Source organism: Pleurodeles waltl, chromosome 2_2 (assembly GCF_031143425.1).
Source record: "Pleurodeles waltl isolate 20211129_DDA chromosome 2_2, aPleWal1.hap1.20221129, whole genome shotgun sequence".
Classification (NCBI taxonomy): Eukaryota; Metazoa; Chordata; class Amphibia; order Caudata; family Salamandridae; genus Pleurodeles; species Pleurodeles waltl.
In genome coordinates, this window is record NC_090439.1 from 93,577,761 (window position 1) to 93,866,118 (window position 288,358).

Consider the following 288,358-nt stretch of genomic DNA (forward strand, 5'->3'; position numbering starts at 1 on the left):
GGGTGTGGCACACTGGATGACTCTTGTGAGTGTGTGTGTGTTGATGAGGGAATCTGAGTGTACACAAATCGGCATTCCAGGGACCTCTTCAGACAGGTGGGGTGTGAGCAGCTGCAACTGTGTGTATTGTTTTTAGAAAAGGACTGACTTGTAGATGGGATGTGATGTGCTGGATGCTTGTCATAGGTGTAGCACTTGTGCTGTGTATGTTCTGCTTATGTGTAACTCTAGTGACAGATAGTCATTGCAATGATAGTAAGTAGTTGGAATTACTTTTGGCAAGAGTCTAGTACTACTTTCCTGTTCCTGAAGCATTAGCATGTGAACTGACTGATGTATGAGGCCTGTTTTCCCCTAGATGAGTGATGGTGTTTTAGTTGTGTGCCATCTGCTGCGATGATCCATGTTTCCTACATGTATGTGAGTCATATGTGTGGTCCTCAGCTATTGCCTTTCAAAGGTGAACTGTACAGGATGTCTGTCATTTACATGGTGTGTGTATTTGACCGTTGTATGGTGGCCATTACATTTGTGGTGTATATTTTTTGTGTGATGAGTGTTATGTCATTATTGCTCAATAAGACGACATTCTTCTTCAGCAATTTCAAACTAAAGGTGGGCAGAAATGAATAGGCCAAACCATGATGTGGTGTTTGTTATCTGTGTTTATTTACAATTGTGCATTAAGTGGTGATAGAAAAAATTATGAAAAGAAATTATTTACAATCTGTTGGCGCCTACGCACTCCAGCAGCCGTGTTTGGTTGTTCCCCCTCCTGTTGCAGGCCAGCATCCTCCTCCTCGTCGTCTTCAGGCATGTATGGGTCTGGTTCCAGGAGGGGAATGTTCCTTTTTACACAAATGTTGTGCAATATGGCACAAGTGAGTATGATCCTACAGACCATCTCTGGGGAATATAGTAGGCTACCGCCAGTGATGTCAAGGCAGCGGAACCTTGACTTTAGGATCCCAAAGGTCCGCTCGACAATGCTGCGTGTCCTCTTATGGGCGTCATTGTATGCCCGCTCTGCAGCAGTAGTCGGGTTCCCAAATGGTGTCATTAGCCACAGCTGGATGCCATACCCCTGATCAGCTGAAAGAAAAACACAGAATGGGATCATGTAGATGTAGCAGGCACTCTTGTAAAGACCTTTAATGGCAGTAGTAGTCTTGTGTTGTCTGCGACTCTTTTGTTTACTAATGTGACAACCTATACTTGTAGGCTATAACTTTTGCTTTGTGTTTTTTCCTTGGCTGAGCAAGTGTTTGTCAGCTAACCGTTTGTCAGCAGTATGTTTTGGGAATTGCAATAGAGTGTGTCCTCCCTAGCATTGTGACTTGTGATACAGGTGTCCGTGTGTCTTCACTGGGGGTGACATGATAGTTCCATGCAGAGTTAAAATTGAAAGTGTTGTTAACACGTTCATATGAAAGTACCCTGGACATCCCATACCTTTAGACTTATGCAATGTATTAATGTACAGATTATTGTGACACTTACAATTTGCAAGGTGACATTTAGGCAACCACACTCATTAATGTCTTCACATTAAGCTGTACAGTAAATTCCAATGTGTGACAGGTTCAATGGTGAGTTAAGAAACATGGATAGTGATGTCAGGACCTCAGTGTGTTCCTGTTCACATGTTGCTGTTGTGGTGTATGTGTTGTGTGTCCTAGAGGGTTGCTGTGCAGTGTGTATATAAGTAGGTTTCTGTACTTACCAACAAGTATTCCATTGCCATACCGTCCATCCTGGAAGTGTTGGTTGATGGTGCTGTGACGGAAGATGAAGGAGTCATGGACCCTCCCAGGATATTTAGCCACGATGTTGGTGATCAATCCCTGGTGATCGACTATGGCCTGCACGTTGATGGAATGTGTGTGCTTCCTGTTGCGGTAGAGGTGTTCTGTTGCAGCAGGTGGCACAAGGCGTACGTGTGTGCAGTCAATTGCACCAAGGACATGTAGGAAGCCACTGATGGCGTAGAACCCCTGTTTAGTTTCCTGCTGCTTCTGCAGTGTGTTAGGGAAGCAGATGTGGAGGGGTGTCAGTCGAATGATGGCATCCAGTACATTTGGCAGAAATGCGGAGAATGATGGTTGTGATATTCCGCCAACCAGGGCACCAGTTGTTTGAAACGAGCCACTTGCCAGCAGGTGAAGTACGGCAAGCAGCTTTGTTTCTGTTGGGATGGTGCGGGGTGTCACTAAAGTGGGGGCCAACTGCTGTTCAATGTTTCTCAGCAGCTGCTGAATGGCCTGCCAGTTCAACCGGTACCTCTGTATGATGTCGTGTTCCCTGAGGCCATGCAGGGTTGTTCTTGAGCGGAATATCCTCTCCTGCCTTCTGCGCTGCCTTTGGGGTCCCTGCTGTTGTTGTTGTAGCTGCTGTTGTTGCTGCAGGGCTCTGTGTCTACGTGCACGCTGGATAAAAATCACCTCCATGTCTCCCTGTTGCTGCTCTGCTGCTCTGCTGCTCTGCTGCTCTGCTGCTCTGTTGTTTGTTCTGTGTGTTCTGATTAAATACAGGTTTGTTTGCCCCATTTTAACGCCTGCCCTGACGCACATCGGGCTTTCCGTCATTTTTTTGCTCCGCCTCCCGGCCGAGAGTCATTTTTGCACAGAAGCATAAATACGACGCACGGCCGTGTGCGTCGTTTTTTGGACGGGAACGCCAACCCTGCATATCATTAACGCAGGGCGGGTTGCCGCATCCAGAAAATGACTCACACTGCGGATTTTTATCGTCCGCGGGCTCGGGTGTCAGGGTTTAAATATGGGGCAACGTTTGCGCTGATTGTGTGTCAAATGTTTTGACGCACATTCAGCGCAAACGGAGTATAAATATGCCCCTAAGTGTCCTAAGTACTTCACTTCTTTCTGGCAGTACTGCAACTTCTTTGGCAACACTTTATGTCCATTCTTTCCCAAATGATTCAGTAAGGCAATTGTGTCATACTTACAATTATCCCTTGTCTTGGATGCAATCAGCAAGTCATCAATGTACTGCACTAAAGTCGAGTTAAAAGGCAGCACTAAGGATTCTAAGTCCTTTTTCAATATCTGATTGAAGATGGACGGTGACTCAGAAAACCCTTGAGGAATTCTGCACCAACTGTACACCTTGTCCAGGAATTTGAAGCTGAATAAAAACTGGCTGTCCTCGTGAAGAGGTATCGAAAAGAAAGCTTGTGACAGGTCTACAACGGTGAACCATTCAGCATCACACGGGACCTGAAACATAATCACTGCTGGATTGGGTATGATGGGGCAACATTTTACCACATTCTCATTTATTTTCCTCAAGTCCTCTACCATTTGAACCTTCCCACAAGGCTTTTTCAGACCCATGATCGGTGAATTACATGGGCTGCTCAACACTTCCTTCAGGACTCCCTGTTTCACAAAGTCTGCAATTATTTGTGACACTTGAATAAGAACATCTTGTGCCATGTGATATTGTGGCACCTGGGGAAACACTGCATTTGGTTTCACTTGTACTTTAACTGGTTCTACTCCTTTTATCAAGCCCACTTCTTTTCCTGTCAAATCCCACACTTTCTCGGTCACTGTCCCCTGTAATTTGGCAGGTAGGTCAATCACTGTAAGCATCAGGAACAATGTAATCAAGGGGTAAACTTAATTCGCAGTTCCTGTCTCTAACTCTGAGAACTGACCATCATCCCCTTCATCATCACTGTTTGTCTGCACTTCGATTCCATCATTGGAACATGTAATCGAACATTTTGTCTTGCACAGTAAGACTCTTCCCAGTAGGGATACTGGACTCGAATCGGAGACTACAAACTTATGTAGTCCCTGGAAGTTGCTGATCTCAACTTGCACTGGATCTGTAATCGGATTTGTCAGGTACTGGTTTGCTACTCCGACCACCCTTATGGTATGCCCCGAAAGTGGTAATTTCGGAACCTCTGCACTTCTGACTGTAGAGCGTGTAGCTCCGGTATCAACCAAAAATTAAACCTTGTGACCCATTTCCTTTCCCTCTACGCAGGTTCCCCTCTGATCTACTTCTAGGGACGCCGCAAGCCTGCACTCTTTGCTGTAGGAACTGTCATCCGACCACTCCTCATTCATTCCATCTTCACCACGCAATGGGAATTGCTGTACTGTATTATTTTGACTCATCACCTGACCTGTGACCTGCTGAGGAAGCATCACCTGTTGCTGTCCCATCGGAGCCATTGGTAATTGCATTTGCTGTCTAGGTACCATGGGAACCTGCTGTTGTACTTGCTGCATTTGCGCTGGCTGAACGCGTGGCATTTGCATTTGCTGCATGAGCTGTACCCCCTGCATCTGTACCATGTTATTTTGAAAATTTGGGTTTTGATTTCTCAATTTTGGACCTCTCACGTTTTGCAATGTATCGACATTAGTGCTTTGTTGAACGACACCATCCTGCACCACATTTGGACATTCCCGCTTCCAATGCCCCACGCCACAGCAAGCGTGACATGGGGACATCCTTTTCATCCCTTGTGCATCATTTTGAACCACAACAGTATTCAGGTCTGGACCACGATTCACAAAACCTCGACCTCGACCTCCCAGTTGTGCCTGAAACACACCATTCACTTGCGGTTGCTGCTGTATCATCTGTTGAACTCCATTTCCCAGGATACCAGCCTGCGCAGCCCTTATCTGCATCACCATCACTTTCTCATTTAACTTTTTCTGTTTCAGCTCAATTTCATCACTACAGTATTTTGCATACTGCAACACCTCATCAATCGGCTTTGCTTGCCAACAGATCAAATGATTCTTAATCATCTGGCTAACCTCTGGTCTCAGCCCTTCAACAAATCTGAACACAAGATGGTTCATGTCTTTTGGCTCAATGGTCTCAGTTCCACTGTAATGTTCGAATGCCTTCAACAACCTTTCATAATAAGCATGAATTGATTCTTTAACCTCCTGCGAGGTCCGGTCGATTTTCTGCCAATCAGTCACCTTCGGCGACACTTTCTGTTTCACAAACTCAATTACTTTATGATAGTACTTCATCACCTCCTCAGAGGGTGCTCCGGTCACCTTATCCCTTGCCGGATCCTTTGTCGGCCAGTCTACTCCTCTCTTGCACTCAAGCCACATATCCGGCGGAACAATGATCTCAAACAGGGTATTCAAGTCTTCCCAGAGACACTTTGCAAGCTTTACAAACCTATCTGTTTGTTGGTACCACTCAATTGGTTTCTCCCTCAACCTGGGATAATCATTCATAAAAGATAGGATGTCTCCTCTGGACCACCGCACATGAATTAAAACTCCACCAGCTGTTTCTCTCATGGGTGGTATTTTCACTGATTCCGTATCGGGTGAAGCTTTAGCCTGGATCGACCCTGGACTGTCACCTTTCTCCTTATCTTTTTTCTTTTCTTTGCCCATCTGCCTTCCCACTTTTCTAACGCTCCCCAGATTTGCACACTTTGCAGTATTTCTTTTAAATGCGCTTTCATTCCGGCAGACCTCATATGCTCAAAGTCTTTTGAATCAAAGTCTAACCTGTAACTTCTTTTCAAATGTTTAGTGTTCTCAATATCAATGTTGTACTTGTCTGCCAGGTTCGCTAATCTCTTGTGCACCTTGCCTACCTCTTTAGTAATCTTAGGACACAGATACCTCAGTTCTGCTTCCGTGTAGGACTCTAATCTGTTTACCCCCATTGTTCCGTCCACTAGTTCAGCAGCTTCCACTCACAGTCTCACAAAGTTCAGGTATTCATTTTTCCCTATCTTTTCTGGTTCTACTGCAGTCACTGTAGTCTTTTGTGAAGCATAAGTCTTTTCTAGCCACTCATTCAACAGTTGTACTGTAAAACCCAGCAGTGAAATGTTCCCTGCATGCATCATTGGTGATTGTGAAGCATTCGTACTCATCGTCTGTGGGATCAACACCCATAACCCTGCCTGTCTCATTGCTTCCAATGGTGCTTCAACTGGGCTAAGGTCTATCAAAGACCTTGGTTTTTCAACCGCATGTTCTCCTGGGGCCATTAACGGAGGGGTTCCTATGGACCCTCCTCTTAGCACATCTTGGGCCACTACTCCCTGATCGCATACACCAGGCTTACCTTGTGCATACAATGGCACCGGTGGACCAACAGTAATTGGCAATGATATTGCAGCAGGAGTCTGTCCTGGTCCCAAACTCTGTGCAGCAGGGACCCCAAAGGTTTGATCCAGCGAAGCCGGGGCAGGTATTAATGGAGGACCTGCTACTGGATTATACCCCGGTATCAATTGTGGCTGCGGCTGGGGCAGCAATTGCGGAGTTGACTCAATCTGGACTAACCTCGATTTGGTACATATCGGGTCTGGTGGCACTATCAGATTTGGAGTAGTCTCTAGTACTGGGACGTCTGGATAAATTCTCTGTATCTGCGGTGGAGGTTGCAACTGTATCTGCATGTCTTGCGCAGTGGGTACACTGACACCATTCTGTATCGAACCCGTATCACTAGTCTGTACCGTATCAGTAACTCCCTTCTCCTGTGTCTGGTTCCCAGGACCCGTACTAGTGCTCGGGACATTGTCGCTTGCCGCATAAGGTGGCGGGCGATCATGTAATATCCGATCCATGAATTCTTCATCATCTGAATCGTCTTCCTCTTCCCAAGGTCTCTTAGTTTCCTTAGGCTTACTGGAGTCTTTGTCTGTTTTACAGGTGGCTTTCTTTCCCTGTGTCTCTTCTCCCTGTGTTATTGCTGGGAACAATTTCAACCCAACAACTATTCCCCGTCTCCACATTTTGTTCTTATTATCCCACCTAGTCTCTTCGTAAGTCTTCTCTGCTCTTTTTATTCTTCTTTGGAATTTTTCTTGTCTATGTTTAAGGGCCATTAAATCCCAAATTGCTAAAGCCTCATACTGTGCTGGCCTTGGAGGTGTTTTTTGTGTACTTAACATCCACCTTAAATTCTCTAGCACCTTTGTATTGAACTTCCCATGTTCTGGGAACGCTAAACTTCCCTCTTTCTCTGTTAATTTGCGCACTGTTACATCCATAAACAAGGTGCAACACCTTTTTCCCCCACAACTATGTATGCTGGAGTACCCTCAGGCGGTGTAGGCTCCCCTTCACTCGCCATAATGTATACATCTCCTTTCAGAGCACTCTTAAAAGCTTTGACAAAATTCATCTTTGCGTTTTCCTCTTATTTGTATTTAATCAGAAAGCGACTTTAATTCCCAGGACACGCTTCACCCACCTTTCTCAACCTATTGCCCCTCACGGACGGCAGCCAATCCGTGTGTGACCCCTCTCTACAACTGACCTATCTCAGCGCGGTACCACTGACGTCACACTCACACACTGCAGCTGACAAAGTCTTGCGGCATGTCCGCCCCTCACTGGATTCACACCAAACTAATGCAAAATTACTGCGAGCACCTTTAACAACAACACAAATTCTGCTGATTTACTACAGGAAGTGTAACACATTCGCTTCAGAACGTTACAGAGATTTCACTTGAAGCCTCGGCCGCTACTCTCTCCTTCTCAGTCCCCCCATACGCAAGCAGAATTTGACCCGCAAATCCTACTCTCAACTTGTCAATGGTTCGTCCTAGTGCACTTTAGAACTCACCATCGAAGGTTTCACACATACATTTCGACTCAAACTCGACTTGTCAACCACGCCCGATTGACCTATTAAACCGCACAGATTACAACATAAACCCAAGTGTCTCCTACACTTGTCAATATACTCCGGAGTCTTAGACCACGACGGGTCCGTACATGAACAACCAACCACGTGGATAATTTTGAGCACAAAGCGCCACACTCATATGAAGTACGCCGACTTCCCTACTCTCATACTGTGGAGTACGCTCACTCCTACTAGAACAACATTTACCTGGCCTAAATACACACAGATTTCACAATCACCTGCAAAAGGCATAAGCTGAGCAAGCGCAAAACCCTATACCACACACGCTATGATTCCGAGAACATTCCCAACTCACTTAGGCAGACTCCGAGATCCCAGGAAAGTCATGGTGAATTTAGAAACACATCGGCCCATATTTATACTTTTTGACGCAAAACTGCGCCAACGCAGTTTTGCGTAAAAAAAATTAGCGCCGGCTAACGCCATTCTGAAGCGCCATGCGGGCGCCGTATTTATTGAATGACGTTAGCCGGCGTTAGCCGGCGTTAGCCGCCGGCGCCGTCTGGTGTGCGTTAAAAAAAACGACATACACCAGGCAGCGCCGGCGTAGGGGGATATGGAGCTTGGGCATCAAGAAATGGGGCAAGTCAGGTTGAGCCAATTTTTTCGCCTCAACCCGATTTGCGCCATTTTTTTCACTCCCAACCCCCATAGAAATGACTCCTGTCTTAGCAAAGACAGGAGTCATGCCCCCTTGCCCAATGGCCATGCCCAGGGGACTTCTGTCCCCTGGGCATGGTCATTGGGCATAGTGGCATGTAGGGGGGCACAAATCAGGCCCCCCTATGCCACAAAAAAAATTAAAAAAAAACACTTACCTGAACTTACCTTAATGTCCCTGGGATGTGTCCCTCCAGCCTTGGGTGTCCTCCTGGGGTGGGCATGGGTGACAGGGGATGTCCCTGGGGGCATGGGGGGGGCACCTCTGGGCTCCTTCAGAGCCCCCACAGGTCCCTTAACGCCTGCCTTTTGCAGGCACTAAAAAACGGCGCAAAAGCGGCCGCACATCATTTTTTTTGACCCGCCCACTCCCGGGCGTGATTTTTGCCCGGGAGTATAAATCCGACGCACATGCCTCGGAGTCTATTTTTTAGACGGGAACGCCTACCTTGCATATAATTAACGCAAAGTAGGTGTCCACGCTAAAAAATGGCGCTAACTCCATGGACTTTGGCGCTAGACGCGTCTAACGCCAAAGTATAAATATGGAGTTAGTTTTGCGTTGAAATTGCATTAAAAAAAACGACGCAATTTTGGCGCAAACGGAGTATAAATATGCCCCATCATACCTACAATTTGCATTATCTCAGAAAAACAATTTAAACATTGATTCTCTGTCCTAGGGCCCCAAAGGGCCAAACCGTCGCTCTGCTACCAGAACTGTTAACGCGTCCCTTTATGATATTTATTTACACATCAGGACTCGTTTTAGGCCAATGAATCTTTTGACCCAGTTGAGAGACACCGTAGGACGAGATAGCTAATTAATATATCAATCAATACATCAATAATGTCATCAATGTTTATCACGACAATGCATTTCACTTTAGACAAAGTCATTAATAAATTCAAAAGACGCTACCATGACCTTGCAGCCATGAATAACCACACCTTGTTTGGTAGAATTTTATGAGTTTTATTCCCTATTAGTTACAATCTATGAGTAAATGTGTTAATCTCAATACCAAGAAACACAATAGCATAGACATAATATGGCAACATTGATAAGATTTGAATAAAGCGAAAATCACAAACATCAGAACATAACACGGCATGAACATAGATCAAGTTTAGCAGAGTGTCAATATCATGTCAATTCAATAAAGCATAGTCTCGGTCGTTTGTCTATTTGCGTCAGTTTGGTGAACCCCTGTCCTAACCACTGATTAGCATTGGCATGTATGAATTCATGCAAAACAATTTAGAATACTAATTTGGAAAACATCTAGCTGAGGTCTCTGTCAAAAGCAAGCAGTTGGTACCTAGAAAGGAAAAGCAAACAGACAAATTACAATGCATTGTCATAATTACCCTCCAAAGATTAGGGGGGTCATTACGACCCTGGTGGAAGGCGGAGAAGCGGCGGTAAGACCGCCAACAGGCTGGCGGTCTTACCTTGGGGAATTATGACCACGGCGGTTACCGCCATGGTCACCCGCCGGTTCTCCGTTCCGCCCGCCAGGGCGGAGACGACCGCCAGGCAGGAGACCTGGGTCTCCAGCCCAGCGGCCGTCACTATACCGCCGGCGGTATTTGGACCCGGCTTACCGCCGTGGATTTCCAGCGGTTTGAACCGCCATGAAATCCATGGCGCTAAGCACTATCAGTGCCAGGGAATTCCTTCCCTCACACTGATAGGGGTCTCCCCCACCCCTCACCCCCACCCCGACTCCCTCCCCTACACCCCCCAAAAGGTGGCAGGGCACCCCTACCCACCCTGACCCCCAACATCACATAACTCACACACCCGACACGCATGCAGGCACCACCAACACACACACGTACACACCCCGACATACATGCCAACATCCACACACACAGACACGCACACCCACATTCAAACATACACGCACACATCCATACAGACATACCCACAGACATACACGCACTCATTCCCAAACACGCATCACCCCCACAAGCATACACGCACTCACACACCCCCTCTATATACACACACACACACACACCCCCATGCACCCAAACAACACACAACAACCCCTCCACCCCCCTCCCCTCACAGACGATTGACTTACCTGGTCCGTCGATCCTCCGGGAGGGGACGGGAGCCATGGGGGCAGCTCCACCGACACCACACCGCCAACAGAACACCGCCACGGTGAATCACAGGACGTGATTCACTGGGCGGTGTTCTGTTGGCGTGGCGGTGGAGGTGGAGCAACCTCCACTTCCCCGCCTCCCGCCAGTATGGCTGTTGGCGGCTTTCCGTCCGTAAAAGGACGGAGAGCTGCCAACGGTCATAATAGGCCGAGCGGAAAACCGCCACCACTGGCTGTCTTTCGCACGGCTGTCCCTCGGCGGTCTTTCAAAAAGACCGCTGAGGTCAAAATGACTCCCTAGGTCAGCGCAAAAGTTCAGTCTTCGTCTTCAGGACATCAGTCAAGTCGCCATCAGTCAGAACTCAGCTCTGGGATAAAAGGGCACTTCCCTCATAAGGAGGTAAAGTGTAAATGGGTAGTCTAAGGGTGAGGATGGTTTTAAGTAAAATATCAAGTCACAAACAGAGTGACAGAGTTTCTGGATAAAATCAATAGCATTCTCTAACCTGCTGTGTTGACCTTTTTGTGACATGGGTTTTTATCCCTTTTTTGTAGTAAATTCCCTCAAAATTCTATTGGACATTTGTTATACCCCACCATCTTTAAGCTATCATTTAACGCATTAGGTAATCCTAATCATCACTCCATATTGGTTTACAAGTCTTTGATTGGTCTTCGTAATTGACGTCTTCAGAGGTGGCACATCCGGTGTTACTTCATCCCTTGGTAATTCTTTGTACATCTTTTGGTCAGCAGTTCCATTGTCTTTCCCGGTTTGAATGACCTTGTACATTACATTAATCTACACTGTTTCAATATTTTTTAAAATTCATTCCATGGGCATAGAAAATGCGCCTAAGAACGGATCTAGCATGGTTACATTCATTTTCCAAGTCAAAGAAAAAGAACACCGAGGGTCATGGCCCCTTGTGAGTCAGCACACTGAAAAATAGAAAAATGCTTTTAATATGAGAGCTGTGCAGTTAAGCTGCAGCTCATGCTAACTTAAGGCCTATGAGGTTTTCAATACAGATTTAATAACGCAAATGTTAATATAAGCTTAATTGAACATAACATAAACATTTTGGTCATCATTATTAGTATGCGTATACATTGGTGGCCACTCATCGTGGTCACAATTCAAGTGCACGTTTAAGCAAAACTGCTATTATTATAGTTTCTAAGCGGCATCATCACACTTTAATTCAGAAACATTTCATGTTACTATAGATTATATAAGCTACGCTCTCTCAGAAACACTGCACTTAAGAGAAAGGACTCACCATTGGAGACACATGGAACAACCACGCAGCTATGGAGTCCGAGCTGCATGTCTTACGCATGGTCTTCTGTGTGCTGCTCCACCATGAACACCAACGCCGGCGAAGACGACGACGGTGAGTACAGCCGCCTAGCACACAATGGGGGGGGGAACAACAGTGACACACAGCCGCACAACACCTACACACACCAAACACCATACACACATTCAGCTGCAGTACCAAAACTTATTTACCCCGTACCTTGGATTAATAATGCAAGGACAAAACGTTTTAGAAAACGTGAATGTAATGAGAGCAACACATCAGTGTAAATAAGTGAGGCACGATCTAGATATATACATATGTACATAAAAAGGGACACAGCCCAGTCCACAATGTACGTTGTCCACATGCCACAGGCCGAATTCCAAGGCCAGCCATGGCACCAGCCTCAACATGGAGAGAACACTACAGGGGCTTCAGTTGGGATATGGACAACCCCTCAGGGAGATGGGAGACAGAGGCACCTCAGCCGGCAGATGGAACAAGACCAGTGGTTCTGCAGGGGGCAACATGCCCTGTGCTTGGCCCTGGGAGTGCAAGGTCACAGTTTCTCAAGTGGGTGACTTGCCCACTTGCTCTGGAGGGGGCAACATGCCGTGTGCTTGGCCCTGGGGTCTCTCAAGTGGGTGACTTGCCTACTTGCTCTGGAGGGGGCAACATGCTGTGTGCTTGGCCCTGGGGAGAGCAAGGCCACAGTCTCTCAAGTGGGTGACTTGCCTACTTGCTCTGGAAGGGCCAACATGCCCTGTGCTTGTTCCCTGGAATTGCAAGGCCACAGTCTCTCAAGTAGGTGACTTGCCCACTGGTTCTGGAGGGGGCATTGTGCCCTGTGCTCTTGATCCTGGGGAGGCTGGGGTAGGTGGGTGTATTACCCACTGGTTCAGGAGGGGGAATCGTGCCCTGTGCTCTTGATCCTGGGGAGGCTGGGGTAGGTGGGTACATTGCCCACTGGTTCTGGAGGGGGCATCGTGCCCTGTGCTCTTGATCCTGGGGAGGCTTGGGAAGGGGGGTGTCTCACCCACTGGTTCCGGAGGGGGCATCGTGCCCTGTGCTCTTGCTCCAGGAGAGGCTGGAGTAGGTGGTTGTATTATCCACTGGTTCTGGAGGGGGCATTGTGCCCTGTGCTTTTGATCCTGGGGAGTGCAAGGTCACAGTCTCTCAGGTGGGTGTCAAACCCACTGGTTTTGCAGGGGGCAGGCCGCACAACAGCCCATGGAGGCAGGATTGCATACAGTCCTGCGGCGGCGACGGCTGCTCAATGGTGGTGGGGGTGATGTTGCTGATGGTGGATGGAGGCTTCAGCCCATCCCTTGCAGCCTCAGACGGCTGCCCGCTGGAGGTTGTGGTGCTGCTGGTGAGGTTAGGCTCCTGCCTATCCCCTGCAGCCTCGGATGGCTTCCCACTGGAGGTGGTGGTGCTGCTGGTGGGGAGAGGCTCCTGCCCATTCCTTGCAGTCTCAGATGGCTGCACAACCATGGTTGGTGGTGGGGCTCTGTCAGAGTTCCTGCCCCAGGCCCCTTGCCCTGCCTGCCTTCTGGTGCTGGCTCCTTGCTCTTCCTGGAAGCTGGGACAGGCTCCTTAGTCTTCCTGGCAGCAGTTGGGGCATGCTCCTTTGTCTTCCTGACAGCAGCTGGGGCAGGCTCCTTTGTCTTCCTGGCAGTAGCTTACGCAGGCTCCTTTCCCTTGAGGTTTCCTGGTGCAGGCTCCTTGACCATCAGGACATGTGCTCTGGATCCTTTTCCATCACAAGTGGGTATGATGATTACTGGGCCCGTGCACTGGGTGGCTGATGTGCTTGGCTCGGTTTTTGCCACCCTGGCCGGACGTGCACGACAGGGCGTAGGGAAGAGAACAATGGTGGATAGGAAACGTTTTTTAGGGACATTGGGGTGGGATGAGGGAGAAGGTTTGGGAGTGGAGGAAGAAGGAGTGGTTGTAGGAGGTGTCTGTCTGCTGATTTTAGGTACGGTGCATGGGCTGGATGCTGTTGTGAGGTGGATGGCTGTTGGGTGTCTGAGTGCTTGCTTTTGTGTACCTTGGGGAGTACAAACACAGTGGGAGAGGACACAGGGGATGTGTGCATGGCTGTTTTGGAGGTGTCTGCAGTAAGGTGTGTGTTCTTCTAGGTGGGCTAGTGATGATGTTGGTGGATGACGGTTTAGTGCATGCAAGTGTGAGTGTAGATGGAACTGGGAGGGAGGTAGAGGAGGAGGGGTAGACAGTAGAAATAGTGGATGTTGGTATGTCTGCACCTGGATGGTGTTTGTGTGAGTTCCTGTGGGACGAAGTGTGGTGCTTGTGTTTGCCTGTGCTACTCTTGTGTGTTGTCTTGTGTGCATGCTCACCTGCCTGTGTGCTTGGGATAGGTTGGTATTGAGGGGAATGGGATTGGGAAGAGGAAGTTGGAGGGTGAAAACAGGGACAATGGCTGCCATCAAAGAGGAGGCCAGAGCCTGGATCGACCTTTTGGGCTGCCAAGCCAGCGTGAATGCCATGCAGGAATGCATGAGTCTGTTGCATCTGGGCTGCCAGCCCCTGGATGGCATTCACAATGGTTGACTGCCCTACAGAGATGGACCTCAGGAGGTCAATAGCCTCCTCACTCAGGGCAGCAGGGCTCACTGGGGCAGGGCCTTAGGTGCCTGGGGCCAAGAAGATGGCCACCCTCCTGGGTGAGCGTGTACAGGCGAATCGATGAGGGGCTGCTGGGAGGGTGGTGCTGGTACAGGGGGTGGCATCTGTACCTGTAGCTGGGGTGGTCAGAGAAGTGTCCTCCACCACCACAGAGCTTCCATCGGAGGAGGTATCTGTTTCTGAACTGTCCCCTCCAGCCTCCGCTGTGATGCTCCCCTCACCCTCTGTCCCACTGGTGCCCTCACCTTCGATGCACTCTGCCTCCTGGGTCGTGTGGGATGCAGCTCCCTCCGTCGCTGGTGCCTCTGCTCCTCTGCCAGATGATGCTAATGCACATAAGGGCAGGGTGACAAAACAAAAAGTTGGGAGGAAGAGATAAAGGTTACTCTTGGTCAGTGGCTGCACCAACACCACTGTTGGTGTACACAGCACCCTCACACACAGGGAACAGGCCTACGCACTATGTATTGCACTACCAGTGATATTGCTAGCCACCAAGGCATGGGGAAGGGCACACATGAGCAAATCCAGCACACCTGGGACCAAGGCAGCCTTGAGCAGTAGTGGATGCCTACAAGCTATGTAGCAGGATTCTCCCTTCAGAACCCTTGCCACCAGGGGATCTATGCTGCAGTGTCAGGCCTGGCCTAGGGGCACCCACTGACACACATCCCCCACCCGGATACCTCCCCACCAGGCATTAGTAGTAATAATGGGCACTGTACTCACCCCCTTGTGGCTGCCGTGATGCCCTCAAGTGCAGATCCAGCTCAGGATAGGCCACTGCCAATATGTCAGGTCCTCCCACCGTTCCCGACAGTGGGTGCTCCGCCTGTAGTAGAACCCCAGGATCCGCACGTCCTTGATGATGGCATGCCATATACCCTTCTTTTGATGGGCGCTGACCTGCAGAGAGATACACACAGGGAAAGCCATAAGTCAGATAGCCCTGGCTGTTACACTTTTGGCCCATCATACCCCTTCACATCGCCATTTGCACACAAAGCGCCCAGCCCACAATGGGTAAGCCACCCAGGGGACATCCACCAACCCCCCACACGAGCCCTGCAGAGGAAATACACACAGGAACATAGTATAAGTCAGACAGTCATGCCTGTTACACTTATGGCCCACCGTACCCGATCACATCACCATTTCCACACACATGGCCCAGCACACAACCAAAACGCCGCCCAGGGGACATCCATCCACCCCCCTTACATGAGGCCTTCACACACCACTCCATGCATTCATGCCACATGCATCATGGTCACAGTGTACTCACCTGTTGGTCTGAAGGCCCATACAGAGGTCCGTACTGGGGTAGGAACCCATCCACCAGTCTCTCCAACTCCGCCGAAGTGAAGGCAGGGGCCCTTTTCCCAGTCACACAGGCCATGGTAACCAATAACCAATGAGGAGTTCCACGGTTCACAACCGCCTCCCACAACAGCTCACAACGTCAGTGGAATTACCTCACTTTCACCTGTCCCTCCACACAAGACAGGCAGATGCCATTTCAGTGGGAGGGGGGCAGGCCCTGGATAATATCTGCATCACTGTTTACATTTGGACATACAGGACAATTCTCACTGACCTATTACAAGTTAACAGCATGCAATGTACTGTTGTAGCCCCATTGTTCATTTTGGGACCGCCTCCTCACTCTTTTGCCCCATAAATTTCTACCACTGTGGTTGAATAGGAGATGAAGACATACCCCCATGTACAGACCCCTGGTGGACTTGGCAACAATGGAGGACAGGCACATCATCCTCACCTATAGACTGGACAGGCCCACAATCACAGAGATGTGTGCCAAATTGGAGCCTGACCTGATATCTCCTATCCGTCACCCCCTTCTTGTTCAAGTTCTATCTGTGCACCATTTCTTGGCAACTGGTTCTTTCCAAGTGAAAGTGGGCATGGCAGCAGGAATGTCACAGCCAATGTTCTCAATAGTGCTGACAAGAGTGTTGTCTGCCCTGATTAAACACATGTGCAGCTACATTGTATTTTCCCAGGTGGAATATTTGGCCACAGTGAAGGCTGACTTCTATGCAATGGGACACATACCCAGCATAATTGGGGCGATTGATGGAACACGTATTCACATATTGAATTTTTCCCCGTCAAAATGAACAGGTGTTCAGAAATCGTAAGAGTTTCCACTCTATGAATGTACAGATGGTGTGCTTGGCGGACCAGTACATCTTCCATGTCAATGCTAAGTATCCTGGGACGGTGCATGATACCTTTGTCCTGAGGAATAGCAGCACCCCAAATGTGATGGGCCAACTACAGAGGTACAGGGTGTGGCTAATAGGTAAGCTCTGGTCCCCACCAAGTTATATGTTGGTGTGTGGGTATGGTGTGGGCCATATTGGGTAGTGTGTGGCTAAATGTTGTCCCTCAATATTTGCAGGTGACTCCGGTTACCCCAGCCTATCTTGGCTGATGACCCCCGTGATTAATGCCAGGACAAGGGCAGAAGAATATTACAATGAGGCACATGATTGAACCAGAAGGATTATAGAAAGGACCTTTGGCCTCCTGAAGCCCAGGATCAGGTGCCTCCATCTAACAGGTGGATCCCTGTGCTACTCACCCAAGAAGATCTGCCAGATAATAGTAGCATGCTGCATGTTGCATAACCCTGCCCTGAGACACCATGGCCCTCATTCCAACCACGGCGGGCGGCGGTCGCCGCCCGCCTGGCTGGAACCGCCATATGGCCGCTCCGCGGTCGAAAGACCGCTGGGGCCATTCTGACTTTCCCGCTGGGCCGGCGGGCGCTAGCCAAAATAGCGCCCGCCGGCCCAGCGGGAAAGAGGCCTGCAACACTGAAGCCGGCTCCGAATGGAGCCGGCGGTGTTGCAGGTGTGCGACGGGTGCAGTTGCACCCGTCGTGCTTTTCACTGTCTGCTAGGCAGACAGTGAAAAGCATACTGGGGCCCTGTTAGGGGGCCCCTGCACTGCCCATGCCAGTGGCATGGGCAGTGCAGGGGCCCCCAGGGGCCCCAGGACACCCATTCCCGCCAGCCTGTTCCTGGCGGTAAAAACCGCCAGAAACAGGCTGGCGGGAAGGGGGTCAGAATCCCCATGGCGGCGCTGCTTGCAGCGCCGCCATGGAGGAGTCGCCCAGCCGGGGGAAATCCGGCGGGAAACCGCCGGACCCGGTTTTCCGACCGGGGAATGAAGCACCTGTTGGCTGTGCTTCAGTCGTCCGTGGCACTTGCAGTCTTGGACCGCCAGGGTCAGAATGACCCCCCATATGCCTTTTCTGCAGGATGAGGAGGCTGGAGATGCCCGTGTGGCAGCAGTGGACCCTGTGGACAGTGAGGATGAGGAGGCAGAGGATGAGGATGAGGACAACAGAACATCATTGATAAGAAAATACGTCAATGACACACAGGTAGTACAGTGTTACTTCACATTTCATTGTCATTATTTTGAACTTCTTTGGCACTGCCATGCTGTTATTTACCACTTCTATGCCCACTTACTGTACCCTTTGGCAATTCATTTTAGGGATGCCTCACAATAGCTCCTGGTGTAATCACTGCTGCCACCTACAAGTCATATGTTCATTTACTGTACAGTTGAATTGCAATGTTTGAACCTGGTAAAACAAATACATACTTAACAAATGTGACATTCTCCATACATCTATTTTTTCCAAGTGTGTTTATTGACATGCTAAGATATTGAGGGGCAAGATAAATGTGATGGGGTGATGATGGAGAAAATTCCAGGGTATTGTTCCAGTCTGTAGCACAAGTACATTGTCCAAGGGGACATAGGAAGGGGAGCAATGGCAGTACAAGGTGGACAGGCTGACAGAGTCTTGCTGCTATGGAACGTACCTTCCCCAGTAGGTCGTTCCACCTCTTCCTGATGTCATCCCTAGTTCTGGGGTGCTGTCCCACGGCATTGACCCTGTCCACGATTCTCTGCCATAACTCCACCTTCCTAGCTATTGATATCTGCTGCACCTGTGCTCCAAATAGCTGAGGCTCTACCCTGATGATTTCTTCCACCATGACCCTTAGCTCCTCCTCTGTGAAACGGGGTGTCTTTGTGGTGGCATGGGTGTTGTGTGAGGTATGTAGGTAAGGATGTTTTGGGTAATGTGTTGGGGTGTGTGATGTGGGGCACGTGAGTAGTGTATAGGTATGAGTAGTGTGTGGCTCTGGTTGTGTCTGTGGTCTTGCTATCTCTCTCTGGTGGCAATTGTTTGTAATGGTAAAGGGTTGTAGGTAATGTGAGGGTGTGTTTTATGGTTGTGTGAGTGGGTGGGTATGGTGTGTGTATGAGTGGCAGGTGTGTGTTTTTGAATTGTCCAATGTGGTGGTGTTTAGTTTGTGTGTTTATTGTGAACGCGGCGGTATGTACCGCCAATGCTTTACCATCATTGAATGTCCGCTGTGGTGATTTGTGGGTCATAATGTTGTGGGCGTTGTTCTATTGGCGTAATGGTATGGGTTTTGATACCACCAGTTTATCACTGACCTTTAGTGTGGCGGAATTGTGTTCGTGGCTGCATTGTGACGGATTGGTGTGTGTGTGCCACAATATGGTGAACGGATATCCGCCGTGGCGGCGGTATGTTGGCGGCAGTCAGTGTGGAGTTAAGTGGGATTTATCGCCAATGTCATAATGAGAGCCACAGTGTTAAAAGTCCAACTATCATCATTGACAACAGACTGCAAACATCATGAATGCTGTAACTCAACTGCTTGCCCCGGTTAAAAAAAAGTGTCAACCAGCTGGTCACGGACCTGCATACACTGCGGTCTGTTTTGTCCAATGGCTTGTTGCCTGGATTTCAACCTAGATGAGGGTCCAGAGGTAAGTGTAAGCCATCATTTAATGCTATGCTGTGCAAAACACAACAGGCTACTATATTCTTACAAGCAACTTGAGGGGAGTACAGCAGCACCCCTCTCCTCCCGTACAGTCAAGGTATCTGAATCTTGAGAACAGATGACCAAAACAGCACTCAATGATGGCTCATGATTGTATATGTGTCCTATTTTACCTCTGCTGAGGTAGAGCGGTTGCATGTCTGTATGATGTGAGGAGATAAGAAAAGAGTGCATTTGCAGCATCACCTGAGGAGGAAAATGAAGTAAGATTTGTACATGTTCCTCTTCCATTGGTACAGTACATGATGTATGAAATAGTACATGCTGTGTCTGTTGGGGGCATGTATGTGGCATAAGGATTATTGTTGTATAATGGTTGTGTATATTGAAAAACATTTATACATATCAGACCTGTGTGGTGCTTGGTACTTACCAAGTAGCTACATGTAGTCAAAGTCTCCCACTGCCTTCCTCTGGGCAAGAGGTGACCTGCGGAATACATAGCTGGTATGGGTACTGCCTGGGAACATATCTTGCACATTAGTAAAGCTACCACTGACATCACAAACACCCTACACATTGATAGAGTGCCAGCAATGTCTGTTGCAAAAGATGCCTGCATTATGGTGAGGTGGTTGAAGAGCCACATGAATGCAATCAATAGCACCTAGCACACATGGGAAGTGTGAAAAAAGGGAACAGATGTAGAAATCCCTCGCTACCCTTTGCCTTCTAGCCCATATATGAGGCACTCAATGTAGAGATGGGCTGTCCTATTGATGCAGCTCAATACCTGATGCAAGCATTTGAACCGGTTTGCCTGAGAGATGCCCGCAAGGTCAGCAGACACCCTCTGGAGTGACCCCATAGCCAAAAAATGGATAGCTGCAAGGATCTTGACATATGCTTGGAGTGTGGTAGAGCAGCAGGTCACAAAGTCAAGATCCTGTTCCCACTCACAAACCATTGCCAAGATGACTTTGGGGGAAAATGGCATCTTGCCCTGACGTCTTGGTTGGACATTCCAAAGGGGATAATCCTTTGACTTAAAATCCTCTCTACTCTCCTTCTCCTTCTCCTCAAATTGTCCTCTTCAATGGCAAAGGGCAAACCCACAAACACATTCAGCAACATTTTGAAAGGTCTGAACAGGTTTATTTGTGGCATTCTGCTTTTATGTGTGCAGCGAGGCTGAAATTGGCTGTTGGGAAAAGGAGTTTCAGCTGGAACTGGGTGGGGGGATGGTATCCACTGACACAGGTTCATCAGGTTTTAAGATGACTTCCTCCGCCCAAGTGTGGAGATTCTGCCCGAGTGCAGAGATTCTGCTCAAGTGCAGAGAATCCGCCCTGAGTGCAGAGAATCTGTCCCAAGTGCAGATGTAAAGAAATTACTTGTAAGTGCCCTTTGGGAATACCCAACAAGTCGTAAACTTAGACTTTTGGTCTAAGTTTAGACCAAAAGTTAAGTTTACCTTTGTGGCAATCATGAGTAATGAAGACCAACAAAGAAGACGGGTAGAACACTTGGAAGAACTGATGAACCAGCCCGTACCACTGTCTCCACCAGACATACAGCCACCAAGATTGCATTGCACAATTTTTGAGAGAAGCATTCATAGAGATCAGTGGATGAACTGATAATGATGAGTTGAGATACACATGAGAGACGTCGTTTTTTGTTTAATGATGTGTTATTGGCTGCTGTTGGAAGTCAGGAAGGAAAGAAACACATTATCTGAGTCTTAAGTCCTGACCTAGAATGAATTCCCCAGTGTTGTACTGCAGACCTTCCATAGTGTTCTAATAAATAATATGAATGCTCATATTCTGTATTTATGACAGCGGTTTGGCACACCTGAAGCCATCTCACTAAAACTCTAAAATGAGGACACATTTTCCATGCGCTCTCAGATATCCGCATTATCCATGTCAGCAAAACATTCAAAGAAGCAGATGGAAACGTATACTGTTAATGCTAGCAGACGTCTGTAGGTTTACTCCCCTCTGTTCCATTGCTGCTCCCAATAACAATCTGTATTTAAGACAAATGTGTGGCACACCTGAAGGCATCCTAATCAAATCAATGCTGTAAATCCTGAAGCGTTTACTTGATAAATGTAGAAAATGAGGTAGTTCCTTTTGTCATAGCAATTATTGTTAAGGCTCTAGAAAACTAAAACAAGGGCAACATTTACAATCAGAACGAAACATGAAATGCCAATAACTTCTCAGTTAACTCCTTAGTAATCAAGTGCAGATTCCCATAGTGCTAAAATTCTGAATTTAGAGCTAACATTCTGTATTCATGACAAAAGTGTGACATACCTAAAGCCATCTTGATGGAATCAAAATCATAAAACGTAAAGCACGTCATCTAGAACTGAACAAAATGAGGGGTTTCTTTATATCTCATAAATTATAGCTAGTTAAAATTAGAAAATGTTTTTATGAGTTCTTAAATATCTTCCTCATACATTTCCGTAGAACATTCTGAGATGCAGACTGAAACAGAAACTTTCAACACCAGCAGCAACCTGTCAGATAGCTCTCCTGTGATCAAATGCAGCTTTACCACAAAGTTCTAAACACCGGCTAGAGTCCTAACATTCTGCAGTTATGACAAAACTGCGGCACACATGAATTCCATCTTGATGCTGAAAATAAAGCACATGAACATAAAATAACTGAGAGGTTTCTTTTTGTTCTAAAATATATGGTTAGTGCTTTAGAAAACAAAAATAGGGTCACAATTTCTGTGATTTCTCAAGTATCTTCCTCATCAATTTCAGTTAAACATTCTGACATGAACAATCAATATGTACCTCCAATAGGAGCATCAGTCTCTCAGTTAACTACCTAGTAATCACCTGCAGTATTGCCACAGAGTTCTAATGGGCAATTAGAGTGCTAACATGTGCATCAAAACACAATTGAGACACTCCTGAACGGTATTTTGTTGGAATAGGAACTGTTGAATTTAAGGTCTTTCTTGACATACAGGAATGAAACTAGAGAGTCCCACTTAGGACAAAACATAAACGTATACAAACAGTGATGGATAAAATGCTTGAATTAATCTCAGTCTCAGCCACTCGTAATTACTCAGGCCACATCCCAGTCCATAATCTTTTTGTACACCATGCCACCTCAGTTTGGACCCAGCCATATGCAAATACATCTTTGCCCTGCTTCAGTGGGAACGATGCAGCCTGAACTGAAAGGCTAGGTCCTCTATGAATCAGAACACAAGCAACCCTGGAGCGGTTTCGCCCTAACACAGCTGACTCTAAAGGTTTTCATGCTTCTTGTGTTGGAACTGCAGATATTTAAATGTTAACATAACCCAGCCTTACCTTTTTAGTTTATTACAATGCTCTAGGTGTACGCATCATCAAAGGAAGGGAGGCACTAGCTACAGATATTAGCTAAGGGGTTGATTTAGAGTTTAGGACACAGGTACTCCATCATAACCTTGATGGATGTCTCATCTGCCTAATTACAAGTACATTATATCCCAATGCATTTGTAATAAAGCAGACACGATATCTTTATGTTTGCGATCAAGTACACATCCAGCAAATTCTAAATCGGGCCCTAAGTTATTGGCTTTGTAAGTTACTGGTTTTGTAATCAGTGAAATCTTCATCTAAGTATACATATGTTTTACCCAGTTACCACTATGCAGTTATATTTAGGACCACATTTCCGTAACAAAACCTTTTTATGGTTTGCTAATATATTTTTGTATTGTTTGACCAAACGTCAGAAAACTTTCTGAAAAAAGTTCATACACCTCAGCTACTTCCTGGAGTTTTTCAGTCAAGTAGGGAACCGAAATAAAAGGGGGCCTAAAATATGTTTTACCCATTCATTTTCCCAAAATGAAAATAAGAGTTTGGTACAGCAAAAAAAAAAAAAAACTGAAAGGAACTACGCTAAATTTGTCAGAAAGCAAGATCTTGGTGTGTGATTATTCTCCCTGAGCCTGAAGAGGTCCCAGTGACCCCCATCTCTGGGGCCATACGTTTTGATGGGGGGTTGGTGTGCACCTCCACTTCCTGAACCTTGAGAGGTCCCATGAATCTAATGCCCTGACGCTGTATTTAAAATGAAATAGAGGGAAGCATATGGACCCTCACCCCAAGCCTCTTTGAGGCCCCAGAGACCCCTTCCCTGGGCCTTCATCAATTTTACATTAAACAGGCAAGAACAGGGCAACCTCCTTTTCATCACAATTTGAGCCAATTTGGACCATTGTATCCATTTGTTGGCTAGCACCATATTATACATAGTTTTAGGTGATAGCAAGGGTACCTGCATATTGAAGAAGATTAGGGATTCCTTAGTTATTTTTAACTTCACCTTATGCCATTTGACTCACATAAGCACACCGTACACAGCACCTCACTCTTCACAGCTGCATAATACAAAAGAACTCTGGTTTGTTGGGCATTGCAGGGCCAGCTCAATAAGACGCTGACCAATGATGAAGCAAAACACTCTTCTGGGTGGGTGAGGGGTCTTGTTCCTGAGGAATCAGATTGTCCGATCTGATGCTTCAAGCTATTCCCAACATAGATCATCTTCTTATCCCCTCTCTTTACTTAGGAACTACATACTGCTTATATTGACATAGTGTGCTGCTCCTTGTCTGGAGTTAGAAGGACTAAGCCCATCTCTACATCCTAGAACCAAGATTCTCCACGGGCTTGTTGGCTTGTCCCCCATTCACAGACATCTCAGGGCCACAAAAGACTTATTTTGCAATAGTCAGGCTACCATGCCTGCACATTCAATGAAATTAACATGTGCACAGCTGCTTTGGTTTCCTCAGGTGCTTCTGCCTTTTTGGTGCACTGAATGGGCTGACGTAACTTGCCTTGCTGTGTGTACTTCGTGTGCACAGCCACTTTGGTTTCTTAGGTGCATCTGCCTTCATGTTGCACTGACTGGAGCGATGTGACTGCCCATGCCGTGTGATCGTCATGTGCACCACTGATTTGGGTTCTCAAGGTACATTTGCCTTCATGGCGGACCAATATGGCATCCGTGTCTTCCCTTGCCGGGTGATCAATGTGAGCTGCAGTGCCATTTTACCCGACACCACTACCTTTGCAGAGCACGGCTGGTGCGTGCCATGTCACCTGCAAGACATTGAGCAACTCAACACTGCCCGCAACACTAACAAGAGGTGGACCAGCCCTGCAGAGTCCCCAGTGAGGAGAAACCACTGCAACAGCTTTTCTTTTCTAGCTGAGAGGTACTGTGCAATGCTTATACCCACAAGGCTACAGGAGCTGCTCTACATAGTTTACCGGAGCTTTGGGCTTACTGACCTAGCGGTCTTAGCTGTAAGTTGTCCACCACAGACTGTTGAAGCATTTCTAAATTGTTGATTCCTTATTGAGCCCTAGCGCGACCATAAACTTGAGGATAGAAGCCTAAGGGCTCCTATAGTAGTGCACTTTCAAACCTGCGTCACTTTCAGAGGGATAATGTGATTCTACATGCTACAAACTTGTCTCATTAATTAGAAAATGTGCTAACTTTAAACCTGCATAATCCTAGATCTATTTATTGGATTTTTGTCACTCTTGGTCTCCGTTTACTAAGGTAAATATTCTATATTTTTCTAAACTGGTGTGGAGTCTTTATGTGGTGTTTGTCACTGTGTTACTGTAAGCAAGTGTTGCACCAATACTTTGCACATTGCCTCCTAAGTTAAGCCTGACTGCTCTGTGCCAAGCTACCATAGGATGAGAACAGGTTAATTTTAGGGTGTGTATCTGTCTTTTCCTGATTAGGATTAAGGTCCCTACTTAGACAGGGTGCATACCTCTTCCAACCAGAGACACAGAGCCCAATTCACAAAAGTAAACGTACACCAAAAGTTTAAGTTTGGACCAAAAGTCTAAGTTTAGACCTAATGTCTAACTGTTGTCATAGTAAAGTTAGACTTTTGGACTAAGTTTGGACTTTCGGTCTAAGTTTAAACCAAGGGGCAGGTTTATGGAAATTGGAGCTGCACCGAGTGCAGCGTCACTTTCCCTGCACCCCTTAGCACCCCACTATCGCCACCATGTGTGCGCAGTATTTAAAATACAGCGAACCATGGCGTACGGTAGTGGGCACTAGCATTATTTTTCATGACGCTATTGATGTACTCTGCAGGAATAGCACCAAAATATTGGCGCTACTCCTGCAGAGTGCATAGGGCCCCATTCCAAAGAATGGACCCCCTTTTAATGCCTTCTCTTGAGCAGATGCTAAAAGTACCATGAAAAATAGTGCAAGGAAATCTCATAGATTTCCTTACACCATTTTTTCTGCTTCCCTAATCGGGAAACGTCCCCTTTTGATACATTATGCCTTGCGCAAGCATAATGTACCACAAAGGGTTACAGAGTGGCGCAATGCATGCATTGTGCCACCCTGTAAATAAAGCGCCTGGATCAAAAGTCTAATTTTACTTGTAGTAAGATTGGACTATTTGTCTAAGTTTACGTTTGTGAATTGGGCCCCCAAACTGTAACAATCCCCAATGCTTTTAACTCTTTCTCAGTGGTCTTCCTGTCTGACACCCCAGGAACACAGCTGACTGGTACCCACCAGCACCAACCTCAATGCCACCTGAAGGAACGCCAGGGCAGATGGAACGCTAGCAGAAAGCAACTGCTGCCACTGCTGGCTGGCACTTCTGACTAACTTCTTGGTCCTGGGGTCTCGGTCTCAGTCCTGATCCCAGGGTAGGAGGCAGACCTGAGCAAGGGACTGAAGGAAAAATGCCTGGATGGCTGGAGTTACTGTTTTGATGTATACAGCACTACCATTGTCACAGAGGTCAGTGAACATAGTGCTGTCTGCTGAATGTGTTATACCCTAAGTGTATGCACTTTCACCCCTTGTTTTCATGCTTGCTGTTCTGTGGGTGGCCGCATTGCCATCCTTGTGCCACTTTGGACCACTAACACATCAACACCATGCTTTTAACATAACAAGTTATAATGTGTTGACTATGTGAAAGCAATGTATGTTTGTGTCTTAGGGTAAGGTGAAACTCCGCAGAATCTCACAGAATTTTCATATAACTCTGGTGAATTCCACAGAGTTCAACTTCATGAGTTCTGACCACCCCTAGACTCTACACAAGGACTTTGCATCGCCTCTGCTGCATGACATGTCCTCGACACAGCACTTCCCATCACTCCACAACCAGATTTAAAGGTACTTTGTTCAACAGGCCTAACTCGGTCCCTGTAGCTGTTCACACTCCATCACATTTGGCCTGAACTTGTGACTTTGTCCTGGTCTAGCATGGCCAGATAATAACTCTTGCCATTTTGTGCCTTTTGGCTCTATTGCCTCTTAAGTATTTAAAATTGCATATCTCCCATTCTACCGATTGGATTTTTGTTGTTTTGATCCTAAATTATATATTACATTGTATTCTACTTTTAAAAATTAGTGTGTGATTTTCTTGTGTTGCACTTTATTACTGTCTGAATACTTTGCACATTGCTGCTAAGTTAAGCCTGACTGCTCTGTACCAAGCTACCAGAGGGTTGAGCAGAGGTTAATTTAAGGTCTGCTTGTGCCTCACACAGACAAGGACTGTGGTTGCTGCCTGACTACAGTAATTATGAGTGAAGTAAGGTGTGAGGACAATTACCTTAGGGCACAAGTTTTAGTTACTTGAGATAACTCTAACTATAGCAGGCAAATTTCTATGGCTTTACACTTTTAAAATGTGAGCCTAACTATGAAGTCCTTGTAACGTTTGGCTTTTCAGTGCATTTCTATGGCTTTTTTAAAGTACAGTAATTTTCATTATTATACATTAATCCAACCACCGCCGCACACGGCTTTGGCTGAGTGCAACCGTGGTTGGCCACAGGGCCTGGCCTACCCCCTATATGCACCCAACCTTGAGCTATGCACAGTCTTTAGTAGGGCTTGGCTGCAAGGCCAGAGCTTCGGCCAACTGCCCCAACCACCCAAACCCACACTGCGTATGGCCTTTGCCTGTCTGTCTCTCTGTGTGTGAGAATAGGTGTGAGAGGGTGTATCTTGGGTTAAGAGTGGCTGTGAGAGTGGCTGTCTAGGTGTGAGAATGTGCATCAGTGTCTTAGTGGGTGTGTCAGTGTCTGTGTGGGTCTATGAGTGGGTGTGTGAGGCTTTCAGTGGGTCTATTAGTGGGGGTGTGAAAGTCTGAGTGGGTCTCTGAGTGGATGCCTGAGTGTCTGAGTGTGTCTGTGAGTTGGTGCACGAGGGTCTGAGTGGGTCTGTGAGTTAGTGCATAGGGGTCTGAGTGGGTGTGTGAGTAGGAGAAAGAGATTGAAAAAGAGAAATTGAGAGAGAGAGCGCAAAAGGTTGAGAATGAGAGGGATAGAGAGTTTTTAGGCTTTGATGAATGACATCCTTAGAATGAGATATTTATGGGCAAGGTGAAAAGAAACACGTGTTTGTCAATTCAAGAGTGTGCCATCAAGACCTTGGCCATTAGGCCAGATGTGACTCTTTTCAGCTGAGCATCCAAATGTAACTATAAGATTCATTCCAAACATCTTGCTAGTTTGCTGATCTATAGGAATTGCATGGAGAGACCATTGCAATGACAATTTCTCTCTCTTTCTCTTCCATTCCACTATGGAATGGAAGAGAGAGAGATTGGGAGTGATAGGATCCCAGGAGAATCCTGAAGGCCCCCGCTGTCCAAGTTCGCACCCCGCATCCTGCGAGTGCCGGCTTTGTTGCTAGAAGTAGTGAACTGCTGTAAATAGCAACCCCGTGCTTGTGGGTGCAATGTTTTCATCTGTTTCCCTGGACTCATATTTGTGCTCCCTCTGTGAGGAAGCGGACTTTGGGGCTGATTACGACATTGGAGGTCCCACCACGGGACTGCCAATGCCATGGGGAGGACACTGACATCATGCCGACAGGGTCTCCCTCATCGAATTACAATGTTCCCACTGGGTTGTCCATTATGGAACATTGTATTACGATGTTCCAGCCTGGCTGACAGTCGTAAACAGTGCTAGGGCATGGTCCTCGGCTCCCTTAAGGGAGCCTAGGCCAATACCATAGCACCCCAACACACTCAGGATGTACATATTCTGATGGTGCTGGGCAGAGGGGCCCCTCCACTCCCCATGCCAGGGACAGTGCAGGGGGCCCCCCTTTGACCCCCAGCGCTGGCTTAGCGCCAGCCTTTCCATGGCTGTGCAGATGTCATGGAAAGGCCGGTGGTAAGTGGCTGTATAATCAGAGTGGAATTCAGCTCCATCGTTGCTGAACACAGCCCCGACAGACATCACCCCATTGTGAACCATGTTCCTCATAGAGACGGTTGTCACCTGGCAGTCTGTGCACCAGCTTTGTAATGTGGCAGTCGGACCACCTGGAGTGCGGTGGTCCGACTGTCACCACAAGTCTGGCTGTCCTTAGACCGCCAGACTCATAATGATGCCCTTAGTTTGCTTTTGCTTGGTGGGGACTGTCAGTTCCCACCAAGCAAAAGCAAACAGCTATGTTCCTGGGTTGAGCACCCTGGAACATAGCAGGAACCGGCTCTGGGGTGGTGGTCCCCAGGACCATCAGTGGCTCTAAGAATGGGGCCAAGTGGCCCTCCTCAAACAAGCATTTTCAAAGGGAGCTTCAAAATTTCAAAATGCAAAGTTAAAAGAACGAATCGATGTATCTCAAATTGAAAAATCGGATAAATCAAGTAATGAATCAAGGTCAACTGATAATGAATCCAGTGAAGGAGAACCAATCTCCCCCAATACACAGGGAGTAAAACTAACTTTGTTAATCGAGATGCGCCTCGCCCTCCAACAACAATCCAAAGATCAGCAAGTGAAAACAAGAGGGAGAGGAAGAGGACGGGGCGCAAAAGGAACAAACCCACAAGAAGGGGACAAAGAGGGAAGACAAAGAAAAACCAGGGCACAAACAGCAGCAATTTTCAAGAGTTAAACATCATCAATCTTTCTACCAGAGAAATGTCCCAATCGGAGGAATCTGTCCTGAAAAAGGGGTTACAATTTTGTCCATCTACTGATTTGGATTTAGTACAAACACGAATAGATTTTTACAAGTATATACGTAAAATTAAACTTGCAAAAACTTTTGCAGAAGCCAAAATGAAAGAGAAAAATGACCCACTTACACAGGAGCATGATTTAACTGTGGGAGATAAAGATACTTTGATGACTTTGGTGAACTTAGACCTAGGAGATAAACCAGTGGAAGTAACTGATATAGTGAAACCTCTTGGGGCTGGCCTGACAGACAAAAGACCACCTTCCAAGTTTTACCCAGTCTTACCAGCAGGGAACAAAATAGATCTATTCGCGGAGATGGTCATTCATGATCTTTATAAAAAGAACTGGAATAAAAAAGTGGAGAATTTAACGATACCAGAGAAACAGGCGCTGCACAGACTTCAGATGGAAACAACGGTGGAAATCAAACCCGCTGATAAAGGTGGAAATATCGTAATACAAAACAAACAGGATTATGTGAAAGAAGCCATGCGGCAATTGTTAGACAAAACATGCTATGCACATGCTATTGGGAACCCATTAATAAAATTGAAGGAGGAGATAAATCTGTGTATTTCAAGGTGGGAAGATCTAGGTCTCATTGATCAAGTAGAGGCCAAATATTTACAAGTGGAACATCCTGTAACTCCAACAATATACTTCCTCCCTAAAATTCAGAAAAACTTGCAACATCCACCGGGTAGACCAATAATATCAGCCAAAGCATCCTTATTAGAACCTATGTCAGAATATATTGATTTCTTTTTAGCACCTTTAGCAAGAAATTTGAACTCCTATTTGCGTGACACAGGAGACCTATTGTTGCAATTGGAAGGCATACCCTGGCAGGATACCTACAAATTAGTAACAATGGATGTGGTCTCACTCTACACAAATATTGAACATCATGTAGGGATCCAGGCATGCAAATTCTTCCTCGACCAAAGGAATATACGCTTTTATCAACATAATGAGATGCTTTTGGAAATGATCAACATTTGTTTAACGAATAATTATTTCCTGTTTAATCAACAACTATACCTGCAAATAAAGGGCACTGCAATGGGTTTTTCTTTCTCCCCTAACTTTGCTAATTTGACAATGGGTTGGTTTGAACAGAAAATAGCTTGGGCAGAAGATAATGAGACTTATCAACAAAAAGTAGTGATCTGGCTGAGGTTCATTGATTACCTTTTTCTGATCTGGGATGGCACTGAGCTAGAATTTGATGAATATTTTAAGATTTTGAATTCTAATGCAGCAAAACTGAATTTCACCTATGACATCAGTGCAACACGTGTGACATTCCTAGATACAGAAATTTATGTTAAAGATGGGACAATTCAAACCTCATTACATAGAAAAACAACAGCCAAGAATTCTATACTACATGCTAATAGTTTTCACCCACCACGAACGAAGTGGAATATCCCTTATGGTGAATTCTTACGAATAAAGAAAATCTGCTCAGAACCAAAAGAGTGTGAGGAGCATTTAAAATTATTAGAGGAGAGATTCCTGGCAAGACAATACTCGAACAAATGTTTAGCTGTAGCGAAGAAACGTTTGAAACAATCATCAAGAGAACAACTAATTCATGGTGATAACCAAGTTACTAAACATTCCAAACAACAGCAGTTGAGGTTTATAACTACATACTCTCAGAGTGCCACAAAAGTTCGAAAAATTTTGGAGAGTCACTGGCCAATCTTACTTATGGACCCAACAGTGGGAGAAATCATGGGACAATACCCACAAATGACTTTTAGAAGAACAGCAAATCTAAGGGACAAATTAACACACAGTCATTTCCAAATTAGAAAAACAAACTGGTTACAGAAACCTGTTTTTTGGAAATGCAGTAGCTGTAAGGCATGTAAAATTGGTGTGAATAAGAAAGAGTACTGGTATGGAGAGAGTGATACGCAAACATTTGAATTGTAAAAGTAGTTTCACAGTATATGTGATTGAGTGTCCTTGTGGGCTGAAATATATTGGCAGTACTATATGTGAAACTAAAAAGCGAATTTTAGAACATATTCGAGCAACTATCAATACAGATAGGAGCTATGCAACAGCGAGACATATGGAACAAAAACATGATAGCAAGTGGGAACTCATGACATTTTATGCAATTGATCAGGTACCAAAACTAGAATGTGGTGGTGATAGAGAAAATAAATTGCGCCAGCTGGAATCCAGATATATACTGAATATCCGATCTCTCACTCCGCTAGGTTTAAACCAGGATGAAGAGTTATTTGTACACCTTAGTTAACAAAAAGCTTGCCACTTATCTAACTGAATTTCATAATTTTTAAGATGTTTCCCCTTGGGGGCTTTGATTGGCCTATATGTCTGTTAAGAAAAAAATATATATATTCTTTTATTCCTGAGGGAAGAATTATAGGCTTTTGCTCTACCCTTCCCATTCCCCTTACTTTCCCACCCCCCACTACCCCCCACAAACCCCTCCAAAAAAAACAAACTTCCCCTCTTGTTTTTCTCACCTCCTCTCTCTGTTTTTCTTTGTTATCATTTAGATGGATATATATTTTTGGCGCCAAAAATAGAAGTTTATTGCAGTAATAACATCAAAATATACTGACATCAGAGGTGCAGGATTTAGTGAGGGCCACTGTTAAAATACATCTTTGGGGATTGTGCCATAATAGGCAATACATGAATATGATCCCTATTTGAATATTAATTAAAAATCAATGAGGCTCCATGCAGTATGTTAATACACCTCGAGAACTGTTCTAATATTGTCTTTCAATCAATTTTAGAAACAAAACCTAAAAAAAAATATATTAAAATATTAAAAAATTAATTTATTTGAGGAGATGTTATAAACTACATCTACCAGAAGACATAGCAAATGTGGAATTTAGGAGATACACATCTCAGATTTTTGTAACAATATTATTGATGGTTAAAGGATATTAGTAAAAAAAGATTTGGTGTTTTTTTGTTAAAGTATATATATTTTGTGATGTTAAGGAGTATTTGTTGATATTTTGGTGTCATTTTAGTAGTATTTTTTCTGTTGAGTTTAGGTAGTTTATTTAAAGCGCTAAATCAGTACACAGGAAACACCTGTGAACAAGGTCCGGTGTGACCGAAACGCATCAGGGGATTCCTGTCTTGTTTGTTTGTGTGTGATCTCACGAATGGAATAAAAGTTTAATTATTATTTGCACAACGACGGAGTGCGGTTTTTCTCTTATCAAAGCAGAAAGAGAAATCCTTTCTTTTTGAAATATATATATATATATAGGTATATATCTATATATATATATATATATATATGTATGTATATATATATATGTGTATATATATATCTATATATATATATATATATATATATATATATATATATATATATATTTAATCCCAAGCAGTCTGAAAAAAACGTTCACTGCGCGCACTCAACTGCCAGTGCTGGTGACGAAGGAGACCCTCCTTGGTTTACTTGAAAATCAAAAATATTCACTGCACTCCAGCACGGCTGTGAGCAAGACTTGTTAGAAGTCAAAACACAACGTTGGTTGCTTAAATAATAGAATAGAGTCTTCAAATACCTGCTGGAGTGCGGTGAATATTTTCGATTTTCATATATATATATATATATATATATATATATATATATATGTGTCCTTTTTTGAGGTTGATCATAAAATTGGAAGAGAGGGCAGCATTTACATTCAGGTAAAAAGGTTAATATAAGTTACTGATGAGTGAAAGTTTTCAGCCATTTAAAACAATGGGCATCCTAAAAAGCTGATTTGCACTGAAGAATGAGCACCACACAGCCGCCTGTTAGGTTTTACAGTCACCATTCAACCCCCACTGTGCAACATCAAAAGGCAAGCCAAACACTTTGCCACCACAATCCTGCTCCGAGGACCTGCAGAGTAAGAAACACATGCAGATTGCTGTGTTCTGCTAACAAAAGCTGCTGTTCTGGCGCTCTTGTACCAGCTCCTGCCAGGCTTTCACTGTGAATCAGTGCGGAAAGTGTGAAAAGTGCTGCTGAGGTTGAAGAAGAGGAGCACCAAAAGTGTCAAGGCCTGGCCCCTTGGAGTACTGATACTCTCCTTGCCTGAGTAGAAGTTCTGGTACGCAAGAGCAGAAAAATACAAATGCAGGTACTGAGCACCAATGGGTTCCGGCTCATTCAAAACACTGCACTTTTTAAATTCAATTTAATTCAATTCAGCTTTATTTCACCATAAGATACCATAAAAGCATACTAACAAAATTCATATCTCTCTAAAAGAAATTAAGCATTATAAAAAAAATAAAAAAAAATCAGGCCCATAATAAAAATCAAATCCTGAACACACCCAAGGCCATATAATTGAAGTAAGAAGGTTATCAATATAAATGTTATAAAATGATTTGTTTGTCAATACAAATATTATAAAATACACAAAACTAGTCATCATTAGATTTTCTGAAGTCCAGTGCAAGTAGGCAACTTATCAATAAACATATTTTAAAATAGACAATTTGTCAATACATTTTTTTTAAAAATACACAATGCAAATCACCTTAAACGAACAGTAAGAATTTAGGGGGTCATTCTGACCCCGGAGGGCGGCGGTCGCCACCCGCCTGGCGGGAACCGCCATTTAGCCGCTCCGCGGTCAAAAGACCGCTGCAGCCATTCCAACCTTCCCGCTGGGCCGGCGGGTGCTAACATTGTTAGTGCCCGCCGGCCCAGCGGGAAGGGGGCCTGCAACACTGAAGCCGGCTCCGAATGGAGCCGGCGGTGTTGCAGGTGTGCGACGGGTGCAGTTGCACCCGTCGCACTTTTCACTGTCTGCTAGGCAGACAGTGAAAAGCAGGCTGGGCCCTGTTAGGGGGCCCCTAGACACCCGTTACCACCAGCCTCTTCCTGGCGGTGTAAACCGCCAGAAACAGGCTGGCGGTAAGGGGGTCAGAATCAAGCAGCGCCGCCATGGCGGATTCGCCCAGCCGGGGGAAATCCGGCGGGAAACTGCCGGACCCGGTTTTCTGACCGCGGCTTTTCCGCCGCAGTCAGAATGGGCAGGGAAGCACCGCCAGCCTGTTGGCGGTGCTTCCCTCATTCGCGGCCCTGGCGGTCTTTGACCGCCAGGGTCGGAATGACCCCCTTAATCTCTCTGATAAAAGCAATGGTTACGATGTGCACTAATAATATCCATTATAAATATAAGGTTTATACTTTTCTAGAAAGACGTTTGCCTCTAACATACCAAACTACTTCTAAAAACCTTGCCATTGCAAATACCACCATCACGTGTGAACTTGTTTTACAGATTCTAAGAGCCGAATGGCACTCATGATGCCCAAGGATTTACATAGTGGTATTATCCAATAAGCCCTCTGTTTCTTGTACAACTGACAAAAGAATAAAACATTTGCAACACTCTCTTGGGCCATGGATCCCACTGGACAAAGGTCGATTGGGTTTTCCGTTTGTTTCCATCTTGATGTGAAAGTCTGCAAGGCTAAGGATCCAATTCTGAATCTAATATAAAGTGCGCGTGCTGAGGGTAAGGTGATTATATCTAAAAAATGCTCTAACTCATAGGGACCCTTTGTTAATAAAAAGTCCTCTGTCAAACTGGGAGATGGAACTAATGCCATCTTGTTTAATTGCCGGCTCGACCAATAGACATCCTTCAGAATCTGGTTGGCATTCTTTGGGAGATGAGTAGGATCAGACCAATACAGGCCTAGGCCTAGCTTGTAGATTTTTTTTTTTACATGATTGCACCACAGAACTTTCTCTATGTTGGGGGCTGCTAACACTGTTCTAGGCCATAGTCTATACAGGTCTAAAATATCTGTAGACCATAATCTAATCCAATATTAGAGTGGCCTTAGGGCAGCTAACTTTGCTATAGAATACAGATTTAAATCCATTCTTTTTGGCAAAGTGGGAGAACTTGAAGGCACTTTTAATAAAGTTTGTATATACCAATTTTCTGCTCTCTCCAGTTCTTGCAAATTGCAATATCCCCATAGCTCAGCGCCATAGGTGACTCCTCCTCTAACCTGACTTTTATAGATTTCCATTGCCGGCGTAATGGAATATTTGGGAGATCTAGCAGCAAATCTCAATATACGCCCTCATTTTTGTTTCAAACACATAATACACTTTAGCAGGTGGGCTGACCATTTGTGTGAATCCTCCATCCTGATTCCTAAGTAATCAAAATCCATTACTCTCTCTAAGATTTTCCCATCAAGCATTATTGCTTTCCTAATCCTGCATTTTAAATCCCCGAACACCCTGCATTTGGTCTTAGATGAATTGATTTCCACTGGTTCTGGAGGGGGCTTTGTGCCCAGTGTTCTTCATCCTGCCAAGGACTGAGGAAGTCGATGTATCTCTCCACTGGTTCTGGAGGGGGCTTTGTGCCCAGAGTGCTTCATCCTGCCTGTGGCGGACTCAGTAGCGTCGGAATCATTGGCGCTCACTGCCCAGCGGTGCTGCTGGCAGCGGTGTCCTGGGCAGCGGTTCAGCTGGTAGCGGTCTTGTCCTGGCCTGCGGTGCTGCTGGCGGCGGTGTCCTGGGCAGCGGTTCAGCTGGTGGCGGTGTCCTGGGCAGCGGTTCAGCTGCTGGCGGTCCTGTCTTGGGCAGCGGTTCAGCTGCTAGAGGCAGTGTCCTGGGCAGCGGTTCAGCTGCTGGCATGTCCTGGGTAGCGGTTCAGCTGCTGGCGGTCCTGTCTTGGGCAGCGGCGCTGCTGGCGGTCGTCTCCTGGGCAGTGGGGCTGCTGGCGGTCTTGTCCGCTGTGCTGATCTTCCCAGACTTGCCGGTTTTACTGTGCCCCTTCCCCACCTGGGATGGTGTCGCAGCTGTCTCCACACTCCTAACTGTACCCCTGGGAGCGGCTTTGGTTGCTGTTTCTTTTCCCTCTCCCACCCGGCACTGTCAAACGTTTTATGCTTGACAGGTGGGGGACTGTCCGTGCTGTGGCTCAATGCCACATTGGCTGCCCTGCTGCCTGGTGCACTCCATAATCCGGTGACTACTGGCACCACTGGTCCCGCCGATGTTGTGGCGGAGGTGCTAGGTTGGGACCTGGAGAGTCAGGCCCTAGGAGACTGAAGGGGTGGGGGAGGTGAAGAAAAGAGGTCAAGGATGGCCAGGAAACGTTTCTTAGGAACACTGGGACGGGTAGCTGGAGGGGGTTTGGGAGTGGACGAAGAGGTTGTAGTTGTAGGAGGTGTACATTTGCTGACTTTGGGTGAAGGTGCATGGGCTGGAGGCTGTCGTGAGGTGGATGGCTGTTGGGTGGGTGTGTGGCTACGTTTGTGTACCTTGGGAGGTGGGCTCACAGACACACTGGAAGAGGACACAGGGGATGTGTGAATGGTAGTGGGGGTGGTAACTGCACGTGAGCAGGATGTGGTGGTGTGTGTACTGGTGATGGACGTAGTGGCTGAGGATGTAGTGCATGCAGGTGGGAGTAGAGACGAGACAGGGAGGGAGACGAGGAGGAGGGGGACACAGTGGAGGCAGTGGATGTTGTTGTGTCTGCATGTGTGTGATGCTTGCGTGAGTGCCTGTGGGATGTGTGGTGCTTATGTTTGTCAGAGCTTCTCTTGTGTGTTGAGGTGTGCATGCTGGTCTGATGGCGTGCTTGGGATAGGCTGAGGTACAGGGGTGTGGGTCCGGGTGGAGGAAGCTGGAGGGGGGAGGCTAGAGACAGGGACAATGGCTGCCCTCAGTGCTGAGGCCAGAGTCTGAAAAGCTCACTGAAGGGCTGCCTGACCAGAGTGAATGCCCTCCAGGTATGCATTGGTTTGTTGCAAATGCCTCTCAACACGCTGGATGGCATTCAAAACGGTAGACTGCCCAACAGTGAGGGACCTGAGTAGGGCAATGGCCTCCTCACTGAGGGCAGCAGAGGTGACTGGGACAGGGCCTGAGGTGCCTGTGGTGAAGGTGATGCCCACCCTCCTGGGTGAGCGGGCACGGGGCAAATGCTGAGGGGCTGCTGGGAGGGCGATGCTGATTGGGGGGTGGCGGCTGTACCTGTAGATGCGGGGCACAGATGGGGCCGCCACCACAAGGGAGCTCCCATCAGAGGTGGAGTCCGTATCGCTCGTGTCAGCTCCTGTCCCCGCCGTGGAGCTCCCCCTGCCCTCCGTCCCACTGGTTAAATTCGGAGTCCGTAGTCTCGCCCTCCAGGGCCATGTGGGATGCAGCTCCCTCCTGCTCCGGTGCCACTGCTCCTCCGCCTGATGATGCGAATGCTCACAAGAACAGGGAGACCACAAAAAAGAGGGGGGGGACAGAAGAAAGGCAATCAGTGCATGCAATACCGCTACCGTTGACGGACACGACAGACACAGAAGCCCCCTGCACTATGCCGCGCACTTGGGGTCCACTATTCAATCCCTAGGACATGGCTTACAAGGCTGTGGCCGATTTCTGCACACATTGATGTCACAGGAGCCTGACTAGGTGTAGATGGCACTGTACACAGGTGGGTTGGGGTGCCACAGGGCCTGACTGAAGAAGGGAACTTAACTACCAAACTTGCCCTGGCCTAGGGGAACTCACAGCCCACCTCCCCCACCCAGACACCTACAATGCGCGCTGAATCAGCAGAATGAGAGTGTACTCACCCCCTTGTTGCTGCTGTGATGCCCTGAAGCGCCCATCCAACTCCGGGTACGCCACCGCCAGGATCCTGAACATCAGGGGGGTCATGGTGCGACGGGAACCCCTCACACGTTGGAAGGCCATCCCCAGCTGGGCCTCCGCCGTCTTCTTGCTCCAACTGTTAATGTCCTCCCATCTTTTCCGGCAGTGGGTTCTCCGTCTGTGGTAGACCCCCAGGGTCCGGTCTTCCTTGGCGATGGCACGCCAGATGTCCTTTTTCTGGTGGGCGCTGACCTACAGGAATTGTACAGGGGAAAAAGAGAAGTAATTACCAACTGCACCGTCAAAGTCATTGGCCCGCATCCCTACACTTGCCATGACGCACATGCCTCATTCTCAACCCCCCTATCTTTCATCCACCCCACTCCACACAGGCATTGCCCATCCAGCATGCTCACAGTGTACTTACCTGTTTGTCTGAAGGACCGTAGAGTAGCGTGTATGGGGGTAGGACCCCATCCACGAGTTTCTCCAACTCGTAGTTGCTAATACACTATTTCGAAATCACAGACAGACTCCAGATATTTTTGTGCTTTAAGGGAGTTTATTTAAGTGCTCAATAGTGGAGGGGGTTGTAAAATGGTCTGGGGTGATGGTGGAGGAATGTCCATGTTGGAGTCCAGTCTATTAGTCTCACAGGTGCATTGTCCAATGGGGCATAGGAAGTGGAGCTGGGGCAGTTTAATCAGGGTGGTCTCATTTCGTGGGGCCTTGGCATCGTTCTCTGTCTTTGTCCTGGATCTCAGGGACCGTTTGTGGGGTGGTTCTCCCTCTGCAGGGGGTGGGGTGCTGGTGTGTTGGTCCTGTGGTGGTGCCTCCTGTCCACTAGCGCCGGCGGAGGTGGTGGGCAGTTCATCGTCCAGACTAGTGTCAGGGGCCCCTTGTTGTGCCACCGTGTCGCTCCTGGTGTTGACGAGTTCCTTCAGCTCCCCTATAATGGTGCCCAGGGTGGAATTGATTGATTTGAGTTCCTCCCTGAAGCCCAAATACTGTTCCTCCTGCAGCCGCTGGGTCTCCTGAAACTTGGCCAGTACCGTTGCCATTGTCTCCTGGGAATAGTGGTAGGCTTCCATGATGTTGGAGAGGGCCTCGTGGAGAATGGGTTCCCTGGGCCTGTCCTCCCCCTGTCGCACAGCAGCCCTCCCAGTTCCCCTGCGTTCATAGGCCTCTGTCCCCTGAAACGTGTGCCCACTGCCACTGCCCCCAGGTCCCTGTTGTTGTTGGGGTGGTGGGTTAGCCTGGGTTCCCTGTAGTGGTGAACACACTGCTGATTGACGTGTCCTGGGGACAGAGGTATGGGCCCGCTGGGTGGGTGCTGTGCTGGTGTTTCCAGAGGGGGGAAGCCCTGTAGTGGCTTGTGCCAGGGTGAGGGAAAACGACTGTCCTGAGGTTCCAGATGGGCCGGGCTGGTCGTCTAGATCCAGTTGTACAGAGCTGCTGTCATCACTGTGGGCCTCTTCTGTGGGTGGAGTGGACATGTCTGGACCCTCCTGTCCGGTGATGTTAGGTAGGGGTCCTGCAGGGGTGTAAAAGCATGATTATTGCATCTGTGTGTGCCATGGTGTGCAATGGGTGGGTGACCTTGTACCCCAGTGCTTGCATTACTGTGTAGGACCTTGTGTGATGATGGTTTAGGGGGGTGTATGGGTATGTGCAGTGGCCATGCTTTGGTGATGGGTGTCCATGCTTTGGTTTTGCATGCAGGGCTTGGTGTTGGGATGGGTTGTTTGTGATATTGGGACATGTGTGAGGAGTAGGAGTGATGGGGGTGAGGGTGGGGGTATGTGATAGCATGCAGGTAGGGTGGGGGATGAAGTAGTAAAAGATTTGACTCACCAGAGTCCATTCCTCCAGCTACTCCTGCGAGGCCCTCAGGATGCAGAATAGCCGAGACCTGCTCCTCCCATGTTGTTAGTTGTGGGGGAGGAGGTGGGGGTCTGCCGCCAGTCCTCTGTACCGCAATGTGGTGTCTGGAGACCACGGAACGCACCTTCCCCCATAGGTCATTCCACCTCTTCCTGATGTCATCCCTATTTCTTGGGTGCTGTCCCACTGTGTTGACCCTGTCCACGATTCTTCGCCATAGCTCCATCTTCCTAGCTATGGAGGTGTGCTGCACCTGTGATCCGAATAGCTGTGGCTCTACCCGGATGATTTCTTCCACCATGACCCTGAGCTCCTCCTCAGAGAACCTGGGTTGTCTTTGCCGTGCCATGGGGTGGTGTGGGTGATGTGTGGGGTGGTGTGTGTTGTGATGTGTGGGGTGATATTTAGTGGTGTGTTGTGTGAGGTGCGTGGATGTTATGTGGGTGATGGTGGTGTGTACCTGTGGATGCTCGTTTGTAGATGGTGGTGTCGCTCTTTGGCCTTCAGTCGCAGTTGTTGTCGTAGGGGTTTGTGGGTGATGTGGGTGTGTGTTTTATATTGAATTGGGTGTGTGGGAGTGGTGTGTGTATGTGAATCAGGTGTGTTTATTTGGAATTGTCCAATGTTGTAGTGTTTTGTAAATGTGTGTGTATTTTGAGCCCGGCGGTGTGTACCGCCAATGGAATACCGCGGTTGAAAGACCGCTACGTGGATTCATAGGTCGTGATAGTGTTGGCGTATTCCTGTTGGCGTGACGGTGGAGGATTTCTTATCGCCAGTTTATCACGGACCTTTGGAGTAGCAGACTTGTGTGGGTGTGTAGATTTTGGCGGATTCCGGCCTTTGGGTCATAATTACCGTTGCGGAATTCCACGGCCACGGCGATGTGTTGGCGGTCTTCTGCACGGCGGTAAGCGGCTTTTACCGCCAACGTTGTAATGACCCCCATAGTGTTTTGGCTCCATCCTGTTTTGGGGCATCATTTCCACCATCAAGCAAGTAAGGTATACATGCATTTATGAAAAGTAAGAAAAGTCTCACAGCTTTTTTGTAAGAAAAATTATTCTGTGAGTTTGCCATCTGTTCTCAATCTTATTCTAGCATAACTTCCAGTATATAGTTCTTGGATTCGTTTTAAAAGGGGTCCTGGGACTCCAATCTTACCTATGATTTTCCATTGATTATCTTGGGGTACCAGGTCAAAGGCGTACTTTAAATCTATAAAGGCGACAAAAAGTCTCCCTGACTCTACCACAACAGTTTTCCATTTTATGGTTAGAAAATGAAAAATCAGATCTGTTGTGCTTGTTTTCTGCCTAACTCCTGCCTGCAGGTGGCTTAAGGCACCATTTTCCTTCATCCAAATCCCTAAGACTACCCAAAACGTAATAGGAAAAGATTTATAGGTTGTCTAAGAGGCTTATTGGTCTGTAGTTGCCTGGAATTTACTTGTCCCCTTTCTTATGGATTGGGACTATTATCGCACCTCTCCATGTTCGGGGAATTTGAGACCCCACCAGAATAGAATTGGAAATGCTATTGATGTAGGGACACCAAAATTTGGGGTCCGATTTGTACACATTGAAAAGAATTCCATCTAGGCCAGGCACCTTTCCTGATTTTTGTGTTAGGATCACTTTCCCTGTTTCCCTCAGGGTGAAGGGTAGGAGCATGCCTTTGTACAATATATCTTTCTCTACAGGGATCTCATTACTTGCAGGTGCAGTCGTTTCCTGTTTATAAAGGTCTATAAAATATATATTTTTTGTTTTGGTCGGGATAGAGGAAACGACAGAGAAAGAGGTCGTGAGGGCAGAATTGGTTGAATTAAGACAACAGCTGGAAAATATTTTACAGGGGAGAATTATTAAAAGATGGGAGGCAAGTAAACTGCCGCATTTTGAATATGGTGAAAATGCAGGGAAGCTATTACCTTGGAAGAGCAAATCAGACCAAGTCAGGAATTACATTAAGGAGATTGAATTAGATGAGTCAGGAGTGAAAGTGACAAGTTGTGAGGATATTGAGTGTGCCTTCCAGAAATGTTTTGCAGATTTATATACAGAGGATTTAAAAGGGGGAGAAGATTTGGTTGATGGGTGGTTGGGTCCTGATGTGCTCCCAAGTATTACTATGCAGGAGCAGGGTCTACCTAATGGGCTTATAACAACGGATGAAATAAGGAAGGTGTTGACTGGGAGTAAAGAAGGGAAAGCCCTGGGGCCGGATGGCATCCCAGTGGAATTAAATAAGATATTAGGGGAGACCATTATTCCAACTCTAACTGAGCTCTTTGGTGAGAACTTTCTAGGTGGAGTAGCTATTCCAACTTCATGGAATGGGGCGATTGTTAAGTTAATTTTGAAACCAGGGAAAAATTCTGTAAAATGCGCATCCTCTATACCCATATCGCTGCTGAATAGTGACTATAAATTGTTTGCTAAAATATTAGCTGATAGTTTGAATAGAGTTGGGGGTAATTTGATTCACCCGGGGGAGATATTTGAAGGAGATGACTTATAATTTGATTGGGGCTATAGATCTGGCAAACTCCCTTGAATCCCCCTTGGGGATTATTATTATTGATGCAATGAAAGCTTTCGACCAAGTAAATTGGGGGTATTTAATATCCATCTTAAGACGCGTTAATTTAGGGGGTAAGTTTTGTGGGATTATTGATCAGATATATAGGGCCGCTACGGCGAAAATCTTGGTTAACAGTAATCTCACGGTTCCCATTGTAATAACTAGAGGCACGAGGCATGGATGCCCATTATCCATTGCACTATTTAATTTGTATATAGAGCCATTTGCCAGGAAGATCAGGCAGAACTTGTTAATTTCTCCCTTTTGTTGTAATGGCTGGGAAAAAAAGGTGGCTTTGTATGCGGATGATCTTCTAGTTTACACAGATGATTTATCAACAGCCCTCCCGCGGTTTTAAAGTTGGCCGAGGGATTTGGTAGGATATCAGGATATCAGGTGAATGTCGAGAAAACTGAGACTATGGCATGGTATATGGTAAATGACTCGGCTTACAGTAAAAAGGAAGTAAGGTATCTGGGCATCCTGGTGACTCATGATCTTAAGCAATTAGTAGAAAGGAATCAACAAAAATTGTTAGTAGAATGTAAGGAAATATTGCAGAGATGGGCACACCTTCCATTGACCATACTTGGGAGACTCAATTTGGTTAAAATGCCTATATTACCTAAGTGGAATTTTTTGTTTTCAGCTTACCCTCTTTTTATGCATAAAAAATATATAGAAAAGATGCAGCAGCTTATAAACGATTTTGTATGGAGTTCTAAAGGGCCAAGAATTTCCTTGAAAAAATTGCGTAGACGGAGGGAAAAGGGAGGTCTGGCACTACCAGACTTGAGGTACTATGCTTGGGCTTTCCTTCTCAAGAATGCCAGGATGTCATTTTCCTCTCCTTGACTCCACAGCAACGGGTCTTATGTTCAAGGCGATGGTTTCAACTATTTAAGGGGCGTCAAGAAATATTTTACTTACATTTGGAGATCCTAAGCTTTTTAAAAAGGTGAAGTTGAAAATAATGTACGAAAAACAGTTGATGGACAGAATGCAGAACAAATCAAAAATTCACCCCAATTACAGATCTGGGGTTAGTCCATCAGTTTTTTTGCTCATCATGCCATTCCAGTTTGGTCCCAGCCATATGCAAATCAGTCTTGACCCTGTTCCCCATGGGAACAGTCCAGCCCAAACTGCCAGACTAGGTCCTTCCTGGACAAGAAACAAGCATCCTGGGACTGGTTTCGGGGTATCACCCCGCTTCAGCCAGGCTAGCTTGAATCTGGTGGCATAGAGAGCACAGGACCCACGTCTGGGCATACCCTTCCCAGTTGGGGCAAGAAATGCAAAAAGAACTGTTGTTAAACAGAATGCAGAACAAATCAAACATTCACCCCCAATCACAGATCTGGGTTTAATCCATCAGTTGTTTTGCTCACCATGCCATTTCAGTTTGGACCCAGCCATATGCAAATCAGTCTTGACCCTGTTCCCCATGGGAACAGTCCAGCCCGAACTGCTAGACCAGGTACTCCCTGAACCAGAAACAAGCATCCTGGGACCGGTTTCGGGGTATCACCCCTCTTCAGCCAGGCTAGCTTGAATCTGGTGGCATAGTGAGCGCAGGACCCACGTCTGGGCATACCCTTCCCACTTGGGGAAACAAATGCAAAAAGAACAGTTGATGGACAGAATGCAGAACAAATCAAACATTCACCCCAATCACAGATCTGGGTTTAACCCATCAGTGTTTTTGCTCATCATGCCATTCCAGTTTGGACCCAGCCATATGCAAATAAGTCTTGAACCTGTTCTCCATGGGAACAGTCCAGCCCGAACTGCCAGACCAGGCCCTCACTGGACCAGAAACAAGCATCCTGGAACCTGTTTCGGGATATCATCTCTCTTCAACCAGGCTAGCTTGAAGTGAGCACGGGACCCATGTCTGGGCATACCCTTCCCACTTGGGTCGACAAATGCAAAAAGAACAGTTGATGGACAGAATGCAGAACAAATCAAACATTCACCCCCAATCACAGATCTGGGTTTAATCCATCAGTTTTTTTGCTCACCATGCCATTTCAGTTTGGACCCAGCCACATGCAAATCAGTCTTGACCCTGTTTCCCATGGGAACAGTCCAGCCCGAACTGAATAAGGGTATGCCCAGATGTGGGTCCCTTGCTCACTGTTCCACTGGATTCAAGCTAGCCTGGCTGATGAAGGGTGAAACCCTGAAACCGGTCCCACGATGCTTGTTTCCGGTCCGGGGAGGACCTGGCTTGGCAGTTCGGGCTGGACTGTTCCCATGAGGATAAGGGTCAAGACTAATTTGCATATGCCTGGGTCCAGACTGGGGTAGACAGGAATGTATTCTCACCTGTGTTTCACTGGAAATATTGCTGGATGACTGAGTCCCTGTTGTCAATGTCTTCTTCCTCTGCTTCATCCTCATCACTGTCCACAGGCTCCACAGCTGCCACAAACCCGCCATCTGGACCATCCTCCTGCAGAAAAGGCACCTGTCGTCGCAAAGCCAAGTTGTGAAGCATACAGCAGGCCACGATGATCTGGCACACCTTCTTTGGTGAGTCGAATAGGGATCCACCTGTCATGTGGAGGCACCTAAACCTGGCCTTCGTGAGGCCGAGGGTGCGTTCGATCACCCTCCTAGTCCGACCCATGGGCCTCATTGTAGCGTTCCTCTGCCCTGGTCCTGGGATTCCTCACTGGCGTCAGTAGCCATGACAAGTTGGGGTAACCAGAGTCACCTAATAACCACACCCGGTGCCTCTGTAGTTGACCCATCACATAAGGGATGCTGCAATTCCACATGATGTAGGCGTCATGCACTGATCCAGGGAACAGGGCATTCACATGTGAGATGTACTGGTCTGCCAAACATACCATCTGAACATTCATGGAATGATAAGTCTTCCCGTTCCTGTACACCTGTTCACTCCTGTGGGGGGGGGGGACCAAAGCCACATGGGTCCCATCAATGGCACCTATGATGTTGGGGATGTGTCCAAGGGTATAGAAATCACCTTTCACTGTAGGCAAGTCCTCCACCTGAGGAAACACGATGTAGCTGCGCATGTGTTTCAGCAGGGCAGACAACACTCTGGACAATACATTGGAAAACATAGGCTGGGACATCCCTGATGCCATGGCCACAGTTATTTGAAATGACCCACTTGCAAGGAAATGGAGCACTGACAGCATCTGCAGTTCAGGGGGGATGCCTGTGGGATGGCGGATTGCTGACATCAGGTCTGGCTCCAACTGGGTGCACAGTTCCTGGATTGTGGCACAGTCAAACCTGTAGGTGATAATCACATTTCTTTCCTCCATTGTCGACAGGTCCACCAGCGGTCGGTACACCAGAGGATTCCGCCATCTCCTCACATGTCCCAGCAGACAGTGCCTATGAAGGAAAACAGCGACCACAGAGTCAAACAACTCAGAGGTATGTATCCACAGTCTACACAGAACACGATTCATACACAAAATCTAGCCTGCATGTGTGTTGAGAGTAGGCCTAGGTATGTGTGACGCAGTTGGTAATTAGGCCATGTGGGCCCCTGAAATGGCAGCTGCCTGACCTCTAAAGCGGGACAATGGGATGTGAGATAACTGCGCTGGCGTTGTACACCGTCGCGGTAGGTGGTCGAAGACCGCGGCGCAATGCTGCATTGGTTAACATTGGTCCCTATTGGTCCCAGGAGCCAATGACGATGTACGCCGGCGGTGATGGTACGCACCGCTGCGGACGTGACCGCCGCGGACGTGACCGCTATTTTCTAGCTGTTTAATCACTCGATACATGATCTTCGACAGGAGAGGACCTACACTGCAAGTGCTGCTGTGACCTCGGTCTGGAAGAGACAATGGCTCGTGCGTCTGGGGAAAGGGCCCCTGCCTTCACATCGGAGGAGTTGGAGAAGCTAGTCGACGGGGTCCTCCCCCAGTACACGCTACTCTACTGTCCTCCAGACCAACAGGTAAGTACACATGGAGCATGTTGTATGGGCTATGCCTGTGTGGAGAGGGCTGGTTGTAAGAAGGAAGGGGGCAGATTCTTGCGTGCATGAAAGACGGTGGGTGCATGTGCCACATGGCAAGGGTAGGGATGGGGGCCAATCACTTTGACGGTGCAGTTGGTAATGACTTCTCTTCTTCCACTGTAAATTTCATGTAGGCCAGTGCCCACCAGAAGAAGGATATTTGGCGTGCCATCGCCAAAGGCGTCCGGACCCTGGGGGTCCACTACAGACGGAGCACCCACTGCCGGAAGAGATGGGAGGACATTCGCCGCTGGAGCAAGAAGACGGCAGAGGCTCAGCTGGGGATGGCCTCCCAACGTGGGAGGGGTGCTCGTCGAACCATGACCCCCCTGATGTTCCGGATCCTGGCGGTGGCCTATCCTGAGTTGGATGGGCGCTTGGGGGCATCACAGCAGACACAAGGGGGTGAGTACACTCTCATTCAGCTGACTTTGCACGCAGTGGAGGTGTCTGGGTGGGGGAGGAGGGCTGTGGGTTTCCCTAGGCCAGGGCGAGTTCCGTAGGCTAGGCCCCTTCGTAAGGCATGGCCCTGTGGCCCCCCACCCCACCTCTGTAGAGTGCCAAGTACAGCTATTCATGCCCCTGTGTCATCTATATGTGCAGATGTCGTCCATAGCCTTGTAGGCCATTTCCCAGGAATTACACTGTAGAGCCCAAGTGCGCGGAGTAGTGCAGGAGGCTGCTGTGTCTGTCTTGTCCACCAACGGTAGCGGTAAGCCATGGACTCAACCTGTCTTTCTTCTGTTCCCCCCCCCTTTTTTTGCGGTCTCCCTGTTCTTGGGTGCATTAGCATCATCAGGCGGAGGAGCAGTGGCATCGGAGCACGAGGGAGCTGCATCCCACATGGGCGTGGAGGCCCACACTACGGACTCGGAATACACCAGTGGGACGGAGGGCGAGGGGAGCACCACGGCGGTCACAGGATCTGCAACCAGCGACACAGACTTGTCCTCTGATGGGAGCTCCCTTATGGTGGCGGCAACATCTGTGCCCCACCACTTCAACAGGTACAGCCGCCACCCCCCCTGCCAGCACCGCCCTCCCAGCAGCCCCTCAGCCTTCGCCCTGTGCCCGCTCACCCCGGAGGGTGGGCATCTCCTTCGACCCAGGCACCTCAGCCCCTGCCCCTGTCACCTCTGCTGCCCTCAGTGAGGAGGCCAATGACCTCCTCAGGTCCCTCACTGTTGGGGAGTCTACCATTTTGAATGCCATCCAGGGTGTAGAAAGGGAGTTGCAACACAAAAATGCATTCCTGGAGGGCATTCATTCTGGTCAGGCTGCCCTTCATCGAACCGTTCAAACTCTGGACTCAGCACTGATGGCAGCCATTGTCCCTGTGTCTAGCCTCCCCCTCCAACGTCCTCCACCCAGACCCAATCCCCTGTACCTTTGCTTTTCCCAAGCACACCATAAGACCAGCCTGCACACACCTCACCACACAAGGGAAGCTCAGGCAAACATAAGCACCACACATCCCACAGGCACTCATGCAAGCATCACACACATACAGACACACCAACATCCACTGCCTCCACTGTGTCCCCCTCTTCCTCGTCTCCCTCCTCCCTCCCAGTCTCGTCTACACTCACACCTGCATGCACTACCACTACAGCCACTACGTCCCGCACCAGCACACACACCACCACACCCCGCTCACGTGCACTCACCAGCCCCACTACCATGCACACGTCCCCTGTGTCCTCTCCCAGTGTGTCTGTGATGCCCCCTCCCAAGATACACAAACGCAGCCACACACCAACCCAACAGCCATCCACCTCACGACAGCCTCCAGCGCATGCACCTGCACCCAAATCCACAAAACTTACACCTCCTACAACCACCACCTCTTCCTCCACTCCCAAACCCCCTCCAGCTACCTGTCCCAGTGTCTCCAAACCTGTCCACCCTTAACCTATTTCCCACCACCCCCACGTCCAACTCATAGGTCCCGCACTGGCACCTCAGCCACAAAATCACCAGGACCAGTGGTGCCTGTTGTGACAGGTATGTGGAGTGCACCGCCCACCAGGCCAGCCAGTGTATCACGGAGCCAGAGCACTGCCAGTCCCCCCCCTGTGAAGCTCCAGAAGTTGGTCAGTGCCCGGCGGGAGAGGGGGAAGACTCCAACCACCCACGCCGCTCACAGGGGTCCCGGGGGGAGTGTGGACTCAGCTGTGACTGCTCCCAAGGTGGGGAAGGGTCAGAAGAAAGCTGAAAAGTCTGTGAGGAGCAGCACGGCGGAGAAGACCACCGTCATCCCCGCTGCCCAGGAGGGCCCCGTCAACCACAGCCCAGCTGCCCAGGAGGACCCCGCCAGCCACAGCCACAGCCCAGCTGCCCAGGAGGACCCCGCCAGCCACAGCCCAGCTGCCCAGGAGGGCCCCGCCAGCCACAGCCTAGCTGCCCAGGAGGACCCCGCCAGCCACAGCCCAGCTGCCCAGGAGGACCCTGCCAGCCCCAGCCCAGCTGGCCATTGAAGGTCTGCCAGCCCCAGCCCACCTGGGCAACGAATGACCGGCAAGTCAAGCACCGCTGAACAGGGCAAGGACCGCTGAACAGGGCAAGGACCGCCAACTCAAGCACCGCTGAACAGGGCAAGGACCGCCAACTCAATCACCGCTGAACAGGGCAAGGACCGCTGAACAGGGCAAGCACCACCAACTCAAGCACCGCTGAACAGGGCAAGGACCGCCAACTCAAGCACCGCTGAACAGGGAAAAGACCGCCAACTCAAGCACCGCTGAACAGGGCAAGCACCGCCAACTCAAGCACTGCTAAACAGGGCAAGGACCACCAACTCAAGCACCGCTGAACAGGGCAAGGACCGCTGAACAGGGCAAGCACCGCCAACTCAAGCACCGCTGAACAGGGCAAGGACTGCCACCTCAAGCACCGCTGAAGAGGGCAAGGACCGCTGAACAGGGCAAGCACCGCCAACTCAAGCACCGCTGAACAGGGCAAGCACCACCAACTCAAGCACCACTGAACAGGGCAAGGACCACCAACTCAAGCACCGCTGAACAGGGCAAGGACCGCCAACTCAAGCACCACTGAGCAGGACAAGCACTGCCAACTCAAGCACCGGTAGCCCATGAGCGGCAGGGGCAGTGACGCAACAGGGACCGTCACGGGTGAGTGATGCACTCTGGGCACCAGTCCCCCTCCAGAACCAGTGGAGACCTGCATCCATCTGTCTTTCCTGCACAGGATGAAGCACTCTGGGCACCAGTCCCCCTCCAGAACCAGTGTAGACTTGCATCCACTCCATCTGTCCTGCACAGGAGGAAGCACTCTGGGCACCAGTCCTCCTCCAGAACCAGTGGAGACATGCATCCACTCCGTCTGTCCTGCACCGGATGAAGCACTCTGGGCACCAGTCCTCCTCCAGAACCAGTAGAGACTGTTATCCACTTGTGAAACTGTGGCTTTGCACTCCCCAGGATAGTACAGTGGGCAAACCACCCACTGGAGAGACTTGAGAGACTGTAGCTTTGCACTCCCCAGGATAAAGCAGTGGGCAAACCACCCACTGGAGAGACTTGAGAGACTGTGGCCTTGCACTCCCCAGGATAGTACAGTGGGCAAACCACCCACTGGAGAGACTTGAGAGACTGTGGCTTTGCATTCCCCAGGATGGTACAGTGGGTAAACCACCCACTGTAGAGACTTCAGAGACTGTGGCTTTGCACTCCCCAGGATTGAACAGTGGGCAAACCACCCACTGGAGAGACTTGAGAGACTGTGGCTTTGCACTCCCCAGGATGGTACAGTTGGCAAACCACCCACTGGAGAAACTTGAGAGACTGTGGCTTTGCACTCCCCAGGATTGAACAGTGGGCATTGAGCCCCCTCGTGGATCTGGCGTCGTGCACTCATCCGGCTGAGGTGCCTCCCCTTCCCTTCCCCCTGAGGGGCCTGTTGTATTTCTAGCTGATGCCCCTGCAGTGTTCTCTCCATCATGTTCGGGTATCTTGTTTGGGCCTCGCCCATGCATTTTGGGCCCAGTGGTCCACGGACTATGCATGGTATATTACCTGGACTACTATTTGTGGTGTATACATTGTTAACAGTGTATATATGTATATTTTTGCTTACTCTATTTAGATATTAAACAATGGTTACACTCATTTCCTTTTGTCTTTGCATTCTTCCGGGGGGGGTGGGGGTGTTACTGTAATGTTTGGATATGCATTGGTGTGTGTGTTGTAGTGGGTGAGGGTGGGGGTGGGGGTGTTGCGTGTGTGTGTCCCTGTTTTTTGCCTCCCCCCTCCCCTATGTCGCCGGCGTTGGTGCTCCTGGTACAGGAGCAGGAAGACTGGCGCAGGAAGAATATGGAGTTCTGGCTCCATGGTGCCCTCCTTCCTCGTGGAGTGTGATGAGGTGAGTGTTTTCCCTTTGAGATTCCTGTTTCCGCCGTGTTTTTATCCGCGGTGAATCCGCCCCGGAAAAGGTGGCGGATTGGCCTGTCATAATATTGTGGGCGGTACATTGTCTCCCACTTGTCTGTTGGTGGTGACCGCCAAGCTGTTTGTCCGTACCGCCATGGCGGTCGGAGTGTTAAAGTGGCTGTCTTTGTTGGCGGTTTCTGCCACGGTCGCAATTCCAAATTTTTTACCGCCGGCCTGTCGGCGGCCTTACCACCGCTTTAACACCGTCCGCCAGGGTTGTAATGACCACCTTTGTTCTTTAAGGACCAGCTACTTTCGCGTGCTGAAGGTGACACTGGTGGTACATTACACATAAAGATTTAATGGGCCCTATCATATATCTTAATAGGTGGAGCTATATGATAGTGTTTGTGAGAGCTACTCGCTCAAGAACCAAACGCTAAATTGGCTCCCTTTCGCACTCTTGCTCCAAAATCTGATGCAGTGGTCGGGGAAGTTCTTACTACAGCAGCCCGACTTGTAAGATGATCAGTCCTTAGAGGCCTCTGGGTTTCGTAGATGGGCAACACGGGAGCCGGGCAATTACTTTGGATAACTGGATTTCTTATGCCCCTATCCAGCAGACGTAAGAGATTAAGCACCTCCTCCATCATTTGTCTGAGTTATCTTATTTCTTCTCTTAAATTAAAAATGGTGGAATCCTTGTCTTCCTGGGAGGGAATTTGGGCATACGTTTGGCGAGCTGTTTTCATACCTTGGTTCAGCGTGTCAGTGCCCGGAAAATCTTCAGAAGACCACAAGGGTAAAAACGATTTGAACAAGGAATCTTGTAAATGGTAGATCCTGACGGGGAGCATCCCCTAAGCTCCCACTAGGATGATTGATAGACCCACTATCAATAATCAGATTAGCGCATGCCCTGTGGTGGGCTCCACAGTTGCCGTTATTACCTTAGAACCCAGGTCTCCCTTATTCTTTGGCTTGGGTTTGAAAAAGGAGGATAATGGGGCACACTTCCTCCTCTTGTGCGCATACTGTTCTTTCCCATTTAACATAGATTCGACTTCTTCAATCAAAGTATCAATCTGGTTGGTAACACAGTTTTGGACATTACAAGAAGTGGTGGGGGTTTTTGGTTCTTTTGGCAAAGCTGCACCCATTGTGGGGCTCCCTTTAGCCTTGCGCTTGCTCATACCCAATTAAATAACAGACATCAGGGAGGTTTTAATATATTAATGCACTCTGAGGGATAGTATCCCAGTTTTACCTTAAAATAGAAGGGGGTTGGCCCGACCTGGCCTCCTTCAGTCTCTGATGGGTGCAGACGGGCCAACTCTTGGCCCAGTCTCCCCCTGGGTGCGCCCGCGCGCGTCCCCCGCAGCGGGGTGAAAGTCCACTCATAAGCACCTCCGGGCATGAGAAGAGCGGCAAGGGCGGCTTCCTTCTGCAAGGAAGTCTAAGGGGTGTGGTCCTGCATCCCCCGAACCACTGCACAGTTTGTCACGCGCAGTGGGGCAGAAGTCAGCTGATCAGCGCCTCTGGGCACGAGAAGAGCAGCAGGGGGAGAAGAGCAGCAGGTGTGGCTTCCTGCTGTGAGGAAGTCTGGGGAGTGTGGTCCTGCGTCCCCTGGGCCCCTGCTCAGCGGGGCAGAAGTCCACTGATAAGCACCTCCAGGTGCGAGAAGAGCGGCAGGGTTGGCTAGCTGTCGCAAGGCCAGCTCCTGCCAAGCTTTCACTGTGAATCAGTGCAGAAAGTGTGAGAAGTGCTGCCAAGGTTGAAGATAACAAGAGGAGCACCAAAAGCGTCATGGCCTTGCCTCTTGGAGTACCGATTCTCTCTTGCCCAAGGAGAAGTTCTGGTACTCAAGGTAAAAAAAATACAAAATGCTGGTACTAGGTACCAATGGGTTCGGGCCCATTCAAAGCACTGCACTTTTTCAGATCAGTTCATTTATTTAGTTGCCATGCTCCAACAATATGATTATTACATGAACTAAAGGGCATATTTAAGAGCCGCAAATTCATCCTTGTGCTATATTAGCATCATTTGTTATGCTAATGTGGCCCAAAGAGGCCGAAATCACCGCGCTAGATTTACAAAGAGGTGTAATGCATGCATTGCGCCACTTTGTAACCCCTTGCCCTACATTATGCTTGCGCCAGGCATAATTTATGCAAGGTGGGACGTTACCCCATTAGGGAACCAAAAAAATGGCACAAAGGAATCAAAAAGATTTCTTTGCATCATTTGTTTCATCTTTATTAACTCCTGCTCAGAGCATTGGTTACAATGGGCACCTGCATTTTGTCGCTAACCCTGAACAGTACATCAATGGCATAAAAAATGATGAAGCTATTGCCCCATACCCTGCGCCTTGGTGTGCCGTATTTTAAATTCGGCGCACACATGGTGGCGGTAGTGGAGTGCTAAGGGGTGCATGGAAAGTGGCGCTGCACTTGGTGCATCACCTTTTTTTTTTTATCTGCCCCAAAATCTTTTTTTTATGCAAGGTGGTGTAGTGGTGTAATTTCTGACATTTCACACAACAATCAAAAGGCGTAAATGCAAGAAAATATGTGAGATTATGCTGGTGCAAGCACCATTTTGCCAGGACCTAGGCCAAAAATGGTGGGGGTGCACTTTCTGTAACAGTTGCTAGTGTGTGGAATCACATAAGGAATCACACTTGTTGAATTTCTGTAATGCCTCAAGCCCTGCATGTTGACTCTGCATCTCCGTTATATCCTTTGATACCATGCTAGCCCCTTTTTATGGGATATTACAATGCTAAAAGGTGTCCTAAGTATCAAGCTTTAACAAATAATGTGAGACAACATATAAACTAACATACACGTGTCATATGGGCAGCTTGAAGATATACATGTTTCTCAGAGTGTGACAGATATGGTGCAACCTGTAACTCTGACTTGACCATCATTACTAATATTATTATTTTTTCAGTTAAAACAGCCATTTAATTTCTTTGCACTCAAAAGAATCATAAAAAGCGGTATTATTTCACCTAACTCCCTGTTGTAGATTTAGACATTTGAATTTGAGGGTATATACATATATATATATATATATAGATAGATAGATAGATAGATAGATAGATAGATAGATAGATTGTATTGCAAGTTTCCGTACCAGAGATTGAAGTGTTATTGTTTTTGCCCACTAAAAAAGGTTTAACAGACAACAGTATATACAAAGCTCCTCGCAACATTAAATCATAGTCCTTGAGAAGTCAGCTATTAGAGTTCTGAATATTTATTTGTATCGATCCTGCAGCTGGAGAACAGACCTTCTACCTCACAATCATGCCCAAAAAATCCATAAACATGAAAAAATCCAAATATTTCACAACAGAGTCCTTTGCCATTTTCATTTTCATTGAAAAATGAACAGCCCGATCAAGGAAAGAATGTCTGAGTCCACATGCAATTACAGTAAAGTAAACCAAGTTATTAAGCTGTGACTTCCAATTAAGGCTGTGCAACCCTCGCTACATGATTGCCTTTACTGTTGCAGGCCAGCAGTTGCTCCATCATAAAAAAATCAATTGGATTGTGAAATCGCTCCCAGCATTGCAAGCCTGTGCTATTCCATGCCCAGACTATGGATTTGTAAGCAGGAACAACACATTTTCAAAAACTCCTCTTGCAAAACTGTAGTGGTTCACTCATTTATTTAAAAATGAGAAGTGTAAGAATTTTCTAATGTGTGACATTATTGCCCAGATTAAAAGAAAATGACAGAGCGCGACCCTGCGCCAAAATAGTCAGCCCACCGCTCCCTCATTTTGACAACGCAGGGATGTGGTGTTTTTAATAGAATACGGCGCACCCGTGTGTTACCTCCTGGACCAGCGCTAAATCTGCTGCTGAGTGCCAACGCAGCCACCCTTGTGCCATACTGCAAGGATGGCTGTGTTGAGGGAAACCTTCCTACACAAAAATAATCTTAAATGGCGGTTTGTTCTTTCTATGTGTGCTGCAGAATGCAGCACACATGGAAATAGCAAAAAACGAGGAGAAATAAAAGTATTTCTCCTTGTTGCGCCCTGCTAAAGCCACAAACTGGGTGGTGTAAGATTTTGGCGCTGCCTCAGGTTTACGAAAACTCGTAAATCTGGGACAGCGTCAAAATGCAATGAGTGTTGCTATGGCACGCCCACAGACACAACCATTGCACACCCCTTCCAAGCAAAGTGCTTTGTATGAAGGGGCTGTATATACAAGGTGTTGATAAGCCACAAAAAGTGGCTTAACGCCATCTTGTAAATACGGTGCAGTACATAGCACCGCCAGAGGGTCATTAAAAGTGACACTAGGGGCTCATAAATATGCCCCTTAATTTTTAATTTGATGAACACATTCACTTGAGTTCTCATGTCTACTTGAATCCTACAAAGCCTATTTTACCTGACATTTAGGGGCATATTTAAGAGCCCCTAGCACCATTTCAATGCTACATTAGAGTAATTTTTAGACACTAACGTGGTGTTAGAAGGCCAAAAACGTTGTGCCATATTACAAAGTGGTGCAATGCATACATTGTGCCACTTTGTAACCCTCTGCACTACATTATGCCTCGCCAGGCATAATGTGTGCAAGGGGTGCATAAACCCTATTAAGGGGAGCCTGAAAATGACACAAGGAAATCAAACAGGTTTCCTTGTGTATTTTTTTTCAGCTCTTTAAATGCCTGTTCAGAGCAGGCGTTAAACAGGGGCATGCCACTGAATACAATGGGCCCCTATGTACTCTGCGCCAAAATGTTAGCGCTCCTCCTGCAGAGTACATCAATAACGTAAAAAAAATGATGCTATTGTCCCCTACCTTGCGCCATTGTGTGTCGTATTTTAAATGTGGCACACACATGCTGGCGGTAGAGGGGTGCTAAAGGCGTGCAGTGCCACTTTTCTTAAATATGCCCCTTAGTTCGTATTGGTTGCATAATCTGCATAATCATACATAGACAGCACTGCAAGTACTGTTAAGAGTTTTCACTGAAAATATATATATAAATATAACCTAGTGACAGTCACCACTAGGCACTCATGGTTAGAACCTAGAGCCAGATGTATGAAGCATTTTCCTGGTCACAGCCCATTCAGCTGATGCGACTGGAAAATGCTTTTTTCTATGTACCAAAGCAAAATGTGACTCTGTAACCTGTTTATCAGATCACATTTTTCTCTTGCGATTCGGTATTAGGAAGGAGCGTGTTTCGGGTGTCTCTTTCTAATACCCATTCACACTGGCATGTAGGAATGTTTTGCGACTGTGAATGGGGTCTCAAAATATTTGCAGTAACCACCAACTTCAAGTTGGTGATAATCCATTCACAAACTAGAAGGGGTCCCTAGGGACACCTTCCCCTTTGTGAATGGAAGAGTAAGTATTTTTTCAGAGCAGGTAGTGGTCCAATGGACCACTGTATACTCTCAAAAACTGAAAAGAAAACTTTTCATTTCTTTTTTTTAAATGCATCCCCTTTTCCTTTAAGAAAAACAGGCTGAATTAAAAAACAACTACTTATTAAATAGCAGTCACAGACATGGTGGTCTGTGGTCCCCAGCGGCCACCATCCCTGTGAGTGTGTATATTCCCAATGAGGGCGTAGATTGCAGTTTACCTCATGAATATTGATGAGGTAGGTCTTTGTGACTCCATTGGGAATCACTAAATGTGTCCGAGACTCATTTGTACATCTTATTTTACAAGTCTCTAATTGCGACTCATAAAAACTTGCAATTAGAGACTTGCAAAATTAGATGGATCTACATCTGGCCCCAAGTTTCTATAGAAAAAGTGTTTTTTGTTTTGTTAATAACTTTGATGCTGTTTGATGAATCTTCATGAAATTTTCCAAGAAAATATATTCCTCACTTCAACGTCTATCTGAAAAATTTCAGGATGATCCAGGTTTTGAGAAAAAGTGGGGTACCAAAACATTTTTTCCCCATACATTTTTGCATAGGGTTTTGATCTCGAAAAGTGCCCGAACCACTGGACAGAATTACACTGAATTTGGCAGAACATTAGCTTTTAGTCCAGAAAGTGACCTTTTTGTTATTTGGTGTAACTCTGCTCAGTAGTTTTTGAGATATTAAAGAACATCTGAATTAGCATATTTAGGGACCTGAAGGCTCGGTTAACCTTCCCGATCTTATGTGAGATCTGATTGGCTGGCAAACGCTTCAGCAAGGAAGTGTTAGACAGCCATGTCAGGACTCAGATTCAGCCAAGTCCCTGACAAAAAGAGTAAAAAGAAGAAAAGGGGCCAGAGTAGGGACACCATGAACCCTTAGCTCTGGTGTAAGAGGAAAAATGCATATTTAAAAAAAAAAATCAGCAGGAATGGCAGCGGATCCGCCAGAAAAAAAAAACAAAAAAACAAGTGCTGACTCTCACTCCTGTTCACTAAAGCCCTTGGATGGGCAAGGTCCTGGGGGTATTTACATTTTGAACTGGGGGCAGCCTGGCAGCCCCTGCAGCCCTGCGGACTGACACCTCCCTGAGGAACAGCTTTAAAGCCAATGTGGAGGGCCATGCACCCCCTCCACAGCCTGGGGACCACCACCTCCCATGGGCAAAAATGTAGATGTGTGTTGGGGGCTACCTCCTCTCCGGGGCAATACTAGTTGGAGGGCTCCATAGAAGGCGCTGGGGACTGCCACCCCCAGGGCTGGCTTCTGCTATGCCGGGACATAGCTGTTTGCTTTTGCTTGGTGGGATCTGACAGCCCCCACCAAGCAAAAGCAAACAAAGTTAGCTTTTTGCCAGCAGGAGCTGTCCAACATCTCCCGCTGGCAGAAAGCAGAGTTTTTCTCTGTTTCCCCACACCGAAATATGCATGCAGGGAAACTGATGATAACATTGCTCCCACAAGCAGGGAGCTGCTATTTAAAACAGTTCCCTGCTTGTGGGAGCAATGTCTACTCCTGCAGGATGTGAGTAGCTATCTAGGACCACAGGGCCTTCAGTTACGTTTGGATGCAGAGCTGATCAGTGTCAGTTCTGGCCAATTGGTAAAGGTCTTGTGCAGTCACTCAGTAGACTGAAGATTCAAATCCTAGTATAGCTTGGCAGTGTGTTAGTTCATTTACTAGTGTTTTGATAGTTAAACTAGCCTAGTAATGAAACATTTACTTTTCTTTCCAGTCACATGCATGAGTTGATTGTGATAGGTATGTCTGGATGCATCACAGTAAGGAGTCACATAAGGGCTGAGGGTAAGGTCACAGACTCTCAAACTAAAAGCTGAAGATTCTATTCTAGGTGTGACCATGGTAATTTTCCTTTTTCAATTTCTTTTAAACTTGAAAAGTTTAAGGCTCAGACTGAAAGGTGATCTAACTCTTTTTACTTGACAAATACATTGTTTTCAATTCGAGAAATCTCTCATTATAAGTATATCATTCATAAAAGACTAAAAACTCTCTATCTCTATCTCTCTCACTCTCATTATCTCTCCATCAATTTTTCGTTTTTAGTCTCTTTCTACCACTCACACACTCACTCAGACTGTTACGCACCCACTAACAGACAATTTATCTGGTTTCGTACTTTTAAAATGTGAGCTTAACTATAAGGTTCCTGTAACCTTTGTTTTTTTTAAGTGAAATAAAATACATATATATATATATATATATATATATATATATATATATATATATATATATATATATATACAAAATCCCCATGCATTTTCCATTGACTTCTTTAAGAAGGGCTACAGCAAAACTGGGAAATGGAATTACGCTAAGTTTGATTGGAAGGTCGATCTTGGTCCACAGATTGTGCTTTTTGTGATTTGCTTAAATGCGATCAGTAGTTTAAAAAAAATGATTAGTGGCAGCCATTACAGGGTTCAGGACTCAGGGCCTGATTCAGATATCGGCAGAAGTAATACTCCATCACAAATGTGAAGGATATCCTATCTGTCGTATTATGATCTCAATAGGATAGAATGGGATCGTAATTCGGAAGATAGGATATCCATCATGTTTGTGATGGAGAATTCCCCTCAGCCGACTTCTAAATCAGGCCCTTAGTTCCCTGTCTTGAAGTGTTAACTGAAACAAAATATAAGGAGACAAGGTAAGGATACGTTGCCTTTTTACACTCTATGAGGGGGATCCAGAGGGACATACCTAGGGACTAAGAACCGAGGAGGCCAAGCCTAGGGCTGAAATCATCAAAAAAGGAGTGGGGGGGCCCAGGTAGGTTACCACTAGGGTGGAAATGTGCATAAAAGTGGACAGAGCCATATGGTCCCCTCATTGCATCTCCAGAGGCCCAAGAGGACCCCATACCTGTGGCAGATTTCATTAATAAAAGGGAGGGGGCCATGCAGCCTCCTCCCTAAACCATTATAGGTCCTGGGGAGCCTACCTTGAGGCTGAAATGCTCCAAACAGGGCAAGCGGTTACCAGCTTCTACCCTCCAGTATATACATAGTACATTTTAATAAGTTACTTGACACCAAAACATAAAAACCAATGAAACCTTGTTCAAGAATTGTTTATGTTTTTTGTGAAAACTAGCACCTAAAAGTCCAAAGTTATAGCTTTAGATATCTAGTCTCACAAGATCGGATCAAAGACCAGAAAGATGGCCAACCACAAGGGAGCCCTGGTCGGATACAAGAAGTCAGTTGGGCCTGGTCAGTGCCTACCTTCGGACTTAAAAAAGTTTTCAAAAGAAATGTTCTGGGAAGGTAAAGTTCAGTGGGGGCAAGGCTGCAGACCGTGTTTGAGGAGGCAGCTTCTTTATTGGGGAACCTTGGGTTGAAGCTATGGAGAAGATTTCTATTTTTAGACTTTGCGCCCGATATATGAAGCATTTTTCTTGTTGCAAATGGCCCATTGGGTCGTTTGTGACCAGAAAAAGTTTTTTTCTATGTACCAAAGCAAAATGTGATTCTATAACTTATTTACTGAATAGCATTTTGCTTTTGCGATTCGGTATTAGGAACGGGTGTGCTTAGATCATCCCTTCCTAATACCGAATCACAGAGGCATGTAGGAATGTTTTGCAACAGTGAATGCGGTGACAAAATATTGGGGGTCATTACAACATTGGCGGTAAAAGCCGCTTACCGCCGTGCAGAAGACCGCCAAAACACCGCTGCGGCAGCGGAAATCCGCCACAGCTATTACGACCCACATCTCGAAATCCAACAAAATTCAGACACCCACACAAGTCCGCCACACCAAAGTTCAGTGATAAACTGGCAAAAACAAAACCTCCACCGTCACGCCAACAGAAATACACCCATGCTATCACGACCCACGAATCCACACGGTGGTCTTTCAACCGCGGTATTCCATTGGCGGTACACACCGCCACGCTCAAAATACACACACACATACAAAACACCGCCACATTGGACAATTCGAAATACACACACCACAAACTAGCAGCCACAGGCACTCAACACCATCACCCACACAACTTCCACGCACAAAACACCACACACCACTACATATCACCACACTTATCACCACACACACCACCCCACACATCACCTACACCACCCCATGGCACGGCAAAGACACCCCAGGTTCTCGGAGGAGGAGCTCAGGGTCATGGTGGAGGAAATCGTCCGGGTAGAGCCACAGCTATTTGGAGCACTGGTGCAGCACACCTCAATTGCAAGGAAGATGGAGCTATGGTGAAGAATAGTCGACAGGGTCAACACAGTGGGACAGCACCTAAGAAATAGGGACGACACCTACGGGGGAAGGTGCATTCCGTGGTCTCAAGACACCACATCGCGGTTCAGAGGGCTGGCTGCGGACCCCCACCTCCTCCCCCACAACTAGCAACATGGGAGGAGCAGGTCTTGGCGATTCTGCATCCGGAGGGCCTCGCAGGAGTCGGTGGAGGAATGGACTCTGGTAAGTCAAACCTTTAACTATTATATCCCCCACCCTACCTGCATGCTATCACAGACCCCCACCCTCGCCCCCTCCCCTATCACTCCAACTCCTCACAAATGTACTAATAACACAAACCACAAATCCCAACACCAAGCCCTGCATGACACAACAAAGCATGGACACCCATCACTAAAGCATGCCCACTGCACATACCCATAACACCCACCTCAACCATCAACCACAAGCCCACACACAGGAATGCTAGCACTGGGGTACACGGTCACCCACCCATTGTACACCATGATACACACAGATGCAATAATCATGCTTTTACACCCCTGCAGGACCACTACCCAAAGTCACCAGACAGGAGGGTCCAGACAACTCCACCTCACCCACAGAAGAGGCCCACAGTGATGACAGCAGCTCTGTCCAACTGGATCCAGATGACCAGCTCGGACCATCGTGGGCCTCGGGACAGTCAATTCCCTTCACACAGGCACAGCCCACCACAGACCTTCCACCCTCTGGTAACACCAGCACAGCACCCACCCAGCGGGCCCATACCTCCGTACACAGGACACGTCAATCAGCTGTGTGTCCACCACTACAGGGAACTCAGGATAACCCACCACCCCAGCAACAACAGGGACCTGGGGGAAATGGCAGTGGGCACACGGTCCAGGGGACAGAGGCCCAGGAACACAGGGGAACTGGGAGGGCTGCCGTGCGACAGGGGGCGGACAGACCAAGGGAACCCACTCTCCATGAGGCCCTCTTCTCCATCATGGGAGCATACCACCACTCCCAGGAAACGATGGCAACGGTCCTGGCCAAGTTTCAGGAGACCCAGCGCATGCAGGAGGAACAGTATCTGGGCTTCAGGGAGGAACTCAGAACCATCAGCTCTGCCCTGGGCACCATCGTAGGGGTGCTGAAGGAAATACTTAACACCAGGAGGGACACTCTGGCACTCCAAGGGGCCCCTGACACTAGCAGTGACGATGAACTGCCCACCACCTCTGCTGGCACTAGTGGACAGGAGGCACCGCCACAGGACCACCAGACCAGCACCCCACCCCCTGCAGACGGAAAACCACCCCGCAAGTGGTCCCTGAGATCCAGGAACAAGACAGAGCATGATGCCAAGACCCCCGCCAAGAAATGAGACCATCCTGATTGTCATCCTACTGTCCCACTTTTTCACCCTGTCCATAATTAAAGTGCCCCAGCTCCACTTCCTATGCCCATATGGGCAATGCACCTGTGAGACTAATAGACTAGACTCTGCCATGGACAGTTCTCCACCATCATCTCTCACCATTTTACAATCCCCCTCCAATATTGAGCACTTCAATAAACACCCTTGAAGCACAAAACAATCTGGAGTCAGTCTGTGATTTCAAAAATGTGTATTAGCAATGACAGTGACAAAATGCTGTTTCAAATGTAATGTCAACATACCTATGTCACACATCTCAAGTCCATGAGGAATCTAAGCAGATGACACACGTTGGAAACCACACCTGTGAAACCGTAAGGGAAATGTACAACTCAGTGACCATATACTGGTTGAAATCGACAGACAGGATAGAGGTAGAAGTGTGAAAGTACTTGTAGTAGGCAGGAATGTTTTCTCACCTGTGTGTCACTGGAAATATTGCTGGATAACTGAGTCCCTGTTGTCAATGTCTTCTTCCTCTGCTTCCTCCCCATCACTGTCCACAGGCTCCACAGCTGCCACTACACCGCCATCTGGACAATCCTCCTGCAGAAAAGGCACCTGTCGTCTCAAAGCCAAGTTGTGAAGCATACAGCAGGCCACGATGATCTGGCACACCTTCTTTGGTGAGTAGAATAGGGAACCACCTGTCATATGGAGGCACCTGAACCTGGCCTTCAGGAGGCTGAAGGTGCATTCGATCACCCTCCTAGTCCGCCCATGGGCCTCATTGTAGCATTCCTCTGCCCTGGTCCTGGGATTCCTCACTGGGGTCAGTAGCCATGACAGGTTGGGGTAACCAGAGTCCCCTAATAGCCACACCCGGTGCCTCTGGAGTTGACCCATCACATAAGGGATGCTGCTATTCCACAGGATGTAGGCGTCATGCACAGAGTAGGCGAACATAGCATTTACCTGGTAGATGTACTGGTCTGCCAAACACATCATCTGTACATTCATGGAATGATAACTCTTCCGGTTCCTGTACACCTGTTCACTCCTGTGGGGGGGAACAGAGCTACATGGGTCCCATCAATGGCACCTATGATGTTGGGGATATGTCCAAGGGCATAGAAGTCACCTTTAACTGTAGGCAAATCCTCCACCTGAGGGAAAACGATGTAGCTCCGCATGTGTTTCAGAAGGGCAGACAACACTCTGGACAACATGTTGGAAAACATAGGCTGGGACGTCCCTGATGCCATGGCCACTGTTATTTGAAATTACCCACTTGCCAGGAAATGGAGCACTGAGAGCACCTGCACTTGAGGGGGGATTCATGTGGGATGGCGGATTGCTGACATCAGGTCAGGCTCCAACTGGGCACACAGTTCCTGGATTGTGGACCGGTCAAACCTGTAGGTGATGATCAAACTTCTTTCCTCCATTGTCGACACGTCCACCAGCGGTCGGTACACCAGAGGATTCCGCCATCTCCTCACATGTCCCAGCAGACGGTGCCTAGGAAGGACAACAACGACCACAGAGTCAAATAACTCAGAGGTATGTACCCACAGCCTACACAGAGCACCATTCATACACAAAATGTGGCCTGTATTTGTGTTGTGAGACTAGGCCTAGGTATGTGTGACGCAGTTGGTAATTAGGCCATGTGGGCCCCTGAAATGGCGGGTGCCTGACCTCTAAACTGGGACAATGGGATGTGAGGTAACTGCGCTGGCATTGTACACCGTCGTGGTAGGCGGTCGAAGACCGCGGCGCAATGCTGCATTGGTTAACATTGCACCCTATGGGTCCCAGGAGCCAATGATGATGTACGCCGGCAGTAATGGTACACACCGCCGCGGACGTGACCGCCGCAGACGTGACTGCCATTTTCTAGCTGTTTAATCACTCGATAACTGATCTTCGACAGGAAAGGACATACACTGCAAGTGCTGCTGTGACCTCGGTCTGGAAGAGACAATGGCTCGTGCGTCTGGGGAAAGGGTCCCTGCCTTCACTGCAGAGGAGTTGGAGAAGCTCGTGGAGGGGGTCCTCCCCCAGTACACGCTACTCTACGGACCTCCAAACCAACAAGTAAGTACACAGGGAGCACGTTGTATGGGCTATGCCTGTGTGGAGAGGGCTGGTTGTAAGAATGAAGGGTGTACAGTTCTGCATTCATGAAGGACTGTGAATGCAGGTGCCACATGGCAAGGGTAGGGATGAGGGCCACTCACTTAGACGGTGCAGTTGTTAATGACTACTCTTCTTTCCCTGTACATGTCATGTAGGTCAGCGCCCACCAGAAGAAGGATATTTGGTGTGCCATCGCCAAGGACGTCCGGACCCGGGGGGTCCAACACAGACGGAGCACCCACTGCCAGTAAAGATGGGAGGACATTCGCCGCTGGAGGAAGAAGACGGCGGAGGCTCAGCTGGGGATGGCCTCCCAACGTGGGAGGGGTGCCCGTCGAAACATGACCCCCCTGATGTTCCGGATCCTGGCGGTGGCCTACCCTGAGTTGGATGGGCGCTTGAGGGCATCACAGCAGACACAAGGGGGTGAGTACAACATCATTCAGCGGACTTTGCGTGCAGTGAAGGTGTCTGGGTGGGGGAGGAGGGCTGTGGGTTTCCCTAGGCCAGGGCGAGTTCCGTAGGCTAGGCCCCTCCATAATGCAGGCCATGTGGCACCCCACCCCACCTCTGTAGAGTGCCAAGTACAGCTATTCATTTCCCTGTGTCATCTATGTATGCAGATGTCATCCATAGCCATGTAGGCCATATCCCAGGAATTGCATCTGTAGAGCCCAACAGCGTGACGTAGTGCAGGGGGCTGCTGTGTCTGTATTGTCCGCCAACGGTAGCGGTAAGCCATGCACTCAACCTGTCTTTCTTCTGTCATCCCCCACCCTTTTTGTGGTCTCCCTGTTCTTGTGTGCATCAGCATCATCAGGCGGAGGTACAGTGTCACCGGAGCACGAGGGAGCTGCATCCCACATGGCCATGAAGGGCCACACCACGGACTCAAAATATACCAGTGGGACTGAGGGCGAAGGGAGCACCACAGCGGTCACAGGATCTGCAAACCAGCGACACGGACTCATCCTCCGATGGGAGCTCCCTTGTGGTGGCGGAAAAATCTGTGCCCCCCACTTCTACAGGTACAGCCGCCACCCACCCTACCAGCACCGCCCTCCCAACAGCCCCTCAGCCTTCGCCCCGTGCCCGCTCACCCAGGAGGGTGGGCATCACCTTCACCTCGGGCACCTCAGCCCCTGCTCCTGTCACATCTGCTGCCCTCAGGGAGGAGGCCATTGACCTCCTCGGGTCCCTCACTGTTGGGCAGTCTACCATTTTGAATGCCATCCAGGGTGTAGAAAGAGAATTGCAACATACAAATGCATTCCTGGAGGGCATTTATTCTGGTCAGGCTGCCCTTCATCGAACCCTGCAGACTCTGGCCTCAGCACTGATGTCAGCTATTGTCCCTGTGTCTAGCCTCCCCCCTCCAACTTCCTCCACCCAGACCAGCATCACACACATACAGACACACCAACATCCACTGCCTCCACTGTGTCCCCCTCCTCCTCGTCTCCCTCCTCCCTCCCAGTCTTGTCTACACTCACACCTGCATGCACTACCACTACAGCCACTACGCCCCGCACCAGCACACCCACCACCACACCCCGCTCACGTACACTCACCACCTCCACTACCATTTCCACGTCCCCTGTGTCCTCTCCCAGTGTGTCTGTGACGCCCCCTCCCAAGATACACAAACATAGGCACACACCCACCCAACAGCCATCCACCTCACGACAGCCTCCAGCCCATGCACCTGCACCCAACGCCACAAAAAGTTACACCTCCTACAACCACCACCTCTTCCTCCACTCCCAAACCACCTCCAGCTACCCGTCCCAGTGTGTCCAAACAACTTTTCCTGTCCCCCCTTAACCTATTTCCCACCACCCCCCCCTCCAACTCATAGGTCCCGTACTAGCACCTCAGCCAAAAAATCTCCGGGACCAGTGGTGCCTGTTGTTACAGGTATGTGGAGTGCACCGGCCACCAGGACAGCCAGTGTGGCACGGAGCCAGATCACAGCCATTCCCCCCCTCGTGAAGCACCAGAAGTTGGACAGTGCCCAGTGGGAGAAGACTCCAGCCAGCAAAGCTGATCACAAGGGTCCCGGGGGGAGTGTCGACTCAGCTGTGACTTCTCCCAAGGTGGGGAAGGGGCAGAAGAAATCTCCAAAGTCTGGGAGGAGCAGCACAGCGGAGAAGACCGCCATCATCCCCGTTGCCCAGGAGGCCACCGCCAGCCCCATTGTCACTGGCCAGGAGGCCACCACCGGAGTCACTGCCTAGGAGGCCATCCCCATCGTCACTGGCCAGGAGGTCACCGCCAGAGTCACTGCCCAGGAGGCCAGCCCCATTGTCACTGGCCAGGAGGCCACCGCCAGAGTCACTGTCCAGGAGGCCAGCCCCATCGTCACTGGCCAGGAGGCCACCACCAGAGTCCCTGCCCAGGAGGCCAGCCCCATCGTCACTGGCCAGGAGGCCACCGCCAGCCACAGCCCAGCTGGCCAGGAGGGCCCCGCAAGCCACAGCCCTGCTGGGCAATGAAGGACTGCCTTGGCAAGGACCGCTGAACAGGCCAAGGACCACTGTACAGGGCAAAGACCGCCATGGAATGCACCGCTGAACAGGTCTGACACTGGCAACTCAAGCACTGCTGAACAGGCCAGAGACCGCTGAACAGGGCAAAGACCGCCATGGAATGCACTGCTGAACAGGTCTGACACTGGCAACTCAAGCACCGCTGAACAGGCCGGGAACCGCTGAACAGGGCAAAGACCGCCATGGAATGCACCGCTGAACAGGTCTGACACTGGCAACTCAAGCACTGCTGAACAGGCCAGGGACTGCTGAACAGGGCAAAGACCGCCATGGAATGCACTGCTGAACAGGTCTGACACTGGCAACTCAAGCACAGCTGAACAGGCCAGGGAGCGCTGAACAGGGCAAAGACCGCCATGGAATGCACCGCTGAACATGTCTGACACATGTAACTCAAGCACCGCTGAACAGTCCAGGGACCGCTGAACAGGGAAAAGACCGCCATGGAATGCACCGCTGAACAGGTCTGACACTGGCAACTCAAGCACCACTGAACAGTCCAGGGACCGCTGAACAGGGCAAAGACAACCATGGAATGCACCGCTAGCCCATTTGTGGCAGGGGCAGTGATGCAACTAGGACCGTCACGGGGTGTGTGCTACACTCTGGGCACCAGTCCCCCTCCAGAACCAGTGGAGACTTGCATCCACTCCGTCTGTCCTGCACAGGATGAAGCACTCTGGGCACCAGTCCCCCTCCAGAACCAGTGGAGACTTGCATCCACTCCGTCTGTCCTGCACAGGATGAAGCACTCTGGGCACCAGTCCCCCTCCAGAACCAGTGGAGAACAGCATTTACTCCGTCTGTCCTGCACAGGATGAAGCACTCTGGGCACCAGTCCCCCTCCAGAACCAGTGGAGAACAGCATCCACTCCGTCTGTCCTGCACAGGATGAAGCACTCTGGGCACCAGTCCCCCTCCAGAACCATTGGAGACTTGCATCCACTCCGTCTGTCCTTGGCAGGATGAAGCACTCTGGGCACAAAGCCCCCTCCAGAACGAGTGGAGACTATTATCCACTTGAGAGACTGTGGCTTTGCACTCCCCAGGATGGTACAGTGGGCAACCCACCCACTGTAGAGACTTGAGAGACTGTGGCTTTGCACTCCCCAGGATGGAACGGTGGGCAACCCACCCACTGTAAAGACTTGAGACACTGTGGCTTTGCACTCCCCAGGATGGAACGGTGGGCAACCCACCCACTGTAGAGACTTGAGAGACTGTGGCTTTGCACTCCCCAGGATGGAACGGTGGGCAACCCACCCACTGTAAAGACTTGAGACACTGTGGCTTTGCACTCCCCAGGATGGAACGGTGGGCAACCCACCCACTGTAGAGACTTGAGAGACTGTGGCTTTGCACTCCCCATGATGGAACAGTGGGCAACCCACCCACTGTAGAGACTTGAGAGACTGTGGCTTTGCACTCCCCAGGATGGAACAGTGGGCAACCCACCCGCTGTAGAGACTTGAGAGACTGTGGCTTTCCACTCCCCAAGATGGTACAGTGGGCAACCCACCCACTGTAGAGACTTGAGAGACTGTGGCTTTGCACTCCCCAGGATGGAACAGTGGGCATGGAGCCCCCTCGTGGATCTGGCGTGGTGCACTCATCTGGCTGAGGTGCCCCCCCTTCCCTTCCCCCTGAGGTGCCTGTTGTATTTCGATCTGATGCCCCTGCAGTGTTCTCTCCGTTTTATTCGGGTATCTTGTGTGGTCCTCGCCCACGCATTTTGGGCCCAGTGGTCCACAGACTATGAATGGTGCAATACCTGCACTACTAATCGTGGTGTATATTTTGTTTATTTTGTATATATATATATATATATATGTACATTTTTGCGTACTGTATTTTGATATATTACAATGGTTCAAATAATTTCCGTTTGTCTTTGCATTCTTCCGGGAGGTTGGGGGTTGTTACTGTAATGTATAGATATCCATTGGTGTGTGTGTTGTAGTGGGTGAGGGACGGGGTGGGGGTTGGGATGTTGGTTGTGTGTGTCCCTGTGTTTTTGCCTCCCCCCTCCCCTATGTCGTAGGTGCAGTACTCACCGTGGTCTTCGCCGCCGGCGTTGATGATCCTTGTATAGGAGCAGGAAGACTATCGCAGGGAGAATATGGAGTTCCGGCTCCATGGTGCCCTCGTTCCTCATGGAGTGTGTAGAGGTGAGTGTTTTTCCATCGAAATTCCTGTTTCCGCCCTGTTTTTATCCGCAGTGAATCCGCCACGGAAAAGGTGGCGGATTGGTAGGTTGTGATACTGTGGGCGGTACATTGTCCTCCGCCTGTCTGTTGGCGGTGACCGCCGCGCTGTTTGTCTGTACCGCCGTGGCGGTCTGATTGTTAAAGCGGCTGTCTTTGTTGGCGATTTCCGCCATGGTCATAATTCACATTTTTTACCGCCGGCCTCTTGGCGGTTTTACCGCCGCTTTAACACCGTCCGCCAGGGTTGTAATGACCACCATTGTCAGTTATCATCAACTTCAAGTTGGTGGTAACCCATTCTCAAAGGGGAGGGGGCCCCAGGGGGTCCCAGGGGACCCCTTCCCCTTTGAGAATGATATGAAAAACATTTTTTAAGAGCAAACAGTGGTCCCATTGACTACTGTCTACTCTTAAAAAATGAAAAGAAAACGTTTAATTTTTCTTCTTTAAATGCATCCCATTTTCCTTTAAGGAAAACAGGCTTCATTAAAAAAAAAAAGATTGATTTATTTGAAAGCAATCACAGACATGGTGGTCTGCTGCCCACAGTCGGCCACCATCCATATGATTGTGGCCATTCCCAAAGGGGTCTCAAACTGCGACCTGCCTCATAAATATTAATGAGGCAGGTCTCTTGCAACCCATTTGGGAATCACAAATTAGTAAACACACTGTTGTACATCCCAGTTTGCAATTTCCTAATAGGGAATCACAAGGATTCTAATTAGGAAATCGTAAACCACTTTTTTATACATCTGGCCCTTAGTCTTCTTTTTGGAATTCAAAAATATCCAGTGGCAGGAGGCTATAACCAAAGACAATTCCAGAAGGGGGGTTACCCTCTTGACCAAGGTCTTCTAAACTGTATTTGCTTCTATGGAAAAGAACATAGTGGGAGCAGCCACCAAGTCAGGCCGACTAGTGTTACTCCTTGGGTGGATCGACAAGCAGGTTTGCCCCAGTCTTTTATTGGTTCCCAGAGCAGTTCCTAGCCAAAAATATTTCAAGTGCTAAGTTTTGGAATTTGGCTATCTGGGTACCTTTCGCACCACAACTAACTGGGTCACCACCTGGGAGTTAAAGGCTCAATCAAACTGGGTCCAGGTGCAGGTTGAAGATGGTGGGAGCCTTTTATGCCTTTGTGGCTCTAAACAGGGAGAAGGCAAACTAGGAGCTGGAGTGTCTCTTATAGTTCTGGGTTCCGGTGAAGATGAAATGCTCAAATAGCAGGGCTGGCCTCTGAGGGTTCAAGGCAGGTTCTAGACATAACATCAGTCATTCCCATTACAGCAGAGCAGTTTTGCAGAGCGCACAGCAGGTCACGGCAGCAGGAAGGCCTCAGAGTCATTTTGCAAGTCCAGAAAGTTTACTGAAGAGTTGGTCTGCAGGTCCTATTGTTACACCTAGTTACTCTATTGAATTTGGGAGAAGTTTCAAGCTGTTTCTCCTTGAAGTGTTTGGAATTCCTGACTCCCTTGCTCAGGCTCCAAGCTGGCTACAGAGACAATGTGGAGATGATAAGCCCTTTGTGTGATGGCAGACCACATCCTATTAAATTGCAAGCTGTTCCCAGCTCCCACCCCCCATCCTACCAGCAAATGACCCATTCAGGTACACCTAATCATTTTATTGTGTGACTCGATGGCAGGAATTCACAAAGATCCACAATCAGTTACACCCATTCATGTGACCTAGGAAAGGATGCAGGCGCAAAACGACTAAGGGCAGAAAAATGCCAACTTTCTAAAAATTGTACTTTAAAAATCTGTCTCTACCATTAATGATTTTCATTACAATTTCATAGATATCAGACATGAAAAGACGACCTGGTCCCAATCAAAAATTAGCAATTAGCAAATATAAGGCAACCTGATGTCATCCCATGGGAAAGTTAGACCTCATGGTAGTGAAAAATGAAATTAGGAGCTTTTCACTTCTGAGGCATGTAAAACTTTAAAGTACATGTCCTACCATTAATTACAATGCACCCTACCATATGGGATACCTGGGGCATACATTAGGAGTAACATATGCAATAAAAGGGGAGTTTAAACCTTGGCAAGGAGGTTGTATTTTCAAGTCAAATTGGCAGTCTAACATTGCATTCAGGCTGCGATGGCACGCCTGGGGCATGTTTTAAGGTGCTACCTAAAGGGTTGGCACCAATATTAGCATTTAATATACAAGCTCTTGTTATATGGTATACCACACTACAAGGGATGTATGTATAAGTAAAATGGGAAGTGAGCACAAGCACCGTAAAACTGGTAAGCAGTGGTAAAGTGTACGGACACATATAGTATATATATATATATATATATATATATATATATATATATATATATATATATATAGAAAACTTGCGACCCGCCATGTACAGTTTTCTCATCAATTAGTTTTTTACAAATGTTGCAGTGATGATATCAGTGGTGCCATAGAAGATGTCATGAATGATGTAATATGTGTGGCATTGCATGCTGGCCAATTATTGTTACCTTAGAGCACAAGTTATATTTATTTGAAATAACTCTAACAATAACAGCTGAATTTCTAGAGTTTTGTGTGTGTAAATTCAGCCCTTAAATATATTGTACCTGTAAACTTTGTTTCTTCCAATGAATTTCTAAGGATTTTTTAATGCTGCGGGGGTTGGCTGTGGGGCCTGGCCCCCACGATCCCTGCAGGCTCCCCACCTACTGTGAGCCTGGCCCCTGCGGTCCCTGCAGGCTCCCCTGCCTCCTGCGGTAGCCGACATTGCTTCTGCTTGCAGGGGGCAGCAAATAATGCTGTTCTGTGTGTGCGAGAGCAAATCTTTCATCTGTTTTCCTAGGTAGGAAAACAGATGAAAAGTCTGCTTCCAGTGAGTGGGAACAGTTTTTCTGGTCCCACCCTCTGGCAGGGGACTTACAGTTTATTCTCGATCCCACCAAGCAAAAACAAACTACTATCTCCTGAGTGTGGATACCTCTGGAGATAGGGAGCTGGATGGGGCTGGCGGTCCCCTGGGCCCACTTCTGCATTTTGCACCGAGCTAGTCCTGGGGAGGTGGTGGCCCCTGGGCCTAGGACAAGGGGAACATGGCCCCATCCCACTTTTAATTTTGCCATGCCCCGGGAAGATGTTGGTCCCCAGGGTAAATATGGCCAAGGAGAGGGGCGGGGAAGCCCCCTGTGTACTTATACTATGCCCAAGGGAGGTGGTGGTCCCCAGGGAGAATTTTGATGCTGGAAGAAGGTCTGCGTGTCCCCCATCTTATTTAGATAGCAAGCATAGGGAGGTGGTAGTGCCCAGCATCCTTGAGGGCCACCGGATGGGGGCAGCATGGCTCAGCTCCTATTTTCTCATGATAAAAAGCCCCAGGGAGTTGGCAGCCCATAGGGCTCAAACTGGCCTTGGGAAAGAACGCCGCATGCACTCCCTCCCTCTTATTTTATTGAAGTGTGCCCCCAGGACCTGGATCACCCCAGGGGCTGAAAAAAAACAAGCTCAGCAAACTGCCCTTGTTCTTTTTCTATTTTTGCTGAGATTCCCGGACCCCAGCACCAGGTCTAGGAGGTCAGGGTATTCCTACCCTGCTCCATTTTCCTTATTTTTATGTTTATTTTTGGAACTCGACTGAGGCTGAGTCCCAAAAAGGCTGACAACAGATCCTGGTTTAAGGTTTGGCGGCCAATCAGATATCAGGAAGGGACTGTTGGATCCACAGAGGATCTGGGCCTCCATATATACGATGTTGTCCTTTCTGTAATTACTCAAACTACCAAATGGATTTACAGCAAATCACAAAAAGCAACATTTCTGTCTAATTTGGTGCAATTCTGTCCAGCGGTTTGGGCTGTAGCTGTATATAAAAATCACTATGGAAATTGAATAGGGAAAAAGCATTTTGGGACTCCCCCTTTTTCTTGGCCCCACTTGACAGATCACCCTGAACTTTCAGGACAGCAGCTGAATTAGTTTTGAAAATTCATCAAATGGGATCAAAGTCATTTGCAAAACAAGTAACTATGGAATTTCCTAACTATAACACTACTGTTGACCGTCAGTAGTTAATATATGTCTATATGTGTGTTTGAATACTTAACTAGAAGCCCTGGAGAGGTGGAGGTTCTCCTGGACAGCGAGGGAGACCACAACCCACGCATATAAAAAAAATAAAAGCTCCAGGGAGGTAATGGTCCCGGAGGTGTGAGGTGGGCCAGGAGGGCCCCCACATTAAATGTTTTATGCCGCTGGGACCTAGACCATCTGGGGCCCAATAAAAAGACAAGCGTGGGTTGTTATTTTTTGCTGCAAACTTGTGACTATTGCGATCTCATGGCAAAAACATAATTTAAAAAATGATTTTTTTGATGTGGGGGTGACCCTTCGGGACCCCCCCACCAGTGCTAAGGGGTAAGGGTGTCTCTACCCTGGCCATTTATTTATTTTTACTTTCTTTTGGGACTCGGTCCAAGCCGAGTCCCAAGATGGCTGCCAGCATTTCCTGGTTTGCAGTGTTGGCAGTCAATCTGAGCTGTGCATTTCCCTGCACAAGCTCATCTTTATTCACAAATACTTTGCTGCCAGAGACATACAAATTGGAATTTCCCTAAATTTCTAAAAAAAAAACTGAACAAATGTACTCCAAATAAGTGAAAGCTCAATCTGCATACCGATAGCTAGCTTTCTGCCAAATTTGATGCAATTCCGTCCAGTGGTTCAGCCGGTAGTCGTGTCTAAAGGGATCCTATGGAAATTAACATGGGGAATGCAACCTTTTTTGAGCCCCCTTTTTCTCATCCCCCACTTGATGGATCCCCCCAAATCATTCCATGTGCTACAAGAATCACCAAAATACTTTTTGGGGAAAATTTCGTGAAGATTCATCAAACGATGCTAAAGATATAGGCAAGTCAAAAAATGCTTTTCCTATGTAATATATATATATACATATATATTACCTACTGTCAGTCACTAGTAGCTGGATTCCTTAAGAAAGGCTTTTTTTTTTTTGCTAATAACATAGGCACAAGTGTTCACAAAATGTTTAAAACTAATACAACAGTCAGTTCATCTGCTGCCTTGAATACGTCAAGCAGGAGCTGATAAAAAGAGGGTGTCTCAAAATGTATTTTCCTCATGCATTTTTCATAGGGGCTTTAGACACAACAGCAGCCCGAACCCCTGAACAGAATTACTCCAAATTTGTCAGAAAGGTGCACAGATCATGTTGTTTGGGATTTAGAGTAAATCTGTTTAGCAGTTTTAGAGATAGTAAAGGAAAAATAAATATAGATATTTAGGGACGATCCTAGAGATCTCTTAGTGGCTTTAGCACAGTTACAAAAACAAATGAAAAGAGGGCAGGGTAGGAATACCCTGACCCCCCAGACCTGGTGTTGGGGTCCCCCTGGGACCTGTGCAGGGCAAAAAAGTAACCCCCACAAAAGATGACCCACTGATAGCCACTGATGACCATTGGGACCGCCACCTCCCCAAGGCAGCTCCTGCTATCTCCCAAGGTGCCCACTCTAGTGAGATAGTTGTTTGCTTTCAATTGGCAGGAGCTGTAGTAGCTCCCGCCAAGCAAGAGCAAACTAACTCTGCTCCCAGCAAGCAGGAGCTTTCAAACTGCTTCCAAAAAAATGTAAAAGAAAAGTGAGCAGGGTAGGCAAGGTTGTTGTGGTACCCCTAGGATCCTGTCAGGCCAAAAAAGCTTCTCTTTTAATTTTCACCAAAAATGTAAAAAAATAGTGCGGTCACCTGCGCTCGTTCTGGATTAGCCCCCGGTTGGGCCAGGTACCAGGCATGATGCAGTATTTTAAGAAAAAGGGAGGACACATGGCTCACCCCTGCTAGGGCTCTTTTTAGACCCTGGGACCACCACCTCCCTGGGCTTTATTAAAATGTTTGAGAGGGCCACGCAAACCCTTCCACCACCATCTCCCCTTCTGGACTGAAAAATGCCCTGGGGTTCACCACCTCCCAGGAGCTAATTTGTAATTTGGGCAGGGGACCACATAGACCCGCTGCAGACCACCACCTCCCCATGGTGAGTTACATTCTTAAAAGTGGGAGTGGGCCACGCTGTCCCCCTCCTGGTCCATATATGACCCTGGTAACCACCATCCCCCAAGGGCCCACTGGTGCAGAGGATTAGACGGGGGCACTCTACTCTGGAGCCATTAGTGGTCCTGGAGACCAACAAGGCCGAGGGCCAGCTCCTGCTATCGCCTGAGGTGCCCACCTTGGGAAATAGCTGTTTGCCTTCGCTTAGAGGGAGCTATGTCAACTTCTGCCAAGCAAGAGCAAACTAAGTCCTCTCTCAGCAAGTGGGAGCTGCCCCACTTGCTGGGAGCGGAGTCTTCATTTGTTTCCCTGCCCAATGTCATGTGGGCAGGGAACCAGATGAAAGATTTGCTTCAGCACAAGGGATCTGGATATTTAGCAGCTCCAAGCATGAAGGAGTGATGACTGCTCCCGTAAGAGGAGGTGAGCTAGCTTAGACCACATGGGCCTTCAGGTTCCCCCCAGTGATCCCCATCAAATCACACTGGGCGCCTTAGGTGGGGTTAAGGCACCAAGGCACTAGTGGTCTTTTTTTTAAATACCCTCATGCCCCTGGCACCTAATCCACCCGAGAGCTAAACTGAAAATAAGGCCTCAAGGCTGTGCTTGTTTTTCTTTATTTTTGCTGTGGATCAATCCCAGAAGACCTTCAACAATTAAATGTTAATGAATCAATTCTAATACAAACTGTCCATCCATTTCAGGCAATAGTTTGAATGGAACTGTCGTAGTTGGACTCTTGCTCTAGGCAAGACTGCTGTTTAAGGGTGACAGAACTTATGTTTGTAGGCAACTATGCCAATCCTACAACAAAATGCAACTGTTGTCCCTTCTGGCTCACAAGCAGCACCTCACCAAAAACCCAAAACAGTCAAAGGTTATTTGTGGCAGCCTTTACACATGGACTCAACAGCATGACATCTCAGAGAGCGTCATGGTTATATGGAGATTACCCCTTTCTCACATTAACAACATGTCTCAATCACACACAGGCAATGAAAAAGATGCAGTAAAGTTTCAATAATATTTACTTAATCAAAACTGCAATCTGTGATAAATTGCATGGGCTGAATTGATTAAGATAATGAACAAAGACATGGAAACTACCACTAACACAGCTACAGAAAGGACTCAAAGGAAGACTTGTATATTTACCCTTAGATTTAGAAATAATGTTGACACTGTGGATGTTGAGAAAGATGTAGATGAACCACTCATCATTCTCGTAAATGGAGTGCCCACCAAAATTTTAAAAAAATATGGTAAGTAAATGTAAGTAAAATGAAAAAAGTCAGATTATACTTGAAAGAAAATAATAATTTTTACAAAAATGTGATGTAATTGAAGATGTAACTTGTATTTATGATGAAGTTTTACAATCAAGTGAACAAATAGAAAAAGTGAATAAACAAAAGTCAGAAGAAATATATGAGCACTACGTGAGCACTATGATAGCCATCCACTTAATTCCAGAGAAGCTGTTGGGGATGCCATTGATCTTTTCCAGTGAAACTAGCTAGAGGAGTTCCAATGAGTGAATGGGGAAAAAAGTTCTGAAGCTTGCTGTTTTCCACAGCTATTTCCCATGGAAGTAGGTGGTTGGATACGAAGGCCTGTACAAATGCCAACAGCAGAGTACAGGTCAACAAGACTATATTCAGAGGACTCTAGGGGCCTGATTTATGGAAAATTAGCACCGCCTTTGCAGAATTGTTTGATGCAAAAGCGATGTAAACTTATATTTTGTAAGTTTACTCCGTTTTTGCATCAAGGTTTCACCAGTGTATTCCATATACATTCCATCTGTTATTTGAGTGACTTGTCAGGACTGTCCTATGCTATGAACCTTATTCTAATGACAGGAGTTAATCTGCAAAATCTTTCTACAAGGGAGTTTGTTGATAAAATACAAGGTGAGGATGAAAATATGGAGTACAACTTAATTAACATGACGGCATGTCAATGTGGAACTAATGAATATTAGTATCATTGTCATGGAGAATTTAAAATGTATGCTCCTACGTGATTTGTGATGCTTAGGACCAGATTTCAGAAAAGTGGTGCTGCACCCAGTGCAGTGTCACTTTCCTTGCACCCCTTAGCGCCTCCCTAATGCCACCATGTGTGCGCTGTGTCTAAGATACGGCGCTCCATGGCGGTAGTTAGGGAACTAGTGTAAAAAATGTTGATGCTAGTTTGGAGCTTTGCAGAATTAGCATAAAAAATGTTGACGCTAGGTCAGCAAAGTCCATTGAGGCCCATTATGAATAATGATGTGCCTCCTTTTAATGCCTGCTCCAAGCAGGCATTAAAAGTGCCAAATAAAATGATGCAAATAAATCTCTTAATTAAGTTGAAGACAGCAGAAGAACTTTCCTTTGTGGTCCTGCTAATATATGCAGGTATTTTATTCACAAGCTTCAAGCCATGCTGGGTTTTCTATGCAATAAAACAAATCCTCCTCTTGCTAAAGTTATATTTTTTTGGAAGAATACACATGCTCTTATGGATAAAGGATGCACCAAAATGTGGAACTGGCAATAATTAGTGTGTACTGTCTTTCATAAAAAAATATGTCACATACAGCACCCCAAATGAGAATAATAACAACAGCCTAAGACAGCAAGGTCAATGCTTCCAAACATATAGATGTGGCAAGTACTGTTGCCAAAGATATAGACGTAATATTTTATACAAGGTGTTGTTTTGGATTTCCAAGACCTATCCTTTTCAAAGGAAGAGTGAACAGCTTTTTATTAGGAGTCAGGCATACACTGACACAAATCACCAAAAACGCATTTTATCTGAGAAGATCAGAGATCTCCAAGTATATTATTGATTATAATGATGCCATTCTGAAATTATAGAATGCAAGTACAGACATACAGTTTGTTGCAGACAACTTCATTACTGTTGCTTGTTATGTCACTTCATAGATCACAAAACCAGAGAAAACAGAGCTGAAAGAAATTTGGGAGGAGATTTCTGCAGAAAAATATCTATCCAAGAAACTGTACAGTTTCAGCTCGAAAATGCTTTCACATAGGGAGATAAGTTCATTTGAGTGCTGTGACGGGTGGAGTTCAGCTAGCTTGTACTCAAAGTCTAGGGGAATTATTTAGGTTAGTCTAGGCCTTACCAACATGTGAAACAAAGTCTTGAAGTATTTCCCAGTAATTCAGTAGCTAGCAGAGTTTGATTTGGAGGGTACAGATATTGTAAAAACAAATATGCTGGATACATATTATCCAAGAAGAAGTCTACTTATGTTTCTTTACAAAATTCTGCAACACTTTAGGTACAAAAACAATGTGACTGAAAACATTGATGAAGGGAAACATGTTGTAGTGGGATGTTTGGTTTCACATGTAAAAATTAACTTAATAAACCACAGAAAACTGAGGCTCAGATTTAAGAGGGCCTTGCACCATTATAACACCACATTAGTGTCATTTTTTTACACAAATGTGGCGTTAGAAGGCCAAAAACTCTGTGCCATTTTACAAAGTGTGCAATGCATGCATTGCACCACTTTGTAACCCTTTGTGCCACATTATGCCTGTACCAGGCATAATGTATGAAAAGGGGGTGTTCCCCTGTGAGGGGGCCAAACGGGCCAAACAAATGGGGCAAGGAAATTCAAGAGATTTCCTTGCAACATTTTTTTAGCTCTTTTAACGCCTGCTCAGAACAGGCCTTAAAAGGAGGCATCCATTGTTTTCAATGGGCATCTGGGAGCTTTGCAGGATTAGCATAATACATTTTGGTGCTAATCCTGAAAGCGCCAGACTAGTGTAAAAAATGATGATGCTAGTACCCATGACTACCACCATGGTGGTCTGTATTTTAAGTACAGTGCATTCATAGTGGCAGTAGGGGGGCACTAAGGGGCACAGGAAAAGTGGAGCTACATTAGGTGCAGAGCCACTTCTCATAAATCTGTTCACTAGTTGTCATACGGCTGAGAAAAAAAGAAATCTACTTAGGACTATTCAAACCTTGGTGTTCTGAAATGGAGCTACTTGGACAATATGACTGCTATGAAGACACTTTTAATGCTGTAAAAGATAGAATTGAAAGGAATTACCTTGTGTGAGAAAACTGGGATGATTGCAGAGGCCCCCAGCCTTTTGCCCCCATTTTTACCTTTTGCTGCTGTTTTCCTGACTCTAATGATGCCCTGGGTACTGCTACCCATCCCAGAACCTGTACTCTGTGGAAAATGAGTATGCAAACTAGGCTAATTATAATTGGCAGTATCAACCTATCTATAAGTCCAGAGTATATGGTAGGACATGTAGGTTTAGGGATCCCAGCATAGGTAGTGCACCCATAGATGAGGTCCCCAGGGTCATTTTAAAGGCAGGCCTGCCTTGCTGGCTGCTTTTAAATTAAAGTTACATGCAAATTCGACTTGGGAATTAAAAGTACTTCCAAAGTCCTAAACTACCTTTTTTACATATAAGTGACCCCTACGGTGTGCTGTAGGTGTCCCAGGGTTGGGTGCAGTGTAACTATAAGCAGGGACCTTATAAAATATGTTTTATAAGTGCTGGTGAGGAAAAGTAGGCAAATGTGTTTCCCCTAATTGTAGTGAGTGGGCTCCATAGGCTAAAATGCAGAGAATTTATTTTTAAGTTAATAAAGTCCCAAAAGGAGCTAAATATGTCATGTTTGGTATCAAACTTATTATAATAAATCCAACAACTTGCAATTGTTGAATTTAATATAACTAGTTTGGGGAAGAGGTTTTAGAACTCGACCTGAAAGTTGGCAACGTCAACACTGTAGTGACCTTCTCTGATTGGCCAGCCTCTGGTAGCCTGGCCAGGCTGTCTTGATGAGGTGTGAAGTGGCCTGGGCTGAAGACAAAGGAAGTACCTGGTGGAGGAGATCTGCCTCAGCAGATGGTGAAACAGGATGGGGTGATAGCAGCCATACTGGTCTTCAAAGGAGAGAAGGACATCTGGAGCAGCTCAGGATCTCCCTCATTTCCTACAAACCCAGACAACCAGGTGTCCCCTTGATTAGATTAGGAGAGGACAGAAAAGTGGTGTGTTAAGGAATCTTAGCCACACCAGTGGATGGACTAAGACAGACCTAGACTCCCAAATTCTGATTCTTCCATTTTGAATTTTTAAGGAATGCTGTTCCCTGGGATTGACTTTTGTCACACTTCCCAGGAAGTGGTCATCCACGAGGGTGGTGGCCTGACTGTGATTAAACAGTTTCTCCCCCTGCTTTCCACCCCAGGAGCAAGGATAAATTTGGGAGACCTGCACCCACACCTCAGATCCATGCTGGAGGAAGACTTTGGAGAAGAAGGACTGCCCTACTGAACCCCTGGCCTGCACCTGGACAAGGAAATCACAAGGACTGCACCAATGGCACATGTTTGGCCTCAAAAAGAAAAGGACTTTGCCTTGCTTCTGCAACTCCAGGAGTGGACTTCCTGTAAACTACAAGTAAAAAGGAGCTGCCTAGAGTCCCCTGCATCAAGTCCTGCAAGAAGAGTCCAGCTGACCAGTGTCCAGTGCCAATTGGAGGATTCTGACCAGGTGCGTTCTGGGAACTGTAGTCCCACCTCCCAAGGAGCAATTCAGAGCTTCTGGAACCTTGGATTAAGTTGTGGACACTTCAAAACTCAAAAAGGACCTCTGGAAGAAGATCCAGAAGTTTGGAGACATTTGGAGCAACAGTTTGAAACAGCTCCATAAGTTGAACAGATGTACTGTGGGAGTTGTAGTAAAGACCCGAGGAGGCAAACCAGAGCCTCTGAACCCTTGGCTGGTGCTGTGGACCACTTTCCTGTATCAAGAAATACTTTTGAAAGTAAGTGTTACAGTGTTACATCGTGGGTGGCGTGAACTCTGGACTCTTTTCCTGTCCAGTGTGACCTTTTTCAACTCTTTGAGGGCTATTTGCTTCTAAGCACTAGAATAACTTTTAACCTTCAACAACTCATATCCATTGTTCCCTACATTGGATTTTTGTTGTTTTAGTGTCATACAAATATAATCTCTGTTTATAAATTGGTGTTGATTTTTTTTTTTGTGTTTTGTGTTTTACTTAGTTACTGTTTTTTGATTTTTAAATGCTTTACACAACTGTCTCCTAAGTTACGCCTAACTGCTCATTGCCCAGCTACCAAGGGTTGAGCTAGAATTAATTTGTTGAGACCTAACTGGACCTAGTGGGGGTCAGTGGCATGCCCTTATAAATAATCCTCCTTCCAACACTAATAAAACACTAAAACACGGTTTTGCTGTCCTTAGTCTGACCCGAAAACGTATTTTACAAAGCATCTCACTTGCAAGCTATCATAATGTTCCATTAGGTACCTACTGGAAAATGCATAAACATAAAACACAAATAAGAAAATTCATGAAATGTTATCATTCGCTGTCAAATTCACATAGTAAGATATATATGTAGAAGCTTAAAAAAAATGTTGGTGTTTGTTCTAAATGTACACATGCTTGGAATTTACAAACATCCAATAGGTTGTACATTGAGAGCAATGGCTCTGGTAGATTTCCAGATTTAGCCCTCTTCCCCTACACCTACCCATCGTGATTGTCCTCAAACTGACAATCTATCAGTTTGTTGTTAGTCTCTAAAACACATTTTACAATTTAAAAAAAAAGTTATTTCTCTACATGGAAATATTTTACTGTGGAAACCTCTCGCCCTAATAGTTTTAGCATTTGGAAGTATTTCTTTTCAATCATATCAGTCAATATTCCACATTTTTTTAAAGTAGTGTTACTTAGAAGACAATCGAGAATCCCTATCACCTGGCTAGCTTTCAATTCAGGAACCTACAGGACTTCACAATAGGTGGCTCCAGAATGTTTGAAAGTCCATCTGCAAATATTCCAGCAAAAATTTGATAATTTCCCTTAAATGCAAAACAGGCAGCTTTTAGTGCTAACATTGCATTAACATTTTCACTTCAAATATGACGAATGGAAAATTCTAAGATGTAATTATTGGCTGACAATTTGTTTTCTCCTACCATTCTTTCTTCCTTTAGAACCATACTGCGGTCTCTGACTATTTCCTTCACCAAACATAACACATAGACAAATATTTGTCATATCATGCTTTACTCAGTAGTCAAAACTAATTTTCCAATGTATTGACCTCAGTGAAAAAATACAGTATTTTTACAAGATTCTGGCACCTTATCTATATCGAAGCATAAAGTGCTCTACCGTTTTTTTAATTAAAAAAAAAAATGTAGTTGGTTGTTGACTCCTGAATGTATTTCATTTTTGATCCCTAACCCAAATAGGTAGTTGAACTGTGACAAAAATCTTAGGGCGCAATTGTGAGTTTTGAGGAAACGGTTCTACCATTGAAACATGTGAGTTTGGCAGGAAGCGTGCTGCCATCGAAATGGAATCGGTTTCCTTGCCCAGCAAGTTGGCGTCCAACCACCCAATTTTGAAGCAAGCTGGTGCATTGACGAAAGACGCCCACGGCACCACTGTCATCATCAGGAAATCCTCACTGCAACAGCCGCTGAATAGGCCAATGCTTATGTCGGACGGCGGACCGCCAGTTTTCCCACCTGTCCAATCACAATGCCCCTTCAGGGCGACAAGACTGTGACAGACAAACCTCCACACCTGAACTGACAGAAATGGATGGATAAAAGGCAGACACTCACCTTTACTCACCTGCACACCTCCTCTGCATCAATGGAGCCGATCGTACGCATCCCTCCTTTGCTGCTGCTTAATGATGTTCAACACTCATGCCATCGTGGACACAACCGATGGTAAGTCATGATCTTACCAATTTCCATTGGCTCCTCAGTTCACAGATGGACAGGCAGGAATTACTTAAGGTGTATTCGGGTCCTGAGTGAAACCTTTTTTGTGGCTCCCTGTTCGGAAAAGCTGCAAATGTATGATCCAAAGTCCTCTCTTTGATGCCTTCTTTGGGCGGGAAACTAACACTGCACATGCTCACTCTCCTAAATTCTGACTGTGTGCACAACTAATATTCAAGTATTCAGGGATAATGATGTGTATCTACAATAAAGTAACACAACAGCAGGTCCCAGCTAACATCACAGCAAATAATCACTGTGATACCCTCCAACTTCTCACATACTAGGTCCCGTATTGATAGAAAATAAACTTAAGTAGGGATGTTGCATGAAACAGAAACACACTTTCTCTGCAAAATTACTGTAATAGACTCTCACACATCAGGCACATCAATATGTACTTTTGTTAAATGGAATTTAAAACAATCTGCTGAAGAAGTATTGCAAGGTCATCATGGAAACGCTCTCTATAGAACAGGTTTGGCTCAATCAGGGGGCCCCGAAAAGTCTGGCTCCCTGGGCCACTGTCCACTTTGCACATGCCTAAAAGCATCTCTGTGCACAGGCCCCTGGTTTAAAGTATATCATGGACAGCCAATAGCATCACAAGGTACCATGCATATGTATGTAAAGTGCATGTGCAAATATTAAAAGAAACACATCAGTAACAGCATTGCTCACATACAACTAAAGTGGGTGTAAGGTACACACTAAACAATGGACATGTGAAAAAAGAGGACAAAAAGGCATGACAACCAACCACACTCCAGGTATGGAAAAAATGTCCAACACATCATAGGGTGAAATGCAAGCAAAATTAGTCTGACATTGCACAAGACAAGCTTAAATCTTTACTATTTGAAATTCCACCCAAATCATTGTCTGGCCCCACTTGGATACATCCCACATATCCAACCATGGAACAGTTCCCCTTGACCTGTGTAAGTCCTGCAGTAGTCACAAACTCTAAATATACAAACCTGGTCATAATGATCACCAATCAGCTTTAAAATATCATACCAGCAGTCCCATGTCCCAGTGTACCAAAGCACGCCAATTAGGCTCAGCACCATGATGAATGCCCGCCGAGAAAAGCCATTCATTGTCATATGCCATTTCAAATTATGATACATAACAAAGTACACTCTAAGCATATGTTTTGTATAACCTGTCACAATGTGTATACACAATGACTTTGTGTCACAATCTAACTGATATAACATTGGTAGGTTCCCAAAACTAGCACAGGAAAAGTACATCCAGGACTAATCGGTTCCAAAACAAATGGATCTTTATTTTTCCTTCCAAAAAAAAAAAAAACTCAGGAAAACCTGCAATGGCCAACGGCAAGTCCAACTAGAAAGTGTGTGAGCACATTGATGTGCCACCAAACATGCCTCAAAAGACACTGCCAGGGTAACCTCTGCACAAAGGGGCATCTACTGGGCAGGCCAGGCACCTCAAAGCTCTCATTTGGGAAGGGGATGTTTGGGTTTGGGAGGGGTGTCCTTGGTATGGGAAGTAGTGGGTTGGGAAGAGGACGGCGTGGACCTATTTTTAGGAGAAGGGGTTTGGGAAGAGGAAGGGGTTGAAAAACGTTTTGCATGGGTGCCTTGGGACCTAGAGGAGGTGGATGGGTGGATAATAGGGGTAGATTTGGAGGCGGAAGTGTTGGTATTGTATGTAGGAGGGATAGAGAGCATCTTGGGAGTGGTGGTTAGAGGTTTTGGAGGGTTTATGTCTGGGTGAAAGGAAGAATCTTCAATAGGGTACTAGGACTGGGAATGAGAGGGAGAGGGTTTGACAGTTATTGATGTGCTTGGTTCTGTAGAGGGGGCAGGTGTATATGTGCCAGGTTTATGTATTACAAGTATGAGTGTGTCTTGTATCCATGGTGTCGACTGGGTGCTTGATTGTGTACATCCGTGTTTCGTAGGTGTGTACAAAAGTGATGGTGGATTTGTCGATGTTGCTGCAGTGGGAGAGCTAGATGTGAGTGTTGTGGATGTTGTAGAGGTGACAGTGGGTGTAGTTTGTGTGGTGTATGAATGGATGTGATGGTGGGTGAAGGGGTGCATGTGGGTATGGTATTGTCTGTGCTGACTGTGGATGTGGTGATGGGGTGGTGTGTGCATGTGTGTGTTTTGTCATTTGTGTTGTGTAATGATGTGATGGGGAGAGAGTATGTGGGTATGGTGTTGGCAATGGTTTTTGTGGATTTGATAGTGGTGGGGGTGTCTGTGGGTGTGGTGGTGGATGCAGTTTCTGTCTGTTTGGCTTATGTTTTTGTGCTTATGTGTGGATATGCTGCTTGGGTCTTCATGTGTAGGTGTGTTTAAATGTCTGTGTGCTTTGGACAGGTGTGGGAATATGGTATTGGTATAGGGACGGGAAGGGACACAGGATGGGGGTGGGAGGCTTGACTGAGGGAGGAGGCCAGAGCCTGAAAAGGTCTCTGTAGGATTGACATTGCACTGTGAATGCCTTCCTGATAAGCCACCATCTGCTGCAGATGGCTGACTTACCCCTGGATTGCATTTGGAATAGCAGTCTGATCAACAAAGATGTTTTTCAGGAGGTCAATAACCTCCTCACTCTGCACAGCAGAGGGACAGGGGCAGAGGCTGAGGTGCCAGGTATATAGGAAATGGCTCACCCCTCAGGAGGAGAGGGCCCGTCCAACTGGGGGGGAGAAATATGGATGGTAGGGCTGGAACTGGGGGTGGCAGACAAGGATGAAGTAACAACAGATCCTGTGGGGTCCACCATCACTTGGTAGTGTCCACTGGAGGATGACTTGGCAGATGATGACCTCATACTTGTATCCTCTGTGGCACTCCCCACACCCTCTCAGCCACAGGGTCTCTCTATGTCAGTAGAGTCATTATCAAAGCCATTGTGGCCGACTGCTTCCACAGCGATATTTGCCTTATCTCCCTTCCTTGCCCAGCATGATTCTGAAATGACTCATAAAAAATGGTTGATTGCATCTGCATGAACATACCTGACCATCAGATTCAAACACAAAACATTACAGAAGGCCACAGATTACCCCAGCCTCATGGTTCACTACATGGGCTTCAACATTAGCATGAGCATGTGCATCCATGATACATTAGCTGAAAACAGTTGGTCACAGCAATGCAATAACCCCAAAATGTTTCTATACCACAAGTTAACTTGTTTACCCTCCATCCTTGTGTATGTATTAGGACAGTTGATCACTTTGTGTACTTTGGCCCTTATAGCATGACATACTGAACTGATGTCACAAAATAGGATGGCTACCAAAAATAAATTTCCACAGTGTCCACTCAAGCCCCAGAATTCAGCAAACGCTCATTTACCTGAAACAGCATCATGGTGTGATGATGGGCAAGTCATTCAGCAATGTAGCTCCAATAAGTGCAGTCGATGAAATGATGTCACATGCAAAGGAACAATTCACATTGATGTTCTTTTTTCCTTGACACTTCCTCATATGTACACTGTCAAGTTAGTAAAATAAAAGCTGTACTGAGGTAGCTCCACTACATATCACATGTAGCATAGAAAAGTAGGCTGTAGAGATTCAAAAGTATTGGGAGATGTATACTACAAATCCAGGTGTCAACATGGTCCATACAGCCCTATGAAAATCCCCAATCCTTCTTGGTACTGGTGACAACTGCAGTGTTTGATTGCATTCCTAAAAGCCAATACACTTTTGAAGGTTGTTGTATGTTAGTGAATGTCTATGACATAAAGAGGTGGACACACTTCAGTCCTGATGGGATGGCACATCAAAGCACCATTTAGTATTGCATGCATCAGTGGCTTGAAACACTGAGCATAGACACTCACATATGATCCCTACATTTCTACATCTCACTCCCTGATGCATGTCGCCAGTCAGTGAATGAATCTTGAAACATTTTTGTAGATGAAACTACAACAGGAAAGATATACCAGTCAACATGTCGGCACTAATGATAATGCCACCATTGATGATTGCCTACTTATGTTACTGTAGAAACCTAACTTAGCAATGGAAAGTGTTGTCCAGTCACTGTAGCAAAAGTGTAGTGTATGCTATGTCACGTGTAATAGGGCTACCATCACATGAGGCAGAGTAGTGATGGAGCATCCCTCCAGATACAATGAAGACAAGTGGCCTATTTGGTACAACCTTCACCCAGATCATCAAACAACATGAGGTTATTATGACTTTACTCAGCCATGTGTCTGTTCAAAAAAGCAAATTGGTAGTGGACTGGACTTTGGGAGGTTCCTGGTCATAATTGCATTTGGCAAAGCACATCATCATGCACCTACTACCAGACCTATACAATCCATAACTCTTCTTGTATGTTGGACATGGCACACATCCTAATATTGATGGGGAAATGGCTGCCTGTAACAAACAAAGTTTGCAATGTAACATGTACACATCTGGCCAGTACTTGATGACCCTTATAGCTTCTGGTTGGCCCTCAACTGCTCACCAAGCTCTGGATTTGCCATCCCCAGTATGCAGGCCATATCATTCTATGGCTGATAGAGTTTGTGTGGTATTTACTGGCATTACAGGACAAACCTTTTGCTACATGTGGCACTGTTACAGGGATGACATCAACATACCATTTTATTTCTGCTTTGGTTGGATGAAAAAAAGCTGGTAACTCATATATCAAAACATCTTCCGAAGAAACCAACTATCTGTACTGTTAATGTGTCACATGTGAAATAGGCCTGCACAGTGCATTACTTACGGGACATTGAAAACAGACCTGCGGGAGCAAGGGGCCTGTCATTATTAAATAACACACATTGATAATGTGGGTCAATGGAATGAAGTATCAGGTCAAAGGGGATGCTCCAAACACTGTTACAAGTGTATTCCATGTAAAGCCAATCAGGTCTAATGTTTGTTCATACTGTTTTTGTGATCATCCAGGGATCCACAGGTCTATAGGGATTTTACTCTGTGCATCAGTACTATCGCCAGATAACCTCTGCCCCAGCTTGGCCGTAGTTCAGATTGGGTACAACTCAGTCCCAGGCCTTGCTCCCTGCAGGCAGAGCATATTGATCTCACCTGATCACATTTCCAACAGTTCAGCATAATACATTGCAGCTTGTGGCCATACAATATGTGTGCTCAAGGCTGTGTGGCACTCTGAAGGGGTCTGGGAGCTATTGGTAATTCACAGTTTGGTGAGCCCTGATCTAGGCTGAGCAATTTGTGGGAATGTTCCCGTACCTAATATCATCATCAACTGCTTTGTACAGAATACATTCCCAGCTCATACTGTAAAGGCAATACATGTGGTTGCACAGCTAACATGATCCGAATAGTAAAAACATCATGGGTGTCATGAAATGTATACATGCATGGATGTCTACCTGCACCACAAATGGAATCTACGGCTTTCTATACCTCACACATCCCAATGGTGATCTTAAATACACAATGTATAGTGCTTGACAATCCCTGATATTATTGTCCTTTGTAGGGACCACAAAACTTTACAACAGTAATCAGACTGAATGCTTTAACTCAAAGCCACATTGTAGCTTGTGGGAATGGAAATGACTGAGTAAAACAAAGTAACACATGTATGTAACATGTTATATGTATATATGTAATACATATGTACCTGTTCCTCTGGTGAGCCGTAGCGCTTGCAATACAGGAAAAAGGACCCCACCAGCCAGCAGTTCCAGCTCCTCTTCAGAAAAGGCATGTGCAATCTCATCTGCATGGCCTGCCATGATAGTTCTGAGGTCGCAGCTAAAAAAGGAGGTGGTGTTCATAGAAGCAGTTTTGGGAGGTAAGTGAGTTATTTTTCAAACTGTGGTGTACAAGTACGTGATGTATGCAGTCATCAGCATTTACGGACACAGTGATTGGCCCTCTACTGTCACAGTCACCAACGTTAGCCTATGGCTGTGTCCATCGTGGACTCAACCTCCCACAGAGTTGGCGACTTCTGCCAGTGGCATCATATGCACAATGTCCAATATGCGAGGTCAGGCAGCTGTCATTTTAGTGGGTGGAAGTACTGTATTGGTGACTTTTAACTGCATCACCACCACTCCAAATGAGGGGTTACATGTGTAAATATGGACAAATCCAGTGACATTTACATTTGACCCCACTTTTCATTTGTCTAATGCCTTAATGTGCATATGGGTAGAAATAGCGCAGTGCAGTGTACTCCCCTGCGGATGGTATTTTGTCCCAAAATAAATGTTTTTAAATAGGGGTGCCAATACTACATCCAAGATATATTATTCAATCGTTAATGGTCAAGATACATGTTGAGGCCACAATGGGCATGGTGAGGGATGTTGCACAATACAGTCTTAAAAAGTAATATATGTATATTTCTATATGAAATTGGTTTGAGTTTTGGCTTTATCATCACAGTTCTTACTGTGGACATTGTGAAAAACGTTCATTTACTGTTTTCAGTTCACACATAGGTACCTTTGGTAAGGGAGAAGAAGACAGCCTTCAGTGTACTGCCCATTTCCAAACCTTCAGACCAGGGAAGAAAGGGATATAGTTCAGAATTTTCATTTGAATAGGCAAACCATGCTGGATCTATGTCATCAGTTGGAGCCTGATCCCCTGCCTTAAAACACTAATCCCACATGTGAAAGTTATAGCAGCATTGCATTTTTTGGCCACATGTTCCTTTCCATACACAGTGGCAATATATGATGGTATTTCACAACCAGTGTTCTGTTGTGTACTAAAAGATGTTTTTCGGCAATGATGAGACATGTGAACAGCTGCATCCAGTTCCCCAGACATGAGCATTTAGCCAATTTAAGGGGTGGATTCAATGGATTTGCTTGGTTACCACATGTTGCAGGAGCCATCAATGGCACCCATATTCCCTCAGTACCATTGAAAGCCAGGGAATAAGTGTACCATATCAGGATAAACCTCCGTTCTATCAAAGTCCAAGTTTTCTGCTTACCCGATTTGTATATGTCAAATGTCTGTGCCCAGTTCCCTGGATCAACCCGCAATTCCTTTGTCATGTGGAACAGCACTGTACCCCAGCTGATGTCACATCTACTACCGGAGACAGCCTGGCTTGTTGGTAAGTATGATCTGACCTAAATGTGTGGGTGATGTCAGGCAGTATAATCAGTAAGGGGCATATTTATACTCCGTTTGCGCCGGAATTGCGTCGGTTTTTTTTACGCAATTCCGACGCAAAACTAACTCCATATTTATACTTTGGCGTTAGACGCGTCTAGCGCCAAAGTCCATGGAGTTTGCGTCATTTTTTAGCGTGGACACCTACTTTGCGTTAATGAGATGCAAGGTAGGCGTTCCCGTCTAAAAAATTGACTCCGAGGCATGTGCGCCGTATTTACACTCCTGGGCAAAATTCACGCCCGGGAGTGGGCGGCTCAAAAAAAATGACGTACGGCCGCTTTTGCGCCGTTTTTTAGCGCCTGGAAAAGGCAGGCGTTAAGGGACCTGTGGGCTCTGAAGGAGCCCAGAGGTGCCCTCCCATGCCCCCAGGGACACCCCCAGTCACCCTTGCCCACCCCAGGAGGACACCCAAGGCTGGAGGGACCCATCCCAGGGACATTAAGGTAAGTTCAGGTAAGTCATTTTTGGTTTTTTTTTGGCATAGGGGGGCCTGATTTGTGCCCCCCTACATGCCACTATGCCCAATGACCATGCCCAGGGGACAGAAGTCCCCTGGGCATGGCCATTGGGCAAGGGGGCATGACTCCTGTCTTTGCTAAGACAGGAGTCATTTCTATGGGAGTTGGGAGTCGAAAAAAATGGCGCAAATCGGGTTGAGGCGAAAAATGTGCCTCAGCCTGACTTGCCCCATTTTTTGACGCCCAAGCTCCATATCCCCCTACGCTGGCGCTGCCTGGTGTACGTTGTTTTTTTCCACGCACACCAGGCAGCGCCGGCGGCTAACGCCGGCTAACGTCATTGATTAAATACGGCACCCGCATGGTGCTGCAGAATGGCGTTAGCCGGCGCTAATTTTTTTGACGCAAAACTGCGTTAGCGCAGTTTTGAGTCAAAAAGTATAAATATGGCCCTAAGTGTTTAACTTATTGTTGCACTTTTATCTGTCTTCCATCAAGGAGACTCAGGCTATTCCAACCTGCCATAGTTGCTGGCCCCACCGAGGAATCCAACAACGCCAGATGCAGTCCACTTCAGTGAGGCCCACGGAAGTACAAGGCAGCCAGGGGAGTGGGCTTTTGCTCTCTTGAAGGACAGATTTAGATATCTTAAAATAACTAGGGGAGCTCTCCTCTACTCACCCTGGAAGATGTGTCAGACCACTGTGGCCTGCTGCATGCTCCACAATCTAGCCATGCAATGAAACATCTCTTACATCGCATAGCATGGAGACCATGAAGTGCCACCGGGTAAGGATCCTGGAACATCAAATAATGTTGGTAGTAATGAAGAGGAAGGAGCTGACTTGCGTCAAGATCTTATCCACAACTTCTTCTCATGAGTATAAGTATTTTTCTCACATGTTATAACTTTGACCGTTACTGCAACTCTTGTGATGAGAGGAGGATGTTAGGGGTAAATATGGGGGGGAGCACTGGGTAATCCAGGTGAAAGGTGTTTGTTGAACAAGATTATGACACATGGTCATTTTGTTTGTGTTGCGTTGTGTTGCTCAGATTTTTGGCATGGACTGTGTTCTCCAGGAGTTGACTCTGTGTTATATGTATAGTTTCATAATTAATTTTCTTGTTTTTGACTTTTAGGTACCTTCACCATTGCATCTTCAGTTGGACATTTCAGAGTTGTGATATCTGCTGGTATATAATACTTCTTGGAAGCACAATGGGGTCATCGGTTGTTCATGGGTATGACAGACACAGACTTTGGGTGTACAAATCCTGTACCAAGACAGCTGGCATAGAGATAGAATGGAGGTTATGAGGACTCCATTGGACTTGTTTGTGTCATGTGGTGGTCCCCTTGCAAAATATGTGCCATCATGTGCTCAAACAAAATGTTGTGGTGGAGCCAAATCATGCTAGTCTCCTTTCACATTGGCTAAATCCTCATTGTAAAGTGTATGTAGCTGTTGATGTATCTCCTCATTGTAGGGCAAAGTACTTGTGGCACAACACAGATATTTGTTGGTGACATTCCACCAGATACTGGAAAAATGGTTTGGAATTATCCTGTGATCAGAAAATTTCGGGGCAGAAATAAGGAAAGTGGTTCTGCACCCAGTGCAGCACCACTTTTCTTTGTGCCCCTTAGGGCCCCACACAGCTACCCTGTGTGAGCCATATCTAAGGTTCGGTGCACCATGGTGCAAGGTAGGGGGCAATAGGGTCAACGTTTTTACGCAATTGCTGTACTGTTCAGGGTTAGTGGCAAAATATTGGCGTTAACCCTGAACAGTACATAGGTGCCTCCTGTAAACAATGGTGTCCCCCTTTAAACGCCTGCTCTTTAACGCTCTTTGGGCGTTAACAGTGCCGAAAAAAATGATGTAAAGAATTCTCTTAGGTTTCTTTGAGCCATTGTTTCATCCTCCCCCAATGGGGAAATGCCCCCTTTGCATACATTATGCATGAGACATGCATAATATAGCACAAAGGTATACAAAGTGGTTCAATTCATGCATTGGGCCACTTTGTAAGTTTGGCGGGTGGAAAAGGCCACCTTAGCATACAACAATTACACTAAGACAACGCTAACCTTGCACAAGGGGCTCTTAAATCTGGGTCGTTGTACTGCCATTTGTTTACCTATTGGTGTTTTTGATGAGGGTATTCCCTTTGTGGGCAAGGAGCTATGGCTCCAGCTGATGACATAGACCAATTTTATTTTGCCTATTCAATAGGAAATTGTCTGATTTATCCCCTTGTTCCATGTTGTTAAGGTCTGCAAATAATAATGTGACCACTGGCACAGATTATTGGTGTCTATCTTTCTGACATAACACCTTCCTATTGTTAGTGCAATGGAGTAAAGATGGTATATGCAAACACACTTATATGTATGTTTTAGTGAAACATGGTTGTGATCCTGTGCTAAACATAGTGTTCATCCAACATACCCTTGCTTACACAAGTAGATACTTATGCCATTGTCAAGTTTATATGGAAGTACATAAATACATTGCTAGCCGTGTGATATACTACAGAAGGCAATGAGTTTAAGACAAGTGGATATATTTAAGTGAGCATGGAGAAAAAAAACATTGTGAAAAACAAACAGGATGAAAACTGAAAAGTGAAGAAGTCAGACATGGGGAAGGAGACCATAGTTGTAGATGCAAAATTGTTAGGCGTCCAATGTCCAAAATACTACTGCCATCAGAAAGTTAGATGAGTGAATGTGTTACACACACTGGAGGAAATTAGGGTTGAGGTTTCTTGTGCTGGTGATGGAGATCTTGCCATCCACACCTCCTGGTAATTTGCATGTGCAAGTGCTGGTAGGGTGATCTACAGGTGCAAGGACAGGAGTGTCTGCAGGTGAGTCTTTCTCTGGCAGGGCCTCCTTTCCTGTGGCTGAAGCAGATGTTCATGGAGCTGATGGAAATATCTAAAAGTACCATTGTAGGAACAATTTTTAGATATATCTGCCAAGGAAAGAATCATGGAAAACACAGAGGTGTCTACCGTAATTATGTATGTTCTGATTAGTGCATGCTGTGTCACTGAATCTTACTTGACCTGGGTTACAACTTAAAATATAAGGCCCATTTTTATACTTTGTTAGCGCCACATTTGCGCCGCTGTTTGACGCAAAAGTGGGGCAAACTTACAAAATACAACTGAATTTTGTAAGTTTGTGCCGTTTTTGCACCAAAATGCGGCGCATATGCGGCGCTAAAAAAGCATAAATACGGGCCTAAGTTTCTTCTTATTAGACTATGGCGGTCATTCTGACCCTGGCGGTCAAAGACCGCCAGGGCGGAGGACCGCGGGAACACCGCCGACAGGCCGGCGGTGCTCCAATGGGGATTCCGACCGCGGCGGTAAAGCCGCGGTCGGACCGGCAACACTGGCGGGCTCCCGCCAGTGTACCGCCGCCCCATAGAATCCTCCAAGGCGGCGCAGCTTGCTGCGCCGCCGAGGGGATTCCGACCCCCCCTACCGCCATCCAGTTCCCGGCTGTCCGACCGCCGGGATCCGGATGGCGGTAGGGGGGGTCGCGGGGCCCCTGGGTGCCCCTGCAGTGCCCATGCCACTGGCATGGGCATTGCAGGGGCCCCCGTAAGAGGGCCCCTAAATGTATTTCACTGTCTGCTGCGCAGACAGTGAAATACGCGACGGGTGCAACTGCACCCGTCGCACAGCTTCCACTCCGCCGGCTCGATTCCGAGCCGGCTTCATCGTGGAAGCCTCTTTCCCGCTGGGCTGGCGGGCGGCCTGAAGGCGACCGCCCGCCAGCCCAGCGGGAAAGTCAGAATTACCGCCGCGGTCTTTCGACCGCGGAACGGTAACCTGACGGCGGGACTTTGGCGGGCGGCCTCCGCCGCCCGCCAAGGTCAGAATGAGGGCCTATGTCTAGTTTACCCAGAGCCTGGTATGCTTGCTGCTAATCTGACTGTTTGCGAGTGGGACGGCCAGTCGAATGAAAGCACAATGCACTTTATAGTTATTTGTAAGTTTTATTCTTCCTTAAGGAAAGTGTTTATCTTACCCTTTTTGAAGAAGGCAAAATATAGGCAGTGCAGTCCCGCCTTATATTTTTTGCAAAAATTGTTGCCTGTAGAAATATCTTTCTCAATTACAAGCCTGCGCTCCACAATTAGTGTATTGTTTACCTTTTATGTATGATGATTTTCAGCTTTTTCATTCATGTTTGAATTGATTTTAGATGATTATGACTTTTAATATGTATTGTATGCATTTTTCGTGATTGTATTGTCCTGCATATCTTATATGGTCATTGGATGACCGAATTTCAAGAGATAAAACTAGAAATACTTCTTCAGGATCCAAAAATGGTTAGATTTAAGATCTAGTTTATTTACAGCCTGATCCACAGGCAATCGTGAATATTAATGTGAAAGCAGTTTGGTATTTTACATGTGTTCAAGACACACAGTACTGTTGGCCATTCGCAGCTATATTATACTGTTCCAATTTAAAAGTTCCATTAAATGATTATAATAAGTTCCTTACTTTATCGACTTAAACGTTCTGCTCAGAAGGGCCATGGAACGCACATAAACAGGCGGCCTCCCACTGCTACTTGTCTGTATGTATTTGGCCTCCCACATTTTGTAGATGAAATCAGAAGAGCACTATGTGGTTGTCCGCTGTAACTTACTGCACACACTCTCTGGTAGGCCTCCTTCAAGGCAGAATCTGTACAGTGACGGTGCACTGGATAAAAGAGTCTATAATTTGCATAAGACCAATACCCCATGCAGATGAGGAGAGACCCACACACGATTCATTTTGTGCCTCAGAAAGAGCTCCGTCTGCCTATCCAATCCAACATTGAACGAGAAGCAGAAATTCACCAGCTGAGCATCCCAGGACACTTTCTATATTATGGCTTCGGTTCTTTCTATGTATATTGAACAAACGCTGCTACAGTCTTCCAAAGTACGGCATAGATAAGAAGAAGAAGCAGGTGCTGATGATGACTCTTTCATGAGGCAAATGATGATTTTAGAGACATTATGGCCCATATTCATGAAAGGTTAGCACCGTCTTAGTGTAATTTTTTTTTTTACGCGAAAGCAGTGTTATCTTAACTCCATATTTATATATTGACGTTAGACCCGTCCAGCAGACCTACAAAATGATGCTAAGGCCGACTAGTATAAAATGTTAATGCCTGGACAGACCGGGCATTAAAGTCATTTTAGGCACATTTTCCAAGGGAAACACCATGGAGTCACTATTTTTGGGAACATTGATGCCCACCCCAACCCCCAGCTTCACCACCACCCAAACCACAGGGACACTACAGTTGGTGGGAGCCCTCCCAGGTAAGTTGACAAGCTTAACTGTTGTGTGCCTCTGGAGGCCCTTTAAATGGGGCCCCCTGGCTGGCACTGATTCTGTTGGAGTTGTCCTAGGGACGCTGGTCCCCTGTGATGGACATTGTGTTTGTGGTATTGTCCCCTGTCAATACTTGGGCAGGCGTCATATTTTGGCTGCTTGTGCGACCAATAAATAATGCTAGGCTGACTTGCGGCAGATTTTATGCAACTAATTAGTCTAATGTAATTTTTGGCCCACTAGTGCCATTCTTTCTAACGCTTTCCAGCACTGGCTAGTGTCATTGTCCATGACTTTTGCCATTCCTTAGCATCATTGTGCGTCATTTTTTATTTATTGCGCATGGAGGTCTCTAAGGAATGACATTAGCTCGCATTCATTTTTTTGACTCACAACTGTGGTAGCGCAGTTGTGCATCATTTTTCACAAATATGGGCCTAAGGATCATATTTACGAGCCCCTAGCCCCAACAGTGCATCAATTTTCATGATGGTCTGGTGGCGCTAAGCACTGTTCCATATTTCCAAGGAGATGTAACGCCACTTTTTTGTGGTATCATGCCTCCTTGTAAATATGGGCCCCTCCTATGCAGTTTTCTGCCTCCGAGGGGCATGCAATGGGTGTTTCTCTGAGTGTTCCACTGCAACACCTATTGCTTTTGATGCTGCATCAGATTTATGAGTTGTCGTAAACCTGAGGCAGCATCAAAAACTAACAGCATCCCAGGATTAGCATGGCAAAACGAGGAGGAATGCCTTTATTCCTTCTTGTTTTTTGCTTTTTCTATGTATGCTGCATTCTGCAGCACACATAGAAGAAGCAAAATGCCATGGACAATTGTTTACGTGCTGGGAGGGTCACCTTCCTGCACATAAAAAAATCATTCAAAATGGCGCTTTGCTACTTCTATGTATGCCTCATTTTGCAGCACACATAAAAGTGCCAAATTGCCATTATAGATTGTTCATGTGCAGGAAGGGACACCTTCCTGCACATGAACAATCTATCCCCCCACACAGACACCCTTGCACTATGGTGCAAGAATGACTGCGTTGGTGCTAGGCAGCTTAATTCAGTGTCAGCGCAGGGGGAAATGCAGGGGTGCACCGTATTCCTCTAACTACTATTCACCTCTGCGTTTCTAAAGTGGCGCTGTGCGGAACTGCTATTTATGACAAGAATGAAAAATATGAAACCAATCACCCATGTCCTGCTGCTTGCACCGAAAGCAGGAATCCTCAACCAAGGGGAACATCTTGTGAAGGGCTTCTGGAGTATGATGGAACATCTATCGGAAAAAAGAATGGCATCCTTTTAAAATATACCACCCCTAAACCCTTATGGCCCATTAGCAACAACCAATGCCAATCATCTTCCCTAAGGCGACACTGTGTAACTACCCAGGTTTTTTCAAAAATAATTATACAGATGCTGCTGCACCGCTTGGTTGCGCTGTAACCTGTACCAATTACTGATACCGAAAAGTTTAGAACTGAAAAGCACGTGCAAGGCAGGATGACTATCTTGACTATCTTCCTGGTGATGGGACGTCAAAATATGAACAATCTGGAGATAGCCTAGAAAAAATAGCTTACAAAGATCTCCACACCGCGCACAGATCTCCTGACATGTAAAGCATTTATGCTGTAAAATAAAATGCCTCGCCTCCTTGAATCCACAAGAATTCCAGTATCTGACCTGAGGAAAAAGAATTTACAAACCAGCCTATTGACCCTCCTGTACTGTAAGTGATTTACAACCTGAAGAAACATGATTGAAATGATATAGAGCTTTCAGTTTGGCACTGAAATTCTGCAACAGCTTGTATCATGTTTTCTTTGGGAATTTCTGGCCCTTGATAAAGTGTGGAAGCAGAGTACCTATATCGTGTATCAATATATCCAAAAAAACAGATCAATTGTCCCTTTTTTTCATTTAGTGCTCTCACCAACAATCTAAAAGAGCAGTCTCATAGTATGTCTGAACCTGGGGAAGGGCCAGCGCACCCTGTGCGATGTCAACTTCAAGTTGAAGTACTGAATACTTTACCCTGACTACCTTTCTATTCCAGACAAAGGGCCTCATTAGAAGTTAGGCAGTCCCAAAATACAGCCATGTAGGCAGTTCCGAAAGACCGCCAATGTTGATGGTCTTTCAGACTGCAGTATTACGAGTTACACAGGTAGGATCCCCAGCCAAAAAAGGCAGAACGGCAGTGGCGTGGAGGCCTGGAAATAGGCAATCTGACCTCCAGCACCAGAACCAACCACTGACTGTGTTACAAGCCCAAAGTTGCAGTGTCGGGCACCCATGGTGGTCAGCTAATGGCAGACAGAATCGCAGCGGTTCATGGTCACCAAAGTAATACACAATGGCACAGCTGACACACATTGCCACATTGCTGGACACACCTGCAAAGGACACTATAAAACACATCCCTTCACACTCCACAATTCTCTGTATTTTCACAGCAAGAGCCAGCAAGACAAAGCACACAAAAAAATAAACTCTATAGAATAGGCACCCCTTCAGTTTTTTTTCAACATTCCATACCACACCCTGCACACACTTCACTCTATTCACTGCCTTTTGCACTACCCCAGTTTATTTACCCATTGTCACCTATTTTTCCTGGTTGTTTCTGTACACCACCTTGTCATGCTCCGAAAACCCATGTTTTACAGAAGATGAGTTGAAAGTCATGGTGGATGAAATTATTAGAGTAGAGCCACAATTGTTTGGAGCCCAATTACAGCACACTTCCAGGAAAATGGAAATGTGGGAGAGGATAGTTGACAGATTCAATGCTATAGGCCCCACATTGAGCACAAAGAAGGACATCAACCTCAAAGGCAAGGTCCATTCCTTGGTCTCCCAGCACCAGCTGCACGCCAAGAAGACTGGCGGTGGCCCTCCCAGTGCCCCATTACATCTCTGTCTACGAGAGTAGAAGGTCTTGGCCATCCTGCATCCTGAGGGCTTGACAGGAATACCTGGGGGAGTAGAGTCTGATAAGCCCCAACAATGGAAATGTCACCAAAATGCGTTGTCATGCATGCCACAGCTCACCTTTTCCCGAATTTACTTTTACTCCACTTACCAGCCCAGTTTTCTGTCCTCCAAATACTCTTGAATATGAACTCTCAATTGAAGTGTACCCACCTGTGGTTTATTTTTATTTAAAGAGTGCATAGTACAGGGGGGGACAGGACTGCAACTCTCAGCAGGCCTGGTGTCTGTAACTCCAAACCACTTGGACAGTGTTATCGTGTCCAAATACTCTTTTTGTAACCTCTCAAATGAAATGTACTCACCTGGGGGGGTCATATTTGTATAGTGTGTGTACTACAGGCACTGGCAGGACTGCAGCTTCCAGCAGGCACTGGTCCTGTAATTCCAACCACCAGCACAGAGTTCTCTTCTCAAAATATCCTTCTGGTAATCACTCAAATAAAGAATACTCACCGGGGAGTTCACATGTATATAGTGGTTATACTACAGGGACTGACAGGACTGCAAAGTCCATCAGACCTTGTGTCTGCAACTTTAACTACCATACCAGTGTTCTCTTGTTCAAAACCCTTTTGGTAATCTCTCAAATTAAGTGTACTCACCTGGGTGGGTTTCACATTTGTATAGTGTGTGTACTACAGGGACTAGCATGACTGCTAATGCCAGGAAGGCCCTGTGCCTGTGATTCCAATAATCAGCCCGGTGTTCACTGCTTCAAATACGTTTGTTTGGCAAGTCTCAAAGGAAGTGTACTCACCTGGGGGTTTACCTTTGTATAGTGTGTGTTCTACAGTGAATGGCAGGGCTGCTAAGGCCAGGAAGGCCCTATGTCTGTGAATCCAAACACAAGCCCAGTAGTAACTTCTCCAAATACACTTGTTTGACAAGTCTCAAATGAAGAGACCTTACCTGGGGGGTTCACATTTGTATGTGTGTGTACTACAGAGACTGACAGGACTGCAACTCTCAGCAGGCCTTGTTTCAGTAACTCCAACCACCAGACCAATATGCACTTGTCCAAATAACCTTGTTTGATAACTCTCAAAGAAATGTTACTCACCTGTGAAGATACTATTTGTATAGTGTGTGAAGTAGAGTGAGTAAACTGACTACAACTCTCAGCTGGCATTGTGTCTGTATCTCCAACCACTAGCCCAGTGTGCACCTGTCCAAATGCCCTTGTTTGGTAACTCTACATTGAAGTGTTCTCACCTTGGGAACAAAATTTTTATGATTTGTGTAAGAGAAAGAACAACAGCACTTCAAAACCCAGGAGGCACTGTTTCTATAACCCCAATCACTAGCATAGGGTACCCTTATCCAAATCCCCCCGTCTATCAACTCACAAAGGAAGTTTACTCACCTTGGAGGATGGCATTAGTAAGGTGTGTCAAGTTCATAGATTGCCCTGACTGCAACTCACAGGAGGCACTGCTATTCTGACTACAAACACCAGAACTGTGTACATTCAGTCAAAGAGCACAGTTTTGCAACTCTCAATGTCAGTTTATTCAGATGTGTGGATACCGTTTGTATAGTGTGTGTAGTATGGGGAGTGCCAGGACTGCTAAGGCCAGGAGGCCATGCAACTCACAATCCAGACACAAGCTCAGGGTCCATATGCATAAATAGCCATGTCTGTGAAAGCCAAATTGAAGTGTACTCACCAGGGAGGATACCATTTGTGAAATGGCGGGAAGTAGAGGGTGTGACCGGAAAGCTAGGCCCAGTAGGCCCTGTCCCACGATCTTTAAAAACAAAATCAGTGTTCACTTGCCCAAACCAATCAAGTGGATACGTTCTAAATGAACTTTACACACCTTGGACGAAGTAAATTGTCAAGTGGGTGCAGTGGAGACAGTGACATGACTCCCACGAGGCACTCTTTCTCCAAATATTAAAAAAAAAAACACACCAGTAGTCACTTGATTGAATACCCTTCCCTCATAAGTCACTTTTGAGGTTCACTCCCCTGGGAGTGAGCAGCATACAGATCATGCCTAACTCTAGGATATGTCTGGCTACCTAGCTCCATCTTGAACTACTTACCCAAGGTGAAACTATTGAGTATAGGCAGGACAGCTTACCCAGTGTGCCAAACAATGATCCCGAAGGCCTCAAAAGGTATAACCAGATTGGTATTGGCAGCACACACATTAACACTGCACTAACCACATGATAATTACTGTCACATATACAGCAAACTCCTCAGTCTGCCTGTATCACATTCAACTAGGCCTCAAAATGCAAATAATCTGACTTGCCTAGCCACTGGTTGGCTGGCACTGGTGGCAAGATGACAGTCAGGGACAAAGATATGCACATCTCTGCAGCTATGACAGCCAAGGAGAGCTGGCAAGCTCCACAAATGTTATGTCAAAACAACCATTACCATGTATACCTGTCACAATAGGATTACCTGCTAAACAACTATGTAAAAGGTCTGTGCGAAAAGTCCCTCTAAATGATTGGAGGTAGATGTCACAATACAACCAGTAACATTGCATCTTTCACTTCAATAGGTTGTGCTGCCACTGGCCACACAGAGGCCACTGAAGAGACTGCCACTACCCACCAGGATGTAGCCCCCAGTGATGACAACACTCTTGGGCATCTGGATGTGGTTAACCACTCTGGCCCATCTGGGCAACCTAGTCAGATGCCACTAATGAGTCTCACTGTGGCCCCATCAACACCTCTTAGCCTGGTAGCCTCAGCATCATAGACAACTATGCGCACCACAGCCTGTGCCCCAGAACACTGACAACCAACTTGTGATCCCCAGTCCACAACATCTCTGACCATGATTGTCCAGGACCCAGTGGGAGAGGGCACCCTGTGGCAAGGGCACAGGCCCATGGGGGTAGGTTGCATTGAAGGGATGCTGTGGGTCAGTGGAGTGAAGCCACTGGGGATGCTCCTGGCCACGAATCCACCAGTCATGTCTTGGAGGTCTATGAGGAGTCCCAAGATGTGATGGGCAAGGTATTAACTAAATTCCATGAAATGAAGCAGCTGCAGAGGGAATTCCTACAGGAAGTGCATGCACAGTGGGAGTTCTACAATATCAACATGGCCTCCCTAACAGGGGTGCTCAGGGACATCAACACCACCCTGAGCAGAGATCAACAGCAGGACTCCACCCCTTCCTTTGGCATGTCTACACCTGTCATCTCTCTGCCAGCAACTGGAAGGGACGCCCTGCCAGCGGAAGAACGTGCCTCAGACACATACGCCTCAGAACTTCCAGCGAAGTGTCTGGGAGGTATGGATGGCAAGACACCTACTACTGCCAGCAAGTGACCTCTTCCTAAATTACCTCCTTTGTGTGCCACATGTTCACTCTGTTGACTGTTTCTCAACCACCTTCCATTTCCAGTGATAGGAGTACACTAGACTTTTGACTTCCAATGGTGTGACATCTACTACAATGATTTAATCCACAATGACTTAACCCTTCACTTTTCTGTTCTGTCATGTCCCTTATTTTTATTCTATGCACACATTTGCAATAAATTCCACCTTTCACAAAGTTTGTGTCTGCTTGCTTCTGTTTTAGATTTTGCTATGTAGAAATGTCAGACCAGGTGAAGCAAATGATGAAGACACAAGACACTAGGACATGGAGGGATGTGTTACAGGTGCAGTGCCCTTCTAAGGATTACAACCAACACACACAAACACATTGGCTCAAGCTACTGGTTACACCAAACATTTTATTCCACTGTTCAGCACGTAGGCCGTTGAAATGTCTGAACTGTCATAGCAAAGAATGGGTGACTCAAATTGTGTTAAAGTACACAGACCAAGGTACAGCCCCCCCAGACCACAGAGGGAATGGCCTTGTCGGACATTGTCCTGTTGAATACGCAAAGAGAAAAGTGGATTGTGACACCAGCTTGAGCCTTATCACATACCACACCAAAGCAATACAACATCACAGACACCAAGGTACAGACAGAGGGCAGTCCAACAGTCCCTGATCACAGGCACATCATGATCCAATGATCATGTATCTGGCAGTATGACAAAAAAAACCTCAGTGTTGCAGCACAGGCACTGTGGTCAGCAATGATTAAACACATCTACAGTTACATACAGGTCATACAAGAATGCTGTTTAGCCTTTTATGAAGAGTGGATGTCTTGCTTGCTCTTGATGAAAACCGACCTCATGGCCACATGATCACTCTCATGATGCAATCGGTCCACCACAGCACACTGAACAAGTGCAATGTGCACTTCTGGCATTCCACCGAAACACTGTTCAAGCTGCCTTGGAACGGGTCTCATATACCTCAAATCTGTGACCTACATTACCTGGAACAATCAATGTCCACTTCTGATGACAGAACGTCATCAGATACCTGCCAATGTCACAACTCTGAAATGCCCATATAAGGATGTCATAGTGAAGATACCTGTACAAAGACAAAACAAGGTGTATACGCCTGAAACAAATCCTATTAAACGATTCATATGGCAAGCATCTGGAAAGGGAATTACATTGCAAGGAGACTGACACAAACAATGTCACTATAGCAAAGTGGGGATATGTCAAATGCTAACCCTTCAAGCATCCTTTGGCTGAATTTTGAAGATTATTAGCTCCCCTGTTTTTGCAAAAACTCTCTACTACACACATTTGAACAACTGCAGTTTTTCATGCAGTCACATTCATTAATTCTCTTGACAAATTTACACTCAAGAAAAGTAGGTATTGACGAGATCTTCCCGCAAGTCAGCTCCTTCCTCTTCACCACTGTCATCCTTTATTGTCATTTGAGGAAGTTTACCCAGTGGCACTACAGGCTGCCCCTCCTTTGGGATGTATGAGATATTCCACCCAAGGGCAACGTTGTGGAGCATACAGCATGCCACAGTGATCTGACACACTTTTCCGGGTGAGTATAGAAGGGCACCACCAGTCAGGTCCAGGCACCTTAATCTGGCATTCAGGAGCCCAAAAGCCTGCTCAACTACCCTCCTTGTTCTTCTATGCGTCACATTGAAGTGGACTTCCCCTGGGGTATTTTGATCTTTATTGGTATCAACAGACAAGGAATATTTCAATATGCAGTCTCCTGTTAAGGAATGGTGTATAAATGCAACAAAGAGTCCCTCTTATCAGACTTGGGGTACCAGACATTGAACACACACAAACAGGACAGATGTGACTTACCAACCAGGCAGGCCCTCTTTGGGTACAGTTGTGACATCATCTAGGGGATAGTGCTGTTCCACAAAATTAATAAATTATGGACTGAACCTGGATAACAGGCACACACCTGTGAAATGTTTAGATCTGCTAAACAGACAACTTGTTTGTGGATGGAATGGAAGTTCTTTCTGTTGTGATAGACTTGTTCAGTGGCATGCAATGGGACAAAGTCAACATGTGTGCTATCAATAGCCCCTCCACCCCATGTGGGAAGTGGGCAAAACCATAAAAATCAGCATTCACATGGGATAAATCCTGATGTTGGGGAAACTGAACGTAGATGTCCAGGTGTTTCAACTTTGCTGGGAGGTCATCCTTCAAAACCAGAGTGAACATAGGTTGGGACATGCCAGCTGACAGGGCCACTGCATGTTGAAGGTCCCTGTGGCTAGGAAGTGCAATACTGACATGACTTGCACAATGGCTGGTATGTTGGTTGGATAACTATTAGCTGGCATCAGATCTGGCTCCAACTGATGAAATAAGTCCACTTTTGTTTGCCCATTCAAGTGGTATTACATGATAATATGGTGTTCCTCTCTGGTCTGAAGGTCTGGCAGTGGACAGTAGACAGGTTGTTGATGCATCCTCCCTCTCCCTAGGTACCTATGTATAACAATAAATTAGTTCTAACATTAGTCATTGTGTCCCCAGCTACATACAGGATGCATGCATGCATGTGACAAGTCATTTTAGAGGGTAAGACATGGCAACCAGTACACATCACAGCTGCCAATAACAAGAGTCACATGTGACTCCCCATGGTTTGTCACACGTGTGTTCACAACATGTATCCGGACCAAACTCACATATGTACATCACAAATGTCCCTTGAAATGTGACTGGATATTACAACTGCAGAAATGACCTTTGTCTGGGGTGGACTGTGCCCCACTGTAAAATGCCATCTGTGTCCTGCAACACAGTACACTAGTATTTGAGCAGTAGGACCTACATGATAAGACAGGATAAGCATGTTTGCGTGCTCAAAAGAAAAACATTTTCGGAGGTGTGATGCAGTTTTTGAAGCCCAATACCACATTTCAGGCCTCTAAAATGGCGGCTGCCTGACCTACTCCACTGGACATTAGGAACTGCCTGCAATCACTGGCGTAAGTCTTCATAACGCTAGGCAGTTGCATCCTCCAAGGACACAGCCATAGGCTAACGTTCTTGTCCATGGCGACACGCACCAATGGCTGTGTCTGCCGGTGGTGATGACCGTGTATGTTGTGGACGTGACCACTATGTTCTGCAGAATTACTCACTTGACTCCTGACACTGCTGCCAGTATGACCCCCACTATTGAGCTGCTGTGTACCACTTCTGGGAGCAATTATGCCATGTCCGGCAGGTGATTGGGCCCCTGCATTCCCTCAGGAGGAGCTGGAGAGGCTAGTGAATGAGGTCCTACCCCTGTATAAACAGCTCTGTGGTGCACCAGAGGAGCATTTAAGTACCTTCTTTGCACAGGTTTCTCTGTACTTCATGATCCTTCCCCTCCTCACAGGCTAGAATTTGGCTCTGTATGCCAGGTTGACTACTCATGTGCCTATAGGTAGAGTCTATGTGGCATCAATGGGAGGGTCAATGTGCAGGTATTGCTGGTCCAGTGCCATATGTTGAATTCATTCATATCATGTTGTGTGGGATTTGGGGTTCATAGATCCTCCACCTGTTGGATGTACATAACTAGGTGAGGAGACTTTACTGCCATTCACTGACCTCTCTTTCCTCATGAGTGTTGTATAAGTCAGACAATGTGTATGTGCATGACAACATGAGCTCAGTATGCATATGCATGTTGTATGAGTCAGTTGTGAGTTATGTGAGCAATGAGTCTGTTGCAACAGAGATTTCTTCACATATCTGCCCTTGCTAGACTGTTTTTTGGAAGGAACATCATGACTTTCTCTGCCCTTCAGCTTGTCCCACACACACACAACATGCCAATTTGCTGTTGGCTACATGATGTACTGTCATGCATGGAAGTGATGGGAATGTAGTATAGGTTCTGTCTGCTCAGTCTGCAGAGACCAGGACCTGTCACATGTATCTCTCAGTATGGGTCCTAGTCTAGGCTGGGGTTGAGTCATTGTGGCTATACAACTGTGGCACTGTGCCCACTCACTGTACCCCATCAATCCTGTCATGTTGGCAATGTAAAACTCTGGTGAAACATCCTGCCCAAAATGCCTTATTCCTTAGATTAGATTAGATATGGGTCCAGGCACTGATCAAGTCCACATGTGCACTTCGCATCATTGTCAATGTGTGCCTTAACTCATGACAGGTCCCTTATTCCCACAGCCCTGTTGTCACCTTCACACAGGGTCATATTTGCCTTGTGCAGGCTTATTGCATAAATTACATTCCCACAGTGCAGAAAGTGTTTTGATTCCTGGGGGGCTGTGATATGTGACTCAGTACCTTGGTCACATAGCAGAAACTGTACAATGCATTCCTTTGTTTGTTGGATGCCATCTCTGTAGGATGGACAAATATGTCCAAATGTGTGTTATGTGTTACAGGTACATAACACAGAACCACACACCTGGAGTGGCATGAGTCCGCATTTGTTAAGCCACATGTCCACACAAGGGCATGGTAGACACTTTCTGTACACACCAAGCCAATCCCTTCATTGTTACCCATATTTGAGGTTTTAGTTTTACTCTGGCAGTAGCCTGGAGAGAGTCATTCTCACAGAGTGTGAATGTGTTTGTTCATTCATGCCTAAGGAGTTTACCCTTCAGAAGCCACAGAGGTGTGATGTGCCTCATAGTGTCTCACATTTCAGGTTGCTAGAGCATGTCCCACATGATGTCAGTAAGCTTGCTTAGTTATTGTAGGTCCTGAACAGGTGTATGTGTCAGACTTGGGGAGTATTGACAAATAGGAAAGTTCTACCTTGATCTTACTGACATGTATGTGACTCACCCATTTGTGATGAGACTGGTGAGCATGATCTGTGAATTTGTCTTTTGAATACATGCAGGTCAACGCCCATTAAAAGAAGGGAATATGGAGAGCCATCGCCAAGAAGGTGCAGAGCCTGGGGGTCCACAGCCGGAGGAGCACCTACTGCAGAAAAAGGTGGGAGGACCTGAGAAGCTGGGCCTAGAAGATCTCAAAGGCCCAGCTGGGGCTGTCCGCCCCATGTGGGCGGAGTGCCTGTCACATCATCACCCTCCTAATGGCCTGCATTTTGGTAGTGGCCTATCGGGAGCTTGATGGGCATTTGAGGGCAGCACAGCAGCCACAAGGTGGTTAGTACAAGGCATATTCCTGCCTGTCCCATTGTTAAGTGATTAAGTCAGGTTCTGACAGGTCCCCCTGACGATCAGGGATGAGCCATGTGTCACACAGTGGATGAGTAATTGTTTGTGGAGACATGTCATTTGTTGTCCCAGGAACCTAGGACACAACTGGGTGTAAACCACAAACCACTTACTCTACAGGGATGGCAAATGGCTGTGTACATTGTTCAATCAAGTTTGTTGTTGAAGTGGGTATACTTTCTATGCAACAGATCACTACTCCTAAATGTTACAGGCCAAAGGAAAGTTGGTGATAGATCACTGTCCTCTGCCATGTATCTGGGTAAATCTGTATGTAGACATCTGTCACCCAGAAGCTAGTTTCCTTCATTGTATCATGGGTGCTGGTTCCTTGCTGCAGTCTGTTTTGTGAAGGTGTGCAACATACATGTAACAGGGCTTACATTGTTCTTTGGATGCAGCAATAGATCATTACTTTCCCCTGGTAAGTAGGTAATCTCCTTTGACATGATTTATGTGCCATCACTGTTGCCAATATTCCCTGTGCCTACATGTCAGCATGTGTTCCTTTCTCTTTGTAAAACATGTATAAGCTGCACTTCTATGCATTGTCTACCTATTGAGATGTGATGATGTCTGTATTTCTTCACATATATGTGCATGGCAAACTGTTTTTGGAATAGTACATTTACAATGGGGATACATTTCATGTTGTGCCACATACAGGAGTGTGTCACCATTGTTTATTGACTGACACATACCCTCACCTGTCGAAGCATGTCATTTGGCATGGACAACTGCAGTAGCAGTGAGGGACATAACAGGCAGGCCTAAGGTTTAGAGCCATGATGTGAATATCTATGCCCTTGATGTAGCATCAGATGGAAAAGTGCACTGCACATGTGTAATGGTTAAGGTTTGTGCCCTGACTATTGGCATACATCATGGAGTGACTTGCAGCTATGTTTAAATCACATGTTTGGGGACAGGTATTCATCCACAGACAGACATCTGAGCTTGCATGAACATTATAGGGACAGTGATGTAGCTTCCCATTGGGCAACATGTTGAGGGACTTCAAAAAGTCCTTGCAAATGTATGTGTCTCTCCAACATGCAAAGGACTAATGGGGGCTTCTACTGAGGCACTCAAAGTATGTTATAGTAAGGGGTGCCAGACATTAGTGGTGATTACCCTGGGGCTTGCTGATTCATTGTGTTGTATATTTTGGGAACATCTCTCCCTGACATATTGCAAATGATGTCTACAGTATGCATTTCCATGCCACATGTGTGTCCTATCTAAGCAGCAATAATACTGCATCCATGACTCTATTGGGGCCAATGTCACTTGGTGAAGTGTGTATTGCTGATATATTTCCAGTGTGGCATGGGTATTTCCATGTCACCTTATCCAGGATATTATACTGTTGTCATCAACATGGCATGACTTTGTATCACCATTTCTTATTGTTGAGGCGTCATATATGTGACACACAGATGTGTGCATGACCTTGTGTGGTATCTGTGGGAACACATTTTGCATTGGCTTACTATTGCATGCCAATAGGTGACTGAGGTCTGCTACATGGGGCAAAGCTTTTAGGGCGATGGTATCTCCTAATAATTGAATGGGTATTGAGATTGCACAACATCAGTAGTTGTCTGAGATCCTCATTTTCCTGTGACCAACTGTATGTAGTATGGCACATGTATGGACCACTTAGGTGGAGTTTCTTGCTAGGGCCTACATGACATCATGGCAATGTTTGCAAATCAGAGCTGTTGTTCAAGTGTGATCGTGGACATGTGATTGTATTTGCAGCATCACTACTGGCAAGCAAAGGAGACAGGTCACAGCCGACTGGGGAAGTGTCTGGACAAGGGAACTCAGGTCAAGATATTGTCAACATAGAGAGACCCAGTGGCCTGGAGGGTGAGGGGAGTGCCTCAGTGGAGACTGCAACATCATCCTCATGTGTGTCATTGTCCTTACATTGTGATGTGATGAATGTGATGTGTGTGTCTATTGCAGTGCTGTTTAATGGTATTGTTGTTTGTGTTCAATTTCACATCCATACATATGTGTGTTGTGTGTGACTGCAGTCCATGGCCTGTGAGGAATGTGAGTATGTGAGTTGTATTTGTGATACTGGTGTTTTGTTGGTGATGTGGGAGACAAAGTTGTGTAGCCTTCAGTATCCCTGTGGCTGAGATGTGTGGCCTTGTATTTTTTGTAGTCTTGCAGAGCACTGTGAGTGAGCTACCCAACAGGGGAGAACTGTAATTGTGAATGTGTCCACCTTTATGTATTATTTCAACTGTGTACACAATGAGATGTGTACTTGGTCCTCGTAGTGTGACCCCATATGATGTGGACAACAGCACAACGATCTGTTGTTCAGCTTAACACCACAAGCAGGTGTGTGTGTGTACTTACAGTCAGTTTTGCCCAGGGCGGCATGGATTTTGTGTTCCGTCGACGATCACCAACAGTGGCAGGACGTGCGTTATGACTTCCATGGCAGCAGAGAACGTGTGAAGCAGCCTGCATGCTAATGTCTCCTTTTACACTGTCCATTTCCACCTGTTGAGATGTGGGGGTTGGACTGAAATGGTCATATTGGTGGTGTGCAACCCCATAATGTGTCCAGCCACAACACAGGCTCTGCCAGCCTGTTTGTTCTGCTTTGTGACCATGGTGTACTATGCTGCCGGGCGGTGCGGGAGGACTACTGTGGTCTTAGCCCAATAGGCCAGCCTGACTAGTAATCTGGCTGTCGAACTTCCAACCCAAAAGGTGGAGTGGAGCAGACCGCCACCACCGTACTGACTGCTGTCACCATGGGCGTTGCCAGACCGCTAAACACGTAATGAGGCCCAAATTCTCTAATGAGTGAATCAAGATTGCTGAAATAGCTCTTATTAATTTTATTAGGAACAAATGAAAAAAGAAACCAAAGCAATGGCAAAATAGACATTTTAATTAGGGCAACCCCATTAACCAATCTTAAGGGAAGAAGTGTCCATCTTTCAAGTAGCCCCTTGATCTTATGGATCATTGAGACATAATTTAATTGAAAAAGCTGGGAGTAGTTCTTGGTCAAATACATCCCCAGATATTGTATTGTAGTCTGGGAATGCAGCTGTGATTGAAGAGAGACAGGGAGAGGACTAGCTGAGGTATTAAAAAGAAACAACACAGTTTTCTTTTGATTAATTTTGTAACCCTCTATACTTTTAACATAGTTGAACTTATCCAAGACCATCTGAATATTCTCCTTGCCTGGCTCAGATAAAGCATAACTTAATCTGCAAATATTTTTAGCTTGCTCATACCCACCACGGGGCCTCAATTGCCTGATTATCTCTGATCAAAAGAGGCTCTATCAAAATAAAATAGGGGAAAGAGGGCACCCCATGTGGTCCTTTTGTTAATGGCTTCTAAACCCGCAACATGGGAATTCACAAATAACTCAGTTTGATCCCTTTGATTTAAATTTGCAACCATATTATTGAGATGGAGAGGATAAACACATTTCTTTATCTGAAAAAACACATCTCAATTAACCAGGTCAAAAGCTCTCTCAGCATCAACCATAATAATTGCTGCGCTAGTATGGTTGGTTGAGAAATAATCCAATGCCTAACTAAAAATGTAGTATTCGAGGCCATCAACCGACCGGCCACAAATCCCTTCTGATCTCTTTAACTTAAAACGTGAGCAAGAGGGGGAATACGATTGGCCCATATTTTCAATAATAGTTTGTAGTCAGCCTTGAGTAAAGTAATAGAGCGATATGAATTAACATCCCTAGGATTCTTACCCTTCTTTAAAAAACTGACTATCGTTGACTCCTTAAACTGAGAAGGTACTTTGCCTCCCTCCTGCACAAAATGGAACAAATCGATCAAAAAGGAACTAAATCAATAGCAAACGTTTTATAAAATTCAGCCTGGAAGCCATCATTACCAGAAGCCTTCCCACTTGGCATGGAGGCTAGGGCTTCACATTTTTCTTGTGCACATATAGTAGAAATATTTTTTTTTCCCACAAAGGTCAACCAACACAGTAGTCTCATGCATTGAAAGCATTGAGGTATACTTGACTGTGAGGTCCTATAGCTGGTTTTGTATAGAGCTTTATAATTCTGTAAAAAAAAAACTAAAGAGACCATAGCCTTTTCCAAAACTCTTTCCCCTGTTGCTGGGCTCAGTATCTCCCTTACAAATGGAGCTTCCTGTTCGACCCATGTAGACCAGGCCAAACAATTCCTAATCAGTAGACTCTCTTCATTCAAAAGCTGGTGGTATACCCTAGAGCTCTTAATTTCCTCCATTGTAAAACAATATCTCAGCTTTTGCTTTGGCCTTGGAAGATTTTTCTCAGTAGGGTTGGAAGACAAACCCTTTTACCTATTCTTAGCCTGCAGGGCTTGATCTACTGCTGATTGCAGCTACGTTATTTGCTTTCTACAGTCTTCATGCTGCTGCACCTTATAAGCAATGATCCATCCCCTTGCTGCTCCCCCTTAAAGGCTTCCCAGACCAAAAATATTGAAGCTGTGCCACTATTCAACAAAAAACACTACTGGATAAATTGCCTAATTTCAGTGAACCATTACTGGTCCGATAGAAGACTCTGGTTTAGCTGGTGCCTGGGCATTTCACTCTTTGGTGTCTCCAGCTTGATCATAATGCATACCAACAAATGATCAGAAAAAGAATTAGCTCAAATATCAGACTCAATCCTTTTAATGAAATGACAAAAAAAATCAATATGGGAAGCAGTGTGATATTGCTATGAGAAACATGTATATTGGTAGACACCTAGATGGTCACACCTCCATGGATCAACTAATGAAAAATCATTCTTAAGTGTACTCAAGCCTTTTTTAGTATTAGGCTTAAGCTGCTTTTTTGTTTTATTAGACGTGTCCAATGCTATCTCCTGGATAAAGTTAAAATCCCCTCCTATGATTAAAGGCCCCACTGCTCCCATAGTAATGTTGAAAATCTGCAGCAATGAGTCTGTTTCGTCAAGAACTGAGCCATAGTAGTTAACCAGATTTAACGGGCCCCATCTATAGCAACCTTCAGCCAGAGCCAGTTGCCCTCTGGTTCTCTGATTATGTCACTAACCGACCTGTCAAACCCCCTACCCAAAAGAATCACCATTCCACTTGCTGCAGGACCAGCTGAGGCAAAATAAGCTAGAGAATACTGCTTTAGAGTACAGATATTGTTTTTTTTTATAAAACTAGTACTTCCAGGAAGAAAGAACCCGACCATCTAATCATCCCCCCATATTTCCATCTATTTGGCATGCCATTTACATTACATGAAATAAAACTGATTTTACACCCCATTAGACATATACCTCTTGCGGGATAGTAATGGCCCTGTATTGATCCCCTCCCAAACATAACTCTTGCTAACCAAAGTAAGGCTTACCCCCACCAGTTCAGATTTTGCTTTAAGTCTGCTCAATTTGTTTAAACCTGAACTCCACCTCCCTTTGACCCAACCCCAAAACCCGCAAAGTGCCCCAAAAAACACAAAAACAAATTTAAATAATACCAAAAGAAAAGCCTAGCCCTAACAGGAGGAGAATCGCCCACATTACCCCTCCTGATGCATAATTTACTACACTGGGCACCATGACTCTGCAACCTGTTGCAAGCGTACCCCCTTCACATGTCGAATTAAGGCCTATATTTAAGAGGGCCTAGCACCACTTTAGCGCTGCCTTAGTGTAATTTTTTTATGATAAGTTGGCACTAGGGTGGTCTTTCCCCATGCTATATTTACAAAGTGGTGCAATTAATGGATTGTGCCACTTTGTAGCGCTTTGTGCTACATTGTGGATGGACCATGCAAAATGTATGCAAAGGAGGTGGTCCCCTGTGAGGGAGGACAAAAAAATGGTGCAAAGATATCTAAGAGAAATCTAAGCTCAGAGCAGGCATTAAAAGGGAACACACCATTGTTTACAGTGGGCCCCTATTAACTTTTCAGGGTTAGCACCAAACATTTGGCACTAATCCTGAACAGTACATCAATAGAGTCAAAACTTTTGACGCTATTGCCCCCTTCCCTGTGCCATGGTGCGCTGTATCTTAGATACAGCGTACACATGGTGGCTGTAAGGGGGCACTAAGGGGCACAAGGAAAGTGGCTCTGCACTAGGTGTATCATCATTTTCCTTAAATCCACCCTTAAGTATTGGAACTAGAGCAATAAAATGTCCAATTACATTTCTGAGTACAAGCCGGGCTGAACAGCTAAAATGAAGTGTAGCAACCGAAACACATTAATTTCTCCATTTATCACCTCAAATCGAAAGCAACTGATATAAAGTGCTAGCACTATAATGGACTGCACAGCGTGACCCGCTAGTACACTATAGCAGGACGGTACCCCTTTTCAAAAACTAAATTGTACCTCAATATTCTGTCCTCTGCCTTCTTCAACTTTTCAGGAAACTAAACTAGGGTGGTCATTATTACATGGCGGTAAACACCGCACCTCTGGCGGAAATAAACAACATAAAAGGAAACACTCACCAGAGGTACACAGAACACAACGACGCAGACATAGAGTGAGAGTTGGAAATAATGCCAGTGCTTCTCCTTGCCATATTCCTCCAGGACCATGACCGAAGACGATGACAGTAAGTACTGCAGCCTAGTACACATGGGAAGAAAGGGCACAGTTAGCCGCTGGATGGCATTCATGATGGTTGTCTGCCCTGCAGAGATGGTTCTCAGGAGGTCAATAGCCTCCTCCGTGAGGGTAGCAGGGCTGACTGGTGCAGGGGATGAGGTGCCTGGGCCAAAGGAGACACCCACCCTGCTGGGTGAGCGGGCACGGGCAACTCGGTGGGGAGCAACTGGGAGGGCGGTGATGGTATGGGGGTAGCACAAGATGACAAAGAATGGGTGGGCATAGCAGGGTCCGCCACCACCAGGGAGCTGCCATCAGAGGAGGCATCAGAGTCACTACCTCCAGTGGTAGTTGCCTCCCCCGTGGTACTTCCCTCGCCCATCAACCCACTGGTAGCCTTGCCATCAGTCGAATCTGCCTCCTTGGAACCCTGAGCTTCTGCAACCCCACTTACCGGTGCCTCAGCACCCTTGCCAGATGATGTTAATATACACAAAGGACAAAGGAGCACAGGGGTGGGGAAACAAAACAAGAAAGAAGTATGTAAAATCCTGAATATATGTATATTTTGGGTCACAGACACTCCCACCCATGTCAGGCATGAACCCTCAGCAGACACAACATATGTTATGAATGTGCCCCTGACTAGTAGGCATGACCACAGAATACACCACATAACCCTCATGAAACACGACTCTGATACATTGTGTGAAGTATAACCATGAGAGACCATGCCAAGCCAAACAAGTCCATAAGGCCACAATGAATACAGATGCCAAAAAAGGGGGGACCCCTCATAGGCCTACAGACACTGCCAAAACTAGCTATGACACTGTCCCAAGGACGTGGAGGGGGGCAGGACTGCAGGGAGACACCTGTCTAAGTGCCAGGCACTACAATGCATGCATCCTACAGCACTCAAATTCACCCATCAAAGTCGTATCACAACAGTGTTGGTACTCACCCCCTTGTGGCTGATGTGCTGCCTTCAATCGCCCATCGAAATCCGGATAGGCCACCGCCAGAATAGGCCACCACCAGAATGCCGGCCAATAGGGGCGTCAGGGTCCGACGGGCACCCCTTCCTTGTTGGGAGGCCTTCCAGCTAGGCCTCTCTGGTCTTCCTGGCCCAGCGCCTCATATCCTCCTACCGCTTCCGGTAGTGGGTGCTCTGCGGGTTGTAGACCCCCAGGATCTGCACTTCCTTGGCAATTACTTGCCACATGCCTTTCTTTTGATGGGCGCTAACCTGCATGGGACACACAGAGCAAATAAACAGACGTCAGTGTGGGTGCCCCGTACACGAATGCCATGCCCTTCCATACCAACATGCATACGAACAAATTACAGGCAGAAAGTGCCAGACAACCTATGAATGGGCAGTCACAAATCGAACACACATGCATTGCCCATCCCTCACGATCACACACATGTCAAAATGACAGATGGTAACTCACCTGCTCCTCTGGTCACCCATCCAACTTCGCAGACTAACGCCAGCGGAATGAAGATACTTCCACTCTACCATATCTGGATGGCAGGAGGCTGTCATTTTGCTTTCACAACGTCTCAATAGCCTATCCGGGGGCCTCATCCATGGCCCCATTCTCTCTCCCATTCGTTGATTACTGAGATGATTCCTTGATCCACACATGTAGTCACGGCTGGAAGTGTGTATGCAATGTGATGCCATTATGACAGAGAAACCTCAGCACACATTACCTCATTCTTTCTGTTACTGTGCATTACCTATGTGACGCATTTTGAAAAGTACTGTGACATCATGTGATGCAAATATATGTTGACACTCAAAATATGTTCTTTCCTCCACCATAGGTACAGACCCAAGTGGCGAGGGAGGGTCCCATCTGTTTACAGACCCCTGGTAGATCTGGCCGCTATGGAGGAACATCACATCATTATCACCTACCAACTCAATAGAGCTACAATCCATAACCTCTGTGCGTTAATGGATCCTGTTCTGAAGCCAGCCACTCGGAATCAGCATGCCATTCCTACAAGTGTGCAAGTGTTATCTGTGCTCCATTTTTTGGCCATGGACTCATTTCAGGTGTCAGTGGGTATGGCTGCAGGGGTCTCATAGCCAATGTTCAGCAACATCCTGTCCAATTTCCTGGATGCATACATTCAACACTTATGTCCAGTTTCACCAAAGAGCTGAACTCACCACCATCAAATCAGGATTCTATACCTTCGCTAATATACCCCATGTGATAGGTGCCATTGATGGAACCCACATAGCAATCATACCCCCAAGAGTGAATGAACAGGTGTAAAGGAATCGTAAGAAGTATCACTCCATGAATGTACAATTGGTGTGTACTGCTGAATAGTACATATCACATGTCAATGCCAGATTCCCAGGATCAGTTCATGATTCATTTGTCCTGAGAAACAGCAGTGTGCCATACATGATGGGACAGCTACAGGGGGACAGAGCTTGGCTCATAGGTGAGCGTGTATGACACTGGATCAGTTACATAGGTGACAGCCAGGCTGTATGCAAGTAAAGGCAGGTTGTTCAAGTCCTCTTTCACCCACTTTTGCAGACGATTCTGGCTACCCCAGCTTTCATTGGCTCCTGACACCTGTGAGGAATCCCAGGACAGCTGCAGAGAGAAATTATAATGAGTCCCATGGTCGTACTAGAAGGGTGATAGAGCGGGCAAGATTTATTTCCTCCATCTCTCTGGTGGATCCCTGTGCTATGTCCCTGACAAGGTGTGTAAGCTAGTGGTGGCCTGCTCAATGCTGCACAACTTAGCTGTGAGGAAAGCTATCCACCTTCTGGAAGAAGAGGGTGCAGTCCAACCAGCCCTGCAACCTCAGAGAGGGGATGAGAGTGATGGTGAGGAAGAAGAGGGGGAAGATCTCAACTCCATGACCCAGCTTATCTAGCTATTCTTCCAGTGACTCTAAGGTACTGTTCAATGATGTTGATGTATTCACTGCATAGTTTCAGTCTGACTCATGTAATAGGTGTTGTGGTGTCTTTTGTCAGTGACAATGCTAAATCATGACTGAAGTGGCATATGCCAGGGAACGCAATTTTGCAAGCATTGTGCCACTTTGTAAATCTGGCGCACCAATTTTGGGCTCATTGGACCACATTAGCATCATAAAAAATGACACTAATGTGATATAAGTAGGCGCTAGGCCCTATTAAATCTGTGCCTAAATGCAGGATGCAAATCTCCTTTGGTTGAGTCTTACAAAATATGTAAACTATTTTGGAAATTTTACTTTTTTGTGGTCCAATCTTAATTCTAAAGCGCTAAGTTCCAATTCCTAATACTGTTCCCTCCCTTTTCCTGTTCCTATGACTTCATCATCAGCCATATTATTGGAAAATTCCGTTTTCATTATTAGTCCTATGTAAATCTGTACAGCAAGCTATTGAAATGTGGTTTTACCCCTTTAGTGTGGCTGTCGGCCAATGGCCAGCATATAAACTCCATCCTTAGTGCCTCTGTCATCCATGGGCCAGCTCTAGGGAGGGTTACAAAGGATCCTCTGATGTGAATACCAGAGGATTCCTATGTTGTTCTTTAAAATAAGTGCCGGGGCTTCCAGGCCAGCCCCCGCATTCCTTTGGACCCATCAGTGACATCAATTCACTACGAAGCGCGCTGACATCACAGATTTCCACTGGTGTCAGGAAAGACAACAGGAGTTCTTCCCCTTCTGTCCAGTGGGGTTCTGGGGTCATGATGCCTCCCCAAGTAGGAGGGAGACATTGCTGGAAAGGAGAGAGGATACCCTTTCCAACTATGCCTCTTGACATGTTTTCCTGGTAGTATTATATTTTCAAATCACAAAAAAGGTAATACTGCCAAAAAAGCGAGGCATTGTATCATGTAACTTGGCCTTTCATGCCCATAATTTTGTCCATTCTGGTGCATATTTTGATTCTCTTCCACCACATATTTCCAGTGAACCTGGTGATAGTACTGTGAGTTTTTACTGGGAGCCACCTGCCTAAAAAGTTGCAGGGGCACCTGTGTGAATGTGCACTTTTTGACAACAAAGGTAGATTTTCGGTTTAAAGAAATTACTTTTATACTGGCAATGGCCCAGCAGGTCCCCCAACAATAAAGGTGTTGTATGTGGTATTGGGTATGCAGCAAGGTAAAGTAACACTGTGTCTTTTTTTGTTTATTTTCTTTGGAGAACCTGCAGGTTCAGGAAGCCAGATAAGAGATGTTATTTTCTGTTTATTTACTGTTGCACACATCTCACATGCATACGCCCACAGACTGATTTGGAACAATACTTATGCTGTTGTAGTTTGACTCTAGCTCTGAGCAAGACTGCTGGTGTCAGGATGACAGTACTTTCGTTTGTAGGTGACTAAGGCCCTCATTCTGACCCTGGTGGTTTGAAACCGCCAGGGTGGAGGGCAACGGAAGCACCGCCAACAGGCTGGCGGTGCTTCCAGGGCTATTCTGACCGCGGCGGTAAAGCCGCGGTCAGAAAAGGGGAACCGGCGGTTTCCCGCCGGTTTTCCCCTGGCCCAGGGAAACCTCCATGGCGGCGCTGCTTGCAGCACCGCCATGGGGATTCCGACCCCCTTCCCGCCAGCCTGTTCCTGGCGGTAAAACCCGCCAGGAACAGGATGGCGGGAACGGGTGTTGTGTGGCCCCTGGGGGCCCCTGCAAACCCCATGCCACTAACAGGGGCCCACCATGATTTTCACTGTCTGCTATGCAACTCCGGAGCCGGCTTCCTCGTTGCAGGGGCTTTCCCGCTGGGCTGGCAGGCGATCTTCTGGAGATCGCCCGCCAGCCCAGCGGGAAAGTCAAAATGACCCCCGCGGTCATTTGACCGCGGTGCGGTCTTTGGGCGGTTTCCGCCCGGCGGACGACAGAATGAGCCCCTAAGTCTCTTCCTACAACTAGTTGTGACTGTTGTCCAAACCTTACCGGCTTACTAGCAGTACCTCACCAGAAACACAATAGTAAAAGGTGATTTGTAGCAGTCGCTTACGCATGGACTCAAAGTAAAATCTCTCAGGGTTGTCGTGGTTAAACGGAAATTATCCTTTTCTCACTGATTTATTATGTCTCATACAAACAAAGGCAATAACACAGATGCAGTGAAGTTATAATAGTTTTTATTCAACATAACTGCAATTTGTGATAAGTTGCATGAACTGCAATGATTAGGATAATGAATATACCAAGCAACAGTATTGTGAAGAAAAGAGTCATTGTTATAAAGACCCCCACCATTGTGCAATATATGAAAGAAATATATGTATATGTATAAGATGGAATAAGCCCTAATACCCTAAGGAGAATAGGTCTAACCTCCTACCTAAAAGGAGAGCTGGGTTCGAAAAACCTAATCTGCCAAAGCCGTGTCCATGGGAGGAGCCCCCAACCCTTGTTACCTGGGAAGGAGGTCTCTATCTCAGACTCCGCAGGGACACGAAGACTGGGTCAGCGTCAAGATGACTGCAGCATCGGTATCAGCGATGGTGGCGATGCCCTCTGGTCGGAATCCCTCTGATTATCTGTCTAAAGTGTGTTGTATTTATACAGATCTACAAGGTCCCCTGACATAAGTGTTATTCATAACAATAGATAACAGGCATGCTTGGGACGGCAATAAATATCAACAATCCCTCAAAAGTATAGAGAGGGAAAATCCCTACGTGTGAATACCTACTGTATGTTTGTCTTTCATGCTTGATCTTGACGCCTTGGCACAGTGACACTGATAATAGAACCCATAACAAGTGGCCTAACTATAAACAAGGCCGCCATCTTAAAGGAAATAAATAATTAAATGGGCTAAGACAGAGCAAGCTAAGTAGGTTAAAAGTCACTGGGTGACGGGGGCACGAGTTTACAAGCCTATGGCTAAGCTAACTCCTGTTATCCCGTTAAAACAAACTAGGATTCACTACAATGCCTTCTACATAGGACAGTGTTTTACAAGAATGCTTTAGCCAGTGGCAGAGATGGTTTCTCAGTGGATGACTGTTGCCAAGGCCCTTACTCTGGTTATGGAGTGCAGCTCTGAGACAGGATCAGAGACTGGGACAGCTGATACTGAGACAGGTTCTTAGAGAGAGGAAAATGGAGCAGAACTTAGAAGTTAATTTTTAGTCAACAAAGTTCCATTTGACAACTTATCTTTGATGACTTTGAGTGACATGATGATGACAGTAGTGCTGCCCGTTTCCAAGCACAGTTGGTGCAGCAGAGTTCCCGTAGCAGGTTAGACTAACCCGGAGAGTAGGCATGTGTGATGTCATGCACAAATTAAGTGCTTTCTTGACAGCCCCCCAATTTGGTTCAGCCCCAAATTCCGCCTTTCACTGGTAACGCTAGACGCAAAGTCAATACAACCAATTTTTGCCAATTGTCTATAAGCATCTCTTTTTGAATGTTGACTTCTTTAAACTAATTGTGCAGCAAACAGAATGGTGTGCCAAATAATTTCTGAGAGAGCATGGAGCACTCTAGGCCTCATTACAGGGTACACCAGTGAACTCCCACTTCACTTCAGCTGAAGACATTTTTGGGTCCTACACTCAAAATGGGGTTAGTGCACAAAACAACCTTGCAGACCTACTGGTCTACGCACAGGGTTTGGGTAATCCCCAGCTTCGCACTGTACATGAGTAGATATTGTTTTTTGCTATTACAGCATATGCTCCATTTCAATGACAATTCTGCTGCATTGCCCAGGGACCATTCAGACCCTTACAGGTTGTTCAAAATTCGACCCATCATGAAACATTTGTCTGCCAGGTTTCCAGAGGTTTCTACTCCTGGAAAGAATATAGAGATTGATGAGTACTTGATCCTGTAAAAAGGGTGGCTGCAGTTCAGGCAGTACACTGTGAGCAAAAGTGCTTACCATAGCATCAAGATGTACATGCTGTGTGAGAGCTCTAAAGGCTATCTGTACAGCTTGATAGTATGTACAGGGAAGGACTCCACTCTAACCCCTCTAGGTTTCCCTCCCACCATGGGAGTCACCAAAAGACTGCATGGGAGTTTTTTCCAGCCAATCCTTCACAGCGGTTATAACCTTTATGTTTACAACTTCTATACAGGAGTAGAGCTGTTCAATGATCTGTACAAATCTGGCACTGTGACATGAGGTACAGTTCGTTGTTGCAGCAAAGGAGAGCATTTGCCCTGTCAAGGTTTAGTGTTAGATGGACGAAGTTCACAAGTTCTCCTGTATACTTGATTAGAAGTTCAAAGGCGGAGAGCAGAAGAATGACTATGTTCTTCAGCCATACAATGAGAGTCATAAAACTCACATTTGGTGTAAGAAGCTGTTTACCCACTTGATTCAGATGGCAACATTCAATGTTTATGTTGTTTATCGTCAGCCCATCAGAGGAAGACTCATGTTTTTCGTTGACTTTTAGTTGAACAGCATTGAAAGTCTTACTGCTATAGAAGCAGCAGCCTCCACTTAATATGCTCTGGAAGATGTAGCAAGGTTGTAGGATTTAAACATTGCTGATCGCACTCCTGGAATAGCAAAAATACTTGAGCATGTCATCATTGTAGAGTTTGCTCTAAGCAAAGAAAGAGACAGGAGAGTCATTTTACTGTCCTTAGTGCCCATTTAACAGTCCTGTGTTTTCCTACTTGCTTTATCTGGTACCATGCAAAAGTGAAATAATAGGAAATTGACTGAGGTGGAACTGCTGTGTAGTAAACCTTTCAATGGCTATGCATGAATACCTACTTTCCATGGGCTACTACTTCACTGGGCCAGCAACCATATAACTTTTGTTCCTCTTGAGAAAATCATTGTCTTGCTTCTGGCTTGCTCGACAACTTTATGCCCTGTCAGAACATGTTAGGTGTTCTGGTCCCTGATTGACAAGTGCATTATAGTCCCCACACTGCACTTAATGGTGGACTACACATAAGCCGCATTGTCACTGGGTACCCTGTATGGCAAAAAAGTAAAGTCTTGACCAGAGTTTTAAGTAGTTTTTAGGGAATGTATGTATGCAACGGAATGACCAACCTGATTACCCATGAGAACTGTAGTAAGTGTAATTAGCCAAACAAATGTCCTGTGGGCCTCATTCACGAACACTTCTACTTGCTTTCAAAGGGTGTGAACTTGATTAGTAGCTTGTATCATAATCAATGTTATTAAAAAAGGACACAGAATACACTTTCTTGCATTATGATGATTTTCACATTTTCAGTAACAGGACAATATACATTTCACTATATATAAAAAATTGGGCAGATGACACAGTGATCAAACAGTGATCTAATATGTATACAACACAGAACAAGACAGTGAACAGACTGCAAGGCTGTAAATGATTTTATATCAAACAAGCTTAAGTGGGGACCCTGTTTATCAATGCTTGGTAACTCCTGGTAAAACATAACATTCATTGAAACAAACTTAGGGAGGAAATGTTGACGTTTTTACCTGTAAGTAGTGTTTGGGTCCCGTGAGGACAAGTGTTGTCTGATTAAAGTTCACTTAAAACTGTGAAATCATGGGAATTTCAATAAAGCATCTTGTAAGCAATATGTGAAAGAATACTTCAGGACAAAGGGCAAGATTATGATCTTGGCAGAGGGGTTTACTTTGTCCCAAATGTAACAGATATCCCGTCCGCCGTATTACAAGTGCAAGAGGATACAATGGAAGTTGTAATACAGCAAGCGGGATATTAGACACATTTGGGATCGAGCAATCCCCTCTGCCAAGTTCGTAATCAGGCCCAGAGTCTACAATGTGTATCCAGCCACTAGGCTTGTCAGACAGTTCTGGTGGGGTAAACAAATTATTCAGACGCTCACCTTAGTCTTGTGTAGGAAAGTACCATCTTCCTTGGCATGTTACCCCTATTTTTCACATGTATGTTAATATGTTTTTGCCTGTCTCACTGGGAACCTGCTGGTCAGGACCCCAGTGCTCATAGTTTGTGGCCTAATGTGGATGCCTGTGTAGTGCCTAACTGTGTCACTGAGGCTCTGCTAACCAGAACCTCAGTGCTTATGCTCTCTCTGCTTTTAAATTTGTCAATGTAGGCCAGTGACTTCATTTACCAATTTCAATTGGCCTACTGGACCCCGCTTATAAGTCCCTAGTATATGGTACCTAGGTACCCAGGGCATTGGGGTTCTGGGAGATCCATATGGGCCGCAGTATTTCTTTTGCCACCCATAGGGAGCTCAAACAAACCCTTACACAGGACTGCCACTGCAGCCTGCGTGAAATAGTGCACACACTATTTCACAGCCATTTTCACTGCACTTAAGTAACTTATAAGTCACCTATATGTCTAACCTTCACTAGGTGCAAAGTTACTAAGTGTGAGGGCACCCGTGCACTAGCAGCAAAGGTGCGCCCACATAGTTCAGGGCCATTTCCCCGGACTTTGTGAGTGCGGGGATGCCATTATATGCAGGCACTACATATAGGTCAACACCTATATGTAGCTTCACAATGGTAACTCCGAATATGGCCATGTAACATGTCTAAGATCATGGAATTGTCCCCCCATTCCACATATGGTGTTGGGGAGCCAATTCCATACATCCTGGGGGCACCACCATGGATCTCCAGTACTGCCAAACCAGCTCTCTGAGGCTTGCACTGCAGCTACAGCTGCTGCCACCTCACAGACAGGGTTCTGCCCTCCTGTAGTCTGGGCAGCCCAGTCCCCGGAAGGCAGAACAAAGCATTTCCTATGAGAGCAGGGAGTTATACCTTCTCCCTGTGGAATTAGGTGTTACAGGCTGTGGAGGGTTAGCCTCCCCAGGCCTCTGGAAATGCTTTGAAGAGCACAGATGGTGCCCTCCTTGCATAAACCAGTCTACACCTTTCTTCCCTGCTCTGGTGGGAAACTGGACAAAGGAAAGGGGAGTGACCACTCCCCTGTCCATCACCACCCCAGGGGTGGTTCCCAGAGCTTCTCCAGTGTGTCCCAGACTTCAGCCATCTTGCTTTGCAAGGTGTGGGGCACTCTTGAGGGCTCTGAGTGGCCAGTGGCAGCAGGTGATATCAGAGACCCCTCCTGATAGGTCCATACCTGATAAGGTAGCCAATCCCCCTCTCAGGGCTTTCTAGGGTCTCTCCTGTGGGTTCTTTTCCAATTCTGCTTGCACGTTTCCTTCAGGAATCCTCTGCAACAACTTCAGCATCCTCTGACCTCAGATCAACCGCAGCCTGCTCCAAGAAACACTGTAATTGCAGCAAAGTGTCTACAAGAGACACTTTTCTTCAGCAACCTCAGCTCCAAGTCAGCAACTGCAACAGTTTCCATGGTGTCCATGCCATGCCGACTCCCTGTTTTCATCTTGCACCAGAAGGATTGAAGAAATCTCCAGTGGAGTGATGGAATCATTCCCCTGCTCCAAGCAGGCAACTTCCAAGGCAACGTCTGGCACTCTGGGACTCCTCTCACGGCAACGAGCATGCTCCTAAGGACACAAAGGGTGGACATCATCAACATAGACTGTCCTGAGGTCCTGCTGAGAGAATTTGGAGGAGGTAAGACCTTGCCGTCCCCAAGAACGATGGTACCCCTATGTTTTGTGTCTTCTTCGCCTCCTGATGCCTCTGTGGACTCTTTTCAAAATTCCTTCATGCACAGCCTGGCATAGGTCGCCAGCACTCCAGCCTGTGATGCTCAACTTGCTGAGTTGCTCCCTGGCAGCGTGGGACCTTCTTTTGTTGTGCTGCATCAACTGCATTTTTCACCTACTTTGAACATGGATCCTGTGGCTTATGGGGGTGCTGTCTGGCATCCTGAGGGCTCTCTAAAGTGCTGAGAGCCCCCTCTTCCTCCTCATACAGAGTTGAGGCCCCCAGGTACCTCCTGGGCCCATCCAGTACCATTTTGATGAAAAATGCACTTTTGCCGTAGCCAAGGCTTGTTGGTGCTTTCAAACACAAAATCTCATCTGCAATGATCTTCACGCCGTGGACCATCTTTTGCATTATGCAGGCATCCGCTGGCATCTTCCTATGGTGCATTTCTGCAGCCTTCAACTAACCAAGGACTCTTCTTTTCCACCCTCTTCTGGGTTGACAGGGGCTCCTGTCCTTCCTGGAACTTCTTTGGACTTCTAGACTTGTTCCCCTTCCTTTGCAGGTCTTCAGGTCCAATAATCCTGCAGTCTTTCTTTGCAGACTAGGTTGGCTGCTGCAAAATCCCCAAAACGAGGTGTAGTGTGTCCTAAGGAAACTTGCAGTACTTTACTCCTGCTTTTCTGGGTTCTGGAGTGGGATCATTTATTTACCTTTACTGTATTCCTCCTCTCCCAGCGATTCTGCACACACTACACTTGTCTAGGGGGGAATTTGTGATTCACATTCCACTTTTTTAGTATATGGTTTGTGTTGCCCCTAGACCTATTTTCTCCCATTGCATTCTAAGGAATTTCCTACTGTTTGCATTGTTCTATAACTATTTTGGTGTCTAGTGTATATATTGTGTATAATACTTACCTCCAGAAGGAGTATTGTCTCTAAGATATTTTTGGTACTGTGTCCCCCAAATAAATACCTTAATTTTTGGTAACACTGAGTATTGTCTTTACTTGCACTGTGTAACTATAAGTGGTATTTCATGAGCTTTGCATGTCTCCTAGTTCAGCCTAAGCTGCTCTACTATAGCTACCTCTATCATTCTAAGCTGCTAGAGCACTACTACATTCAATAACAAGGGGCAACTGGACCTGGTGTAAGGTGTAAGTACCCAAGGTACCCACTACAAACCAGGCCAGCCTCCTACATCTTGTGTGGAGAAAGTGGTCACACCTGCACAAACAAAAGTACTCCTAGATAAAGCCAACAATGCAAAATAGGCCTAATGGTTCCTTAGGCGGTCCAGTTAAGGGAAATGAATATCTCCGGAAAAGCACACCTTTGAACTGTCTCACAACTACAACATGATTACAGATCAATCAGTGGCATGGCACAATGCAAAGGTATGTCAAGTGCATTACAGTCACAACACTATCCATAACAGTGGATGTGACATATGCTAGGTTGTTCATCTGGTGTGAAAAAAACAAATGCTCTTCTTAGTATATGACATACAGTTTAGGGAACTTAAACAGTATTCCACAGCATGTTTGCCTTAGTTTCAAAGGTAAATATGCTAACTCAGTTTGAGCAATCTAGGCCTCAGAAAGCATTCTCAGACACCTCCAACTTGAATCCACAAACTAGAAAGAGTTGCATTTATCACAGTGAGTGCACTAAAGCCTCATGTAAGACGTGTCTTCCTGAGCCTCGTGTGTTTGTCATGGGAGCAATTAGTAAAGGTTCACTAGGCATGCATTCTGTAATGTTCAGAATGGAGGTTGTTACTTGACAGGTGGTAAAAATGTAGTCAAACTGTCTATTCATTTGTGAAGGTTGAGGATGCACCAACTGTCCACATGTCTGGACATATGTGTTTTTCGAAGTTTGTTTGTGGTGTTTGTGTGAAATTTGGCTGGACTGGTTGAAAGGTTGTCTTGAATGGGGATTCAGTCCTGTACTTTATGAATGTAATGGGCCCTTATATGGTGGCATATGTTGGTGTGAATTCACTGACCTGTTGGAGTAGGCCCTTGGCTGGCAGTATGAAAATCTTGTGTGTGGTGCAACAATAGCGTGTGACTTGACCATAAAGTGATTAGTGTCTTGATGTAGCGTTATGGCTCATCTTCAGTAGTCTTGGTTTCAACATTCAGACACTAGCTTTTCTGGAGGTGCAAAAGAAACAACCACTGGATGTGGTGGATTTTTAAAACAATTCGTATCAGATATATATCTATGGTGGTAAGGATACTCTGTTACAATGGTGACGGAGTATCCTTACAATGAAAATAATGGTCTGGCTGCCCGATATATATAAATGGATGGACTACTGGTGTGTTAGACCTGACATCCTTAGGGTGGTCATTCCCCAATTTTTTGCCTGCCTCCCTCCACTTTTTGACACTTTTCTTGCAGGTTTTAGGACTCTGTGCACCTTACGACTGCTAACCAGTACTAAAGTGCATATGCCCTCTCTCTTAAACATGGTAACCTTGGTTCATTCTCAATTCCCAATTGACATATTGGATTTACTCGTAAGTCCCTAATAAAGTGCAGTACATGTGCCCAGGGCCTATAAATTGAATGATACAAGTGGGTCTGCAGCACTGGTTGTGCCACATTCATAAGTAGCCCCTCAGGCTTGCCATTGCAAGGCCTGTGTGTGTAGTTTCACTGCCACTTCAACTTGGCATTTAAAAGTTCTTGCCAAACCTCAAACTCTGCTTTTTCTATATAGTCACCCCTAAGATAGGCCCTAGGTAACCCGTAGAGCAGAGTGCTATGTAGGTAAAAGGCAGGGCAGGTACATGTGAGTTTTATCTATCCTGGTAGTCGAAAACTCCTAAATTCATTTTCCACTACTGTGATGCCTGCTCCTTTCATAGGATAGCATTAGGTCTACTTTCACATATTGTATGAGCGGTAGATTCTGATCAGAAAGGGGTAACCAGCTCATATTTAGTATGGCCAGAATGCAAATAGAAAATCCTGCTTATTGGTGAGGTTCAATTTTATATTACTGTTTTACAACTGCCACTTTTAGAAAGTGAGAATTTCTCGGCACGTAAAATTCATCTGTGCCTTAAAGCCTTTCTCCAATCAATGTCTGGTTTGGGCTGGTTTACAGTTTCCTTGTGCATTTCACCCAGACAACCACAAACACAGGATACACAGTCACACCTGCACTCATCTGCATACTAAATGGGTCTTCCTGTGCTGGAAGGGTGGGGGGGACTGACACTTTCATTTCAAAGGCTAGTGGCCTGCCCTCAAACATGGGACTGCCAAATCCCCTACTGGCACCCTGGCAGACAGACCTGTAGTGAAAGGGGGCCTTGTGCACTTCAAACCACTATTTGAAGGCTCCCACACTTCATAAGCATGATTGGGTACATAAACTGGGTCCCTGACCCCACCAAATCAGACCTGACCTTCTAGACCTGAACCTGCAACCTGTCAAGAGTAACTGCCCGGCTGCCCAAAGGATTCATCTGGAATGCTTTGCTGACAAGGAATGCTGCCCTGCTGTTGCCCTGCTGCTCTTTAACTTTGATAAGAAGTGCTCTCCAAGGACTTGGATTGAACTTGCCTCCTGTTTTCTGAAGACTCAAGGCCAAAAAGATTTCATCCCTTCAGTTCAACTCCTTGTGTGCCGAAAATCGACACACTGTCTGCCAGCAATGACAGCACAGGATAAGTTGGATTGTGTGTGACTTACCCTGACGGAAATTGTGGTCCCTACTTGGACAAGAGTGTATACCTCTGCCAATTAGAGAGCCCATTTTTAACATGGAGAAGATCAATCTATCTCTGTTGTGGTTGCACAGCTCTCATGTTCCAACTGAGTAAGGGCCGTCTGCTGCTGACCTCTAACTCCGCCGACTTAATTTAAGTGTGCAGACATATATACCTACATGTCAGTTTTCACTCCCTTTCACAACCTAGAAAACCATGGTGGTAAATGGCACAGATAAGTCTCTAGTGTTCCCTCTGCCATGGGAGATAAAAACGCTGACCCTATAGGAATGGCTCAAAGGAAGGCAATTGAAGCCCCCACAGGGGACTCTTATTGATCTTGGTTTGATCCATTTCTGTTGCAGGCAATAGGCCTAAACACACAAATGGGGTACCGTTTTTATTGGCACAAGTGGCATAATGCATTCCAGAAGTTATCATCACCTAAATGTGAGGAAAATGTATTATGTTGATCAAGATTTGAGGTTTGTAAGCAATTATGGTTGGAAAACCCCAAGTGAGATCCATGCAAGTCACTCCACCCTGAATTCCCCAAGATGTCCTGTTTTAAAAAATGTGCACGTTTTGTAGGTTTCTCCAGTCACTGGCTGAATTCCAGGGCTACCTACATTGCAACAAAAGGGTATATTTTTAATAGGAAAATGTAATGTATCTATTTGTGTTTTGGGCCGTTTCCTGTCTTGGGTACTGGGCATACACACACAAGTGAGGCACGATTGTTATTGGGAGACTTGGGGAAGTGCAGGGTGGAAGAAAGTTTGTGGTTGTCTGTGGAATACAGATGTTTGCATCACAGAAATGTGATGAAAATGTGCTTTTTAGTCAAAGTTTGAGGTTTGCATATGATTCTGGCTGAAAAGAACTGTCAAGAGTTACACAAGTCACCCTACCCGGGATTTCCCCATGTGTCTAGTTTTCAAAAATAAGCACGTGTGCTAGATTTCCACAGATGCTGGCAAGCTAGGTCCCAAAAACCACAGCTACCCAATTTGCAAAAAAGGGTCAGTGTTGAGTGGGAAAATGTGATGAATTTATGATGCATTCTGGGACATTTCAAGTCACGGGAACTAGGCCTACCACACACATGAGGTATCATTTTAATCAGAAGACTTGGGGGAATGTTGGGTGGAAGAAAGTTTGTGGCTCTTCAGCAATTCTAGAACTTTGCATCACAGAAATGTCAGGACAATGTGTTGTTTAGTCAAGGTTTGAAGTCTGCAAAGGGTTCTTGCTGAAACAAACTGGTCACGGCCATGCAAATCACTCCATCCTGCATTTCCCAGCTATCTTGTCTACACAAATGTGCAAGTTTTTAAGATTTCCCTTGGGGCCAGCTGAGCCAGTGTTGCTCAAATGTGGATTTACCTCAAAGGATTGAAAGACAAGCGATGTTGGGCGATAGAAGAACAGTTAGTTTAACTAAACGCAGCAGTGTAGAGCTAGGGATCTGATGACTGTCTCAATGTACACGGGTTTTGAGCATCATTATATACACTTCTTAAAGTGTCATTAAAACATTTTATGCATTCTTTGGTGAAGGGAATCTGGGACTAGTCATGGAGTCATAAATCTGACCATCTGATAAAGTGCGCAGGTGGGTCTCGACTTTGCGTTGTCAAAATGCGAGCCAGTAGGTAACATGGCCACATGTCTGACATGGGGAGCACGCAATCACTGTGTGTTGTGTTCTGCTTGGCTGAGTGCTCATAACTTCATGTGACATCTAGATTTATTGTGTTTTGGGTTTGCGTACCCCTCCGGCCAAATGTGTTTTATTGGGGGCCATTCTCCTAAGACCATTGTGGGGTGACTGCCTATCTGAGGGATCAATCAGGGTTTTTCCTGTTCATGGGTGTGTTTACAGGCTATGTGTTACCCACCTGTGATCTGTCAATCAGTTGCTTCAGGCTTAGGTGGCAGGGCTTGCCTGACTATGTATTTCTAACTCGGGGGTTGATGAGCAGGTCACATTAGGTGTATTTGACAACAGTGATGCGAGTTCGCTGTTATGCATACACCTATCATGACATACAGTGACATAGTATTGCCCCCCTCTTGTTGAATTTTCAACTATATTTTCCACTCCATACTTCATGACAGTCACATTATTTGAGGTTTGCCCTTTTTCTGTTGTGTCAATTACTATTTCCCTAGTTACCTGCATTCTACCTAATTTGAGGACTGAGGGGGCAGATCTACCAACATTTTGCACTGGATTTGCATCATGAAAGTGACACAAACCAGTACTAAATATTTTTTCAATTACTTAGCTGGCAAATGATGCAAATTAAAGCAAAGTAGCTCAAAGCACTGCTTTACATTACCTGAGTCAAGGGGGTGCTATATGGGCATTCCCATGCAAACACCCACCCTTTTTGACACAAAACCAATTCTACCAAAAATGTGAGTCAGGGTTTTGTCTCAAAAATTGATGACTTTTAAAACCAGGCATTAAAAGGAAAAATGTAGTCATTTCTCCTTTCTTTCCTACTTTGCATATGTAGTGCACTGTGAAGCACACATACAAAGTAGGAAAAGATCTAGAAGTTGTCAAGGCCTAGTATTTTATACCTTCCAGTACAAAACATATGCTAAACCCTCACACACACCCTTGCACTAGGGCGCAAAGGTGTGTGCATTGCCCACAGCAGCTGAAATCAGCACCAGTGCTAGGGAAAGGGGAAGAGAGAGCCATATCTCTTTAAATGAAACGCTCTTCTACTCCTTCCTTCTCGTGCAACCAGCACAGATTTTTTGGCTCCTGCACGGTGTTGCCGGGAAGAATGGTAAATCTACCTCTGAGTATTTAAAGCAGGAAACCCCCACTTGTAGGAAACAACATAAAAATAGCACAAGAATGAGGATCAGCAGCAATGACATGACCAGTCTGGTCACCCACTGGGGAAGACAGTAAAACCAGTCAAATCACCAGTCCCACTCAGGGACACCTCTTTCTTTCTTCATGTCGGCTTGTAGATGATGCAGTGCTTGGATGGTAAAAGTTAGAGTCCTATTGTTCAGGACATTACTGGGTATAAATGTACAACAGGATGCGCCGATCATAGCACACGCCCCACCCTCCATTACGGTCATCAATTCCAACACATACCGGTGTTGCATCACCATCAGGCAGATGCCTCTTAATTCTTCCTTGAGAGCATTTGAGCCAAGCTCAGAAGCGCTGATCATTTTCAGCATTTCCCACCTTGGTATTTGCAACGAGCAGGTGTTTCCTTTTGTCTGTAGGGTAGAGAAGGGTGTGGATCCTCCCCTGTTTACTTATGCATCAGTGAAAAGTCTAAATATTTCCAGAATATTCTTGTACTGAGCACAGCCAAAATAATCAGCAGTACTTTTTCCTCCAGCCTGATGCAACAGAGTTGTTTTCTTCTCTAGTGAATGTTGGAACAACTCAAACAGATGTTTTCCAGGGATGACCAGGGTTGTGCGGGGATGCCAGTAGAAGTCCATCAGAGCGAAAGTTCACCAAGGCATGCCTAGTATGTGCAGTATTGCTTCACAATTCTCATTCATGCAGAGCAGGATCATCCCTTTGTCTCTGAAGCACAAGGAATACAGTGTAAATTTCCATGCAATTAGGGGTTGCCTTTTCTCTTCTAACCACATTTCCCTAGCTATCTCAGCATCCCAGATTTCATGACAGGGGGTATCTATGCTGGTATTCAATCCACCCCTAAGAAATATTTCCCCTTCTATCACCCAGGTGCACGTCTCTATTTAGGAACTTCAGTTCTGGGGTTCATTTGTTATTAAAGAAGACGACCCCAAAATGTTTCTTGTTTAGAAATGTTTTAATGAATAAAGAATAGCATATTCGCTTTTAATGATGTGCCACTATTTCAAGCAATTGCAGTGCAGTAATTTAATTCAGTAATCACTATGAAGGCTGTTGCAACACAGTATATGGGTTTCAATTGGTTATATTTTTAGTTCAAAACTAAAAAAAATATTGAAAGCCCTAATTAAAAGTGTTCAAACATGCGCAAAAATCATAATGGAAATAATCAATGCTAAATCAGCCTTGTAATTACAAAGCAAGCATTTTTTCCTGTAAGCAGTACACGATACAAATCAACATAGCTGTCTTCGTGTGACAACTTTCAAGAATTTGATTGTCATAGAATATATTTAAATTAGAAAATGTATATTTGAAATGCATGTATTTCTTTTGATTGTGACACACTTGAAAATGCTTCAAATATAAAGCTGTAATGACTCATTATTATTGAGTATACATAAATGATATCGTTTGTTCATTTTAGTACATAACTTCATCTTCAACAGAAACATTCTACATACGTTTAAAGCAAATTTTCATTTTGCGTTTTTAAAAGTATAGACTGGTTCATTTTAGAAACTATGAACTGGTTTCCTCTTTGGTTCCATATCGTCTTTGCACGACTAGTGATGAATGCCCTGTCTTGTTGTGAGGGGACACAGGGGCATACGCGGCCACTTCTTGAGTCCCTCTCCCTAGGGACACGTTGTTATCATCCAAGAGGTTGAAGAGGCTTGTTCATGCCCCTTCTGTAATACAGATAATGCTGTTCGGAATATAGTACCAGTGCATTCTCAAGGGGGAGTTACCTCATTTGTTTGAATCTCCTGAAAGCCCCAGGCAAATGAGGGAACACTTCGCATCTGTGACCGTGCTAGGCTGTAGATTAAGGCACTGAGGCAAAGAAACAGATTGCAGGTGAATTGACTATGTGCCTTCATGAATGGCTATTAAAATGGGGGAAAGAGGGCACCCCAGCCATTGGCAGGCAGCTGGTTGCAGTCCCCCAGTGCACCTGCCTCTAGGGAATCTCTGTCCCCCTTTAAAATGCAGGCTGCATTGCCATCTATAAAGGGAAAAATTAACCAGGTGCTACAAGCAGGCATATTATGAATGTGCTGCCCCCAGGGCAGGAATGAGCTCTCAATATCCTTTCAGAGAGTGCATTAAATTTAGGGCCGATATAAGAGCACCTAGTACCTCCTTGCAACACATTAGAGTCTCTCTTTTTACGCTAATGTGGCCCAACGAGGCCAAAAGCCCGACAAATTTACAAAGTGACGCAATACATGCATTGCAACACTTTGTAACCCTTTACACTACATTATGTATGCGCAAGGCATAATGTATGCCCCTTTAGGGATGCCAAAAAAATGGCACAAAGAAGTCTAAGAGATTTCTTTTAATACCTGCTCAGAGCAGGCGTTGAAAATAAGCACACCATTGTTTACTGTGGGCCTCTATGGGATTTGCAGGATTAGCGTTAACATTTTTGATGTTAATCCTGCAAAGTTCCAAACTACTGTCAATATTTTTGACGCTAGTTCCCCAACTACCACCATTGGTGTGCCGTATCTAGGATACGGTTTACATATGGTGGCCTTAGAGGGGCACTAAGGGGTGAAAGAAAAGTGGTGCTGCACTGGGTGCAGTGCCACTTTTCTTAAATCTGTCCCGTAAATGGGCACACTTCCCTGATCTGTGCCCAGCACCCCCATTAAATGAATGCTGTGGCATAGACCAGGGCAGTACCCCCAGCACACCCTATATAATATGCTCCACCTGTATATCTGCTCATCCCGCCTCATGACACCTAAGTTTCAAACATTAATTGAATATCAGCTATGTTTCTGCATTTTTAGCCTGAATAAGGAGATAATGTTGTGGTTACGTAGGCTTCCTCAATTTAACTAGTTTGTGTCTACAAGAGCCATGGGGTGAATCTGAACCTAATATCATTTTTATAAGTGAGGTACATACCTGAATACCTGAATATAGCCTTGTTAAAAGAAATCACCTGCAAACAAACCTTCATGTCTTCATCAAGCACCTCATATTGATAGGGGTAGTATACAAGTATGTCTACACGTGCCTGTTTTTTTCAAAACTCTATCCACTTTCTTCACACCACAAATTGTTGTTAGTGAATACAGCAATGAATTTGCTCTTAAACAGAATAGTGCTGCAATAACAATGCAACAATGATGAGAAGTTCAGAACACAGTAGCTTAGCTAATGGTGGATCCTGTGAAGCACCTCCTTCACTTTTGGATGAAAAACCTACCACTATCTACTTGGACACAGACACAGAGCATATACACACAGTCACATGACCCAGGTACAGATTTTAGAGGAGTGAGTGAATCTAGGGTAGGCAGATATTACAAACTCACCATTAGACATACACACTATAAAGTTTTAGGAAAGGTTTCTAGCAGGGGTAGCTACCTGTTTCTTACTCATGGGAAGGAGGCGCCCAAAACCCCCCCCAAAAAAATATCCCTCTAACTCAACTATGGCTATTTATAATTTTTAATTATACTTAGCTGTCCTAGACAGCACATGCCCTTTAGATCCCCCATGCTACTTCAGAAAACATTCGGACCCCATAAAACATTTATAAATGTAGACTATACCCCTGTGTTTGCCTAAAATTGTATTTAGAAGACTCCTTGAAAACATGACCAGCTGAAACCACACATATGCCAATATATCAGAGCAATCATATCCCACTCCATCAAAAATGTTGTGTCAGCTGCTCCAATATCAAATTTGGGAAATGTTTGCGGAACATTTTGTGAACCAACCTGAAACAACAGTCCATCTGCAAACGCAAGTAGCTAGGTGGGCTGCACCGAGTGCTGACATGTGAGCGGTGAGCCTTGCACATTTGCAGAGGTTTGTATGCTCACTTTGTTGAAATAGTACAGTCGTAGGTCAGCTATTATTAACCCTTCATGTTCTTTCCATTCACAGTTTGTGCTGACCTCTGCTCCTGTTGGCATCATTTTGGTTCTCCACCCTTCATTTGTTACATCAACAGTCTATGAGATGGCCTCTTCTTTGTGGTAATACCTCAGACTTCTTGAACATTCTGCATTCCACTTTACCAACAAGATACTTGTAAACATCTCAATGGATACTTCAGTATCAATTCTATTTGCAAACTAATCAGTGGAGGCTTCTATGAGGAAATAGACAACTACCACATTTATGATACTGATAAAACAAAAATCCAATGTTGTGCTGGAAAAGTAAAGGTAAACTTGATGCAGCTTAAAAGTTGGCAAGGTTGATCTGGAACACAGGGGGACTGAATAAGAAACTAAAATAAGAGATAATGCAGATAGGAAATATATGTATATAAGAACGCTATGCAGTCAAGAAAGACCAGGAAAGTAGGGGGCCTATTTATACTCTGTTTGCGCCGAATGTGCGTCAAAATATTTGAGGCACAATCGGCGCAAATCCTGCCCCATATTTATACTTTGACGTCCGACCCCGCGGGCGTCAAAGTTCCACCATGTGTGTCATTTTTTGGAAGGGGGAACCAGCCTTGCGTTAATTATATGCAAGGTAGGCGTTCCCTTCCAAAAAATGACTTTAAGGCCTGTGCCCCATATTTATACTCTGACGTCATTTTGACGCACAGGAGGGGGCAGGCCTTAAAAAACGGCGCCCAGCCTGATGGGACGCGTATTTTAAATCCTCGGTCAGGGCAGGCGTTAAGGGACCTGTGGGCTCAGAAGGAGCCCAGAGGTGCCCTCCCATGCCCCCAGGGACACCCCCTGCCACCCTTGCCCTCCCCAGGAGGACACCCAAGGATGGAGGGACCCATCCCAGGGAAGTTGAGGTAAGTTGGGGTAAGTATTTTTGTCGTTTTTTTTTGTGGCATAGGGGGGCCTGTTTTGGGCCCCCCTACATGCCACTATGCCCAATGACCATGCCCAGGGGACATAAGTCCCCTGGGCATGGCCATTGGGCAAGGGGGCATGACTCCTGTCTTTGCTAAGACAGGAGTCATGTCAATGGAGGATGGGCGTCAAAACAAATGTCGCAAATCGGGTTGAGGCCTGAATTTTGCCTTAGACCTGACTTGCCCCATTTTTTGACCCCCAACCACCATTTTCCCCTACGCCGGCGCTGCCTGGTGTGAGTCATTTTTTTTACGCACACCAGTCCGCAGCGCCGACTAACGTCATTCAATAAATAAGGCGCCCGCATGGCGCTTTGGAATGGCGTTAGCCGGTGGTAACATTTTTGACGCACAACTGCGTTGGTGCAGTTGTGCGTCAAAAAGTATAAATATGGGCCAAAGTTTTAAAAATAATGCGCTTTACAACAGGTAGCCAATGCAATTGTTTCTAACTACTACTAGCCGACGCTGAAAGGGGAAGATCTAATATTAAGCAGGCAGCTGTATTTTAAATCAGCTGGAGTTTCCTAAGCGAGGAGTTGTCAAGATTGAGCATAAGAGCATTACAGTAATCTAATCTAGAAATTACTAGTGCCAATATCACTGTGATTCTAATCTCCTTTTGCAAATAAGGAAGAATTTTCTTCCGAATTTTCAAAGTCCAAAAGCTAGATTTGGTGATAGAATTTACTTAAGACTTAAAAGAGAGGCATTTGTCGAATTTAACTCCCAAATTTCTGGTGGAGGTAATGAGGGCAGGCAATTCGCCACACTCTGATGGCCACCAGCGTGAACACCACAATTCCTTGCTAGAGCCAAAAAACAGAATCTCTGTTTTGTCACCATTCATCTTCAGCCAATTCAAACCCATCCAGTTGTTATCCTCACGCATACAGTGGTGGAAGCGATCTGCAACTTCCTCCCAGTTCTTAGGGACAGGAATGATTAGTTGTGTCAGCACTAGAAGTGGTCATAAAGCCAAATTAACTAATAAGTCTGTCCGGTGGGGCTACATACATATTAAATAATCTAGGACTGAGTGAGGAGCCTTGAAGGACACCGCATGGAAGTTGATAGGTCGGTGCTCTAAAATCTCCACAACTTACTGTGATGGATATTTCTCCCAAAAAGGATTCCAGGATATTTAATGCTGTACCTCTAATCCCTGCTTGATAGAGATGAGATGTCATGAGATGAGGGGAAATAGTATCAAAAGCAGCTGATAAGCCCCATAAAACTAATATGGCTCCTTGTCCCTCATCGACCAATCTACAAATAGTATCTGATGTGGTGATGAGGGCAGATTCCGTATTATGGGCTTTCCTAAAGCCATGTTGAGGAGAATCTAGGCAACCCGAATCTTGGAGAAAATTGCTAGCTCTATTTTAATATGTTTCTCAAAAATCTCTACCTGAACATGTAGCAAGGCAATAGGCCGCAGTTTTTTAAGATCATGTACTGCTTCATCTGGTTTCTTTTTCAGGGGAACCACTGTCACTTCTTTTCAGGATAGTAGAAAAACTCCCTAAGTTAGGACCTCCTGGAAGATCGGAGCAAAAGCTGTAGATACTAAATCAGGAACCAGCCGTAAAATATGAGGACGGTACGGTTCCCCGGGGGAACCTGACTTAATTCCCATCATGATCTCTTTAATCCTTTCTGGTGGTAGTGGCTGGAAGTTAGTTAACATGGGGCATTCCTTGTCTAAAATGCTATTTAAATAGTCGTATGGGTCAGATATCCCCATAGAATGAGTAAAACTCACATAGATTTGTAGGACTTTATTTTCAAAGAAGGTCACTACCTTATTGCAAAATTCTTGCAAATTCTTACTATGGCCAATGGACACAAATGGGTGTCAGGCAAGTTTTCTGAATTCCTCAGGTAGTTTCAAGATTAGCCGGTAAGACACTCGCTTTGTCTCAGGTCAACAGACAGGTATAGTTACAACATACAGTGTGGCTAAACTGTGCCAACAGTGGTACAGACTAACATGTTAGCCGCAGTTAAGGAACATCTTACCACTCTTGCTAAAGATTTAGGGCCAGATGTAGGAAGCCTTTTGCACGTCGCAAACTGCGAAAAACGTAGTTTGCGTCGTGCAAAAGGCCAAACGCAATGCACAACCTCAAATTGCGAGTCGGCACCGACTCGCAATTTGAGGCTGCAACTCGCAAATAGGAAGGTGTGTTCCCTTCCTATTTGCAACCACATCGCCATGCTGAGTTGCTTTGTGACCGCGAATGCGGTCGCAAACCAACTCGCAGTTACCATCCACTTGAAGTGGGTGGTAACTCATTCGCAAAAGGGAAGGGATCCCCATGGGACCCCTTCCCCTTTATTTCATTTTGAAAAAAAAAAAATTTCAGAGCAGGCAGTGGTCCATAGGACCACTGACTACTCCGAAAAAAACGAAACCAAATGGTTTTTGAAGTTTTTCTTTTTGCAGCACGTTTTCCCTTAAGGAAAATGGGCTGCAAAAAGAAAAAAAAAACTGCTTTATTAAAAAAGCAGTCACAGACATGGAGGTCTGCTGTCTCCAGCAGGCCACCATCCCTGTGTGTGCATGGACTCGCTATAGGGTCGCAAACTGCGACCCACCTCAGTAATATTCATGAGGTGGGTCTTTGCGACCCCATAGCGAGTCGCAGAAGGTGTCTGAGACACCTTTCTGCATAAAATTTTGTGAGTTGCAAATTGCAAGTCGGAATGACTCGCAATTTGCAACTCACAAAATTTTACTTTGCTACATCTGGCCCATAGACTTGCTGGACTTCTTGTTAGGTCCTAGAAAGCCATGGTCTAAAAGATTAAACTATGCCATATATTAGGAGATATAGATAGAAGCTGCTGTGCGTTTAAGACAGATAGACAAAAATAAAATTGAAAAGGCTTTAACTGCTGACAATAACGGCATGAACACTCTGTACAACAGGATTTATTCCCTAACGGACATACCCCCTTATCTATACCTGCTTTGCGCTGAATTTTCATAATTTTTTTGATGCAAATTGAACACAAACCTAACTCCAAATGTATACTTTGGCGCTAGACCCATCCAGCACCAAAGTTTTGGAGTTAACATCATTTTTTGCTTGAGGTAAACTACCTTGTGTCAATGAGATGCAAAGTAGGCGTTACTGTGCAAAAAATGACGGTATGGCCTTAGCGCAATATTTATCTCCCCCTGCGTCATTTTACCAAGGGGCCTTAAAAAATGGTGCTAAGCTTCCTTATCGCCATTATTTAACGCCTGGGTCTGGGAAGGCATTAGGGGACGTGTTGGTCTATTTCCATGATCAGAGACAATAGAATTGGCCCACAGATGCACTTCCCTACAGCCAGGGACACCCCCACCCACACCAGAGAGATTCTATAGGATAGGGGGACGCCATCCCAGGTAAGTAAGTTAAGTACAGGTAAGTATTTTTTTTTTAAGTGCCATAGGGGAGCCTAACTAGGGCACCCTACATGGCACTGAGCCCATTGGCCATGCCCAGGGGACATATGTCCACTGGGCATGGCCACTGGGGTTGTGGACATGACTCCTGTCTTTACTAAGACAGGAGTCATGTCTATGGGGGTTTTATTTGAAAAAAAACACTACTCTGGTTGGAGGTATCTTTTATGCCTCTGGCATACTAGCATCATCCTTTGACGCACAACCTCCTGTTCCCCCTATGCCTCCCCCACCCTGCTAGCGTCCATTTTCATGATGCTAGCCGGGCTTTACCACCGGCTACTGTCATTCCATAAATATGACATCCAGCATCTTGGAATGGCGCTATCCGGCGGTATACTTTTTCACACAAAACTGCGTTAGCTCAGTTTTGCATGAAAAAGTATCAATATGCCCCATAGTGTCATCTGCAATTGATACTATTCAGACAGACATGTCCCCTTTATACTATGAACAAAGTAAGCTGTGTTGCATCATGCAGTTAGGTTGGAAATTACAGACTTTGAAACACGACCACGTTCTGTGGAAGTATATTAACTGTAGGGACTTGTTTGCTGCTTTTAATTTATCCAGGGAACAACAGACAATGGCTATAAGGGAAGCAAGTTTCACCATGCTTCACATAGAAAAGTTAGAGAAGTCGCCTTTCACAGTGGCAGAAAGTCCATCTACCGTATGGCTCCTGCATGGCATTATAAATCTGCCCATTTCCACTTTTCGTTTTTTGAAATGCCTGAAACATCTTGCCGTGGGCAGATATGAGCGGCTAGACGATAGCTATATTAAAGAAGAGTGGGAGTTGCCCTTTGAATACAAGTGTCTGAACGGCGAAACAGTGATCTTTCTTAGCGGAAGCAAATGTGAGACTACTGTTTGTGATTCAATGATCTGCAAACAGGTGTCCCTTCCTGGCCTTTGTAATGAGGGGGTCACAAACTTGGTCTGTTTTTTGAAGGGTACTCCTGTCCCTTTGATTTGACCAGCATTTCATGTACTTTCAAATGGAAGTTATGTGGCGCTGAGTGACCAAAGCTGTTGCAGTACGCGACCAGGAATTGCCTAGGCAATTTCAGTCTCTGAGGTCGCAATGTGTTGCGGACATGTTTTATTCCCCCCACACGAGAGATAAAAGTATCAGAAATGTGGTCTCACATTGATACTGCTAATGTACATTATGACAAGCTGAGCATACCAAGGCCCTGATTATATTTTGTGGTGAAAAATTGCACTTTTGCACCAAAATGTTTAGCACCATTTCTGTGCACCAGCCAGGCACCATATTTATGGAATGGGATGAGCGGTGCAAAGGGTAGCTTAGTGTGAAAAAAAATGACTTAAGTCGGGTGGGGCTGGCGGTATGGAAGAAGGGTGTTTTGCACCAAAAAATTACGTTATGCACGTTAGAATAAAAAAAAAAAAATTACTCTAACCTGCCTAGAGTCATTTTCTGATGCAAAACCATCCATACCACATGATTCCTGTCTTAGAAAAGACAGGAGTCATGCCCACCACCCCAATGGCCAGCACAGGGGACCAGGGTCCCCTGGGCATGGCCATTGCACCCTGTTCCATGTATTGGGGCCCATTTCAGGGCCCCCTATGGCACTTTAAAAAATAAAATAAACTACTTACCTTTACATACCTGTACTTACCTGGGATGGGATCCCCCATCCTCCACTGTCCTTCTTGTGTGAGTGGGGGTGTCCCTGGGGCCTAGGGAGGGCACCTGTGGGCATATTCCATAGTGTTACACCATGGAAATAGACCCACAGGTACCCTAATGTCTGCCCTGACCCAGGAGTTAAAAAATGAGGTAAAGTAAGCTTTGCACCATTTTGTGACCCCTCCCGTGCACCATTTTTGCACAGGAGTATAAATATGGCATTAAGGCCATAGAGTCATTTTTTGCACGGGAACTCCTACCTTGCATCTCATTAAGGCAAGGTTAGTTTCTATGTCCAAAAAGTGACTTTAACTCCATAAATTTGGCGCTAGGTGGGTCTAGCACCAAAGTTTAAATATGGAGTTTGTTTTGCACCGAATTAGAGTCATAACAAAATGATGCTAATTTGCTACAAACAGAGTATAAATATGCACCTAAAGACGCTACTGTTCTAAAAACAAGTTGCGTTGACATCGGCTAGAGAGATGTATGCTCTCCAGATAGCAAGATCATCAGCTGAGATACAATCCCCATTAAATACCAACTTCCCCACGCACTTTGGAGAGCTGATATCCAGAATTTGCAACGCTTTGAGCACTACGGGGATTGTCCATTTCTTTAAGGCTGTTGGGTTTGGATTCGTATCCATCTTCCAGACTGTGTTCGGAGTCATTACTTCAGCCATCCATTCACTCTTTTCCAGTATGTTTGGCTTTCCTATAACTTTGAAGTTAATAGGTGGAATACTACTGCTGTTGGTTCTGATTCGGAGTGGTTGTGCCTTTTTAGCTAAGAGGAGTGATGGAGCCCCTGACACCAGCTCAACTGTGCCATGAACACATGGTTCAGTTCTTTAATGCTCCATTGCTGGAAGAGTTGGAGCGTGATTGGTCATCATTGTCATTCCGACCAGTCCTATGTTGTGTGCAGCCAGTGGTCATTGTCATTCCGACCAGTCCTATGGTGTGTGCAGCCAGTCTTTCACTGCATGTGGTGCCTCTTCTAACACTTGCCTACAGTGTGTCTTGCTGTTCCTCCAGTGCCTCCTGTGGATCAAGAACTGCTGATATCTCTGATGAGGGTTCATTTACAGTCATGTCCCTTGAGACTAAGGCTGATTCACAAGGCTGCTTATGAACCACACTTGGTGAACGATCTGGCTCTTTTTGGCGCTGTTGAGAGTGCCACTCCTACAGGTGGGCCTGCACAAGAGATTGCCACACACTAGTGCTCCGTGGATCCATCTGCCTATCCAGTCATTGATCTAACATCTGATGATGTGGCCTCTTTCCTGAGACCCTTTCCATTCAATGGCTTCAAAGATGCTCTTCAAGATCATGACTGCTGTTAGAAAGATTTGATGATAGGCTTATTTTACCAAATTCAAAGTTTGCATTTATTGCCCTTAATTTGGCCTGCTGTGCTTGCCATGGTCGACATTATGGCCCTCATTACAACCCTGGTGGTCGGTGTTAAAGCAGCGGTAATACCGCCAACAGGCCGGCGGTTACAAAAATGGAATCACGACCATGGCTGAAACCGCCAACATAGTCAGCCACTTTAACACTCCGACCGCCACGGCGGTAGAAACAAACAGCGCAGGGGGACTGGGAGGGGGGCACCTCAGCCAGATGAACGGACGACGCCACCGCTCTACAAGGGGGCTCCATGCCCACTGTTTGGTCCTAGGGAGTGCAAAGCCACAGTCTCTCAAGCTTCTCAAGTGGGTGGGTTGCCCACTGCTTTATCCTGGGGAGTGCAAAGCCACAGTCTCTCAAGTCTCTCAAGTGGGTGGGTTTCCCACTTCTTTATCCTGGGGAGTGCAAAGCCACAGTCTCTCTAGTGGGTCGGTTGCCCACTGCTTAATCCTAGGGAGTGCAAAGCCACAGTCTCTCAAGTTGTTGACATGTTCCACTAGTTCTGGAGGGGTCTTGGTGCCCAGAGTGCTTCCTCCTTCCAAGGAAAGGGTTAGTGGATCCTGTTCTCTACTGGTTCTGGAGGGGGCTTGGTGCCCAGAGTGCTTCATCCTGCCAAGGACTGTGTGAGTGGATGCTTTTCTCCATTGGTTCCGGAGGGGACTTGGTGCCCAGAGTGCTTCATCCTGCCAAGGAAAGGGTGAGGGGATGCTGTTCTCCACTGGTTCTGCATCGGGCTTGGTGCCCAGAGTGCTTCATCCTGCCAAGGACTGGGGTTGTGGATGCAGTTCTCCACTGGTTCTGGGGGGGGGGCTTAGTGCCCAGAGTGCTTCATCCTGCCCTGGACTGTGTGAGTGGATGCTTTTCTCCACTGGTTCTGGAGGGGGCTTGGTGCCCAAAGTGCTTCATCCTGCCAAGGACAGGGGTTGTGGATGCAGTTCTCCACTGGTTCTGGAGGGGGCTTGGTGCCCAGAATGTTCCATCCTGCCAAGGACTGTGTGAGTGGATGCTTTTCTCCACTGGTTCTGGAGGGGGATTTGTGCCCAGAGTTCTTCATCTTTCCAAGGATTGGGGTTGTGGATGCAGTTCTCCACTGGTTCAGGAGGGAGCTTGGTGCCCAGAGGGCTTCACATGCAGTGTGGCAGGCCCCATTCCCTCACCTGGGTGTGTGTGCCACGAGATTGTCAGGGAACAGGTAGCATGATACTCCATAGAGGCAGAGACACACTCCACTCTGCTGCGACTTTGCCTGCCACCTGCTGGTACAAACAATGCTGGGTGTCATGGCTCAAGTAGTCTGTGCAGGGTCCAGGACATCTTCTCCAGCCTCAAATGGCTGTCCACTGGGAACGTTTGCCATGTCAGCTGTGGTGGCACTGTCTGACCACGTCACGGGGCTGGTGGCAGTGGTTGCGGCGGTGTCTGTGGCGGAGATGCTGCCGGTGGTGAATGTGTCAGCACCTGTGGAGGGAGACAGCAGGACGTCTCCTACAGCCTCGGGCGGATGCCCACTGGGGATGATGCTGGCGATTGTTGCTGAGGCAGCAGATGTGCAGGCTGAGGTGCAGGTGGCGGTGTCCACTGCGTACAGGTTGCTGTTCTGGTTGCCAGAAGAGGTGACTCTAGTCCCTCAGCCGTGCCCTGTCCTGACTTCCCCTTAGCCTTGTGTCCCTTCCCCACCTTGGATGTTGCTGTTGGTCTCTTGGCACTGTCTCCTTTTGGCTTGGAAGAGGCCTTGCTGGGTGGTTGATGCGATGTCTCCCTACAGCATGTGGGCACCTTCTTCACCTTGGCAGGTGGTTCAATGGGCTGATCCTTGGCCTCGCTAGGTGGCACACTGTCAGCCCTGATGGGTGCTGCCCTCGATGTGACCGGACTTGCTGAGACCACAGTGCTGGAGGATTTGGTGGCTGAGGTGCTGGGCTGGGACCTGGACATCCTGGCCCTAGGGGAAGGACGGGGGGGGAGGTGTAGGGAAGAGGTCAATGTTAGCCAGGAAAGGTTTTTTAGACACAATTTGACTGCTTCTCACATCTCATACTACTGTATGACATAGCATAAATCTGCCTTTTTACCTCTGTGTATGGACCCTGATATGTCACTTTGGCTTTCCATTTCACAGATCTGGGTCCCACTTTGTGCCCTCTGCTATGTTTACTGCTGCCCAACAACTTTGTAACATTGGTATGTGAACATGAACATTAACATTGCTATATTTCCGAAAGGTTGCAATTACACATATGTAAAAGTACAGACTGACTCCAGATTGATTTGTGATTCAATGGTGTTTATTTCTGTGCTAATAAGTGGAGGGGGTGTGCAATGGGCTGGGGTGATGATGGTGGAGTAATGTCCATGGTAGAGTTCAGTCTCTTGTTCTCGCAGGTGCATTGTCCAAGGGGGCATAGGAAGGGGACAATGGCAGTTTAAGGTGGACAGGGTGACAAAGTGGGACAGAAGGGTGACAATCAAGGGAGTCTTATTTCCTGGCGGAGGTCTTGGCAATGTGCTCTGTCTTGTTCCTGGATCTCAGGGACCATTTGCGGGCTGGTTCTCCTTCTGCAGGGGCTGGGGTGCTGGTGGACTGTGGGTCCTGTGGCGGGGCCTCCTGTCCACTAGCACCGGCGGAGGTGGGGGGCTGCTCATCGTTCAGGCTAGTGTCAGGGGCCCGTTCGTGTCCCACTGTGTCTCTCATGGTGTTGGCTAGGTCTGCCAGCACCCCTGCAATGGTGACCAGGGTGGTGTTGATGGACTTCAAGTCCTCCCTGAACCCCAGGTAGTGTTCCTCCTGCAGCCGCTGGGTCTCCTGAAACTTGTCCAGTACCATGCCAATGGTCTCCTGGGAATGATGGTATGCTCCCATGATGTTGGAGAGTGCCTCGTGGAGAGTGGGTTCCCTGGGCCAGTCCTCCCCTTTTGCACAGCAGTCCTCCCAGTTTCCCTGTTATCCTGTGCCTCTGTCCCCTGAACCATGTGCCCACTGCCACTGACCCCTGGTCCCTGATTGTCTTGGGTTGGTGGGTTTGCCTGGGGTCCCTGTAGTGGTGGACACACTGCTAATTGACGTGTCCTGGGGATAGAGGGAACGGCCCTCTGGGTGGGTGCTGTGGTGGTGTCTCCTGAGGGGGGGAGGCTCTGTGGTGGCTTGTGACTGTGGCAAGGGAACCGACTGACCAGAGGTCCCCGATGGGCCGGGCTGGTCATCTTGATCCAGATGTGCAGAGCTGCTGTCGTCACTGTGGGCCTCTTCTGTGGGGGGACTGGATATGTCTGGCTCCTCCTGTCCAGTGACCTTGGGTATGGGTCCTGTTGGGGTGAAATGCATAGTTTTAGTATCTGTGTGTGCCATCTTTTGCATTGGGTGAGTTACCCTCTACTCCTGTGCTTGCCTTGTTGTGTTTGCCATTGTGTCATTAGTGTTTTGGGGTCTGTGTGGGTGTCTGTACTGGACATGCTTTGGCAATGGGTGTCCAAGCTTTGATGTTGCATGGAGGGTTTAGAATTGGGATGTGTGGGTTGTGATAGTGGGGCATATGTGAGGTCTTGGAGTGATGGGGTTGAGGGTGAGGGTGAGCTATTTAATGGGATGGAGGTGGGGTGGGGGATATGGTAATAAAGATATGACTTACCAGAGTCCAGTCCTCCTGCTACTCCTGCCAGGCCCTCAGGATGCAGTATTGCCAAAACATGCTCCTCCTATGTTGTTAGTTGTGGGGGAGAAGGTGGAGGTCCACCACCAGTCCTCTGTACAGCAATCTGGTGTCTGAATACCACTGAACGTACCTTCCCCCGTAGGTCATCCCGTGTTCTTGGATGCTGTCCCACTGCGTTGACCCTGTCGATGATTCTCCGCCATAGCTCCATCTTCCTAGCAATGGAGGTGTGCTTCACCTGTGATCCGAAAAGCTGTGGCTCTACCCGGATGATTTCCTCCATCATGACCCTGAGCTCTTCCTCAGAAATCCTGGGGTGTCTTTGAGGTGCCATGATGTGGTATGGGTGATGTGTGAGGTGATGTTTGTTGTGCTGTGTGAAATGTTGTGTTGGTGTTTGGTGTTTAAGTTGCGTAGATGTTGTATGAGTGATGGTGTGGTGTGCTAGTGAATGCTGGTGTAGTGTTAACTATTCTCTCTCTGTGCTTCTTCACAAAAATGTAATTGTAAGGGTTTGTGGGTAATGTGGGTGGGTGTTTTATAGTGTTGTGAGTGTGTGGGTGTGGTGTGTGTTTGTGTACCAGGTATATGTATTTCAATTTGTCCAGTGGGGTAATGTTTTGTAAGTGTGTGTGTATTTTGAGTGCGGCAGTGTGTACGGCCAATGGATTACCGCAGTTGAAAGACCGCCACATTGATCCGTGGGTCGTGATAGTGTGGGCGTATTCTTGTTGGCGTGACGGTGGAGGTTTTGCTATCGCCAGTTTATCACTGCACTTTGGTGTGGCGGACTTGTGTGGGTGTCTGTATTGTGGCGGATTCCGAGATGTGGATCGTAATACCTGTGACGGATTTCTGCTGCGGCCACGGTATGCTGGCAGCCTTCAGCATGGCGGTAAGCAGGAGTTACTGCCAGGGTTGTAATGAGGGCCTCTATCTCTTTGTATGCCTTTTAGATAGTTTTTGTAACATGTTTTTAAACACATTTTTAGCTAGTTTTTAATGATTTTATCGTTTTTGTCTAGATCATTTTAGCTTGGATTCATTCACCTTCAATGGAATCATCCTATGGCGTCATACTTGTTCTGGTATTGGGAGGGTGTAGTGAATCCTATCTTGTTTTAAATGGAAACAGGAGTTAGCTTAGCCTTCTGGCTTGCAGACCCATGGCCACGTCCCCTAGTGACTTTTACCCTACTTAATTTGCACTGTTTTAGCGCAATTATTTAACTATATTCTCTATGATGGCTGCATTGTTTTTAGTTGGGACAATGTTTTAGTTTCTTGCTATCAGTGCCACTCTGCTAAGGCGTCACTGTCAGTGCCAGTAGATAGATGGGATGTAGGTATTCACATTAGGTACTTTCCCACTTTCGTTTTTGAGGAATTGTCTATATAATTGCTTCCCCAAGCATGTCTTGTTATCTATTATTTGGGAACAGACCTACGCCAGGGGTCCAAGCAGATCTGTATGAATGCACCTCACATAGACAGATAGGCAGAGGGATTCCGACCAGATGCCATCACTGCTGTTCATGCTGTATGCCGGCTTGACGCTGACCCAGTCTTCGTGTCCCTACGGAGTCTGAGCTAGAGACTTCATTCAAAGGTAACAAGGGTTGGGGAGCTCTTCTCAAGGACATGACATTGGCAGATTAGGTTTAACACACATAGCTCTCTTTAGGATGGGGATTAGGTTCCTCACGCTAGGATATTAGGATATGTTTCATATCTCATGTAATTTTTTGTTATTGGGAGATGTTGGGGGTCTTTGTATTAATGACTCTTGTGTTCACAATTCTGTTTCTTGCTTTATTCATTATCCTTATCATTGTAGCCCATGCAACTTATTGTAGATTACAGTTATGTTAAATAAAACCTATTGAAACTTTACTGCATCTCCTTCATTGCCTGTGTTTGATTGAGACATGCTGTTCATGTGAGAAAAAGGGTAATATCTGTGTAACCACGACACTCCCTGAGATGTTGCACTCTTGAGTCCATGCGTAAAGGCTGCCACAAATCACCTTTTACTATTTGGGGTTTTGGTGAGGTGCTGCTTGTGGGCCGGGAAGGTTGGGACAACAGTTGTGACTTGTTGTAGGACTAGCATAGTCACCTACCAACAGACGTACTGTCATCCTTAAACCAGCAGTCTTGCCTAGAGCAAGAGTCAAATTAGGACAGCCTGACTGCAACTCCCACGAAGCCCTGTTTCTCTAACTCCAACCACCAGCCCAGTGTTCATTTGCCCATATACACCTGTTTGTTAACTCTCAAATGAGGTTTCCACACCTGGGAGGGTACCATTTGTCAAGTGTTGGGAAGTAGAGGGAGTGACTTGACTGCAAAACCCAATAGGTCTTGTTTCTCTAATTCCAACCACCAGCCCAGTGTTCCCTCGCCCATATACCACTGTTTGTAAACTCACAATTGACGTGCACTCATCTGGGCGTGAGCAATATACAGATCATGCCCAACTCAGAGACATGTCTATCTACCTAGCTCCATCCTGACCTGCTAAACCAAGATGAACCTATTGAGGACAGGAATGATACCTTATCAAGTGTGTACAGCAAGTATTCCTAAGCCCTCAAGCTGCATCACCAGATTGCTATTGACAGAAAATACATAGATATAGCACTGCAGGATGCTTGTTTCCAGTCCAGGGAGGACCTGGTCTGGCAGTTTGGGCTGAACTGTTCCTATGGGGAACAGGGTCAAGACTGATTTGCAGATGGCTGGGTTAAAACTGGGGTTGCATGTTGAGCAAAAGAATGATGGATTAAACCTAAATCTGTGACTGGGGTGAGTTGTTGAAAGGTTTCAGCACTCCATCCATCATTCTTTTGTGTTGCCATAAGAATTAAATGGGCACCATAACAGGGGTGCTGAGGGAAGTTAACACAACAGTGAGCAGGTTTTTAGTCCCCACACCTACTCCTTCCTATCTGGAAAGTACATCATGCCAAACTACATCTGTGGCAGACACAGGAAGGGAGGCCCTGCCTCTGAAACAGCTTATCCCCCACTTCTCACAAGCAGAGATGTCCAGCAAAGAAGCTAGGAGGTGATGATAGAAAGACACCCACCACTCCCAGCAATAATGCTCTTCCTTAATGCCCTCCTTTGTGTGTCACACATTCACTCTGTTGACTGATCCTGAATGACTTTCTATTTCCAGGAAGGAGTACTCTAGACTTTGGACTTCCATTGGAGTGGAATCTACTCCAATGATTTCATTCACCATGGCTGACCCCTTCACATTTCAATTTTTGTTAATTTATGTCACAAATATTTTCTCCTGGTTGTAACGTCCCAATAAATTTAACAATCACCAACTCATTGTATTCTGTCTTTAGTTTCACATTTTGCACTGTAGATATGTCAGACCATGTCAACCATACAATGATTATCCAAGTTCAAGATGGGAAATGTTGCATATACACACTGTCGATCTCTGATTACAACCATTCCACAAAAACACATACGTCCAAGTGACTTGTCAAAGAAGAAATAATATGACATTGTTCAGGACATAGGCTGTTATTATGTCTGAAACATAGCAACTCATACATGATTGAATCACACTTGATAAATGGAGAAATTTACAGGCACAGTCCTCCAGATTGTAGAAGGAAGGGATTTGTCAGACACTGTCCTGTCACATAGGCAAACATTAAAGTGGTTGGTATCATCAGCTGGAGCCATATCACCTACCACATCAAAGTAATCCAACATCATATCATGCAAGGCTCATACAGAAGGCAGTACAACAGTTTCTGATCACTGAGTCATTACAATCAAATGCTTATGCATCTTGTGGTATAACACAACCAAATTTCACAAGCACTTTGGCCTACAATGATGAAACACATTAACAGCTACACACAGGTCATACAAAAAGAATGCTTAGCCAATGTGAAGGGGAACTAACATGGTTTTGGCCCATGACTACATATTTTTTTAGCACATGATGACACAAATGATGCATCAGGGCCACCACTCGACAACAAACAAGTCCAATGAGGTCTTCTAAACTTCTTTCTATCGCTGTCCAAGCTATCTTGGCACAGGTCTCCTGTACCCAAAGGCTGTGACCTTCATTCCCTGGAACAACCTATGTCCACTTTGTATGTCAGAACAGCATCATATACCTACCAATGTCACAACTCTGGAATGCTCACTATGCAGGAACCACGGGCAAACTACAAACGAAATTGCAACGTATCCAAAACGCCTCCGCCCGACTCATCCTTGACGTCCCACGCGGCAACCACATCTCTGCCCACCTCAGAGAACTACACTGGCTACCCGTATCGAAGAGGATTACCTTCAAACTACTCACCCACTCACACAAGGTCCTCCACAACACAGGTCCTGCTCACCTTCCACACCCCCGTCCGCCAGCTCCGCTCCGCCAGCCTCGCCCTCGCCTCCGTCCCCCGCATTCACCGCACCACCACCGGAGGAAGATCCTTCTCTCACCTCGCCGCCAAGACCTGGAACTCCCTACCGCTCCAACTATGCTGGACCCAAGACCTCCTGACCTTCAGAAAACTCCTCAAGACATGGCTATTCGACCAGTAGCTCCCACCCCCCCCCAGCGCCCTGAGATCCTGACGGGTGAGTAGCGCGCTTTATAAATTAATTGATTGATTGATTGATTGAAGAGGACATGGTGAGGGTACATGAGCAAAGAACAAAACAAGGAGTATATGCATGAAACCATTAATATGATCCAACTCACTTAGCAGGCATCTGGAAAGCAAAATGCATTGCAATAATGCTGACACAAACACAGAAACATTATCAAGGTGGGGATGTGTCAAAATCAATCTCATCAAACAGCTTTTGGCTGATTTTGGCTGAGAATCAGCTCTCTAACAATTTCCACACATTTTCTACACACATTATCACAACTACAGTACATTGTATAGTCAAAGTCATGACATCACATTACATACTTACACTCATGAGAAGAAACTGTAAATGAGATCTTGTCACAAGTCAGCTTCTTCCTCTTCACCACTGTCATCTTCATTTGGCATCTCAGTATTCTCACTCAGTGACATTACAGGCTCCACCTCCTCTGTGATATAAGTGTGATTCCTCCACAAGGCGATGTTGTGGAGCAGAGCATGCCACAGTAATTTGACACCCTTTCCCAGGTGAGTAGAGGAGGACTCCCCCAGCCTTGCTAGACAGAAAAATGTAGCCTTCAGGAGCCTGCTTCACAGCCCACTGTGTTATTCCATGTGCCTCACTGAAGTAGACTTTCCTAGGCGTAGTTGGATTATTAAGCGGCATCAATAACCAAGGATAGTTTGAATATGCTGAGTCTCCTGTTTAGGAATGAGATATAGGTGCAATAATAAATCACTTGCTTCATGATGGTAGCACCTGACATTGCACACACACAATCAGGACAGATATGACTTGCCAACCAGCCAGGCCTTCTCTGGTTGCAGTTGTGACATCAGCTGGAGTATGGTGCTGTTCCGCATTATAAAGGAATCATGGGCTGATCTAAGGAAATATGAACATACGTTTGAGATGTAGCGATCAGATAAACAGACAACTTGCACATTGATAGAATGGAAGTTTTTCCTGCTGCACTAGACTTGTTAACTTGCTGGAGGTGGTACCAAAGCAACATGTGTGCCATCAATGGTACCCAGCACATCTGGGAGGTGAGCAAAACCATAGAAGTCAGCCTTCACATTGGCTAAATACTCATGTCCGGGGAACCCGATATATCTATCAATGTGTTTAAACATTACTGATATGAAATCTCTCAACACAAGACTGAACATTGGTTGGGACATACCACCAGATATGGCCACTGTATGTTGGAAGGAGCCTGTGGCCAGGAAGTGCAATACTGCCATGCTATGAACAATGGGTGGTATTTAGGTTGGATTATTGCTTTCAGGCATCAGATCTGGCTCCAACTGACAACATAAATTCACTATTATTTGCCTATTCAAATGGTACATTTTTATGATGTGGCTTTCCCACATGGTTTAAAGATCTGGCAATGAGCAGTACACTGGAGGTTATCACCCTCCCTCTCCCAGGGCACATATGTGTGAAATACATGCATTGGAGCATTGGTCACTGTGTCCACACCAACATACATGATGTATACCAAAAAAAACAGGTGACAAAGCATTTCTGACTGAAATATATTACACCCAGTACACATCACAGCTGTCAACTACACAAGGGTCAAATGTGACCCCGATGGTTGAAAAAACGTGTCCACAACATGGATTTGGGCAACACCCAACTATTTGCTACTCAATTGCCCCTTGAGATGCATGACCTACTTCACTGGACATTAGGATCTGCCTGTGAGCGCTTGCAGATGTCATCCCCACAGTAGGCGGTATCAACTATGGTGGGCAAAACCATAGGCTAACATCGTTGCCTGTGGCGGTCATCGGGCCTATGACTGGCCCATCGGCGGTGATGACCGTGTACGTGTACGCCACAGGTTGCAAAATCAGTCACTCGACTCCTGACACTGCTGCCATCATAACCTAAACCACTTCAGCTGCTGTGTTCCACCTCTGAGAGCATTCATGCCACACCATGCAGGTGGAAGGTCCCCTGTCTTCTCTCCAGAGAAGCTGGAAAAGCTAGTGGATAAGCTCATTCCCCACTATGGCCCACCAGGGGAGCAGGTAAAAATCTCATAGGCACATTTGACTCTGTTCAACTCCAACCTTTTCCTCCACACAGGCTACAATGTGCCCCTGTGTGCCAGTTAGACTTCTTGTGTGCCTGTTGTCACATTTTGTGTTGTGTCAATGTGATGTGCAGTTAGTAGAGAAAAGTACTCTATGTATTGCACACTCACACTGTGTTGTATCATGTCTTTTGAGGGCTAGATCGTACTTGTGTCCCATTCATATATATAGAAAAGGAGATTTTACAGCCATACAAAAACACACCAATGGATATGATGGTTGTAAATGTCAAACAATATATATGTGTATGACAAGATGAGCTGTGGAGGTATACTGTTTGAGTCATTTGAGGATCTTGTAAGCAATTTGTATAGTGCCACAGACCATTCATCCCACACCTGGCCTTCCCAAACTGTTGCATGAGAGGTATATAATAGCTCACTGTGCCTTTCAGAGTGCCACACTAGCTACTTTGATGACGGCCACATGATGTACTGTCATGCATGGAAGTGATGGGAACGTGAGTGTCATGTTGGTTCTGTATGCTCAGCCTGCAGAGACCAGGGCCTGTCAAATGTATCTCCCACTGTGGAACATATCCAGGCTGGGTCATAGCTACTGTGGCTATGCAACTGTGGCACTGTGCCCACTCCCTGTAGACCTGCAGATCCTGGCATATGGCAAATATGAGGCTCTAGTGGCAAGACTTGGCCTGAATGCCTCAGTCCATTGACTAGATGAGGAATTGGCACTGAGGTAAATTCCTGAACTAGTATATATATCCATTTTCCATCATTGTGAATGTGTGTCATTGACTTATGACAGGTCCCTTACTCCCACAGCCCTGTTGTCTTCTTCACATAAGTCATGTTTGTCTAGTACAGGCGTAATGCACAATTTACAAATCCACAGTGCAGATAGTGTGTAGGTTCCAGGGAGGTCATAGCATATGAATCAGTAGCTTGGTTACAAGCAGGAATTAAACCAAGCTTACCTGTGTATTTTGGATGCCAATCTCTGTAGGTTTGCCACATATGGTCAAAGTGTGTTCTGTGGTACAGGTACATACCATAGAAACCCACCCTGAACTATCATGAGTCTACTTTGGGTAGGGCACATTTCCACACATGCACAGGGAAGTGACTTTCCATGCCCACCTTTCATGGTCACTCAAATATTAGGGTGAAGTCTATACTATGGTAGTTGCCTGTAGGGACTGTATGCAGTGAGTCAATGCTGGAGAGTGTAAATGTGTCTGTCCAGTCAGGACCAAGGAGTTTACCCTTCAGAACCCACAATGATGTGTAGTGTTTCATTGTGGCTCACATCACAGTACATGTTGGTTGATACTGGCCTACCTGATGTCAATAGGCTTGCTTAGTCAGTTTAGGCCATGAAAAGGGTAGTGGGTTAGTCTTCAGATGACTCCAAAAGTGTGTCGTCATGTTCCTGTACTTATCAAAATGTGTGCTTTACACTTGTGGTGTGTTGGCAAGTTGTAAAGTTTGCACTTGGTGTTTCTGCCATGTGTGACACAACCATTTGGGCAAAAACTTGAGTTTGTAATCTTTTGATTAGCTTCTTCTATCCATTCAGCTCAAAGCCCATCAGAAGAAGGGGATTTGGAAAGCCATTGCCTGGAAGGTACAGACCCTGGGGGTCCATAGCCGGTGGAGCGCTGACTTTCACAAGAGGTGGGAGGACCTGGGACACTGGGGCAGGAAGTTCACTGAGGTCCAGCTGGGGCTGTTCATCTACTAAACATGGGTGGGGTGCACGTTGGAACCTGACCCCCTCGATGGACTTCATTCTGGTGGCCTACACAAAGCTTGATGGGCATCTGAGGGGAGCTCAGCAGCTACAAGGGGTGAGTCCAGGGCATGTTACTGCCTGTAACATTGTCAGGTTGATGTGTTTGGTTTGGCCATCTCCACCTGAAGATTGGGGATGGGCAATATGTGACACACATGATGGGTAACTGTTTGTGTGGGTATGGAAGTTAGCGCATGATGATGTGCCTTGCCTACTGGCCCAGTGACTTAGGACACAGCCGAGTACAGTCCACAACCTATTTACTCTCCAGGCCCAACACATGGCTGAGTACAGTGGTCAATCAGTTCATGTTTTTTGTTGTGGGTGTAATTTGTACACAACTGTCCACTAGTCTTCAGTGTGAAAGCCCAAACAACATGAAATAATAGATCACTATCCTCAGCCATGTGTCTGCTCAAGTGAGTATATTGACATCTATCCCCTAGAGGCCACTTGTCTTTACATGTGACAGAGGATACATTGCACTTTGGGTGCAGTCACAGAGCAATATTTTCCCATGGTAAGTGGGGATGTCCATCTACATGATTTTGGTGACATCACTGTTGCCACCATTCATTGTGCCAACATGTTAGCATGTGTTCCTTTCACTTTTGCCAAATCAGTTTCACTGCTGTTTCATGCATGGTCCACCTATCTTCATGGGATGATGTCTGTATTCCCTCACATATGCGTGCATGCCAACCTGTGTTTGGAATTGGACATATGTCATGGGGCTACATTTTATGTAGTGCCACAGTGTCAGCATTGATTGGTGGCTCACCCATACGATCACCCATCATTACATGTTATTTGGCATGTACAACTGCAGTAGCAATGAAGAACATGACAGGAAGGACTACAGTTTTTTCTTCTTTGCTGTGCCTGCTTTTGGGCCTCACGGGATGCCGGAGAGTACGGAGTGGAGGGGCGGCCCCTGAAATTAGCGCGTAAAGTGCTCTGCAGTCTCCCGCAGCGCGGGATATTTCTCCTTTGCCGGGCCTGCTTTTGGGCCTCACCGGAGACCGGAAGGGCCCCTGAAACTAGCGTGTAAAGCGCTCTGCCGTCTCCTGTAGCGCGGGACACCCGTGGCCAATGGCGGGCCCGTCATGTGACCGTCTGTGACCGGAGGAGACTGGGCCGGGCCCCCCCTCTGATGTTTGCAGTCCTGGTGGAATATACATAATTAGAATCATTAACTGAGTAGTCCATTATAGTTTACGCACTTTTTGATATACAGTACTTTTGGTGCTTTGTTCCCCTTGTTTGAACTGGTTTTATCTTGGGCATTTTGGCTCTATTTTATACTGAGACGATGGGTAAAAGGAAGAGCATTACATCTGGGGCCGAAGGAACCCAGGGTACAGACGTCCAATCACATGTCTAATCATCAATACCTAGTTACTTATCATCAGTTATTGGGGCCATTGAAACTGAAATTGTCCAAGTAGAAGAAAGGATCGGGGCTTTTAATAGTTTAACTCACAGAATTCCTCTTGAGCCCGTGGTATATATTCAGTCTTCAGATCCTCTGACCATCAGCTGCAATCATGATTTGCCCCAGTTCCAAGACAATATATCTGACCTGCATTTTCCACAACTTCTAAATGTATGCAATGAAGTCACTATGGACCATTTGGTTGAGATTCCTCCTCCCCCAAAAAAAGGAAAGCAGGAGGCCGTCGCAAATGTTCTTAGATTTTAAAACAGGTGCCGAAGATAACAGAAACCATTTCTTAATTATTGGAAGTCCCGGCTGATCCTTTGTCTACGGCAGGATCATCATCAATCGTGTTAGGTTCTGATGTTAGAAATTCAAGACTTTCTCATGATGGCTATTTGTCTAATTTGGACTTAATGCTCAAACCTCTTTTTTTAGCTTCAGAGGAAAAATTAATATCATTAATTAATACTGAATTTGAGCAGTTACATGACATTGTTTCGAAATCTTTGTCCCAAATGCCCATCTTAAAAACCGGTATAAAACCTGCGGTTAGCCTTACTCATGAAACTACGCTTGAATTTGAAGACTCACAGCAAGTTAATCCTTTAATTGATCAGGATCAATCCCTGGTCCACTGCACACCCACTTGTAGAATTCATGGTAATCCACCCACAGAACCTCCATCTATCCCAACTGGCAGTACGATTACCCCCGTTGGAACGTGAAATAGCCCCCAGGTCTATATCTCCAATTGCTCAAAAGGAGGATCTACAGCTTCCGCCGGACAATAAGCCGTATGTTCTGGTCTTAGCTAATGTGCCCCCTCTTAACTCTATTCAGAAGGAAGATACTCGGTCTTTAATAAGGAAATATGCACATTGGCTGAGGCTAAAGATTAGACATCAAGACGATTTAAACAGTAAAATTATTATGGCACGAAGGGTGAAGTGGGTAGGTCTCTCTAAAAAAGCATATGGAGGAGATTGTATTGTGATCAATTTTGCCAACCCCTGTTTGGTTAACTACTTGTTGATGACCTCGTCAAGGTGTGCGAAGGGGGATGGTGGGATTCAAATTTTCCCTTTACATTTTTTCTATGATCCAACCGTTTTATTAGTTCCCTCTATTAATGCTCCCTGTGGATCTAATGTAGTAATGTCAAAGATATTTTCACAGGACTATATTTCTGCCCCTGATTGTTATCGGAATTTGTCACGACTGGTACCCCGCAGGAAACTGGGATGGAGGTTGGGCATATGTCTTCGGCACTATCGATAGGGCCTGATGAGCCGGTTATTTTATTCCAAAATACAACAGACGTTGCTATAACTAAGGAGCCAATGAATAGGACTCAGAAAAGTAACATATTTTTATCTTTAATTAGTTGGAACATCGCAGGGCTCCGATCCAAGGTTGAAAAATTCAGAATGGTTGGAGTTTGTATCCACTTATGATATTATTTGCCTTCAGGAAACCTGGACTATGGCCCCTTTTTATTTGGGTGGCTATTATTCTGTGTTTCAGCCAGCACTCCCTTCCCCAGCAGGTAGAGCAAGTGGTGGGCTTTTGGTACTTGTGTCCTTACAGCTTCCAAAAATTGAGGTGACTTTGATTTGGTCCTCTGCATTTTTTATGGTGGTACAATTATCAATGGAAGGGAGTAAGGACATTTTACTCTTGAATTTCTTTAATAATATCCTGTGTAATGCCAAGTTAGGAAGCCTTAAAGAGCTAACAGATTTCCTAGACTCCTTAGGAAAGCTCCAGGACAGGGAGTTTGAAATGATATGGGTTGGAGACTTTAATGTCCCGTTATGCAAACAGGAACTACCTCATATGTGTGGTGCCTTTGTAGAAGGCAGAGAGTCATCTACATACTTTATCCACTCTAATCAAGGCAAAGCTTTAAATACCCTTATTTATAATTTTGATCTTGTTTATGCAAAGGATATGACAATTAGACAGACACGAAAGATACCCACCTATACGGGGAGCATGAAAGGTAGTATAATTAATTTGTGTTCTTATTGGCTCTTCACTTTCCCACCTAATTCTGGATTTTAAGATAATATCTTATTGTGCTAGTGACCACAACCCTCTGAGTATAGAATTTGCCCTTAAAACTAGGTTAGTTGTACCCAGAATAGAACGTAAGGGGAAAGTAGTTTTTAAAAGAAAATGTGGCCTCCGTGTGAAGTGGGATAGAGTGGATATTAAAACTTTTCATGAGGACATTATAACACAAAACAAGGTTTATATTGATAAATGTTTGTCCTTGCAACCTACTTGTGTCCACCTCGTAGTTGCTTATGAGTCTTTAAGTCACGCTATTTCTGAGGCAATAATGTGCACCAAGCCTATTAAAGGTGTAAAACCCCAACGCTGGTTTAATTCAGCCTGCACGGCGGCCCAAACAGACCTAAAAACAGCTATTGAAACTGTCCCATTTAGCTGTGATCTAGTCAAACAGGCTAGGGGTCGATACCAGTTAGCCCTTGAGGATAGGAAGAATGAAGAATGATCTAGAGCATGGGAAGAGCTCATGGCAGCTACGGAATTGAGGGACCCAGCACAATTTTGGAAGGTGGTTAATCACCCATATTTCTCAGAACAGGATAATAAGGAGGATGACTGTCTGATACCTGAGGGGGTCTGGGTGAAGCATTTTACAATAGTATTTCAATCTGTAAACAACCCTAATCATGGAAAGGAGGATTGTGGCTCTCTGGTATTGGTTACCTCAAAACTAAATAAGAGTGGGTTATTATTTGAGCTACACGAGGTAACCACAGTCATTAAAAAAATGAAATCAGGGAAAGCCCCCGGTCCGGACTGGGTTCCAGTGGATTTATTCAAATCCTTACCTGATCTGTGGGCCCCATTAATTACAAATGTTTTGAATACTGCCACTAAAAGCTCTATTCCTTCCTCATGGCTAGCGGCAATAATTGGCTTGATCCCACTTGTTATAGACCCATTTCTCTCATTGATTCTACGGCAAACATCCTGGGGAGTGTAATCTTGAATCGCCTTGAGGATTAGGTGACAAGGACAAAAATCCTATCCCCAATTCAATACGGCTTTAGGCCTGGATTAGGCACAGTGGATCAGGCCTTAAATTTGCACCTCATTCTTAGCAAATATGTCATTGCCAAAATAGAATCTATTCACTTAGCTTTTATTGATCTATCCAGTGCGTTTGATCTGGTGAATAGAGAGAAATTGTGGGCACTAATGGACACAATGGCGGTTGAGCAGGATTTGTTGGACTTGATTAAACGACTATACATTGATGTTACTATTTCAGTGCAGTTTGGTCAACATGGCAAAAGGTCCCACCCCCTCGCATTTAAATGGGGGTGTTAGACAGGGTTGCACTTTGGCACCTTTTTTATTTCTGTTATATACTAATGGACTGTATAGTTATTTAGCAAAAAATGGTAAGGATTTTCCTAGGATGGGTTTTAGACAACTTCTGATTTTATTATATGCTGATGATGCTGTTCTAATTGCTCGTACAGCAAATGGCTTACAGACTCTGTTGGATCTTTTTTTAACGTACACACAAGAGCTTGATCTGAATGTTAACTTTAAAAAGTCATGATCTGTGGTCCCAGAAATACGCGAACTATGGGGGGAAATATTTTAACAAAGGTGAAAGATTTTTGTTACTTTGGTTTGCACCTAAGATCTTCTTTGTCGTGGAACCCCCATTTGAGCTTAAAGGTTCAACAAATGGAGAGAAATGTGGACGCGATTTTTAGTTTTGCCCGTAGACTAGGACACAGAGCAGTCCATCAGATTATTATGCTCCATAAATCTAAATGTGGTTCAGCAGCAATTTATGGGGGGGGCCTTTGGGGATACACTAGCTCAACCATTTTACAACAGGTAGAGAATAATTTTCTCCATCGACCCCTTCTGGTACCTAAGAATGTAGCGAACATAATATGTCATGAGGAGTTGGGAATCCGCTACATTAAAGATTTGATTGATATTGCCCCACTTTTGCTATGGATAAAAGTATGGCTAAACCCTGTGGCTAGTTTAGTTCAAGATTGTGCAAAAGATTGTATCTTACTAGCTAACCTTAATAAAATTCCATGGCTCAATTTCATTCATAACTCTTTTCGGAAATTGGACCTGGAGTTCATGCATCTTAAACCTGAGCTTATGCCTGCAAATGCCAAGGAAATTGTTAAATCTTGATGTATAGAGTATACTATGAATCATAGATATCAAGTGGCTGAGAAATTGAAAACATTTAATTATATGTACAGATTTTAACTTCAGTTTCGATAGAACCATATTTCATCTGGTTTCCGATTCCCTCTTTGTACTCTCTAGTTGTACTTTTTAGATTAAATATGATTCATTTCAGAGTGGCTTTTCCAACGAAATGTACGTGGCAAAAAACGTTACCGCCATGCCCTTGTGACATTTTTTCTAAACAAAGCACTTGTCACTTTGTTTTATTTTGTTCACTTTACTCATCCTAGGAAAGTTTTTATATTGCCAATTTTGCGTAATTATACAGTTTTTTTCATAAGGAGGCACTGATTGGTATTCAAAGACTTTCATCTAAACAAATGTGCAGTTTAGTTTTAAGTTTCATCAAATCAGCTATTGCAATTAGGAACCGTTATGAACTAGTCGATGCGACTGTTTTTTAATGTAATTTTGAAGATGTGATTTTATTTTCTCGTTAAGGATTTTAGATGTGTAAATTATTATTTATTTAGTTAGAAGGGCTATGGGATATTTCTTGAATTTTGATAATTAATTTTGTAATATTTGTAGATTGAAGATATTAGTATTATTTGAATGAATTAATAAGGATTGCATTTAATGGTTTTATAAATATATATATATATATATTTTTATGTATGTATGTGTGCTTTTATGGCAATACGCCGAATAAAGATCTTTGACTGACTGACTGACTATAATGCCATTGATGTGGAATGATGTAGCAAAGTGCTTTGGACGTGTGAAATTGGGAAGGTTTATAACTTAAGTGTTGGCATGCATCATGGCGTGACAGTTCATTTAGCATGCATGCATGTGGTATGGCAAATGTAGGAGCCACTTTGGTGGAGCTTGTTGCTGGTGGCTACTGTACGACATGGTAATGTTTGCTAATCACAGCTCTTGTTCAAGTGTGATCAGAAAAATGTGGCAAGCCTACTTCTCTTTGTAATTTCAGCATCATCACAGAGAAGCAGAGGAGACAGGGTGGAACCAAGCAGGGAAGCATCTGGCCACAGTAGCTGCTGTCATGACACCATTGATACGGAGAAACCAGTGGCCTGGAGGGTAAGGGGAATGCCATGGAGGACGCAAGATTGACCTCTTCTTTTTCTGATTCTACCTCCAGTGGCCACTCACTAGTGATGGTGGACCCATCAGGACTTGCTCCTATTCCATCCTTGACCACCACACCCAGTTTGCTCACCACCCTCCCTATTGCTCCCTAGCCAGTTGGCCTGCTCACCTAAGAGGGTGGGGGTCTCTTTCGCTATAGACACCTCACCCACGGCCCCTGTTACCCCTACTGCTCTGACTTTTAGTGAATCCTAGTTTGTTTTAATGGGATAGCAGGAGTTAGCTTAGCCTCTGGCTTGTAGACTCATGCCCCGTCACCTAGTGACTTTTAACCTACTTAGCTTGCTCTGTCTTAGCCCATTTAATTATTTATTTCTTCTAAGATGGCTGCCTTGTTTATATTTAGGCCACTTGTTATGAGTTACATTATCAGTGTCACCGCTCCAAGGCGTCAAGATCTAGCACCAAAGACAAACAAACAGTAGGGCCCGTATTTATACTCCGTTTGCGCCGAATTAGCGTCGTTTTTTTCGATGCAAATTCGGCGCAAAACTAACGCCATATTTATACTTTGGCGTTAGACGCGTCTAGCGCCAAAGTATGGGCAAATAGCGTCATTTTTTTGCGTGAACGCCTTCCTTGCGTTAATGAGATGCAAGGAAGACGTTCCCGTCTAAAAAAATGACGGCAACGCAAATGCGTCGTATTTATACTCCCGGGCAAAAATCACGCCCGGGAGTTGGCGGGTCAAAAAACCCCGCATTTGCGCCACTATTTAACGCCTGGGTCAGGGTAGGCGTTAAGGGGCCTGTGGGCTCAAAATGAGCCCACAGGTGCCCTCCCCTGCCCCCAGGGACCCCCCCTGCCACCCCTGCCCACCCCAGGAGGACACCCAAGGATGGAGGGACCCACCCCAGGGACATTCAGGTAAGTTCAGGTAAGTATAATTTTCTATATTTTTTAATTTTTTTTGGTGGCATAGGGGGGCCTTATTTGTGCCCCCCTACATGCCACTATGCCCAATGGCCATGCCCGGGGGACATAAGTCCCCTGGGCATGGCCATTGGGCAAGGGGGCATGACTCCTGTCTTTACTAAGACAGGAGTCATTTAAATGGCGTCTGGGCGTCGAAAAAAATGGCGCAAATCGGGTTGAGGCGATTTTTTTGCCTCAACCTGACTTGCCCCATTTTAAGACGCCCTAACGCCATTTTCCCCCTACGCCGGCGCTGCCTGGTCTACGTGGTTTTTTTCCACGCACACCAGGCAGCGCCGGTCTGCTAGCGCCGGCTAACGCCATTCCATAAATACGGCGCCCGCATGGCGCTTCAGAATGGCGTTAGACGGCGCTAAATTTTTTGACGCTAAACTGCGTTAGCGCAGTTTAGCGTCAAAAAGTATAAATATGGGCCTAGGTGTTTACACTTAGGGATTTTCCCTCTCTATACTTTCGAGGGATTGTTGATATTAATTGCTGTCCCAAGCATGCCTGTTATCTATTGTTTAGAAATACACCTATGTCAGGGGACCTTGTAGATCTGTATAAATACATCACACTTTAGACAGATAATCAGAGGGATTCCGACCAGAGGGCATCGCCACCATCACTGATACCGATGCTGCAGTCGTCTTGACGCTGACCCAGTCTTCGTGTCCCTGCGGAGTCTGAGATAGAGACTTCATTCCAAGGTAACGAGGGTTGGGGGCTTCTCTCATGGACACGGCATTGGCAGATTAGGTTTAACGATCCCAGCTCACCTTTAGGTAGTAGGTTAGGCCTTTTTCTTAGGATAGTAGGGAATCTTACATCTCATATATCTTTTCTATGTATTGCAAAATGGTGGGGGTCTTCGTAACAATGACTCTTGTCTTCACAATACTGTTACTTGCTATATTCATTATCCTAATCATTGCAGTCCATGCAACTTATCGCAAATTGCAGTTATGTTAAATAAAAAGCTATTATAACTTTACTGCATCTGTGTCATTGCCTGTGTTTGTATGAGACATAATATATCTGTGAGAAAAGGGTAATCTCCGTTTAACCACGACACTCCCTGAGATGTCTTATTTTTGAGTCCATGTGTAAACGGCTGCCATAAATCGCTTTTACTATTGTGTTTCTGGTGAGGTGCTGCTAGTGAGCCGGTAAGGTTGGGATAACAGTTGCGACTTGTCGTAAGAAAGACGCAGTCGCCTACAAAAAAAACTACTGTCATCCTTAAACCAGCAGTCTTGCCCAGAGCAAGAGTCCCAACTACGACAGACTGAGGAGGCTATTGACCTTCTGAGGCATATCTCCGGATTGTAGGACTGCCATTCTTAATGCCATCCAGGTGCAGGGCAGCCAGCTCCAGCAGCTGGTTGTGCACCTCAAAGGCATTCCTAATGTCATGTATGGCCTACTGAGATCTTTTCAGGCATTGGCCTCCTCACTTGACGGCATTCATCCACCACCCACAATCCTCCTCCACCACCTACCTCTTCCCAACCCAAATTCCATATCCCCCAACCAGTCCCAGACATATCCGCACACACCTGCCTTAACACACGCAAGCAGCACACATAAACACAAGCAACACAAGACACATTTGCAGACAAGTACTCAACAGTCACCCACAGACAAAACAACAACCATCACTCCCACATATACCCCACCACCCTCACACACCACAACCACCAAACCCACAGTCATCACAACACCCAGTGACACATCCATCATACCCACTATACACTCAGAAAACACCTCTCAACTCACAGACCTAAACACCTCAGACACCATCTCAATATACACAGACACAGCCACCACACCCACCATACCCCAAAACACCACCCCAACACCTACACACATATCCAAAACTCCCACATCACCCAGCACTCTCACATCACAGCCCTAAGACATGCAGATGCCCACACACACAACAAACTCCACCCCAACTCAAGCTCACCTCACACACCCACATACCAAAAGACATCAACGACCACAGGCAAGACTACCACTCTCTTGACCTCCCAAACCCCAATCTCTTCTGAAAACCCTATGGGCCGTATTTATACTTTTTGGCGCACAACTGCGCCAACTCAGTTGTGCGTCAAAAAATGTAACGCCGGCTAACGCCATTCCAAAGCACCATGCGGGCGCCTTATTTATGGAATGACGTTAGCCGGCGGAGCTGAATGGTGTGCGTCAAAAAAAATGACCCACACCAGGCAGCGCCGGCGTAGGGGAAAAAGGAGCTTGGGCGTCAAAGAATGGGGCAAGTCGGTCTGAGGCAAGCAGACGATAAAAAGGGCCTACAACCCTATCCAGCTTCAACACTGGAATGGACTGGCCTCTGGTGCTTAAAGTACCACTTAGCGAACACCCTCCTCTACCTTCGCTACAAATGGACATTGCAGTTTGCGGATTGTCTACTGCTTGGAAGGTGTGAGGAAGCCGATGGGGAGAAAGGGTTGTGGTGGGGGAGGGGAGTCTGCTCTGGAATGTATTTTAGCTTGCTCTTTTAAAATGAATTCTAGAGGAAGTGCTCTGCTACAGGGAAAAAGGCAACAGGAGCACTAGAAGAAAAGTAGGAAAAGACAGTAAATAAGATTTAATTTTTTATCCTTCATTAACCTATTAATAAGTTTGTTGCTAAAAAAAAAAAAATACCACAGCAACAATTCTGAACCCATTAAATACTTGGGCCCAAATTTAAGAAAGTTGGCACTGCATCCAATACAGCGCCACTTTCCTTTCCTCCTTTAGTTCCCCCCTACCACCACAATGTGTGCGCCTTATATAATATACAGTGCACCATCGCGCAGGGTAGTGGCAATAGTGTCAAAATCTTTGATGCTATTCATTTACTGTGCAAAATTAGTGGCAACATTTTGGCACTAATTCTGCAGAGTACATAGGGGCCCATTGAAAACAATAGTATGCTCCCTTTTAATGCCTGCTCTGTGTAGGTGTTAAAAATAGCAGCTAACAAATGGTGCAGTGGAATCTCTTAGATTCCGCTGCGCCATTTATGCAGTCTCCCTAACGGGGAATGCATCCCTTGCATGGATTATGCCTGGTGCAGCATAGTGAGGTGCACGGGGTTACAAAGTGGTGCAATGCATGCATCGCAACACTGTAAATATGGCACAGTGAATTTGGCCTTGTTGGGCCACATTAGCGTCACAAAAAGTAACGTTAATGTGATGCAAGGATGTGCTATGCCCTCTTAAATCAGGGCCTTAATTTGAAAAGCCTTGCACACAGAAACCAGTGGCAGTTCCATTTCCGGTTCTCCACTCCATCATCACGTGGGCAGTTGCATTTGTTACAAAACTGTAACAACTTAGAAGGCTCTTATGGTGCATGTGGGGGTTCATACAATCCAGCCTAATGAGAGAAGACCCAGCCAGATTCAAGACTCCGTAGTACCTCATCACAGCTCAATCAGAGACTTATGCAGAAGAGAATCAATGACAGTGTGAAATCAGTTGTGGTCCAGCATGCTCAGTGCTTTCCTAGTTTACCAAAGGCAAAAAGAACAGATGATGAACGGAATGCAGAGCAAATCAAACATTCATTCCCAGTCACAAAGACCTGGGTTTAATCCATCGTTTTTTTGCTCACCACGCCATCCCAATTTGGACCCAGCCATATGCAAATCAGTCTTGACCCTGTTCCTCATGGGAACAGTCCAGACCAAACTGCCAAGCCAGGTCCTCCCTGGACCAGAAACAAACATCCTAGGACCGGTTTCAGGGTATCACCCTTCATCAGCTAGGTTAGCTTGAATCCAGTGGCGCAGTGAGTATGAGACCCACGTCTGGGCATACCCTTCCCACTTAGAGTGACAAATGCAAAAAGAACATGTGATGGACGGAATGCAGAGCAAATCAAACATTCACCCTAGTCACAAAGATCTGGGTTTAATCCATCGGTTTTTTCTAACCATGCCACCCGAGTTTGGACCCAGCCATATGCAAATCAGTCTTGACCCTGTTCCTCATGGGAACAGTCCAGCCCGAACTGCCAAGCCAGGTCCTCCCTGGACCAGAAACAAGCATCCTAGGACCGGTTTCAGGGTATAACCCTTCATCAGCTAGGCTAACTTGAATCCAGTGGCGCAGTAGGCACGGGACCCACGTCTGGGCATACCCTTCTCACTTAGGATGCGACAAATGCAAAAAGAACAGATGATGGACGGAATGCAGAGCAAATCAAACATTCACCCCCAGTCACAAAGATCTGGGTTTAATCCATTGTTTTTTTGCTCACCACGCCACCCGAGTTTGGACCCAGCCATATGCAAATCAGTCTTGACCCTGTTCTTCACGGGAACAGTCCAGCCCGAACTGCCAAACCAGGTCCTCCCTGGACCAGAAACAAGCATCCTAGGACCGTTTCAGGATATCACCCTTCATCAGCTAGGCTAGCTTGAATCCGGTGGCGCAGTGAGCACGTGACCCACGTCTGGGCATACCCTTCCCACTTAGGGCAACAAATGTAAAAAGAACAGATGATGGACAGAATGCAGAGCAAATCAAACATTCACCCTAGTCTCAAAGATCTGGGTTTAATCCATCGTTTTTTTGCTCACCACATCACCCCAGTTTGGACCCAGCCATATGCAAATCAGTCTTGACCCTGTTCTTCATGGGAACAGTCTAGCCCGAACTGCCACGCCAGGTCCTCCCTGGACCAGAAACAAGCATCCTAGGACCGGTTTCAGGGTATCACCCTTCATCAGCTAGGTTAGATTGAATGCAGTGGCGCAGTGTGCATGGGACCCAGTTCCGAAAATGCCAATTTTAGAAACTTGGCATTTCCTTTCCCTAACCATTTGGTGCCTGCAGTTTGGCTCTGTTCACATAAATGGAAGTAGTTGGCAGTTGGGCTTTCTGTATTCCTCCTAGACAGACATATACAATGGGAGCTTAGATGTGACTTCATGGGTAGGATGGGAGGTAGGAGCTGGACACAGTTTCACTTACACCTGAAAATGCTGTATCCTATCCACATACCTAATCCTGTTGTCATTCCAGCCAGCTTAGAGCCAGAGCACGGGAGGCAGGACATTCCCTGCACCGCACCTCAGAGCCACTGTCTAGATGTCTAGATGCATCTCCCACCTTCCAAAACCAGGGTACCAAGGTATAAATACAGCATAACTTCAGTACAGATCTGGACATGTGGATTCTCTACCAGGAAGAAGAATTACTGTCACTCTGCTGGACTGCTACTCAAAAGGAGCTGCTGCTTTGGTGAGCTGACCTGCTTCCTGTTGCCTTCTTGTCTGGGGAGGAAGAACTAGACCTACAACTTCATCTTGAACACAGGACTACAGAGTGACTCAAAGGACTAGTCTACTGGCATCCCGAGTAGAGCCTCAAGGGACATTAGTGGCTCCCCAAAGCTCTTGGACTCATCTTCAATGAGTTTCTAACACCAGAGAGGTGCCTCTCAGGTCCAAGGCCCTTGGTGTGGCTCTTGAGCTTTTAAAGTCAAGCTTTTGGGTACTTTCTGACAGCAAATGGGCCTGTTCGCATCAGAACCACACCACATACACGAAAAATCAATGCAAGTCACCACAAGTCCATCTCTTTGCATTGCAAGAGTCGCCACCCGGGTGAGTCGCCACATGAGGCTCCATCCCACCCGTCCCTGATGCTCAGCCTGCTCCTTGCACCATGCCGACCATCACCAGCGATGCTCTCCTTGCTCCCAGTGAACTTCTTACACATGAATAGGGCTCTTGGGACACAACATGAGAAGGTAAACCTTCAGCTTGACTAATATGGGACTGTAAAAACCCACATTCCATCACAGTTGACTTGAATGTTTGACATTTACCTGGTCCAGCTGACCATATACCCACAGTTGACGCTTTAAGCTTTTTGGTGCTATATTTCAGTTAATTCTTTGAAAATTCAAGACTCGTTTCAAATAATTGGATTTTTCTTTTTTTGGCCTTGTTTTATTTAGTAAATGTTGTTCTAGTTCACTAACCTGGTGTGGGATGTTTTTGTATGGTATTTTCACTGTTCTACTGTTTGAGGTGTTGCAAATATCTTTACACATTCCTCCACGTTAAGCCTGACTGCTCTGTGCCAAGCTACCAGAGGGTTAAGCAAAGGTTAATTTAGGGTTGCTTGTGCCTTAACCTGACTAGGATTGTGGTTACTGTTTGGTGAGGACTCAAACCCCAGTCAACCAGTAACGTAATTTCTAACATATATATATAACAAAACATTTCCAGTGCAATCTTTCAAATCACAGTTACAATAGGTTCAAGAAGAAATGTAGCAAGCCTTCCGTTTACTGTACATAAAGAGTAAAAACCATCTTTGAACACATAATAAAGTTCTCAAATACCAAATAGAAGTATTACCAAATAGAAAGGTACTGAAAGGGGCAGCATTCTGCTGATGAAGACTATAGGTAACTGCTAAACATGTAAAAACCATGGCAATATTTATCTCTTCACCACTACACCCAAGCCCCATACCTCTCATTAAGAGTAAGGCCTCTATACTGTATAAATGTAAAATTAATATCATAAATGAGGATTTTAATGAAAGTGTAGCAATAAATATTTTGAAAGATGTCTGTGTAATTCCACACCTCTGAGTCAGGATGTTCTCTGCTGCTATAGATCATTTTTAGATTCTTTTGTTTCTGGACGGCTGAGTTAGACCTCAGAGAGGGAATCCTATTTGACATTTTGATGTTGGAGAAAACATTAGTGATGGGCACTTTTATCAGGGTACTTTGTATAGGATTACATAAATGAGAAATCAGTGTTTCTTGTCATTAATTTTTTTGCACAAGTGGCTGCCATGTTTGACTAAAAGAAACATATCATCAGTGTATAACACAGTTTTAATTTGACCAAGTGGCCAATATGCCCTTTTCTTAGAATTTCTAAAATCAACAGGAGCGATGGTGTAAATGGATGTACCACCAAGTAATATCCTTCCTTCCCGCAGCTAGATTTGGCCTTCTCTATCCGATATTCTCAGTCTACCCAGTAAAAACATTCTTCAGTGTACATTGTTAGAGTGATTACAAAACACCTTTCTGTCCCTTATCTGCCTAAAGTAGGCAGGAGTGTCATTGTATTGTTTCTAACAGATCTGTCAGAAAAAAAAAACTTTGCTTGCAATTTGTAAATAATTTGCAAACAGAATCTATTAGACAGTTTTTTTCTCAATTAATTTCACATCATAAGGCATCAAGGATATGAGTCGAATTTGGGAATACCATTCTGAATCTCATAAAAATCCTACATAAATCTATAAAGAGACCAACATTGTCTGATTGTCAACTGATCATTTCCTTAGGTTACTATTTGGTTTCCTAAATGGAAACAGTTTCATATAAAGGTGTTACTTTCCTCCTTGTTATTTTGGCCACTCCGAGAGCTGTAAACAAGGCACATACATAAAATTAACTATTTTTTTAGAATGACTATCTGGATTGGAAATATGTCTATCATTCAGGTTACATTAGTATTGTTTCCTGTTCTGCCTTCAGTTTTAATTAAGCCCAATAACATCTCTCTTTGTTAGTAGTCTCGGTACTTGACAGATTATCTCATCAGTTCTATAGGCAGACACTAACTTCTATTGGAGCTAAAGTGGCGCGAACGTAAAGCCATATTATATTTTGACTCTAGACCTATCTAGTGTCAAAATATTGGAGCTGGTGCCATTTTTAGGATGCTCCAGCCCACCTCACATCAATGAAATGCAAGGTTGGCATTCTGTCCTAAAAATGATGCTAGCTTCCCGGCGCCATATTTAACTCCTGGTGCAGAAACAATGCACGGGTGGGAAGCAGGCCTACATAATTGTGCTAAACCCATTTAGAGGCATGTTTAGAAATTAGGTCTCTAGTTGGGGGAGTTATACACCCTTGTCCAAGTAGGGACTACAATCCTAGTCGCGGTAAGTCATACACAATCCAAATTATCCTGTGCCCACCCTCTGGTAGCTTGGCACTGTGCAGTCAGGCTTAACTTGGGTAATGTGTAAATTATTCATGCAATAAATCATACAGTAACACAGTGAAAACACCACAAAATACACCACACAGGTTTAGAAAAATAGATTATATGTATCTGAATAAAATAAGGTCAAAATGACAAAGATCCAATAATCAAGCTTAGAAATATCACTTTTAAAAGATTTAAAGGAGTCTTAATTCTTAGAAATGAACAGTTGTCTCTTTGTTACACACAGTACCTGGCATGCGTCAAAAATATCACACCCAGAGACCACAGAGCAGGAGATGAATGAAAAAATAGGGTGTTGCTTCAGATTTTCTGACTCCACACAGACGATGTGTCGTTTTTTTCCACGCTGCAAAGGGTTTGTGTCATTTTTTGGTGCATAGTCTTGGTTCCTAACTGGGATGTGGGGATCTTTTAACTCCCAGGGATGATGCAGGGAAAATCTTTGATGTGCTGGAAGTAGACACTGGGACTGCATTGATCCGGTAGGCGATGCATCAAATGTTCGATCACAAGGCAGGTGCTGTGTCGAATTTCCAGTCGGTAAGTGACGGCTGTGCCGTTCCGGGCGACTGTGCGCCGATTTCTTGTTCACAATGCAGGCTTTGCATCGATTGCAGCAGGTGGTACGTCGATCTGAAGAGATGAAGTCTTTTTGGCCCTGAGACTTCAGAAAACAGGAGGCAAGCTCAATCCAAGCTCTTGAAGAGCACTTTTGGGGAAGGCAGAGTCCTTCTCAGCAAAGCCAAAGACTAGCAGGGTAACAGCAGGGCATCAGTCCTTCTCAGCAAAGCAGTCCAGATGAGTCCTTTGGGAAGCCAGGCAGTTCCTCTTGACAGGTTGCTTGTGCAGGTCCAGAAGTGTCTAGGTTGGTGGGGCCAGAGACCCAGTTTATATACCCCAAAATGCCTTTGACGTGGGGGAGACTTCAAAGAGTGATTGTGAAGTGCACAAGTTCCCCTTTCAGTGCAATCCTGTCTGCCAGGGTCCCAGTAGGGGGTTTGGCAGTCCATTTTCTGAGGGCAGGACACTGGCCTTTGTAATGTAAGTGTCAGGCCCTCCACCCTTCCAGCCCAGGACGATCCATTCAATATGCAGAAGATTACAGATGTGACTGTGTGTCCTCTGTTTGTGGTTGGCTGGGTGAAATGCACAACGGAGCTTTCAACCAGCCCAGCACAGATGTTGATTGGAGACAATTTACGAGGCACAGGAGGTTTTTAAGTGCAGAGAAATGCTCACTTTCTAAAAGTGGCATTTCTAAAATAGCAATTGTGAGAGAACAGGGCTGATTGCAGAGGCCTCCCAACTTTTTGCCCCCATCATGCCTGTGTTTTCCTGACTCTGATGGTGTAAAATCAGCATGCAAATTAGGCTAATTATAATTGGATAAGTCAACCTACCCATAAGTCCCTAGTACATGGAAGGGCATGTAGGTTTAGGGACCCTAGCATAGGTAGTGCGCCCTTAGGTGCACTGCTGAGGTGCCCAGTGTCATTTGAAAGGAAGGCCTGCCTTACTGGCTGCTTTTAAATTAAATTTACATGCAAATTCGACTTTGGGATTAAAAGTAGTTCCAAAGTATTAAACTACCTTATTTTTATATATAAGTCACCCCTAAGGTGTACCCTATGTGCCTCTAGGGCTGGGTGCATTCTAACTATAAGCAGGGACCTTATAAAATAGTTTTATAAGCCCTGGTGAGGTAAAACAGCCAAATGTGTTTTCCTTCCTCGTAGCGAATGGCATCCATAGGCTAGAATGGGGAGACTTTATTTTAATTTTAAAAGTCCCCTTAAGTAACAGATACTACAAGTTTGGTATCAAGAGGGCTCCAAGGACGTTGGATCAAGATTCAGGTTTGTCCGTGTCGAAGGATTTTCACCTTGAAAAAATGACTAAGGCCCTCATTACAACCCTGGAGGTCGGTGTTAAAGCGGCGGTAATACCGCCAACAGGCCGGCGAAAAAAAAAATGGGATTACGACCATGGCGGAAATGCCAACATAGACAGCCACTTTAACACTCCGACCGCCACGCCAGTTGAAATAAACAGCGCGGCGGACACCGCCAACAGACAGGCGGGAGACAAAGTGCCGCCCACTGTATCACAAGAGGCCTATCCGCCACCTTTTCTGGGGTGGAACCAACGCTAACAAAAGCACAGCAGAAACAGTACCCAGAAGGGAAAACACTCATCTCTCGACACCCAATGAGGAACCAGGATGCCATGGAGCCCGAACTACATGTGTTTCCCATGTTGGTTTACCTCCTCTTCTACCAGGAGTAAGAACAGCGGCGGCGGTGACCGCGGTGAGTACTGCACCTACAACACAGGGGAGGGGGGAGGAAAGAGAGTGACACACACACGCAACACGCAACACCCCCACCCTCACACAGAACATACACACAACATACACATTACATATACACCCCCACCCCCTGGAAGAACGCAAGGATAAAAGGAAATTATTGTAACAATTGTAATCATTAAAAAACCATTATACATAATTCAGTATATACAAATATGTACACCAACTACACAAGTCCTGATAGTGTACTAATCATTGTCCGTGGACCACTGAGCCCAAAATGCATGGGCGAGGCCCACACATGATACCTGACTGGAAACGGAGAGAACACTGCTGGGGCATCAGATTGAAAATATACAGGCACATCAGGGGGAGGGCGAGGGGGAGCACCTCAGCCTGATGAATGCATGACGCCACTGCTGCACGAGGTGGCTCTATGCCCATTGATGTATCCTCTGGAGTGCAAAGCCAAATTCTCACAAGTCTCTCCAGTGGGTGGTTTGCCCACTGCTTTATCCTGGGGAGTGCAAAGCTACAGTCTCTCAAGTCTCTACAGTGGGTGATGTGCCCACTGCTTTATCCTGGGGAGTGCAAAGCCACAGTCTCTCAAGTGGATAACAGTCTCTACTGGTTCTGGAGGGTGCTTGGTGCCCAAGAGTGCTTTATCCTGCCAAGGACTGAGGTAGTGGATGTGATACTCCACTGGTTTTGGAGGGGGCTTTGTGCCCAGGGTGCTTCATCCAGCCAAGGACTGAGGTAGTGGATGTATCTCTCCACTGGTTCTGGATGGGGCTTTGTGCCCAGGGAGTTTCATCCTGCCAAGGACTGAGGTAGTGGATGCCTTTCTCCACTGGTTCTGGAGGGGGCTTTGTGCCCAGAGTGCTTTATCCTGCCAAGGACTGAGGTAGTGGATGTGATACTCCACTGGTTCTGGAGGGGGCTTTGTGCCCATAGTGCTTCATCCTGCCAAAGACTGAGGTAGTGGATGTATCTCTCCACTGGTTCTGGAGGGGGCTTTGTGCCCAGAGTGTTTCATCCTGCTAAGGACTGAGGTAGTGGATGCCTTTCTCCACTGGTTCTGGAGGGGGCCTGGTGCCGAGAGTGCTCCACGTGCAGTGTGGCCGGTACAATACCCTCACCTGGGTGTGCGTGCCATGAGATTTGCGAGGTTCAGGTAGCATGATATGCCATGGAGGTAGTGACATACCCCACACTGCTGCGCCTGCCCCTCCCACCTGCAGGTGCAAACAGTGATGGAAGGAATGCCTCATGGAAGCTGCCCAGGGTCCAGGAACTCTCCTCCAGCCTCAGACGACTGACCACTGGGGATGGTAGCCATGTCAGCGGTGGTCCCTGTGCCCGAGGATGCAGCGGGCCGGTGGCGGTGCTTGCGGCGGTGTCTGTTGCGGCGGTCCTGGTGGCGGTGCTGGCGGCGGTGCATGGGTCAGCACCTTCAGAGGGACACAGCAGGACGTCTCCTACATCCTCGGATGGCTGCCCATTGGGGAAGAGACTGGGGACTGTCACTGAGGCTGTAGATGTGCCAGGGGCGGTGCAGGTGACGGTGCTTGTGGAGGTGTCTGTTGCGGCGGTGCTTACAGAGGTGTCTGTTGCAGCGGTGCTTGCGAAGGTGCTGCCGGTGGTGCATGGGTCAGCACTTGCTGAGGGACACAGCAGGACATTTCCTGCAGCCTCGGATGGCTGCCCATTTGGGAAGAGGCTGCGGACTGTCTTTGAGGCTGTAGACATGCTGGGGGCGGTGCAGGTGGCGGTGCAGGTGGTGTTTGTGGTGGCGGGGCAGCTAGCGGTGTTCACCGCCGTACAGGTTGGCGTGTTCGTGGACTGAAAGTGTGACACTGGTCCCTCAGTCGGTACCACCATGCCCTCTCCTGACCTGCTCTTTAGCTTTTGGCCCTTCCCCAGCTTTGATGGAGCTGCAGTTCTCTTGCCACTATTCCCTTTGTTTTTTGCTGAGCCCTTGGTGCCTGGTACTTTTGACTTCTCCCTCTGGGATGTGGGCACCTTTTTCACCCTGGCAGGTGGCGGAATGTTCTTGCCCTAGCTGCATGGCACACTGGCAGCCCTGATGTGTGGCGTACTCGATGACCCCGCAGTTGCTAGCACCACTGTACCTGGGGATTTGGTGGCTGAGGTGCTGGGCTTGGACCTGGAAAGCCTGGCCCTAGGGGAAGGACTGGGGGAGGTGAAGGGAAGAGGTCAAGTTTTGCCAGGAACAGTTTTTTAGACACACTGGGATGGGAAGATGGAGGGGGTTTGGGAGTGGAGGTAGAGATAGTGGTTATAGGAGGTGTACCTCTGCTGAATTTGGGTGAAGGTTCATGGTCCGGAGGCTGTTGTGAGATGGATGGCTGTTGGGTGGGTGTGTGCCTGCGTTTGTGTACTTTGGGAGGAGGGCTCACTGACACGCTGGGAGAGGACACTGGGGATGTGTGAATAGTAGTGGGGGTGGTGAGTGCACGTGAGCGGTATGTGGTGATGGGCGTGCTGGTGATGGAGGCAGTGGCTGAGGATGTAGTGCATGCAGGTGTGAGTGGAGACGAGACAGGGAGGAAGGAGGAGGACGTGGAGGAGGGGGACACTGTGGAGGCAGTGGATGTTGCTGTGTCTGCTTGGGGATGGTGCTTGTGTGAGTGCCTGTGGGATGTGTGGTGCTTATGTTTGCCATGTCCACTCTTGTGTGTTGAGTGTGCATGCTGGTCTGATGGTGTGTTTGGGATAGGCTGAGGTACAGGCGATTGGGTCTGGGTGGAGGAAGTTGGAGGCGGGAGGCTGGACACAGGGACAATGGCTGCCATCAGTGCTGAGGCCAGAGCCTGAAAAGCTCTCTGTTGGGCTGCCTGTCCGGAATGAATGCCCTCCAGGTATGCATTTGTTTGTTGCAAATGCCTCTCTATACCCTGGATGGCATTCACAATGGTAGATTTCCCAACAGTGAGGGATCTCAGGAGGTCAATAGCCTCCTCACTGAGGGTAGCAGTGCTGACTGGGGCAGGGCCTTAGGTGCCTGAGGCGAAGGAGATGCCCACCCTGGGTGAGTGGGCACAGGACACACACTGAGGGGCTGCAGGGAGGGCGGTGCTGGTAGGGGGTTGGCGGCTGTACCTGTTGATGCGGTGGGCACAGAGGTGCCCGCCACCGTAAGGGAGCTCCCATCAGTGAAGGAGTCACTGTCACTGCTGTCTGCTCCTGTCCCTGCTGCAGAGTTCCCCTCGCCCTCAGTGCCACTGGTGGCTTCAGACTCCGTATTTTCACCCTCCAGGGCCAAGTGGGTTTGCAGCTCCCTCGTGCTCCGGTGGCACTGCTCCTCCGCCTGATGATGCTAATGCACACAAGAACAGGTAGACCACAAAAAGGGGGGGGAGACTGAAGAAAGACATGTTCAGTGCATGCAACACCACTACTGATGGCAGACACAACACACATGGAGCAGTCCTTGCACTAAGCCATGCACTAACAGTTCCTAGAAATTTCACCTTACCATGGGGTACGAGGCCTAACACCTATTGCTTCACACCTGGAAGTCACAGGAGCCTGACTAGGTGTAGATGGCTCTTATCACTGGTGGGGTTGGGGTGCCACATAGCCTGCCTCACAAGGGACCTTGCCTACGAAGTTCACCCTGGCCTAGGGGAACCCACTGCCCACCTCCCCCACCCAGACACCTCGTAATGCACACAGAGTCAGCTGAATGAGAGTGTACTCACCCCCTTGTGGCTGCTGTGATGCCCTCAAGCGCCCATCCAACTCCGGATAGGCCACCGCCAGGATCCGGAACTTCAGAGGGGTAATGGTGCGACGGGCACCCCTCCCACATTGGGAGGCCTTCCCCAGCTGGGCCTCCGCCGTCTTCTTGCTCCAGTGGCACAGGTCCTCACATATTTTCCGGCAGTGGGTGCTCCGTCTGTGGTAGACACCCAGGGTCCGGACGTCCTTGGCGATGGCACGCCAAATACCCTACTTCTTGTGGGCGCTGACCTAGAGGAATGGTACAGGGGGAAGGAAATTACTTACCCGTCCGGACCATCATACTCATTGCCCCTCAGTTCCCACCCTTGCCCTGACGCACATACACTCACAATCCGCATATGCAGGCCTCTGCCCCCCCATGTTTCTTCTATCCACACCACTCAAAACAGGCATTCCCCATGCAGTATGCTCACAGTGTACTCACCTGTTTGTCTGGAGGACACTACAGTTACGTGTACTGGGGGAGGGCCCCATCCACTAGTTTCTACAACTCCTCCGAAGTGAAGGCAGGGGCCCTTTCCGAAGACACATGAGCCATTGTCGCTTCCAGATTGAGGTCACAGCAGCACTTGCATTGTAGGTCCTCTCCTGTTGAAGGTCAGGTATCAAGTGATGGAACAGACAGAAAGTGGCGGTCACGTCCGCAGCGGTGCGTACCGTCACCTCCGGCGTACATCGTCATTGGCTCCTGGAACCCATAGGGTCCAATGTTAACCAATGCAGAATTGCGCTGCGGTCTTGGACCGCCCACCCCGACTGTGTACAACGCCAGCGCAGTTACCTCTTATTCCCTTGTCCCACCTTACAGGTCAGGCAGCCGCCATTTCAGGAGGCCACATGGGATGGATGTTAACTGCGTCACACCTATCTAGGCCGGAAATATAGACAGATACCAGCACATTGCGGATTAATAACGATTCTGAAAATAACACATTGTGATACCTCAGTGTTGGATGACTCTCTGCTTGCTGTTCTCCTCCATAGGGCACGTCCGCTGGGACAGGTGATGAGATGGCGGCATCCTCCGGTGTACAGACCCCTGGTGGACCTGTCTACAATGGAAGAGAGACACATCCTAGTCACATACAGATTTGATTGTGCAACAATCCAGGAACTGTGTGCCCAGTTGGAGCTGGACCTGATGTCAGCTACCTGCCATCCCACAGGAATCCCCCCTCTAAAGCAGGTCCTGTCTGTACTCCATTTCCTGGCCAGTGGGTCTTTTCAAACAGCAGCGGCCATGGCATCAGGGATGTCCCAGCCAATGTTCTCGAACGTGTTGTCCAGAGTGTTGTCTGCTCTGCTGAAACACATGCACAGCTACATCATGTTCCCTCAGGTGGAGGATTTGCCCACAGTGAAAGGTGACTTTTATGCCCTGGGACATATCCCCAACATCATTGGTGCCATTGATGGGACACATGTGGCATTTGTACCCCCCCCACAGAAATGAACAGGTCTACAGAAACCGGAAGAGCTACCATTCTATGAATGTGCAGATGTTGTGTTTGGCAGACCTGTACTTCTCCCATGTGAATGCCAAGTATCCTGGCTCTGTGCATGACACTTACATTTTGAGGAATAGCAGCATCCCTTATGTGATGGGGCAACTCCAGAGGCACTGTGTGTGGCTAATAGGTGAGCCTAAAGTCCCCACACAGTTTCGTTTGCTTTCTGGGTATGGGGCTGTCCCTAAGGGTTAGTGTGTGTCTAACTGTTGTCCCTCGACATTTGCAGGTGACTCTGGTTACCCCAACCTGTCATGGCTACTGACTCCAGTGAGGAATCCCAGGACAAGGGAAGAGGAACGCTACAATGAGGCACATGGGCGAACTAGGAGGGTGATCGAACGCACCTTTGGCCTCCGAAAGGCCAGATTCCGGTGCCTCCATCTGACAGGTGGCTCCCTATACTACTCACGAAGAAGGTGTGCCAGATAATTGTGGCCTGCTGTATGCTGCACAACCTGGCTTTGCGACGCCAGGTGCCTTTTCTGCAGGAGGATGGGCCAAATGGTGGTCTTGTGGCAGCTGTGGAGCCTATGGACAGTGAAGAAGAGGAGGCAGAAGAAGAGGATATCGACAACTGAAACAACATCATCATGCAATACTTCCAGAGAGACACAGGTAAGAGGATGGAACTGCTTCCCACATCTCATACTATTGTAGGACCTAGCATAAATCTGCTTTTTTACCTTTGTGTATGGACGCTGACTTGTCACTTTGGCTTTCCATTTCACAGATCTGGGTCCCACTTTGTGCCCTCTGCTACGTTTACTGCTGCCCAACAACTTTGTAACATTGTATGTGAACATGAACATTGACATTGCTATATTTCCGAAAGGTTGCAATTACACATTAGTGAAAGCACAGACTGACTCCAGATTGTTTTGTGATTGAAGTGTGTTTATTTGTGTGCTAATACGTGGAGAGGGTTGTAAAATGGGCTGGGGTGATGGTGGTGGAATGTTCATGGCAGAGTCCAGTCTATTTGTTTCACAGGTGCATTGTCAAAAGGGGCATAGGAAGTGGAGCAATGGCAGTTAAAGGATGGACAGGGTGACATATTGGGACAGAAGGGTGACAGAGGAGTCTCATTTTCTGGCGGGGTTCTTGGCAATGTTCTCTGTCTTGTTCCTGGATCTCAGGGACCGTTTGCGTGGTGGTTCTCCATCTGCAGTGGGTGGGGTGCTGGTGTCCTGTTGTTCCTATGGCAGTGCCTCCTGTCCACTAGCGACGGCAGAGGTGTAGGGCTGTTCATCGTCCAGTCTAGTGTCAGGGGCCCCTTGTTATGCCACTCTGTCCCTCCTGGTGTTGAGAAGGTCTGCCAGCACCCCTGCAATGGTGACCAGGGTGGTGTTAATGGACTTCAAGTCCTCCCTGATCCCAAGGTAGTGTTCCTCCTGCAGCCGCTGGGTCTTCTGAAACTTGGCCAGTACCGTTGCCATTGTCTCCTGGAAATGATGTTAAGCTCCCATGATGTTGGAGAGTGCCTCGTGGAGAGTGGGTTCCCTGGGCATGTCCTCCCCCAGCCGCACAGCAGTCCTCCCAGTTTCCCTGTTATCCTGTGCCTCTGTCCCCTGAACCGTGTGCCCACTACCCCCAGGGCCCTGATCTTCTTGGGTTGTTGGGTTTTTCTGGGTTCCCTGTAGTGGTGGACACACTGCTGATTGACATGTCCTGGGGACAGAGGGATGGGCCCGCTGGGTGGGTGCTGTGCTGGTGTTTCCTGAGGGGAGAGGCTCTGTGGTGGCTTGTGACAGTGTCAGAGGAACCGACTGTCCCGAGGTCCCAGATGGGCCGGGCTGGTCATCTTGATCCAGGCGTTCAGAGGTGCTGTCATCACTGTGGGCCTCTTCTGTGGGGGGACGGGATATGTCTGACACCACCTGTCTGGTGATGTTGGGTAGGGGTCCTGTTGGGGTGTAAAGGCATATTTATTGTATCTGTGTGTGCCATTGTGTGCAATGGGTGGTTGACCCTCTACTCCAGTGCTTGCATTATTGGTTTGGTCCTTGTGTGATTGGTGATTTTGGGGCATGAGTGAGTCTCTGTACTGGACATGCTTGGGTGATGGGTGTCCATGCATTGGTGTTACATGCAGGGCTTGGTTTTGGGATGTGTGGGTTGTGTTGGTGGGGTATCTGTGGGTTGTTGGGGTGATGGGTATGAGGGTAAGGTTGGGAGTATGTGATGGCATGCAGGTGGGGTAGGGGGATAATGTAGTAAAGATTTGCCTTACCAGAGTCCAGTTCTCCTGCTACTCCTGCGAGGCCTCCAGGATGCAGTATTGGCAAGATTTGCTCCTCCCATGTTGTTAGTTGTGGGGGAGGAGGTGGGGGTCCACCGCCAGTCCTCTGTACAGCAATCTGGTGTCTGGAGACCACAGAACGCACCTTCCCCTGTAGGTCATTCCACCTCTTTCTGATGTCATTTCTAGCTCTTGGATGCTGTCCCATTGCATTGACCCTGTCGACAATTCTGTGCCATAGCTCCATCTTCCTTGCAATGGAGGTCTGCTGCACCTGCGATCCGAATAGCTGTGGCTCTACCCGGACGATTTCCTCCACCATGACCCTGAGCTCCTCCTCAGAAAACCTGTGGTGTCGTTGAGGTGCCATGATGTGGTGTGGGTGATGTTTGCGGTGGTGTCTGTTGTGATATGTGAGGGGGTGTGTTGGTGTATGTTGTTTGAGGTGCGTGGATGTTGTGTAAGTGATGGTGTTGTGTGTCTGTGGATGCTGGTATTGTTTTAGGTAGTGTCTCTCTCTGGCCTGCTTTCAAATTTCTGGTAGTAAGGGTTTGTGGGTGATGTGGGTGTGTGCTTTATATTGGATTGGGTGTGTGGTGTGTGTATGTGTATCAGGTGTGTGTATTTAGAATTGTCCAATGTGGTTGTGCTTTGTATATGTCTGTGTATTTTGAGCGCAGCGGTCTGTACCGCCAATGGATGACTGCGGTTGAAAGACCGCCGTGTTGATTCGTGGGTCGTGATAGTGTGGGCTTATTCTTGTTTACGTGACGGTGTCGGTTTTGTTATCGACAGTTTATCACTGACCTTTGGTTTGGCAGACTTGTATGGGTGTCTGTATTGTGGCGGATTCCGGGCTGTGGGTTGTAATGCCTGTAGCGGAATTCCACGGCCTCAGCGGTATGTTGGCGGTCTTCTGCACGGCGGTAAGTGGGATTTACTGCCAGGGCTGTAATGAGGGCCATAGTCCGAAGGTAAAAATCTCCACAGAGGGCTCCCGCGACGCGTGTCCGAGGAAGAGTTCCTGGAGGTCGGATTGGACTGGCAGGTTCGTCCCGCTGAAGAAAATTTCCAGAAAAATGACTAAGGGCCAGATGTAGCAAAATCAGTTTTTGCGACTTGCAAATTGCGAGTCTGAGCAACTCTCAATTTGCAAGTCGCAAAAACGGATGCAGAATGGTGTCTCAGACACCTTCTACGACTCGCTATGGGGTCGCAAAGACCCACCTCATCAATATTCATGAGGTGGGTCGCATTTTGCGACCCCATAGCGAGTCGCAGAAGGTGTAGTCAGCAGGCCTCCATGTCTCTGACTGCTTTTTTAATAAAGCAGTTTTTTTTTTTCATTTTGCAGCCCGTTTTCCTTAAAGGAAAACGAGTTGCAAAATGAAAAAAAATCCGAAAGCATTTGGTTTTGTTTTTTTCAGAGTAGTCAGTGGTCCATAGGACCACTGCCTGCTCTGAAAAATATTTATGTCGACATTCACAAAGGGGAAGGGGTCCCATGGGGACCCCTTCCCTTTTGCGAATGTGTTACCACCAGTGTGACACTGGTGGTAACTGCGAGTTGGTTTGCGACCGCATTCGCGGTCACAAAGTAACTCTGAATTGCGATGCGAGTCGCAAATAGGAAGGGAACAACCCTTCCTATTTGCGAGTCGCATTCCCAAATTGCGAGTCAGTACCGACTCGCAATTTGGGAATGTGCATCGTGTGAGGCCGTTTGCATGGCGCAAACTGCGTTTTTCGCAGTTTGCGCTATGCAAATGGCGTGCTACATCTGGCCCTAAGTCCTAAGGCAAACTTTTGACCGAGGCCTCCTGCGGGCTGTAGCCGAGCCAGGTTCCATGGCGGTTGGCCTTAAACTTTGACTCTGCCCCGGTCAAGGTGCGACCAGATGACCAGATTTGTGCCTTTTGTTTCGATGCGCTAGAAAGCAATAATTCTTTAAAAATTCAAATCTCCGTTAGCCTTATCCGATTTTCTTCGTTTTGGTGTCATTGTAAAGCTGAAAGTGTTTCAAATTTTTATAAATTGATTTTGGATTTTTGAACTGTTTCCTGTGTTTTATTTAATTGCTGTTTTGTGATATTTTAATGCTTTACGCTTTGTCTCCTAAGTTAAGCCTTATTGCTCTTTGCCAAGTTACCAAGGGTTGAGCTGGGTTTAATTTACTGAGACCTAACTGGACCTAAGTGGAGGTTAGTGGCCTATTGCTAAGTGTTGGTACTCACCTGCCCTTACTAATAAGCCATTTTCCAACAGTAATATAAAATCCAACCTCATCAATAAGCAGGATTTTCTATTACCATTCTGGCCATACTAAATATGAGCAGGTTACCCCTTTCAGATCAGAATCTACCACTCCAAAAAGTAGATGAGGGCAGTCGTAATGCTAATCTATGAAAGGAGAAAGCCTCACAGTAGTGGAAAATGAATTTAGGGTGTTTTCCTACCAGGACTTATAAAACCCATAGGTACATGTCCTGCATTTTACCTACATTGCACCCTGCCCTCTGGGTTACCTAGATCCCAACCTACGGGTAACAACTATGTAGAAAAAGGGGTATTTAAGGCTTGACAAGTACTTTTAAATGGCAAGTCGAAGTTGCAGTGAAACTGCACACACAGGCCTTGCAATGGCAGGCCTGAGACATGGTTAACGGGCTACTTGGGTGGGTGGCACAATCAGTGCCGCAGACCCACTAGTAGCATTTAATTTACAGGCCCTGGACACATGTAGTGCACTTTACCAGGGACTTTTAAGAAAATCAAATATGGCACTTGGGGATGAAACAATGTTGCTATGTTTGAGGGAGAGAACATTTGCACTTTAGCACTGGTTAGCAGTGGTAAAGTGTGCAGAGTCCCAGCAAACCAGCATAAATAGTGTCAGAAAAGTGGAGGGAGGCAGGCAACATGTTTGGGGATGACCACCCTAAGGCTGTCAGGTCTAACAGCCATTGTTTAACGGCTGGTCAGACCAGGTGTTAAAGTGCAGGTCGGCCCATTTCCATGGGTAAACACCAAGGAATGGGCACCAAAATGCCTACCTCAAGACCCACCAACACCACTACACAACGGCGCACCCTGGTTAAATGATCGCCAGTCCTGCTGTAGACTTACCATGGTCTTTGGACTTTCCCATTATTAATTCCAAAAACATTTGTTGTTTAAAATCTTTGAACATTGGAGCCTTCCAATATATCCATTACTTCCATATCTCAGGAGCCTTGAAAAAGTCAATGATGACGAAACACGTGTCGGCTGTTTTCTTGTAACCATGAAATCTGTATTGATCTACAAACAATTTACCTAGTGTGACTTATTGGATCAGGTTATTTGTCTCCTGAAACATCACAAAGAAATAAATGGATTTCACTACGATCCTGCAATGTGCCGTGGTTTTTCTCTTTTCACGCATGGTCTGTGACCTTTCCTAGGTGACAGCTTCTACACCCTGTGGCTGGGTGTATAACCACTTGAGCACTCCCCTTCTTCAGGAAGAGACTTTCTCATCATGAACTTTGTATCATAAATAGCAAAAAAAAATTGGAAGTGCGCACCATTTACACACAGCCACGATTATCGATGTCACCACTACGCACACCACAGGGACTCTACAGGAGGGGGGACCATCCCAGGTAAGTTGCAGGTAAGTGTTTGTGTATGTGTGTGGTGTGCCATTGGGGGTCCCTTACATGGCCTTGGGTATGTAGGGCTTGCCCAGGGGACACTGGTCCCCTATGGTAGGCATTTTGGTGGTAGTAATGAATCCTGTCTATACTTAGACAGGAGTCATTTTTTGGCTGCTTGTGAATCAAAAAATGATGCTAGGCTGATTTGCGGCAGAAATGTTGCCTCAAACCAGCCTACGACATTTCTGACCCTCTAGTGCGATTTCCCCTAACGCCATCCCCCACCAGCTAGCATCTTTTTTGTGATGCTAGCCATTCCTTAGCACCATTGTGCGTCATTTCATAAATATGGTGCATGGATCTTACTTTTTGTAGGAGAAACCTACAGTAATATGTCAAATTTACTAAATTAAAATGCTGTGGAACAAATGACAATGCATCTAACAAAAATGGATGTGTTATACAAGGTACTTGCCTACTTGAGACTGGTGAAATAAATGAAAAACAATGTTCTAATTTTAGATTAGACCACTGCCACATTCTAATAGGACCTAAACATTAAGACAAAAACTGAAATTGTTAAAATGAAAACAGACAATTATAAACATATCCTCATAAACCCCTCTGTGTGATTTTTTTTTATTTTATTTGCACAACACTAGCAACATGCCAACTTTCAGATCCCTACCCATCATCTGGTAAACAGATTGTAATAATGAGAATGCAAGCAGTGTTGTGCTGGCCTTTTGGCATTCTGGAGCTGCCAGGTGTACCATCATGAAAGGGTCAACCTGGGAGCTGTATATTTTTGCTCCCATAAGCTGTGCTGGGACATGAGTACAACAGCCACACACTTGTGCTTTCAGTTAGACCAGCTGAGAGTGCCAGACTTCCAAACTTCCAGAATGACCACTCTAACACGGTATGCAAGTTTATGAAGCAGCTCTTCATGTTATTTTAGACGACCCTCAATGCTTTTGTATCTAACAGTGTTTTATGGGGACAAACCATTTCAAACATTCATATCTCGCACACACATACACACGCACCCATTATCCACTGCATAATATTAAAGGATAATTATGGTTTTGGGGGGCCCACAAGGTCATCAGTTCAGCAAAAGCTTTGGCATCTACTGCCCTGTAAGGGGATTACCTACCATATTTTGAAATCCTCTCCTGCCTGACAAGTACCTTGCTGCCTTCAGTGCATCTGTTTGTGTCACAAATGCACTAAAGATAAAGTAGCATGCCAAGTAGGTGCCATTTTTATTTGGCCTCACTCGGCGTAACTTTTTGTTTTTCTGCAAAAATCAAAGAAGCGCTTGGGTTATATGGTTGGAACGAGGGATAGTCTAAGTTTTATCCTTAAATTAATTAAAAATTGTTTTTCATTTTAATGTGAAGCACAATTATTTGAACACAAGATATTTTTTTAAGAGAAAAGAAAAACTACTAACTACCTGTAGCAGCGGGCGTAGCGGCAAGGACATATAAGACAACTCGGGTGTAAGTGGTGTGAAAGATGGGTGTTTATTAGTAGCAAGTACACAAGTCCTTTCTATCAGTCCATAAGTCTCTTTCTCCCAGTGAATATAACTCTTTCTTTCCTCTTCTCTCTATCAGGTCTTCTTTGGTCCAGCCGAAGTTCTCGTGGTGGAGTGGACTCGGCGAGAAAACCAAGAAAGGAAAGAAGGTAAGGTAAGTCTTAACTCTGTGTTTGCTCTTCGGTTGTTTTAGTATGGTGGAAGGGTCTTGAGAAAGTGCGGTGAGGTAATAGGAAAGAGGGTGTATAGAAAGGAGGGGTAACCAAATAGTACAATCACCTTTGTGAGCTAGATCCCTCTAGAAGCACTTCATACTCACACCCCCCGTGTAAGAAAGGTAAGTGTGGGTATTAGTGAAAGGGGGCCACTTAGAGAATAGTTCTCATCTTATTTTTCCAAGCCACCAACCGAAAACCAGAAATAAAAAAAAAACATTGAGGAAATGTTTTATCTGATAATTCTTTGCCCGTACTTCCTTTGAGTCCCTTCCTCCCTCTTCCTCCTTTCACCCTTTTTCACCTCTCACTCCCTCCTCCCTCCCCACCAAGGCTTTTATCCTGCTTTGTAAGCAGGACCGTACCTGCTTGAGCCAAACGCCTCCAGGGATGTAGCAGAGTTCTCGCGTTCCTGGGCCTCCTTGCCTGTCGTCAGGGTTTCCTCCTGGAATCCAATGTTCTGCCCGTCGCTGTCCGTCGTGCGGTCGTTCTGCCCGTCTCTCTCCTGCTTCCCTGTTTTCCCTTCCTTCTTCTCCCGGATGCTGCAGACGCTTAGCTTTTTGAACTACGGAAATCCTGATATCCGGATTCCCGATGCATTTGACTTCTGGCTCCTCCTCGGCGGTGCCCCCGGGGTAGCAGCCTGCCTGGAGGCCGCCATTGGTGGTAGCCGGGTGTCCCGACGCCCGGCTACACTACCCTGCGCCCCTCAGCACCCCCCTACTGCCACCATGTGGGCACAGTATTTTAAATACGGTGCACCATGGCGCAGGGTAGGGGGCAATAGTGTCAGATTTCCTGTTGGCGCTACTCCTGCAGAGTACATAAGGGCCCATTGTATTTAATGGCATGCTCCCTTTTAACGCCTGCTCTGGTGCAAGGAAATGTCTTAGATTTTTTTGCTCCATTTGTTCGTCCCAAAAGTAAACTACTCTCGGAATTTTGTGAAGGTTCACTCGTTCTGTCATGTCATCCATTAGAACAATCATTTGCAATACAAATTGTTTTGTGTTTTGTGGACTGGAAAGTTTGATATTGAGCTTCACAACACAACAAAGATACTACACAGATTGTGGCAGTAATGCTTTCCCTACCATAAAGAATAATTAAAAAGGTACTGGATGGCGGAACATCACACTATTCTTTCACTCATACAGGAAAGGTACTGCACAAGTTATTATCACACTAAATGGGACATGAGAGAAGTTTGTACGCTTTCTAAAAACATATATAAGCATTCAAGAAGCATAACTCACCTGGAAGAAAGAGCCAAACTAGTAATTAAATTAACATACAGTCACATAATCATATAGGATGATGAAACCCACCAAGATAACATAGTGTTAGTGGTTTCCACATCAAGCATTGTGATCACCCAATAGTACTACCATTCACTTGTTGTACAGTCTGCTAGTTATGGGTTTCCAACTTTTAGTAAAGTGCTAAACCTGTAAGCATAGAGTGGTTTTGCCTTGCTCCTCCATATTTTCTGAGCTTATTTCTGTTGGCCTTAAGACTCTGTACACTTTACCAATGCTACCAAGTGCTAAAATGAGTGTGGTCACTCTTTAAAACATTGTAACACTGTCTTATCCCCAATTGGCGTATTTCATTTACTTATAAGTCCCTAGTAAAGTAGTACTCCATGTACCCTTACCTGTAAATTGAATTAAGTGTTACTGGTGCCCCTACCGCACTTGTGCCACCCACTTAAGTAGGCTTGCAAACCTGTAACAGGCCATCCATTATAGCCTGCATGTGCAGGTTTAAGCTGCCACATTGACCTCGGAAAATAAACAGTTTGTCAGGCTCAAATCTACCTTTTTAAAACATATGTCACCCCTAGGGTAGGCCCTAGACAGTGTGCAATATATTACAAAAGTGGAACATTTAATTTTAAATTTTACATTTCCTGGCAGTGAACAACTCGTAAGTAAATTTTTCACTACTGCTAGGTCTGCTTCTCCCATAGGATAACATTGGATTTACCTTACCACATTTAATAAGCTGTAACTTCCAGATGATAACAGGTCAACAGTTCATGTTTAGTGTCTTTGGAATTTTATTGAAACATTCTCTTTTATGGTAAATTCAGGTTGCAATTTTGAGAATGCCACTTTTAGAAAATTGGTATTTTACTACCTTAGCCATTTAGTACCTCATGCCTGTTTCTGGGTCACATGACAGGATGTAGTTGGCAGTTAGACTTTGTGTCACACACAATAGAGGGACTAGATGTGCCTGAATAAGACATCTCTAGCAGGATTAGAGGGTAGAATTAGACACAAAACACTTATACATGAATAGTTTGTGTCCTGCCTTCACACAAAGGATTGCATACACCCTGTAGTAACTCTGGAGCCAGGACAGGAGAGGTGGAACCCTGTGCACTTCAAAGGGAGACCTTTAGAAGCTCGTCTCACTTAAAATGAGGCATCAGGTATACATATTAGACCTCAGATATCAACTCTTCAGTACATTTATGGACCTGTGGAAGACTTTGACTGGAAGGACTGCGGTGCTGCTGAAAAGACTGCCACTCTGCTGGACTGCTGCCCTGAAGGACTGTAGCCTGCTGTGTTGACCTGATGCCCTTTTGCCAGGATGAGAAGGTGCTCTGCCAGCACACCTCTGGATCCTGCAGAACTGGCACCTCACCTCTGTTGCACTGTGCAACCCTGAGCAGAACCAATCCTTGTAGCAAGCCAGACATCTGTGAAGAAGAACAAGACAAACTGGGGAACAGGTTTATTCATAGGGGTTACTCAGAACAAATCATTAAGAGGGCTAGAAAGAAAATTAGCCAAGTCCCAAGAACATCTCTTCTAATAAAACAGAACAAAAGGAGTAATTCCACAATACAATCTACAATATCTTTTTTCACAGCTTACAGTCACAATAGTCAAGATATCTATAAGATACTTCTAAAACATTGGAATGTTCTATTCACGGATAATACGCTTAAACAGATATTACCTCCCAGACCTAAAATGACCCATAAGAAGGGGACAACCATCAGGAACATGGTCTGCAAGAGCTACTTGACTCCTTTGGGGGACGAGTTGGAAACATGGCTTCCTACGAAGCCAATTGGTTTCTATAATTGAAGCAAATGCAACATGTGTAAGCTAGCTCTGCACAAGACGTTCACTTTTAACTTCAATGGTAGCAAATCATACAAAATTCTCACCTTCATAAATTGCAACACCAAATTTGAGGTTTACATACTGATATGTGAATGCAATAAAATCTACGTAGGGAGCACTATTTGTCCCTTAAAAGAGAGGATTCAGGAACATATACGTGCTCTCAAAAACAATGATTTGTTGTCCCCCATAGTACACCACATCAACATTGAGCATCCTAAAACAGAGGTGCCCGTGTTTAGATTCATGCGTATCAGTCAGACTTTGCCACACCCCAGGGGAGGCAATCGTGAAATTGCACTCAGAAGAAGTAAGGCAAAATGGATAATTAGGCTCAGAAGCATAGATTTCGGCATGAACATTGACCATGAAATGCATTATTTCCTATGAGAACACATTACCTTGTAAATAGGATTTCATGGTTCCTTGATAATGTGGATAACAACTATGTATATTGCTATCATACTGAATGACATGAAAAACTCTGTAATTCTATCTGTTCAATATCCATTGTAAAAAATCACTTACTAACACACCATTGGATATGCATGTTAGCATGTAACGGGCTTACATTCTGTCTGTACTGCTTATTGACTCTTTTCACATTGATAGGACATAATAGTGTTTCTACACGTATGACTACACATCCAACACAGGATATATGAGGAATGATCTATGTAGGTTAACATGCCATTTGACCATCAGAGAGGGCATATATATCCACTCTAAGATGACGCCCAAAGAACAGTAGTGATTTGACTTAAAACAAGGTTGTTTTGTTTACTGAAGGAATAAGCTTTTTGTACTGATGCCATATATTTTTGTCAACCAATTCTGGATGGGGTCACATATACTTATGTGACTACCGATTTTCTCTTTTGAATTTGTAAATTTATTTGATTATTTTCTAAGGACTTTGTGTTCAAATTATAGTAAGGTTTTTGGTGGACGTTAAAATAGTTTTTTTTGCGACACACTTTACAATATGGGAATAGCGCGTTGTAACTATTCGAGGAAGATGCATCATACATATGCATGGGCAATTCATTGCCTACCGTAAGATGGCACTTAGAAATGAGAAAGAGTTGAAGCATCTCTGTATGCATGTATTTCCCGCAGGGCGGTGCAGTCCTTTATCTATCTCCATTCTTACCGGCTTTTTTAAGTGGCCGCCCGCAACAGGCAACGAGTTTCTACTTTCCGACTCGGATGCAATGCCGTTTCTTTTTGACTTTGCCTAAATGAATTGCGGTAAGACTTTGTTCAATCTACGTTTCTTTGACATTTGGGGCAATGGATTTATACAAATCTATAAGTGATAGCTACATTTGGGCTCTCCACGGCAGCATCAATAGATCGGGCCATATTATTATCTTCGACACTTGTTTCCGTTATTGATTTTTAAACCTATATGGCCAAATCCAAGTGAGCTTAACACGTTGTAGTCAGGAAAGGAAATTGTTCATAATAGGTAATGGACGCTCTCTCTATGATAACTCATTTCGGAAATCACAACGTCGGTTTTGGATGGGTATTTTTTTGATGGCATACCTCATTTCATAAAAAATCTTTGTTTAATAGTGTTCGTACTTATGACTCATTTTGGATCTATCAGTAGATCTGAGTTACTAATCATAGCTCTTATGCTTTAATATTTTAGAGCAATTCCAAATACTGTCTGTTTGGACGAATTCTTTCCAGACGAGTGATTTGTCAAAATGTTATTTGCGCTCCGTTGGACAGGGTAAAATAAATCACCATACAACCAAAAGATTACAGCAAGGTGCGTTGTTGGATTGGTCATAGCTATTATGTGATAAAGTCTATAGTTTGTGGTGCATATATGCAGGATCTAATGTGTAGCTCTATACATGAAGGCAACTAAGACTAGGACATGGAGACACACCCATGCAAGAGGTATTTGAAATTCGATGGCACTTTGGGATTTCCTGTATATCGTAGACACTAGCCGGGTCCTCTTCCTCGCATACTGTTCTGATATACTGCTCTGGTATTTCAACTTTTAGTGCACTGACTACCACACACGTGGGTGATTTTGGCTTATGGTTGGACTTTCTGTCTTGCATGATTTAAGATTTGGTAATTAACTCACAGCTTTTTATGAGTATAAATTGGATTGTGTTCTTTCTAGATGAGTGAATGTCTATATTGTTGGACAGGTTCAAATTATTTCAATTCTTATTAGAACCTTTGTTATTGTTTACTGTCTACTCAGCCTTGATAAAGTTCAGAATAGGACGAAACCCGTGTCGGCTGGAGTATTTGGCAGTTTTTTCCAAGCAGAGTGAATTATATGGTTATGAACGGAACTACTTATGATTGAATCTTAGGATTGGATGGAACTTCTCTGTCACCAACAAGATTTTTTCTGGATGGACTTGTTATGGATACTATCTTAATGTCTGTTTTTGATTCACGTATGTCTAACATGTACTGATGTCCAGTTTGTGATGTTTAGTTTGTATGTTAAATGTTGTTCAAACTGTCAGTAATATTAAATTATCAGATTAAAAGTAACCATTCGGTTTCTATATACCGCATCCCCTAATGTGTTCATTTACATTCTTCTTAAAATTGTATATATTTGCTTGATCTTCATATACATGTAATTACATTGGTTTCTTTTCCATGACTACTTAGAGATTACTTTACTAATTGAATAGAAGTGCCCCACATATTTTTCTATTTGATAGTCTTTTCACTGGTTAAGGTTTCTTTTCCAGTACACATATTCAGCAACAATATGTTTATGTGTATAGAGCACCCGCTTCATACCTTCGTACTATAGGAGTATGCAGCCTATTTATGCTTTTTGTTGCCTTGTTCATATTAAGTTTCACTTCTAAAGCTGGCCAGCATCTTCTACTGTTTGAGATTTTCTACATTTTATGGCAATACTAAAATAGAAATTCATTTGGATTTTTGTTCTTAGAAAGACATACATATATAACATCACTTAATCTCTTTACTGAATATGGATACATTTGGGGATGACAGGGATAAACTTTTCTCTGAAATGTTTGTTCAAAAGTCGGATATGAGTTCCAGAGCAGGACTGGGATCCAACCAATCAGAAGGGATGAAGAGGAAATATATTAGGTTACAAAAATTACGCAAACAAGAATTGTCACGTTGGTGGGACGCGACAGTTTTGAAAAAATATATTTCAGATAAAAAAGTACCAAGAGGACTTAGAATAGTAATATTCCCCTCGTTTGACGATCTATCTCACAGACACATGTTTGAGTGGGAACAACTACTATTTGAGGCATCTAAAGGTATGATGTAGATACTGGTACAACATGCAGAATGTAAGAGGGAGACACTACTCAAAGAAATACATGATTTGGAATTAGAGATACAAAATCTCAATTTACCTGATGTGAAGGAAAAAAATGACAAGATACTAAAGGATGTTTTGGATAAACATCAACAATACATTAAGACTAAGAAAATGACAAAAATTCAAAGAGATGACAGGGATTATAAGAATGGACCTATTTACACTTTTGCCAGAAGATTTGATGGCATTTCAATGAAACATGTAGATAGTGATACTGGGGCTAATAGACAAACATCAGAGAGTGAATCAGAAATTTCTATCACTTCTAGTGATCAGGAAAGGGAAGCACTCAGCGATACTTCAAGTGTTTCCTCTAACATCGAACAAGGTGCCTCTTCGAGTTTTTTACGGGAAGCCAGACGATACCGATTAGGGAACAGGAGAAACCTTCCTCAACACACACAGTCAAAATCAAAAGAACCCGTAGAGGAAAGAGAAAAAGGGGGAGTAGGGGAAAACAGAATCCTGGGTGTACAAACCAGAGCAGCCAAAATCAAACACTCAAGCAACCAATAATGATTAGTTCACAAGTCATAAAAGATACCAATACCCTGAATGAGGGCATCTCCATTATCAATTTATCCAGCAGTGGATTATTTCAGGACCAAAAAAATGTATTGAGTAAAGGTCTGGGATTTTGTTTATCCAGTCATTGTAATATGACTCAGGTACAAATTGATTTTTTTTAATTTTTACCTCAACTAAAACTAAGGAAATTCTTCACAGAGAAACAAGGCAGACCATTTATCGAACCCACTAATTCATTACCTAGTCAACACACAAAAAGGGATCTCTACGACATTCAAACCATATTATCCTTAGATGCTAGTAGTGGTGAAGATGTTAATTTACAGCAAGTTCTTAGTGACTTAGGTATCCAACATGACTTATCATTGTATAGTGGTTTCAAACCAAAATCTGTCTTTACCCCCTTATTGCCCAGTGATAGTGCCATTGACATTTTCATCAAACTGGTGGTCCATGATTTCAATATATTGGAAGACAAAATACGTGTTGGTAAATCAAACATTACACACAACGTAACTCAAAAAGAAAGATTGGCACTACATAACCTATGTAAGGACAAATCATTGGTCATTAAAGAGGCAGATAAGGGAGGAAATATAGTGGTTATGAACAGAGTGGATTATGTGAAAGAGATCAATCGACAATTGGCGGATGTTACATCATATACCAAATTGAGAAATAACCCCTTATCTCAGATTGTCCGTGATCTGGAGTCATTGCTACATGGGTGGTTGGATGACTGCCTTATATCGGATTTGGAATATAAATACATTCTTAATATTTATCCTAAGGCGCCATGCATGTACTGTATATGTTGCCAAAGATACATAAACACGCAACTATGCCCCCGGGGAGACCGATTATTTCAGGTATTGATTCACCTACCGAATCACTCTCTGAAAACATTGTTAGTTATCTACAGCCACTTGTAACTAACTTACCATCATATTTACAGAACACACTCGATGTTCTGATTAAATTAGAGGATGTCACTTGGTCCCCAGAAATGACTTGGGTTACTATGGATGTGAGTTCTTTATAGACATGTATACCCAAATCAAAAGAGCCTACAGGCTATTCAACATTTTCTTTCCAATCGATCTGCATCTCATTTTGAGCATACAAACATGATGCTGGCTATGATTGACTTTATATTAGACAACAATGTATTCATTCATGAGGGAACTTGGTACAAACAGGCGCAAGGAGAAGCCATGGGCTCACGATTCTCACCATTGTACGCCAACTTGTATATGGCCCTATTTGAGAAGACACACATTTGGACTAATGGTCCTCCAAATCTAACTGAATATATGTTCTTTTGGGGAAGATATATTGACGACATATTAATGATTTGAACAGGACCTGAATTGTCATTATTAGAATTCATGACTTATATTAATAGCAATGAGTTCAACATCCAAATGACATATGAATACGACAAAGAACGAGTAAAAATTTTGGATTTATATATATTTGTTGAAAACAATCAGGTCTACTCAGGTGTCTACCGTAAACCTACTGCCTGCAATGCAATACTGCATGCCGTAAGCTCACATCCCAAAACCCAAATAAATGCTATCCCCTATGGGGAAATGATCCGTACAAAAAGAAATTGTAGCAAGCCAGACCTCTGTGAAGTATAACTAGAGAAACTGGGGAACAGGTTTATTCAAAGGGGTTACTCGGAAAAAATCATTAAGAGGGATAGAAAGAAAATTAGCCAAGTGCCAAGAACATCTCTTCTAATAAAACAGAACAAAAGGAGTAATTCCACATTACAATCTACAATATCTTTTTGCACAGCTTACAGTCACAATAGTCAAGATATCTGTAAGATACTTCTAAGACATTGGAATGCTCTATTCACGGATAATACGCTTAAACAGATATTACCTCCCAGACCTAAAATGATCCAGAAGAAGGGGACAACCATCAGGAATATGGTCTGCAAGAGCTACTTGCCTCCCTTGGGGGAAAAGTTGGAAACATGGCTTCCTACAAAGCCAATTGGTTTCTATAATTGTAGCAAATGCAACATAAGCAAGCTAGCTCTGCACAAAACGTTCACTTTTAACTTCAATGGTAGCAAATCATACAAAATTCTCACCTTCATAAATTGCAACACCAAATTTGTGGTTTACATACTGGTATGTGAATGCAATAAAATCTACATAGGGAGCACTATTCGTCCCTTAAAAAAGAGGATTCAGGAACATATACATGCTCTCAAAAGCAATGATTTGTCGTCCCCTATAGTTCCCCACATCAACATTGAGCATCCTAAGACAGAGTTGCACCTGTTTAGATTCATGCGTATCAGTCAGTCTTTGCCACACCCCAGGGGAGGCAATCGCGAAATTGCACTCGGAAGAAGTGAAGCAAAATGGATAATTAGGCTCAGAAGCATAGATTTGGGCATGATCATTGACCATGAAATGCATTATTTCCTATGAGGACACATTACCTTGTAAATAGGATTTCATGGTTCCTTGATAATGTGGATAACAACTATGTGTTTTGCTATCATATTGAATGACATGAGGAACTCTGTAATTCTATCTGTTCAATATCCATTGTAAAAAATCGCTTACTGACACACCATTGGATATGCATGTTAGCATGTAACGGGCTTACATTCTGTCTGTTGTGCTTATTGACTCTTTTCACATTGATAGGACATAATAGTGTTTCTACACGTATGACTACACATCCAACACAGGATATATGAGGAATGATCTATGTAGGTTAATATGCCATTTGACCATCAGAGAGGGCATATATATCCACTCTAAGATGGCGCCCAAAGAACAGTAGTGATTTGACTTAAAACAAGGTTGTTTTGTCTACTGAAGGACTAAGCTTTTTGTTCTGATGCCATATATTTTTGTCAAACAATTCTGGATGGGGTCACATATACTTATGTGACTACAGATTTTATCTTTTGAATTTGTAAATTTATTTGATTATTTTCTAAGGACTTTGTGTTCAAATTGTAGTAAGGTTTCTGGTGGAAGTAGAAATAGGTTATTTTGCTACACACTTTACAATATGGGAATAGCGAGTTGTAACTATTCGAGGAAGATGCATCATACATATGCATGGGCAATTCATTGCCTACCGTAAGATGGCGCTTAGAAATGAGAAAGAGTTGAAGCACCTCTGCCCGCATGTATTTGTCGCAGGGCGGTGCAGTCCTTTATCTATTTCCATTCTTACCGACTTTTAAATGGCCGCCCGCAACAGGCGGCGAGTTTCTACTTTCCGACTCGGACGCGATGACGTTTCTTTTTTACTTTGCCTAAATGAATTGCGGTAAGACTTTGTTCAATCTATGTTTCTTTGACATTTGGTGCAATGGATTTATACAAATCTATAAGGGATAGCTACATTTGGGCGCTCCATGGGAGCATCAATATATCGGGCCATATTATTATCTTCAACACTTGTTTCCGTTATTGATTTTTAAACCTACAAGGCCAAATCCAAGTGAGCTTAACACGTTGTAGTCAGGAAAGGAAATTGTTCATAATAGGTAATGGACGCTCTCTCTATGATAACTCATTTCGGAAATCACAACGTCGGTTTTGGATGGGTATTTTTTTTCATGGCATACCTCATTTCATAAAAAATCTTTGTTTAATAGTGTCTATACTTATGACTCATTTTGGATCTATCAGGAGATCTGAGTTACTAATCATAGCTCTTATGCTTTAATATTTTAGATCAATTCCAAATACTGTCTGTTTGGACAAATTCTTTCCTGATGAGTTATTTGTCAAATTGTTATTTGCGCTCCGTTGGACAGGGTAAAATAAATCACCATACAACCAAAAAATTACAGCAAGGTGCATTGTTGGATTGGTCATAGATTTTATGTGATAAAGTCTATAGTTTGTGGTGCATATATGCAGGATCTAATGTGTGGCTCTATACATGTAGGCAACTAAGACTAGGACATGGAGACACACCCATGCAAGAGGTATTTGAAATTCTAAAACTGTAAACTTTGTACTTGTATAGCGCACTACTCACCCGTTAGGGTCTCAAGGAGCTGTACGCATACCGCTGTGGAACCCCTCTTGGCTTTTCCCTGTGAGGTGCCCACTCCTGGGCAACCTCCAAGGTGAAGCCAAGCATCCCAGCGCTGTTGGGGCCACTGTGGAGATTAAGCAAGCTATTGCCCAGAGTTACAGAGTGGGACACGTGAATTAGATGAGGAACCAATGCGAGAATTATCAGGTCTGAGGAAATTGAGCCCAAGACCCACCAAGGCAGGAATTGAACCCTGGTCCCGGGCCAGATTTCTGCATCAGGGTCTGCCGCTCTAACCATTGAGCCACACTTCTCCACCGCTATGGCACTTTGGGTTTTCCTGTATACTCTGAATATACACATCTTTTACAGCAACTGATCGTAGACACTAGCCGGGTCCTCTTGCTCGCTTTACTGTTCTGATATACTGCTCTGGTATTTCAACTTTTAGTGCACTGACTACCACACACGTGGGTGATTTTGGCTTATGGTTGGACTTTTTGTCTTGCATGATTTAAGATTTGGTAATCAACTCACAGATTTTTCTAAGTATAAATTGGATTGTATTCTTTCTAGATGAGTGAATGTTTATATTGTTGAACATGTTCAAAATATTTCAATTCTTATTAGAACCTTTGTTATTGTTTACTGTCTACTCAGCCTTGATAAAGTCCAGAATAGGACGAAACCCGTGTCGGCTGGAGTATTTGTCTGTTTTTTCCAAGCAGAATGAATTATATGGTTACGAACGGAACTACTTATGATTGAATCTTAGGATTGGATGGAACTTCTCTGTCACCAACAGGATTTTTTCTGGATGGACTTGTTATGGATACTATCTTAATGTCTGTTTTTGATTCACGTATGTCTAACATGTACTGATGTCCAGTTTGTAATGTTTAGTTTATGTTTTAAATGTTGTTCAAACTGTCAGTAATATTGAATTATCAGATTGAAAGTAAACATTCGGTTTCTATATACCGCATCCCCTAATGCGTTCATTTACATTCTTCTTAAAATTGGATATATTTGCTTGATCTTCATATACATGTAATTGCATTGGTTTCCTTTCCATGACTACTTAGTGATGACTTTACTAATTGAATAGGAGTGCCCCACATATTTTTCTATTTGGCAGAACCAATGCATCACCTCTGCTGCAAGGTTTCTTCCAGCGCAAGAACTCCGCATCAACCTCTCAGCCCGTAGCCTCCTCTGAACCTCTGCTGCGTGAAGCATCCATGAAGCAGGCCTTTGTACCACAAACCTCTCATTGGTAGCATCCTTGACGTTGGCACAGGATCTCGCATCGCAGCCTCACAGCTCCCTAGAACCAACACATCACCTCAGCTGCACAATGCATCTTTTACGTTGGACCTCGCAATTTCCACAAACAGTATTTAAGGTCCTCTAATTCAGTGGGACTAATTGGGTCTCTGTGGCTGGCCTGCACTTTATAGTAGTCAGTCTGAACTTGTGACCAGATACCTGCATTTGGCGCTTTGTGCTGTTCGGTGCTATTTTCAATAAAAAAATCAAGCCTGCATATCGCTGGTTCTGCTCATTGGGTTTATGTCATTTTGGTCTTGTTTTCTTTATTATAATGTACTCTATTGTCTAATCTGGTGGGGCATCTCTCTTTGGTGTGGTTTCACTTTGTTGTTGTTCCAAGTGTTGCAAAATCACTTTCCACATTACCTCTATGTTAAGCCTGTCTGCTCTGTGCCAATCTACCAGAGGGTTGACTACAGGTTACTTTAGGGTTTGCTATGACTTCACCCTGACAGGTACTGATGTTGCTGCTTAAGTAGGGTTTCACCCTATTCAACCAGCAACTCAATTTCATAATATAAGGTTATGTTCCTGATTTCAGCATTTGTGCTCTTCCTTTGTTACACTCTGATACCTGCATTAAAGTTATTTGTCTGTGAGCTAAAATATTTTTACTGGTGTATGCCAGCCACAAGATTAAAAGCAGAGGTTAGTGCAATGAACATTGCTTCTCGTTTCTTTCAATATGTTTTGGAACTTGACCGGTGACTCTCGGAGGGCAAGACTATAGATTTCTTGCATTAAAAAGTTTAGAAATGTAACACTTCATAGGACATACCAAGCAAAAACATTCTGTGTATTCTTTTTCATTAATAAGAAGAGGGAAAACCTTCATTCAACAGAGAAAAAACCCTTTCTTCATAGAAGAGATACACTTTGGGAAAAGATAGTGCATGCCTCTCTCACTCAGCGGACACATACACAAAGGGCAGCATCAGTGTAAGCATTCCCCATCCCAGAATACATCAGGCAGCAGCATTGCAAGTTCTGCTTCGCGTAAAATAATTTTAAGTACAGGACGGCAATAGCAATGCAAACCTCCCACTTTCCCCCTAAGAGGGAGAGGTATGCTCAGACGTGGATCAGGTGCTCTCCATGCCACTGGATTCAAGCTGGCCTAGCTGATGAACGGCGATACCTCGAAACTGATCCCAGGATGCTTGTTTCTAGTCCAGGGAGGACCTGGCATGGCAGATAAAGCTGGATCATTCCCATGGGGAGCAGAGTCAAGACTGATTTTCATATGGGTGGGTCCAAACTGGAAAGGCGTGGTGATAAAAAAAATGGATTTAGGCCAAGTTCTCTGACTGGGGATGTATGTTTAACATTGTTCAGCATTTCGGCCATCATCTGTTTTTTTTGCATTTGTCACCCTAAGTGAGACAGTTATGCCCAGACGTGGGTCTCATGCTCTCTATGTCGTTGGATTCAAGCTGGCCTGGCTGGTAAAGGGGTGATATCCAGAAGCTAGTCCTAGGATGCTTGCTTCTGGTCCAGGGAGGATCTGGTCTGGCAGTTTGGGCTCCACTGTTTCCATTTGGAACAGAGTCAAAATTGATTTGCATATGTCTGGGTCCCAATTGGAATGCAGTGGCGAGCCAAAACAGCATGGATTTAGGCCCAGATGTCTGACTGGGGGGGGAATTCTGTCCACCATCTGTTCTTTTTAAATATGTCACCCTAAGTTGATGGGTTTTCCCACACTTGGGTCCCATGCGTGCCATGCCACCAGGTTCAAGATAGACTGGCTAATAAGAGGGGCTACCCCGTAACCAGTTCCAGAATACTTGTTTCCAGTCCTGGCTGGGCCTGGCCTGGAAGTCTGGACTAGACTGTTCCCATGGTGAGTAGGGTCAGGATTGATTGCATATTTCTGGGTCCAAACTGGAATGGCGTGAAGAGGTGAAAACGAAAAAATCAATGGATGTAGGCCCATATCTCTGAACAGAGGTAAATGTTTGACTTTGTTCTGCAGTCCATTCTTTTTGCCTTTGCCACTTTAAGTGGAAGGGGTATGCCCAGACATATGTCCTATGCGCGCATGCCACCAGATTCAAGCTAGCCTAGCTGATAAGGGGTTATACTCCAAAACTGGTCCTGGGATGCTTGTTTCTGGTCCAGAGAGGACCTAGACAGGCAGATCAGGCTGTGCTCTTCCCACAGGGAGCAGGGTTAAGACTCATTTGTATATGGCTGGGTCCAAACTAGAATGGCTTGGTGAGCAAATAAATGATGGATTTAGGTCCAGCTATCTGACTGGGGGTCAATGCTTGAATATAGTTTAGCTTTCAGTCCATCACATGTTCTTTTTGCATTTAGCACCAACAAAGGCACCCTTGCACCATGGTGCAAGGGTGCCTGTGTTGTAGGCAGGATTATTTTTGTGCAGGAAGGAGCACCTTCCTGCACATAAACAATCCTAAGAGGAATTTACCTCTTTCTATGTGTGCTGCAGAATGCAGCACATATATAAAGAGGAGAACTAAAGATATTTTTCCTTGTGATGCCTCTCCTTGTGAGGCGTACATTTTAGTGCATTCTCAGGTTTAATAGATTTGGTAAATCTTGAAATGCATAAAAAAACTATCGGAGTTGTGTGGGAACACCCATGCAACACCCATGGAATGCCTCCCTTGCACAGACCAAACCAACACAGTGATTTTCATTGCATTGCATTACTCCAGATTTGTGAAGCCATTCAAAGCCAGGAAAAGTGGCATTTAGTGGCTTCAAAAGTCTTATCAAAGGTTTGAGTCACTCTTCCACCATATAGCATGGTGCAAGAACAACGCAAACCGGGTGATAAATAGGGCCCAAAGGGTTCTCAAACTAACCGCAGTACAGTCAGAGAGAAGTCCAATATTTGGGATATATCATTGAAAAAGGTGCAAGAAAGTTTCACTAAAGAGAGTAGAGACTATATAGAGGATAAGTCTGCCCAGACTCAGAGAGGAGTGAGAATGTTCTTGGGAATGGTTGGCTACTGTAGACAGTGGATTCCAAACTTTTCCATAATGGCTGAGCCTTTACTTCAGCTGTCATGCAAAGATGGGTCTGATCTGCTTCCATGGGACAGCAAGTGGTTGAAAGCTTTCCTAGAGCTGAAAGAAAGATGTTCACTTTATTTTGCGGTGAGATGGAAGGCTATGCTCTCTCAGTACTTACTCAAATGTGTGGAGATTCACAAAGACCTGTGGCTTATTTTGAAATTACCCTTGACCCCTTAGCTCCAGGACTGGCTTACTGCCCTAAAGCAGTCACAAAATTTGGTGTCACAATTGAGAATAGTGAAAATATAGTACTGTGATATTCTTTAAATACCATGGTGCCCCATTCAGTATGGATTTTGGTGACCGGAACCAAAACTCAATGCATGACTAGTAGTAGATTAACTAAGTATGAACATTTGATCCTGGCAGCTGATAACATGCTATTGAAGAGGTGCCAAACACTTAGGGCTAGATTTACAAGGCCCTAGCGCCACCTTGTGCCAAATTAGCATAATTTCTTTTTATGCTAATGTGGCTCAACAAGGCAATTTCCGATGCGCCAGATTTACAAAGTGGCACAATGCATACATTGCGCCTCTTTGCCCCCCTTTGTGCCACATTATGCCTACGCCAGGCATAATGTATGCAAGGGGGGTCTTCCGGGATTAGGGGGTCCGCAAACATGGCAAAGTGAAATCTACAAGGTTTCACCGAACCATTTTTGGCATCATTTTTAATGTTTGCCCAAATGCTCAAAGCAGGCGTTAAATAGATGCACCCATTGAACTCAGTGGTCCTCCTGAACTTTGATACACTAGCGTCAACATTTTTTTCACTAGTGTAGGAAAGCTTCACAATTGTGTAAAAATGTTGGCGTAGTTGTCCTGGCGTGCGTATTGTAAATACGGTGCACCCATGGTGTTGTTAGGTGCCGGTAGCAGGACGCAAGAAAAGTGGAGCATCAATGCTGATGCAGGACTTTCTTGTAAATCTGGCCCTAAATCCTTCAACCCTAATGCCTTTGCCTGAAATTGATGATGAGAATGATGCAATTGTGTATGATTGTCTAGATGTCACTGATTTATGCACCAAGCTAAGACCAGACATAAAAGTTGAACTAATGATTGAGCCTGATTTTGTAATCTTTGATGATGGCTCATGTCTGAGAGCCCATGAGCAATTTACGCTGTCTGTATCTTAGACCTCACAGTATTAGGGTGGTCACCCATAACTTTTTGTCTGCCTCCCTCCACTTTTTTAGATACGGTTTTTGCTGCGCACTTTACAACGGCTAAGCAGTGCTAAAGTACAAATGCTTTCTCCCTTTAAACATGGTAACATTGGCTCATACCCAATTGGACTATTGAATTTCCTTATAAGTCCCTAGTAGAGTGCACTATGTTCTGCCTAGGGCCTGTAGATTAAATGCTAATAGTGGGCCTGCAGCATTGATTGTGCCACCCACTTAAGTACCCCCTTAACCTTGTCTCAGAAAGGACTGCCACACCCACTACTGGGACCCTGGCAGAGAGGGTTGAACTGAAAGGGAACCTGGTGCACCTCTAAGCCACTCTTTGAAGTCTCCTCCACTTCAAAGGCACATTTGGGTATATAAACAGGCCCCTGCCCCTATCAACTCAGACACTTCTTGGAGAAGAAACTTGCAACCAGAACCTGCACCCTGCCAAGAAGAACTCGCCAGACTGCTTTCTGTGAAGGACTGCTGCCTTGCTGTTGCCCTGCTGCCTTGCTGCTCTCTGGCTGAGATGAAGAAGTGCTCTCCAAGGGCTTGGATAGAGCTTGACTTCTGTTCCCTGAAGTCTCAGGACCAAAAAGACTTCATCTCACCAAGAAGGACTCCTTGTGCGGCAAAATTTGATGTCCAGCCTGCCAGAAACGATGCAGAGCCGGCACTGCAGTGAAATGTTACTGCACGCTCAACCAGAACAACGCAGCCCGACTTCGCAACGAGAATATCAACGCAGTGCCAGCGTAGCGACCGGAAATTTGATGCACGGCCACTGGGTCAACTCATAGCTGAGCCGGACTTCCAGAGAGGATTGCCTGCGTGCGGTAGAAAATTTGACGTAACGCCCACTGGATCGATGCAGCTCCTGTGACTTCATCCTGTCAGTGCAGGAAATCCATGCACCGTCCCCAGGGCATCTGAAAACCCCGCAATCCGAAGAGGATCCATGACCAAGTGCTGGAAATTGACGCACAGCCGTTCCTGTGTGGAAAATAAACGACGCATCTCTGTTTGTGGCCCAAGAAATTGACGCACACCCCATAGTTTCCACGATTCTCCTCCTCTGCAGCCCTTTGTTGAGTTTTTTCAGCGAACCAGGTACTTTGTGCTTGAAAGAGACTTTGTTGGCTTTTAAAAGACTTAAGACACTTTATATCACTTTTCAGTCATATCTCTACATTTACTTATTGCATCTTTGATTGTTTTGACCTGCATTTATCCAGATAAATATTAAATATTTTTCTAAACACTGTATGGTGTATTTTTGTGGTGCTATATTGTGTTATTGTATGATTTACTGCACAAATACTTACACTTTGCCTTCTAATTTAACCCTGACTGCTTAGTGCCAAGCTACCAGAGGGTGGGCACAGGAGAATTTGCACTGTGTGTGATTTACCCTGACTAGAGTGAGGGTCCTTGCTTGAACAGGGGGTAACCTGACTGCCAACCAAAGACCCAATTTCCAACACTGTACAATTCACAAGATTGTACAAGCTTCATGGCATTGAGGTGTTACTTCAGTCCAACTTGTAGAACTGATTGCCCTGACGAGAGCATGCAGTCCCAACAAAAAAATTACTTTATTTATAGATTGTCAAAATGGCTTTGGTGCGGTTTCTGACTTCGACAATTATAGTCACAGAGGGGTTTCACGACATCGTCAGGTACCCCAATACAAAAAGAGGACCATGTGAGAAGACATCTTGATGCTCTGCAACTACAAACAGAAGTTACAGTTGTGAAATGTGCAGCTCACAGGAGTGACAATGGAAATGTTACAGTAGGAACTATTTTGCTGATGAAGTTGCATGGTATTGTGCACTTGTGGTCTGCACATTTAAGGGTACCTTCAAAGATGAATCTGATGAGGACACTGCTTTTTTAATGTTGTTGTCAGTTGCTGATACACAAAAAGAATTAAAAATGTTGCAGGAGAATATTCTAGAAGAAGAGCAACAGGTATGGATCAGAGCAGGTTGTGGAAAAAATGCATGTGACATTCAGATTTCAACAGATGGAAGACCTGTGTTGCCAAACAGCTTGTTGTTCCACATGACACAACACTTTTACTGTCAAACACATTTGGAGAGACATGCAATGGTGAGGTTGATCAGAAAGAATTGGTATAATCCCAGGTTTAGGATGCTTGCAGAGGAATTGTGCCATTGGTGTGTAATGTACCAACAGATGTTGAGAAAAGAACACCAGTTACACTGAGCCAAGTATCCATGTAGGAAGATCAGGTGTTCCCTTAACAGAATACAGATGGACTTTATCGAGATGACTGTTTGCAATAGGCTGAGATATGTCCTGGATATAGTGTTCATTTTCTCTTAGTGGCCAGAGGCTTAGCAACATGGAGGAATGACAGTCACACTGTGGGTAAACTACAATTGTGCAAACTAATACCAAGGTTCAGATTATCAATTTCTCTGGAGTCAGATTGAGGGACTCATTGTAGTCATGAAGTCTTCAGAATATTATGCGCAGCAGTGGAGAAGAGGTAGAAAGGCCCCTACCAGGCGATCTTAATCACCAACACTGTTGTTAAATATGCCGGAATACCTTACTGGGTATATGCCTTATGCTATGAACCTGAACCCAAAGCACCCATGAATATACCACCACAAATTGTACAGCGATGAGCAGAAGTAACACATGAGGCACAGGAGTAGGAAAAGGAGTAGAAGTTCAAACTGAAGTGACAGTTGAAATTCCACCAAAGCAAGAGGATGATCAAGGCGCGGGAACAAGCACTGAGCAGAGGAGAATCATTTACAGCACTGGATGACCAAGAAGTTATGGTGAAAACAAATTGAAAAGAAAGTGCATCAATTGAACGCATATTGGCAACAATTACTGAGGAAGCACAGTCAAGCGGTATAAGTGACACAGAAGAAGATCAACAAGTCTCAAGGAGATAAAAAGAGCGGAGGTACTTTCCCAGAGATATTCTTCTCCTGGATAGTCTTACTATGTGAATTGAGTCCTGAATGTTCCAGTGTCAGATGTGGTTTATGTCAGCAAAGAACTGTTTGAACCTCCTTGACACCCTATTCATAACAGTATAGAGAGAAACTCACTGAACCTTTGAAGAGAATTTTTCTTTGGGAAACGTTTGCTGAAGTAAAAATAGAGACTGAAATTAAAAACTGTAATTTACATAAAAAGAAGAATTCGTTGAAGAAGATTCCCTTAAAAAGATTTCCAAGACCCCAGTCTGCAGCAGAATAGTAGGAAGAACATTTAAGAAGACGGAATAGGGGTAATGATGACTATCTGAAGATTACTGTAAAAGGAGGTGAAAATAAATATCTCCACTAAAGAAAAGAAGGAAACAAAGATGAAAAAAGAAATAAAAATGAAAAGCTGTTTATGAAAGCAATGTGAAGACTACCTTTTGACATTTTCTGTTACACATATTCTATTTTGAAAGATCTGACTTTAGATAGCCTTGTTTCCTAACCAGAGCTAGATGTAAGATCATAATGGGTATTACATTATTAGTGGAGTATTCGTTGTCATAATAATGTTAATTGTAGATTGTTATACCCCAGAGATTGAGAGAGCTAATTTAACATCTATACCTCTCACATGCATACAAGATAGATGAGGAGAAATTGAAGGCTTCATTTGTGGATTACTTGAAAGAAGATTACACAAGACGTTTATTCTAGATTAATGCAACAATATACACGTTTTAGTGACATACCATCACATTTCCCTTGTCATTCACAGTCATATGTAGTAATTTGCTTATCTTAGTATACAGGTAAAAACATTTTGAATATTATTATTATAACTGTATCTTGATTCTCTTTAAAGTCCCTTTACAGAAGAGCATGAATTTATACCCACAGGCAAAGCAAAAAGCAAAAGTTATGGACACAGCTTAGCATTATTTCTTTTTTCCCTCACCAATAGTCACATTTAAGGCTTACAGAACAATCTAACCTGTTTGATAAGACTCTTATAAAAGGTATTTGTTATGATAATAGAGCAGAGAAGAACTCACATTTCACACAGTAGAAATCAAGAAGACATTTTGAAAATAATTTTTGGAAAAAGCAAGAAGATTAGTCCAAAAAGAAAATGGTTTACTCTAAATTAAAATTTGAAATGAGACACAAAGGAAACATATGTGTATATAAAAAAAGAAACCAAAACAGAAAAAAGCATGTAGGGATTGGTAGTTGTGAACACACATTTGAATAATTGGGAGGCAAATGGCAAATTTTACAAGGAGAAGGAACAGTTATTCCTGGAGTTTGTTTTATTTGTGAGCAGGGTGCTTATTTCCTGTTTCAAGTAGCATGGGAAGGTATATATTACTTAGGCCCTATATTTCTAAAAATGTATCATGTGACTAGTATAAATGCTTTGACAATAACACCTACACAACAGCACCTATGTAGTGTAAAAGATGGGACACTATTAGTTTGAGACATTTTTGAAGCAATTATTCCACCAGTAGACGTTGTTTGAAATAATGAGAAAATTAGAAAACTTTCAGCTGTAGTAGACAAATTGGAAACAGGTAGTTCTGGAACATTATTAATAGTAAACACTGAATTAGTTGACGTTAGATTCAAGGTTTTACAAAATCAATTAGCATTGGACATGTTACTCACAGAAAAAGGTGGAGTCTGCAAAATGCTGAAAGTTCAACATTATTGTATGTATATACCAGACAAGAGTATGAACAGTTTAGAATTCACTCAAAGGTTTTCTGACCTGAGAAATGAATTATACTGTTTAGAAGCAGTCCACATTTTAGAAAGCTTGGGAAAAGGAGTTTCTGCTATATGCAGTTGGATTGTGTCAGCAGGAGGGTGAATCCTCAACCTAATATTAATGTACCTGTTAATACTTTGTGTTTGCTTTTTGACCTCATTTGGCTTATATGAGGGTATCAAATGTTATCTTGAAAAGTAAAAGACAATCGAGAGAAACAAAAGGATGAAGAGAGAATAAGAAAAGAATGATCACATTAATACAAACAGCAAAAGACTTAAATTATCAGAATTGTAAAAATAAAATAAAAAGACTCAGCAAAAAGATAAGGTGATCTTTGATGATTTAATTGTGGAGAAATGTGTTATGGTTAAGATAGGGCTAGGCTGAAAGAGAAATGTGTGCATTTCAAAACTACTTCAAAGGTATTTTGGGGTAAATAAACTGGGTCTCTGACCCCACCAACTCAGCCACTTCTGAATCTACACCTGAGCTCTGTCAAAGGAGCTACCTGGCTACCCAAAGGACTCACCTGGACTGCTCTGCTGAGAAGAACTGCTGGCCTGCTCTTACCCTGCTGCCCTGCTGGCCTCTGACTTTGCTGGAAGGACTCTGCCTTCCCCCAAAAGTGCTTTCCAAGGGCTTGGATTGAGCTTGTCTCCTATGTTTGAAGTCTCAGAATCAACAAAGACTTCACTTCTTCAAAGGGGAGAATTGATAGAGTAGATTATGTAAGTACAAAAACAAATAATTAAATATTACTGTGGAGAACTTACATGTAGGCTGCATTAGAAAGGAAATGCATTTAAACTGTAAACTGTGTATGTTACAATAATGTAGCTTTATTTGCTGAAAACAGCATTTGTTTGCATTATTGACAACCAACCTAGTTCAAGAATGTGAAAATGTAATGTTCCTGACCTTCACACATTCACAGTTCAATAAAACGTATTAATTTGAGAAAAGGCTGACATGTCCCCCTGCAAATGTTTCTGATTGAACTTTGAGCATTGTGGAATTATGAATAGAGACAGGTAGAAATGGGGTCTGTAGTTGGCAGTCAGTTTACACCCTGTCTAAGTAGGGCCCATAACTCTAGTCAGGGTAAGGGAGAAAAACACCTCAGATAACCCCTGCTCACCCCCTTGGTAACTTGGTACAAGCAGTCAGGCTTTTCTCAGAGGCAATGTCTAAAGTATTTGTAAAAAACACACATAGTAACACAGTGAAAACACCACAAAAGGACTCCACACCAGTTTAGAAAATTAGCCAATATTTATCTAGATCAAACAAGACCAAAACAATATAAATCCTACATACACAAGCAAATATATTAATTTTAAAGTAAAAAGAGTCCTAAAACATAGAAATCAATGGATGTTTTGTTTTAGCACAAAGTACCTGGTATGAGTAAAAGATAAACCCACACAGGTGAGTGAACATCGCAAAAGCAAGCATTGCCCAGGCCTGGCCCCAAACATACACCAGGGGTTTGGAGACTGCATTGTGTGAGGACAGACACCGCCCTTTCAGGTGTAAGTGTTAGCTCCTGCCTCCCCACTCTAACCCAGGAGACTCATCAGGATATGCAGGACACTCTTCAGCTCCCTTTATGTCACTGTCTAGAGTGAATTCACAAACAGCCCAACTATCACCCTTACCCAGATGTGGATTCCACAGGCAGGCAGTGGTACAGAATTTTTAAGCAAAAAATGCCCACTTTCAAAAAGTGGCATTTTCAAACAGACAATCTAAAAACCAACTCTACCAAAATATGTATTTTTACATTGCGAGTTCCGAGACTCCAAACTACAAATCTCTAGCTCGCTTCCCAATGGGATACTGTACTTAAAAGACATTTAAAGGCAGCCCCCATGTTAACCCATGGGACAGATAGGCCTTGCAATTGTGAAAACAAATTTGGAAGTATTTCACTTTCAGGACATGTAAAACACACCAGTGCATGTCCCACCTTTTAAATACACTGCTCTCTGCCCATTGGGCTACATGGAGCCTACCTTAAGGGGGAAATACATGTAGTAAAAGGGAAGGTTTGGGCATTGCCCGGTCGAATTGCCAGTGCAAAACTGCACACGCAGACACTACAGTGGCAGGTCTGAGACATGTTTACAGGGCTACTCATGTGGGTGGCACAATCTGTGCCGCAGGCCCACTAGTTGCAATTGGGCACCTGGCACCTGGGCATCTGCCCCTGGGCACCTCTGGTATACTTTACTAGGGACTTACCAGTACATCAAATATGCCAATCAGGGATAAACCAATCACCAATACAAACTGGATAGAGAACATATGCACGTTAGCACTGATTAGCAGTGGTAAAGTGCCCTGTGTCCTAAAGCCAACAAAAAGAGGTTAAAAAAAACAGGAGCAAGGAGCCAAAAGGTTCATGGATGACCCTTCAAAAATGGTCAGGTCCAAAGCAACCCCACACCAGCCTAAATCCAGGGGAAAACAATCAATACCTTGATGGACTTCCCTGATTGGGCCGATAGAATATGGACCCTGGCCCACAACATGAAGGGCATGTTCCAGTTCTATGCCTTTCTGATCCCTCTGTCTATACTCTCAGGGTCCACTGAGGTAACCCACAGGGGATCCCTCCCCACACCTGTGGATACCATCTGTACAGCACCTAACCATACTTTGCTCACAGATGCATCCCAGTGGGAAGATAATACCCCCATGGACAACACAGTGGTATGGTCCAGTCCACCCCCAGGGTGTGACTCCTGTCCCCCCCAGGGGCAATGCTGTCCACCAGGACAGCAAGCCATAGTGGCCACTGACAGCTGCCAAGGACAAGAGCCAGGACCCAGGCCTTTCAGGGCTCTCTAACCACTGTGACTTTGGAGAGTGGGGGAGGTAGCCCCAGGTCCCTACCACTCTTTGTCTACTTTCCCTTCCACCAGGTCAGGGATGGCAGCCTGGCACTGGCCCTTCCCTCTGGGGATCTGTATCATCTCCCCAGGAACAGCACCCCCAGAGTCCAGAATCGTCAGGGCTCTTGTGGAAGCAGTCCTGCACAATTCGACCTCCAGTGCAGGGATGTTAATCTGCAACTGTCTTCCAACCTAGGGTCTGTAACCTCAGGTTGGATCAGTGTCATGGACAAGGCTTCCCTCCCCTTACCCCTCCTTGCTGGGTTCTGCACCCCTACACCGGGAGTGCCCCCAGAATCAAGATTTGTCAGGGTGCTTGATGAAGAAATCTTGTACAATTCTCCCACCAGTGCAGGAATGGCCCCCTGACACTGGTCCCCCAGCCCAGGGTCTGTACCCTGAGGCAGGACTGGGGTTAGAGGTGAGTCGCTCCCACCCCTGCCCCCACTTACAGAGTTCCACACCCCGAACCATAGAGAGTACCCCTAGAACTCACACTGGGGGGACTGATTGGGCAAACCTCCCCCCTAACACTGACCATCCAGCCTAGGGTCTGTACCCTTAAACTGACCCCTGCCTTCGATCCAGGACTTCCTGGGGAGTATTCCTACTCTCCCTTGAAGAGAAACACATTCTTCTGATGTTGCACAAGAGTCTGTCTGGTGCTGGTCGTCCAACCCCTGCCCATCTGACAGAGCATGAAGCCCCCCAGAACAGACGTGGTTTCACCAAGGTCATTCCTGGGGAGCTCTGACCTCAGAGCCAACCCTCTAGGTTCTTCCCTAGGGACTCCCTTCCCCTCTCACCCCTCTGTCTGGTCTCCTGCAACCCCCGCTCTGGAATGGTACTGCCCCGACACCAGGACAGGCAGGATGCTAGTGACAATCATCACCAAATCCAAATCATCAGCAGATGGCCTCCCGGTACAGGCTCGACTTCCTCTCCACCAGTGTTCCCTCATGGAACCAACCAGGATGTGGGACTGGCTCTCGGGCAACCTGGGTCTCTGCCCACCACCACTCCTTCTCTCCTGAGACAGGACATGGATCCCTCACCCATCCAACTACACGGGGACCTTCCTGGGACACTACAAACCTACCCCACCTCTCTTGGGTGGGGAAAACCTGAGCCATACCCCTCAGGAGCAGCCCAAAATGCCTCTTCAGACTCTCTGGTACTCACCTAGAGATCTGCCTCCAGTGCAAGTTCCCTTGTGTCAGAAAACTCACACTCCACCTGGTGTTGGTGTAGCTCTGGAAAACAAGGACTGAACATATGCCCTCCAGCGATCAAATCACACAACCCCTTACACGTGTTCACCAAGCTGACCTCCACTGCACCATCCAGTGCCTTGAAAAAGTACCTCACCTCACCCCCCTGAGACTGGTGAGACAGTATCTGACTGTCCCTGACACTCACCCACACTCTTTTGGGGTGCCTCTTTACTCTCTAACCAGGACTTTTCTAGAGGGAACATCTCTCCCTGTCATTCTCACCTACAGCCAGTAGAGTGTCCCTCCTATCACTAGGAATATGACTCCTGCGCCAGTTCCCCAATCCATCTCAGGGACCCTGTGCACCACTAGAACTGCCCCATAAACTTGAACCTACTAGTCTCCCTCCTTCAAGTGGAGTACCAAGTCTTTGAGCATGTGTACTTCTCCCTCAGTACTGCATGCAACACTTTTTCTAGCACCATCTGAACTGGCCTCAGCCCTCATGGTTTCCAGCGTCAGCTCTCCACTGTTCAGTTCCTGAGCTACCACCATTTCTTTTTCCTTGGCAAAGGGTCTCTCAGCCTCACATCTCTCCAGGTCTTCATCTAACTCCCTTAGCCTCTGCTCGTAAGCAAGACTCCATTCCTCTTTCTCTGTTTTCCTCTTAGAGCCACTGCCCTCCTCATCAGAGTAGTCCTCCTCCTCAGAATCATTTGGTATGGTTGCTTCCCAACGTCTCATCTCATACTGAAACAGGGCTGTCTCAAGAACCCACCTTTGGGACCTTGTCTTCACAGCCAACCCCATTTCCTTGTAGAAAATCTTTAGCTTCCTCATTGCATAGATCTCCAGGAGCCAGAAGTTGACTTCCATTCTGACAAGGCCTCACATGTGCAACCACAAACCAAAGTACCAAATATCAACAATACATTCAAAAGGACACCAGAGAACATAAGAGGGAAAAAAAAAACAGTATGTGGTTGCGTAATGGTCTGCAATAAAACAGTAGTGTACACGAATCACTGTATGTCAGGCACAAACACAAATTCTATCCTCACCGCTAATCACCAAATGTTCAAAAGGGGTCTCTGATTGGCAGTCAGTTTACACCCTGTCCAAGTATGGATCCTCACTCTAATCAGGGTGAGGGAGATACACATCTCAGATATCCCCTTCTCACCCCCTTGGTTTCTTTGCACAAGAAGTCAGGATTATCTCGGAGGCAATGTCTAAAGTTTTTGTACAAACACACCCAGTAACACAGTGAAAACACCACAAAAGTACTCCGCACCAGTTTAGAACAATAGCCAATATTTCTCTAAATCAAACAAGACCAAATCAACATAGGCCCAAAATACACAAGCAGATATGATTTTTTAAAGTAAAAAGAGTCAGTCAATGGATGTGTTCCTTTAGCACAAAGTACCTCGTATGTGTCCAAAATAACGCCCCAAGGGTGAGCATGCATCTGAAAAGCAAGGCATGCGTTGATTCCTTACTCGCAAAGGAGACTGTGTGTTGATTTTTTCCTTGCAGGGAAGGGATGCGTTAATTTCCAGACAAGCAACCTCAGGTCTGTACAGTGATGTGGAAGATTTTGATGCCCAGGGTTGAAGCATGGAAAATTCCGACGCACTGTGAGAAGGGTCCGTATTGAGAACAGGTGCTGCGTCATTTCTCCAGCTGTGAGGCAGTCACTGCACCAAATTTTCAGCCGCAGGATATGTGCAGCATAAATTTTTCTGATGTGCACACCGTGGTGCGTGGATTTTCCCTTGCAGGTTACCAGATTCCACTTCTAAGGGCCTAGGGACTGGATTTGGCACCACTTGGCAAGTCAGGACTCTCAGCAGAGAGGCCCAGGTACTGGCAGATGATGATTCTGATGTCTCTGAGACTTCAGAACAGGGGGCAAGCTCAGTCCAAGCCCTTGGATAAACTTCACAAGCAGGATTTCAGAAAGCAAAGTCTAGTCCTTTTCCTCTTCAGGCAGAAGCAGCAGCAGGCCAGCACAGCAAAGTAAAAGGCAGAGGGGCAGGTCCTCCTTAAGCATAAAGCTCTAATTCTTGTCAGAGGTTCCTCTTGATCCAGAAGTATTCTAAATATCTGGGGTTTGCGGTCTACTGCTTATATTCAGTTCTGCCTTTTAAGTAGGCAAACTTCAAAGGAAAATCTCTGTTGTTCACAAGATCCTGTCTTCCCCAGGCCTAGCTGCAGACACACACCAGTGGGTAGGAGACGGCATTGTGTGAGGACAGGCACAGTCCTTTCAGGTGTAAGAGTCAGCTCCTTCCTCCCCACTCTAGCCCAGGAGACTCATCAGGATAGGCAGGACAATCCTCAGTACCCTTTGTGTCACTGTCTAGAGGGAATTCACAAACAACCCAACTGTCAGTCTGACCCAGATTTGGATTCCACAGGCAGGCAGAGACTCAAAATGGTTTAGCAAGAAAACCACTTTCTCAAAGGGGCATTTTCATAAAGACAACCTAGAAACCAGCCTTACTGAAAGATGTATTTTTAAATTGTAAGTTCAGAAGACCCCAACTCCATATGTCTGTCTGCTCCCAATAGGAAATTACACTTAAAAGACAGTGAAAGGCAGTCCCCATCTTAACCTATGGGACAGATACACCTCACAATTGTGAAAAACAATTTTGGCAGTATTTCACTATCAGGACTTGTAAAAAACACCAGTACATGTCATGCCTTTTAAATGAACTGCACCCTGCCTATTGGGCTACATATGACCTACCTTAGAGGTGAATTACATGTAGTAAAATGGAAGGTTTGGGCCTGGTAAGTGGGCGCTCATTTGCAGGTCAAATTGGCAGTGTAAAACTGCACACACAGACTGCAGGACTGAGACGTGTTTACAGGGTTACTCATGTAGGTGGCACATTTGATGCTGCAGGCCCACTAGTAGCAATTGAGGCCTGGGACACCTCTGGTGCAGTTTACTAGGGACTTGCCAGTTAATCAAATATGCCGATCAGGGATAAACCAATCACCAAGACAATTCAGAAAAACAACATATGCAGTGTAGCACTGGTTAGCAGTGATAAAGCGCCCAGAGTCCCAAAGCCAACAAAAACAGGTCAGAAATAATAGAAGGAAGCAGGAAAAATGTTTTGGGATGACCCTGCAAAAAGGGGCAGGTCCAACAGATACCTTGTACATTAGTGAGGTAATGTAGAAGTCTAGCCATGAGATGCAAACTCATGAAGAGAGTGAAGGGTGAAAAACAGATCAAAAGTTATTATGATATTGGTGGTAAATCCTACTTACCGCCACGCTGACAGCCGCCAACTTCCCGCCACGACAGCAGATATCCGTTCACCATATTATGACACACACACATCAATCTGACAGAATTCAGCCACACACACAAATCCGCCAGCCCAAAGGTCAATGATAAACTGGCGGTATCAAAACCCTTACCGTTACACCAACAGAACAACATCCATCACATTATGACCCACGAATCACCACGGTGGACATTTAACGGCGTGAACCATTGGCAGTACATACTGCTGCGCTCACAATAGACACCCACATACAAAACAATACCACATTGGCAAATTCAAACAACACACACCTGACACCCATACACACACCACACTGACACACCTACACCACTATAAAACACACACTCACATTACCCACAACCCTTTATGACTACAAAACACTGCCAATAAAGAGACACAAAGATCACTGACACAACTAGAGCCACACACTTCTCACACCTGTATACCACTCACGAACTCCACATCACACACCCCAACACATTACCCAACACACCCTCACCAACACACCTCACATAACACCCATGGCACCACTAAGACACCCCCGTTTCACAGAAGAAGAGCTACAGGTATTTGGAGTACAGGTGCAGCAGATATCAATAGCCAGGAAGATGGAGCTATGATGGAGAATCGTGGACAGGTTCAACGCCGTGGGACATCACCCCAGAACTAAGGATGACATCAGGAAGAGGTGGAACGACCTATGCGGGAAGGTACATTCCATAGCAGCAAGACACCAGCTCACTATACAAAGAACTGGGGGTGGACCCCTGCCTCCTACCCCACAACTCACAGCATGGGAAGAGCAAGTAGTGGCAATACTGCATCCTGAGGGCCTGGCCGGAGTCAGAGGAGGACTGGACTCTGGTAAGTCAACCCTCTACTATTATCATCCCCCCTACCTGCATGCCATCACATCCCCTCACCCTCACTCCCATCACTCCACTACATCCCACACACCCCACCATCACATCTCACTCATCCCAATGCCAAGGCCTGCATGCTGTACCCATGCATGGACACCTCTCACAGCCCTGTATGGACACTCATCACTAAAGCATGCATATCATAGAGAACTAACAATCCCACCATTCACAAACACACAAATGTGCAATTTAGCAGGGCATATCCAACCATAGAGGGGAAGCCATGGCTGTACAATATGGCAGACACATAAACCATAACACATTATTTACATTCCCACAGGTACCCCAGCCAATGTCAGCAGAGAGGAGGTGCCAGCACTATCCAGTCCCCCAACTAAAGAGGCCTACAGTGATGACAGCAACTGTGGTCTTCAGGTTCTGGATGACTTACCTGGCCAATGAGGGACCACTGGACAGCCAGTTACCCAGGCCCAGTCACACTCCACCACAGAGCCTCCCCCATCTGGAAACACCACAACAGCACCCACCCACCCAGCGTACCCACACCTCTGTCCCCAGGATATGCCAATCAGCAGTGTGTCAACCTCTACAGAGACCTCAGGACACACCTTGCCCCCTGGACAATCAGTGACATAGCTTCAGTGGTAGTGGGCACACGGTTCAGGGGACAGAGGCACAGTCCAACAGGGAAACTGTGAGGACTGCTGTGAGCCAGTGGGAGGACAGGCCCAGGGAACTGACTGTCCAGGAGGCACTCGCTGAGATCCTTGGAGCCTATCAACATTCCCAGGACACAATGGGCCAAATCCTGGACAATGTGCAGGAGAACAGGCAGCTGCAGGAGGGACAGTACCAGGGGGATCAGGGAGGACTTGCAGGCCATCAACAACACCCTGATCTCCATAGCAGGGGTGCTGGCAGACATGTCCAACATTATGAGGGAGGCAGTCTCACACCACTGTGCCCCTGCCACTAGACAGACATCTGAACAGCCTTCCACTTCTGCTAGTGGCCAGGAGGTCCTGCCACAGGACTCACAGGCCACCAGCACCCCTCCCCATGCAGAAGGTGAACCATCCCACAAACATTCCCTGTGATCCAGACAGAAGCCAGAGACACCTGCCAAGACCCCCGCCAGGAAATGAGACTCTCCTGACTGTCACCCTTATGTCCCACTCAGTCACCCTATCCGCCTTGAACTACCATTGCTCCCCTTCCTATGTCCCCTTGAACAATGCGCCTGTGCTTTAAACAGACTGCGACAATACCCTGGACTTTCGTCCATCATCACCCCAACCCATTGCACTTTCCCCCTATATCTTAGCACTTCAATAAACACCCTTTGGAAAAAAAACATTTGGAATATGTCATTTATATCAAATATATGTATTATTTGAAACAGGTACAAACAATGAAAATTAAATGTACATAGAATGAACATAGAGTAATGAACTGTAGCTGGCTGTAGTGATCACACCAGGTGTATATATCAAGTCACCAACATTGGCAAAATACATTGCCAGAGGTAACAGTAAGTGGGCATAGAAGTGGGAAATATCAGCATGCCATTGCCACACAGATTACAACCAAAGTCATTGAAATGTAAAGTTACCCTGTCCTACTTGTGTGTCATTGGAAGTATTGCTGAGTAACTGATGTTCTGTTGTCCTCATCCTCACCCTCTGCCTCCTCATTCTCACTGTACACAGGATCTATTGCTGCCACACAGGCATCTCCAGTCTCCTCCTCCTGCAGAAAAGGGACATGTCTTCTGAGGGCCAGCTTGTGCAACATGCAGCATGCCACTATCTGGCAGACCTTCTTGGGTGAGTAGCACAGGGATCCACCTGTTAGATGGAGGCACCAGAACCTGGCCTTCAGGAGGCCAAAGGTCCTTTCAAATATCCTTCTCGTTCGTCAATGTGCCTCATTATAACGTTCTTCTGTCCTTGTCATGGCATTCCTCGCAGGGGTCAGCAGCCATGATAGGTTTGGGTAACCAGAGTCACCTGCAAATATTGAGGGACAACATTATCCTATATGGGCCATACCATACACCATCATATACTGGGTGGAAACCAGGACTCCCCTATTAGCCACACCCTGTAGTTGGGCCATCACATTTGGGATGCTGCTATTCCTCAGGTCAAAGGCATCATGCACCGACCCAGGATACTTAGCAATGACGTGGTAGATGTACTGGTCCGCCAAGCACACCATCTGAACATTCATGGAGTAGAACTCCTACGATTCCTGAACACCTGTTCATTCTGCCGGGAGGGAACAAATGCAATATGTTTTCCATCAATCGCCCCAATTATGTTGGGGATCTGTCCCATTGCATAAAACTCCACTGTGGCCAAATCCTCAACCTGGGGGGAAATAATCTAGCAGCACATGTGTTTTATCAGGGCAGACCACACTCTTGTCAGCACGTTTGAGAACATTTGCTGTGACATTCCTGCTGCCAAGCCCACTCTTACTTGGAAAGAACCAGTTGCCAGGAAATGGAGTACAGATAGCACTTGCACAAGAGGGGGGATCCCAGTGGGGTGACGGATAGCAGATATCCGGTCAGGCTCCAATTGGGCCCACAACTCTGTGATTGTGGCCCTGTCAAGTCTGTAGGTGAGGATAATGTGCCTGTCCTCCAGTGTTGCCACATCCACCAGGGGTCTGTGCACAGGGATATGTCTCCATCTCCTATTCATCCACAGTGGTAGATATCTAAGGGACACACGAGTGAGGAGGCTGTCAGAAACCGAACACTGGAGCCACAACAAGAGTTTGCAATCTGTAAACTTGTAATGGGTCAGTGGGATTTGTACAGTATGTGCCTATTTCTCCTGTCACACAGCATGAATCCATAGGGGTGCACCCCCTGAAATGTAGTCCGCCTGTTCTGTGTTGAGGGACAGGTGGAAGTGAGGTAATTCCGCTGACATTGTGCGCCGTGACAGGAGGCGGTCAGGAACCGCTGTGCAACTCCCCATTGGTTAATATTGGGCCCTATGGGTTACAGTGGCCAATGGTGATCTACGCCGGCGGTGACGGTATGCACCACCGTGGACGTGACTGTTATTTTCTATCTGATTCCTCACTTGCTACCTGGACGTCCATAGGAGAGGACCTACACTGCATGTGCTGCTGTGACCTGTGTCTGGCACGTACCATGGCCTGTGTGACCGGGGAAAAGGCCCAGCCTTCACTTCAGAGGAGTTGGAAAGACTGGTGGATGGGGTCCTCCCCAGTACGGACTGCTGTATGGGGCTCCAGACCAACAGGTGAGTACACTGTGGGCACGATGCATGGGCATGAATGCACGGAGTGGTGTGTGTGAAGTCCTCGTGTAAGGGGGGTGGGTGGATTTCCTCTTTGCGGCATACAGCTTGTGTGCTGGACTATGCGTGTGCCAATGGTGATGGGAACGGGTATGGTGGGCCATATGTGTAACAGGCTGGACTGTTTGTCTAATGGTATTTCCCTGTGTGTATTGCCTCTGCAGGTCAGCACCCATCAAAAGAATGATATATGGTGTGACATTGCCAAGGAGGTGCGGACCCTGGGTGTGTATGGAAGGGGGAGCACCAACTGTCTCAATGGGTGGAAGGACCTGAGACGCTGGGCACGGTAGATAGTGGAGGCCCAGCTGGGGATGGCCTCCCAACGAGGAAGGGGGGCCCATTAAACCCTGACCCCCTGATGGCAGTGGCCTATCCAGAGCTGGATGGGCACTTAAGGGCATCACAGCAGCCACAAGAGGGTGAGTACAGTTCCCATCATTACAACTTACAGCTGGTGGGGTGGTATCTGAGTGGTGGATGTGTGTCAGTGGGTGCCCATAAGCCAGGCTGACATAGCAGTGTAGGTCTTCTGGTGGCTAGGGTTCTGAAGGGATAATCCTGCCTTCGTAGCTTCTAAGCATCCACTTCTGGTCAGGGCTGCATGGGTCCCAGCTGTGCTGCAATTGGGGGTGTGTGCTCCTCCTCATGCCTTGGTGGCTAGCGAGATCAGTGGTGGTGCAATGCATAGTGCATAGGCCTGTTCCCTGTGTGTAAGGGTGGTATGCACGCCAATAGTGGTGTTGGTGCAGCCATTGACCCAGTGTATCATTTATCTCTCTCTCCCCCCTTTTTTGTTTTGTCATCCTGTTCTTATGAGCCTTAGCATCATCTGGTGGAGAATCAGAGGCACCATTGACAGAGGAAGCTGCATCCCACAGGACCCAGATAATAACTACTGTTGAATATGACTCGTTGTTTAGTAGATTAGATAAGAGTGTTCCCATAGGCAAAATTAATTTTTCTAAGTAGAAATTGACTCATTTATTTTACAAAAGCTTGGCTCAGAGGATGACTTTCAATAGATCGCAGCGAGGTAACTGCTCTGCTACTTACGAAACCCTGACCCAGAATCAGGTCGTCTGCGAATGATTTAGCACCGGGTGCCCTATGAACATGCGTTGCACTAAGGGTGATGGAGGCGGCCTCCTTCCGTCCGCGCTCCGGTCCCCAAAGCGAGCGGCTCTACGCACCGGCCCAAGAGGCCGGCTATCCCAGGCCAACCGAGGCTCCACGGCACTGCAGTATTGTTACGGTTTAGGGGGAATTCTGACTTAGAGGCCCTTTCTTTTCCAAACTCCACTCACCAGGGGGCCAGGAGGTCGCCCCAGCCGGCAGCAAAGGGCAGGAGCCCTTTATAAACAGCATAGCGCTCCCGCTTCGCGGGACGCGCTTTCTTTTCCAAACTCCACTCACCTGGGGGCCAGGAGGTCGCGCCAGCCAGCAGCAAAGGGCAGGAGCCCTTTATAAACAGTATAGCGCTCCCGCTTCACGGGACGTGCCCGGGCCAAGGGTGGGCCCGTCCTGTGCCCGTCAGAGACCAGAGAAGACTGGGCTGGGCCCACCCCCTTTCATTTATAACAAAAGATTAGACTGCCACCCGGCAACAAGACCTTATACATCTTATTTCGGGCTACAGTTTTTCTAGGCAGCTCTATCAAAAGTAGCTTCTCCCTTCTACCTCTCTTGTAGCTTGACACCAAAAATAACATAAATAGTAACAAAGAGCAAGAGCTTAGAGTCCACTATATTAGATATTAAATCTAGGAAAAAAGCGAAGAATTAAATAGTTGGCAAAGAAGTATGGGGAAACGCAAGGCATTAGAACCACCACAGGGAAAAGAGAATACTATAAAAAAACATAGAAACTCGGGTGAAAATTGTACGATATCCGAAATCGATGATCTCATAGAAGAGGTAGAATCTTTACTAAGTAATAGGACTACATCTCGGGAGGGTTCGGATAAGAAGATAACCTCATATTATACAAAGAAAACAGAAGTAGGGGAAGTGGAATCAATTGATAGGAAAGAGAGTGACAGCCAGCAAGAGGGAAAACTATCCCCCGTTAATAGGACAGATAGTTATAAGGATGGTATAGTCCGGGCCAAGCGCCACCCTCTAATTACTCTAGAAAATTCCAAGAAGAAGGGCCATGTGCACAAGAGTGATATAGTGTGTTCTAATAAGTATGCAGTTCTGGCTGAACCTGCCATAAGTAAAGCGCAGGAGGCCCAAGAAGGGAAATCTGTGGGTAGGCACGATCAAATCACCCCTTTAGAACAGAAAGCCAAAAAGAAGGCATTATTAGCTAATCAAGATCTAGAGGCTTGTCCAAAATGTAAATCAAGGAGTTTAACAGATCTTTATGATCTAATGACTGAATTAATGCAGGAAGTTAGAGAGCTTAAATTTGAAGTGGGAAAACTATCAGCTCTTGTGAAGAAGGGGGGGAATACAGGAATCACTAGAGACCAGAGTAAAGAGGAAACTTTGTTAGTAACATCACATGTACAAGGTAGACGTGTGTCCCCCCAAATTTTGAATGCCCAGTCTATCTCTACCTTAACTACAGTTAGCAGAACACATGTACCACAAGAATATGTGAGAGGAGTAAATGAATGTAGTAGAGGTACTCGCATCTACTCCGTGGGTAAGGCAGGAGAATTGCAACAAGAACCTGTGAATCCTTTAAGGGAAGCATGTTTGGGAATAGGGTGTCAAGAAGAGAAGATGGGAAGTATATTTAAACCCCATACTCTATCACAAAAGGGTAACATGCATTCTCTTATAAGGAGCGGTTACCACGAAGGAAAAGCAAGGTCCCCTAGGCCTGACATAGTTTACCTGTTAAATGTCCCGAAATTGGCTCCCAATTATAGCGAGGATGAGGACTCCCTAAAGAATAAACTCACACATTGGATCAGACACAAACAACATTGCTTATCCCTAATCCGCTCAGATATTATGAGGGCGGAAAGGATCCCAGGAGAGGGTGAGATGCAAGATGTTGTTGCTCTGACATTAAGGGATGAAAGACTAATTCAAGGCCTGATTATCATGGAACAGAGAACCAATGTACCCAAGGGAAATGTTATGAGATTTAGTTTGGATCCCTATATTTGTAAGTCTATAGCACAGAGGTGCAATTTTGGGGGCGGGAGAGTGCAAACGAGAAATAGCGACTCTCACCTTGAAGCAGTCGATTGACTGAATCAAGTATATCTGAGACCATCCAGAGACCCAATAGTAGTAGAAATTCAGGAAGATACTAGTCACCAAGATATTGGGGGAGGAAGTATTGAGGAGCACTTATCCCGTAGAAAGGAATGACCATATCTCAGAGCCCCACTATCAACGACATGACAGCTACCAGAGGGGGTCAATTTCCATGGTTTCCTGGAATGTAGCAGGGTTAAAAAGCAAGCTTATAGATCCTGATTGGCATGCTTATATAGAACAGTTTCATGTCTGTCTTTTCCAAGAAACTTGGCTAAAGGATCTTCCGCATAAGCTGGGATACAAAACTTTTTGTATTAGCGCAACTGCTACAGCGAGAGGAAGGCCGTTTGGGGGGCTGGTTATATGGGTTAAAATTACCCTTAATATTTAGATATGCAAACGCGATACAGGGTCGGTTGATATTTTGTGGTTAGAACTAGGGGATAGAAATAAGGTGCTATCCCTCCTGTTTAATGTGTACATAAGGCCTAGAAGATCAAACCTGGAGTCACACGAAATATGAATAATGGACGATAAGTTGGGGAAAATTTCTGCAGGAGAGCCAATTATGATTGGGGGAGATTTTAACTGTAACTATGAGCCTATAATTGGTCTTGAACATCTGGCAGAAGAGGAAGATCTCGCTGGAGCAGTCCCCCGCCTCTCAATCGATGAGTCGGTCCCTGGTACGGTCGCTGCGTTGCAACTTATGGTCCTCACATTAAAGCATGGATTGAGGGCATGCAATGGCAGAGTGGGCCAAGGCGGTCTAAATAAGGGCACTTTTCAAAGAGGTAACAGGGGCTCAAAACTAGATTATATCATGCACAGCACTAGTACGTGGGAGAGAATAGTGACATTTAAAATAGACAAGAGGAGGGATAGTGATCATTTTCCGCAGTAAAATGGCCAGTGATATTGGGCAATTTGGGTGTCATGACTAATATCAATAATACATACATAGAATTAATGGAACCCCATGCCCTTAAAATTTGTACTGATATCCCTATCATGGATATTCACCAATCCATGAGTATTGCTCTAAGACCTTACTTCACTAAACAGGTACAACAAAAAAACAAAAAGGGCAAGGAGCAAATTATCTCATTCAATCCTTGGTATACCACTGAATGCAGAGAGAGGAAATCATTACTAGTAGAGGCCCTTAAACAGGAAGATCCAATAGCCGTGCAACAGGCAAGGGCTGGTTACAAAAAAAAATTGGCTGCAGCTCAAAAAAATTGGGAGGATCAAAAATGGTATGACCTTCTAGAGGCAGCCAAATGTAATAATACAGCTACATTTTGGAAAATAGTTACTCATGGTAGGAAAGAGGGGACATATAGCACCGACCATCATATAGATCCCAGTGCTTGGGTCAATCATTTTACGTACCTTTATTCTGACTCGCCTAAGTTTGATGCAAAACTTTCTCGGAACAAAGAAGTGCCTTTTTGGAGTAGCTTTCCTATTATACAGTTTAGCCTGAAAGAAACGGTGGCTGCCATTGAAGCGATTAAATTAGGCAAAGCCCCAGGTTTGGACAAAATCCCTGGGGATCTGTTTAAGCATAACATAGGAATTTGGGCACAGTATGTAAACTTACTTAGTAACGCCATAGGAAGGGGGGAGCCAGTTCCTGAGACATGGAAAGGTGCAGAGATAATCCCTGTCTATAAAAAAGGATCTAGGGAGGACCCCGGGAACTATAAGCCAATTAGCCTTATTGATGTTATGCAAAAAATTTATGCTAGGCAGCTGCTGAATAGAATAGGATGTTGGATAGAGGAAAAAAACATCCTGACAATATATCAGGCAGGCTTTAGGTACCAGACAAATACAATTGACCAGGTCTTCAGGCTACTAGTAATAATGTGGAAATACACGAAACTAAAAAAAGGCCACTTGTACATAGCGTTTATGGATTTGCGTGTGGCCTTTGATCTGGTTCCAAGAGACTCTCTATGGACTGCATTGGGGAAGCAGGGTATGCCAGGGAGCCTCCTCCTCCAGATAAAAAGACTGCACGAGAATACATTTGCAAAAGTGCGGTGGGGCCCAAATGGAGAGTTGACTGATCCAATACCTATAAGAAGGGGAGTGAGGCAGGGCTGTGTGCTTGCCCCGACTCTCTTTTCGTTGTATATCAACGACTTGGTAGAGTATTTAAAAGAGAGTAATCATGACTCGCCAAGATTGAATTGAGAACCAGTTCCTGCCCTCCTCTTCACAGATGATACTTTCCTACTTTCGCAAACTCCCATGGGTCTACAAACTTTATTAGGAAGGTTCGACAAATACTGTAACCTGAAGGGGTTGGAGATAAATGCACTTAAAACAAAGTATTTGACCGTTAATCCCCATAAAGCACTTAAAAGGAGTATTGTGGTTAATGGATATGACCTAGAACGTGTAATTTAAAAAAATTATTTAGGGATATTGCTGGATGCTAAGTTGTCCTGGACGCCGCAGATTAATAAAGCTGCAACTTCTCTAGTCCACAGCTCTGCGGCTATAAACAATAACTATAAAAGTTCAAGGACTGGGGTAGTTTCACCAGTGTTTGAGGTTTATAGATATAAAGCGCAGGCTGCTGCCTTATACGGTGCCGAACTTTGGGGTGTGGCAAATTTAAATTCACTAGTATCCCAAGAAAACAGCTTTTTGAGGGGGGTTTTGGGATTGCCACCATCTACCCCGCTAATCCCTCTTATTTATGATATAAATCTGAAGCAAATAGGTAAATTGGTAGTTTTGAGCCATTACTTTACTGGAGCAGACTGTGGACAATTCCGGAATTGACTCACTACAAGCAAGCGCTAATGGAGATAATGGACCTCGATAAATCAATTTCTCTACCGTGGCTACATCATATAAGGTACTGGTTCTATAACCTAGGGCTGAAACACTACTTGGACGAACCTCATTTACTCACGATGCAATCCAAGACTCAACTTAAACAAGTATATTGGGAATTCTGCTCGAGTACTCTCCTTCGCAATGAGAATTTGGGTAGATTGACGTTGAGTTTTCTGGACATTAAACCAATACCAAGAGCTGAGGACTGGTTAGATACAATCCATCCTAGGCGTGCGAAAACATTATTCATGAAGTTTCGTGACGGGATTCTTCAGACTAAAGCTTTTACTATAAAATGGAGTCCCCAGAGAGAGAATAATCATGAGGTGAAATGTGGGTTATGCAATATGGAGACTATTGAAACGGTGGACCATGTTTTGTTATTTTGCAAAGCCTATGATAAACCTAGGAAAAAATGGATTCGACCTATTTGTAGGAATGTAGGAATTCAAAATTATAAAGAAGCGTCCAGATTTCTCAGGTCTAACACTTCCCCATCCATTGTTTTTGGAATAAGTCGCTTTCTTTTAGCGACCTCATTTATTAGGGATAAGGAGTGCCTGAGGTTTTAATAAGCTCTGATTTACATCTATAGGTAAATCTTACGAAGATTAAGTGGTTAATAGGCACTCCCATAAGTAAGTTAACAGACCTTGAGAAATTAGTTTGTCTAAGATGTAATATAGTCTTTTTTATGAAGGAAAATGTTGGCACTTAGGTATTTTAAGGATTTTTCTTTTTCTTCTTATTTATTTATTTATTTATTCATTGCTAATATAAATAGTCAAATAGTTCTCCATTAGTCAGATAACAAGTAGCAGTAGTATTTTGGATGGGAGTCTAATTTTAGGATTTTTTACAATTTTCATTTAAAGTAATAATGAGATTGATTGTTATTTATTGTTTTTAGGAGTCTCAACGGTCATTTATTCATGTAAATTGTTTTTATTACTCATGTGAATAATTGTTGTTGGAATGATGTGTCTTTTATTTGGATGTACTTTCCTTTTATGGCTTATAGCCGAACAAAGGTGTGATGAACTGAATCATTTATTGTGAATAATAAGGACACTTGATGATAAGAGATTAATGTGGTCATATATTATTGCTGAATTTGGTATTGTAATCTGGATAGGAGGAAAAGGAGTGTTCTGTTCAAACCTTGCAAGCTGGTTGGATTACCAAAGAATGGAAGAAGAAACATGTTGAAAATATTTAGGGATGTACTGTTATACAAATGTGTTCTCCTAGAGTAGACCACCACACCCCCACCACACTTACTTATTGCCACTTACAATGCTCAAGTCTGTACAACTCAGGCTGAGACTCTACTGACTTTTCTTGAACCTGTTTTTATGGGAAGTTTTGCTCTGACTGACTCTGATATTTGAATTTAAGCTTTATGCTGGACCTCTCTATATAGAGCTCCTAATTTGCCCTAACTGACACTGTATTGATGCTTTGTTACCTCCTTAAATCCACTCTCAATCTTAGAATAGGGATCTTTTCCTTTATGGAGCATGCTTTCTGAATTTGTTGTGAAATATTGAAATACTCTGCTTATTGATTATTATTGATTATTTGATGAAAACGTTATTAAATTGATACAGCGTTAATAAACATGAGCATGCAAAGAAATACCTTAATAATGCTTTTGAACTCACATCAAACTCTCATTATTCATTGAGAAAGATTGAAACTGTGATGATTAATTAATTTACATACACTTCTTGGTTAATCTTACCTAACAACAAAGGTCCATTCGGCCTAAGCGTTGGAAAGTTGGAATAATGAGTTGGTGAGACTTTCCAGTAATAAATTATTGTGAACTATTTATGAGGGGTTTGCACCATGCTTGCACCATGCAACGTGGTGCATGTGTGGCGCAAACAACTAAGTCACATTTTTTAAACCATCCACAGCTCCTTTGATAGGTTTCAATTGTTTGAAAAATATGGAGTAAGGCAATGCAGGGAAAATCGGTGTGTTGCCTTACTCTGCACTAGGGAGAGGTTTCATGGGCATTGCGTTGGTGTTCCCATGCAACTCCCATGATTTTTGATGCATTGCCTGGGAATGTGCCAAAATCCTATGCCTCCCCAGGTGAGGCATAATGAGAAGAAATATCTTAATTTCTACTCATGTATTCCTCTATCGGAATGCAGCACACATAGAAAGAGGAAAAGGAATTGCAGGACTGATTTTGTGCGGGAAGGTTTCCCTTCCTGCAGAAAAGAAATCCTGCATGCAACGCAGGCACCCTTGCACTATGATGCAAGGGTGCCTGCTTTGGTGCTAGGCAGGTAGAAAGGTACCAGCACAGGGAGAAAGGACAGGAATGCACTGCATTAGATAAATAGGGCACATTCTTGCCCTTTCCCTGTGACGGAGGGCAGCGCAACACATTGACTTGCTGTGCTGCCCTGCACCACACATCCAATAAATCTGGGCCTGGATTTCCCCCCCACCCCGTCACCCCTCCTGGCTCCAGCATTCCCTTTATCTGCCTCTGCATCCATACCTCTAAGGGCAGGAAGGAGGGACTGTAAGCAGCGACTTCTTTAGACGAGAGCAAAACGGGCATCTAGATGTGCCAGAGAGAAATTATTTTTTATGCTCTCTTGCTGCTGTTTTTCTGAAGGTGAAAGCTAGAATCTTACTCTTCTGTCATTTGTCATCCATTCGAGGAGGCAATCAAAGGGGTTACCTTCCGTAACATATTGATATTGAATTATTTGTTAAAAAGGTACAGTCAGACAGATTGTCAAGCCGCCCTCAGATTCCTTTCTGAAGCTGTCATCTGGAGAAACATACATTTTTAGAACAAAATGTATTTGTTCTGCAAATGCTTGTTAATACCATTGCAATGTTCACGGTCTAGATGTAAAATTCTGCATCTTTGTAGAACTCATGATGCTAAAGAAGTCAACATGTGTTTCTGTCCTGTAATACTTTTGATGATGTTTTCGGTAGAGAGAAATAGTGTGGTGTCCAGTGTTAGGAAGATTTCTGTCACGTTGTTGTGTTTCACATATTTGGTGGGCACATGTGATACTGAATTGCAAGAAACATATTTGTGACAAACTGAAATAGTATTGCTGTTCTAGAAGCAATTGGTGTCCTGTTTTAACACCTGGGAAGCAGAATTTGTTACTAACTGAATCAATTAAGCTTGTACAGAAAGAAGGTGCTATAAAACATGAACTTTTTAGAACATGTCTGTGTTTTGGTCTAGGCAAGACAGATATTCTATTTATAAGCATTTTTTACCCCCCTCATAGAAATAGTAAGGTCTCAGGAATAAAAGCCACAAATGGTTGTTGATATTGGATTGATCAATAACGATGTGCACAACAAGAAGACATTTTTATACACAAACAACACATTTTTATATGTGAACGAAGTTGCATCACCACTGTTAGATTCCCCCATTGTGAGCTCTCCGTCAACTCCAACATGTAGGTACATGGTCAGACAGGCTCTGGGATCTGAAGGTTAATGACTGACAGGTCACATGTGGAGTAGCACTTAGCCATCAGCCAAACACACAGGAGAACTTAGATCAGATCCCACAGATGCACAGCAACACTACAATGGTCCCCGGAGATTGACCCAATAGAGCACACATGGCCAGAGGCATATGTGCATTCACAAAACACCATAAAGTTAGATGCCACATGTAGCTAGGTAAACTTATCCAATTGGGACACAGATCACACAACACACACATTGACCCCTCAGGATGAACATCTGGACACGTAGTCTCTGGCCTATATTGTGTCCCTGTCAGGTCGAGACCCACCTGAATTCCTTATCTGCAACTTGTATCCATGACTCCATGACAAGTGTTCGCATTTTTTTATTTTATTGGACCCAGAGAAATGGATAACACTTTTCAGTTCCAAGTACCAGGAGAGACAGCCCTTAGACCCTGGTTCTGTAACTGTTCACCGGTCATAATGTTTATTTAAATGAACCATTTGCTGTTTTGCCAGATGCCTCTTGCCTCTTGTTAATAAGGTAAATTCTCATTTAAGCAACATGATTATCATATTAACTGAGGCATTAAATATTGTTACTGCCAGTTTGCATGGTTGTTTAAATTTCACTTGTACAGTGCTTGTACTATGCTTGTGCAATCTTTAAAAAAACAAATCTAAAAAGGGACTTATAACTCACTGAACACTCACCTGAATTTACCATTCCTTGATTCCATCATCTCTCTAATTTACTTGCTTCTCATTGGCCAGCACGTTGTCTGTACACTGCCTGCTTTCATTTCCTGCTCTTCCCGCTCTTTTGCCAACAATACATTGGCATGGAACTTGAATCAAGTACATCTTCCGGTCACTGGCCACTGGCTACTGGCTACTAGCCTTTGTCTTGCCACTGGCTACTCACTCTGCAGGTACTTACTTTTCTTTCACTCCATGTAAGTGCATCCAAAGCCAGATTGGTTGTACCAGGCATCATGTGTTTGCCTTGGACATTGGAAGGATGGAGTGCAGCTTTTGTAACCGGGGGAGCGGTTTTGTAGCAGTGCAGCGGTTTTCAAAGTACTGATAAGTTGCTTGTATATCCAACAGATTTCAAGCAACATAAAAGTACCAAGATAACTCTAATGATCAATGTTCCTGCTGGAGAGAGATCAGAGTTTTGTTGAGTGGCAGTTTTGTCTCTAAGGTAGTGCAGAGGTTTAATATGCCTGCTACAAAGAACATGCACTGTGCGGATTAAAGAACAGTATTTTATGTGCATAGCTCAGTGGGATACTGCCCTCGTCATAGAGATCCTTTTGTTACTGTGCAGTTCATGAGTTACAATCATAATCTAGCACAGTGAGCTATGAACTGTCATCAAAGAGCTACATGCAAACTGCATGGTACAGGTTAGAAAGTTATGTTTTTTTCAGTCTTTGATTATCTAATTTTGCAAGAAAGGGTTTGTTTGTGTGGAAATAAATTATTAGTAAAGTCAACCCTCACCACTGTGTTATGTTCTAAATCCTGAATTTACGTTTCCCCAGACTAAGTACTGCTAAAAAATGTCAATCAGTATGGATGACATGTGAATCCTACACATTGTAATCCCCTTTTTATTATGTATAATTTTCTATCACTGATTTGCACCTTTGATTCATTGTCTCTCTATGTGTCTATGATGTAAAGTACTCCAACACCCTTCGTTGTTAAGAGAGGTGCTATTAAAACAAAAGAAATACATGTGAGAGAGGGTCTATGAAGAGATAAGAGGCACTGTTAGAGGGTAATGGTGAGGGAATCAATAAAGATTGCTGTATGTTGCAGCTCTGTAAGGTCATCATTTACTATGCTTTCAAAACAGATACAGTTGAACATTTAATGAAAATTTTCTTTTAGAATGCACTGTTTCTCCAATTTGTTTCACATTTTCTTGGGGGAAGAACACCCCCCCATTGTGGTGGTCAGGTTCGTTCATTATTCATGCTATGGGAGCTGGTCTGACAAAATTTACCAGGGCTGCTTTTGGGTTCCAGTCCAGACTTGAGGGCATCTGCGGGTCGTCTTCTCTCCCAACAGCTTGTTGTCAATATTCCTACACACTCTCGCCCTCCTCCCCCGTTACAGTTCCTCTTTGCACACGGCTTCTCAGAGATGACTTGGAAAATCTTCAGAGCCTGCCTTTTAATGTCCCTGTGAGTGCAGCTGCTGCAGCTGCTTCATGATTCTGGACTGCGATATCAGTTTATAGCCCCCGTAGTAATACTGAACTCCATAGAAAGTGGTGGATCATTCCAGTAGAGTGTGGATGTCTTTTTTATTGCAGTTTTATAACACAAATTCCCCCACAAGGTATTGGAGCGTTTAACATGACCACCATATTTTTTGCACAGGGATACACATTTTTAAGGTTGAGCATGCAAGCTCTCTGGCACCTGCTGTAATCTCTCTGTGGGCTTTTAGCCACGCCCACTGCACGTCCATCAGTTTTGTTGGTTAGCGGGCTTGCCTTTTAAAAATTGCTTGATTTCATTTGTGAAAGGCATGCATAGGTGAAGCTTTTTCCCTTGTTTAGCCCTCCTTGAGTGCACCGGCCAACTACTGAAAACATATGAGGCTCCATGTTTTTTGCATGGCTTCTGGATTACTTTCTCTTTTTATTTCCTCTGCAGTGTGATCTCACTTGGCAGTAGTCGAGCTCTTTGCATGATATTGACCCTGTTACATGGAAAATTGCATAACTGCTGATACGTTTGACTGCGCGCAAACTTCTGTTTCCTTTTGTGTGCTCCTTAACGCTCATGGCGTAGCACTTTAAATCAACTATCTTATGTAAAACTGTACTACTTTTCATTTTCAATTTATGTGGGGTTAGGAGTTTACAACACTAATAGCTCCAAGTCGAGCAAGTGCAAGACCCATTGAATTGTTTAATATTTTGGCTGACTGAGTTTGAGACTATGCTGAGGTTCGAACCTAGTTCAACGGTTCAACAGGCAGCAGTTCTGGTTCTATGCCACCCCATTGCATACAGCAATTTTTTGGAATGATTAAAAACAGTCACACTTGTTTACTGCATACCTATCACAGTGCGCACTGGTGACTACAGACAAGCAATCCTTAAAGCAGCAGCTGTGTGTGGTATTGGTGTACAGGAGATGGAAGGAATCAATTAACTTTTAGGTGTCAGACAGGGTCTCGGGAGTGGGCTACAACTGGTTACCAAAGACCGCTATTCTCACGGTAAGAGCAGGTTCAGGCATTGGCAGAGTTGTGTGGCCTGTCTGAAAGGTATATACTTGTAAGACTCTTTAAGGAGAGGGATGGATGTACCAGTGAGATCATTTTGTGTACTATGTCTGACAATTGTAAGGTCAAAGGGCAACTGTACAGGTGTGGCATCAACAATGACTAAGTAGATAAACATATGTGACCTCTATGAGTGGAAAGTAAATGTAGGTGGAGATGAAGCTATTCTGAATGTGATAATTTGTAGCTGAGACTCTTTTGAGCTGATATCAGTTCGGCAGTCATTGACTACAAGCAGCTTGTTACAAGCATTCTACTAGTGGAAAGACTGGTGCAGGGAACTTCTGTAAAAAGCTTGTATTTGTCCATATTCAGTTGTAAAGGATGATAAACTACCTTCGTTGCTTAATTAGCTATGTTTGATTCTTGCCCCATCCAAATTTATGCTGTGAGATGTTCCAGGATCTCTATCTCTCTCAAAGGAGATCAGTCTGCACCTCGCAAGGCACCTTAGGAGACAGACTTTCTGCCACCAACTTCCACTGCTCCTGGTTCAGGATTACAGGGAAACTATCTTCCACAAATTTCTCTACGCTCCGAACATTGGATCATTCGACTGTTGGGAGCTCAATTAAAAACAATAGAGTACTCTGGGTGGCTGGTAGAAACTCTGAGCACCAACCTTCCAATGTTTTTGTTCACAGCTGTTGCTGTCAGGGCTGGACTGGCCATAGCAGCCATTGGACTGGAAGGGCGGGGGCTTGGTTTGAAGTGGTGAGGACCAGTTTTGTTACTAGGGGCAGGTTTGCAACAGTGCTGTGAACTCAGCCCAAGTAATAGAAGCAGAAGTGCTTCACACGGCCCAACGAGAACTGGTCTGACAAAATTTCCAGGGCTGCCTTGGGTTTATAGTCCGGCCCTGGTTGCTGTGTACAAAGGCTTCACGGAACCCGAGTGAATTTGAATCTCCTTTGGCTCCCTCAGGACTTTATTTTATTTATTAGAACATTCTGCCCTCTAGTGGCGGAATGTTCTAATAGCCTTATAGCCCTCTGCAGCTTGGCTATACCGGCATTAAAGTCCTGCTTCTTTGTTAAAGTCCCTCACCTTTGGCTCAGCCCTTTAACGCTTGAATGGGCCTGTAATGGCCGGTATGGCCCACTACGGCGGGCTAACAAGGTATAATGAACAATCTAGTGGTTCTCTCTGTAGTCCTTCTAAAGGCTATGGGCCAGATGTATCAAGCTCCCGGTTTGCAAATTTTAAGAAACCGATATTTTGTGTTGGTATTTGTGATTTCTTAAAATTCGCAAACGCAATTTGCGAGTAGCAAATACCGAATCGCAAATAAATAGCAATTCGGTATTTGAAAATTCGCAAATTGCGAAAACGGCAAACCGGAACAGCCTGATGACATCACAACCAGGAAGTGAGTCTGCCCATGATGTTTCCAGGAGCCACACCCACAGGAGCAGGCAGGGAGACACAGCTGAGCACCAAGGCGCCAACTTTGTGAGCCTTCCAGAACCAAACTGCAACATGGCCAATGATGGGAAGGTGAAGGACAAAGGAGACAGGAAGCGCAAGTTCAAATTCAGTGAGCAGAAATTGGAGATGCTCACTGAGGAGGTGGTCAGGAACCATGACAAACTGTTTGGGAAGAACTCACTCCAGGTTCCTGAAAGTGAGATCAGGAAAATGTGGTCAGAAATCCAGACCAAAATATGCGCAGTGGGTGTTGCATAGCGCTATTTGGAGGAGATACGCAAGAGATGGTATGACCTGCATTCCCGTGCCAAAGAAAGGGTAGTCAGCAGGCTAAAGCAGGCAATGAGCACCTGAGGAGGATCACCCATCCAGACACTGTCCGCACCAATGGAAGACATGGTGGAGTCCACACTGCTACCTGAAGCTGGCAGTGGTGTCACAAACATTGACACCTCAGGGACATCCAACACCAGCAAAGGTAAGGCCACTAATGATGTGTATCCCGATATGTGCATGTACAAATGCCCCTTAGAAGATAGCTACTAGTTAGATGCATTGTAATAAGTAGTCCATGTCACATTGTACATACAACCCAATTATGCCTTATGGGAGTGGTAGTCCACAACCCTAAAGTCAAAATACCACATAAATAGCACGTACGTGTTCAGCCACATAGAGAAACAACACACACAACTCACAGTGATACGAGGTCAGTGTACCATTTTTACTATTGTGCAACTTCTTGTGAGATATACATAAATGACATGCTGCACATTGTTGTTGCAGATGTACCCGGGCCCTGCTGGAGCAGAAGGTGGAAATGTGGAGGATGTCAAAACACAACCACAGTCCTACTCAAACACCAGTGAGTCTTTCAGTACTGCACCAACTAGACGCAGGGCAAGGGTGTTACCTCTCCCAGAGTATAACCTGGACTCGGATGAGATGCCGGATGAAGTCCCCACACCTCTCCCAGAGGCTAGATCCACAGGAAGACAGCAGTCCCTGCCCCAGCGTCAGTCAACTCCTCTCAGGAGGTGTCACATTGCAGGCAGACAGTGCACAGAGGAAGGATAGGGCACATCAATCTTTGGCGGTCTTGAAGCTTCCATGCTGAAAGTGCAGCCCCTGCAATGCAAACACATGAGGTCAATGCACAGGCAGTTGGTGTTAATCGATCAGAACATGGGCGCAATGCATAGGCCGTTTCAGTCTCACAATGACAATATGGGAGTACTGCACAAGCAGATGGATACACTCAATTAAAACATTGGATCAATGAACAAGCAAGTGGAGTCTCTGACTGAGGGACAGCAAACAGCAGCAGAAAACACAAAGGAGTTGACAAAAGCCATTTGGGACCTCTTCACTGAGAATCAGCAGGAGCGTGTCAGCCACCGTAGGCACCATCACCAATTTATGGGAAGGTTTGATGGGTTCTGCAGATCGGTCAATCGGCTTGCTAGCTCAACTGCCTTCATTTCACGATGTGCTGTGGGCATACAGGTGGAGATGGCACATTGCAATTGTGACTTTGCACAGGGATTGGTGCAAATAACCATTGTCCTGGATGCAGTGCAGACAGCACGCAGTGGTACAAACAACGAACTGGGTGGTGGAGATAGTGAGGAGTTCTCAAGCCTCAGCAATCTTACAGCCCCTGTGATGGATCCTAGGCATTGCAGTACCAGACACAGTACTGCTACGGAACACACTACAAGAGGTGCCAGTGAGGCCACTGAGCACTCAAGTGGAGTGGCTGGACGTAGGAAGTAATGTTAAGGCCTACAGGAGACTATCTGAACATGTAGCTATACAGTTATACCATGATGCTAATAGTGTGACGCGTTTATTCCCACGTTTTCCTATAGTAGATGGCTATGTCCTATTGACACATAAGTCAATGTAATAAAGTTGCTAACTGAAGAAATACATAATATTGAAGTGGTGTTGTCATTACTTACATCAGAAATGGTTGTGCGTGATGTCAGCACGTCTTTGCCTGCCCTCTGATGCACTGGTCCTGTCTACTGGGTGATGGGATGGTAAGGGATCACCATCTTTATCTGAGTCATGCTCCATTGGTTTAACTGGTATACCCCTTCTTGTTGCAATCTCTGGGATGTACTGTAGTACCCCTCTACTCTTATAGATGCACCTGAAGCGGCTCTTCAGCAGTCCAAAGGTCTGCTCCACCATACTGTGGGTTGCCCTGTGTGCAGCATTGTACCTCCTCTCTGCTGCCGTTGCAGGGCTCAGGCACGTCATCAGTATATAGGTCTGCACTGGGTAGGCAGCGTCTCCTGGAATGAACAGAGAGTAAAATGAGTACTGTTGAAATCTGATGTCACTATAGCATAAATGCAACAGTGTCAACTATTACTTTATCCATTAGGTATCCTTCGCCAAACTCCCCAGCTAGCAGTCTTGTGGTGAAAGATGTACAAGTCATGTTTTCTTCCTAGGTATCTGGCCACGAGATCGGTAATGATGTTGGAGGCATTGCTAATCTCCTGTATGTTAATAGAATGATGGTTCTTACGGTTGCAATACAGATGCTACAAGTGCCCCATCAATGGCACCCATGGAATGTGGGATTTGTGCAATCTGATAGAAATTGATTTTCTGTCTGCTGTAACTTCAGTGGCGTGTTGGGGAATCTTATGTGCTCTTGTATTTTGCTCAGCATAGCATTTAGAAATGCATTGAAGAAGCGAGAGAGGGCACTCTGTGAGACCCATCCTGCTGCTGCTATGATCCCTTGATAGCTCCCTGAGGCCAAAAGGTACTGGGAGTATAATACCTGCACATGGGTGGGAATACTATTGGTCCTGTGTGTGGTGCGCTGCACTATGGGTTGTATATCAGCTATCAGGGCAAGTATCATGGCTGAGCTTAACCTGCACATCTCATAAATTTCCTCCTCTGTCTGTTCAAATAGGGTTATACGCAAGATCCTCATTCTCCTTGCCATCACGTAAAGTGCAGCCATTATGGAAACGCAGCTGAGTCATTCTGGGCCTCTTTATATAGGTTGCACCTGGTTACCACCTGATTTCAATTTGTGGTAAATTGCATGTGCGAAAGGCCATTCTGCGAATATTTGCAATTTGCGATTTTTTGATGCATCGGTTTGCGACATGGTTTTGCATGTCGCAATCGGCGTATCACAAATTGCATCAGGATTTTGCAGATCACTATCTGTGAATCGCAAAACTTTGTCGCATTTTGCATCATGCAAATGACAATTCAGATAATCACGCCGCTATTTGCAATACGCTGTTTCTGACACGCAATGTCATATTCGCTAAAATTCTCAATTTTAGCGACTCCTTACTTTAACACTGCGAATGCCTTTCGTACAATGTGGGAGGCATTTTTTGCATTCACAAACTGCTGATTTTTGCGATTCGCACTGTTTGCGAATGCAAAAAAGTTTGATACATCTGGCCCTATATTTACACAACATGACCCTTCATCCCGAGCTCCAGAACTTCTCATCTCTCACAAACCTCTCACATCCGTGCCAAACCCGCAGCCTAAAAATAAGGACTACCCATCCCTAAATCAACAGTTTAAAAGCAATTGACATAATTGTAGAGAAGCTCTGCTGTTTGTCAGGGCTTATTGGTAAGAATGCATGGAAGTGTCAAAACCTTTGTTACTCTCACAAATACACAGCTATGCAGACCGCTGATCAGCAATGTTCGCAAGATTGACACTGCCATCAGTTATATTTTGAAAATATTCAGACTTACACACACACACACACACACACGCTCACATACAGCCACACAATCTCTTTTGTATTTCAGCACTCAACGCAATTCCACCAGTTGTAACAAAGGTACACTGACACTTGGTGGAAATACACAGACAGGTAAACTAACACAAATGCACATAGAGTTACACAGCCTCTTTCAAGGGCAATATGCAACACTAACACCAGAGTTATTCATAACAAAATGGCTGCATAGCTATAAACACAAACACATCTAGAAAACACCTACCTAACTTTACCCTAAACTCTAACACTGGCATTCATTGCCACAACACATTGAGACGTTATACATGTGAACAGAACCAGAGTTACATAAGATGAGCCTAGCTCCTAGCTAAAAACTGACTTCAGTGAAATCAGGTTGTACTGATTCAAATATCCTATTGTATCTCGCAATATTATGGGAATAGATGGAAATATCAGCCCAAGCAATCTAGCCGTAGTAGGTATTTATTCTGCGATAATATGTAGTCTCTATTTATACGTTTGCTTTTTTCCTGTATAATTATTCCCAGGTGGATAGTACTCCCTGTTTCCAGCCTTCTCATTGATATCAGATCCTACATGACTTCATGTTTCCCTTACCTTTCTTACATGAAGGTCTCTTAGGCATGACCTTTATCATTATTCGCTTGTGCCTGTAAGAAGAAATTGGAGGAAGAAAAGACATTAGTAACTGGGTGCGCACAGGAGTGTGTTTTTACACTCTCATCTAATGGTCCTTTTTACGTTGATCAAGATACACAAGAGAGTTACAGTAATAAACAATTCAATTTTCAGTAAAGCCCTTTTGGCCAACAAGAAGGGCCAGGAATCAGTACTTAGAGTTACGATGACTTATTCCCAATCAATAATCAATCAAATACCTATGCAAGTCATAAGATTATTGGAAAAATACAGAACTACAGGTGGCAGGCTGAAATATCACAATTGGTTCAGCCTCCATAGATTAATATACAGAGCAATTACAATCAAAGCAATACAAAAGCTGATAATTAGGAATAGTTATTCCATAATGAAGCTCCGGTTCACTCTCTTGAACATTAGCTCATTCTACAGTCATCTAGTCAGAGTTCTATGTATAGAAGGACAATGGTTTGGAAGAAAATCTTAAGGATGCTTGGAATAAAGGCTCCAGGATGAGTGAAGATTTGCTTAAGTCAATCTGAGAATGTGAGAAGTTGTCAGCTTTGTGAAGACCACAGTAGAAGTCTGCCAAAAAGTTATGTATTTAGCACAAAGCTTCATACTTGCAGGAATAAAGGTCAGTAGAGAGGTCTGTACCCCTCAAAGTGTATGGAAATCTGCCTCAACTTTTAACAGCGTAAGCATTATTTTTTAAAAACTGAACTTTCAGCATCAATGTTATATTTCCCTCTCTTCTGGGACCAATGATCTTTGATTCCATCTCCCAAACTGTAACACAATACAGGTTTCTTATCCCACAGATCTCGAACAGTCTTTGCAACCTTAAAAGTCTCATGTTCTTGGTACACAATAGATGGGAGATTTCAGTTGCTCTTGAAATTCTGTGCCAAGATTTTCTCTTCTCAGACCATGTTGTCTGTGAAACTAATACACAAGTTATACACCTCTCCTCTGGCTGCCAAAGCCTTGAAACACACCTGTAAAGAGAGAACACGCTACCCAAACAAAGAATGCATTTAAAAGTTAAGGCCTTTAGTCATGCTAACTTTAACTAAACATTAAGACCCTCATTACAACCCTGGCAGTCAGTGTTAAAGCAGCGGTAATACCGCCAACAGGCCGGCGGAAAATAAATGGAATCACGACCATGGCGGAAACCGCCAACATAAACAGCCACTTTAACACTCCGACCGCCACGGCGGTAGAAACAAACACCACGGCGGTAACTGCCAACAGACAGGCAGAACACAAGGTTCCGCCTACTGTATTACAACACGCCTATTCGCCACCTTTTCCGGGGCGGTACCAATGCCATCAAAAGCACGGCGGAAACAGTACTTGGAATGGAAACCACCCACCTTTCGACACTTTACGAACAACCAGGACACCATGGAGCCTGAGTTACAGGTCCTGCGATGCTGGTCTACCTCCTCTTGTATCAGGAGCTTGTGTCCCTCCCCCCCCTTTGATGTTGCTGCTGGTGCCGTGCCACTGTCCTCTTTTGGCTTGGAGGAGCCCTTGCTTGCTGGTAGGTGTGGCTTCTCCCTCCGGCATGTGGGCACCTTGTTCACATTGGCAAGTGGCGGAATGGCCTGCTCCTTGGCCTCGCTAGGTGGCACACTGGCAGCCCTGATGGGTGCCGCCTGCGATGTGACCGGACTTGCTGAGATCACTGTGCTGGATGATTTGGTGGCTGAGGTGCTGGGCTGGGACCTGGACAGCCTGGCCCTAGGGGAAGGACAAGGGGGAGGTGTAGGGAAGAGGTCAAAGTTTGCGAGGAAGAGTTTCTTAGACACACTGGGACAGGAAGATGGAGGGGGTTTGGGAGTGGAGGAAGAGGTAGTGGTTGTAGGAGGTGTACATCTGCTGAATTTGGGTGAAAGTGTATGGGCCGGAGGCTGTTGTGAGGTGGATGGCTGTTGGGTGGGTGTGTGCCTGCGTTTGTATAGTTTGGGAGGAGCGCTCACAGACACACTGGGAGAGGACACAGGGGATGTGAGAATGGTAGTGGGGGTGGTGATTGCACGTGAGTGGTGTGTGGTGATGGGCGTGCTGTTGATGGAGGTAGTGGATGAAGATGTAGTGCATGCAGGTGTGAGTGGAGATGAGACAGGGAGGGAGGAGGACGTGGAAGAGAGGGACACAGTGGAGGCAGTGGATGTTGGTGTGTCTACATGGGGATGGTGCTTGTGTGAGTACCTGTGGTATGTGTGGTGCCATGTCCACTCTTGGGTGTTGATGAGTGAGCATGCTGGTCTGATGGTGTGCTTGGGATAGGCTGAGGTACAGGGGATTGGGTCCGGGTAGAGGAAGTTGGAGGAGGGAGGCTGGACACAGGGACAATGGCTGCCATCAGTGCTGAGGCCAGAGCCTGAAATGCTCTCTGTTGGGCCGCCACTCCAGAATGAATGCCCTCCAGGTTGCATTTGTTTGCTGCAAATGCCTCTCAACACCCTGGATGTCATTCAAAATGGTTGATCGCCCAACAGTGAGGGATCTCAGGAGGTCAATAGCCTCCTTACTGAGGGCAGCAGGGCTAACTGGGGCAGGGCCTGGGCTGCCTGGGGCGAAGGAGATGCCCAACCTCCTGGGGCTACTGGGAGGGTGGTGCTGGTAGGGGGGGTGGCGGCTGTACCTGTTGATGCGGTGGGCACAAAGATGCCCGCCCCCACAAGGGAGCTCCCATCAGAGGAGGAGTCGCTGCCCCTGGTGTCTGCTCCTGTCCTCCGTTACTTCACCCTCCAGGGCCATGTGGGATGCAGCTCCCTCCTTCTCTGGTGCCACTGCTCCTCTGCCAGATGATGCTAATGCACACAAGGACAGGGTGACAAAACAAAAAGGGGGGGAAGACAGAAGAGACACATGGTCAATGCCTGCAACACCACTACCGTTGGTGGACCCAACACACAGGGAGAAGCCTTACGCACTAAGCCATGCACTGACAGGGCAGGGGAAAAGCTCATGCCCATAGGGGACTCTGTTGAGAACCATTTCATGCACAGCTGGAAGCCTTAGGAGCCTGACTAGGTGTAGAGGGCAAATACCACCTTTGAGGTTGGACTGGGAATGAGGCTGCAAATCAATGGATCTACCTTTGCGCGTCTGCCCTGGCCTAGGGGAACCCACAGCCCACCTCCCTCACCCAGACACTTCGTCAAGTGTGCAGAATCAGCTGAATGAGAGTGTACTCACCCCCTTGTGGCTGCTGTGATGCCCTCAAGTGCCTATCCAACTCCGGATATGCCACTGCCAGGATCCGGTACATCAGGGGGGTCATGTTGCAACGGGCACCCCTTCCGCGTTGGGAGGCTATCCCCAGCTGGGCCTCCGCCATCTTCTTGGTCCAGCGAACAGGTCCTCCCATCTTTTCCAGCAGTAGGTGCTCCGTCTATGGTAGACCCCCAGGGTCTGCATTTCCTTGGCGATAGCACGCCAAAAAACCTTCTTCTTATGGGCGCTGACCTAGAGGAAAATTGAAGTAAAAATGGATGTTACTCCCCGTAAATTTCTTCTCACACATTGGCCAAAAACCTCCCACCCTGGCCCAGAAATATATACACACACCATCCTCACATGCTGGCCTGTCACCCACCCATGTCTCTTCCATCCACGACACTCCATACAATCATGTGCCATCCACCATCCACACAGTTTACTCACCTGTTTGTCTGGAGGACCGTACAGTTGCGTGTATTGGGGAGGACCCCATCCACTAGTATCTCCAACTCCTCTGAAGTGAAGGCAGGGGCCCTTTCCCCAGACACTGTAGCCATTGTCGCTTCCAGACACAGGTCACAGCAGCATTTGCACTGAAGGTCCTCTCCTGTTGAAGGTCAGGTATCAAGTGAGTGAACAGATAGAAAATGGCGTTCACGTCCTCAGCGGTGCGTACTGTCACTGCTGACGTACATCGTCATTGACTTCTGGAACCCATAGGGCCCAATGATAACCAATGCTGAATTGTGCTGTGGTCTTCGACCACCTACCGCGAGCGCAGTTACCTCATTTCCCCTTGTCCCACCTTACAGGTCAGGCAGCCGCCATTTCAGGGGGTCACATGGCAGACCAACTAACTGTGTCACACCTATTTAGGCCAGGAATACAGACGGACAAAGGCACATAGAGAAAATGTAACGTTTGTGCTAAACAGCCTTGTGAAACCTATGTGGTGTATAACCCTCTGCTTACCGTTCTCCTCCATAGGGCACGTCCGCTGGGGCAGGTGATGAGATGGTGTCATCCTCTGGTGTACAGACCCCTGGTGGACCTGTCGACAATGGAAGACAGACACATAATTATCACTTACAGGCTTGATCATGCAACAATCCAGGAACTGTGTGCTCAGTTGGAGCCAGACCTGATGTCAGCTATCCGCCATCCCACAGGAATACCCCCTCTAGTGCAGGTCCTGTCAGTTCTCCATTTCCTGGCCAGTGGGTCTTTTCAAACAACAGTAGCCATGGCATCGGGGATGTCGCAGCCAATGTTCTTTAACGTGTTTTACAGAGTGTTATCTGCCCTGCTGAAACACATGTGCAGCCACATCGTTTTCCCTCAGGTGGAGGATCTGCCCACAGTGAAAGGTGACTTTTATGCCCTGGGACATATCCCCAACATCATTGGTGCCATTGATGGGAAACATGTGGCATTTGTCCCCCCCGCAGGAATGAACAGGTGTATAGAAACCATGATGCTTTCATTTTGAGGAATAGCAGCATCCCTTATGTGATGGAGCAACTCCAGAGGCACTGTGTGTGGCTAATAGGTGAGCCTAAAGTCCCCACACAGTTTCATTTGCTGTCTGGGAGATTCCCTAATGGATGGAGGATATCTAACAGCTGTCCCTCGATATTTGCAGGTGACTCTCGTTACCCCAACCTGTCATGGCTACTGACCCCAGTGAGGAATCCAAGGACAAGGGCAGAGGAACGCTACAATGAGGCACATAGGCGAATTAGGAGGATAATAGAGCGCATCTTGGCCTCCTGAATGCTGGATTCCAGTGCCTCCATCTGACAGGTGGATCCCTATACTACGCACCGAAGAAGGTGTGCCAGATCATCGTGGCCTGTTGTGTGTTGCACAACCTGGCTTTGCGATGCCAGGTGCCTTTTCTGCAGGAGGATGGGCCTGATGCTGGTCTTGTGGCAGCTGTGGAGCCTGTGGACAGTGAAGAAGAGGAGGCAGAAGAAGATGTAGACAACCGAAACAACATCATCATGCAATACTTCCAGTGAGACACAGGTAAGAGGATGGAACTGCTTCCCACATCTCATACTATTGTAGGACCTAGCATAAATCTGCCTTTTTACCTTTGTGTATGGACCCTGACTTGTCACTTTGGCTTTCCATTTCACAGATCTGGGTCCCACTTTGTGCCCTCTTCTATGTTTACTGCTGTCCTACAACTGTGTAACATTGGTATGTGAACAAGTACATTGACATTACTACATTTCAGAGATGTCGCAATTACACATTTGTGAAAGCACAGACTGACTCCCGATTGTTTTGTGATTCAAGGGTGTTTATTTCTGTGCTAATAAGTGGAGGGAGTGTACAATGAGCTGGGGCGATGGTGGAGGAATGTCCATGGCAGAGTCCAGTCTCTTGGTTTCACAGGTGCATTGTCCAATGGGGCATGGGAAGGGGAGCAATGTTAGTTTAAGGTGGACAGGGTGACAAAGTGGGACAGAAGGGTGACATTCAGGAGGGTCTTATTTCCTGGCGGGGGACTTGGCAATATTCTCTGTCTTGTTCCTGGATCTCAGGGACCATTTGCGGGGTGGTTCTCCTTCTGCAGGGGGTGGGGTGCTGGTGGCCTTTTGGTCGTGTGGCGATGCCTCCTGTTCACTAGTGCCGGCAGACGTGGAGGGCTGTTCATCGTCCAGGCTAGTTTCAGGGGCCCGTTTGTGTGCCACTGTGTCCCTCATGGTGTTGACAAGGTCTGCCAGCACCCCTGCAATGGTGACCAGGGCATTGTTGATGGACTTCAAGTCCTCCTTGATTCCAAGGTAGTGTTCCTCCTGCAGCCGCTGAGTTTCCTGAAACTTGGTCAGTACTGTGCCCATGGTCTCCTGGGAATGGTGGTATGCTCCCATGATGTTGGAGAGTGCCTCGTGGAGTGTCGGTTCCCTGGGCCTGTCCTCACCCTTCACACAGCAGTCCTTCCAGCTTCCCTGTTATCCTGTGCCTTTGTCCCCTGAACCGTGTGCCCACTGCCACTGACCCCAGGTCCCTGATTTTCTTGGGTTGGTGGGTTTGCCTGGGTTCCCTGTAGTGGTGGACACACTGCTGATTGACGTGTCGCTGGGACAGAGGGACAGGCCCGGTGGGTGGGTGCTGTGGTGGTGCTTCCTCAGGGGGGAGGTTCTGTGGTGGCTTGTGACAGTGGCAGGGGAACCGACTGTCCAGAGGTCCCTGATGGGCTGGGCTGGTCATGCAGAGCTGCTGTCATCACTGTGGTCCTCTTCTGTGGGGTGGGGACTGGATATGTCTGGCACCTCCTGTCCGGTGACATTGGGTATGGGTCCTGTTGGGGTGTAAATGCATAGTTTTAGTATCTGTGTGTGCCATCTTGTGCATTGGGTGAGGTACCCTCTACTCCTGTCCTTGCATGATTGTGTTTGCCCTTTTGTGATAGTTGTTTTGGGGTCTGTGTGGGTATCTGTACTTGACATCCTTTGGTGATGGTGGTCCATGCATAGGTGTTGCATGCAGGGCCTTGGTAATGGGATGTGTGGGTTGTGATAGTGGGACATATGTGAGATGATGGAGTGATGGGAGTGAGGGTAAGGGTGGGGGTATGGGATGGCATGCTGGGGGGTGGGGGATATAGTAGTAAAGATATGACTTATCAGAGTCCAGTCCTCCTGCTACTCCTGCGAGGCCCTCAGGATGCAGTATTGCCAAGACTTGGACCTCCCATGTTGTTAGTTGTGGGGGAGGAGGTGGGGGTCCACCGCTAGTCCTCTGTACAGCAATCTGGTGTCTGGATACCACTGAACGCACCTTCCCCCGTAGGTCGTTCCACCTCTTCCTGATGTCATCCCGTGTTCTTGGATGCTGTCCTACTGCGTTGACCCTGTTGACGATTCTCTGCCGTAGCTCCATCTTCCTAGCATTGGAGGTGTGAAGCACATGTGATAAGAAAAGCTGTGGCTCTACCCGGATGATTTCCTCCACCATGACCCTGAGCTCCTCCTCTGAAAACCTGGGGTGTCTTTCAGGTGCCATGATGTGATGTCGGTGATATGTGAGGTGCTGTCTGTTGTGATGTGTGAGGGGATGTTTTGGTGTGTGTTGTTGGAGGTGCGTGGATGTTGTATGAGTGATGGTGTTGTGTGTCTGTGGATGCTGGTGTTGTGTTTGCTAATCTCTTTCTCTGGGCTTCTTCCAAAATTTTCATTGCAAGGGGTTGTGGGTAATGTGGGTTTGTGTTTTATATTGGATTTGGTGTGTGGGTGTGGTGTGTGTATGGGTGTCAGGTGTGTGTAATTTGAATTGTCCAATGTGGTTGCGTTTTGTAAATGTGTGTTTATTTTGAGCGCGGTGTTGTGTACCGCCACTGCATTACCGCGGTTGTAAGACTGCCGCGTTGATTCATGGGTCGTGATAGTGTTGGCGTATTCTTGTTGGCGTGACAGTGTAGGTTTTGGTATTGCCAGTTTATCACTGACCTTTGGTGTGGCGGACTTGTGTGGGTGTCTGTATATGTGCCGCAGCGGCAAGTTGGCGGTCTTCAGCACGGCAGAAAGCGGGATTTACCACCAGGGTTGTAATGAGGGCCTAAATGTGCATTTCCAATACATGGTTATACATGGCACTTCAGCTTTTCATAAAAAATTGAAAATGTGCGTAAGAGAAATACATCTTAGTTCAATTAATACAATTTAAATTGTAAAAATAAAACCTGAATTTTGAATACATGTAGGCATTTTTAAATGAATATTATTGTGCATTGTAAGTTTCAGTCTTTCAGTACTTACATTTCTTGAATGGGTCACAATAGGCACACGTTAATAATATTAAACACACAGTAAATATAATGTCAAATATAAATGGATATTTGCACAATGATTGGTGTGTAAACAATGGAGTCTGAATTTGCGCTACTTCATTGTGAAAGCAGAAAGAGATATGAAGCAAAAGATATTCAAAGAAGAGGTAGGGTAAAATAGGGAGACTAGGAGAAGAGAGAAAGGAAGAAGAGAGAGGATGGAATGTAGTGAGAAGATAGATGAGAAACAAGACTGAAAGAATAAAAGGAAGGTGGAGTGAGGATTACATGGAATTAGAAATGATGCAAGCAAGCAAATGGAAATATATAAGAAGGTGGGGAAATGGAATAAGATGTAAGCAAGAATGAAGGTGGAAAAAGGACAGAGTGGAGGAAAATATAAAGGAAGAAAGGACCATAGAGATGGTGTGGTTAGAGAAAGGAGAGGTGGTTTTAAAACAGGACAAGTAAACAGAACAGAATTAGCCTAAAAGGGAAAAGGAGATTGTGAAAAAGCGGTCTATGGTGAAAATTGTGATGTACATTTTTTTCAAAATTTCTAAATGAGAGAATCCTCTCAAAACTCCCATGCAGTGGTTAGGTAATTTGCTGAGCTTTCTTGCTCTGTGCAACAATGGAGGGCTATAGCAAAATTTGACAGGGCTGCTTTGGTTCTCAGTTTGTCCTTGACCATGAAACGTGCTTGTATAGATTAGCATCCTGTAGAGTTAATCAGTTAACTATACTATCAATGTTTTAATAGAAAAATTACCATTCCTGTATGGATTTTCTAAGAATCTTAAATTGTTACAAACTAGCAGAATATCACAACCCATAGAAGTAAAATTTACAAACAGGCAAGCATTCTTTTCCTGCCCATTATAATAAAGTTTTGTACCAGCCATGAAAGGATTGCGTCAGCATTATAGGCTCAAGCAGAAGGTGAGGGCCTATTAGATGTGACAGCAACTTGAATTACTTGCATAGCCCATAACTGAAGGCTAGGAGGCTTTTAGAGCCTTCTAATCTAGGTTGAGGAGAACCTTTTAACTGAGCAGCTGTGTTACGTCTTGTGGCTTGTTACATCCTCAAGCCTGATTTACAAACTTTTTATGCACCCTAGTTGAGCTTAATGGTCTTATGCACTTTAGAGTACAGTAGAGATGCAAAGTAATTGGTAAAAGTAGCATGTGCAAGGAATCTGCTTAAGTGTATACTGAAATCACACATATGTGGCAATAATATGCAATAACATCAGGTCAGTTTCTTTGGTTGTCAGATGGCCAGTACATGCATCAGTGCATCCAAGACCATTTGTAGCAGCATCAGAAGTGAAATGTCAGCTCGGTGTTGCAGGCCCGCCACCAACACACGCAGACATGAAGCTACGATAGGAGGTGTGTTCCTTAACCTCTTTTTACAAGGCTTTACTTAACCGTGCGCGTGACGTCACCAAAATCTATGTAAACTCATTATTGCCACAGGCACGTTTACAACAGTTTATTCTTCACTTTCATCTTGAATATCGACTGGTGTTGGCATAGGTGGCTCCTCCATTAGGGCGGAGGAGCATAGCCCCCACCAACAGCGGCACTTTTTACCAAAAAAACAAAATTATCTGTGTTTATTATCATTTTTGGTTAAAGGGGCAGGGCCACAGGCTGTGACAAGCACTGAGGGGCAGTGCACAGCATTCCCCCTCAGTGCGCATGTATGTTTGGCAGACCATTTTGGGCTGGCCAAATACACATGTGCAGTAGGCTCTCTCCAGCCCAGCAACAAATTCAATGGGCTGGAGAGAGTCTGTATAGGCTCCCATTCTGACTGGGAATGCCCTGCTTGGGTGCTCCCAGCCAATCATATTGGCCGCAGGGAGGGCTGGGAATCTGTGCCTGATGCAGCAGAGCAGACGGAGGAGTGGAGCGGTGCAGCGGCATGCAGGTACTTTTTTTTTGTTTTAATTAAATTGTACCTCTTCCCACCTCTCCCCCACCCCCACTCGCTGCACCTGTCCTGCTCAACCCCACGTAAGCATAGTGAACCGCGACTGGTTGCTGGTTCCCCAGGGGGTAGATTTAAGAAAAGTGGGGCTGCACCCAGTGCAACACCACTTTCCTTGCTTCCCTTATTGCCCCCCTACTATCACCATGTGTGTGCTGTATCTAAGATATGGCGCACCATAGCAAAGGGTAGGGGGCATAATTTTTTACGCTATTGATGTACTGTTCAGGGTTAGCATCAAAATGTTGGCGTTAACCCTGAACAGTACATAGTGGCCCATTGTAAGCAATGGTGTGCCCCCTTTTAATGCCTGCTCTGAGCAGGCGTTAAAAGTGGCAAAAAAATTACACAAAGATTTCTTTGTGCCATTTTTTCAGTCCTCCTATGCATAATGTAGCGCAAAGGGTTACAAAGTGGTGGAATGCATACATTGTACCACTTTGTGAATTTGGCCCCGGGAAAAGTCCACCTTAGCGCTGCCTTTCACTTTGAAAAAATGGCGCTAAAGTGGTACTAGGCCTTCTTAAATCTGGGCCCAGACCTTTATAGCCTGACATTACACAGAGAGGTTTTATAGTTTTCATGATTTGCGTTACTGCAGTTTATGCAAATGTATGGCATTTTATATAAGAGTTCTCAGAGCGTAGATAATTCCTTACGGGACATATGTTTCCATTAGAGCCCATAATGTAAAATAATATTAGTCAAAACAATGAAGCAGTACACATGATCCAAACCTCTATGCGAGATTGAAAAAGTGACAAATGCTAGAAAGTCAACAGTTCCCTTAATAGAATCCAGCATCTCTTGGGAATGAGGAGCGGATTGTTAATTATATTAATCCTATTATGGCATCATAAATCGTAAGGGATCTGGGATTACTTCAAAAGTTGTATTGCAGCTTGCTGTGTCAAAGAATAATTTGAAATGTTTTGTTTTGGGATTGCGGCAGACAACTTGAACAAGGTGGAGAATGCGGATTGAAATGACTTAAGATCATTCAAATTGTGTTAACAAGAGACATGGGCCTGTGAAATAGTTCATATAGATGGTTTTGTCTCCGACTTTACCCGAGCTACCTATTCAAGATGAAAGTACCACAGAGTTTGACTATTAAAATTGATCTCTACTACTCTAAACAGAAGGATTCAAGTCAAGTCACACAAGCTTTATTCGGTCTAATTAACCATCAAAGCAATAACTTACAACAGTAAAATCATGATGTATACATAATAAATATATAATAACAAGATTAAAAAGTAGATAATGAGGATGAGATAAAAATAAAATAAAATGAGAGATCTGCAAGTGTACAAAGAGAAAAAGTTGATATAAATCTTCACATGTGTTTCCCATCCTATAAATGAGGGGCAAATGTTAGAGTTCCTTTTTGTTGGCTGCCTTTGACTTCCTCATCAATGATTTATAAAAAGTTCAATGAGTAAAACATATGGGTTAAATAATGTAAAATCAGAGTTCAATTAATATCAAATCACTGTAATCTTTTTTTTTAAATGCGTACGTATATGCCAGGCGGACGCAAGGAACTTGCTGACCGCACAGGTTAGGAAAGAGGAGCAATCTCTCGACATCAACCTGAGGGCATCTTTGCACGTTCTCAACCCCATATTTCTACAAGCGGGACAGAGCCATTTCCGCCGGGCAGTACCATAGGCAGGACAAATAAACATGAAGTGCACTACAGTTTCCACAGAACCGTTACAGCATGGGCATTTGTCAGATAGCAGGGTGGAGCTCCATGAACTAGAAAAGGACTTCAGAGGGAGGCATCCATACCTAAATCAAACATACAAACTTTTGCTTAGTTGATTGGTAATTAAATCCAAGAAGGGTTCGAAGTGGGGAAACCACTTGTAATCGAGGAAAAGAGACGTCAGCCTACCATGTGAAGTACATAACAGATATTTTTCCCTAACATGGGACCAGTAAACAGATTTCAGGTGGTCCTTGTGAGCCCTCCTTAAGTTATTGGGCTGGCTCCAGAAATCACTGAGTCCCAAGGTATGGAACCATTCCGAAATGTACTTGAACCAAGGGATAGAAAGTACATTTGGTCTATCCAATAAGTCTTGCAAAGACTCCTTGTATATGACTAATTCAAGGATAGTGCAGATGCGAACCCAAAAAGTTAAAGGCCTTAAAGCTATTACATTAGAAATGCGGGGGAACCCTAGGTCCAAAAACACTGGAACCAAGGGCGTGCTACGAGGACATGCCAAGAGTGATCTTGCAAAATTATTTTCCCCCGCAGATAACTTGCTAGATTTGGAGCAACCCCAGACCTCAGCGCCATAGACCACGGCACTCTGAGCTTTGGCTAGATAACTTTTAATAGCTGGGAAACAACTTTCTCAGTATTAGACATTTGAAAACGCAAGATTGCCCCTGACCTGTGTGCTAGGAGAGCTAAGCTTTTCCCAACCTGGGCCTGCCAGTTCATATCATTGCTGATTCTCACCCCTAAATAATCAATAGAGCATACCTTGCTCAAGGGAACCTCATTATCTAGGATGTTACATTGTTTTGTGCTACCAAGACCAAAGATCATAAGTTTTGTTTTACTAGAGTTGAGTTCCAATCCATGGTCTGCACAAAACACACTAAACCTGTCCAGGAGGACCTGAAGGCCCATAGGTGTTTTAGAGATCAAGAGGGAGTCATCAGCAAATAAAAGAATTGGAACTTTTGAATTGTTCAATGAAGGAACATCGTTTTGACAGTCATTTACAACTTGCACTACTTCATTGATGAACAACGAAAAGAGAGTGGGTGCCAGGACACAGCCTGATATTAATGCGATCAGTAAGTTCCCCCTGACTGCCCCATCTTACTCAGGCATAGGTGTTCTTGTGCAATCTTTGGATTAGGTGCACCAAGTTCATCGGGACGCCAATTTTCTTTAGGACTTCCCACAATTTCTGCCTTGGAACAAGATCGAAAGCGGACTTAAGGTCAACAAAAGCAACATACAAATTTTGTTTGGCCAAGGTAACATATTTCCAAAGTAACAGAAAAAATCTAAAAACTTGGTCCATAGTGCTAATTTCTGAACGAAAACCAGCCTGGAGGGGAGATGGGACCTAATTGGCTTGGACCAAGTCCATTAGCCTGTCTAGGACTTAGAAAAAATCTTTTGAAGATTATCAATGAGGCTAATTGGGCAGTAATTGGCAGGCAGTCCCACATCTCCTTTTTTATGAATAGGGATAATTTTGGCTCCGAGCCACGAGTCCGGAATGGGGCCACCTGCTGCGATGGCATTTGATAAAGTATTAATATACCACGCCCAAATAACGGGTTCAGACTTAAACAAGTCCCCCGGTATCTTATCAGGACCAGGAGCCTTAGCGGGTTTCAAAGAATTAATAGCTGCTATGGTTTCAGCAATTGTAAAAACAATGCCCTCCGTGGGACCTTCAATGAGAGGTCTGCGTTTGGCACCCATATGGTCCTCGTGGTACTGTTGCACGGATGAAGCATAAATCTCGTAAAAATTAGCCACCCATCTTTCAGGCTGGATGTGAAGATTAGGAATAGCATTACCCTCTCTGTGCCTGTGGGTCACAACCTCCAAAAGGAGCCCTCGTCTCGATTTTCGACTGCCTCCAGCAGCTTCTGCCAGATCTCAAATTCCCAATTTTTCTTCGCTAGATCCAGGGCCTTAGTATAGCTAAATCTAGCGGCCCTGATCTCCTCCTTTGAGTGCTTATGGAGGGCCAGTTTAAGATTGAGCCTAGCAAGGTCGCAATTATTGTTGATCCATTCTCTGGATCGGATAGTATCAGAAGTATATCTCACAGTGGTTTCTTTATAAAAAAAAATCTGTAGAATATTTATAAATTCAGCATGGATTTTCAGGATTGGAAGACTATCAACCTCTTGCTTTTCAAGACCGGAGAACAGCTGTAGAAAGGAAGAATAAATTTGTTTGACCAAGAGTGGGTTGGGTGTAACCTTTGGCCAACTAACACGAGTTTGCCTGGAGTTCAGGGAAGGGATCGGAACATCAGTGGTCTCTAAGAGGGTCATTCTGACCCTGGCGGTCATGGACCGCCAGGGCCAACGACCGCGGAAGCACCGCCAACAGGCTGGCGGTGCTTCTGGTGCCATTCTGACCGTGGCGGTACAGCCGCGGTCAGAAAAGGGAAACCGGCGGTTTCCCGCGGCCCCAGGGAATCCTCCACGGTGGCGCTGCAAACAGCGCTGCCATGGGGATTCCGACCCCCTTCCCGCCATCCTGTTTCTGGCGGTTTTCACTGCCAGAAACAGGATGGCAGGAACGGGTGTTGTGGGGCCCCTGGGGGCCCCTGCAGTGCCCATGCCAATGGCATGGGCACTGCAGGGGCCCCCTAACAGGGCCCCACATTGATTTTCAGTGTCTGCTTGGCAGACACTGAAAATCACGACGGGTGCAACTGCACCCGTCGCACACCAGCAACTCCGCCGGCTCCATTTGAAGCCGGCATCCTCATTGCTGGTGCTTTCCCGCTGGGCGGGCGGGCGGCCTTTTGGCGGTCGCCCGCCAGCCCAGCGGGAAAGCCAGAATGACCGCCGCGGTCTTTTGACCGCGGTGCGGTCTTCTGCCGGCGGAACTTTGGCGGGCGGCCTCCGCCCCCCGCCAAAGTTGGAATGACCCCCTAAGTGTTGTGTTCTCCCAAATGCTTTGTTGGATAAAGTAAGACATAGAGGGTGGTGATCGCTATCATGACGGAGTTCCACCTTCATGTCCAGAGTGTGTGACCAAAGCCTGATGTCGACAAAAAAATAATCAATAGTGCTGGAAGAACACCCCCGCTTAAAAGTGGGGGCACGATTTAGATCAGATCTAGTCTGACCATTACATTCCCTGAGTCCACAGCGTAGGCAAAGGGAGGCCATCTGTGTAGCAGCACAAGAACCAATGCTAAGAGAATCATCCTTCACTTGGGGAATACCCCAGGATTAATCTTCTTCAGTTGTTAAATTACCTACAAGGTTCTTGGATACAAAATAACAGTTTATATCGCCCCCTATCACCAGATGGTTAGAAGGATGCAAAAGTTCCATATGCTCAGCTAGCTGAGTAAGTACCCTTGATTACATACTGGGGGGAACGAACCTCGCATACACGTTGACCAAAGTCACTGTGAAACCAGGCTGAAATATGAGTCTAACACCCAATAAGTCTAATGAGTTAAGGGATAGTACAGAATGGTCGCATTGCAGTTTCTTATTCACTAAAATCATGAGCCCACCCATAGGACTACCAAAGCCTCCAGAGGCAGGCTGAGCTGCGATAAAATAAGTTGTAAACCCCTCAACATATATTATCTCTTCCGCCCAGGTTTCCTGAAAGAGGCATAAATCTTGCTTAGAGATAAAGTTGACCCATTCAGGATCTCCCATCTTTTTCATTATTCCAGCCACATTCCAAGATAAAATATTAAGTACAGACGGCACAATAATGGGTCTAACTCTCGGGGATAGTTCATATAGATGGTTTTGTCTCCGACTTTACCCGAGCTACCTATTCAAGATGAAAGTACCACAGAGTTTGACTATTAAAATTGATCTCTACTGCTCTAAACAGAAGGATTCATAGAAGCTATTTTGATGCACCCCATTTCGAAGGCCCAAGGAAATGCAGGTCCAAAGAAATATTAAATATTGCTAATTTTTATCACAACTGTGCCCCTTGTAATACAGACATAGTAGCTTCCCTTGATCGGACTCTTAGAAAGGTTTTGAATAAATTTTAAAAGTTATATTCAATTGAAATAAGGGCGTTCTTCACAAGTGGATAACGGTGGACACAGGGCATCTCCTAGCGGGCCTGGCAGCCAGAAATGAAGAGCAGACAGCGGCCTATTTGGACACCAAATTGTATCTCAAACGTATGTTGAGGGCATTTTATAGGGATCTGTACTACCATTAGTGAGCTTCTAACATTTGTTAAAAAAGGTAAGGAGGGTAGGCCAGGCATAATATAGTGCAATGGGTTACAAAGTGGCGCAATGCATGCATTGCGCCACATTGTAAATATGGTGCTAGGATTTTGGCCTCATTGGGCCACATTAGCGTAAAAAAATGACGTTAATGTGGCGAAAGGTGGTGCTAGGGACTTACAAATATACCCCTAACTGTTGTATTGGACCACCTGTCTGATGATGAAATACTATTTGCTCTTGAGAATGTTTTTATCTTTCTATTTTATCTTTTTATTTATTTGTCCTTAACCCCTTAGCTGCTGGGCTTCTCCCCCCACACCCACTCCCCCTCCCCGTGCTGAGCCCTTTTTTGGCTATTTGGGGTATTTTGCGCTTGGGCCTTCATAACATTTTGTCCACATAAGCTATCCACGCCAAATTTGTGTCCGTTTTTTTCTGGGCTTCCTTGGAGGAAACCAAGAAATTAGCTAAAATACAGCTGAAATTTCGTTTTTTTCAGAAAAATGGGAAAAAGGGCTACAGAAGAAAGCATGTGGTTTATTCAATGAAAATGGCAGCAACAAAGGCTTTGCAGTGCAAAACTCATCAACTTCCCAGCTTTCAGGAACAGGCAGATTTGAATCAGAAAACCACATTTTTCAACACAAGTTTGGCATTTTACTAGGACATGCCCCATTTTTATTATTTTGTGTGTTTTTGGCCTCCTTCCAGTTAGTAACAGAAATGGGTATGAAACCAATGCTGGATCTTGGACAGCTGAACAGACAACATTCTTAATTCAGCAAGGGGTCATTTGTGTAGATACTACAAGGTTTTTCTACAGAAAATAACAGCTGAAATAACAAAATATTGAAATCCAAGTGGAAAAAACAGCCATTTCTCTCTGCATTTTACTCTGTACCTTTTTCCTGTGACATCAGATTTTCAAAAGCAATACCCTGTTATATCTGCAGGAATCTTCCAGTTGCAGGGATATATAGGGCATGTAGGTTCATCAAGAACCCTAGGGATCCAGAGCCAATAAATGATCTGCACCTTGCAATTGGTTTTCATTGAACACTGGGTATACAGCAATTCGTTTGGTGAAATATAAGGAGTGAAAAATAGATATCAAGGAAACAATTGAATTTCCAAAATGGGCACAAGATGAGGTATTGAAAATCAGTGGTTATTTGCACATTTCTGAATTCGGGGGTCCCCATACTAGCAAGTGAATTGCAGGGCATTTCTCAAATTCACTTCTTTATTACACACTGTCTTACATTTGGAAGGAGAAAATATAGAGAAAGACAATGGGAAGTAACACTTGTTCTTTTATTCTGTGTTCCCCCATGTCTCCCTATAAAAATGGTACCTCTCTTGTGTGGCTAGGCCTAGCGCCAGTGACAGGAAACACCCCAAATACAATATGAACACATCACATTTTCCCAAAGAAAACTGAGTTGTTTTTTGCAAAGTGCCTAGCTGTGGATTTTGGCCTGTAGCTCAGCCGGCACCTAGGGACACCTAGCAAACCTATACATTTATGGAAATTAGACACCTTGGGAAATCCAGAATGGGATGACTTCTGGGGCTCTTACCAGGTTATATTACCCAGAATCCTTTGCAAACCTCAAAATTGGGCAAACAAAAAAGAATTTCCTCACATTTCGGTGATGGAAAGTTCTGGAATCTGAGAGGAGCTACAAATGTCCTTCCACCCAGCATTCCCCTAAGTCTCCTAATAAAAATGGTACCTCACTTGTGTGGGTAGGCCAAGTGCCCACGACAGGAAATGCCCCAAAACACAACATGGACACATCACATTTTCCGAAACAAAACTGATATCTTTTTTGCAAAGTACCTAGCTGTGGATTTTGGCCTCTAGCTCAACCGGCACCTAGGGAAACCTAGCACACCTATATATTTTTGAAAACTAGACACCTAGGGGAATACAGGATGGGTGGACTTGTGGGGCTCTCGCCAGCTTCTATTACCCAGAATCCTTTACAAACCTCAAAATTTGGCAAAAAAAAAGACTTTTTCCTCACATTTCGGTGATGGAAAGTTTTGGAATCTAAGAGAAGTTACAAAGGTTCTTCCACACAGTATTCCCCTAAGTCTCTTGATACAAATAGTACCTCACTTGTGTGGGTAGGTCAAGTGCCCATAACAGGAAATGCCCCAAAACACAACACGGACACATCGCATTTTCCGAGAGAAAACCGACCAGTATTCAGCTGTGGGTTTTGACCTCTAGCTCAGCCGGACACATCTAGCAAACTTTTCAAAACTAGACACCTTGGGGAACATAGAGTGGGCTTATTTATGGGGCTCTTGTGGCATTCTAGGATTAGAATGCATTTCATAGAATACTGGGGGTCACCTAGGTGATAGCGACAGTTGGGAAGAGAAGAAAGCAGGAGGAGACTGGGGAAAGCGTCCACAGGATGAGGTGTTCATCTGTACCAGATACTTTGAATAAAACAGAAGATTTTGTCAAGAAAGCAGGACTACGTACCTTTATTTCACTGGCGACAAGGATGGTCAAACTCGTGGTAGGAGTCGTGGTCTGAACACCTCAACTTCCAACTCTGGTACAGCACAACTACATTTGACTCTTGTTCCTCACTCCTGTCTAACTGCACTGCAGTTCCTGAAGGTTGTTTGCTTTATAATTAATTTATTTGCCCCCGCCGCTCCTTGCCGACTAACCGGGCCTGCACGTGCTGTCCCTTGACACGCGCGGTCTTTCTCGCGCTCTTGCCTCCTACGAACAACTTCTGCACTTGCGCATTTCTGTGCAAGTCAAGACGAGTCTAGACATCGTGCAACGTACGCCTTGACGTTTTGGCAGCCATCTTGCCTGATTGGGACCAGTCCAACACACCTTGCCTGATTATATGCACAGTATCGCATGTCAGGAAATGTTTTAAGTGGCGGCCACCTTAAACGTTGTGAAGAAGGATATTTCCTGAACATTAACAGCTGCGGCCATCTTACACTGGTGTGATTATTTCAATACACCCATTGGGCTTTAAAACTCATCACTTTGGCTCACTCACCAGGAACTTACCAGGAGTCTCAGCTCAGAGACGGGCACACCTATAAATACAATGAAGTGCCTACATCTCATGTTTTACTCTTCTGAGTGTACTCTGTATTGTGACAGGCACACTTCTGGATATTAGCTCCAGCCTGTCTATTCATTTCAGTGACAGGCACACTTCTACTCTCTACAACGTGCCTTCAACTCTGTGACAGACTCACTGCCTTCAATAACTGACATCTTATCTGTTAGACACTCTTACTGCTATTTTAATATTCAATTAATCATTATGTACAAACATGTATAATGTTACCTGTCCTCCATTTTTTTTCTCCTCCGCTGGGGAACCACAAATCCATTGGAAGAAATGGAAAGGTGTTTTTGCACACCATGCCAGAGTCTGTGGCACCTCTTTAAGTGCAGAGCGGAAAATGTCCCTTCTGTTGCACTGCTTAGGCCCTAAAGGACAAGAGGTTTTTGAAAATCTTCCCGAGCTCTATGTTGAAGATGCTGGTGATCTCAATGATTTTGAAATTTGCATAAAGAAATTTGACTTACACTACTTACCGGGAAGAGATTTCAAAGGTCTGGAGAATCTGTGGAGGAATATATTACTGTGCTTAGGAAATTGGCTTCAACATGTGGTTTTGTAAGTAGTAAAGAAGAGATGGTAAGGGATCAATTCATGTTAGGCTGCAATATTGATAAGACAAGAGAATCCTTTTGGACTAAAGACAATCCTTTTCTTTTTGAGGTAGTATCTATTGCTAAAACGCATGAACATAGCTCTGCTTGTGTTGAGGAAATTAGGAAGACGAGTTCTTGTGAAAAAGAGGATGAAGTTCATTATGTCAGTCAAGGGGGACAATTACAAGATAAGACAAAATCCCTGAAATTAGTAAAAGATAATTTTAGCAGCTCCAAAAGTAAGAAAGTTATGCAGAGTAGATGTTATAGGTGTGGTGAGCTTGGTCACTATGCTAATTTTAAAGGTTGTGTAGGTTGGAAAGTTTTTTGCAACAACTGTGGTAAGAAAGGACATGTTACTTCATGTTATAAGAACACTAATTTAAAAAAAAAGGGGGTTCAAGAAATAACTTTGGAAGACGACGATTCTCCTAAAGAATTTGTTTTACAAATCAAAAATGGTATCAGTGGCCCAGTAGAGATAGTACAAATTAATGGAGTACATGTTCCTATGATGTTTGATTCAGGTGCGAAGATCACTTTAATTCCTAGGAGCTTATTTGAAAAACATCTGAAATCCTCAGTAAAACTGTTCAAACCAGATATTTCTCCTAAAGGTTATGGTGGTGAACCTATTAAGTTATTGGGTTATTTCATAGGCTCATTCAATAAAAGGATAGGCTCACAGCGGGGAAGATCTATGTCTCCATCAGAGGGGATTCTCTCATCAGTTGGTCTCATCAGAGAGATTTAAGGGTTCATCTTGATCCTAATGAGTTCCCGTCGGTTAGTATGAAAGATCTAAGTTGTGTCAATACTGTAGAAAACATTAGACCATCCTATCAACAATAATTCCCTGATCTTTTTCAGTATAAGTTTGGTTGTTTGAAGGGCTATGTTCATGGGATTAAGATAAAGAAAGGTGTTACTCCTGTAGTCAGTAAGGTGAGAAGTGTTCCTTTGATGGTAAATGAGAGCAGTATCGGAAAGATTGAAACAGAATGGCCTAATTGAGAGGGTAGAAGCCACTGAGTAGTTGGCCCCGGTTGTGATGGCAGTAAAAGCTAATGGGGAGCCGAGATTATGCGTTGATTTGAGGGAGCTAAATAAATGCGTGGTAATTGACCACTATCCTTTGCCCAACATTAACGAAATGTTAGCTCTTCTTAATAATGCAAAATGTTTTTCATCCATTGATTTGACCTCTGCCTACCACCAGATTAAGTTACATAAAGATTCACAAGACTTGGCAGCATTTATTACACCTTTTGGTACTTACAGGTTCATCCGTATGCCTTTTGGTTTGGTTTCAGCTGCCGCTGTATTTCAACGTGCCATGGAGAGAGTGCTTGAATGATTTCAAGGTATCAAGATATACCAGGATGACATTTTAGTACATGGCAAGGATGTAACTGAACATAATACGAGAGTTTGTCAAGTTCTTCAGAGACTGAAAGAGTGTGGTCTAACATTGAAAGCAAAAAAAATTAAATTCAATCTTGATGAAATTGATTATCTAGGTCATAAGATTTCTTCCCATGGTATTGAACCTAAGAAAAACTTAGTTGACACAATTGTTAATCTTGCAAGAGCAAATTCAAAAGAAGAAGTAACAAGGGTTCTGGGGATGGCTGAGTTTTATAGTAAATTTGTAGACAACTTTGCAGATAAGACCAAGACTATTAGAGGTTTAGTGAGGAAGGGTGTTACATTCGATGGAATAAAGCATGTGAGGATGAATTTGTGAATGTGGAACATAACTTGAAGTTTGCTTCAAATTTACAAAGCTTTGAATCTGGCCAAGATACTATAATTATGTCTGATGCTAGTGCCAAAGGACTTGTTGCTGTTCTATTACAAACTCACAATGGTGTGGAGAGAACTATACTTTTCATTTCAAGGTGCTTAAGAGGAGCAGAATTAAACTATTCGGTGATCAAGAGAGAGGCACTAGCTGTATTTTGGGCTTTGAACAAACTAAGGAAATTTGTTTGGGGTAGTAAATTTTTCGTAAGAACCAACCATAAACCTCTAAAAGACATTTTTGAAAGAAAGGGCCTAGATGCTGTTTCAGGTAGGATTAGGAAATGGGTGGTGACTTTGCAGGAATTTAGTTTTGAAGTTCAATATGTACCTGGTGCACAAAATCTTATCGCGGATTGCTGTTCTAGACTAGTGAATGAGGTTTCAAATTCTGAGGATCAGTTTGTGGGGAGCTTTGATGAATTTGATGTTTGTATGATCAGGGAAGGGATAATTAAAGAAAGTGAGTGGATGGCTGAGCTACTCAGTGATGTGGTTTTACAAAAAGTTCTTAAGAAGTTAAAAAATTAATGGGATGGCACTGTGAAGAAGGATCAACACTTAAGGGGTTTCTGGAGGGTCAGAGAAAAATTATCCTCTCATGGTGACTTGTTATTGAGAGGGACTAAGCTTGTTCCTCCAGAGAAGCTAAGGGATGAACTAATATTTATAGCACACAAGAGTCATCCTGGAATCTCTGAAACTAAGGAAAGATTAGGACTCACGTAGTGGTGGCCAGGTATGGATGTTCAAATTGAGCGGAGTGTTAGAGAATGTATAGAGTGTTCCAGAGCTGATAAGGCCTTGACGTGTAGAGTTCAGCCTATGGAAGTGAGGGAACTACCGAAGGAGCCTTGGCAAGAAGTTTTGTTAGATATCTTGGGGCCTATTAGATATTCCAGCACTGACAAGTATGTGATAGTATTAATGGACATGTATTCAAGGCGGCCTGAAATTGGGATCACATCTTCAGTTGAAACACACATTGTCATAGATTTTCTTAAGCAGATCTTTGACAGGGATGGGTTCCCATCTTCCATCCTCACTGACAATGGTGTGCAACTTTCTCAAGACATGGAGAGGTTTCTAAGTGACGGGGGAATTAAGCATAAGAAGGCTTCTTTGTATCATCCTGAGACAAATGGTATGGTGGAGAGGTTAAACAGAGTGCTAAAGGAAACTATTCAATTGGCTTTGGTCAATAACAGGTGTTGGAAGGACGAAATTTTGAGTAAAATCAAGAATTATCGGTTGACACAAGCAAAGGATTTTCGCCATTTGAGTTGTTCAGGTGAAGAAAACCTAACACACTAGTATGCCCTTCATGGGTAAAATGGGTTCGGAGTCCGAAATTGTGTGTAAGGAAGAGCACAAGTATGACAGAGAACTCAGAAAAGCTTTCGAAAGAAAGGCCAAATTTGATAGACGGAAGGTGGTAAAGAAGATAGTGATTTGTGTGGGTGATCTTATTAAAGTGAGAAATCCTCGTCTTGGTCTATCTAGTGTTCATTCAAAATGTTCTTCTCCTCTCAAAGTAATAAAAGTCATGGGAAACGCTGTGAAGACTGAGGATCATAAAATATGGAACATTGGGAGAGTTGTGAAAATCACTGGGGATTGAGAAGATAAATCTGTGGAAAGTTGTGAGAGAAGGAGTGAACAAGATGATAGCCATGTAAAATTGAGAAAGTGCCCTAGAATCATTAAACGTCCTAAAACTTTAGATGACTCTGTATAATGCATAATAGGGGTGTAATCTAAATGTTCTAAAATTTTGCTTGACTATGTATAAGGTATAAGGTATAATGGTGAGCAAGAAGATAGTCATGAAAAAGAAAAATAATAAGGAATTAAGAAAGAGCCCTAGAACCATCAAATGTTCTAAACTATATATATATATATATATATATATATATATATATATATATAATAGTGTAATTTATTTCTTTACTGTGATGTGTTAAGGTTGTATTTATTATTTTATTTGCTTTGGTTGCTGTTCTTTTAGTTGGTGTGTTTGTTGATGAGGGGAAGATGTGTGATATTCTAGGATTAGAATGCATTTCATAGAATAGTCGGGGGTCACCTAGGTGATATCGACAGTTGGGGAGAGAAGAAAGCAGCAGGAGACTGGGGAAAGCGTCCGCAGGCTGAGGTGTTCATCTGTACCAGATACTTTGAATAAAACAGAAGATTTTGTCAAGAAATCCGGACTACGTACCTTTATTTCAGCTCTCATCAGCTTCTGTTACCCAGAATCCTTTGCAAACCTCAAACTTTGGCAAAAAACACTTTTTCCTCATATTTCGGTGATAGAAAGTCCTGAAATCGGAGAGGAGCCACAAATTTCCTTTTTTACCCAGCGTTTCTCCAGGTCTCCCTCAAAAAATGGTACCTCACTTGTATGGGTAGGCCTAGTGCCCGTGACAAGAAATGCCCTAAAACACAACATGGACACATCACATTTTCCCAAAGAAAACTGAACTGTTTTGTTGCAAAGTGCCTAGCTGTGGATTTTGCCCTTTAGCTTAGCTTGTACCTAGGGAAACCTAGAAAACATATACATTTTTGAAAATGAGACACCTAGAGGTATTCAGAATGGGGTGACTTATGGGGCTCTCATCAGGTTCTGTTACCCAATATCCTTTGCAAACCTCACAATTTGGCAAAAAAAACACTTTTTCCTCATATTTCGGTGAGGGAAAGTTCTGGAATCTGAGAAGAGTCACAAACTTCCTTCTACCCAGCGTTCCCCAGGTCTCCCAAAAAAAAAAAAATGGTACCTTACTTGTGTGTGTAGGCCTAGTGCCCACAAAGGGGAATGCCCCAAAGCACAGCATGGACACATCACCTTTTCCCAAAGAAAACTGAGCTGTTTTTTGCAAAGTGACTAGCTGTGGATTTTGGCCTCTAGCTCAGCTGGCACCTAGGGAAATCTAGACAACCTATACATTTTTGAAAAATAGATACCTAGGGGAATTCAGAATGGGGTGGCTTGTGGGGCTCTCACATAGCATGTACAGATTTATGCTTTAGCAACCCACTGTTGCCCCACTGCACAGACCGTGCATGCAAAAGGACAGCACAACTGTTGCCATCGTCTCCCTCAGAATCACTGGAAGAGGTGACTCTGCTGACAGAAAAATCACTCATAGATTCTGCCCCATTGTCCTCTTCCTCAGATACTGTCTCTGTCTCTGATCCTGCCTCAGAGCTATCCTTCATAACCTGAGTTAGGGCTTGAGCAGCAGTCATTGACGAGATGCCATCTCTGCTACTGGCTAAACTGTCCATCTAAAGTACTAGCCTACATAGGAGGCAGATAGTCACAGAATTGTTTGAGGGTGGGTGTGATGTGTCCAATAGTAAATGTTGTCACCTTACCTTTGCTTCTTTTCTGATTCAGCCGATTCTCTGAAGACACTGAAAAAACTAAAAAGACACACTATTACTTCACCTTACCACATACTCTTCATCACAGCCTTTAGAGCTGGTGGCACCCAGTGCCGACAGTCATTTTTGGTGCTCTGCCTCCAATTATCTCCTCTTCTAATTCCCTCAGCATCAACCAACAAAAGTGCCCCTCATATCTCCATAGCCCCACTCCACATACATTTCATTTGTTTTAAAGCACAAGTAACACCTGGCTTTGCTAATCCACTCAGCTAAATACATATATATCCTTTGGCATAGAAACTATCTGTGCTACTTTATGGCGTCAAAACTGCCACTAGACAAAAGACAGATCTCTCTCTCTCTCTCTATCTCTTTTTCTCTTTCTCTCTCTCTCTCTCTCTCTATATATATATATATATATATATATATATATATATATATATATATACTGTATATATCACTTTTAGATATGTGTGGTGTCCCTGGGGGCCAATCGTGGCTCCCGGAAAACAACACATGTAAAAAAATTATATATATACATATATAAATATACACACACATACATATCTAGAGAGAGAATTGTCTCTCGTTAAATATATAGATCTATATATATACATATATGTATATATATATATACATATATATATATATATATATATATATAGAGAGAGAGAGAGAGACTGACTCTCTACATAACATCTCTTTTTTTAGAGATGTGTGCTTTCCCTGGGGCCGATCCTGACCCCATGGCAATGCACATATGCATAAAACAAATGCCCCATAGTGTAGTGTGGTTAGTTTTACGTATTCATTGCGCTTTAGCTTCAGGCTTTAGGCCTTTGTGCACTTTGCCCTGAATATATTTTATTCATTTGCTGACAGCTTAGAGCCTCTGTGCACTTTGCTCTACATGCTTTTTATTAGGCTTCGTATTGTTATTTTTCAAATAGCCAGTTCTACTGTGTTGTTTTTTATTCATATCACACTGTTTTGCCTACTTCAGCACTGGAGTTCTCCATAACATATTTACTCTGTGCTTCAGTCAAGGATACTGTCTGGTACATTGCCGATAGACGTGGTAGGAGTTTAGACTTGGCATTCCTGCGTAGGGACATTTTGTGATCACGATGACATGTTAGTTATAAAATCACTTCCTTGTCCCAATACACGCAAGAGGGAGATTCCGACCAGGGAACCACAACTAGACGCTGATTGCCTCGTTGCAGATGCTGAACCAAGATCACAGGTCTTTGCTCAGGTATGAGGGCTGATGTCTCCACAGTGATTCTAATAGGCAAGCTAGAAGCTTAACATGCTGTGCTCTAAATAGAACAAGCAGAGGGAGATTCCGACCAGGGAACCACTACTAGACGCTGATTGCCTCGTTGCAGATGCTGAACCAAGATCACAGGTCTTTGCTCAGGTATGAGGGCTGATGTCTCCACAGTGATTCTAATAGGCAAGCTAGAAGCTTAACATGCTGTGCTCTAAATAGAACAAGCAGAGGGAGAGTAGAAACTGTTAGACAATATGATAGCTTTGTTCTTATGTTTTACTCTCCTGGTGACTATCTCAATCCTACTGTGTTGTATGGTTCTGGTTATTGCGTCTCACGCCTTAATATCTAAAATACAGTTGTTTTATTAAAACATTATATAAAACTTATACTGTCCTTGTCATTTGTATATGAGATCATATTGGAAATAAGAGAGTTGGTTTGGATCTGAGTAACCACGACTTCCCTGAGAAGTTCCAAAGATGTCATGCGCTCGGCTGCCGAATCATTCCTTCCACATGGGAGAAATGAGGCACTGCTAGTTAGCCGGAGCAAAAAACGGATTTAGGGTGACAGAGTTCCTTACACGTGGGTCAGACTCAGTCCCCCACAGCGTTATCGATCCTGCTGCCTAGAAATCCAGTAGTCTCATTTAGAATAATGAGAGCCCACGCAACATGGCGCCGCCAACGTTTGGTCTGGCTCTAATGTTTTGGTCCGACTGAATCTCTTGGTCTCATATATATTTTGACTCCTCGGTTCCGTATACTGAGACGTCCGTGGGGCTGAGGGTTTCCGCCACCACGGCATAGGTGCTTCCTATTGCTTAGTGGTTGGTTGTTCAAGCTTGAACTTTGAAAGGAAAACCCCGATATTGGTGTGCCTTCTCTGACCTGGAGCTATTTTTTATAAATGGCGAATCCTAATGTAGTGAATATAGCAATTAATATGCGTCACCCGCTCACAGGACATCTGTTGGCACATGGACTGACGGTCCAGGGGGGTCCAGTCACTTTTGTGGGGGACGCCCATGCAGCCTATCGAACAGAACTTTTTTATTCTTGGGTCGGAATTCCAGCAGTGGATGGGGGAACTAATACTTTTCACGAATACACTGTTGCGAATGTCCCTGGACAATACAGGGCTTACGCTTATTTAGAAATACCTCTATCTTATCAAGAACACCATAATTGGCTTGATGGCACCCTCCCACACACAGTAGCACAAGTTAGGTTAGGTCCGCTGAGTAATGATGGTCCTACCTGGCCTTTATTGGCTACATACACACCTCATCCTGCGGTTGCTCAATTTGCAGTGGTTGAAGTTCGTTGTTTATATACAGACTTAACGGCTACATATAGACGATTCGTTCAGTTTGTAATGCAGACACTAAATACAAACACAGCGCGTGCTGCTCCAGGGCACCCACAGGCAGTGGTTCCGGGTATTAATCCGGCCACTGTACACTCTGTTATGGGTAAAGTACCGGCTAAACGAGAGGAGACTCCATTTTGGCTGGCGCAAAAAAATTATACGCTGGAAGCAGTATTTCCCCATACGGGACCTCAGGATAAACATAGAATTTTGACGATGTGTTTGCCGTATGGGATGGTTCCTCCGGTGGACCTTTGTAATACCTGGGGCATGGTGTTTACCGCGCTCTATACTACGGCACACGGTACACCGACATTAGCTAATTTACCGGACGTGCTTAAACAAATTCAAGATGAATATGGGTCTGCCCCTGCCTTAGATTTGGGCATGCAGTTGCTGGGCAATTTTGCCACAGTTTCTTCTATTATTTTGAGTAATCTCAAAGGAGAGGCAGTAGCACTAGCAGTGCAAATGCGTCTTCGGGATGTTCCGCTGCTTAATCAGGAGCGGGAGCTTCAGAGAATAATAGCGGAAACATATTCTAGTATTGGTCGTGATAGCCTAGGGGCTAGACCACAAAAACCCCAGTTACAGGGTAAAAATAATAAAGATAATGCTAAACAGCAACAACCTGAGGGTTTGAAAAAGCGCTGGGAAAAGAAACAGCAAACCCCTAAGAAAGATGGTGGGCAGTCTCCGCAACCGGAGACCCCACAGAATAAGTATAATCTCAGGAATAGGGATACTTTGAAGACGCCTGATAGATATCAATATACTGATACACGCCAATCTCGTTCCTTTCAGGACTCCTCGGAAAAGAGAAGTGAGAGAGGTGGGTGGTCAGAGCGGAGGACGGAGTACGTGAAACCGAGACAGGATTCACAACGCTCAGCGGAGGTTTCTATTAAACAAGAAGAGAAACCGCTGCAACAAAAACAGCAATTTAAAAAGAAGAAAGTGGCAGCAGTCTCAGTTAGACATGCCGCTCAAGAAGAGAGTTCTCTTGATGAACAAGACATGGGCGTTAGCACTGTTAGACAGCGTGGCAGAGGTCACAATAGTTCGCCGGAGTCTTCTAGAGCATCTGGAGGTGAAAGCAACTGATGACTTCATACAAGTCGAGACATCGAGAAGGCGGATATGCGAGTCTCTGATCCTGATAGAGTATATGAAGTGACTCTGCGATTGGAAGGGGACATTGACCGTATTATAAACGCCATTTTTTGGGACCATGTGGTAAAATCATATGATGTTCTGCTGACCGAACAGGATTGGCCACCTGACTTTGTTCGCGACTGTCCGGTTGGGGAGGAGGTTATTACACCTTCCTTCTCACCACTTGTTCTTAGAGAACTAGCGGAGTCCTATAGTAAATCATGGGCTCTAGCACAGGCTCCCGCCTTGTATAGAAATAACGTGGGGTGGGACAGACAATCACCTTATCATGTAATTCCGATAAAGGGCGAACCTCAGCCACAACCGCAGTATCCTATCAAATTTGAAGCAAGGGCATCGGTTAGAAAAATTCTTACTCAATTGGAGTATCAGGGTGTAATTGAGCCCTGTGTCTCGCTGATGAATAATCCCTTGTTTCCGGTTGCTAAACCGGACCATTCATATAGGATAGTGGTGGATTACCGACATTTGAATAGTCATACACGCACAAATGCAATACAGAATTCACACAGCGCAGCGCTTATGAATAATATAGTGCGTAAAAAATACAAGACAACATTAGATATCTCGAATGGATTTTTCTGCCAGAATATAGCGCCCGAGAGTCGGGACTATACCTGTTTCAGTGCGTTTGGCTCTCAGAAATTTTTTTGTTGTTTGCCTCAGGGGTATAAGAATAGCCCAGGACTGTTTTCGGCTCGTGTAACTGAAATGCTGCATGAGTTCGACCCTGAAGCGTTATCATATGTTGATGACATATATCTGACAGATGATGAGATTTTGCAACATCTAAGGCGTGTATCGTGCATTGTTGTGGGGTTTGCTGATATTGGCTATAAGTTTAATTTTAAGAAATCAAAGATTGCCTTCCTCAGCGTCATTTTCCTGGGATATGAGTTGTCGAGTGAGGGCAAGAGCTTAGCGCCACATTTTGGGGAGAAATGTGCTTTATTGCAGCCTCCTAATACGGTTCGGAAGCTCCAGTCACTGTTGGGGTTTCTGAATTTTGGCAGAACTTACATTCCTGATTATGCGACGCGTATAAAACCCTTATACGAGTTGATTCGCCCAAATTTTTCTAGTAGATTTTGGACGATTGAACATACACACATACTACGAGAATTACAGAGTGATCTCTTGGCAGTTAAACACTTACACACACAGGACAATAAGACACATTTAGTCATCAGGGTGATACCTGGGGCTGTTGGGTTTACTTATGTCACCTTTAATGAGGGGGAGACAGTCCTGATAGCATACAAGTCTCACTTGTATTCTGCTGCAGAACAACGTTTTGCACAGACTGAGAAAATTCTCACTGCAGTACAGATGGCTGTTATTAAAGAAAGAGCGCTGGCCCAGGGTCAACGCATCGTTGTCGTTTTCCCAATTCCTGCCTTAGAGGCAGTTACGAAAGCGAGTGTTCCAAATTCGAAAGCTTTGCACCCGCGATGGATACAATGGGCTACATCTTTGACAGCCACTGATGTAGGCTACATATTTGACCCTAAACTGCAGACTCAAGAATTTCTTCAATATGAAATGGAATACCCTGTTCCTGCTGGTACGTTGCCTATTGACCAATATCAGGTGGTCCTGTATACCGATGGCTCTGCGCAACCAGCGGTTGGGACTAAACAACAGTATTCTGCTGCATGTGCGGTGGTGAGCGGCACTATGGAGGGGGAAGTGTTCTGCCCCCGACATACTTATACTAAAACCTTGGGAGATTGCATGGCACAGCTGGCTGAGCTCAAAGCTCTATTGTTAGCGTTGGAGCACGCGGATCCGGCGCTTTTAACCTTGCTGGTCTGTGACTCCTACTACTGTGTACAGTCTTTCAACGAATATCTACACTATTGGAAGATGAATGGGTTCAGGGATTCTAAAGGCAACACCATTAAACATAAAATGTTGTGGGGTAAGGTTGCGGATCTGAAGGAAACGCTTCCTAAAGTCCATGTGGTGCATACACTTGGACACCAGCGCGTTGGAATACACGTTGCTGGGAATACTTTGGCTGATGAAGCCGCGAAATCGGCAGTGGCTGTCGCCACTGTGGCCGCAGTGACTCGTTCGAGTTCCAAACCAGACACAGAAATTTCGGCTGCCAAAAAGGCTACAGTTGATGGCACGCCCTTTCCTAAAGGATTTCCTTCAAAATATAGTTACTGCTTGAATGGTGCGCTGAATGCTACTGTTACAATTCCAGGCATTGGTGTACTTTAAATTCCCAATAAAATTGAGAGACCTCAATTAATTTCTGCAGCACATGAGGGGGTGGCTTCTGCACATGCTGGTGTGGCTGCCACGATTTCACTTTTACAGGCTTGTTACTGGTGGCCTGGTCTCTATAAAGAGACAAAGCAATATGTCCTTTGTTGTGACATTTGTCAACAAATTAAAGCGTCGTCGGCTAGACGCCCGCAGCAGACCCCCCTTCTGATTTCAAATAAACCATTACAGTGTGTGTAATTGGATCATTGTGGTCCGCTGACACCAGATAGTGCATACAAATATATATTGGTTGCTGTAGATTCGTGCTCCAGATTTGTGTGGGTATGGCCACAACGCTCGGCTGACGCTCGAACTGTTATTAAAGATTTGCTCATCTTTGTCGATACATTTGCAGTTGCGGCTTTTCATGCGGACCAGGGCCCTGCTTTTGCCTCTAAGGCATTCAGGGACACCATGGCTTCGTTGGGGGTCCAACTGCAATTCTCGTCTCCATTTCATCCCGAGGGAAATTCTGTCGTGGAGCGTTTAAATCGTGATTTAAAGCAGTCCTTAACGGCCAGGGTTATAGGTACGGGTCGTGGTTGTCTAGCCCACCTATATGGAGTACAGAGAGCACTTAATAACTTGCCTAGAAGGTCACTGGGGGGTCGTACTTCATATGAGTGCCTGTTTGGAACACGAATGTATGTTCCTGATCTAGATGGTCCTGGTGTGGAGGCGGCAGATACGCCCTTTGACATAAATGATCGTGTCACTGTTTTGCAGGATTTACAACAATTCCGTGAAGATGACTCTTCTACCAGTGCTGCCTCCTCAGGAATTAAGGATGAGCCAGTAACACCTACTGGTTGGATACCCAGGATTGGGGATCTAGTGCGTGAAAAGGTCGCAGTTAAAAAAGAATTTGGTCCTTCTTATCGAGCACCTGTCCCTGTGTTGGGGATAAGCGGCACAAGAACTGTGATTATACCGCCGCTGCGAGGGGCCAAAGGAAATTGCTTTGTTTCCATTGATAATGTCAAGTTACAACATGTGGCCGATTCTGCACAGCAGACCAAGAGGGACACCCAGTAGTTCCGGAATCCCTCTCACTACTGGGGAAGAAGTCCCGCTGCAGGTGATTTTCACCGACACTGTTTCCTCTCCGAGCTTGGGGAGGGTGGATGATGATCTTGCGATTGTTCCACCGACGGCGATTAATATGGAATCTTTTGATCAAATTGCTGTACATTCTACTGATGTTTCTGAACATTTGGTTTATAGCGTGCCACGGCGAGAGCCTCCATCTGCTTCTTTGTTCACAGTTGCACCTTTTGCTAGAACTGCTTCTGGCTGCTTCAACGATGCTGATAATGATGTGTCCAGCTCCTCGTCCTCGATGTCTTCTGTCCACGACGGCTGCTGGGTTGGCTTAAACGCACATATTTTGTTTTTCCTTGGAACTATTTTTGGCTGTTTTTGGCCGTGATTACTCTTTTATTATGGTTGGGATTTGTGGTTACTTTTTTTCTGATAATACATGGTCATTTTCTTCCTGATCGTTCTGACATTGAGCACGTGGAGACTGTGTTAAAACCGCATTTTTCGTCTCATATGGTTCGAAGAGACTTGTCCACTGTAAACATTTCTGCAATACCAGTTCCAGATGGAATTGTGTGGGATAAAGTAATGTTTGATATATATGGTCCCACTGAATTGATTCAAATACCGTATGTCCTCAAATTATCAATGAATGATATTGTTATACCTGGCATTGTTTCTGATGATTGGGATGTGAAGACAGCAGATTCTATGCTAACGGATTTGCAATATTATACTGTCTATGACGATGATGATGCTTACCAGTTTAGAGATAATCATGGTGACATGTTTTGTTACAACTATTATGGACACCACTTTATTCATAAAGCTAGTAGCCCTAAGCCCATGTTTAATTATGTGCAATGGGAACATTGCTCGACTCCTCCACAAGGGAGTTCGAAAACGTATTATGATAAATTTGCATATTTTTCTGGGCATGATCAACGTAATGCTAAGTCCTACTATTTTAAAGTTGCACCGTATTCTAATAAGCAAATGTTATTGACCGATACTAAATTACTGTATTACAATTTGTTTGTATCTAAACTTTCAGTCGAGGGATACGAATACTGGTTTAAAACTGTTGACTTGAAAAGTGTTTGGGGTTCGAAAAATTGGCAAATGCAAGGCAGGGACACGTTATTTAGAGCATATATTATCCCTGTGCAGATGATTTTCCTCAATGACACAGTACAACAGACTAGCTATTTGGGCTTAGCGACAATTATGGAGTTGACTTTGCCTAGTATACCTGTCCCTTCTAAATTAAAAAATTGGCAACACTATGTGAATGCTACTTTTAGTGACTTTACACATTGGGTCCAGAATGGTACGCTTAACACTTCATCGTTACATCCAGGCGGGTTGTTATTATGGCCTGTAGACACTAATGTGTGTCATCAACGTTTTGTCACCTCTTCAGGGGGGTTCAGGACTAGTAGGGCAGACCCTCGTTACGTATCATCAGAACATGCTGATATTATAACTACATACAGTGTGGGGAAGCTTTGTCAGCAATGGTTGAAGTCATCCACGCTGGATGCAGTTAAGTCACATCTCACGTTACTGTCTAATGATACTGATTTACAAGATTTTTTGTCAGGTCCCAAAGTACCACGGAAGAAAAGGTTCTTATACGAGGTTTATAATGAGATTTGGAAGCTTTCACAACAAGAGGCTGCAGCCCGGTTGAGGCAGATTGATCAGGAAAATCTGATGCAGACTTTGGGGGTCATTCTGACTTTGGCGGCCGGCGGAGGCCGCCCGCCAAAGTACCGCCGTCATAATACCGCTGCGCGGTCAAAAGACCGCCGCGGTAATTCTGATTTTCCCGCTGGGCTGGCGGGCGACCGCCAGAAGGCCGCCCGCCAGCCCAGAGGGAAACCCCCTTCCACGAGGATGCCGGCTCCGAATGGAGCCGGCGGAGTGGAAAGGGTGCGACGGGTGCAGTTGCACTCGTCGCGATTTTCAGTGTCTGCATAGCAGACACTGAAAATCTTGGTGGGGCCCTGTTACGGGGGCCCCTGCAGTGCCCATGCCATTGGCATGGGCACTGTAGGGGCCCCCAGGGGCCCCACGACACCCCTTACCGCCATCCTGTTCCTGGCAGACAAAACCGCCAGGAACAGGATGGCGGTAAGGGGGTCGGAATCCCCATGGCGGCGCAGCAAGCTGCGCCGCCGTGGAGGATTCCCCAGGGCAGCGGGGAACCGGCGGTACACCGCCGGTTTCCCGTTTCTGACCGCTCCTGTACTGCCGCGGTCAGAATGCCCAGGGATGCACCGCCAGCCTGTTGGCGGTGCATCCGCGGTCTCCGGCCCTGGCGGATTTTACCGCCAGGGTCAGAATGACCCCCTTTGTCTGTTGTTGATAATGGCATGCATACCCTTTCTGACCGTGTTTACACGATTGACAGCATTGTTTCCTCTGCCATTGACATTAATAAATCGGACATGTCTTCTTTATATCATGGGCAGAGTCAGACGCGGTCCATCATGCAGCTGGGTTGGACTCTTCAGACCTTGAAGGCGGGTCGCGTTCCATGGCAGCACGTTCGTGCCAGAGAGATCTTTATCTCTTTTAATTTGACTCGTCAACAATAAACTGATGGCTAAAAAGGAAGCGACATATGTTATGTTAAATATTGAGAAATTAGAGAAACTGCCTTTCACAGTAGCTGAGATTCCGTCAGCTGAATGGTTGATTCATGGGGTTATTAATTTGCCTATCTCTACTTTGCAATTTACTTCTTGTTTGAAGCACATTCCGGTGGGTAGATATGAACTAGTGGGAGACAGTTACATACACGAGGTGTGGGAGCTTCGCTTTCAGTACAGATGTGTTAATGGTTTGAAGGAGGTTTTTCTTAGCGGCAGCGAATGCGAAGCTTCTGTCAGCCATTCAATGGTTTGTAAACAGCTGTCCTTGCACGGGGTGTGTAACGCTTCGATTGCTAACTTAGCTTGTTATCTGAAGGGAGTTCTAGTCCCGGTTATTAAAAACACTTTCCAGGTGCTTTCTAACGGCAGTTACATTGTTCTTAACAGCGAACGCTGCTGTGGCATGCGTGCCGGAATAGTTTACATCGTCGTTGTCAACAAGGCCGTTACATGCTGCGGGAATGTGTTGTTTCCCCCCACTCAATTTAGGGAGGTAGCGGACATCTGGCCTCATATTGCTACTTCCAAGGTTGATTTCGACAAGTTGAGTCGGCTAAAAGCTTTATTGTTTCAAAAGCATGTGGCCCTTACATCTGCTAGCGAGACCTACGCACTTCAGGTGGCAAGGTCATCGGCGGAGATACAGTCCCTTTTGAATACTAACTTTCCAAATCACTTCGGTGAACTTGTGGGACGTATATTTAATGCATCCAGCACTGCTGGTATCGCACATTTTTTCAAAGTCGTTGGTGTTGGTTTTGCTCATACCTTCTCTTCCATATTCGGTTTGATACCTTCGGCTATACATTCTATTTTCGGAAGCATTTTTGGGGGTTTCCCGATTACTTTGGCTTTATTGGCTGGAGTCTTGCTGTTGTTGCTATTTTTTCGCAATGGCTGTCCCGTCACGACGAGATCCTGTATTGCTGCTCCCGTCAGCGCAGCTGTGTCGTGAACGCATGATGCAGCATTTTGGAGCAACACTCCTGGGACATTTGGAGTGTGACTGGTCTCTGTCATTCAGACCGGTTTTGGATTGTGTGCAACCCGTGTTTCGATGCCTTTGGTGCTCGTTTGAACATGCACTGGCTCTCTGTCTCTCATTGCAGCGCCCTCCAATGGTCGATACTGATCTGTTGATGTTCCCGATTAGGCTCATTCCCAGACTTGTGCACTACGGATGCGCTTGCTTCGTGAGGCAGTTTATGAGATTCCCTTCCTGGAGGAAGATGGTATTGTCTGCTTCATAGGCCCTTCATGGGGTGCCGCCCTGAATGGTTTTGGGGCTTTGGATCACACCTGCTCCATGGTACTTTGTGGCGTGGATCTTCCGATATTGACGTATATCGAAGTGGAGGAACTCCTGCGTTCTATTGCTTCTATCTGACGATTGGATTTTTACGAAATTGACACTATATTGAATTTGGCTATATGATCACATGTTACCTAAATTTATGACTTTGTTGTCTTCTCACCTTGTTGAAATAATTGTTTTAGGTATTGTTTATATTTGGGGCATCCTTTTATATTATTGGAACCACTTGCTACCGACAAGGGGAGGGTGTAGTGTGGTTAGTTTTACGTATTCATTGCGTTTTAGCTTCAGGCTTTAGGCCTTTGTGCACTTTGCCCTGAATATATTTTAATCATTTGCTGACAGCTTAGAGCCTCTGTGCACTTTTCTCTACATGCTTTTTATTAGGCTTCGTACTGTTATTTTTCAAATAGCCAGTTCTACGGTGTTGTTTTTTATTCATATCACACGGTTTTGCCTACTTCAGCACTGGAGTTCTCCATAACATATTTACTCTGTGCTTCAGTCAAGGATACAGTCTGGTACATTGCTGATAGACGTGGTAGGAGTTTAGACTTGGCATTCCTGCGTAGGGACATTTTGTGATCACGATGACATGTTAGTTATAAGATCACTTCCTTGTCCCAATACACGCAAGAGGGAGATGCCGACCAGGGAACCACAACTAGACGCTGATTGCCTCGTTGCAGATGCTGAACCAAGATCACAGGTCTTTGCTCAGGTATGAGGGCTGATGTCTCCACAGTGATTCTAATAGGCAAGCTAGAAGCTTAACATGCTGTGCTCTAAATAGAACAAGCAGAGGGAGATTCCGACCAGGGAACCACAACTAGACGCTGATTGCCTCGTTGCAGATGCTGAACCAAGATCACAGGTCTTTGCTCAGGTATGAGGGCTGATGTCTCCACAGTGATTCTAATAGGCTAGCTAGAAGCTTAACATGCTGTGCTCTAAATAGAACAAGCAGAGGGAGAGTAGAAACTGTTAGACAATATGATAGCTTTGTTCTTATGTTTTACTCTCCTGGTGACTATCTCAATCCTACTGTGTTGTATGGTTCTGGTTATTGCGTCTCACGCCTTAATATCTAAAATACAGTTGTTTTATTAAAACATTATATAAAACTTATACTGTCTTTGTCATTTGTATATGAGATCATATTGGAAATAAGAGAGTTGGTTTGGATCTGAGTAACCACGACTTCCCTGAGAAGTTCCAAAGATGTCATGCGCTCGGCTGCCGAATCATTCCTTCCACATGGGAGAAATGAGGCACTGCTAGTTAGCCGGAGCAAAAACCGGATTTAGGGTGACAGAGTTCCTTACACGTGGGTCAGACTCAGTCCCCCACACCGTTATCGATCCTGCTGCCTAGAAATCCAGTAGTCTCATTTAGAATAATGAGAGCCCACGCGACAATAGGGGTCAGCCCAAGGCACCAGAGGATTTTTTAACCCCCTTCCTGGTGTCGGCCACTGGTCATGACCCACACCAGGGAGGTAGTGTGGGCGTCAACCAGTGGCCGACACCCGCACTAATGAGGTTAACATTTAATTGATCTGATGTATTGTAACATAGTAGTTTTTATGTCATGAATTCTTGTTCGGTTTTATAACGGAATAAAGATCGATATGACTTGACTTGACAAATGTATCGTGCCCTATATTTAAAATGCTGAAACTTTACTACTGTTAGTTACCGTCATTTATGTGCCAGTAGTGGTGAATCCATCATAAACCAAAAACAACTACAATTCACACTTTGAAATGCAATGACTTTGAGTACACGGTTGTATGCAAAATGCAACTGTTTTGCGCAACAACTCGGAGACAGAATTAGAACTAAGAACACAAACTGCAGCAATATTAGGTCTGATGCTCTGAAGACTTAACATCCTTTGCATCCACAATCATATTTCAAGATCCAAGGCATATAACTCAGACACGAGTTCTTGTGTGTAAGAAAATGGGTGTGAGATCCAGTTTAATTACAAAAATGAAGGCATCAGCCTACTCAATTTCTCCATAATACTGCTATCAAAGGAAGTAGGTCATATGCATTAAACTACAATCAGACTATAAGAATTTGAAGTAAAGAAAACATTGTCTTGGCTGAACATTCCCTATAACCTAGTTCAGAAAGTTTTGTATATTTCTTTAAAGAGTTAAGTAGGAAGCAACACCCAACATTGAATACGTCTAGAGCCAAGAATATCTTTCTTTACAGATAGTCCCATGATTAAGGGTGACTCTGTCTAGCTTCTCAACTTTATGTCACAAGAAGCTTTAGTGGATCATGGGTTAGACAGCCCTGCTCCTCTAAACTAGCTTTATTAAATGTCCATCAATGCCTAAGAACTGCCTTAGACAGTAGAATCCCATATCTGAGGTTGGCTAGCTCAAGTAAGAGATCCAACATGGTTTCTAAAGGTCATCGTGTGTACTAGTTCTGTTTGGCAATACTCTCTGGGTAAGCATCATGCTCATAAAACAGAGGAGGCATCAGTTTTGACTTGCTTGAATTACGGTCAGGACACCAGGTGGACTTTCTGGCTTACCAAACAGTTGTCACAGTCAAGGAGGATGTTTTAATTTTCAATGTGGCAAGATGAAACTTCCTCCTCTTTTGCCCTGAGCAACAAAATTCACTTATTGTTTCACCATCTGCCAAATTACATTTTACATTTTACATCACACCAATATTCACCACTAGAGAAATAGAATATCGCCATGATCGTCATAACACTCTGAAGCTGAGCATACTTGTTCACCACTACTGGTTCAGCTGATGAGTGTTTTAACATACTCTAGAGCAATGTTCTATCAGAATAGCTTCTTTTAAATATTGTCATGTTGTATGAAGAGCATTGACAACCACCACATCATGAAAGCAAGTATGCATAGGTGTATGGGAACATATTGGTTTACTTTTTAAGACTACACATTCCCATATCATGAAGATATAAATCTTTGTACCTTGAATATAAACCTTGAAGACATAAATCTTCAAGTTATGCATAGGCAGATTGGAGAATAGTAAACCTAAACACACCAGAAATATTAACATGGAAATGTAAAATGTGCACGTTTGAATGATGGTGGACAATGTAGCCTCCATTCGTATTTGACATCACGTTTTGCCATGAAAGATATTGTGCATTTGTATTTGAATGAGCTACTTATATTAATTAATATTGAAAGTATTATTATAAGGAGAAAAGTAGAAAGGAAGTATATTAGGAGTACTAAATGAACATGAATTAACGGTACTTATATTGAGTTAAATTGATCTTATTAGTGTGGGTTACATATGTGCAGAAACATTAATGCACGTACAAATGGTGATCTAATATGTCATAAATAATGTTTGCAATAAAATAATTTTCTTTGCTTATTTGATTAAAATCGTAAGATGTGGAATAGGATTTATATGTATTATTGTACTAATGTGCATTTAGGTTTTCTAAGGCCTAAAGATTCATTTTTGCAGCAGTAGAGGAAAATTACATGCTTCGTCTGACCTCATTAATTCATAGGTTGCTGGTGTATTGGTAAATGTACTATTTTTTTAAAGACCAAGAACATGTTTCAGAGATAACAAAGTAACTATTTGTTCTAGCTGTGGAACAAGTCAGGAAGCCTTATTCATTTTACATCATAATTGTTCAGCTCATCATGCATACCGTGAGAAAGGCTCCCAATGTTGTAATCAACTAGAAAATGTAATATTTTGCAGAAGTGTATGAATTCATCAAGATGACTACAAATTTTCCCTGAGAAAATCAGGAATAGTTGCAAACTTGATGGTGTCAGCGGCTACCATTGGATATTGGTTGTTCTGCGCAATTTGAGCCCACCTGGCAGACCAATCAAACTAGTAGGCATTTCTAGTTAGTGAGAGACTTTTGAAAGTTTTAGCTAGTCTACTGCTGTCTGCTGAAGCATGAGAGTTCTTCTTGGGTGTACATGCTGGCACCTCCTCCCCCTCTCCAAGTCTCCTGCCATAGTTAGGGGCATATTTCAGAGCCCCTAGCACAATCAGGGGGTCACTTTCAGTGACGCCCTGGTGGTGCTATGCACTACACAAGATGGGGTTAAGCCACTTTTTGTGGGTTAACGCCACCTTGTAAATACGGCCCCTTCGCACGCAGCACATTGCACGGAGTGAGCTTGCAATGGATGTTGCTGTGGGCGTGCCACAGCAACATCCATTGCATTTTGACGCTGCCCCAGATTTACGAGTTTTTGTAAACCAGAGGCAGCGCCAAAATCTAACGCCACCCTAGGGGTGGTGTTATCATGGCACAACGAATAGAAATGCTTTCATTTCTCCTCGTTTTTTGCTCTTTCGTTCTCCACCGTTCTGATGCTGCTGTCTACTGATGCTGCGAAACTGTGAACATTCTTCTTGATGAAACGTACCTGTCTGCTGTCCCATGAGAAAAGGTATAAATCATACTGTGGTTACTTGTTTCCTTTTCAGCTTAGATGATTACACCAGTGTATTTTTATAGTGAATTACCCTAGTTAGATGATTTATTGAATTATTACTGACTTTTCTTTGTTTTGCATGCCTGTGTTAGTCTGTCCCCACACATGCAAGTCCAAATTCGTGTTAGTGATAAGAATGGTCCAGCCCTGAAATGTGTTTGTTGATTTGAATTTTGATGATTTACTGATGTCACCATCATCCACTTTGAATTCGGAAATCGTGCATATTACAGTTTTGCTAATTTGTGTTATTCGTTTGGAGTGTTTAATAGTATTGAGGTTAGGTAGGTTTCATTTCTTCAGATGTTTGATCAGCTGATGTTCTTCATGTATGTTTATAACTTAGTGTAGCGTACCATCGATGTTACATTGATTTTGGGATTGTAATAATGCTTTGAAACTTTATTCAGTTCGGAGTTTGATTTAGTGTTAAATTGGTAATGGTGTCTAAAATTGTTTAGGGTTTTTATGTTATTAATTTGTGTTGAATGAATCTGATTACCAAACTCATCACTGAGTCCAAAGATCCAGTCAAATTCTAGTTGGTGGAATAGGGTAAAGTGTCTCACCAGAACGCTTGTGGTTTTAGAACCTGAGGCAGGAAGAAGACCTCTGCAGGCACTCCAGCAACTGAGTCATTTACAGAAACTGGACTGAGAATAATGCCTGGCAGTTTCTGCTTTTTATGATAAGGCCACAGTTGAATGAACATGTGAACCCACATCTGTGCATGTGTGCAGTTTGAACCATTTGCCTATTTCGGGATGGAACAGGGTGGTCCTGCCTCTCCTCTGTCCACCTGTGCTCATCGTGGGTAGGGGAGTCCACTGCTTCCACCCACGGGCAAGATGAGAAGAGAATCAGCTCCCGCTGCATCTGAGCAGAACAAAAAAATGTGTTGATTCCCACTTGCTGCACCTGAGGTGCACGTTCATATGGAACTGGCTGAGGCTACCAGGGCCTTGGGCTTCTCTGCACCCTCCAACCACTACCAAAATGGGTAGAACCAACGCACAGAAAACAAGAAAAGGAAAAATAAAATTATGATGCAAGGCCGCTCTGCCTGTCGCCCATTAAATATTCACTACTCTGGCATTAAGTGCTCCATACTTCCCCCACAAGGGGATTATTGTTTGCCCAGGTGGGGCAAGGGGAGCTCCAATAGCTTCCAAAAGGCTTGTGGGAGCTACATAGAGTTATAATGGAGCTCAGTAGCCATCACAGAACTGTTTGCAAAAACTGAATCTACCCCTCCCAGAGGTTTGAATCCTTGACCAAAGAAGTTTGTTTTACATGCTGAGCCCTCCTAGCATTTACAACTTTGTGAAGAGGTTCTGGAGTGCTGGATTCTCTAACGGTCAATTCTATGGGAGCATGGCAGTCTAATTATTAAAAAAGACATTTTCTGGAGCTCCTATTTCTTATTTCAATGTTTTATTAACTGTGTTGCTGATTGACAGTGCAAAGTTTCAAGTATATTGAATGCTATTAATTGTTCGTATTATCCTCATTGGCTGCAATGTTGGGTTGAATCATGCAACGCATATAAGTACTGTTTTCCTTGATTTCAATAGTGTTGCAAGGCTGATATATATCATATTTTTGATGTTGTGACATTGTGACAAAGCCAGTATGTCTGCCTCATGCATAATGACACACTTTTATATTGTGATGGTCTACCTGGTATAGCTGGGGTGTATTTTGGTTGTAGGGTCAAAGATTCACTTGGGGTGTAACTTCATATGAAGGTGTCACAAAATCTATTTTCATCTACTTCAATGTATATACTTGTTATTCAAAGAATAGTATTTAATAGTGAGTGGTTTTGAAATGCACTTTTGCTTTTTAAAAGAAAAAGTATAGAGTGGATAATAAGTGTTGTTGCTGCATACCGGCAAGCTGGTATTACTAACCAACACCACCTTCCCTGAATAGGCCTTGGATTTCTTTACTGCACTACCCAGAGATAGACAAGTGCTACAATAAAGTTCTTGGTTCCCAGTCAAGACAATTGTGGAATTATTTTATGTGAATGTCTCAACTAATAACCGAATTTCTAACAACACCTTCGTATATTTACTTTCACCTTATTGTAGTAGTTGATATTCTGGTTACAATAATATTGCAGCATGATATTTTGTCCCTGGAAATCGGGACATACAACTTCTAAAGCTGGATTCATGACACATTTCTCTGTTTTCTGTGGAAACTGAGGTCATGAGTTTTATATTGTGTTGCTTTTCTTTCTTTTATTTTCTATCAAAAAGGGCTATAAAGTAAGATGTGCACATGATCCCAAACTGTCAATGCAGTCAACAATAAAGCAAGCAATGACACGTTTGTGCACTACTTGTCCGCAGTAATTGGCTCTTAGAGGGGCCTGTTCTAGATGTTGGTCATGGAACAGAACACCCCTGAGGGCTTTTAATTACTTAATTAGCCAAATGGCTTGAAGCCTAATTAATGCAATAATCAATTGGGAAGTTCTGATGGCGGCTGGAATTAAAAAGTATTGAATTATAAAGCAATGACTGAGGCAATGCAGCAGAGATGAAACGAGTTTTAGCAGAAAGTGTAGAGATATGGGGTAAATACACAATATACATAAAGTGGTATTTTACTTAACTACAGCATGCTTCCAACTTAATGTATTTATGTATTTGTAGCAACCACCATTGCAGTGAAAAAGACTCAGTTGTTAGCTGGAAATGCTGAGTGTACATAGTGAAAATGGCATAATCCTTTTACACTCACGCCTCCCAAAAGCACTTTCAGAACATCCTATCCTCCCATGACTGCTGTTTTTTTGCCCTATAAACTGAAGTGAGTGGTCAGATAACAAGAGTCCATTGATGATGAAAATATAATAATAGGGCAAGAAAAACCCATTAGTCCTTTAAACATGTTATGCATGAACAGTGGCAGCTGACGACCTTTAAAAGTGGTGGGGTGTAATCCTTGGCTCAAATTCCAAAAAGAGTTTTCATGAAGGGTCCTCTCACACTTCCTTGCATTATGTTCACTGTGATATTCTGACTCACTAAGTCTCATTTGGTTTCCCTAACTCACACAGTCTCACTCTTTCTACTCTAGTTCACTCTGTCTCACTCAGTCCCACTCAGTTTCACTCATTCTGAATTACTCAGTCTCAGTCTCACAAACAGTAACAGTCAGTTTCATCAACTGTCATGCTCCCACACTCACACACACTCATTCTCATCCATATTTATCCGCACTGTTACTCATTCTCACTCACTCTCACTCACCCCTTCACTGACTCTTTCTCACGTTAACTCACGCACAAAGTCACACAGACATGCTCACAGTGCTGGGATTTCACCAGCTCTAAACAATCTCTCTGAAGGCTGGTGCAGGCACCTTCATGTACTTGTGTCAGCAATCAGACAATGTAGCTACCTGCTTTAGCTTGTTGCTGGGCTCGAAGCAGGCCTGCATTTTATTTTTATTGTATCAAGAGTGAATAATTATTCATTCTTGAAGTAATAAAATGGATGACAAAACAGGGAGGGTATAGTGTAGCTGTGGAACCCATAAAAGAGAGCCGCCACTGGTCCAGGGACACCTATCCATCAAACCAATCCATTCACTCAATCATCTTCCCTCTCACTTATCCATCCCCCTTTTATCCATTCATTTGCCCATCCTTTCAATCATCCTTCCACCCTTTGCTTCACCCACCCACCCTTTCACTTTATCTATCCTTCCTTTCACTCTTTCCTTTCACTCACTTCCATCATCGTCCCTTTGGCTCATCCATTTACCCACCCCTTCACTCATCCATCCATTATTTGGCCCATCCATTCATGCATTCCTCCATTTACCCTTTCATTCAGCCATCCAGCCTTTCACTCACTCATCCATCTATCTATCTACTCATTCACCCGTCAAATCACTCTTTCACTCATCCATCCAACCATCCTTTCATCAAGACATCCATCTGCCCTGCCTTACACTCACTCATCCATCCATTGTTTTACTCTTTCATCTTTACATACATTCTTTCATTCATCCATTAATTGCTCATCATCCATATTTTCACTCCATCCATCCAACCATCCACTCAAGCATCCATTTACCCATCCATCCATCTATCCATCCTGTCACCCATTCTACCATTCATCCTTTCTCCCATCCATCAACCCATCCTTTCACTCCATCCATCCATTCATCCACTTATCATCCATCAACTCATCCATCCATCCATCCATCCGTCATTCCTCCCTTTCACTCATACAACCTCTCTCCCTTTTACTCTTTCATTCCTATGTCCATCTTTTCACTCATTCATCTATGCATCTATCAATCTACCATTTCATCCATCCATTCACCCATCCATGCTTCCTTTTACCCACTCACCCTTCCAAGTTAATTTTGAGCCTTTGTCTGCCAAGCTGCAGGCAGGAGAGGCCCATCAAAAACCCCATCCCACTTACAGCAGGGGTGATGATGCCCCTGGTGCAGGCAGAAGCTTAACTGCACATTGACCTCTTACCCACAGCTGGCTCCTTCCCTTTCTTGGGCCTCTATGCTCGAGGTATGGAGTACTCTGTTCTGCTCAGCTCCATTATGTTTTTTGCAAAGTGAACGTAAATGCAGTACCAAACACTTGTTACTGCTAGGAGAGCATCCTGCCCCCTCCTATAGCTTGACCTTCTGTGATGAACAAGAAATAGTTGCCACACACTCCTTTTTTGTCTCATTGGCCTGGCCCACCCCCAGCCATTAAAGTGGATGGAGTTTTGTAACTCCTGCCTGTGCCACTGTTTATGCGGCCCAAGAGCAACTGGATCCATGGCTTTCTAATTTAGCACTCCCTTTCCTGTGACATCACTGCTGTAGCTCGTGCCTCCAAGTCAAAGAAAACCCTGCCTGGCTGGCACTTGTGCAGTAGGACATCTGCAAAGTTCACAATAGTTTACCAAGGAGATTCAGCACTGTCTCAGAACACTAATTTATTTGCAGCGACTCTGTGTTTCTTTCTTGCCTGTCCCCTGAGGGTGACAGGGCAACGCCCCTTTTGCCATTAACACCAGTTGCCCTCTATGTATGAACCCCATTCCTGTACATTATCTGAGCCAGGCTTTTCAAAATGCTGTTATTCAGTAAAAGTACATCATAGTGGTCAGAAATTAAGATTGTTTTTCACTGATGTGACATAAGAACGTTCAGTGCTGGAGCTGGAGCCTGCCTGTTTTAATCCATGTTTATCTATTTTATATCTATGGCTCTTCATCAGAGCTACTAGCGTGAACCCCAGGTTCAAAATCTTGTAATTCACTGTACTTACTTCATCATACAGGAATTCTAGTCTTCTCCGATAGGCCCACCTGCGATCCCGTCAGTGCAGACTTTGCTCTCCAGAAGAAACAGCTTCAGGAGGTGAGGTCCTGGGATGGTACAGAGGGTAGTGGATTTTGTGTTTTACGTCCATTTTTGTACATTTGGAACAGAGGGGAGAAATCATGTTTTCTATGTCTCCATGTTACTCTACTGTCCCTGTGCAGCAGCTGAAAGCAGGGGCCATCAGTTTGATTGGGCCATGTATTTTATAACGTTGTTGAGTACAATGTGTTCTGAGTGGCCGTATATACACCACGGGTATCTCTCTTGCTGTCTGTTTGATGTCACTCAGAATCCTTCAATAAAAAACCTCTGTTATTTCTGGTGCAAATCTATAATTGTACGTTTAAAATATCAGAACTCAAGGTTTCTGCGTGATATTGATAGATGTGAAATCAGTAAACACGTTTTACCTAGGATACACTGCAGTGTGAGAGGTTTCATCAATTGCTATGTCTTAAATAGAATAACACAATAATGTCATAATTAAAAACATGGGAGTCAACACTACTTTGAATCCATGCTCGTTTTTTTTTTCCAAATCCAACTCAAAGTATCACAGTACTGAAAGAAAATAACAGAAAGAGAGGGACAGGCTTTAAAGGGAAGAGTGGCAGTGCTTCTTCAGTTTATAATTGTTTAAACATCATTTGGATATTTCCTCAAATCCCCTACGTAAACCCATGCAATTCCTTGGCAGAATATGTTACAACACCCGTCTCTGAATGACTAACCTAGCAGCATGCCTTTCAACAGCCAAACGATTATATATACATCATTTTGTAACACATTGAAACATGTAAGCCTTGAAAGGCAATTGTAATTATTCTTCACGACCTTTAATGTATTCTTTAAAAAATGGTTGTGCAAAGATCTCTTTGGTTATATTTATTTTCCAGTAGAATCCAAGGAGAAGTGATACATGTCAGTTACAGGTAACAATTTGCTAGCACATTGACCATGGACGTTCACTTTCAAATTAAATATCTGATTTTGCAGGATTGATACATTCCTGCACATTCTTACCAACAGGCAGCTCATCTGGAGTTATTCCACACAGGACAAATAATGCTAAAACGGCCAGGGGTTCGGGCACACGAATTAGCCCAGTCAGCTAACATGCATGTCTTCCTCTTCTCCGTGCATGTATAAAGTAAACTGTGGCCCATATTTATACTTTTTGACGCTAAACTGCGCTAACGCAGTTTAGCGTCAAAAAGTTTTGCGCCGTCTAACGCCATTCTGAAGCGCCATGCGGGCGCCGTATTTATGGAATGGCGTTAGACGGCGCAATCAGACCGGCGCTGCCTGGTTTGCGTGGGAAAAAACCACGTAGACCAGACAGCGCCGGCGTAGGGGGAAAATGGCGCATGGGCGTCTTAAAATGGGGCAAGTCAGGTTACGTCGAAAAAATCGTCTTAACCCGACTTGCGCCATTTTTTAACGACGCCCATCCCCCATCAACATGACTCCTATCATTGTAAAGATAGGAGTCATGCCCCCTTGCCCAATGGCCATGCCCAGGGGACTTCTGTCCCCTGGGCATGGTCATTGGGCATAGTGGCATGTAGGGGGGCACAAATAAGGCCCCCCTATGCCACCAAAAAAAAATATAAAAAATAAAAAATTATACTTACCTGAACTTACCTGAATGTCCCTGGGGTGGGTCCCTCCATCCTTGGGGGTCCTCCTGGGGTGGGCAAGGGTGGCAGGGGGGGTCCCTGGGGGCATGGGAGGGCACCTGTGGGCTCATTTTGAGCCCACAGGCCCCTTAACGCCTGCCCTGAGCAGGCGTTAAAAAGTGGCGCAAATGCGCCGTTTTTTGCCACGCCAACTCCCGGGCGTCTCTTTTGCCCGGGAGTATAAATACCACGTAAAGGCCTGGGAGTCATTTTTTAGACGGGAACGCCTCCCTTGCATATCATTAACGCAAGGAAGGGGTTCACGCTAAAAAATGACGCACATTCCGGGAACTTTGGCGCTATTCGCCTCTAACGCCATAGTATAAATATGGCGTTAGTTGGCGTTAGTTTTGCGTCGAAATTGCGTAAAAAAAAACGACGCAATTTCGGCGCAAACGGAGTATAAATATGGCCCTGTGTTCGTGGAGCCAACTAAGCCCCAATACCATCTCTACTCAGGAGCACAGTTGTACCACATATTAATCTGTTTTTTTATTTAAGCTTTAAAATGTTCTCAGTAATACACAGAGTACCTAACAACTAGGTTGTCACCCTCTTTCCAATGACAGCTTTAAAGAAATAGACAGAATTACTTAGACCTCTAGTTCAGTACATTTCACCACTGTTTTATACTCCGGGCTGCAACTGGCATGAATAATGTTCCCACAATATTGTGTTTAGAAAGGTACTCTGCATATCATCTACTGCTTGGACTCATTGCATTTTATATACTTGGATACACACTGGGAGTGCATATGGCCCATGTATACATTCAAAGCTCACCAAGCCCCAATCTTCATTCTTTTGACTTTCTCCACCAAATTGAAGGTTTGAACTATTTTCCAAGCTTTGCAAAGTTTAGGCCTGGATAAGTGTGATTTTTAAAAAATCTTCATTTATTTCCTTTTCCTTTAACAATATACATGAACATTCGTTTTGGTAGTCAGCCTGGGGCATGTATAACTACCAACAATAATGTGGGATGATGCATAACCTTGTATAAACATTAAACCTGGACATTCAGTGACTAAGCTGTACACTTCTGACTGGGTGTGGTGAAGCAATTGACACAGTAATGAGTGCAAAATATGAAACTTGGACCATTAACTCTTCTAGAGCCGTGGTCTGGAGAGAGTCTGTGAGAGGGGAAGAGAGAGCCAGGGCCTGCAGCTGCATCTTCACAGCCACTTTCAGCTCAGTGGCAGCAGTGAACGGTGGTGCTGGCTCCGAGAGACCCTGACATGGCCTTCAGAACCCCTAAAATGACTCAGATTTGGAAGGGCTTCTTTGTGCTTTGACTGCAGGGTCTCGGCTTAGGAATGGCTGTCACAAACTGCTGGCAGTGTGGCGACATTAACCCTCAGAACTGGGTTACAACTTAAGGAGTAGCCCCTAATTTGATATCTCAGAGTGGCAGGGTGAGTTACTGCGATATGTCAAGATAACTGTTCCGACAGAAACTGCACAAGACCGGATCCCCTCCCGGTGATAGACCTTCCCCCAGCTTCCTCCCCTATGTAATTCTTCTAGCCAATGTACCTAGCTTGCCAGCCTGTTTGGCCAAATTAACATGGACTCTCAAGAAAAAAGTGACCGATTGGTTAAATCATGCGGTGGGCCAGTCATGTGACTATTTCAAAGAGAGTCTATTTGTGCGCAGTGTGGTTGGTATTCGTCCTTTGGAAAGGCGTTATACGGGTGATACTCTAAGAATAAATGTCCACAATCCCAATGTTGCAGGGGATATCTTGGCACAAGCGAGAGTTGGTATGGTGAAGTTAAGCCCTATGAAGATCGTGCTGCAGGGCTTTTTTTTACACGCATCTATGCCCTGAGGCTTCAAAGAATAATTGGTTCCAAGCCCTCATTCAAACTCTTAGTAGACCTCAACGTAATTTTTACCCTGCTCTCCAAAATAGATCTACGGTCCTTTCCAGTTTAGAAGAAATTGACTGACTACACAGAGAGGAGAACAATTATACTTTTGCCAAAGCATGCTCTGAGGCTAACATCCATTCACACACTACCATTGTATGTGAGGAAGGAATGCACATTTTACCTTGGAGCATAGCGGGACTCGTCCGAAACTTTGTAATGAAGACTGGCTAACATTTATTCAGGATTCTGACATAATATACTGTAAGGTGAATTGGGTATTTCACTATTTTTTTATAAACGGATTTAAATCTTATTGTTTGGTGGCTACCCCGTCAGTTGCTGGAAGAGTAACTGGGGGGGGGCGAGCACTTTTTGTGTCATGCACTATTAGAAATCTGAAGGTGAAGATTCTAGAATTAAAACCATGCTACCAGGGAGCGCGCGCGAGCCGCCGACCAAGATGGAAGCCTGATTACGGAGCTCTACGCATCGTCGGGCGAGTTTCTACCACCGGAGCCATTTTGTTTCTTCCTTTTAATGTCGTTTCACTAAGAACAGCTATGGGATGTTTTGGTGAGCATTTTCATCATTTTTTGGGCTGCCTAGCTTATTTCCTGACTCTTTAATTACGTTTTCTTACTTCTCCTCATGAGTGCGGCCATTTTGACTAACTTTGCTCACCATTACATTATACTTTTTTGAATATTTGACTTTCTTTTTTGCGCAAGCCTGGTTATTTATTTTTGCTGTTTCGTTAACATATTTTTGGAGTTCCTGTGTCACTTGCTTCCTTATTGAAGGCTTTTTATTTTTATATGGGCAAACTAAAGAAAATAAAATCTTTGTCGCATCAGTCCTCCTCAGCTGACAAACTTTCGCACTTTTTACAATTGGACACTTCTGCTGCAGCGTCTTCTTCTTCCATATCAAAGATGTCTTCCTCATCTTCTTCTTCGCCTAAAGTTCCTCAGAATATTTCTATATCCACTCATAAGAGGGTCAAACAGGACCCACCTTCACCAGTAAAATCTCCCTCGCCAATCTCTCTTGAACTTGTGCTTGACGAAATACGCGCATTGTGTCCTTTTATCGAAGAAACTAATTCTTGGATACAAAATCTTGATTCTAAGTGGTCTCAAATGGAAGTGAGAGTCTCTGCTTTGGAACAAAGAGTCAGCAACGTGCAGGATGAAACACATAAAATTATTAGTTTGGAGAAGGAAGTGGTAACCTTGAAGACTCTTACGGAGGATTTGGAAAACAGAAATAGACGCAATAATCTTTGCCTTTATGGATTACCGGAGGGTCTTGAAGGGAGTGACCCCATTTCATTTTTTACCACATTCTTTCCACAGTTGGTGGGTCTACCATCTTCTACAGTATTGAACATCCAAAGAGCGCACAGTATTGGTCATTGTTCTCCGCATTCCTCCACATCTAAACCAATAGGCGTGATTATTTTCTTTTTGGAATTTACTGAGTTATTGAAAATTCTTAACGCTGCGAAAGCCAAAAACAATTTTCTTGGAAGGGAAGTAAAATCTTCATCTCACAAGATGTGTCCAAAGCTACAGCAGACAGGAGGAAAGAGTTGTTGAATCTTCGTCCACAGCTTCG